This window comes from Bos mutus, chromosome 4 (genome assembly GCF_027580195.1).
Source record: "Bos mutus isolate GX-2022 chromosome 4, NWIPB_WYAK_1.1, whole genome shotgun sequence".
In the NCBI taxonomy this organism is placed as follows: Eukaryota; Metazoa; Chordata; class Mammalia; order Artiodactyla; family Bovidae; genus Bos; species Bos mutus.
Genome location: NC_091620.1, coordinates 17,198,280 through 17,486,637, shown reverse-complemented (window position 1 = coordinate 17,486,637; position 288,358 = coordinate 17,198,280). Strand labels below are relative to the sequence as shown.

General features: G+C 44.4%; 2 protein-coding genes across 8 annotated transcripts; one reads left to right on the top strand and one right to left on the bottom strand.

The window, feature by feature from the left end:
• The first annotated feature begins 104,236 nt into the window (after positions 1–104,236).
• Positions 104,237–161,376, top strand: EZH2 (enhancer of zeste 2 polycomb repressive complex 2 subunit). 4 transcript variants are annotated; one of them, XM_070369082.1, is made up of 20 exons: positions 104,237–104,381; positions 128,188–128,311; positions 128,870–128,998; positions 140,274–140,390; positions 143,857–143,977; positions 144,740–144,880; positions 145,830–145,932; positions 146,476–146,639; positions 151,388–151,479; positions 152,849–153,089; positions 153,736–153,905; positions 154,425–154,519; positions 155,202–155,242; positions 155,594–155,719; positions 156,410–156,588; positions 158,064–158,159; positions 158,735–158,816; positions 159,869–159,949; positions 160,077–160,161; positions 161,053–161,376. In XM_070369082.1, exons 2-20 carry the CDS (start codon positions 128,195–128,197, stop codon positions 161,111–161,113), a joined length of 2,241 nt encoding a protein of 746 aa, XP_070225183.1. In that variant the 5' UTR covers positions 104,237–104,381; positions 128,188–128,194; the 3' UTR covers positions 161,114–161,376. The 4 variants fall into 4 exon arrangements, with proteins under 4 accessions (XP_070225183.1, XP_070225186.1, XP_070225182.1 ...); XM_070369085.1 differs by lacking the exons at positions 104,237–104,381; positions 155,594–155,719 and adding an exon at positions 115,851–115,869 and having other exon boundaries at positions 128,870–128,971; XM_070369081.1 differs by lacking the exon at positions 104,237–104,381 and having other exon boundaries at positions 128,870–128,971.
• A 5,177-nt stretch (positions 161,377–166,553) lies between these two features.
• On the bottom strand, positions 166,554–254,517 carry CUL1 (cullin 1). Of its 4 annotated transcripts, none has more exons than XM_070369080.1 (22): positions 254,495–254,517; positions 219,589–219,890; positions 199,051–199,225; positions 197,191–197,358; positions 194,305–194,355; positions 194,003–194,093; positions 193,094–193,257; positions 189,477–189,639; positions 188,484–188,614; positions 179,530–179,637; positions 179,343–179,449; positions 178,055–178,103; positions 177,565–177,696; positions 176,205–176,322; positions 174,796–174,872; positions 174,220–174,351; positions 172,478–172,570; positions 169,086–169,133; positions 168,924–169,006; positions 168,302–168,407; positions 167,614–167,727; positions 166,554–167,056 (listed from the first exon to the last, which is right to left on the bottom strand). In XM_070369080.1, the coding sequence occupies exons 2-22, from the start codon at positions 219,726–219,728 to the stop codon at positions 166,976–166,978; spliced, it is 2,331 nt and encodes a 776-aa protein (XP_070225181.1). In that variant the 5' UTR covers positions 219,729–219,890; positions 254,495–254,517; the 3' UTR covers positions 166,554–166,975. The 4 variants fall into 4 exon arrangements, with proteins under 4 accessions (XP_070225181.1, XP_070225179.1, XP_070225178.1 ...); XM_070369078.1 differs by lacking the exon at positions 254,495–254,517 and adding an exon at positions 254,269–254,395; XM_070369077.1 differs by lacking the exon at positions 254,495–254,517 and adding an exon at positions 253,996–254,153.
• Positions 254,518–288,358: the final 33,841 nt, after the last annotated feature.

The following is a 288,358-nucleotide window of genomic DNA, read 5'->3' as shown; positions in this document are numbered from 1 at the left end:
ATTCTCTTGTACCTGCTCAGATTTCCTTTCCTTTATAACTGAAAAGAGAAATTTAATTTATGTCTGTTATCTTGATCTGATCTGATCTGATCTTGTTAGTTTGTATCTCTTAGTTTCTCATTAGATTGTATCTGTTCAGCCAGGGGAAATGCTTCTGAACCTTGAGACCTAACATTCTTACCAAACATTTTTATGTGCAGAAGTAAACTCTCTCCAAGGCTTCTCGCTCCATCCTCCACACCTCCTACAAGATAGATATTCTGATTATGCCCATTTTAAAGGTGGAGAGGCTGAGACACCAGCAAGGTAAGCAACTCATCCAAAGACACGGAGCTAGTAGGTGATGAAACCTAGGACTCAAGCCCAGATAATGTGAAATAAGCCCCTGCTGTTAATCTCTCCTGCCTTCCTGATTCTCACAGCATCTTCCCTACTGTGTCCTCAATACATGTGAATGAGATATCTCATTCACGTGAATGATTAAAACAGGTTAGACAAGGTCCGGCCAAGGACAGCCCCTCGGCACACCCAGAATGGCCTCAGTTCCCATCAGCAGCCTCTGATTCTGGCTGTTGAATGGACTTCCAGCCCACAAAAAAGCAGAAGAGATGGGAACAATTTAGTCAAGTCAAACAGTGCCTTTATAAACAAAAAGAAATTCAGTTATTTTGATGCTTGACTTTTTCTTACTACTTTCAAATTGGCTCCCAATTATTTAGGAGGTCCTAAATAATCTATTCCGGAGTTTTGCCCCAGACCAATATCAATTTAGAGATTGTGATTTATGAAAGTCTTACTCTTTTTCCCTTCTTGAAAATTGGGACATTTGCCTGCATCTGGTTTTCTGGGATTGTCCGTTTTCCATATCTCATGCACTCCCTCACCACATTTATTGAGCATTTGCCATACACCAGGCAACAAGGGGAGTCAGGCGGGCAGCCAGCAATTCTGATTTCTCAAAGGGGTAAGGGGTGTGTTTGGTCTGGGTCTGGAGATTTGAACTCTCAAAGGGGCAGCTGCTTGCCCTCTGGCTCCTGCCTTCCTCCTCCCGCCCCAGAATATTCCTGACCTGGCTGTCCCAGACGCATTTCCGCAGTCCTTGTGCTGTTCTTTGCATTGGGGTGAACTTTCAGGTCCTTCTGAGTTTTGCCTCTCTGAGGCTTTTACAGAAATCTGTCCCTCTTGCCTTCGCTTCGTCATCCTCACTTCTGACCTTCGGCTTCTGTCTTTTGACCTTTTCAAATTCTGAAATCCTCAGAAGCACCCAATATGTTTGGGTGTTTCAGATGCTGGTCTTCCCATCCCTGTGGTGGTCTCAGGTTTGTTTGTTTTTTTAATCACATGGGATTTAAGGAGGAGGGGCAGATCTTGAGTCTCCGGAAACATCTCTGCCCTTCTGGAGGGAGCCGATTCCAAGATGCGAGAGTGCTGCTTCCAGGGTGTGGTGGCTCCGCCTGGATTTACAGACGTGGGGAGGCACAAGACTTCATCAGCTCCGGCTCACAGCTTTCCGCAGACTTCGCTGAGCGGTCTCGCCGGTCACGTGTGGTAAACAGACAAAGGAGGTCAGCGCTGATTGGACAGCTGAGCCTCCCCTGACCAACGGGACTGAGACACGCCCTAGTGACGAGATGCTAATTTTGCATGTTTCTTTCCCAGGATGCTCAGCAGTGCTTCTGATTCTTGTCATTAAACACATTTCTGTTATTTCTTAATAAATAGGTGCTCTCGGGGCGGGCGTGTGTGTGTTAAGGGGTGCATATTATTCATATTGCAAGCGTTGTACTTTATAGATGCCAACTGAAATATCACTGTAAGGTAAAAGTGAATGAATACTTGAGCTTTAAGTACTGTAGGCGGCTGCACTGTACATCGGCTGGTCCGAAGGTAGTGAGTTATCTCAATTGATTGTTCACAGTCAGTTACAGATCGAACTCCTTGTTCTACTCTTCCCCCCTTCTCACTACTGCACTTGACTAGTCTTTTGCAGATCTGTCCCCTTTTCTAATTATTAAATGCATTGTTCTTGTCTTGATTTTGATTAAAAAAATTTGGAAGTCAACACTGTCTTATCATTGAGACAAGAGCTGGTAATGCAATTTTTAAAAAAATAGTTCTTTCCCTCCAGAAGCCAACAATGAATCTGAGGAAAGCCAGCACAGAAGCTCCCCCACCCCTCAGGGACGCCCCCATACCCCCACTCAAATAGATTTGGGAAAGATAGTATATATTCTAAGAGGTCAAGGAAAGAAAATCGGACAATGGGGGGGGGTGAATGAGGATTTTATTTTTCCCATTTTTCATGGTGTGGGTTTTTTTTTTAATTTAATTTCTGCATCCTTTAAATCATTTGCCAAAAAAGGGAAAAAGTCTTTAAAGATATGTAAGGATTTTAAAATGCTTTGAATATCAATAGGATGAATGATTAATCAACAAAATTAGGAGACATTTCAAAGTTGACAATCCTGTTAAGTTTTGAAGATAGAGACGTGAACATTCTCAAAGAGAAAGTGTTTTGGAGAAAGAAAACCCAAGTCCAAGACAGTCTGGAAATAGAGAAGAAAGTGAGAGACGGGCAGAGTACATTGTAGGACTCCGGGGTGGGACCTTGGAGCCATTTTCTCATCCTGGTTCTGTTCTTACTTTCTTGCATAACCTTAAGAAAATCATTAAGCAGCTTCTTCCATCTGACATGCGGTGGGGGGTGGGGGGTGCAAAACAGTATCTTCCTACCTCTTAGCTAGATGGAAATGTAAATTCCTAACAGCATCAGAAGTGAGACATACTACTGCGTACCTCTCACAAATGGGTATATAACAAAGGAAACTGGTTTGTCCTTACAAGTGCAAGCAATCCGAGGTACCTTGAGGATTTCCTTGGTGCTTCCACAAATACCATCTTGTTTAGTTGACCCGGTAGAGAGGTAAGGCAGTGTCAGGAGTACCACCGTCAGGAAGCCTGTGGGTGTTCTAGGTCCTGTGCCCTTTCTCGTGCACCTGACTGCTTCATTGAAAGGGACTTAGGAATGAATCACCTTAATTACAGTGAACCTAGGCAGCATGTTAAAAGCAGAGACATCACATTGCCTCCAAAGGTCCATATAGTCAAAGCTATGGTTTTTCCAGTAGTCATGTACCGACGTGAGAGTTAGACTATAAAGAAAGCTGAGTGCCGAAGCATTGATGCTTTTGAACTATGGTGTTGGAGAAGACTCTTGAGAGTCCCTTGGACTGCAAGATTCAACCAGTCCATCCGAAAGGAGATCAGTCCTGAATATTCATTGGAAGGACGGATGCTGAAGCTGAAACTCCAATACTTTGGCCACCTGATGCGAAGAACTGACTTATTAGCAAAGACCTGCAACAGAGGATGCTGAAAAGGGAGATTCCCTGGTCTCCTGATTGTTCACTGAGAAAAAGGCTTGAGTGTCCCAGGCATGAGGAGGAGAACAGGAGGTTTATTGTATTGGCTTTTGTGACATTGTACAGGAGACAGGGATCAAGACCATCCCCATGGAAAAGAAATGCAAAATAGCAAAATGGCTGTCTGGGGAGGCCTTACAAATAGCTGTGAAAAGAAGAGGAGCGAAAAGCAAAAGAGAAAAGGAAAGATATAAGCATCTGAATGCAGAGTTCCAAAGAATAGCAAGAAGAGATAAGAAAGCCTTCTTCAGCGATCAATGCAAAGAAATAGAGGAAAACAACAGAATGGGAAAGACTAGAGATTTCTTCAAGAAAATCAAGAGATACCAAGGGAACATTTCATGCAAAGATAAACTCAATAAAGGACAGAAATGGTATGGACCTAACAGAAGCAGAAGATATTAAGAAGAGATGGCAAGAATACACAGAAGGACTGTACAAAAAAGATCTTCACGACCCAGATAATCATGATGGTGTGATCACTGACCTAGAGCCAGACATCCTGGAATGTGAAGTCAAGTGGGCCTTAGAAAGCATCACTACGAACAAAGCTAGTGGAGGTGATGGAATTCCAGTTGAGCTCTTTCAAATCCTGAAAGATGATGCTGTGAAAGTGCTGCACTCAATATGCCAGCAAATTTGGAAAACTCAGCAGTGGCCACAGGACTGGAAAAGGTCAGTTTTCATTCCAATCCCAAAGAAAGGCAATGCCAAAGAATGCTCAAACTACTGCACAATTGCACTCATCTCACATGCTAGTAAAGTAATGCTCAAAATTCTCCAAGCCAGGCTTCAGCAATATGTGAACCGTGAACTTCCTGATGTTCAAGCTGGTTTTAGAAAACGCAGAGGAACCAGAGATCAAATTGCAAACATCTGCTGGATCATAGAAAAAGCAAGAGAGTTCCAGAAAAACATCTATTTCTGCTTTATTGACTATGCCAAAGCCTTTGACTGTGTGGATCACAATAAACTGTGGAAAATTCTGAAAGAGATGGGAATACCAGACCACCTGATCTGCCTCTTGAGAAATCTGTATGCAGGTCAGGAAGAAACAGTTAGAACTGGACATGGAACAACAGACTGGTTCCAAATAGGAAAAGGAGTACGTCAAGGCTGTATATTGTCACCTGCTTATTTAACTTATATGCAGAGTACATCATGAGAAACACTGGACTGGAAGAAGCACAAGCTGGAATCAAGATTGCTGGGAGAAATATCAATAACCTCAGATATGCAGATGACACCACCCTTATGGCAGAAAGTGAAGAGGAACTAAAAAGCCTCTTGATGAAAGTGAAAGTGGAGAGTGAAAAAGTTGGCTTAAAGCTCAACATTCAGAAAACGAAGATCATGGCATCAGGTCCCATCACTTCATGGGAAATAGATGGGGAAACAGTGGAAACAGTGTCAGATTTTATTTTTTGGGGCTCCAAAATCACTGCAGATGGTGACTGCAGCCATGAAATTAAAAGACGCTTACTCCTTGGAAGGAAAGTTATGACCAAGCTAGATAGCATATTCAAAAGCAGAGACATTACTTTGCCAACAAAGGTTCGTCTAGTTAAGGCTATGGTTTTTCCTGTGGTCATGTATGGATGTGAGAGTTGGACTGTGAAGAAGGCTGAGCGCCGAAGAATTGATGCTCTTGAACTATGGTGTTGGAGAAGACTCTTGAGAGTCCCTTGGACTGCAAGGAGATCCAACCAGTCCATTCTGAAGATCAGCCCTGGGATTTCTTTGGAAGGAATGATGCTGAAGCTGAAACTCCAATACTTTGGCCACCTCATGCGAAGAGTTGACTCACTGGAAAAGACTCTGATGCTGGGAGGGATTGGGGGCAGGAGGAGAAGGGGACGACAGAGGATGAGATGGCTGGATGACATCACTGACTTGATGGACGTGAGTCTGGGTGAACTCTGGGAGTTGGTGATGGACAGGGAGGCCTGGCGTGCTACGATTCATGGGGTCGCAAAGAGTAGGACACGACTGAGCAACTGAACTGAACTGAACTGAAACCTGGGGTCCATTAAGTTTTGCTTTTCCAACTGAAAGTAAAGATTTGAGTATGGGGCTGGGGAGCAAAATGAAAAAACCCCACAACCCTTCTCTTCTCAAATACAAGCTTCTGCAAATTAAGACTATTTTGGCTTCAACCGTGGTGTCTGCAATGATAGCAGGATTGGGGATACATTTTTACTAAGACTTGTAATCTGAGATTCAAATTTGAGAGGCAGCTTGTATGTATCTGGCAACCCTGACTTCCTCACGCAAGTCTTACAAAAGAACTAACCTCAAACCCTTTTCTTTCTGGACTTATTACATGACTGTAGGCTGGCCTCATTGTTTAGTTGGCCATTCTTTATTGGTTTGAAGTTCTTATCACCTGGTTAGGAATCTTCAGGAGGAGAAGGGGACGACAGAGGATGAGATGGTTGGATGGCATCACTGACTCAGAGGACATGAGTTTGAGCAAGCTCCGGGAGTTGGTGAAGAAGGGAAGCCTCATGTGCTGCAGGCTCCTGAAGGTTGCACCTGCTGCTGTCCACTGGTCATCCTGGCAAGCAGCCACGCCTGTGTATTTTCCCCTGTGTTTGAAAAAAAAGGCAGGCAGGAGTTAGTACTTGGCGGTCCTGTTTGGGGTGGTGGGGTAGGGCGGGGAGGAAACAAAACAACAAAGAAAAACAAAAAAATTTTTAACACGAATTTCCCTTTTCCCACATGCAGTAAAAGGCTAGTCAAGTGAAGCAGTGGGAGTGGAGAAGGAACAAAGAAATCTGTAACTGGCTGTGATCAATTAATTGTAAACACCACTGCACTCGGACCAGCCGAGGAACTCGTGCACACGGCTATTTATATAAGCCTCCAGCACTCCATCCCCTCTAGACTTACGGTGATTATCTACAGCGGGGAGAGGTCACTTTTGACACCGTGTAACATCTGCCTCGTTCGTCGACCCTGACTTTTAAAAAAGAAAACCATTAAGCAGATGAACTTTGTCAAGAAAAGAGCCTTTTCCTTTTCGGTGGAATTGCAGGAGCTGCGGGCTGCCCTGCTAGAGCATTGTGGGTGATCTGCATGCAAAATAAGGCGCGGGCCCGGGGCTCTCGGAATCCCCGAAGGTGGGTCCTGGCGGGTCTGTGAAGTGTGCGAAGCCCCGGGGTTTGTCTGAAGTCTCCGAGGGCCGGGGCGTGTGCGTGGGGGCGGCCGCGAGCCGGCGGGTTCGGCTTCCCGGGGCCCCACGCCCCGCGTGTCGGGCTGGGACGCGGGGAGCTCGCCCGGGACGCGCGGGGGCGTCACCGTCCGGAACCCGGCGTCCCGGGACGCGGAGCCCAGCCCCCGGGGCGTCGGAGCGCCTGCACGTGGCGGGGAGTTCCGCGCGAACTGCGGCCCCGCCGTCTCTGCGGCCGTCCCCTCCTGTCCTCCGCTAGCGCTTGTGGTTTTAGGAGAACCCGGGACGGTCAGCTCTCCTGGAGGGAGATCCCCGCCTCCTTGTTTACGCAGAAAGGGAAACAGTGACTTTGGTCCCTAAAGGCTAAAATTAAAAATCTGTATGATTCAGTTCAGTTCAGTCGCTCAGTCGTGTCAGACTCTTTGCGACCCCATGGACTGCAGCACGCTAGGCCTCCCTGTCCATCACCGACTCCCGGAGTTTACCCAAACTCATGCCATCCAACCATCTCATCCTCTGGCGTCCTCTTCTCCTCCTGCCCTCAATCTTTCCCAGCATCAGGGTCTTTTCCAATGAGTCAGTTCTTCGCATCAGGTGGCCAAAGTATTGGAGTTTCAGCTTCAACATCAATCCTTCCAATGAACACCCAGGACTGATCTCCTTTAGGATGGACTGGTTGGATCTCCTTGCAGTACAAGGGACTCTCAAGAATCTTCTCCAACACCACAGTTCAAAAGCATCAATTCTTCGGCGCTCAGCCTTCTTCACAGTCCAACTCTCTCACATCCATACATGAGTACTGGAAAAACCATAGCCTTGATTAGACGGACCTTTGTTGGCAAAGTAATGTATGATTAATCTGTATGATTAGCAGTGAGGTTTTAAAAAATGACGCCTGGAAGAAATGAGGCGGGTGATAATCGGAGCTGGGAAGTCGCCTGGCTTTTCTCCGGCACAGTGGGTCCCGAGGTCGCGGACCTCCAGCCTCGCACCGCCGGCCGCGCGATCTTCTCCAAGTGCAAGGCCATTTCCCCGTGGCTTTGCGTAGCCCGGGGTCCCCACGGCCAGAAGCGAACAGTGAGAGCTGGGCGCGCAGCGCGGCTTTGGGACAGGACGCTTTCAGGTTCCGTGAGGAGGACTGCAAGGAGATCAAACCAGTCCATCCTCAAGGAAATCAACCCTGAATATTCATTGGAAGGACTGACGCTGAAGCTGAAACTCCAATATTTTGGCCGCAGGATGTTGGAAAAGACCCTGATGCTGGGAAAGACCGAAGGGAGGAGGAGGAGGGGACAACAGAGGATAAGGTGGTTGGATGGCATCACTGACTCAATGGACATGAGTTTGAGGAAACTCTGGGAGATGGTGAAGGACAGGGAAGCCTGGTGTGCAGCAGTCCTTGGGGTCACAAAGAGTCAGACACGACTGAGCAACTGAACAACAACAAATTTACACTTTATCACCCAACGTCCATAGTTTGCATTAGGGTGCACTCTTGGTGTCCTGTATTTTATGAGTTGGGGTAAATGTTTAATGATATGTATCAATCATTGTAATATCATCCAGAGTAGTTTCACTGCCCTAAAAATCCTCTCTGCTCCAGTATTCATCCCACTCTCCCGCCTGATTCCTGGCAACCAGTGATCCTTTTGCTGTCTCCATCGTTTTGCCTCTCCAGGATGACATATAGTTGGAATTACACAGCATATAGCTGTTTGCATTGGCTTTTTCCACCTAGTAATATGCCTTTAAATTTCTTCCATGGCTTTTTATGGCTTGATAGCTCATTTCTTTTTGTTGTTGTTGTTCAGTCGCTCAGTTGTGTCTGACTCTGGGACCCCATGGACTGCAGCACGCCAGGCTTCCCTGTCCATCACCGACTCCTGCAGTTTGCTCAGACCTCGTGTCCATCGAGTCGGTGATGCCACCCAACCATCTCATCCTCTGTCGTCCCCTTCTCCTCCTGCCTTCAATCTTTCCCAGCATCAGGGTCTTTCCCAGTGGATCGGCTCTTCTTTTAGTGCTGACTAATATTTCGTTGTTTGACTATGCCACAGCTTACTTATCCCATTTATCTATAGAAGAACATTTCCCAAGTTTTGGCCGTTGTGAATAAAGCTGCCATAAACATCTGTACGCAGGTTTTGGTGTGGACATGTCTTCAGCTGTTTGGGTAAATACCAAGGAACATGATGTTGGATCGTATAGTTAGAGTACGTTTGTTTTTGTAAGAAGTTGCCAAACTCTTCCAAAGTTGATGTGCCATTTTGCCTTCCCACCAGCAGCGAAGGAGAATTCCCGTCGCTCACGTCCTTACCAGCATTTGATGCTGTCAGTGTTTTAGCTTTGGACCAGTCTCACAGGTGTGCATTAGCGTCTTATTGCTTTAATGTGGATTCTTTAATGATGTATGATGTTGAATATCTTTTCATATGCTTATTCGCCATGTGGATATCTCCTTTGGTGAGGTATATATTCAAGTCTTTTGCCCATTTAAAAATGGAATTTTTTTTCTTTCTTATTGTTAGACTTTTAAGAGTTCTTTGTAAACTCTGAATAGGAGTCCTTTATTGGAAAAATGTCTTTTGCAAAGCATTTTCGTAAATGCTTTTTCTGCATTTATTGATACGATTATGTGACTTTTCTTCTTTAGCCCAGGGTGATGATGTTTGATTTTCAAATGCTGAACCATCATCGCATACCTAGAATAAATCCCATTTGGTCGTGGTGTGTACTTATTTTTATACATTGTTGGATTCAATTTGCTGGAATTTTGTTGAGGAATCTTGTATCTGTGTTCATAAGAGATGCTGGTTTGTAGTTTTCTTGTGATGTCTTTTTCTGGTTTTGGTATTAGGGCAATGCTGGTCTCCTCTACTTCTATATTTTGGAAGAGATTATAGAGAATTGGCATAGATTCTTCCTTAAATGTTTAGTAGAGCTCACCAGTGAACCCGTTTCTGCCTGGTGCTTTCTGTTTTGAAAGGTTACTAATTACTGATTCAATTTCTTTAAAAAGATACAGGCTTATTCCGATTGTCTACTTCTTGTATAAGTTTTGGCAGAGTGTGTCTTTGAAGGAATTGGTCCATTTCATCTAGGTTATCCGATTGTAGACATAGAGTTGTTTACAATATTACTTTAAAAATATTTATTCATTTGGAAAAGGCTGTTTATTGTGGCGTGCCCTAACTAGGAGGTCAAACCTAGGCCCCCTGCACTGGGGGAGTCTTAACCACTGGGCCACCAGGAAAGTCCTTACGATATTCCTTTTAATGTCCATGGGCTCTGTAGTGATGTCCCTTGTTTCATTTTGATAAAGTAATTTGTATATTCTCTCTTTTTTTCCCTTAATCAGCCTGTCTACGGCTTATTGATCTATTGCTGTCAAAGGACCAGCTTTTGGTTTTGTTGATATTCTCTGTTGCTTTCCTATTTTCAGTTTCAGTGATCTCTGCTTTAGTATTTATTATTTCTTTTCTTTTGCTTACTTTGGATTTGATTTACTGTTTTTTTTTAGTTTCCTAAAGTGGATTTTTAGTTGATTGATTTTAGGTCTTTCTTCTTTTCTAATTATGCATTCAATGCTATAAATTTCCCTCTAATCACTGCTTCTCTGCATATCATCTTTTCAAGTTTTCTTTTTTTTTTTTTTGGCTTCACCACATTGCATGTGGGATCTTAGTTCCCTGACCAGGTGTGTTGCAGAAAGCTTTCACTTTCATCTCAGGTCCAAAGGATTTATTAACAAAATAAGCCACTTGTTATATACAAATAAATAATACCAATATTTATTAGATAATTATTTAGCTTACTTTCAATATACTAACATTAAAAGAAAAAAGAAGTAGAAACAGCAGAGGATACATAACCAAACTGGAATTTGACCAACATCCAGACTTAAATAGCACTGGGAGGTCCTCTGTCACAGCATGTCTGGAGTCCCAGTTGGGAAAAAGTGCCAGGTAGCACATTTGCTCTGTGAGTGAGACTTCAAAAATTGCAGTTCGGGGTTCCTGCTTATAATCCCAGGATGCAAACTGATATTGTCATCAGTCTGAACAAACTGCAGCTCTGGTTTCATGTTAATGCTGTTTGTTGTGTCTTGTAAAACTTAGAATGTTGTTAAGCCTGGGGCATTAAAAGATGCTTGTTCCTTGGAAGAAAAGCTATGACAAACCTAGACAGCATATTAAAAAGCAAGAGACATCACTTTGGCGACAAAGGTCTGGATAGTCAAAACTATAGTTTTTCCAGTAGTCATGTAGAGATGTGAGAGTTGGACCAAAAATAAGGCTGAGCGCTGCCAAAGAATTGATGCTTTTGAACAGTGGGGCTTGAGAGTCCCTTGCACAGAAAGGGAATCAAACCAGTCAATCCTAAAGGAAATCAGTTCTGAATATTCATTGGAAGGACTGATGCTGAAGCTGAAGCTCCAATACTTTGGCCACCTGATGAGAAGAGCCAACTTATTGAGAAAGACCCTGATGCTGGAAAGATTGAAGGCAGGAGGAGAAGGGGGAGACAGAGGATGAGATGGTTGGATGGCATCACCAACTGAACGGATATGAGTTTGAGCAAACTCTGGGAGTTGGTGATGGACAGGGAAGCCTGGAGTCAGACACGACTGAGCGACTGAACAAACAAACAAAATGGTTGGCCAGACCCCCTCCAGGGCTCAAGAATCTCAAGATTTCTCCTCCATCTTACCTAAGGTGCTGCAAGGCTTGCATTCACAGCAGGCAGTCACTCCCAATCAGGGCAGTGTCCAGGCAGGTTAGAAGCAAGGTCAGTGGCCTGCTCTGCTTTGTCTTTGCAGCCTAAACAAGACTATCTGTTTAATTTCCCTAATGCCAGGGATTGAACCTGTGTCCCCTGCATTGGAAGCACCAAATCCCTAACACTGGAACACGACAGAAGTCCCAGCATCTCACATATTTTAATATTGTGTTTTCATTTAGTTCAAATATTTAGATTTTCTCTTGAGATTTCTTCCTTGACCCATGCTTTATTTATAAGTGTGCTGTTTAATCTCTAAGTAGTCTGGGATTTCCCAGCCATCATTCTGTTACTGATTCCTAGCTTAATTATGTTGTGGTCTGAGAGCAGCCCTTCTATGATTTCTATTCTTTGAAATTCATTAAGGTGTACTTTATAATCCAGGATGTGGTCAATCTTGGTGAATGTCTCCTATGAGCTTGCGAAGAATGTTAATTCGCCCTCTGAATGAAGTAGCCAATGGATGTCAGTCAGTGATTTATTTGTAACAAAGTGAGTCCTGAGGAATCAGAAGAATTTGGTCTGACAGATGCTTGGGCTGAGTCCACATGTATTGGTTGACTGTATGCCTGAGAGTTCTCCAAATTAACTCCCATGTAGCACATAATATGTGTTAAAGAAAACATTTAAAGTGTGCTAATTCCGGGACTTTTCCCGGTGGCGCAGGGGTAAAGAATCTGCCTGCCAATGAAGAAGACATGGGTTCCATCCCTGGTCTGGGAAGATGCCACATGCTGCAGAGCAGCTAAGCCGGTTCGCCACAACTGTTGAGCCTGTGCTCCGGAGCCCGGGAACCACAACTGCTGAGCCCACAAGCAGCAAGTACTGAAGCCCTCGTACCTAGAGCCCGTGCCCCGCAGCAGGAGCAGCCACCCCAGTGAGAAGCCTGCGAACTGCAACCGGAGAGTAGTCCCCACTCCCAGCAGCGAGAGAAAAGCCTGTGCCAGCAATGAAGACCCATCACAGCCAAAACAAATAAATAAAAATACTATTTAAAAATGTGCTAATTCCACACCTGTAGGTTATCTTGTTAAATTCAAGAGTAACTGCCAGCAGTGTTTTAGAACTTGAGTCAACAGCAGATTTCGGGAGAGAAGCATTTTGTGGCTGGCATTGTTTAAAATTGCCAGTGCATGGTGCTGAGAAGAAGCAGGCCACCTTCTAGTTGGTTCCCTGATTGTTTTTAGGTCCCCTCAGACGGCGCCCTGAAGCCCGAGCCAGCACATTGCCCTCCTGGTGCTTCTCTCCTGGGAATCCCAGGTCCTGGGTAGAGTTGTTTCTTGGGTCTTTTTCAGTCTGGGTGTTGGGTCTGAGTGATTCTGCTCAAAGCCACCTGGTCCCTGACGAGGGGATGAAGCCGCTTCCTTCCTCTGGTGTCTATTCCTGGGGCCCTTTATCTTGTTTCCTTTCTGATGTCGAATCCAAGTATTTCCCTAAAAACCGCAAAGGCCTGCATTTCTCTACTTCTCAGGTTGATCAACTATTTTTAATGATGTCTCCCTGATTCTTCTTAGCCACACCCCTTTTCTTCCTGGCTTTTTCAGCCTTCTCACCACTTTTGCATAAATCAGACAGGGTGAGGTTAAAGGTCTTCCTAAAATTCTTTAGAACAAGGGCAAGGGCAGCAGTCGGTGGGCTAGAAGGAGATGGGATGACCGCTTGAGCTCTAGCGCCATCTGTTGGAAGTAAAGTAAAAAGCTTTGGTTCTCAGGTGGAAAGTCCACATAAGCGTCAATTCAGCCAAGATGAGCTCTGGGCCCTCCTTGGTTGTGCCAACACCTGCCTCTCTCAGAGACTCTGGGAGAGTCATAGGAGACGGGCCCAGACCCCTGAAAGCTTCAGATGGAGAGTGGAAGGCAGCTCCATGTGCACGGTGCCCACAAACAGTGTCAGGGTGAGGACATAATGTCAGGGTAAGGTCAGGGGAGGTGGACAGAGGCAGGGAAATGTTTATCGGGGCATTTCTGAAGACATTGCTCATGCTCAACCGTGTCTGACTCTTTTCGACCCTTTGGACTGTACCCGCCAGGCTCCTCTGTCCATGGGATTTTCCAGGCAAGAATACTATCTTCCCCACCCAGGAATTGAACCCTCATCTCCTGTGTCTCCTGCATTGGCAAAGTGGATTCTTTACCCACTGCGCTACCTGAGAAACCCTATATTATGTTTTACTTACTTAAACATATAAATATATTTATGAATATATTGTACATAATATATAATAATTAGAATCAAATATATTCTAGTAAGAAGCAAGATGTAATTACTTTAATCATACACATAAGCCCATCTTAGTGCCTCAAGGAGAGAATGATCATTTATTCCAAGGGTGCATTGTACATATTCCTGTCCAATAGGAGGAAATCACTAATTACAGCGTGAAACTCATCTTTCTATGAGTTCATTTAAAAAATTCAAATATCGTAATTAGAACATTGCCCAGGGATCCAATTTAAGCTTAATGATACTTGCTAGCAGGCTCTGATGTTTTAGCCAAGGTGATAATTACGCGATAGACGATTGATGTGGTGATTAGCTGCTGCATGTGTCACAGCTGATAGCACTAAAGCAACCAAACAAACCCTCCGCAGCAACTCACAGCCTCATCACCCAGGTCACAGAAACTTGCCGCGATCTTGCTTCATGAGGGTATTTCTTCAAAGGGCAATGCAGACCGACTGCAAGACGCAAGAGCGAGCTGTGCCCAGGATGGAGAAACCGTACTGCGGAGGTGTCTGCAGCGGCGAACGGAGGGGGAGTGTGTGTTGTGGGGGTGCTGTGTGCGTTCACACGTGAATTGTCACCAAGGGAAGTCAGCCGCCAGAGGGATACAGGGATTAAAATGTAAACGGCATTTAAAACCCCCTGGGTACCAAGAGGAAAGGAGCAGATGGGATGAACTGAGAGATTGGGATTGATGCATACACGTTACTGATATGCCACGCCATGTGTGCACGCTCAGTTGTGCCGGACTCTGCGACCCCGTGGACTGTAGCCCACCAAGCTTCTCTGTCCATGGGATTCTCCAGGCAAGAACACTGCAGTGGGTTGCCACTTCCTCCTCCAGGGGAATCTTCCTGACCCAGGGATCGAACCCGAGTCTCTTGCATCTTCTGCATTGGCAGGTGGATTCTTTACCACTGGGAAGCATACAATATTGATACTATGCATGAAATAGATAACTAATGAGAACCTATTGTATAGCACAGGGAACTCTACTCAATGCTCTGTGGTGACCTAAATGGGAAGGAAATCCAAAAAAAGAGGAGATCTGTATGTCTGTATGTATATGAATTGCTGATTCACTTTCCTGTACAGTAGAAATGAATACATAAACTCCAATAAAAAAATTAAAAACCCCACAAAAACATGCCCACTCGATATTCCATCAAAGGGAACAGTGTATGCGTGCTTCGTCATTTCTGACTCTTTGCGACTCCATGGACTGTAGCCCGCCACGCTCCTGTGTCCATAGGATTTTCCAGGCAAGAAGACTGGCTGCTGCTGCTGCTAAGTCGCTTCAGTCGTGTCCGACTCTGTGCGACCCCATAGATGGCAGCCCACCAGGCTCCCCTGTCCCTGGGATTCTCCAGGCGAGAACACTGGAGTGGGTTGCCATTTCCTTCTCCAATGCATAAAAGTGAAAAGTGAAAGTGAAGTCGCTCAGTTGTGTCCGACCCTCAGCGACCCCATGGACTGCAGCCTACCAGGCTCCTCCGTCCATGGGATTTTCCAGGCAAGAGTACTGGAGTGGGGTGTAGTTATTTCTTCCTCCAGGGGATCTTCCAGACCCAGGCATTGAACCTCTGTCTCCTGCATTGGCAGGCAGACGCTTTACCAGTAAGCCACCTGGTAGAGAGTATGTAAAGAGAAAGAAAAAAGAAAGAGAAACTCAACAAAGCCAAGCTCCACCAAATGTTCAAGTTTGAATCAACAGTAAGAAGTCACAACGACAGTAGGTGACAGTGATACAATATGATGCCAGGACATCACTTCTGAGGTCTTTCCCACAAAACTCGTAGCGCTGATCTAATCATGAGAAAAACATCAGAGAAATTCCAGTGAAGGGATGTTCTGCAAGATATTTACTCGGCAATCCTCAAATCTGCTGAGGTCATCAAAAACAGGGACACTCTGAGAAACTGTTAGAGCCAAGGGGAGCCTCAGGGGACACGATGACTACATGCAATGGGGTGTCCTGGAGGGGATTCTGGACTAGAAAAATGACGTTAGGGGAAAACTGAATAACGCAGGAGCTTTGTTGTTGTCATTGTTCGGTCGCTAAGTCATGTCTGACTCTTTGCGGCCCCATGGACTGCAACATGCCAGGCTTCTCTGTCCTTCACCAGCTCCTGGAGCCTGCTCAAACTCATGTCCATTGAATCAGTGATGCCATCCAACCATCTCATCCGCTGTCGTCCCCTCTGCTCCTACCCTCATTCTTTTCCAGCATCAGGATCTTTTCCAATGAACCGGCTCTTGGCATCAGGTGGCCAAAGTACTGGAGCTTCAGCTTCAGGATCAGTTTTTCCAGCAAATATTCAGGGTTGATTTCCTTTAGGACTGACTGGTTTGATCTCCTTGCTGTTCAAGGGACTCTCAAGAGTCTTCTCCAACACCACAATTTGAAAGCATCAGTTCTCCACTGCTCAGCCTTCCTTATGGTCCAATTCTCACATCCATACGTGACTACTGGAAAAACCATAGCTTTGACTATATGGACCTTTGTCGGCAAAGTGATGTCTCTGCTTTTTAATATGCTGTCTAGGTTTGTTATAGTTTTCCTTCCAAGGAGCAAGTGTCATTTAATTTCATGGCTGCAGTCACTGTCCATAGTGATTTTTGAGCCCAAGAAAAATCTGTCACTGCTTCCACTTTTTCCCCTTCTACTTGTCATGAAGTGATGGGACCAGATGGCATGATCTTAGTTTTTTGAATGTTGAGTTTCAGGCCAGATTTTTCACTCTCCTCTTTCACCCTCATCAAGAGGCTGTTTAGTTCCTCTTCACTTTCTGCCATTAGAGTGCTATCACCTGCATATCTAAGACTGTTGATATTTCTCTCGGCAATCTTGATCCCAGTTTGTGATTCATCCAGCCTAGCATTTCCCATGATGTACTCTGGATATAAGCTAAATAAACAGGATGACAATATATAGCCTTGTCGTACTCCTTTCCCAATTTTGAACCAGTCAGTTGTTCTATGTCTGGTTTTAGCTGTTGTTTCTTGACTCACATACAGGTTTCTCAGGAGACAGATAAGGTGGTCTGGTATTCCCATCTCTTTAAGAATATTCCACAGTTTGTTGTGATCCACACAGTCAAAGGCTTTAGCATAGTCAATGAAGTGGATTGACAGTATAGAGCTTCTCCATCTTTGGCTGCAAAGAACATAATCAATTTGACTTTGTTATTGACCATCTGGCAATGTCCATGTGTAGAGCTGTCTCAGGGGTTGTCAGAAAAGAGTGTTTGCTATGACCAGTACTTTCTCTTGGCAAAACACTGTTAGCCTTTGCCCTGCTTCATACTGTACTCCAAGGCCAAATTTGCCTGTTACTCCAGGTTTCGCTTGACTTCCTACTTTTGCACTGTGATTCCCTATGATGAAAAGGACATCTTTTTTGGTGTTAGTTCTAGAAGGTCTTGTAAGCCTTCATAGAGCTAGCCAGCTTCAGCTTCTTTGGTATTACTGGTTGGGGCATAGACTTGTATTACTGTGATGTTGAATGGTTTGCCTTGGAAATGAATTGAGGTCATTCTGTCATTTTTGAGATTGCACCCACGTACTGCTTTTTGGACTCTTTTGTTGATTATGAGGGCTGCACCATTTCTCCTAAGGGATTCTTGCCCACAGTAATAGATGTAATGGTCATCTGAATGAAATTCACCCATTCCCATCCATTTTAGTTCACTGATTCCTAAAATGTTGATGTTCACTCTTGCCGTCTCCTGTTTGGCCACTTCCAGTTTACCTTGATTCATGCACCTAATATTCCAGGTTCCTATGCAATATTGATCTTTACAGCGTCAGACTTTACTTTCACCACCAGACACATCCACAACTGAGCGTTGTTTCCACTTTGGCCAAGCTGCTTCATTCTTTTTGGAGCTATTAGTGATTGCCCTCTACTCTTCCTGGGTAACATATTGGACAACTTTTGACCCCAGAGGGCTCATCTTCCAGTGTCATACCTTTTTGCTGTTTCATACTGTTCATGGGGTTCTTGCAGTAAGACTATTGGAGTAGGTTGCCATTTCCTCGTCCAGTGGACCACACTGTGTCAGAACTCTCCACTATGACCTGTCCATCTTGGTTGTCCTTGCAGGGCATGATTCATAGCTTTATCCAGTTATGCAAGCCCCTTTGCCATGACAAGGATGTGATCCATGCAAGGGTAGGAACTTTAGCCAGTAAGAATGTAGGAGCTTTAGTTAACAAGAATGTATCAATATTGGTTCACTAACTGTGACACGTATAGCCTACCAATGTCATATGTTAATAATAGGGGCCCTGAGTGTGGGCTTTATGGAAATTCTCTGTACTGTCTTCACAACGGTCTGTAAGACTCAAACTGTTCTATAAAGTTTGTCTTTATATTAATTTTTCTTTTAAAAAACAGTCCCACTCAAGGTTAACCACTGTTTAGCTACTTTGGTGTAAAACGATTTGTGAGTGGATATCACAGAAGTCATCCTCTTGGAGTTAAGAAACCAAGGCAGGGGACATATGTATACCTATGGCTGATTCATGTTGATGTTTGGCAGAAACCAACAAAATTCTGTAAAGCAATTATCCTTCAATTAAAAAAATTAATTTAAAATTAAAAAAAGAGAAACCAAAGCACTTTGAGTAAGAGATTCACTGAGTTTCAACCAGAGCCAAGACTGTAAAGCTCACTGTCTGCGGGGTTCTGGCCATGAAGCTGGTTTTTCTCTAAAAGCCAGCTGTTCTCCTTGCTGGGCACACTGACATTAATTTTCCATCTCTCAATTGTACTCTTGAGTTATGGATGTCGGTGGTACCTGGGGGTAACAGTGAGGTGTCTTCTAAACTCTTGGAAGGAGGGAAATTAGAAAAAAAAAATTCCCCTGTTAGAAATCAGTCTACCAATGAGCATAAACTAAGGAACTATCTTGTAACATTGCTACATTTAAAATGGATAACCAACAAGGACCTACTGTACAGCACAGGGAACTTTGCTCAATGTTATAGCTGCCTGGATGGGTGGGGAGTTTGAGGGAGAATGGATACATGTATACATATGGCTGAGTCGCTTTGCTATTCACCTGAAATATCACAACATTGTTAATTGGATACACTCCAATATAAATTTTTTTTAAAAGGAACTTTCTTATGCTGTAGTTTAGTCGCTCAGTCATATCCTACTCTTTGCAACCCCATAGACTGTAGCCCACCAGGCTCCTGTGTCCATGGGATTCTCCAGGCAAGAATATCGGAGTGGGTTGCCATTTCCTTCTCCAGGGGGATCTTCCTGACCCAGAGATTGAACTCGAGTCTCCTGCATTGGCAGGTGGATTCTTTACCACCGAGCCACCAGGGAAGCCCAACTGTCTTCTAATACGATGGGAAATTTTGAGTGTCAGCTTGGGGCAGCAGAACCGGGCTGTGGTTACAATGAGCTGAGTGGAATCTTGTGCGTCTACCTTCTTTCTTGTTTGGGGAAAGACTGATTGCATTGGAGCCAAACGGTGGCCCACCCTGAGTGAACAGCGCATGTCTAAGAGTTGGCCAGCAGAGGGCGCCCGGCCACTAGACCTCCCTATTGGTCATTCAGCAACTTCTTGCTTTGCCCCTGGTTCCCCCTTATGGGTTGAAAGGTGTCTCCCAAAACATGTTGAAGTCCTAAGCCCGGCATCTGTGACTGTGACCTGATTTGCGAATAGGGTCATTGCAGATGCAATTAGTCAAGTTAAGATGAGGTCGTACAGGAGTCGGGTTGGCCCTTAATCCCATATGACTGATGTCTTGATAAGAAGGGGGGACAATGCCGAAGACCAGACTCACATGGGGCAGCCACCACGTGTCACCATGCGGTGACAGGTGGAGACAGGAGAGGCGCAGCTGCAGGCAGAGAAGCCAAGGTCAGCCGAGCAACCGGCACCTGAAGCTGGGCAGCAGCGAGCAAGCACCCTCCTCTCGGGAGTCGATGGGAACCCAGCCCTGCTGACCTCTTCCGGACCTCCAGCCTCCAGAGCTTTGAGGTGGTCACTTTCTGTTGCTTTAGCCTCCCCACCCCGCCCAGTGTGGCTCTTTGCTGGCAGCCCTGGGAGACTGGTGGACTCAGCACTCAGCATATCCTTTTGGTGTTGCTGTGATACTTACTGGCATTCTGGTCCAAGAGATGGATGGAGTTCCCGCAGTTGATGGAATTCTGCACCTATGAGCATGGCTTTCTCCACCTCCCCGTCCTCTGTCCGGGGTCACTACTTCCTCATCTTGTTGAATCCAGCGGCTGTCTCAATTCTCCCTGTCCTTAGCCCAACCCCACTGTGGTGGCACCTTTAGCTGGGACTCCCTCCTCGTCCTGTCTAACTCTGGGCCAGGCCATGTTTCCTTCTCCGTCACACTGGCGGCTTCAGCCCTGCCCACCTATGAGATCTGGTGTTCCCACACAGACATCTCACTCTAACCTCAACCTTTCCGGTTCCAATCTCGTTGTCCTGACCATCTCCAGAACTGTCTCCCTCATCCAAGTTCCCTGTTTTCAGCCAAGGAATGAGCCTTTCTGTCTGCCCCTGGCCTGAGCCTTGAGCGTCCGTGTCCCCCCACACCCTGTCAGTCCTTCGAAGTGTCTGAATTGTTCTTCGAAAGATGTGTCCTTTATTCCTCATTGCTGATCTTGTTCAGCAATTCTCTCTCATTAAGTTATGGCAGCAGGTCCTTTCTGATCCCTGTGACTTGTTCATTCATCTCCTACCCTCACCCGAGTCTGTGCTGCCCCTCTCCTGCCTTTTCAATATCTTTTATTAAAGTGAAGTAAAATTGGTTTCCCATGTTGTGTTAATTTTTGCTGTAGAGTGAAGAGATTCAGCTGTCCATATATACACATTTAAAAAATATATATTCTTTTCCATTTTGGTATAGCACTGGAATCTATATTCAATGTCCTGTGAATATGGAATTCTGCATGTACAAGCTTGGCTTTCTCCAAATCTCTGCCCTCTCTCTGGGGTCACTACTTCCTCATCTTGATAAATCCAGCGGCTTCTTAATTCTCCCTGTCCTTAACCCAACCCAACCGTGGCGGCACCTTTAGCTGGGACTCCCTCCTCATCCAGCCTGACTCTGGATGGCTATCCAGATTCTGGATGGGGAGACAGTTCTGGAGATGGTTAGGATGATGAGATTGGACTGGAAAGCTTGAGGTTAGAGTGAGTTGTTCATGTGGGAAAACCAGGTCTCATAGATGGACAGGGCTGAAGCCACCAATGTGAAGAGATTTGTCCAGGGAGAGACAGATTTAAATACCCAATATCCAATATTCACAGGATATCGAATACAGTTTCTCATTCTATACCATAGGATCTTATTATTTATCCATTTTCTATATAATGGCACACACCTGCTAACCCCAACCTCCCACTCCATCCTTTCTCCAACCCCCTCCGTCTTGGCAACCATAAGTCTGTTCTCTATGCCCGTGAGTAGGTTTCTCTTTTGTAGATAGGTTTATTTGTGTCATATCTTAGATTCCACATACAAGCGATATCATATGGTATTTGTCTTTCTCTTTCTGACTTACCGCACTTAGTATGATAATCTCCAGTTGCATCTATGTCATTGCAAATGGCATCATTTCGTTCCTATTTATGGCTGAGTAATATTCCCTTGCATACATGTACCACACCTTTCTTCATGCATCTGTTGATGGACATTTAGTTTGTTCCCATGACTTGGCTATTGTGAATGGTGCTGCTGGGAACACAGGGGTGCATGTAGCTTTTTAATTAGAGTTTTGTCTGAATATATGCCCAGGAGTGAGATTGTTGGACCCTGTGGTAATGTTAGTTTTCTGGGGAACCTCCGTACTGTTTTTCATCATGGCTATACCAGCCTGTATTCCTGCCAACAGTGTAGGAAGGAGTCCTTTGCTCCACATCCTCTCTTTTGCTTCCCGTTCTAATCTTATTCCTTCAACACCATTTTTACCTCAGTCAGAAGTTAACGGTGCTCCCTGAATGCCATAATTTATGCTCTTCTGCCAGATTTTAAGGTTCTCCAGAATCTGGACCCATTCTACTTTTCACATATTTATAATGGATTTTTTAAAATGTTTATTTATTTGGTTTTGCTGGATCTTAACTGCGGTAGGTGTAATCTCCAGTCTTCACTGCGGCATGTAGGATCTTTAGTCGGAGCATGCAAACTCTTAATAGTGGCGCGTGGGATCCGGTTCCCTGACCCAGGATCCAACCCAGGCCCCTTGCCTTGGGAGTGTGGAGTCTCAACCACTGGACCACCAGGGAGGTCCCTATAATGGGTTTTTTAATGCACAGTTTATGATGATACTACCAAAAATAAAGTCAGACAACCAATTCTCACTGATCAGCTTTGGCGAACACTTGGGAGCCAACCCATAATTTTCACAACCATAACAGAGGAAAAGACTCAAACATTTACCCTGCGTTTATTCAACACACTGCACCTCAGAGTAACCTCCTAGTTGCTGAACGAAAGTTCCTCTTTGTAGAGACATGCCAACTCACAGATGAGAAGGGAAGATAGAATTAAAACCTCACCGTTGTGTGACCCCTGATGAGTTAATGGATTTGGGTGACAATTATCAACAACTGTTAATACCGACATCATGTGCTTCTGTATAGACAGTTACAATACCTGCCCCCCAATCCGACTTGCATCTGCCCAAGACTCCAGATCTCATTATCCATTTGCAGCAGACTCAGAACAAAGGGATATCGTAAACCACACCCCAGGGAAGCAACCTGGGAAAGCCAGCCTGGGCCAACTCTGCAGTCAAATGACCCAGTTTCCTCAACAGGTAAATTGCATAAGACAGAGAAAGAGGAGACGCCTACAGATTAAAACAAAATTAAGAGATGGAAGGTAGATTAGTAGTTGCTGGGTGGGAGGGGAAAAGGGGAGTGTTTGCTGATGGATGTGGGTGAAGAAAATGTTCTGGTGTTTGATAGTGGTGATGGTTGCATAATTTTGTGACTATATGAAAATGAACTCAATTGTATACTTTAGGAAGTTGAATCTTACTTTTTTTTTTTTTTTACAGAGAATTAAGAGACATGCTAACCAATTATGGTATATGGATCTTACTTGGATCCAAATTCAAAATACAAGCTGGACAAAAATTAGGAGATGGCCAGGGAAATACCAAGGCTGTGTATTGGATGACATTAAGGAACTGTTGTTAACTTTTTGTTTCTTTTATTTGCCAAGATGTGTCCGACTCTTTTGCATCGACTGTAGCCTGCCACTGACTTCTCTGTCCGTGGGATTCTCCAGGCAAGAATACTGGAGTGGGTTGCCATTTCCTTCTCCAGGGGAATTTCCCGACCCAGGGATCGAACCCACATCTCTTACATTGCAGGCAGATTCTTTACCACTGATCAACCAGTGAAGCCCATGTTAAATAGGTAGGGGATAGTAGTGTGGTTATGTTTTTCAAGAGAGTGATCTTCCTTTGTAAATTTATGTTGAAATATTTGCAGTTGAAGAAAATATGATGTCTGGGATTTGCTTCCAAATAATCTGAGGAGGGAGTGGATGAGACAGGACTGGGTGAACTCCTGGTATGGACAAATGGATAAAACAGGGTTGGTCTGCTGTGGGCGCGGCTGGGGGCTGGCAGCCGTGACAAGTGGAGCTCATGGTGCGAACAGGGTCCCCCTACTGAGGCTCCGGGCTGATAGGAAACAGTGTCGAGGCCTGCCCCCCACTTCAGGCTACTGTCTCAGGATCTTTTGGCAAGGGACAGTGGTGACCATGATGGGCCTGCTCCCAGCTACTGGGGAGGGGCCCTCTGTCCCCTGCGGCTGGGGACTGCTACGAATTGACACGTAGGCTGCGATGCTCAGAATCCACGCAGACTTCTTTCCGAAGCAGCACTCACCGGCGGTGAGGAGATACTGCCATGACGTCGTGGCCTACTCCAGAGGAACTCAGCCTTCTGGAGCCACCTCTGTCTCTTCCCAGTGCAACCTCTGCTGTTGGCTCCTTGGTGCATTGTGGAGCAAACGATTGAATTCTGTAGAAGCCAAGAAGGAAACACACTGCTTCTGAGAGAAGGCCGATGAACACTTCACTGAGAAGTGTCCTGCAGAGTTTCCATGGAGCAGGAGAGCTGAAAACTAAAGCGCACACACCCTTTCTGAGTCGGCTTTTATCCTGGAGATAAAGTGCAGCCAGGATTGTGGGTGAAGACGAGAGCACAGACGCAGGGCTTTTGAGTGAACCCTTCTGGGGACAAGTGGAGCTCATGGTGCGAACAGGGGCCCCTGACTGAGGCTCCAGGCTGATAGGAACAGTGTTGAGGCCTGCCCCCCACTTCCAGAAGGTGGGAAGAACTGGTGAAGGTGCTTCTGTGGGCTGCTGATGAGAGAGTGGGGTCAGAGGAGGGCTTTGTGCGCACACATCTGGTCTCAGGAGCCAGTGTCTTCGGCAGCATCAGTTTCTGTCAATTTCCCTTCTGTCCTTTCCTCACCAGCCCCCCAAATCCCATTATTCACCAACACCTGCTCCAGCTCCTGGAGGGGCCCTAAGCCTCCTTCACCCACCCATAAGGGAAAAACTGACTTTGAAACTGAGGCTGGAAAATTTTGTGTATTACCCTCAGTAATTTTAAATCAATGTTAATTACTTTGTTGTTCATTCATTCCCCAAACACTTGCTATGGATCTGTGATGTGGGGGTTGGTTGGGCGCTGGGACTGCATGGGTGAAAGAACTTGGGAAACACTCCCTGTCTAGTTGGGGAGCCAGAAATGCGAACGGAGAAGGAGAATATGAGGCAATAGGCTGCTGGATCAAGATAGTGTGGGGGATTCTGCCCCCAAGGGGAGGGTAGGGTGATTTCTGTCAGAGGCAGTGGTTGGGGGGTTCAGAGATGGGGCAGGGGAGTTAGAGAGGTGGGCCCTAGAAGGATAATCTCTCCAAGGGATCAGTTTCCATCCTGTCCCTGGAGAGCCAGACATTTGATACTCAGATCAACACAACTATTAGTCCTCAGCGGACCCTGGAGAGGAGAAGCAGCTCGGGTGCCATTATCACACTTGATTGCAGGTCCCTGAGGTGTGCACACTGCTCTTGCTGTGCTGGTCTTGGGAACTCTCATCCTATACACATGCGCGCGCGCACACACATACACACTCAGGAGCAGAGGCCATGATCCAGGCAACTAAGAAAACACTATTCAGATACAAGAGGCAAAGGATTTGGGGATCGATGGGAATGCTACCTCAATTATCCAAATATTTGCTTTAATTCTTTGTTTCCTGTCACTTTGTCCTTCAGTTGAGATCATGTTGGGTTTGGACCAAGGTCGTCTAAAGGATTGTTTCTGGAGACTCACGCTGTTTCTATTCCAGTGACTCAACCACCAACCATTGCCCTTCACTCCACTGTGGAAAAAGAAAAAGAAGTATGTACTATTCCCTCCATTATCAGCAGTTTTGGGAAGTAATAACATCCCTGTTATTTTCTTTGCTTTGCTCCAATGGCCAGCCTCATTCTTTAGAAAGGAAAGATTATGCTGGTTTTATTATTTAAAAAAATGTTCATCACTACTTTAAACTAAAGCAGATGTAATAGAGGGCTTCCGTGGCTCTGGGGCTAAGAATCCGCCTGCAATGCAGGAGATAAAGGTTTGATCTCTAGGTCGGGAATAAACCCTGGAGGAGGGCCTGGCAGCCCACTCCAGTATTCTTGCCTGGAGAATCCCATGGACAGAGGAGCCTGGCAGGCTACAGTCCATGGGGTCTCAAAGAGTTGGACACAACTTATCGACTAAACAATAATAACCACAAAATATAATAGAACAGGGTCAAGGAAAGACTTGTGGATTTCTCATTTTGCCCTTCACCTTAGCTCTCATCCCTAAACCCTACTTAGAGATGCTTACAGAGACAGATCATTGACATGAGTTTGCAGCTCAAACAACAGTTAACCATGATGGCAAGGAGAGCCTTGGTCCTCTGAGCAGATGATCAGGCCAGACTGTACTGGGTCCCTCGAAAACTGCTCCTCCCTTCTGAGCAAAAAAGTGCCCTGGACACACTGCCAGGAAGGTTTAACTCTTGGCAGTAGCGCTGTACTGATACCATCTCCAGTGGCTACGTGAGAGGTGTGCCCAATCCCCAAAGCTGTGGGAAATTGCCATTCAGGCCAGGTACAAATGGAAGGATCATACCTGCAGAAGAGCATTTCTGGTTTTAAAAAAAATTATACACTTGTTACGAAACTTAGAAAAAGAATGGTATTGTTCCTAGTTGTTATAAGTGCACTTCTTTAAGGATGTTTTTCCTCCAAAGGGAATATTTTGCAAAGTTATTTTTTTTTTAGTTGGATACAAACTCAAATAGTAAAAAGCCAGTCAAATTTAGCAGTGGGGGGTTGTATACCAACTTTAGTGACACTAACGTTAATAAGTTCTGGTAACCCACTACCATCGGACCAGCCAACAAAGCCACTTTCACTTTCATTATATAAATCCCTTAAGTAGCTACTCCAAATAACTTAGGTTGAGTTTTCATAATTTTCAAAGAGTTGTAAGGTTATGTGAGCTATACAGTAGAGTGTTACAAAAAGCAACACATCACCTTATTTTATTTCCTGGATTTTAAACAGCTTAACACGAACTGATATTCAAAATGAATATCGTTGCATGATGGGAAATAGAAAGACAAATGACCAGATGGAAGCTTCTTGTCCTTCATGAATATTTTATGACGTCCAGGGATCACAGGGAAAAAATTAATGAACATATTTATGCCAAAGGTTTAGCAAAAAAAAAAAATAATTAATGTCAACCAAATGAGCTTTGACTTTTTTCTTTTTTAAAGCTCGTCTTTCTGTCTGCGATCTGCAAAACGCCTTCCATACTCAGGCAGCAGCAGATGGCAGTAATACACAGAAAATTCACTTTCCATCCACCTTCTGTGTTGAGCCTGGACTAGAGAACTTCTCAGGCAAGAATACATTGTGCTCTCACACTTGTTACAATCTAGATTTTTCTTCTTTTCTTGATAATACCTGATAGTTATAATAAGTCAAATAATTATATCAAGTGTACTATGGTCATATTATATGGTCATATCCTTCACCTTTAAGGAAGATTGCTGCTGTGATGTGGAAGTTGCCATGAAATGGTGGAATTAGTCTTTGGCCGATGATTTAATCATTGGGATCAAACCCCACTCAGTAATTAGATATAAGCACTGTCCCTAAAATCCAGGTAAGAAATTCCACATTCACCAGAAGGAAAGAAATGCGAAGGGTTCAAGAATGATCACTAAGTCTTAGTTCTTATCTTTGCCTGTCAACTCTTAATTTTCTTGCTTTAAATTGTCCGTACTTTAAAATAGTAAACGTTAACATGAACTGAAGGTTTCTAGGATGGAGGAAAATATGTGTTCAAGATTACGATTAATGTGAGTGCTAAGAAAGGCCCACCTTGTAAGGCATCACATTTGCTGACTGAGCAGTATTGAGCTGCCCTGAGCTTAGCCGATAACAGAAAATTTTTGTTTTTAGAAATCGGAATAAGAATTATGATAGTTCCTGGGGACCAGGGGCTGAGAGAAGTGAAGGGCTGGGCCTTCTGGAGATGAAGTAGAGCCTTCTGTCTTTTTATTTCGTATTGAAGTAGACTCAGTTCACAGAGCTGTGATAGTTTCAGGTGGACAGCAAAGGGACCCGACCACGCATATACACATATCCGTTCTCGCGGAACTCCCCTCCCACCCAGGCTGGCACACAACATTGAGCAGCGTTCCCCGCGCTACACAGTAGGTCGTTGTTGGTCATCTATTTTAAACAGAGCAGTGTGTGCATGACCTTCCCAAAGCCTCTAACTATCCCTTCCCCCTCAGCAAGCATAACTTCATTTTCTAAGTCTGTGAGTCCCTTTCTGTTTCGTAAGTAAGTTCATTTGTATCACTTCTCTTTAGATTCCACATGTAAAGGATGTCTTAACGATATTTCTCCTCCTCTGTCTGGCTTCACTCTGTATGATACTCTCTAGGTCCATCCATTGGAGAAGGCGATGGCACCCCACTCCAGTACTCTTGCCTGGAAAATCCCATGGACAGAGGAGCCTGGTAGGCTGCAGTCCATGGGGTCGTGAAGAGTCGGACACGACTGAGCGACTTCACTTTGACTTTTCACTTTCATGCATTGGAGGAGGAAATGGCAACCCACTCCAGTGTTCTTGCCTGGAGAACCCCAGGGACGGGGGAGCCTGGTGGGCTGCCGTCTACGGGGTCGCACAGAGTCGGACACGACTGAAGCGACTCAGCAGCAGCAGGAGGTCCATCCATGTTGCTACAAATGGCGTTATTTCCTTCTTCTTTAATGGTCGAGTTATTCTCCATCGTCTATATGCACCACGTCTTTATTCAGTCCTCTGCCGATGGACATTTAGGCTGTTTCCATGTCTTGGCTATTGTAAATAGGGCTGCAATGAACACTGGGGCACATGCATCCTTTCAGGTCATGTTTTTCTCCACATATATGCCCAGGAGTGGGATGCAGGGTCATATGGTAGCTCTGATTTAGTTTTTTAAGGAACCTCCATACTATCTTCTCCACAGTGGCTGTGCCAATCTACATTCCCACCAATGGTGTAGGAGGGTTTCCATCTCTCCACACCCTCTCCAGCACTTCTTGTTTGTGGATTTTTTGGTGATGACTATTCTGACCATCTGCCCTCATCCTTATCATCTCTCAGGCAGTGATTAGGGACCACTTGCCAAAGTAGGCTGGCTGGGTTTTCCTGGAAGGCTGACCAGTCCAAGATTACTTCCATCTCTCCCACATTTGAAAGCTCCTCCAGTTCATGTGGGATGGAAGGCCTTTCTGGTCTCAGACCTCTCTTAGCAAAATGTAAGCATTCAACTCCTGTTTAACAGGCCAGCCTGAATGCATGCATTTGTCTGAATTCTTTCTCTAATCCAACTAAATCTAGAGTGAAATGATGAAAAATGGGGTGAAGAGATTAAAAAAGAAAAGAGAAAGGAGAAGCACTTCTCTCCTTCCTCCTGCCTGGAATGGGGATTGGTGCCTGGAGTGGGAAAAAAACATCCTGAAACCTTGAGTACAGACACCCTCACTTAGGATAGCATAAGATGAAGAGAAACAGTCTTGCGGTATTGATGACATGGTGGGGGCATTGCTCCAGCCCTGGACACTGGCTAGCTCCACATTTCTTGTCATCTGAGGACAGTTAGTCTGCACTGAGTTAAAACCACTGCGATCTGGCTTTCCTGTTACATGAAGCTCAATGTATTCCTAACTGGAGAAAGAGGGTGCCTGAGGCATGGGACATGCATCCCCAGACCACCAGATCCTCATCTGGTCATCCCCAGACCAGATGAGGTATGAATTGTAGGTAAGACTGTACACAGACTTAAATAATAACACTGACCCTCTAATAGGGCTTACAGGTGGCACTACTGGTAAAGAATCCACCTGCCAACACAGGAGATGCAGAGATGAGGGTTTGATCCCTGGATCGGGAAGATCCCCTGGAAAAGGAAATGACAACCCACTCAGTATTCTTGCCTGGAAAATCCCATGGACAGAGGAGTCTGGCGGGCTACGGTTTATGGGGTCGCAAAGAGTCAGACACGGCTGAGCACACATACACACCTATAATGCGAATATTATTTCTTTCCAACTTTCTCTCAGTCTTTCTGATTACATCAAGGAGGAAAAATCTTAATCTCATATGTCACTAACCCCTCCCATTTGGTCAGCTTCTTTTTTAAGCAAAGGGGAAGTACCTCTTGCTGTAATAGTATCTCACTAGAATTTTAACAATGTTGTTTCCAAAGTATTCCTATTTATGGTTCCTTGCATTTATGGTAATTGATATTGATTTTTCTAATTTCACTGGAGATATAAAGTTTTCTTAAAAAATATATTTTTGGTACTTCCTTGGTGGTCCGGTGGCTAAGACTCCACCCTCCCAGTGCAGGGAGCCTGGGTTCTATTCCTGGTCAAGGAACTATATTCCATATGTTGAAACTAAGAGTCCCCATGCCTCAGTGAAGAGTTTGCGTGCTTCAGCTAGGAGTTCACATGCCACAACTAACATTCCCCGCATGCTACAGCTAAAAGATATGCATGCTGCAACGAAGACGGACGGTCCCACGTGCTGCCAGTAAGACCCGGCATAGCCAAATAAATAAATACCTTTTTTAAAAAAGAAAGAAATACTTTTGAAAAGTTACTTGTAAATAAAGGGGAAAAGCTACTAATATATGCAATAATATGAATGAATCTCAAGAACAGTAATGAATAAAAGAATCCAGACAGCAGTGTACAAAAAGTAGGATTTCATTTATATGGAATTCTAGAAAAGAGAAAGCTAGTCTATGATACTAGAAGCAGACTTGCCGTTGCCGACAATGGAGGTTGAGGATGGGAGACTGTGCGAAGGGCCATGGGGGAACTTTATGTTATAATGAGACCATTCTCCATCTTGGTTGTGACTTCCCGTGTGTATCAGTTCAGTTCAGTTCAGTCGTTCAGTTGTGTCCGACTCTTTGTGACCCCATGGACTGTGGCACACCAGGCTTCCCTGTCCATCACCAACTCCCAGAGCTTGCTCAAACTCATCTCCTTTGAGTCAGTGATGCCATCCAACCATTTCATCCTCTGTCGTCCCCTTCTCCTCCTGCCTTCAATCTTTCCCAGCATCAGGGTCTTTTCCAATGAGTCGGCTCTTCGCATCAGGTGGCCAAAGTATTGGAGCTTCAGCCTCAGCATCAGTCCTTCCAATGAATATTCAGGACTGATTTCCTTTAGAATGGACTGGTTGGATCTCCTTGCAGTCCAAGGGACTCTCAAGAGTCTTCTCCAACACCACAGTTCAAAAGCATCAATTCTTCTGCGCTCAGCTTTCCTTATGGTCCAACTCTCACATCCATACATGACTGTTGGAAAAACCATACCTGTGCTTTTCTTCAGAATATGCTGGAAATCATCCCATGACACCCTTCGATGAAGTTTAAATGCTCTAATTTCTCTGGGCCTGTCTTCCGCAGGCTCGTCTGTGCAGGCTGTCTGCAGCCAGCCCCTAGAGCTGCTCGTGGCTCCGGGCTGTCCCTTCTCCCTTTCAGCCTGATTTATAATGACAAGCGACAGCTGTCTAAGGCTGGGACAGGAAGGGGACTGTTATTTGAGGGGGAATCTTTCTGTGGCCAAAAGCGATTTTAGCCAGCTCTGTATAAGTGGGTCTCTGATATGATTTCTCCTTTTAAAATTCTCTGTGTCAGGACAGAAATCAGTGCCTCTTCTAAAACGCAGGAGGAGGATATGACTAGGCAAACAACAGCAGCAACAAATGCTGCCTTGGGGCAAAGACCATGAAGGAATATGAAAAAAAAGGCAATAATTATGCGACAGGGATAGAACACCAGGTAGGTCTCTTTCATTTAAAAATTTACTCTTGTGTAGCCTTTATAAAATTGTATTGAACTATAGTTGAGTTACACTGTTGTGTTAATTTCTTCTATACAGTGAAGTGTAGAACATAAATATATTTGCATTCTTTTTCATATTCTTTTCCATTATGGTTTATCACAAGGTACTGATTATACTTTTGTGTGCTCTGCAGTAGGAACTTGTTGCTTATTTGCGAAGAACTGACTCCTTGGAAAAGACCCTGATGCTGGGAAAGATTGAGGGTAGGAGGAGGAGGGGATGACAGAGGATGAACCGGATGGCATCACCGACTCAATGGACATGAGTTTGAGCAAGCTCTGGGAGTTGGTGATGGACAGGGAGGCCTGGTGTGCTGCAGTCCATGGGGTCACAAAGAGTCGAACATGACTGGGCGACTGAACTGAACTGAACAGTATGCCCTTGTTGCTTATTGCATGAGGCCTTTTGAAGAGAATAAAAGTGTCTTAGGACCAGGTTAGCGTGCGTGTGTGTGTGCTTAGTCACTCACTTGTGTCTGACTCTTTGCAACCCCATGGACCATAGCCCACTAGGCTCCTCTGTCCGTGAGATTTTCCAGGCAAGAATACTGGAGTGGGTACCTATTTCCTCCTCCCGGGCATCTTCCCGACCCAGGGATCAAACCCACATCTCCTGTGTTTCCCGTATTGTGGGCAGATTCTTTACCACTGACTCACTGGGGAAGCCCCAGATTGTGGTGACGGTTGTGTAACTCCATAAATTTACTAAAAATTACTGACTTTTATGGCACACAGATTACATCTCCATAAGGTTCTTTGTAAACTTCTTTAAAGTGCTCTTTTACGATTTTAGCAATGGGTGCTCAAGTTGCTTCAGTCATGTCTGACTTTTTGCGACCCCATGGACTGTAGCCTGCCAAGATCCTCTGTCCATGGGATTTTCCAGGCAAGACTACTGGACTGGGTTGCCATTTCCTTCTCCAGGGGATCATCCCGACCCAGGGATCGAACCCACATCTCCTGCGGCTCCTGCATTACAGGAAGAATCTTTACCGCTGAGCCACCTGAGAAGCTTAGCAACGGGTAAGAAATTAGAAGATTTTACAAACCTGTAGTATGATTCTGCTGCTTCGCTGTTTTAGTCACTGTACAAGCGTTTATTGAGGCCCTGCCAGGTACTTGGTGTTAGCGCTTGGAAGATGCCAAGGTGATGCAGAAAGCCTGGTCATCTAAGAGTTAAACTGAAGGCCTAATTCATGGGCTCTGTAGTCAGGGCTAGACTGGTTTAAATTCCATCACTTGAATCCTGTATTTTGGTTATCAGGCAGGTGAATACTCTGTGTTCGCAGGAGAGGACGAATCCCGGTAGGAGGCCAGCCAGAGGGGTTCAGCAGCACACCCCCAGCGGCTGGAGGGGACCCAAGCGGCATCCGTTTTGGGAACAGGGGCAGGCTCCTCTGAGGCCCTCAGAACATCAACTGACCCGGGGAAATGAGAAGAGTCACCTGGTGTTCCGCCACGAGTCACCAGGATGTGACGAAGTTACAGGTGAAGCCACAGAGGTAGCCGTTTTGCTCACTGGTTCTTTCATTTGGCGGCGTCCCCGGGGCATGTGGGATCTTAGTTCCCTCACCAGGGATCAAACACGTGCCCCCTGCATCGGGAGCCCAGAGTCTAAACCTCAGGACTGCTGGGAAGTCCCTGTCTTTGGTTTTAAATGAATTAATTAATTTTGGCTGTGCTGGGTCTTTGTTGTTGTGCCTGGGCTTTCTCTAGTTGTGGCAAGATGGGGCTGTTCTCTAGTGGCGTGCGTGGGCTTCTCATTATCGTGGCTTCCCTCGTAGCGGAGCACCGGCTCCAGAGCCCCCTGGCTTCAGTAAATGTGGTGCACGGGCTTGGTTGCAGCATGTGAGATCATAGCTCCTGGACCAGGGATCAAAGCCACGTCCCCTACATTGGCAAGTGGATTCTAACCCACTGGACCACCAGGGAAGCCCCCAGGTGTTTTTTTTAAGTGTACATCTTAAACCCTCTGGCCCTGACCTACCTCCCCTCTTTATTCCACACCCCACCATTTACTTGGTCTGCCTTCCATGTCCTCGCCACATCAAACCACACCTCACATGTTTCCCTAAAAGTGTTTTTGAGGCTTCAACTCTTCCAGCAAGACTGTCTCTCTTGTCTCTCTTTTCCCCTCAATCCTAAGGGCTCTTTTCTTCTCTAAATGCCAATGTAGTTTTATTCGCATGCCCCCGTCACAGCACTTCTCAGTTTCTCGAGTGTGCCATAATTATGGAGATGTGTTATTACAGGTCCCCTGTGATGTCCAGCCCCCAAGACACACACCAGTGTGTCACCCCCAGATGCTCTCCTTCAGATGCATCTTTGGGGTTGGGAGAGGCTTAGCAACCATAGGGACTTGTTTCAAGCTATTCTTTTGAAACAGTAGTTCTTAAAATCTCTCAAAAATCATTACACTCTTTGGGACTCTGATGAAATTTATGCATCTGTGTCCACAAAGTTGCACACTATGGCATGCGTCCAAACATTCTGTGTACAGTGCCAGAGTGTTATGAGTCCCCAAGGCCAATCAAGAGGTTAAGAAAATCTGATCTAAACCTTAGGAATACTGACAGCTAACTGGAAAACTATGACACATTTGTCTACTTCCTCCAGCCTTATCTCTATTCTCTTCTGCACCTCCTTGTCCACCCAGAGCTGCCTTTGGAAGCAGTGCCCAAAACTAACCCTTCCTCCCGGTCATAAAAACCCTATTCCCTCAGAACACACCCAACAACAGGAAATGTACGAAGTATGTTTTTATGCATGCATTTGAGAGATGGAAAATTGTGCAGATTTAAAATAGAGAGTTATTAAGACTGGGTAGTACAAAGGAAAACTCTTCCATGTAAGGTTCAGTGGGAGAGCAATCATATTGCACTTACACCTATGGGAGAATTATATGGGAATAAGCGAAACACCTGAACATCAAAAGTGTGACATATTGGGACGTGTCTGTTTTTCTTTTGCTGTATTATTATAGTGCTGTTGATGTAAAAATAAGGAATCTCGTTCCTTTCTTGCAGCCAGCTCAGCCAGTTAGAATAAAAGAGACTGAATGACAGATAAAGACACTGTATGATGTCACATATGTGGAATCTACAAACTAGTGAATGAAACAAAAAAGAAGCAGACTCACAGACACAGAGAGCAAACTAGGGGTTACCAGTGGAGAGAGGGGAAGGAAGGAGGGACAAAATAGGGGTAGGGGATTAAAAATGGGTTTATTAGGTGATTATATGAAGTCATGTGTGTGTGAAACTTTTGAAAATTATAAAACAGAATTTAAAGAATCTTTCATTCAGTTTTTAAAAAAAGAAAGACTGAGTAAACAAACAAACAAAAAAGAAACACGGAGTAAACAAAGCCCCACATGGTGTAAATACCACCATATAAACCCCCTAGGTCTGATCCAAATGGGATCCCCAACTCGAAATGACCCTGGAAAGGGACCTAGCTAAGCCAGCAGTGTGTCCTGGCCTTCTGTGACGAGGCTGAAGGCTTCTTAACGTTTCTTTCCAAATTGAAAAAGGAAAAGATCACACGGAAATATTTTCCCAGTGTTTCTTCCAAGGCTCTTGGGGAGACGTGGTTTTTGAAGAAGGTGCTGGTTACTACTCGCAGGCAAGGATGATGTAGGATGAAGGCTGGGGCGAGGGGCAGGGGGCATCAGCCGGAGGGGGGGAACCCCCAGAAGCCCACCTGTGGCTGCGGTGGGCTCTGCCACTCCAGGGAAGGCCAGGTGGGATGGGTCAGAACCGGTCTCCTCGGGAAGGTCGTGGGTCCCAGCATCGAGAAGCTTCTCTTCCAACAGGCTCCATCTGAACCTCGGGGTGGGGAGGGGGTGCGGTGGCGGCCTGGGGCCGGCGGGGGCTGCGGAGCCGCGGGCAGTCGGGAACGTCCGGCTGTGGAGCTGGGGCCTCGGCATCTCGTCCCGGAGTCGGTCCATCTGGAGTCAGGTGAGACAGCTGGGCCGCCGCAGACCCAGACAGGAGCGCTTTGTCTGTTTCTGGTTTGGCAGGTGGACCCCGGCTGGAACTTTTTTCCGTTTCAAAAAAAAAAAAAAAAAGTTATTTGTTTCTCCGGTGTGCTAGTTTCTTTCTTTCTGCCCAAACCTGTGTCCTGGGACACACCTCTCCCCTGCAAGGTTGCCGCTTTCAGGCAGCCACGGTGGGACTTCGGGATGTGGGTGTGTCCCCACCCTACTTCCTGACTTGGCAAGCATCCTCTCTTGGGTCTGGCCTGCCTCCTCTGTGCAATGGGATGGGAGTGCCTCCCGGCCGGAAGGTTGGACGGGGCAGCCCGCTGGGACTCGCCGGACGTCAGTCCATCCTTATCTTTGTCCTTGAGGCCTCAAGTGAAAGTTGCTCAGTCGTGTCTGACTCTTTGCGACCCCATGGACTATACAGTCCATGGAATTCTCCAGGCCAGAATACTGGAGTGGGTAGCCTTTCCCTTCTCCAGGGGATCTTCCCAACCTAGGGATCCAACCCAGGTCTCCCGCATTGCAGGCAGATTCTTTACCAGCTGAGCCACAAGGGAAGCCCAAGAATACTGGAGTGGGTAGCCTATCCCTTCTCCAGTGATCTTCCCGACCCAGGAAGCGAACTGGGCCACTGTACTGTAGGGTGATTCTTTATGGCGGAGCCACCAGGAAGCCCCATGTCCCTAGAGCCATCAAAACAAGTCACATAATATGATTTAAAGCATTTGATTTACACCCAAACAATGCCCATCTCTGCAATGTAGAAAAATATCCTGTGAAATAAAGAGCAGGTAGTTATAATTATCATTGTAGTAGTTAAATAGCATTGATTGAGCTCTTGCTGTTTGGGACTGTGCTCAATGCAGTCATTTACCCTCCTAATCATTCTATGAGTAGTACTATCATTATATCCTTCTGAAAATATTTTTAAAAATTGAAGTGTAATTGACACATAGCATTATATTATTTTTAAATGCACAACATATGATTCAGTATTTGTATATATTGCAAAATGATCACCACTCTTAAGTGTAGTTAATATCTTTCAACAGTTACACATTTTTTTTTCTCATGAAAACTTAGAATTTACTCTCTTAGCAACTTTCAAATACACGATACAGTATTAACTACAGTCACCATGCTGTATATTACATCCTCATTACTAATTTATAGCTGAAAGTTTGTACTTCTTGACACCCATTTTGCTCACCCTCCAACCACGCCCACCATAACCATCTATCTGTTCCCTGAATTTGAGTTCTGTGTTTTTTTTCTCCTTAGATTCCATATATATGTGGGATCATATGGTATTTGTCTTTCTCTGTCTGACTTATTTCACTTAGCACAGTGCCCTCAAGATCCGTCTATGGTGTCACAAATGGCAAGATTTCATTCTTTTTTATAGCTGAATAATATTTCCTCTACCCATTCACCTATTGATGGGCACTTGGGTTGTTTCTATGTTTTGGCTGTTATAAATACCACTGCAGTGAACATGGGGATGTAGGTCATCTTTTTAAATTCATTTTTCATTTTCTTCGGGTAAATACCTACAGTGGGATTGCTGGGTCATGCGGTAGCTCTAGTGTTTAATTTTCTGAAGAGTCTCCATACTGTTTTCCACATGGCTACACCAACTTGCATTCCCACCAACAGTGCACAAGGGTTCCCTTTTCCCTACATCCCTCCCACCACTTGCCATTCTTGTCATTTTGGTAGTAGACATCCTAACGGGTGTGAGGTGGTCTCTGTCTGTGGTTTTGATGTGCGTTTTCCCGATGGTTACTGATGCCGAGCGCATGTTCTTGTGCCTGTTGGCCATCTGTATATCTTCTTTGGAAAAAATGTCTATTAAGGTCCTCTGTTCCTTTTTCAGTCTGATTGTTTGTATTTTTGCTACTGAGTTATATGAGTTCTTTATATAGTTCAGATATTAATCACTTATCATATGTATGATTTCGAATATTCTTTCTCTCTTAGTAGGTTACCTTTTGGTTTTGCTGATGGTTTCCTTTGTTGTGCAGAAGGGTTTGTTTTTTCCCTTTAATTTGATGTAGACCCCCTTATTTATTTTGGGTTTTATTGCCTTTGCTTTTGGTGTCAGTTCCAGAAAAATCATCACCAAGTTTGATTTTGAAGTACTTATCGGTGGTTTTTTAAAAAAGACATGTTTATTTGTTGTATGGCTGTGATGGGTCTTCGTAGCTGCACGGGCTTTCTCTAGCTGCGGAGAACAGGTGCTGCTCTCTGGTTGGTTTGCACAGACTTCTCACTGCGGTGGTTTCTCTTGTTGGGAGGCACAGGCTCTGGGGCTCAGTGGCTGCCGCACAGGGACTTAGTGTTACCAGTTGCGGCTCCGGGGCTCTAGAGCGTAGACTCAGGAGTTGTGGTGCACTGGCTTAGTTGCTCTGCGGCACAGGGGATCTTCCCGGATCAGGGATCGAGCCTGTGTCTCCCGCATTGGCAGGCGGATTCTTTACCACTGAGCCACCGGGGAAGCCCTGCCTGTATTTTATTTATTTATTTATTTTTTGGCTGCCCTGGATATTCATTGCTTTGCACCAGTTTTCTCTAGATGCGGCAAGTGGGAGCTACTCTCCAGCTGTGGTGCCAGGCTTCTCGCTGCGGAGCACGGGCCCTAGAGCTCGAGCTCAGTGATTGTGGCACACAGGCGTAGTTCCCCTGCGGCATGTGGAATCTCCCCGGACCAGGGATCGAACCTGCGTCCCCTGCATTGGCAGGCAGATTCTTAACCACTGGACCACCAGGGAAGTCCAGCTGCCTGTGTTTTATTATACTCATTTTAATACTGAGAAAATTGAGCCTCACGATACTAACTTGTGCATGATCACATTCCTATTGAGTGGCAGAAATGGAATGTGATGAGCTGTGTCTCAGGCTACAATAACAAACTACCAGAGACTGGATGACTTAGACCACATTTATTTCCCACAGTTCTGGAGGCTGAAAGTCCATGATTTAATTCGTGGTGTGGGCTCACTTCCTGGCTGGCAGATGTCTGTCCTCCCAGCATCCTCAAGTGGTGGGGAGAGTGGTCATTGCTCATGTCTTAGAAGGCACTAATCCCATTCATGAGGGCTGCACCCTCATGACCTAACCATGTTCCAAAGCCACTGCCTCCAAATACCATCATCTTCAGGATTGGGGACACAACGTATAGATTTGGAGGGTGGTACATAAATATTCAGTCCATATCAAAGTGGCAGCAGCCTTTGGTTTTAACTTATCAACCATCCCTAGCTCTCAGAACTTTGCTCTGTATGTGACATTTAGACCAAGACATCAGCAGTTAAGTCACTGGAACATGACAGCATCTGTGCTGTAGAACGTGGTTTTCATTTAGTCGAAAATATCCATCGAGTACAGACTGAGCGACTGCACTGACTGACTGACTGACACACGCAAGCAGGGAGATTCGGGCATGTGACCTCACCCCTGCTGGGTCCTCCTGCTAATTACTCCCAGAGGAACAAAAGGGAATGACAAGTTATTTCAAGGAAAGAGTGGGAATTACTGCCAGATGGTCCAGCTATCTGTTCTGAGTACTGAAGTGACTGTGTGTGGTCTCACAGAGATGGATGTCCCCTGCTGTAGGGGGTCCCGCCCTGCCCCCTGCAGCTTCCTCCTGCCAACCTGCTAGCCTTGAGCATGTCCTGCTGAGCCTGACACCAGCACAGGACGGTGGCATGGACTTTTCATCGGCAATTGTCTCCCAAAAGTTGCCTGTGTTCTTTCTTTGGAAATACATTTTGGCCATTAACATTCTTTACTAAATGTATGACTACAACTTTATGTAAGTTTCTTTTTCTTTAGTCATTTGCACAGACTGAATAACCTACTTACAAACTAGATTGTGTTTATACTTTTATTTATTCATTATCTTTAGTTTTGGCTGTGCTGGGTCTTCACTGCTTCCCTCTAGTCACAGGCTTCCTTCTAGGCGCAGTGAGAGGGGGCTACTCTGGTTGTGGTTGGTGGGCTTCTCACTGCAGTGGTTTCTCTTGTGGAGCACAGGCTCTGGGGCTCCTGGGCTTCAGTAGCTGTAGCTCTTGGGCTCAGTAGTTGTCGCTCCCAGGCTCTAGAACACAGGCTCAATAGTTGTGGTGCATGGGCTTAGTTGCACTGTGTCATGTGGAATCTTCCTGGAACAGGGATCGAACCCATGTCTCTTGCATCTGCAGGCAAATTCTTTACCACCAAGCTACCAGGGAAGCCCCTATAATTTTCTTTAAAATGCAATAAAACCTCTTTATTCAACCCATACATTGTCTCACTCTTTCCTTGGACATTCCTCAGGCTGGATATATTTCTGCATATCCAGCCTCATTTGGGACAGGGGCATTGGAGTTGGCATCAGAAAACCAGAGTGGAGTTATGGTTGGGTCACTTAGCAGCTATGTATCTCTGGGTAAGCCGCCTGACCTCTCCAGGCTCACGTTCCTTGTTTGTAAACTGTGCTCTGGGAACCTTACATCATGCTTTGGTATTACCTTGTAAATCACATACATTATTTACTTGGCTACGTGAGGACAGAGGTTGTTTCTCTTGTGTATTCCTTGCCAAAGCATTTGCTAATGGTAGGGCCCAGGGAATACTTGTTGCTAATCTCCTTATTAAAGTGATGGTGTTTATGCCTTCATAGAAAGGATGGAAAAAGAGGAGAACTCGAGGGTGACCTCATGTATTCACAGAATCCTTTTTAATTCGGTTTCTTAGAGATTAAAAAATGTGCACTCGAATCAAAGAAAGTCCTTGAGTGCAGTTAGATAGTTGGATGGCATCATTGAGTCTGAGCAAACTCCAGGAGATAGTGAAGGACAGGGGAGCCTGGCGTGCTGCAGTCCATGGGGTTGCAAAGAGTTGGACACGACTGAGGGACTGAATAACAACAGCAACAGAATAATACACAAAGGCATACAAATCAAGTAACCATTTGTAAATGATAGTTTCCGGTGATGAGTAGTCTGGAAACTCATCAGAGTGGTCAGGTTCACTTCCTGCTGAGGTTTGCTGACGGTCCTAGCAGTTTGGAATCTTTACAAGGCTTACTGAAGCATCTCCTGGTGCTTGCTTAACTTTGGAAGCCAACCTGGATCCTGTAGTTAATAACATGGTTCCTTGTAAATGGAAACTATTCATTAAAAAAATAATAATCATTATTAAAAAAAAAGCAATTTGTTTTTGTACCAGGCATTGTGAGGCTGATGGAACTAATACAATTGCATAACCACCTCTGTACTTAGTCGTGTCTGACTCTTTGCGATCCCGTGGACTGAAGCCCACCAGGCTCCTCTGTCCATGGGACTTTTCAGGCAAGAATACTGGAGTGTATTGCCATTTCCTCCTCCAGGGGATCTTGTTGACCCAGGGATCAAACCCGAGTCTCCTGTGTCACCTGCATTGGCAGGCAGATTCTTTACCACTGAGCCATCAGGGAAGCCCCGTAACCACCACCAAAGGGGTTCTACTTTACCTGGGAACAAATTTACAAATTAATATAACAAAGGATCTGTTGAGAGGTGACACAAATAAATGTATCAACAAGGATCTTTGGTTTTGAGGAAGGAGGTGCAGACTGAAGGGAGACATGGGTCCTAGGAAACCAAACCAGAAAGGACACTTTCCTTGGTTACAGTCAGAGGAGATACACTCTGCTTGTACACCCTCACAGACCAAAAAGAAAGTAAAAAGGGAGGTTTGTCAGTAAGGAAACCTCTCCAAAGTAAGTCAGCTGTTGTCAAGACTTGGACATGATGGCTGCCACAAAGCCCTCTTCTCAGACGCCAGACTCCAGATCCAGTGTGAGCTTGGTCAGCGTTTTGGTCAGACATACCACACCCAAAAAATGCGTGGAAAGTTCTACTCAAAGTCTAATATATTACTGGTGTAAGAAATCATCAGGTTTTACATAAAGACCAAAATCCTTTGAACTTACACCTTCCTAAATTTGACCAAAGACAGATGCTCTGGTCTCTTTTTCCTTCCCTTACAGGAGAATGTATGAAGGAAGATCACTTTGGTACTTGGGACATTTTCTAAGCCCATCAAATTAGAAGATTATCTGAGTAGAGGTGAAATGTTGTTACAATGAACAAGAAACTGACTCTGCTTTGTTATTGTGTTGATCCTATTATGGTATGAGATCTAAGTAGAAAAGAAAGTGAATTAATAGAAGCAAGACAGCAAAGACTTGGACCAGACTGCTCAGATTAGACTCCTGCTCTGCGTACCTTAGGCAAGTCTACTCTGCCTCAGTTTCCTCTCTGCAAAACAGGGGTAATACTGCACAGAGTGATTAAAAAAATTTTTTTAAGATAAAAAAAAATTACTTGGCTGTGCTGAGTCTTTGTTGTGGCAATGCAGGATCTTCAGTCTTTATTACGGCATGTAGGGTCTAGTTCCCTGACCAGGGATTGAACCCAGACTCCCTGCACTGAGAGTATAGAGTCAGCCACTGGACCACTGGGAAGTCCCAAAGATTTTTTTTTAATGTGGACCATTTTTAAAGTCTTTACTGAATTTGTTACATTCTGTTTTTTGGCCCCAAAGCATGTGGGATCTTAGCACCTCAACCAGGGATCGAACTTGGCCCCCCTGAATTGGGAGGTGAAGTCAACCACTGGACCACCAGGGGAGTCCCCGGAATAGTTGTTGGTAGGATGTGGCATATGTTTGTTAGATACTAAGTCAGTAAACACAGCACAACTCATTCACTGAGTAATCTGTGCATTAAATATCTGAAGTACTAATGGCTTTCAAAATAATCACCTTGGAAGCATTATTCCAGCGATGGAGCCATTGTTTAAAATGTATCTGAAACCAAGTGAAACTCTCCGTAGAAACCACAGCATCTTCGTTTTCAGTGTTCCTTGGGGCAGTGACTCTTTCTCTTTGGAAGGCAGATTTGCTTTTGAAAACAGCCCCAAGTCTGTCAGAGTCAAGGATGGTGAATGTGATGAGAACAAGCTGGGACGGATGATCTTGGCAAAAACAAGGTACAATTATAGGAACGCGGTCCATCTTCTTGTGTGGCTCACACTTGGACCCTGAAGGCGACTTGCAAAACACAAGGCTTCCAAGGATGCTTAAGCAGAGGAGGCGCTTTTAGTGAAGGACATGTATTAGCTATCCACGCTGTCTAACAGACTTAGCCCAGACAGCGATTTAGGACAGCTAACATTTGTTTTCTTACAATATCCGTGGGGCAGAAACCTGGGCACAGCTGGCTGGCGCTCAGGCCGAGGCACTCTCCCCAGCTGCACGGAAGGTGTTGGCCCGGGCAGTGGTCCTTGCGAGGCTCCCCTGGGGAGACTTCCTTGCTTGGAGGCCCTCTACCTGGCTGTTGGCTCACTCACACGGCCTCAGGCTGGAGTGGTAGTTGGCTGCAAACACCCTTCCTTGCCTCTGCATTGGCCTGCTCTGTGTGGGGCAGCTGGCTTCCCCCAGAGCAATGAGGGGGAAAGGGGCAGGGGAGAGAGAGAATCCTGGGAGAATCCACAGTCATTTTTCAAACTCATATTGGAGGTGATACCCTGTTGCTTTTGCCTTGTTCTTTTCCTTAGAAATGAGTCACTAAGTTCAGGTCTCCTGAACTCTCAGAGAGGCAGATACGCAGCAATGACTCCTGGGAGGGGACATGATTGCATAAATCCCTGAAGTGAAGCGACAGGGTTGAAAGATGACATGCATTTCAGTAAGACCTCTCTCTTTCTCCCCTTCTCCCCCTCCCTTCCCCTTCCCTCCCTTCCTGTCTCCTTCCCCCTCTCTCTATGTATATATAATCTCCAATTGTTTTTTTAAAATTTCATTGTTTTGTAGGGATGTTACCTTTCCCCCTGTGATATAGATATTTTTGTGGGAAAAAATTATCTAACACTAGAATTGATGCTTTTGAACTGTGGTATTGGAGAAGACTCTTGAGAGTCCCTTGGACTGCAAGGAGATCCAACCAGTCCATTCTAAAAGAGATCAGTCCTGGGTGTTCTTTGGAAGGAATGATGCTAAAGCTGAAACTCCAGTACTTTGGCCACCTCATGTAAAGAGTTGACTCATTGGAAAATGATGCTGGGAGGGATTGGGGGCAGGAGGAGAAGGGGACAACAGAGGATGAGATGGCCGGATGGCATCACTGACTTGATGGACGTGAATTTGAGTGAACTCCGGGAGTTGGTGATGGACAGGGAGGCCTGGCGTGCTGCAATTCATGGGGTCGCAAAGAGTTGGACACGACTGAGCGACTGAACTGAACTGAAGACCACCATTTTAATAACTGTCATCTTCAGCTGGGTTATAGGTTGAAATTGCATCAGTGAATTCTAGTCCATTTCCCTTGGAATGGACCTCACCTCCCTAGGTATTTTAGTCATCTGAAATAGACATGGAAATGCCTATCATGACAGTAACACTGAGCAAGATTCTAGCACTCTAACATTTATAGACTACCAGTTGGCTAGAATTTGGGGACTTTGTATCTTAATGCTTTTAAATTCAGGAGTTAGTATTAAGTTCAACAAGGCTGGCTGATGCAAAGCACCCATTTTTAACAAGCTACCACCAGCCTGAGAGTGTGAGCTGTGGGTTTTCTCTAGCTGAGAACCATCCTTACCAACAAATGATGCCCTTGTCATTTATCAAGATTCAGTCAACATAGAACCTGCTTCCCTGGTGGCTCAGGTGGTAAAGAATCTGCCTGCAATGCGGGAGACCTGGGTTCGATCTCTGGTTTGGGAAGATGCCATGGAGAAGGGAACAGCTACCCCCTCCAGTATTCTTGCCTGGAGAATCCCATTGACAGAGGAGCCTGGGCTCCTGGGCTACAGTCCACGGGGTTGCAAAGTCAGACATGACTAAGTACACTACTACTACTACTCTCTCTGATTTTTTTTTTTCCAAATTTTTTCCCCAAAGTTACCGTAGAGGATGCATATATCTCAACAAAGCAGTCAAGTTTCTTTGCTAATAAGGAAAGCCAGTGTGTTGGAACCTGTTGATTGAATTTAACTGTAAACTCTAACCAATCATAGCAATTGAACCAAAGAGAAGACAGCTATGGCTGACAACTGGCAGACAGAAAGGATCCATGAGGAGTCAGGAAGTCTTGCCAGAGTTAGAAACCTCCTTTCCCACGTGGTTTTAAATTGGGTCTCCATCTGGGTCTGTGAACGTATGTGCTTTATGTTTGTTGTGAAATAATCCAAAGTTCATTTTCTACTCATTCACAGACACTTATAAATGTACTGAATTTTTGGCAATCATTGTTTGCATACATTTTTTTCTTTCTGGAAGTTTCTTTAAATGCCCTCACCTGAAATCCTACTCCCTAGAGTTATGTCACCTGACTCTAGTACTCTTGCCTGGAAAATCCCATGGACGGAGGAGCCTGGTAGGCTGCAGTCCATGGGGTCGCTAAGAGTCAGACACGACCGAGCGACTTCACTTTCACTTTTCCCTTTCATGCATTGGAGAAGGAAATGGCAACCCACTCCAGTGTTCTTGCCTAGAGAATCCCAGGTATGGGGGAGCCTGTTGGTCTGCTGTCTATGGGGTCACACAGAGTCGGACACGACTGAAGCGACTTAGCAGCAGCAGCAGAGTTATGTAGGGCTTCACAGGTGGCTCAGTGGTAAAGAATCTGCCTACCAATGCAGGAGACTCGGGTGGGATTCTTGGGTCGGGAAGATCCCCTAGAGGAGGAAATAGCAACCCACTCCAGTATTCTTGCCTGGAGAATCCCATGGGCAGAGGAGCCTGGCGGGCTACAGTCCATGGGGCTGACATGACTGAGCATGCGTGCACAAACAGAGTTATGTAATCACTGTTAATAATGTGGTATGTCTCTTCCAGGTTTTTTCTATCCACCTACAAACACACGTATATTTATATATACATACAGACACATGAGATCATACCAGTGTAGCTTTAAAAGGAAGCTTCTTTAATTGGCTCCCTCCTCCTTTTTCCTGATTTATAATAAGAAATGCATTGCTGTTTAACCATGAATTAAAGGTTTTCAATATAAGATTTCTCAAAACAGATAAACTCTCTGATAAGTTTAAAGCGAATTAAAACAAAGTTGCTTTCATTGCATTAGCTTTCTCCCCCAGGGACTTTGAAAGTAAATGTATAAATGCTGCAGTAAAGTTAACCTTACTGGAAAAAAAAAATGTAACCAAGCAGGCTCTTTTATTTTTTTCATTTTCTTTTCCATTATGGTTCATTGCAGGATACTGAATATAGCTCCCTGTGCTATATAGTAGGACCTTGTTTACCCAGTCTATATATAACAGTTTGCATCTGCTATTCCCAAACTCCAAACGCCTCCCTCCCCACCCCATTACTCTTGGCTATCACAAGTCTGTTTTCTATGGCTGTGAGTCTCGTGCAGGCCAGCCTAAGTCTTTTAATTTTTAGATAATAAACTAAAAATTTCTTTAAATTTCCATTTTAGTTAATCTATGTAAACACTACCAATTACTGCTTCTTGATGAAGGCAAAACACAGTCAATCATGGTTGTGGGGTCGTGAGGTTGTGGGGCTGTGGGGGAGACAAATGTGATAACCCACAGCTTTCGGACCGACTGTGGACATGAAAAGGTTTCTGAGTATTTATAGTCCCTTTCCAGACACTTTTTTAAGTAAGGAGACTTTTCATGGCCCATGTCGCAACCATGAGAAGTAAGATGTGAACAACTTCTCGACTAAATACGATGTGAAAAAACCAAAATCCCTCTTTCTAAAAGTAGTATTTGTAAGGATTATGTTAACCACTAACCTCTTTTGCATTTCATTTTTTTACGAAAGCACTGAGGGTAGGGCCTGGCTAAATATGAAAGTAAGCCGGGCAAGCGGGTGGCCACCGGCCACGTGGGCTGCGGGAGCGGGGGTTCGCCCGGGTGAGGACAGCCCACCTGGCCGGGAGCCCACGCCCCGCCCCAGCGGGTGGGGCCGCGCGGAAAATGACGAGGAAACCAAGTCACGCGCTTGCCGGGGGCTCCCGGCTGCGGCCCGGCGGCGGCGCCGTCAGTGTCAGGAGCACGTGGCCGGGCCGGACCGCGCGCTCTAACCCGGGCGCGGCGGAGGCCCGGCGGCGAGCGGCGGGGCGTGGGCCTGCGGGTCCCTCTCGCCGGCCCTTGCAGGTACTCCTTTCGTCTCATCGTTAGGAGCCCCTACTCCCAGAAATCCGTATGTCTACACTCAGGTCTCTACTGGTTAGGGATTAAGAGTGAGTCAGCAGGAGTCAAACAGGTGGTTCCAGCAAGATTTCCTCTTTCCCTCAGGTAAAGTTGCCATCCAGGAAACCCCGTGTGTGCTAAAAACCTTATTCTGGGAGTTCTTCAATGGTTTACATTAACCCATAAATGACTCACCTTTTCTCAGCCTACCACAGGGCCTGGGGTATTTATTTCCAAAAACCGATTGGGAAAATGCAAACCATTGGTGACCTTTCCAAGCTTTAAATATTTATAATGAAAGTCTAAGCACAAACTTGAGAGATTACCCACCCCTAAGTATTTTGCACATAAAAAACATTGCCAACAAAAACATGAAGTTATTTTCCTTAAGGAAAAGGGTTTCAGCTGAGGAAGTGGGGCTTAACCTCGGTTTTATGTGTCAGGTATGAGTTATACCCAGAAACTAAAATATGAACTAGATTTAAGAAATAAACCCTTTGGAATTTTGGCATCATCTGAATCATTACTAAGGATAGTTTTGCTTTTTTTGGTGGTTGTCTGTTTAAAAAACAAACTCCTTTTGGGGAAACTTTAATAGATTTCCTGCACTTAGTCAAAATAAAGTTCTTATTCAACGTATTTTCTCGGGTTTTCCGAGTAACTTACTGTTCTTTCTTCCTGTAGGGACAAAACCAGGAAATTGTTCAGAAAAAGGCCCAAGTTGACTTTCTAATTGACTATTATGATTAGTGAGAAAAATGTGGGAAATTGGGAATATTGGGGCTGGGTTGATAATTTTAGAAAAAAATGGAGAAAACACCAAATTTAAGATATTTTTAAAGTCTTAGAGAAAATGATGGTACAAGAAGCTTAGAGATTCCCTCAGTCTAAGCTAGCTGACTCATGGTTTTTAACAATATGTATAATCTAGGAGAATCTAATAGATTAAGAAAGATATTAGGAATGTTGTCAAATGCTCTGTTACAGACGTGGATAATTGCTCTTGTGACATCCTTATACATTTGGGGATTTTTGCCTTTTGACTAAGGTGGGAATTAATAATCATTTTAGTTTCTATTATAATTTATACTTTCCTGTATATTATCTCATTTATATTATAGTATTGATGTCTTAAGTAACTAATTGCACATGTCAGCTTTCCCCCCTCTTTGTTACACTTATCAGAGCCGAAGGGAATCAGAATATGCTATTTTGGTATAAAATTATTTTGAGCTGAGGACTGTTGAGAGTCAACAGATGAAGAAAGAAGCTGCTTCGGAGTTTCCCTTTTCTGACCCAAGGCACCAACTTTGGGGAAATAAGCCTGCCACAAATTTCCTCTTTGGGGCAGACCTACTCATAAGTGTCCTGACTAGGGGAGTTTTGTGGCCCTGAAGCAGGCATATAGGCTTCTCATACCCACAGAGACAAGCATTATCACAAACTTTCTTATCTCCTGTTTGTTCTCCTGAAAATCCATTGGCCTTCCCTAAAGAAACCCTTCTGTTCTTCCTGTACTGGCCTTTTCTTTCCTCTATTGAATTAGGTGTATAAACTCCAAATTCTAACTACTTCGAGTTATATTCCTCATTGATTGCTCCTGCATGTATGAGTCCTGCACGCATAAGGATACTCCTTTTTTCCCCTTGTTATCCTGTCTTTTGTTGGACTTAATTCACAGGCCCCCAGAAACTGAACATGAGGAGGTAGAGAAAAAGTTTTTCCCTCCCCTACTGACCTAAAGGAAATACCATGAAATATCAGGACAAATATTGATCAAAGCTGTTACTGGGGTATGTGGGGGAGAGGAGTATAGCTTAGATCTTTATAGAAATGTTCTTAGGCCTAGATCTGTAGAATCCAACTTAAGTCAGCTCTTTTTAATATTTTATTGAGATTTATCTCCCTGCTAAGCACTGTGCTACGAGCTTTAACTAGCATGATCTTATTTCACCCTCAAAACAACTCCATCAGGTAGTTAAATCAGTTCAGCTCAGTTCAGTCACTCAGTCATGTCTGACTTTTGTGACCCCATGGACTGCAGCACACCAGGCTTCCCTGTCCATCACCAACTCCCGGAGCTTACTCAAACTCATGTCCATCGAGTTGGTGATGCCATCCAACCATCTCATCCTCTGTAGTCCCCTTCTCCTCCCACCTTCAACCTTTCCCAGCATCAGGGTGTTTTCCAATGAGTCAGTTCTTCGCATCAGGTGACCAAAGTATTGGAGTCTGAGCTTCAGTTAAATCAGAGAAAGTAAATAACTTCCTGCAGTACCAACTGCTATAAAAGGTGGCACTTAGTGCTGCTCCTTACCCCATTTAGCTTTCTTTCCCTAGAAGATGTTACTGTGGGGGTCAGAGGCATGGAATCTATTGTTTTGCACTTGTCATGTGGACTCAAAATTCACTTTAATTTGTTAATGACTATTGAGTTTGATTTTGCAGAGTTTAAATTTTGATAACTGACTAACATTACATCTGTGCCCTTTTTTCCTTTCTTGTGATCCAAAGCATTTATAGTTTCCTGGACTTATGCTAATGATACTCTTTTCTTTTTAAATTACTTAGGGGGCTACAGCCAGTTGTGTTTACACATAGAGAAAGAGGTCCTGCCTGAATTGGCCAGGAAGCCACACCCACGTTAATTTTCAGTTGTCACATCTTTTCCTATGTGATTTCTTCCATTGCTTTTAAGCTTAAAGTCCTTCCTGTTGATAATTCATAACTATTCACCTATGTTTTCTTCTAGGTTTTGTTCTTATTTTTCATTTAACTCTTTAATCAATTTTATTTCAATGTGAATAATGAGAAACCAGCTTCTCATCTTCCTAGCTTGGCTCTTTCCTCTTATCTTAATTAAGATTTCTAATTTCTATGGTATTTCTGGGCTTTAAAACCCCTGCAGGTAGTGTTAAAAATAGCTACATTTTACTATGCTGTAGGTTATTTTCTGAGAATAAACTGCACTCTTTTAAGAACTAACATGCTAAATGATTTGGGGTCTCTGTTTTCTTTGGGCCACAGTATCTTCTGTAAAATGAGAGACTTGGGCTGGATACACTTTTCTTTCGAGGACCACACGCCTGGTGGGCTGAACGAGAAAGAAATTCTGCAGACAATTTTGGGAATTTCTGTGTTACATAAAATGCAAAAAGCATTTCCTTTTCTTTATTTGAATGATAAGTATTATTATTTATTCAGAAGCATTTACTGTGTGCCTCTAAACCAAGCATCGCGAGAGAAAAGGCCCCCAAGCCCAGACACGGTCTCGGCAGTGGAGGTCATACTGTGCAGAAGACAGACGGTGAGCAAACCCTGGTCAGTTCCAGGGAAGTTGTGGCGGGGTGTCAGGAACCCACAGCAGGGGGAGCCCTCGGAGTGCTGCAAGCTGGAGGCTGGAGTGGGAGCTGCCCAGGGTAAAAGCACGCGCTGTTAAGTGAAAGGGCACGGAACTGTTGAGAGTTCAGCCTGAAGCTGCATCGCTGGGGAACTTCGAGGTCTTTGGGGGGATCTGGGACTTTATCCCTGGGGGACAGTGGGGAGGACGGGGAAAAAACTACTGGAGATTTTAATTAGGGGTGTGATGTTTACATTTTGCAGAGATCCTGCTGCTGCTTTGGAGAGACTAGGTTGATGGAGGCAGAACTGTTAGGGGGTCATAGTGTTTAGATCAGAGGTGCTGGTGATGTTGGATAATAGTGAAAACGGGGCCAAAGTGGACGGACTGGAGCGAAAAACTGGAGATGTGATTTCAAGAAGTCAGGGAAACAGAGGAGTCGGAAGCGGTGCCCCGGTTGCTGGCTTGTGCCGTTGGGTGGATACTGGTGCTCGTGCCTGGAATGTGGAGCCTGTGGTGCTGACCTGGAGAATAGTCACGAGGCATCGAGACCAGTGAGCTCTGCTCTCCCTGAAGTCAATAGTATGCAGCAGCTGTCAAGTTCGTCTGCCCCGTCATCCATTTCTTCTTGGTGGAGCATCTCTGGGGGCCAGGGTTCCGTGGAACACTCTGATAAATGCTGGACTAGCCAAGCTCAGAGGTCTCTTCCCCATCATGCTTATTATAACCAGAAAGTAAACTGCATTGCCTGATGTTTTAAATAAACTCGTAAATTCAAGTGTGATGAGGATATAGAAGGTGCACAATGGATGCATTTGTGGATAGTGAGCACACTCTCGTGACCACTGCCTAGAACAACACAGAATGCATCACTTAAGCCTCCTGTGTGGTCCAGGTTCTGAGTCTGTGAATCAAACACAGACTGCAGGGGCGGGCTTTTGGTTGAACCATCACTTCCCTTGGTCCTCTTGGATGGCTTCCTCCCCAGAAAGCAGGGTATTGAGGGGCCTAGACGTTGGCTCACCTGTTGCTCTGCACCCTGAGCACCACCAGTCAGAACCCTGGCCTCTTCCCTTGGGAAGAGTATTACTGACCAAGAAGTCACGTCAAGGGCCTTCATCTGGAGTTGGCCTCACCTGCCAAGAAGCCTTCATGTGAAGATCTCAGGAAGAAAGGAAAGTTCTTATTCATTTGCCAAACAGTGTCCAGCAGCTCTTGATTCCCTAGGTTAACAGTGGTGCAGCTGAGGGATCACTAAATATTTATAGGTAATGAGAACGTGAACATCAAGCTCTGCTTCCTGCCCAAGGAACAGGCCATGGATGGCAGTGCCTACAAGAAAGCAATATTCACTGGCATTTCAGCATCTCACCGTGAATGAGTGAGTGGATGAGTGAATGAGTGACTGAATGAGAAATGGGTGAGTGAGCGAATGAATGAACAAGTGAATGAATGAGTGAGTGAATGAATGAGTGATAAATGGGTGAGTAAATGAATGAATGAGTGAATGAGTAAGTGAATGACTGAGAAATGAGTGAGTGAGTGAGAAATGGGTGAGTGAGTGAATGAGTGAGTGAATTCATTTTCTGTGCTGAAACGCTTCTCCCTACCTCTTTCTGCGGCTGCTTTTCCTATCTGCGGGCCCTAATTTCAATGCCTCACCCTGGGAGAAGCTATTCCCAAGCCCCAGACTAGATCAGGGCACCTCTTATACACTCTCTCAGCCCCTTCTACCTCTTGCTAACACGCAGTACCACTGCTTTTGGCAACAGAGAGGCACCAGGCCTGCGAGGAGGCTGAATGAGGCAGCCTCAGAGGACGGCCACCAAAGTCTGACTGCCCGGGTTCAAGTCTCTGTGCATTTACCACTTACGAGCTTTGTGACCTTGGGCAAATTACTTAACTTCTCTGTGCAGCACTTTACTAGCTGGATGAGGATCAGCAGAGCACACACATCAGAGTCCCCTTGTGATGATTAGAGAGAGCATCCTGGTGAAGTGGTTAGTGCAGGAAGGCGCCCCAAAACACACGTGCTTAGTGAATGCAAGTCTGTGCTGTTCTGACTGAGGGATGGTGGAAGGTTCTATGGGTCTGGGTGTCCGAGGAGGGAGGTGCAAAAGCCAGCCGGCAGGTGCGGAGAGTGGTGGTAACAAAGATGAGTGAGCCTGGGTTTTTTATTTTTGGCCACACCATGCAGCAAGTGGGCCTCCCAGGAGGCACAGCGGCAAAGTATCTGCCTGCCAAGTGCAGGAGACACAGGAGACGAGGGTTGGTCCCTGGATCGGGAACAACCCCTGGAGAAGGAAGTGGCGACCCACTCTGGTATTATTACCTGGAAAATTCCATGAACAGGGGAGCCTGCTGGGCTACAGTCTGTGGGGTCAGAAAGAGTTGGACACAACTGAGCATGTGCACACACACAGCAAGTGGAACTTCCCAGAGGAGGAGTCGAACAGTGCTCCCTGCAGTGGACGTGCAGAGTCTTAACCACTGGACCACCCGGGAAGTCTGAGACTGAGGTTTTAATAAACGTTTCCATCTAGGACACGGTCTGACTTGCTCTTACCCTATCAATACAAAATGTTTCTTAGCAGCTGCCCAAGTTAGAATGAACCTCGCCTTGGTGATAAGAAGCCATTGTTTTAACATAAATGACAGATAGTCTGCCTCTTCTTCCTGCTGGCTTCTATCATGGGAACTTCCAGTGGGGGTCAACTCAGCTGCCTAGATTTGGCTCCTGACAGCTAACCAGCTCACTCTGTCTGATAACCTAGTGACCAAAGGAGAGGAAAGGGTGGGGCTGGCTTCAGAGTATTTACATGTGATCCCTACGAATGTGCATAGTCAGGGAAATAATCATGGATCCTAGCACTGGAAAGTTCTTCCCAGTCCCCTTTTGAAATTCGAATGTTTATGGCTTCATCTCGCTCAATGTGAAGATCTTTTTTTCAGCTCAGGAAGGCATCCTGGAACAAACGCATTTGGTCATTTATTTTCTGGCCTCGTTTAGATGAGGTTTTTGAAGACAGTGGGGGATCTGTCAGCTCTATGGTCCGTCAGTTTTGTAGATCACGTTCAGCCCTGTAATTCTATGATCTAATAGAATTTATAACATTATGTATTCCAGCAGTGACTTGCAAAGATTGCTTTGAAGGGATTACAGATGGTTCTGTAAGTATATACTTTTAGAAGCACATAATGCAATTTGCTTCCTAGCCCAAAGCCCCAAAAATAATTAGGTAAGAGTTGAGACAAGTGTTAAAAGGCAGTTGTTTCTGGTGAATCCAAATGGTTTTTTAAAAAATCAATTTCATTTATCATCAGAGGAGGACTTGCATTTCAGAATTCTGCTTTGTTGAATAGGAGAACACAATGACCACGCTAGCATTACAGAAGTAAGCGATGAGAAAAATCAGTGCAACATTCCAAGTGCAAATTAATTATAACAGAGTGAGGAGAAGGAATTTCAGAATGTGAGAGTGACTAACAGAACGGAGACTCAAGTGTCTGCCTGCGGGGACTCTTACATAGTCCGATTTGCAACTTTAACATATGTCTTCCATCTTACTGCCTCTGAAGCCCCCTGTGCCTTGAAATTGCCCTGGCCAATCTGGTTTCCTTTTGTGGGATGGGGGAGACTTTCTCACTGAAGTGTGGGTCAGAGTTCAGGCTTGGTCTGCACAGAATGTGGTGGGGCTGGTCCAGAGGGAAGTGAACATCTGGACAGTGTGGGCCACACTGTCGAGGGCTTTCCTGTAGGCAAGAGGGAACCATTTGGAAATTTTATTTCAATAAATTTTTATAGTAAGAAGGGGGGAGGGAGTCTTTGCTCAGTCGTGTCCGACTCTTTGCGACCTCATGGACTGTCGGGGTCCGTGGACAGAGGAGCCTGGTGGGCTACAGTCTATGGGGTTGCAAAGAGTCGACACAACTGAGCGACTAAGCACAGCACATATTTTATTTAAAACATTTACTTATTGGCCGCACTGCGTCGTCACTGCCGTGTGTGGGCTTACTGTGATTGCAACGAGCAGGGGCTACTCTCTACTTGTGTCACATGGCCTTAGCTGCTCTGAGGCACGTGGGATCTTTCCCGGCCAGGGATCAAACTGCTGTCCCCTGCATCGCAAGGCAGATTCTTAACCACTGGACCACCAGGGAAGCCCCCAGGTGCAGTGTTAAGCAGGACAGTCAGGGACGCTCTCATAGAGGCGGGGTTTTGAAATAAACGTCTGAGGGTGTGAGAAAATGAGCCATGTGGTTTCCTGGAGGTGGAAGTGTGCCCTGCTAAAAAGGAGGGAGTGGTGAGGAGGGGACCAGGAGTGGAAGGAAGCCATCTGGGGTCTCCAGCAGAAGAATGACTTCTGACTGTGGCTCTTATGTTGGGAATAGACTCAAGAAAGAAAGGCAAGAAGGCAGGACCAACCTAGACAGCATATTAAAAAGCAGAGACATTACTTTGCCAACAAAGGTCCGTCTAGTCAAAGCTATGGTTTTCCCGGTAGTCATGTATGGATATGAGAGTTGGACTATAAAGAAAGCTGAGTGCCGAAGAATTGATGTTTTTGAACTGTGGTGTTGGAGAAGACTCTTGAGAGTCCCTTGGACTGCAAGGAGACCCAACCAGTCCATCCTAAAGGAAATCAGTCCTGAATATTCATTGGAAGGACTGATGTTGAAGCTGACACTCCAGTACTTTGGCCACCTGATTCAAAGAGCTGACTCATTGGAAAAGCCCCTGATGCTGGGAAAGATTGAAGACGGGAGGAGAAGGGGTCAACAGAGGATGAGATGTTTGGATGGCATCACCGACTTGATGGACATGAGTTTGAGTAGACTTTGGGAGTTGGTGATGGACAAGGAGGCCTGGCGTGCTGCAGTCCATGGGGTCGCAGAGTTGGACACAGCTGAGCAGCTGAACTGGAACTGGATGTGGTGTATTCACTTGCTAGGACTGCTGGAATAAATGACCGCAGACTGGTGGCTTATGAGAACAGCAGTGTGCTCCTTGCAGCCTTGGAGGCCATAAAGTCTGACATCAAGATGAGAGCGGGGTTGGTTCCTTTTGGAGGATCTGAGTCCATTTCATGCCTCTCTCCTGGCTTCTGGTGGACGCCTTGGTGACCCTTGGTCTTCAGGCATGCCTCTCCAGTCCATGGTTCCATCCTCGCATTGCCTCTCCTCCTTTGCAGGGATACTTGTCACTGGATTTAGGGCTCATCCCAGTCCAGGAAAGTCTCGTCTTGAGATTCTTAATTACATCACTGAACACCCTTTTCTCAAATAAGTCACATTCACAGGTTCCAAATGGAGATGTCATTCTGGGTAACCCTTTGGCCCCTGCAGAAGTTTGGGAGGAGGACGGGGATTTTGGAGACAGGTGACAGCAGTCATGACCTAGGAAGACTCAGGGATTCTCCCAGAGTTCCACAGGCAAGTGCTGCCTGGTTCTCCCCCAAGTCTATAAGCATCTCCTTAGTGTCCCTCAACAATGCAGTGCTGAAAACAGCTTGAGCAAAGAAAGCCAAGTTCATGACCTTGAACCATAGTGCAACCACTATGAAATCAAGCGGCTATTTTCTCAAGATGCCTTGATTATACAGGTGCCTTCTCATTGCTCATCGTGTGATCTACCCTGATAAAGGTCTGATCCTGGAGGTCACCTCTGGGTCCCCCCACCTTTATTCTAATGAGTGAAGGAATGAATAACCAATTTAAGTCTGCATCTGACTAGTGTTGAAACTCAGAAGAGATTCTAATAGCTCAAGTGGTTCTTACACTTTTTTTTTTTTTTTTTTTTTTAATGTAGTCAAGCATGCCCTTGAGAATGTAGGAGAAAATTATGGGTCTCCCTCCCTGTGAAACGATCCTTTATTCTCATCATACATAGTTTCCAGGGATTCATGGAGGGAGAGTGGATCAACCCCTGAGGAGGTGGCCCAAGGAGCCCCTGGTTTTTGGCCACAGATATGGCCACGTTTTTCTCATGAGAATTGGATGATACTTCAAATCTTCAGCCTGGGAAACTGCCCAGCCCACTTGATTTCATATGACACAACCAGTCAGATTTGGGACTGGAAGTGTTCAGAGCCCCAGTTTGCCAGAAAGCTTGGAGCAGGGAAGATGCTGAGCCCCAGAGTCTGATGAGCAGATGGCAGGTACCATGCTGGGGAGAGGCCAGGAGGTAAGGCTGCTGGTGGTGGGGAAGGAGAAGAAGGCTGAAGCCAACACACCTTCAGAAGGTGCATTGGTGAAGGGCTGTGTGTGGAGAGCAGAGGAAAGAAGATTTTAAAAGGATCCTGGGTTGCCAGCCTACAGAAAAGCAAGAAAGGCATGATAACCTCAAGTCAAGGAGGCTGTTTTGATGACAAGTCCAATTTGTAGCTTTTAGAATCTTCAGAAAGTCTGTGCTCTGTTTGGAAGATGTCAATTCTCATCGCTGAACTCGTGGACAGGATAGCAGTGGTTGACACAAAGAATGTCCATGAGTCCTTCGGACTTTGCTCTTGTGGCAAATGTGGACTTGAATTGCTGTTGGCTTTAGAGGTACAGCTTACCTGTTTCTCCATGACATCCAGTTTCATTTGTCATGGGTCCTGTATTATATTACAGAATAGGGTAATGAAAGGGCCCTAAACTTAAAAACTCCTTTTAAACGGCAGTTACACATAGTTTTTTTCAATTATTATTATATTGGTGGCAATGGGTCTTTGTTGCTTTGCATGGGCCTTTCTCCAGTTGTGGTGAACCGGGGCTGCCCTTCATTGCGGCGCTCAGGCTTCTCATTGCTGCATCTTGTCTTGTTGCTGAGCCCAGGCTCTAGGGCATGTGGCTTCGGTAGCTGTAGCACGCGGGCCCAGTAGTTGCCACTCCCGGGCTCTAGAGCGCAGGCTCAGTAGCTGTGGTGCATGGGCTTAGTTGCTCCGTGGCATGTGGGATCTTCCTGGGCCAGGCTGTGAACCCGTGTCCCCTGCATTGGCAGGCAGATGCTTATCCACTGCACCACCAGGGAAGCCCTACACATAGTTTCTATTGAACCCCCAACCAAATTCCTAAAAGTGCAAAATTCATAGAGCATGACGATGTGAAGATCTTGTGAAAAATGTCAGACTGTCTATATAGGACGCAGGTCATGGTCCCTCTGAGACTCCAGGTAGAATCCTTCCTTGTCTCTTCCAGCTTCTGGTGGTGGCCGGCCAGCCCAGCGTTTCTTGGACACATCATCCCAATTTCTCCCTCCTCCAGTCTCCGCCTTCATCGCCACACGGTCCTCTCTGTGTCTGTCTCCACTCTACCTTCTTCCCTCTTCTTGTAAGGATGCCAGCCCATTGGGTGAAAGCCTCACCCTCCTGCAGTATGACCTCTTCTTAACAAATTACATCTGCAAAGACTGTGTTTCCAGAGAAGGTCACATTCTTCTGGAAGCGTTGGGAGTAGGGCTTCAGCATGTCTTTTGGGGGGACATGATCCGGCCCCACAACAACATGTCAGAGCTGGAACTGAACTTCCCATCATGTCTTCCCACCAAATCAAAGTTTTAATGATTCATTTCCTGTCCCTCCTCCCTTTAAAAAGCATCCTCCATGGACCTGGGTAAGGGAAGTACAGGGTGCAGCAGGAAAGTCCTGGAGGAGGGTCTGGTGCTCACGACGGACACCCCAAGGAATGTGCCAGTCGGGTGACCTCCTGACAAGAAATTGTAGCACCAACCCACTGTTGCCATTGTTTAGTCACTAAGTCATGTCCAACTCGTTGTGACCCCATGAACGTAGCCCACCAGGCTCCTCTGTCCATGGTATTTCCCAGACAAGGATACTAGGGTGGGAGCCATTTCCTTCTCCAGGGGATCTTCCTGACCCAGGGATCAAACCCGCACGTCCTGTGTCTCCTGCATTGGCAGGCGGGTTCTCTACCACTGGGCCACCTGGGAAGCCCATGGCGACTGTTAAAGCACTTTAGACTCTTCATCCACGGATCTCGCCAGCCCACAAAGTTATAGTAACCATGGCTGATGTGTTTTGAAATTCTGTAGGCGTGAAACTTCCTGAGTGACTGTAAGTGTGTATGTGTGAGAGAGTGTGTTTTGTGTACATGCGTGTATGTGTTTGTGTCTGCTGAGTGGATGTATGAGGTCAAGGTTTAGATGTGATGATGTCAGTTGACTGTCACAGAATTTCACTTAGATGTCTCTTCTGAAGGGAAACCTTGGCAACTAAAGCCTATAAATGTAGATATTATAGCAAATTAGATGGCTGGGGTTCAAGTGACTTTCTTCTTTTAGTGACTAGAGGAAGTCAGGCTTCCCACCCCCACAGCCCCCTCCCCTGGCATACCCACTGGACACAGACATTTGGCTATAACATTTGAGTCAGAAAGAAAAACAGAGAAAGCTCAAGAAATGCCAGGCTCCTACAGCCATCTGGAGCTAAAAGAAGAGAGGAAAGACTTCTTAAATAGAGGAGAGGGAGAGATGGGAGAGAGAAAGATACAGAGAAAGACAGACAGAATCAGAAAGCAAATAGGCCAGTGTCCCCAGGGCCTGGGATCGAAGGCAGAGTTTGGGTGGATTAAAGGCTGTCTTTTAAATAAAGGTCTGGGAAAAGAGTAGATTTAGCATAAAGACTATCAGAGGAAAAAAGTTCAGAACTAGCAGAAAAGGTTCAGTTGTATGTTTTAGAGTTAACATTAATTTCAAAATTTGCCTCAAAGGCGTGTCATCTTAAACTCAGCGCTTTGGGTCGTTTTACATGTATCTGTATAGATAGGGATGTTCTTTCAGCCATGGCGGTAACAGCAATAGTGAAATTTCCGGGTGGTGTCTCCAGTGGGAGTAACAGTGGTGTTCTTGGCTCAGGTTCCCAGATTAACAAGGTCAAAGATGTGTTTTTAGAAGTTAGAGCACTTGGGGGCTTCCCTGGTGATCCGGTGGTTAAGAATTCGTTCCCTGCAATGCAGGGGACACTGGTTTGACCCCCGATCTGGGAAGATCTCACATATTGCAGGGCAGCTAAGTCCGTGTGCCGCAACCACCGAGCCTGCACTCTAGAGCCTGGGAGCCACAACTGGAGAAACCCATGCACGTCACCAAAGACCCAGCACTGCCAAAAATAAATAAACATTAAAAAAGAAGAAAATTAGATGTTGTTGCCTAATTGACAGTCCACTTACCTCTTTACCTAGGAAGTTGGTGAGACGAAGGTAAATTCTAGAAATGGAATGAAAGCAAAATATATAAAAACTGCTATAGAGTGACATCTGATAGGCATAGAGGTTTGAGGGTGAAGTAGAACTTCACTAAACCCTAAGACTCTAGGAACTACACTGCATTTAGCAGGACTAGGATGTGAAACCCCTAATTACCATCAGGGTTTCTGGATAAATTTATTAATAGATATATTTCCTTTTTGCAGTTGGCATTTCTGGTTGTGTTGGCATTTTCTGAGTCAGATCTAGTAAGTGAGTAAGACTTTTATGGACAAAGGAGAATTTAAAAAGTATAGCCAGTCTTATTAATATGTTAATTCAGCAGCAGAAATGTATAAGAACTTACTACATGCTGTGTATGATTCATGTACATACGTGCATTCTATTGTACATGATTTTTAGATGCTTGCTTTTTAAATGATAATTTTCTCACATTCAAATACAGTGCTTTTTTATTGTGCTTTGTTTTACAGAAAGCCTATCTGATTTTATTGTGGAAGACTTCATTTAGCAGAGATTTTCACTTTAGAGAAACTTAAAAAAAATTCCCCCCTGTGTTGAATGGGAGACGTCTACACTGAGGAGGGGATATGAATATGCGCGTAAGCAACAAAAATGCTGGTTTGGAAGCCAAGAATTTTGCTTGTTATCTGGTATGTGAACTTGAACCACCAAATGATAGAATGTTTTAAAGTAGATTCTTTCTTAAAGAGAGGAATCATCTCCTAAGAAAGTCTCTGCCAGGGAGGACACTATTTTAACCATCTTCGTATCACCAACCTGCCCAGCTCAGAGCTTAGAATATAAAACACGCTCAAAACATATTTTTTGTGTGGGAATTTTGATCTTGGTACTCAAACCTGCACGTGCCAGTTCTTTACCTACAATGGGCAATAGTGGCTTTGTTCAAATGACATTTTCCCTGCTCTCGGCGGTAATTAATGCTCAGTTCAGACTGCGCTGTTTGGATGAAGAAATCTGAACAATAGCTAGACAAGACAAAGCCTGTTAAATCTTAGGCAGGTTTCTCCGTCTACTAATGCGGTTTAGAATTATACATCAGGAGCATTGTATACCAGAAGAGTATTGATTGCATTTCAGATAATGCAATTTACAGTTAATATGATGGTTAGGCTGGTCCAGGGAAATATTTGTTTTGTTCAATAATGTTAGACAGAAAACATACATTTTAATAAATACTGCATGAGAACAATCCTTTAGGGTGAACTTCAAGGAAATAAACACTGCCACATGGCTACACATGAGTGGATTTTCACATTTCTGAAATCTAGAGAGATTTATGTTCAGTAATTCTTTGCTTTGCAAATAGATTCTTTTGATTTGTTCTTATTTTAATATCAGAAACCATTTACTGGCATTTTGTGTGTCACCTTTAATATCTAAGGATGATAGTTACAGGACAGAATATGCGCTATAATCCTATTTGTGTGTGTATATATGTATATTTGTGTGTGTTTGCATATGTATATATGATTGTATATGTATATATGCATGTGTTTATATATGTATATATGATGACACTTGTGTGTGTGTTGTGTGTGTATACACACATGTATATGTATATATACTGTGTTTATATATGATTACACTTGTGTATATGTTGTGTGTATACACACGTGTATGTATACTGTGTTTATATGTGTATATATTATTACATATATGTATATATGTTGTGTGTATATACATACATGTATATATACACGGTATTTATGTATATATGATTACATGTGTATATATACTGTGTTTATATATGTATATGTGATTACACATGTATATATGTTGTGGGTATATATACACATGTATATATGTAGATATGATTATACATGTATATATGTTGTGTGTATATACACGCGTATATGTATATACCGTGTTTATATGTGTGTATATTATTACATATGTATATAAGTTGTGTATATACACACATGTATATATGTATGCTGCTAAGTCGCTTCAGTCGTGTCCGATTCTGTGTGACCCCATAGATGGCAGCCCACCAGGCTCCCCCGTCCCTGGGATTCTCCAAGCAAGAACACTGGAGTGGGTTGCCATTTCCTTCTCCAATGCATGAAAGTGAAAAGTGAAAAGGAAGTCGCTCAGTCGTGTCCGACTCTTCGCGACCCTATGGACTGCAGCCTACCAGGCTCCTCCTCCGTCCATGGGATTTTCCAGGCAAGAGTACTGGAGTGGGGTGCCATCCCCTTCTCTGATGATTACGTATATGATTACATATATATATAGATATATATACACACACATATCAGATCAGATCAGATCAGTCGCTCAGTCATGTCCGACTCTTTGCGACCCCATGAATCGCAGCACGCCAGGCCTCCCTGTCCATCACCAACTCCCGGAGTTCACCCAGACTCACATCCATCGAGTCAGTGATGCCATCCAGCCATCTCATCCTCTGTCGTCCCCTTCTCCTCTTGCCCGCAATCCCTCCCAGCATCAGAGTCTTTTCCAATGAGTCAACTCTTCACGTGAGGTGGCCAAAGTACTGGAGTTTCAGCTTTAGCATCATTCCTTCCAAAGAAATCCCAGGGTATGTATATGTGTTGTGTATGTATATATACGCACGCATATATACTGTATGTACATGTGATTGCACATATATGTATGCTGTGTGTATATACACGTGTATATATATACTGTCTTTATATGTGTGTGTATGATTACATATATGTAAATATGTTGTGTGTGTATATATACACATGCATTATATACTGTATGTATATATGATTGCATATGTATATATGTTGTGTGTATATACATGTGTATATATATACTGTGTTTATATATGTATATATGATTACATATGTATATATGTTGTGTATAAGTACACACACTATACACACACAGAACTCTGGAAGACTAAATGTCTAATTTCACAGTGGCTTTGGTGAAGATCAGGGCAGAGCAAGAGTATAACATATTTCTACATTTAGAGTTACATGTTCCTGTACTATTTGAATTTTTATAAGAAACAATATTGCTTTTGTCATCAGGAAAAGATATATTAATATACAGAGCTGAAGCTGATGACATCGACAATAAAAATAGTACTGCAACGAGCTTGAGAGGAATCTGGTTGCAGCGTGATCTATCAACCCGTCTCCTGCCTGTGCACACGGGGACGCTTGCCGCAGCCCCGCCTGAAATGGCAAAAGATCCACCAGGAAAGCAAGCCCATCATCGAAGGGAGAGGAAGAATGTGTATCATGCCTAAGAACGTGTGTCTGTCTGCAGGGGGAGGTGGGGTACATGACACGAAGCTGGTGACCCTAAGGGGGACTGGTGCCACTGGGGGGCACTTTCTCAATTTTATACCATGTCGCTTTGCCACGTGGTAAAAAAAAAAATTTTTTTTTAATGTTAAAAGGCTCTACTCAGGTTCACAGATGACAACTGCTGGCCAAGACAGACCAGGAATCTGACAGGACACAGGCCATTTCCTCCCCGTGGCCTCTCCTGCCTGGGCATCTGCTGTGTTCTCCCCTAGTGGGGCTCCTAGAATAGACCATCGATGGTAAAAACCTAATTCTCTTTTGCTCTTTATTTCCCTAATGCCTTGGAGACAGAGGCTTTAATAAGACCAATGAAAATGAGTTACTGCAAAGATGAAATTTAAAAAGCCACCAAGACTTGCAAAATTCAGGGTCCAATATTTTTATTAGATTGAATAGACATAAAGTTCCTGTGTCAAATTGCTTTTAAACAGTGGTTCTCAATTTGGGGGACGTGAGGAGGGGGCTCTGTGATTTTTGCCCCCAGGGGACATTTGGCAACACCTGGAGACACTGAGGATTGACTGATTCAACCAGTCAATGCTAAAGGAAATCAACCTGAATATTCATTGGAAGGACTGATGCTGAAGCTGAAACTCCAATACTTTGGCCACTTGATGCGAAGAACTGACTCATTTGAAAAGACCCTGATGCTGGGAAAGATTGAAGGCAAGAGGAGAAGGGGATGACAGAGGATGAGATGGTTGGATGGCATCATTGACTCGATGGACATGAGTTTGAGTAGGCTCCGGGAGTTGGTGATGGACAGGGAAACCTGGCGTGCTGCAGTCCATGGGGTTGCAAAGAGTCGGACACGACTGAGCAAACAGCTCACTGGTCAGATTGGTAACATTCTTGGACCCCTGTCCACAGACTTGCCTCTGAGAAGACTGCTCTTAACGTCCTCACTTTGAACTCTGGCCCAGGAGGGTGGCTGACAAATTGCAATCAGAATCCTCTAATCCTTGACATTTGTGAGGCTTCTGCATGAAGAATATACTAGAACAAGGACAGGAAAACGGAGCTTAGTGATGTAATCAAATGAAACATGAACTAATGACTCTCTGCAGATGGTGAGAGTGAGGCTTGAAGCCCAACTCTGCTGCATCCAAGCCTCGTGAGCCTGGGAAAGCTGGTTAATAGCCCTGGCCACAGTTTACCTATCTGTGCAATGGGAAGACTACTCTTTTTGTAGGGCTGTTGTGCAGGTTAAGTGTAAGTTAGTGTCTAACTCACAGCAGAACCCACCCCTGGATTAATTCTCTCTTGGAACCCCTCTGTCAAAGGACTCTGCACCCGGTCCCCAGAATCCAGCGCACGACTGGTGCTTGTCAGTCTCTTTATTTCCATGGAGGGGCTTGAAGCGAGACTGCCCACATCTTCTCCTCCTTTGAGAAAAGTGGGCCCCGGCAGGAACTTTCTGAGGCCAGATCTGTGAATGAGCGAAGGGCAGGACCTAACTCTTCTGAGGAAGCTGAATGAGATGACATTCATCTCATTCCCTGTGAAGTGGAAAGGCTGCAAGTGGGAGGAACCTCTCGCTGGTCCCGCCAGTATTGATCAGCCTGTAGTAGCTGCTCTTCACAGAGAACAGTGGGAAAGGAAACCAGAGGGGAGGGAAAAAAAGAAGTCCCACAAAACTGGCCACCTGAGAGCAAGCCATGCACTTGGTGAGACCCAAAGCTGTCTTGGACTGCCAGGAGATCCAACCAGTCCATCCTAAAGGAAATCAACCCTGAGTATTTGCTGGAAGAACTGATGCTGAAGCTGAAGCTCCAATACTTTGGCCACCGGATGCCAAGAGCCAACTCATTAGAAAAGACCCTGGTGCTGGGAAAGATTGAAGGCAGGAGAGAGATGGGGCGGCAGAGGATGAGATGGTTGAATGGCATCCCCAACTCAATGGACATGGAGTTTGAGCAAGTTCTGGGAGTTGATGAAGGACAAGGAAGCCTGGTGTGCTGCAGTCCATGGGGTCACAAAGAGCCGGACATGACTGAGGGGCTGAACAACAACAACAATAGCTGTTTGAAGAGCAGAAACAGCTTCCTATCTGTTCACTGGCAAAAATGGTCAGGGAGAAAGACATTTTATGAAGAAGCTTCTCACTGTGCTCATGAGGCGCTGCTGTGCAGCCAACTCGGGCATTGGAAGGAACTCTTGGGAGGGAACTCACCCAACAGATTCCAGCTCCACCTTAAAAAAACAGCCCTCCAGCTGGCGCCTGTCCTCCTGTCTGTCTGCACCTGAGTGTCAGGGCCTCGCATCTGGCCCCGGCATTGCTGACCTGGTTCCAGGGAACCAGAACCTCTCACCTGTTCCTGTTCTAGGAAAAAGGAAGGGGTGCAGGTTGGCTGTGGGCTCAATGCTGAAACACTGTCCTGGCTGATCTCCAGGAATTACAGCTCATAGAGAAGGAGAGGGAAATGGTGGTGGGGGTGGGGTGGGGATGATGGGGGCACCCCCCACAAGTTGGGGCATGTGGGCCCTTGTCAGTTACACCCGAGGTCTGCCAGCGTGGAGGCCCTGCCAGGTCTCTGCCTCAAAACCCTCTTGAGACTACTTCCCTGTCTTTCATAATTGCTGTGAGTGAGTCATGCTCTGGGTTTCGCTCAAGCATTTATGACAGAGGGCCTGGCCGACGCCGCTCTCAGGGTGTGTTCTGAGTAAGCGGCAGGTGCTTTAGGAAGACAGCTGCACTGGAGGCTGCGGGTCAGGCGGTGCTGGGTCTCCAGCACCTCCGTGAACAGTCCACAGCCTAGACGTTCCCACGCTGAAGGCAGGGATGGAAGGGGGAAGTGATGAATGAGTAACTAGTTTGTTAATTACCTGGAGCTGCCCTGGAGGGAAAATCCATTCTGTTCCAAAGCTGCATCATTTCAGCTGCCTCTTCGCGCATGCATCACCCACAGCATCTTTTTTTGTAAAACTATAATTTTTTTTATTTTTGGCTGTGCCGGGTCTTTGTTGCTGCGAGGGCTACTCTTGAGTTGCGGTGCTCGGGCTTCTTGTTGCTGTGACTTGTCTTGTTGCAGAGTGCAGGCTCTAGGGTTGGGGGCTTCAGTAGCTGTGGCACGTGGGCTCAGTAGTTGCGGCTTAGCTGCCCATGGCATGTGGGATCCTCCTGGACCAGGGATTGGACTCATGTCCCCTGCATTGCAAGGCAGGATTCCTAACCACTGCACCACCAGGGAAGCCCACCCCCAGCATCTTTGCTGCCCTTGGTGGAGGGGCTGGAGAAAGTTGGTTTGTTGATTACCTTCTGTTCCCTGAGTACTGGGTACTGGCTCTGAGTACACAGAGAGACTTCAGACCTAATTTCTCTCACATAGACTCTCACAGCCTAGACCAAGATGTCAGCTATAAACTAGTAATGACCACACAGGGGTCAAGGGCTATAAAAGCACATTTTCCAAAGGTTTGGGAAGAGGGAGAAGCCAATGAGTGCCCGGGGACGAAGCAGTGGTCCTCTCAGCCTCCCACCGTTGGAACCTGATGATGGTTGACGTTGCGCCCTGATCATGTAGCAGATACCTTCTCATTTTCTGTCTTTTTAGAAATCTTTTTGGCCACGTGATATGGCATGCAGGATTTTAGTTCACCGACCAGGGTTCAAATCCCAGCACCTGCAGTGGAAGCTTGGAGTCTTAACCACTGGATCACCAGGGATGTCCCCATTTTATGACTTTTTCATTTTAATTCATATTCTCAGGTTTCACTACCATGGCAGAACATGCTGTCTTAAACTGTATGTTAACCTTACTTACCCATGTCTTCTCTCATGATGCATTATAAAAATATCTTTTTCCCCATCACATGCTTTGTGTCTCTATCTGACTATACGATGTGCTTTCCTTTCCAAAAGCAAATCATTCATGTAAATGTTCCCACAGATCATTAAGCCTGCAAACTCTGGTACCAGGCATAATTGGAAGATGAATCCACAAATAATGCCAACATCTATCTGTACAGCATGTGAGATTTCTTCCTATTTTCAAAGAAAATGACATGAGTATACTCAATATATAAATGGGTATATGATATATGTGTACTTGAGTATATCATATAAATAATATATGATACACTGACCTTCTTTCACATATTAGTCTCCTATTATTTTTTTCTGTTAAATCAGGCAATGAGTACATTTTCCAAGACTGAACTCTTTGCAAATGAGCCCCGTGACTCAGCTTTGCCATGAAGAGGTATTCTGGGGCTTTTAAAGGTATGGAGACAGTCTTAAGATCAGTAAAAACAGGATCGTCAAAAGTCATGCAAATTGAAAGTACAAAAAAATGGTTTGGCTTTTGATGGTTTGATGAAACTTTCTCTTCACTGGCTTCATAATTCATAAGCATCAAAGTCAAGGAAACTGTGGTGACATAATTTTACAGTCACAATTTCTGAGTCTCAGAAATGCATGCAACCGAATTGAATGTAGTATTTTTTTTTTTTTTTAAAACGAGTAAAATATAGATTCATGGTTTTATAATCAGTTTAATGACTGGAAAGAGCCTTTGAGAAAATCTGTTCCCAGCTCATCATTTTGCAGATGAATGCTGATGATTGTGGCTCGTTAATGGCCCGCAGGTCCTTAACCTCCCAGAGTTCAGCTTTCTGGTCTGTGAAAGGAGAGGCTGGGCTGTATGAACTCTTGATCCCCACCCACCACCACCATTTTGCAGGCTTCTAATAAGTGGTTGTTGAATGAATGAAACTAACCCCCACCCCGAGAGACTGCTTGATTGGCTTGGGATCACACAGTTACTCAGGGAGGGACCCATGTCTTCTGACTCTTGGCCATCGCTCTGTATAGAATAGGCTTAGAATAAAGACCTTGAATTTTATAAAAGTCCTTGGAGATCAGTGAAGAAAACATCCTAAGAAGAGAAAAAAATGAAACAACTGTATACAAAAACCAAGTGAAACACAGCTTCACAAAGCTGCCATTATCTGCAGATACACCATTTCCATTGTAGGCTAGCTTCCCTTAGACATCCAGCTCACATGCCTGATGGACCAGGAGTGTCAACCATTCTATTATCAACCTTTCTGTTACTGCATCACAAACTTCTCCAAAAGGAAGAGGCTCGCAACCTCTACCTTCACCTCTTGTGATGGGTTGAATTGCATCCTCTGAAAAGACATATTGAAGTCCTAATCCTAGGGGCCTGGGAATGGGACCTTATTTGAAAATAGGATCTTGGCAGATGTCACCAAGTTAAGAAGAGTTTGTCAGGGCCCAAATCTAGTATCCCCAGTGCCCTCACAAGAATAGGGAAATCCGGGGACTTCCCTGGCAGTCCAGGGGTTGACTTTACCTTCCAACGCAGGGGGTGTGAGTTCTGTCCTTAGTGGGGGATCTCACTAAGATCTCACATGCCTCAAGGCCGAAAAACCAAAACCTAAAACAGAAGCAATACTGTAACAAACTCCATAAAGACTTCAGAAGTGGCGCACATTGAGACTTGCCTGGTTAGGGGAGTGGCTTCCCTGGTGGTCCAGTGGCTAAGATGCCATGCTCCCAATGCAGAGGGCCCAGGTTTGATCCCTGGTCAGGGAACTGGATCCCACGTGCCACAGTTGAGAGATCACGTGCCACAACTAAAGATCACACGTGCCGCAACTAAGACCTGGTATGGCCAAATAAATAAATAAAAATTTTTTTTAAAAGAGGGAAATCTGGATACAAGACACTCGGAGGGAAGAAGGCCTCATGAAGATGGAGACAGACCTTGGTGTGATGCTTCCATAAGCCGAGGAGCATCTGGGAAGAGATAGAGAAGAAGCTGGGAGATATGGGGAAGGATCCTCCCCTAGAGGTTTCAGAGGGAGGGGGACCTGCTGAGGGCTTCCCAGATGGTGCTAGTGGTAAAGAATCCACCTGCCAGTGCTGGAGAGGCAGGTTCGATCCCTGGGTCGGGAAGATTCCCTAGAGAAGAAAATGGCAACCTGCTCCAGTATTCTTGCCTGGAGAACCCCATGGCCAGAGGAGCCTGGCCGGCTGTGGTCGTTGGGGTTGCCCAGAGTCAAACACGCACGTATATAATCCTGTTGACACGTTGATTTCAGACATCCACCCCCAGAATGGTGAGAGAATGAATTTCTGTTGTTTTCAGCCCCACAGCTCACGGTACTGTCTGTGGAAGGCAGCCCGGGGAAGTGAGCAGGCCTCTTGTGTTTCTGCGGGTTAGTGGGGCCCAGTTGGGTCCTCCTTGCTCTGGGTCTCTCTATAGCGGCTGGGACTGAGGTCACGTGAAGGCTCTACCGGGCAGGATGTCCAAGATGGCGCATTCACATGGCTGTGGTCGGTGCTGTCTTTGGCTGGGGGCCTCAGCTGGGCTTGTGGACTGGAGCACCTACATGTGACACCATTTTCTCTCAGCATGGCAGCGTCTCAAGAACGACCGTTCCAAAGAGGCAGTGAGGCCCTGGCCGGAAATCGGCGCAACAACTCTTCTGCTGTGTTCTGTTCCTCACACCCTTCAGGGAGATGTAACCCACTTTGAAACTGACCTTTAGTGACGAGGGACAGTTCCTGGAGATGTTCTGAGCCATTGCCTCCCACTGGTAACGTGGATTAACAAGGTGAGGTTGTAGAAAATATTCTTCACCATAGCCAGCGCTGCCTGGGACCCAGAAGGCCTAATGAAGCCCCCAGGGGGTTCTACTTCACAAGGAGAGTGTCTTCAATCCAGTTTTCTCCCAGAAACTTTCTCACCCCTGGGTCACAGGGGAGGAGGCTAGACGAGACATCTCTCTCCTTGCTTTTAAATCATTTATAGCAACGGTTAGAGCGGTGTTCAGGCATTCCCAGCAGATGAAGCAAGCTTCATTCTCTCCTTCAGGGAGAATTCTCACAGTTCTTTATTCAAAGTGCCTTTGGTATCTCCTGGGGAGCGGTCCACATTGTGTTGGCTGCTGAGACAAAGAAATAAGTAGGAATTTCAGAAGAAAGAAAAAAAAAATTGCAGTCTAGGGTGATGGAGCCAAGAAGACTCTGGTCCTTCCTTTTCCTGTTTCCTTTCCAGGCTGCAGAAGGGGCCAGCATGCTGGGTTGCGGTGCCACTCTGGCTGTGTCTGTCCCCAGACACTCTTTCCTTCCCACGGACTGGCTGGCCCGAGGGACCTCCCCGGACCACGGTGCTGGGGCAGCGTGTTCTAGCTCTCTTGGTCCATTTCCTCCGACAGGGTAGGGAAGCTGTCTGTGACCTGAGAGGCTGCAGGTGGGGTGAGGTCTGGAAGGAACCCCTCCGGGAGACAGGTTCCTGCTGTCCATTTGCGGGAGGAGACCAGGAAGAGCATGCAGAGGGGTTGGAAGAAAGAGCAGTGCCCCGTGTCTGTACAGAGCTGCTTTGAGGTTTCCACAGAAGGGGTTGTTCTCTGATGGGGCGGCCGGTGGCTTTTACATGGCTTGTGGTGGAGCTCCTTGCAGAGCCTGTGGTGGCATCAGTTCAGTTCAGTTGCTCAGTCATGTCCGACTCTCTGCGACCCCATGGACTGCAGCACATCAGGTCTCCCTGTCCATCACCAACTCCCAGAGTTCACCCAAACTCATGTCTATTGAGTCGGTGATGCCATCCAACCATCTCATCCTCTGTCGTCCCTTCTCCTGCCTTCAGTCTTTCCCAGCATCAGGGTCTTTTCAAAGGAGTCAGCTCTTTGCATCAGGTGGCCAAAGTATTGGAGTTTCAGCTTCAACATCAGTCCTTCCAATGAACACTCAGGATTGATCTCCTTTAGGATGGACTGGTTGGATCTCCTTGCAGTCCAAGGGACTCTCAAGAGTCTTCTCCAACACCACAGTTTAAAAGCATCAATTCTTTGGCACTCAGCTTTCCTTATAGTTAACTCTCACATCCATACATGACTACTGGAAAAACCATAGCCTTGACTAGACAGACCTTTGTTGGCAAAGTAATGTCTCTGCTTTGGGACCTCCAAAGGGATGAGAGACTGGGGGAGAGACTCAAGACCCTCATCCTTTGTTTTTTTTTTTTAAGATGGACTTTATTTTTTAGAGCAGTTTCAGATTCACAGTGAAATTGAGAGGAAGGGACCAAGAGTCCCCACGTACCTCCCAACCTGACACACATATGGCCTCCCGCCTTATCAGCATCCCCAGCAGACACATTATAAACACCCAAGCTACACAATCTCCCTGAGGGCTCGCTTTTGGTGGTGTGTCTTCTCTGGGCGTGGACTAGCGTATAATTACATGTATCCCAGTGTTATAATACCCAGAGTAGTTTCACTGCCCTCCGCATCCTCTGAGCTTGGTCTCTTCCTGCCTCTCTTCCTGCCCAGACCCCCGGCAACCACTGATCCTTTTACTGTCTCCGTCGTTTTGCCTTTTCTCTGACCCCTTTCTAACCACAGCTGATGTGGTTTACATATTGGGCTTTTGTTTGAGATTTCCTTTGAAGATGAGGTCATGCTGCTTAAGAAGCAAAGAAAAAGGTTTTAAGTTAACAGGCAGCACGTTGACCTCCTCACTAGTAAGCTGTGTGACCCTGAGCAAATCACTTCACCTCTCTGAAGCGTGATGTCTCATCCATGTGATGGGGCCAATGAGGGCTGCCTCAAACGAATACGGTACACACAGCACCTGCACACAGTAGGGCCTCAACCAGGGTGAACTGCTTGCTTCTGCACCTCCTGCTCATTTCCCACTTTCAATCCTTAAGGGCTAAGTATTTTGTCTCTAGTTGTTGTACAGTCCCTAAGTTGTGTCTGTTTGTGACCCCATGGACTGCGGCATGCCAGGCTCCCCTGTCCTTCACTGTCTCCTGGGGTTTGCTCAAGTTCATGTCCATTGAGTCAGTGATGCTATCTAACCATCTGTCCTCTGTAATCCCCTTCTCCTCCTGCCTTCAATCTTTCCCAGCATCAGTATCTTTTCCAATGAGCCAGTTCTTCACATCAGGTGGCCAAAGGATTGGAACTTCAGCATCAGTCCTTCCAACAAATACTCAGGACAGATTTCCTTTAGGATGGACTGGTTTGATCTCCTTGCAGCCCAAGGGACTCTCAAGAGTCTTCTCCAGCACCACAGTTTGAAAGCATCACGTCTTCGGTGCTCAGCTTCTTTATGGTCCAACTCTCAAGAATCCACCTGCAACACAGGAGACTGGGTTCGATCTCTGGGTTGGGAAGATCCCCTGAAGAAGGGAAAGGCTACCCACTAGGAACGGCCTGGAGAATTCCATGGACCGTATAGTCCACGGGGTCACAAAGAGTCAGACACGACTGACTTTCACTTCACTCACACCCATATACAACTACTGGAAAAACCATAGCTTTGACAATATGAACCCTTTGTCAGCAGTGATGTCTCTGCTTTTTAACACACTAAGTTTGTCATAGGTTTTCTTCTGAGGAGCAAGCATCTTTATTTCATGGCTGCAGTCACTGTCCATGGTGATTTTGGAGCCTAAGAAAACAAAATCTGTCAGTCTCCACGTTTTCCCTGTCTATTTGCTTTGGAGCTGAAGGATTTCTCTCTTTTCTCATCCCTACTCTAACTTCTTTCTAGCCTAGGCTTGAACTGATTCAGTGTGTCTGAAAGCGGTGATCAGGCCACACGCCTGTGTCAAATGCTTACCTTTAATGCAATGAAACATGGAACCACCCCTTGGCAACGTGGTGGTGAGCGCAGGAGGAAGCAGGTAGGTCCTCTGTGCTGTTTCCTAGTTCACTTCTCCAGGGTCCTTACCCCTCAACCTCTTTTTGCACACTCATCACTCAGTCATGTCTAACTCTTTGTGACCCCCTGGAATATAGCCTTCCAGGCTCCTCTGTCCATGGAATTCTTCAGGCAAGAATACTGGAGTGGGTTGCCATTCCTTTTTCAGGCGATCTTCCTGACCCAGGGATCAGACTCAGGTCTCCTGCATGGCAGGTAGATTCTTTACCATCTGAACCACCAGGGAAGCCCCACCCACTACTGCCCCCACCAAACCACCAGGGGACCTGATGGTCCCTGAGTCTGAGGAGCCATCATGGGGGTGGCAGACTGTCCATGTAGGGCCCCACTTCCAAGTTCTTTCACACCAAGCTGTCTGTGACTGTTGCTGGCACTAACCTTACACGACACAGTGGAACAGAAACCTCTACATCCGCAGAAGTATACCAGGCTTCGGGTTTCACCAGGAAGCTTTCTGGACTGTATTTCCTTAAATATTTGTCTCTGGGCATCTTCTGATGAAGACCCTCTAAATGTGAGTTATGCAGCTCCTTAGCTGGACTACTCCTCACTCTCCCAGAGAGGTCTCAGCCTCCCAGATAAGCAGAACGTAGTGAGTGATTAGAAGCTGGGGACAAAAGAAGGTTTCTTGGAAGAGGAATCCCAAGTTTCAGAATTGGTCAGAATATCACCAAGCAGAGTGAGAACACAGGAAAACAGTCAGTTAAGACTTTGGTGTTGGCTGCCTCTGTTTGTGGCACTTGTGAGACCCATGGGTGTGAATGTCAGACCAGCAGCTGGACATGGACATTGGACATGGACATCCCATCCAGTAAATCCTGGACTGGAGGGCCGTTTTGACTCATTTCCAGCCGATTTTTTCATCTACCTCTTATGGGGCATCTCTTTTCTCTCATGTTTGATTTCTTGGGTGGGGGTCATTCACCATCACTCACGTCCCATTTACAAGACCCTTCTTGTGTGACCTGGCACCTAGTGTGGTACATTACTCTGGAAATACCAAATGTTTGCATCTGAACTATTAACTTATCACTGGGCTGAACTGATTAGCTACGAGTGTTTTGAGACTCTGTATGAATGCGTATTACAAATATTATAAAAGACTTACTTTATATACAAGTGGTGGATCATAGACTCTTTAGAGAAGGAAAGTTTGCGGTGATATAATCCAATGCCCACAAAATACTAAATAGGTCAACGTGCAATAATTGAGTACCTTTTATGTGTATGTTTACTGAGAGAAAGCATGCTGTAAAATGTTAACATTTGGGGAACATCGGTGAAGGAGACGGGAATTCTTTGCCCTGTTTTTCTGTTTTGTTTCCTTTATTTATTTCAGGCCGTGCTGGGTCTTCGTTGCTGCACACCAGGGTTTCTCTAGTTGCGGTGTGTGGGCTTCTCATTGGGATGGCTTCTCTCGTTGTGGGTCACGGGCTGTAGGGCACACGCGGGCTCAGTCGTTGAGGTGCATGGGCTTAGTTGCTCCTTGGCGTGTGGAATCTTCTCGAACCAGGTCTGACCCCGTGTCCTCTGCACTGGCAGGCAGATTCTGTACCCCTGGGCTACCGGGGAAGTCACGCACTGTTTTGTTAACATTTTTTCTGTCTAAAACTTTTTCAAAGTTAAGTTAACCCCCCAAATTTTAATACATGCCATATACCACTTTAACAGTTGAGAAAGGGTGGTGGTGGTCGTGGTGATGGTGGTGGTGTGTTGGAGGTGGGTAGGAAGCAATAAAAACTCAACAGTGCTACCAAGAAATTGGGAAGTCATGCAACCAAATTCCATTATAATTGCCTCAATTTCTCAAATGTTTTGCAAAACAATCTTTTTGCTTTTTCTAGATGCAAAAAGACAGAATTGCCTAGATCATAATAGAAAATGAAAAGATCCTCTGCTTGGCGTTATAGTGATTGTGAGAAATGAATAAATCACAGCACAGAAGGAATTAATTTCATGAATGTAGATGTAAAATCAAAGTGAATAAGACAGTAATCCCTTGTGGCATCTGTATTTGTTCCGATGGCTCTTATCAAATGTTCTTGGGGATACAGGACATGATATTATTAAGATACCTGGTGGGGGAGGGCAGTAAGACAGATAGAGGAAAGATGCTATAGGTCACGTGCTTGCCTTGCTTGCAGAAACCTGATGAAGACAGTCCCAGATATCAACTCTGGGGTGTGGACTGTGGGCCCGGGAACCTGACCCCAAGAGCCCCTCACAGATATGAGCCCCTGGATTGAGATAGAGATGTGGCCGGAGCATATGGTCCTGATTTGTATCAGAGAACGAGGCTTAGGGATGATCCCCTGCCTCAAGAGAAATAGAGAACACCCTTAATTAGTTAAGGACTTATTAAAGTCTAGCGAGATCTGCTTTAGGGACTGGCTTCACTGGGGAGACAGTTGGGGAGGCCGCTTATCCAACAAGCACTAAATAAAGGTTTCCTATAAATGAGCTTCCTGGGTGGCTCAGGCAGTAAAGAATCTGCCTGCAATGTAGGAAACCTGGGTTCGATCTACGAGTCAGAAAGATCCCCTGGAGAAGGAAATGGCAAGCCACTCTGGTATTCTTGCCTGGGAAATCCCATGGACTGAGGAGCCTGGTGGGCTACAGTCCTTGGGGTTGCAAAGAGTCGGACACGGCTGAGCGACTAACACTACACACTATTATCGATGAGGCACAGTGCTGGTGGCTCAGACAGTAAAGAATCTGCCTGAGATGCAGGAGACCCAGGTTTGAGCCCTGGGTTGGGAAGATCCCCTGGAGAAGGAAATGGCAACCCACTCCAGTGTTCTTGCCTGGGAAATCCCATGGACAGAGAAGCCTGGTGGGCAACAGTCCATAGGGTCACAAAGAGTCAGACATGGCTGAGCGACTGACACTAACTTATAGACGGGGTACAAGGCAAAGCAGTAGAAAGATGCAGAGTCAGGTAAACAGGATCTATATCATTCGGTGACTTCTGGGCTGAAGACTGTTGACCAGGGAATTCCCAGAGAACTGTTTCCTTGTCTTTAAGAGGGACAACCTCCCTCCCTCATATAGGAAACATGAAGATTAAATGAATTGATATACAAAATGCTTCTCAGGTACCAGGCACTTAATAGTTGCTGATTATCCTCTCCTCTGATGCGAGAGCCCATGTGGTCTGGGTGGCTCTAAATCGTGCCACTCTGGCCTGTCACCAGGACAGTTCCATGGACCCAAATCTAGACCTGCTGCCGTCTTACTTACCCCAGACATCCTGTGAACCTCTGACCTTGCCCTTACACCCCACCCCTGTACTGAGACTGATCACGCCAGGGCACACATTTGATTAGGAAAGCCACCTAGTTTTAAAATGTGACTCTATTTGGGCTGCAACCGTGACTTCAATTTGTAGATTTCACCGTGGTTGTGCTGTCAAGCAGTGTTCAGGTTTATTAACTTTATATGCATTGGAGTCTTTGAAACTGTTAGTTCCTATGTATGGAAATAAATTTTCATGAAATGAACTACAAGCTCTGTTATATGGGACGTCTTTAATAACTAGAGTAAAATAGATTTTAAATGACATACTAGAACGGCAGGTTTCTGCTATAAGTTTGTGTTTACAAAGGGGGAAAGAAAAAGTATAGATGAAAAAAAAAAAAAGGAAATAGATGTGAAGTCTCTGTACTTGGGGTTACATTCCGGGAGATATTTCATTCCTGGTTTCTTTGAATTCCAGCCTTTTCCCCACCCTTAGGAAGTCCTGTAAAGGTTGGGGTTATTTATCTCAACTCGAGGACGACTTGGGGCAGCCAGGGTAGAGCGGAAGGAAATGATAAAGAGGCTGAAGGAAGCTTGAATTGCAGGCAGCCTTCATGGAGCATCTGCTTCAGATCAGGGGTCTCAGCCATGGAGGAAATAGGATCTTGCGGCCACTGGGCTGAAATCGGAGCCCACACCCCGCTCAATGGGACTGAGGCTGTGGGGACTGATCCGTGGACCAGGGGGAAGAACTGATGATCCCTAAGATCATGTCGACAGCTGTCTGCTGGAAAATAAGACAGCTCAGAGCGCTCTTTCCTTCTTAGAGTTAATTCCTCCATCTGCCCTGGGCCACGACTCTACAGGAGATATTTCATAACTGCTTACAGAATGATTCAGGTCTCCACAAAATCAAAACTAGTGCAAAGCATAGAATCCCACAGAGACCAAGAGGAGCTGTGGAGAATGTCTGCTGTTAGAGAGGAAATGTGCTAAGTTGAACCAGGAGCTTAGATTTTTTTTTTTTTAAGAAGAAGCATAAAGTTGCACACGATACCACTTTATTGCACTGACAAAGAAGGAAATAAAATGGAAGAGCCTATTCTTCCATGAGGAGAAGTCAGAAGAAAGAAAAAAAATTTACCTTTCCTCTACAGTCTTCTGTTAGAAAAGTCTCTTTAGGTACCCTTTTCTCTGGCTACGCATGCCTAAGAATTTTTGTTTTCAATTGCAGTATAGTTGATTTACAATGTTGTATTAGCTTCAGGTGTATGGAGTGCCTAAGAATTCTGAATTGCCATTCCATTATGATCAGATATGGGTCTCAGACTGGTCCCAGGTATGACTACGAAGTAAGGATACTGATTGCACAAGCCATGCAGGGAAATCAATGTTCTTATTTTATAGTCAAAGCAGATACAGACAATACGTGCATATATCAAACCATCATGTTGTATAAAACCAATACAATGTTATGTGTCAATTACATCTCATTTCAAAAAGCTGACTCCGTTTTCTGTGTTTCTAAAGTATCACATGTGATGTAGGGCATCATTAGTGACCTCTCATTTTTTCAGAATTAAAAAAAAAATTATTATTGAAGTATAGTTGATTTACAATGTTGTGTTAGTTTCAGGTGTACAACAAAGTGATTCCGTTACGTATATATTCTTTTTCAGATTAGTTTCCATTATAAGTTATTATAAGATATTGGGTATCGTTCCCTGTGCTATATAGTAGGACCTTGACGTTCAATCTATTTTTTAAATTTATAATGTTTATATTGGGCTTTTTTATTATGAAAAGTATTTCTTTCTTTTTGTTTTTCATACCTGACCCTGAGTATTGCAATCAGAGTGATCTTTGGTTTTTACTTGTTGGAAGATGGAGGCAGGACTCCTCCATGCCCCTCCTCCATGACCCAAATGGGATTATCAGCAGACTGTCTCTGATTATAGGTTCTCAGCAGCAGGAACTGGAACTATGCAGTTCCCTGTGTGTAATATTTTGCACTGAGATGCTTGATAATGATCGTGCTTTGAAGTATGAACTCAGTTTTTAAAGTAGGAGCTCAGTTTTTAAAGTTTGGTCTTTTTATTTTCAATACAATGGGCCATGAAAAGAGGAAAAATTTAATTTTTCTTGTTATTCATTTATCTTTTTTTTTTGGCTGTAGTGTGTTTTCGTTGCTTCGTGCAGGCTTTTCTCCAGTTGCAGCGAGTGGGGGCGACTCTTCATTGTGGTGCTTGGGCTTCTTTTGTGTGGGACACAGGCTTCAGTAGTTATGGGGCATGGGCTTAGCTGCTCTGTGGCATGTGGAATTTCCTGGACCAGGGATCGAACCGGTGTCGCCTGCATTGCAAGGTGGATTCTTAAGCACTGGACCCCCAGGGAAGCCCTTGTTAGGGCATTTTAGACGCTGTCAGGTTTCTTCCGTCGCAGGCTTATTACAGAGGACGCACCGCTGTGTTCAGAATCCACAGCCATTACCCTCGCAGCACTACATACTCGAGACAGCAGAGTGGAACCCAGGAGCTGTGTGACTGTGGGCTGGTTTCTTAACTGAGTCACCCACGGTAGGCCTCATGGGCTCTGGACACGCCCTGAAATGCCCTATTTGGAAATTCTGAGAGTAGGGAGTAGTGAGTCTGTTGCTCACTCAGTTGCTCAGAAGAGTTCAGGCTGCCCTGCCAAAGAAAGTAAAGGTAAAACCACATTTCCATGTCTTCTGCTTTCCTGCTGCCATCAGGTCAAGGAGACAAGGGCTGTAAGGACACGGAGACCATGTGCAGACACTGTCTGTTCCTGCTTCTTTCTGCCAGCAGAGCCCTGACTGTGCTCAGGGTGACGGTGGGCCCAGCATGAGAGGGTGACTCATGACACTGCACGCCAATCAGGACAGTCCCATCCTCTTGCCTTAGACTGTCAACTGCCCAGCCTCCCTTAGAGAGGGTGTCGTTAGCACGTGTTCCATTTCTTGATGGTGAGAAGAATCAAAAACAATTCTGAAGAGTTCTTGCTTTTTTTTTTTGGCTGTGCCTTGCAACATGTGGGATCTTAGTTCCCCAACCAGGGCTGGAACCCTTGGTAGTGAGAGCATGAAGTCATAACCACTGGATCGCCAGGGAATTCCCAGTTCTTGCTTTCTTTATACATGAGAAAGTAGTGACTGACTCACCTCCCTTCCTTTTCTTTTTGCCTTGACCTTGCCTGTGATTGTTGGAGCTGCTGCAGCCATCTTGTAACCTTGAGGTAACATGCATGGGGATAATAGGCCAATATGCAAAATGGAAAGACAGAAAGAGTCTGCATCTCTAATGTCTAATGACATTGGCAAGCTGGCAGGCCAATCCTGATATGGACCATATTTGAGTTTCTTGTTAAGTAAACATAAACATTCTAAGGGCTTCCCACATAGCTCAGTTGGTAAAGCACCTGCCTGCAATGCGGGAGGCCTGGGTTCAATTCCTGGGTCCGGAAGATCCCTTGGAGAAGGAAATGGCAACCCACTCCAGTATTCTTGCCTGGAGAATCCCATGGACAGAGGAGCCTGGCAGTCTACAGTTCATGGGATTGCAAGAGTAGGACACAACTTAGCACTATCTTTCTTTTCTTTCTAAACATTCTAATGGTTTAAGTTATAGTTAGTGGAGGATTTCTGCCATCTTAGTGTATACAGTGAATAATCTTTTCAGCTTAAAATAAAATTAATTGATTCTGTTTGTTCAAAAATATACTGCTTAGAGCTAGATGATATTTTCATTGGATGACAATAACCCTATTATTATACTAACCTTCTAAATATGCAAGCAGGAAACATATGGAAAAATCAGGAGTGAAAAAAGAGATGCTCCGAACTTAAGCAGTATTCTTCCTTAAATAAAGAATAGTGGGTTTTACCTTACTTTTGGTTAGTAATACCATAATCAGTGAACAGAAATCATTATGTAGGCAAAGAGAATACATTTCTATTTCCAAAGTGGGAATTAATTTTTTTTAATGTTTATTTCTTTATTTTTGGCCTTGCTGGGTCTTTGCTGCTGTGCTCAGTCTTTCCCTGGTTGTGCCGACCGGCTACTCTCTATTGCGGCGCGCAGACTTCTCATCGCGGAGCGTGGGCTCTCGGTGTACAGGCTCAGTAGCTGTAGCGCCCGGGCTCAGCTCCCCTGTGGCACGTGGGATCTTCCCCAATCAGGGATTGAACCAGTGTCCCCCACATTGGGAGGTGGATTCTTAACCACTGGACCTCCAGGGAAGTCTCAGGAATTAATCTGAAGTACCCAGGCTTTTTTTATTCTAGACATTTCTGTATCAGTAAATATTTGTGCTATTTCATCATATAGCTCACATACTAACATAAAAGAGAAATCTACTAATTAAGGTTTGCATTTTTGTTCGATTTATTTATTTTTACACTCCATTAAAGACATTTCAACATATAAAAGTCTCTTAGGAAATTTGAGGAAGGAAAAAGCCATTGAATTTAGTTAGCACATTCTTCTCCAGGGAAGTTAGTCACATGTATTAATATTTCTATGCTGTTTACATAAACTTATATGTTACTTCATATATGTCTGTATACACACACACACACACACATATATATATATATACATACATATATACATATATATGTGTGGGGGGGTGCATATTTTTAAAGAGCTTTATCGGTCGTTCACCAAAGGTGGAGGCTTGAAAGTTTATCAGCTAGCTTTAGCTGTGTAACAAACCCCTCCAAGAGTCAATGGCTCAAACAGCAGTGCTGTTGTCTCTTAGGTGTCTGGTCAGCTGGAATAGCCTGCTGTTGGCTGTGGCTTTCTTCCAGGGGAAGGTCGGATGCAGGTTTGCTTTGCATTTCTTGGACCAGCAGGCTGGCTGGGACATGTTTTTCTTGTGGTGATGACAAAAGCGTGAGAAGCAAGAGGGCCAGCCCAGATGTATATTTCAAGTCTTTGCTTGTATCACATCCATTAACATGCCATTGGCCAAAGTGAGTCAAAGGGCCAAGCCCAATATCCATGGGGTGGGAGATGGGCTTTACTACCAGCTGGGAGGGGACACTGCAAAGTCACATCTGAGGCCACAGGAAGGGGGTGGGGAAGAATCGAAAACAATGACGGGAAGAGAGTTGGTAATAAAGGACCAGCTTCTGACACTGTCCTGACAGTTCCGGGAACCCCACAGAGCTAAGAATTAAAGGAAGACTCTTAGGAAACAGAGATGCGTGGTAGTCCTACGGTGAAATTCCTCATACTGAGCATGTTTACATTATTCTTGGAAAGATGACCTCACAATGCTTTTTCAAAGATCACCATCCCTTTCTACTCTATCTATATGAGAAGGTGGATGTTGACTGAATTTATTGTGGTAAACATTTCCCTGTACGTGTAAATTAAACCATCATGCAGTATACCTTAAACCTAATAAAGTAATGTGGGCTTCCCTGGTGGTGCTAGTGGTAAAGAACCCGCCAGCCAATGCAGGAGACATAAGACACGTGGGTTAGATCCCTGGGTTGGGAAGATCCCCTGGAGGAGGGCATGGGAACCCACTCCTATTTTTGCCTGGAGAATCTCATGGACAGAGGAGCCTGGTGGACTACAGTCCATAGGGTCATAAAAAGTCAGATGTGACAAGTGACTTAGCAGGTGCCCATATAGTGAAGTGAAGTGAAGTGAAAGTGAAAGTCACTCAGTCATGTCCAACTCTTTGTGACCCCATGGACTATGCAGTACATGGAATTCTCCAGGTCAGAATACTGGAGTGAGTAGCCTTTCCCTTCTCCAGGGGATCTTCCCAACCCAGGGATTGAACCCAGGTCTCCCACATTATGGGCAGATTCTTTACCAGCTGAGCCACAGGGGAAGCCCATGCCATATAGTAATGTAAGTCAATTATTCCTCAGTAAAAATAAGAAAAAAAAATCACCATCCACCATTATCATATTCATTCACCTTTGTAGAGCTAACCTAGTATTTCTGTGGAGTATAGATAAATTATTTGTCTTTTTTAAAATTAATTTATTTGATTGCCCTGGGTCTTAGAGGCAGCACGTGGGATCTAGTTCCCCGACTAGGGATTGAACCCAGGCCCCTGCATTGGGAGCACAGAGTCTTAGCTTCTGGACCCTCAGGGAAGTCTCTTCTTTCTTCTTTTGAAATGAAGACTAGTTGATTCACAGTGTTGTGTTAATTTCTGCTATATGGAAAAGTGATTGTTATACACATATACATTGTTATATTCTTTTTCATTGTGGTTTATTACAGGATATTGAGGATAGTTCCCTTCCCTGTGCCATACAGTAAGACTTTCTTGTTTGTCCGTCTTTTGTATAATAGTTTGCTTCCGCTAATCCCCAACCCCCCAATCCCTCCCTCCTCAACCCCTCCTCCTCATCGGCAACCACAGTCTGTTCTCTGTGTCTCTGAGTCTGTTTGTTTAGTAGGCAAGTTCATTTGTATCATGGTTTAGATCCTACATATAAATGATATCACATGGTATTAATCTTCCTCTTTCTGATGGACTTCACTTTGATAATGTCTAGGTCCATCCCTGTGGCTGCGAATGGCATTATTTCATTCTTTTTAGAGTTGAGTTTTATTCCATTGTCTGTATGTGCCTCATCTTTATCCATTCATCTGTTGATAGACATTTAGATGGTTTCCATGTCTTGCCTACTGTGAATAGTGCTGCTATGAGCATAGGGGTGCATGTATCTTTTTTTAATTTTAGTTTTGTCTGGATACATGCCCAGGAGTGGGACTGCTAGATTATTTGACAACTCTGGTTATTTGAGGATCCTCCATACTGTTTTCTATAGTGGCTGCACCAACTTACATTCCCACCAACAGTGCGAGAGTGCTCCCTTTTCTCCATACCCTCTCCTGTATTTGTTATTTGTGGACATTTTTTTCGGCCATGCCACAAGGCCTGTGGGATCTTAGTTCCCTGACCAGGGATCGGACCCTGGCCCTTGGTAGTGAAAGCACTGTATCCTAACTACTTGACCCAGAGGGAATTCCCATTTGTGGATTTTTTTAATGATGGCTATTCTTTCCTATGGTCATGTATGGATGTGAGAGTTGGACTGTGAAGAAGGCTGAGTGCTGAAGAATTGATGCTTTTGGACTGTGGTGTTGGAGAAGACTCTTGAGAGTCCCTTGGACTACAAGGAGATCCAACCAGTCCATTCTGAAGGAGATCAGCCCTGGGATTTCTTTGGAAGGAATGATGCTAAAGCTGAAACTCCAGTACTTTGGCCACCTCATGCGAAGAGTTGACTCATTGGATAAGACTCTGATGCTGGGAGGGATTGGGGTCAGGAGGAGAAGGGGACGACAGAGGATGAGATGGCTGAATGGCATCACCGACTCGATGGACGTGAGTCTGGGTGAACTCCAGGAGTTGGTGATGGACAGGGAGGCCTGGCGTGCTGCGATTCATGGGGTCGCAAAGAGTCGGACCCGACTGAGCGACTGAACTGAACTGAACTGATTCTGACCAGTTGTGAGGTGGTACCTCATTTTAGTTATGATTTGCCTTTCTCTAATATTAGTGACATTGAGCATCTTTTCATGTGCCTGCTGGCCATCTGTATGTCTTCTTTGGAGAAATGTCTACATCTTGTGCCCATTTTTTGATTGGGTTGTTTGTTTTTTGGTTGTTGAGTTGTAGGAACTGTTTGTATATTTCGGAGATTAAGTCCTTCTCAGTCACATCAACTGCAAATACTTTCTCCCAGTCCATAGGCTTTCTTTTCATTTTGTTTATATTTTCCTTTGCCGTACAAAAGCTTGTAAGTTTGATTAGGTCCCATTTGTTTATTTTTGCTTTCATTTCTATTGTCTTGGGAGACTGACCTAAGAAAACATTGGTTCAGTTTATGTCAGAGAATGTTTTGCCTATGATCGTTTCTAGGAGTTATATGGTTTCCTGATGTATATCTTTAAGTCTTTAAGGCACTTGAGTTTATTTTTGTGTATCGTGTGAAGATGTGTTCTAACTTCATTAATTTGTATGCAGCTGTCTAGCTTTCCCAATACCACTTGCTGAAGAGACTTTTTCTATTGTTTATTTTTGTCTCCTTTGTCAAAGATAAATTGACCATTAACTGAGTAGGTTTATTTCTGGGCTCTCTGTTCTCTTCCATTGACCCATGTGTCTGGTTTTGGGCCAATATCACACTGTTTTGATTCCTGTAGCTTTGTAGTATTGTCTGAAGTCTGGGAGGGTTATACCACTTGCTTTGTTCTTTTTCCTCAGGATCACTTTGGCAATTCTGAGTCGAATTTTAGGATAATTTGTTCTAGTTTTATGAAAAATGTCATGGATAATTTGATACAGACTGAGTTAAATCTACAGACTATTTTGGATAGTATGACCATTCTAATAATACTTCTTCCAATCAAAGATCATGGGTTATCTTTCCATTTCTTTCAGTCCTTAAAGGTAATTTATTTCATCGTTGTTGCTTATTGTCTCCATATGCTGGAATTGTACAGAGATTGTATTTACAGGATCCATGATGTGTAATGGCCAGTACTGATAACAATAACTTGAATAGTAGTCGTGTTCCTCACCTGTATTCTCTCATTTGTATCTTCACAGTAACCCTGTGAAGTAGGAGCTGTTCATCATGCCTGTCTCACAGATGAGGAAGCTCAGTCCTGCGTTAAGCAACCTACTGAAACAAAAAATGAAAGTGTTAGTCCTTCAGTCATGTCTGACTCTTTGCAACCCCATGGACCGTAGCCCGCCAGGCTCCTCTGTTCATGGGGTTCTCCAGGCAAGAATACTGGAGTGGGTAGCCACTCTCTGCTCCAGGGGATCTTCCCAACCCAGGGATCAAACCCAGGTCTCCTGAATTGTAAGCAGATTCTTTACTGTCTGAGCCACCAGGGAAGCCCCCAACCTGCTGAAGGTCACAGCTAACACAGCCAGGAATCAAACCTAGTTAGTCGCACTTAAGACTTGCCGGCTTAACAGGACACAGGCTGCTCCTTGTCCCCACCAGGGAAGACACTGCCGAGCTGGTGCTGTTGGAGTCCAGTTCAGCATGCGAAACCACTGCACCCAAACCACCACCATGAAATAGACATGCTGTAGAATAAAACAAATTATGTGTCTCTACTACATTTTTGTGTGTCATAATTCAGAAAATATCTTACCTAGATTGCTTTTGAGTGCAGTGTCCTGAGGATTTGGGTTAACTGTCAGCAGAAGAATGCATATTACAGAACGAATGTGAATTTTTGAACAGTCTTTGCTCCCTCATTGACCAGAGCACCAATTTGTCTGGCATCGGTGGCTTCTCACACCAGTGTGGTCCGGGCCAGTAACGCCCCCAGTGGACTAGCCGCCCAAAGCCTTGCTCCCTGTGACCTGCTGCCCCTGCCCGGCAGGTGCCAGACTATGCCCCTCACTTACCTGTGGACAGCTGCCTGCAGGTGGCTCTTTGTGTTCCCGATGTCCCCTGTAAGTCTTTCTTTTCCTTTCATTGATTCTTGGCATTCTGTCTTCTTTTCGGAAATCTGGTGTTAATTCAGCACATGGAGCAACAGTGGAGGACCCTCCCCAGAATTCAAGTCCATGGGGAGCTGTTTTCTGTGTCTGAATTGAACTTGTCTGCATTCAATCTCATTCTTTGCTCATCTATCTGAACAAAATGAATCTGAGCTTTTAAGTGCTTTCAGCAATCATTTGTGTTATTTTAAGTTCTACAAATTAATTCCTTTAAAAAGGGTATTCTCAAGAAAAATACTTTGGTATGAGTGGGAGAAAGTAAAGCAAACTCCTTAAGCCCAAGAGTGTTTTCATGTGACTCACAAGCCAACGGTCACTCCTTTAACCAGCATTTATTTTTGCTTCTTTAACAAGAGTGGCATAATCTTGGGGATGCTTTGGAGATGGGTAAGGTTAGCAGGGTGGTGAGGTTCAAATGATTTTATAACCAAGATGGCCTGAGTGCTGACCATTCAGCCTGGACACTTGATCAATAGCCTATGTGGCCATATTGGTGTCACCTTGAGACCAGATGTGCCCCACTCCAGTTCACACCAGCAGAGGCACTCAATCCCATCACCCCAGCTCTGGATCCAAACTTCTGGGAGGTGCTTTTGTAAATAGAATCTGCCGTCCAAGGAAAAGATTTGTCACCATTTAGGAAATTCCGTTTCTGAAGGCAGTTTCAAAAGAAAGTTTCCAAAGAGATTTTGAGCAGTGACTGGGTTAAGTTATTCCTTCTTCAAGGGTACTGCTGGTTGAGAATACAGAAATTCTGGCATGTTTATTCAAAGACAAGTATTGTTATTTTGTCATACTTCCTGGTGACTGATATACTTAATGGTGGCTTCCAAGAAGTGACTGTCATGTTGATGAAATATCAAGTCAGATGACAGATGCCTGACTTATTTGGGGAACCTTAGTCTGGAGAGAAGGGGAGGGTATTGTCAGATGAGCAAAGGTGGTGTACCACGATCACATTATAAAGGAGAAAGAGTTGAATTTGGAAAGAGAAACCAACCAGCTCCGTGACACTAGGGGCACAGCCCATGCTGTTGGCTTTCCGTGTGTCGGCTGCAAGTTGACGGAGTCTGGAGGAAGAGAGACAAACCCAGAGCAGAAGTGGGAAGAGCTCCGCTGTAACTCACTGCTTCTCTGACGCTGCATGCCTGCAATGTTCCTGTCATTGTGGATTTGCAAACTAGGCTCTGAACACAGAGCCTAGTAAAGAAGACACTGGAAACCTGGGGTTGGCTCCGGAGTTTGTGAACATAATACAGATTTTCCCCAAGGAGACTGTACCTTTTTGTAGCAATTTATTTCAATCTTAACATAAAAAGGAAACGTAAAACTGCTCTTTGTTCTAAAATGCTCACTACTAAGGGACACATTAAATAATTATAGCATCTCTATAACACAGAACATGAAGCAGGCATTAAAAATCTGCTTTTCAGCAAAGCAGTACTATAAGATTGTTCCATACAAACATACATGGAAACATCCGAAACCAATGTGGAAATGACAAAGGCCAAATTGAAACTGAGGTGTTACTTCTGGAGAGGGAATAGAGAAAATGGGGTTCAGGACCTGCAAATGGAGTTTGTTTATTTTTAGAAAACATCTTTATTTTAATTTTTTTGGCCAGGCTGTGGGCATCATGTGGGATCTTAGTTCCCGGACCAGGGAAGTGCAGAGTCTTAACCACTGGACTGCCAGGGAAGTCCCTGAACGGAGTTAATAATCTGTAATGTTTATTTCTGAAGCTGGTGGGTGGATGGGTCCGTGAAGTTTCACTGTGTGAGTCTGCATGCTTTTTGTATGCTTAATTATTTCATAATTAAAAATAATGTTTCAGATTCTAATCATATGACATGGTCATGATAAAACATTAAATGAAGAAGTCAGAAGAAAAAGGAAATCAATAAGATATAAAATATATACACAGTATGATCTCAATTTTGTTTTAAAGTAATAGCTATATAGATACATATATACATGTATCCGGAGAAGGCAATGACACCCCACTCCAGTACTCTTGCCTGGAAAATCCCATGGACGGAGGAGCCTGGTAGGCTGCAGTCCATGGGGTCGCGAAGAGTCGGACAAGACTGAGCGACTTCACTTTCACTTTTCACTTTCATGTAGTGGAGAAGGAAATGGCAACCCACTCCAGTGTTCTTGCCTAGAGAATCCCAGGGACAGGGAAGCCTGGTGGGCTGCCGTCTATGGGGTCGCACAGGGTCGGACACGACTGAAGCGACTTAGCAGCAGCAGCAGCATATGTGTATCTATATGTACATATGAACATGTATATGAATAAAGTAAAAGAGACTATCTCTGGTGATACCTCTCTTCTTGAGTATATATTTTTTATATCTGAACATTTTATAGTAATATCTTTTATAATCTCAGAAGGGCTATTTTAAAATATTATGGTCTCTAATTAATCAAGAAGTGCATTGTACAGTTTTGCTTTTTAAAATTACAGAATAGGGGCTTCCCTGGTGGTCCAGGGGCTAAGACTCCACACTCCCAATGCAGGGGGCCCGGGTTCGATCGCTACTTGGGGAACTAGATCCCACATGCTGCAACTAAGAGTTTGCATGCTGCAACTGAAGGTCCTGCATGCTGCAAGTAAGACCTAGTGCAGCCAAAAAAAAAATCACAGAATACATGCATGCAGTCTTATTGTAAAGAGTCTGGCCGGCCATGACAACACAGAGCTGAGGGTGACGCCCCTCCCCAGCAGTGATGGTTTTGTGTGCATCCTTCTTTGTATATCTGTACACATGTGTGTAGCATGCTCTCATATTTCCTTAAGTGTGATCATACTATGCCTACTGTTTTATGATTTACCTTTCTCATTTCATACTGCATCTTGGGAGACTTCTTTTGGATCTTTATAGGATTCATTCAGGCAAGTCACTAAACACAAACATTAAGAACAACAGACAGCAGGGCTGTCAATATGTATGATCCTATTACCATTTTCTTAATTGTTTTGGGTTTATTTTTGTAGGCGTTTTCCTTGTTTTCTGCCTAGAGGAGTTCCTTTAGCATTTGTTGTAAAGCTGGTTTGGTGGTGCTGAATTCTTTTAACTTTTGCTTGTCTGTGAAGCTTTTGATTTCTCCATCAAATTTGAAGGAGACTCTTGCTGGGTGGAGTATTCTTGGTTGTAGGTTCTTCCCTTTCGTCACTTTAAATATATTGTGCCAGTCCCTTCTGGCTTGTAGAGTTTCTGTTGAGAAATCAGCTGATAACCTTAATGGGAGTTCTCTTGTATGTTATTTGTTGTTTTTCCTTTGTTGCTTTTAATATTTTATCTTTGTCTTTAATTTTTGTCTGTTGGATTACTATGTATCTCAGTGTATTCTTCCTTGGGTTTATCCTGCTTGGGACTCTCTGTGCTTCTTGGACTTGGTTGACTATTCCCTTTCTCGTGTTAGGGAAGTTTTCAGTTATTATCTCTTTAAATATTTTCTTGGGCTTTCTCTCTCTCTTCTCTTTCTGGGACCCCTATAATGAGAATGTTGGTGTGTTTAATGTTGTCCCAGAGGTCTCTTAGGCTGTCTTCATTTTTTTCATTCTTTGACGGTGGTGAAGAATCCACCATGTAATGCAAGGGACACAGGTTTGATCCCTGGTCCAGAAAGATCCCACTTGCCGGGAGCAACTAAGTCCGTGTGCCATAACTAGTGAGTCCGTGCTCTAGAGCCCACAAGGCACAGCTCTACTGGAGCCTGTGTGCTTAGAGACTGCTCCACAGTAAGATAAGCCACGCGGTGAGAAGTCCACACACCACGATGAACAGTAGCCACTGCTCTCCATTAGAGAAAGCCCACGTGCAGCAACAAAGACCCACCACAGCCAAAAAATAAATAAGCAAATCTCAAAAAAAACCCAGACAACAACAATAACAAATGCTGGAGAGAAGGATAATCTGATTTCCAGGGTTGCCTCTTTTTTTTATTGTTTTTTATTTTTATCTTCATAGGATCTGGGAGACTTTTAAATATCAGTATATGGGTTTTACTCATATTTCTACTTCTAAAAATTTAAAACTAAATTTAATTCTATTCATTTAATGTTATTCATCTTAGTAGCTACATATTATTTATAGTATATGAAAATAAATACATATTTATAGTATACCCCTAACATAATTCATTTCACTAAATCACTTATGATGGATATTAAGCCATCCCCTAGATTTTTCTATTATAAACAATGTTTCAGTGGTGATTCTTATCTTTAGGTGCACAAACATGAATTTTTGTAAGAAAGATCCCTAGAAACAGGTCTCTAGGTCAGAGAGTACACATGTATTTAATGACAAATACTACCACACTGCCTTACTGAAAGATTTTGTCACTTAGTACTCCTGACACATATGAGTCCTATTTCCTCAGGTCTTTGTTTTTCACTAACATCTTGTCTTGAAAAACACAAGTTTATCAAGAACGTTTCACAGATTTCTTGAATGAGCATGTATACCTTTTAAGAGAAAAAATGTTTTTAAATTAAATAGAAATGTTGCTTTTCAAGACTGAGAGCAAATGCAGCAAAATGGTAAAAGTGGTTCTTTTTGGAAGACAGGCTGTGGGCAATTTTCATTTCTTTTGGATCTGCACAAAGGGCAGTAATTTAAAAACAACGATGCTAACATTCAAACAGAAATGTTATAGAAAATAATAGCGAGCGAGAGAGAGGTAGATGTTAAGTCCCTGTCCAGTTAGCCTTCGGATAGAATAGAATTGGTTTGTTTATACTAACCAGTGATGCTAGTTTTGGTATTCAGTATACAAAAACAGTTATCTGGAACAGACATTAGAGTGGATTCTTGAAAATGCTATTAAAAACACATATAATCATTATGCTCTGAGAGTAGAAATGACAATACCTTAGAAAAAACTTATCTTACCATTTTCTGCTAGTTGCTGTTGTTCAGTCGCTGAGTCATGTCCGACTCTTTGTGACCCCATGAACGGCAGCACACCAGGCTTCCCTGTCCTTTTGCTATCTCCCAGAATTTGCTCGAACTCATGTCCATTAAGTTGATGACGTCATCCAACCACGATGCCTTCTCCTCCTGCCCTCAATCATTCCCAGCATCAGGGTCTTTTCCAGTGAACCAGCTCTTTGCATCAGGTGCCAAAGTATTTTCTGCTAGAACCCAGCCTAATTTAAAAGGACATTGGCTTGTAAAACAATATGATATGAAAAACAATAAAATTATAGGTATAATGAATGTCTTTACTGAGAAGTTTCTGCCAGTGTACACTGTTACACATTATTTTCTTTTATAAGATAATAAACTATTAAGCAATTGTTCATTCTCTTAAGGTTATCCTAGAATAGTATTTGTATGAAAGTGTTCAAAAAGTAAATTATGAGGTCAATTTTCTAATGCAGTATTCCAAGTTCAGTGAAACTTTTTGCAAACACTTCACAGGTGGTGTCAGTGTGACAACACTGCAGAATGAACCCACTCTGTCAAGGATTTATTGCCCTTAGTTTAAAATGGTTGAGTTTTGAAACATATGGTTCCCAGCTGAAGCTTTATCTCTGCTACTATTTTTCCTCCCAGAAGATTATACACCAGTTTGATAAATTTCATCAGTGGGAAAATATTTTCTCCTCAAGTTAGGGATGAATTTCTGCAGTTGGAAACATTTCTTATATTAAAGATACTGATTTGGAACGTACTCTTCTTTGAATGGTAGGAGTAAGTCTTCAGTCAACAGTCATTAGAACATGGAGAATTGCAAAACAACATGTCAGAAGGTTGCCGAAATCTTGTAGAAAACCAGAGCTTCAGAACAATAGAGGCATTGCCTTCCCTGGGTGTATGTTAGCACGTGTGTTTACGACAGCACTGCCCAGCTGTCTGTAGGGGCTGGAGGGGACGAGGGGTGTGGGGAACCTTACAGCTCAAACCTACTAAGAAGGTACAAGCGGTTGAGGAGGGCACCACCGTGGACCTGGAACGGTGGAAGAAATCAGGTGTAGGATCTTGTTATTGGGAAGACTGACTAGCCAAAGGGCCGGCGCTCATCCACCCCCGACTCAGGAAATCACCAAGCCTGGTCCTGACTGCAGGGTCCTGGTCACACACACTGCCTCTGAGATCCTAGATAATGATGCCTTTAGAGGCCAAGAGTATTAACTTCCTGCCACCCAACCAGATCCCCTGGAGGAGGGCATGGCTCCCCACTCCAGTCTTCTTACCTGGAGAATCCCATGGACAGAGGAGCCTGGCGGGCTATGGCCCATGGGGTTGCAAAGAGTCGGACACGACTGAAGTGACTTAGCACACACACACCCCATCCCCACCAGTCATGGGAATGGGCTGCTGAAAGGACCCGGGTCACTATGCTCTTGGGAGCAGGAGGTCTGGGTTGCCTCATTGTCAACCTGATCTTCTCTTGGCATTGCTGACTCTGCTCCTCACCCCTTTATACTTTCATCCTGCCTCTCTCCCTCCCTTGCTTTCCTCTTGTGTACTTGCTTCTTCATTTTTTTTAATGATCCTTTTGCTTTCTTGAGGAATCCTTCTGTGTATCCCTCCCCTCCCTCCACCGGCTATATTCCTTCAGGGCATGGACGAAAGCAAACATTAAGTAAATGTATTTTGAATGAATAAATAAATGGTCATGTGTGACTCAGACTTTTAAACATTTATGCAAACATTTTAAACTCTTTTATGGTTGTCTAATTATGCTGTATTTTTACATAATGAGTTCTTTAGCTTGTTACTTACCAAATGAAGTCATTCTTAATTGCTTTCATTATATGTTATAGAGAATGCAGGCAGTACTTTTTAATTGAAACATCTTGGGATTCAATGAAAAAACCTGGATTCACTCTATCCAGATTGTATATGTTTTCAGAGAATCTGAACACTTGATTCACTTCTCAATGTTTGAGCTTTTAGCCTAAACTGTTCTGATGCTGTCTTTAAATTTTTTTTTATTATGTATTTATTTGACTGCACTGGGTCTTAGCTGTAGTATGTGGGATCTTTAGTTGCAGCATGTGGGATCTATTTCCCCGACCAGGAATTGAACCTGGTTCCTTGCATTGGGAGTGCAGAGTCTTTGCCCCTGAACCACCAGAGAGGTCTCTGATGCTGTCCTTTTTTCAGCAGAACTTCTTTTCCCTTTCCAACCCCCATCTCCCTTTCAATCCTTCTAGGTACAGTGATTGAAAATGCTTCTAGTATTTTCTTTTGTGGAATCTCAAAGTGTTTAAGTCTGATGTAATGTTTTACTGCCTTTTGGGACTTAAAGCCCTTATTTTCAAGCAACTGATTCCTCGGGAGAACTTTCCACAGGTCTTTAACCAATGGCTCAGAGGTCTTCTTTATTAATGCATAGAGGATTTATTTTATCCCTAAACAAGTCATCTGTAACTTTCCACCTGAGCAAATACCCTTTTTCTAGAAGTAGGATCTGTTGGTGGGAGGGGTGCCTAAGAAAGTTCTCCTGAGTAATCACCACTTCCTTCTTTAAAAAAAAAAGCAAACTTTGAGAAGTGATTTACATACCATAAAGTTCACCCTTTGAAACGGTACAATTCAGTGGTTTTTAGTATATTTACAGTGTTCTGTTAACACCACCACCATAATCTAATTTTAGAACATTTCCATTGTGGCTCAGAAAACCTTGTATAATTTAGCAGTCACTCCTCTTTCCTCCATCCTCTCCTCCCCTTCGTCCCAGGCAATGACTACTCTACCTTCTGTCTTTGTATATTTGCACATCCTAGACATTTTATATAAATGGTCCCATACAATTGTGGCCTGTTGTGTCTAGTTCCTTCCCCTTACCATAATGTTTTTGAGGTTCACCCAAGTTGTAGCATGTATTAGTATTTCATTCCCTGTTACTGCTGAATAATATTCCACTATATGGATATACCACATTTGCTTTATCCTTTCTTCAGTTGATGGACATTTGGGTTGTTTCTACTTTGGGGCTATTATGAACAATGTTGCTATGAATGTTCATATACAAGGTTTTGTGTGGCTATATGTTTTCATTCCTCTCGGCTGAAATGAAAAATACGCTTCTAGGAGTGTAATTGCTGGCTCGTAGGGTAACACTTCCTCACTTACATTTTGCAGAGCTGACAGACTGCTTTCCAAATGGCTGCACCATTTTATACTGTGCCAGCAATGTCTGAGGGTTCCGATTTCTCTACCTCCTTGCTAACACTTGTTATTGTCTTTTTTTTTTCATCGTTGTCATACTAGTGGGTGAGAAGTGGTGTCTCATTGTGGTTTTGATTTGCATTTCCTTAATGATTGATGATATTAACCATCTTTTCATGTGCTTGTTAGCCACTCACATGTCTTCTTTGGAGAAATGTCTATTCAAATCCTCTATTTGTGGGGCTTCCCTTGTAGCTCAGTCGGTAAAGAATCTGCCTGCAGTGCAAGAGACCTGGGTTCGATCCCTGGGTCAGGAAGAGCCCCTGGAGAAGGAAATGGCAACCTACTCCAGTATCCTTGCCTGGAAAATCCCATAGGAGGAGAAAATCCCATAGACAGAGGAGCCTGGTGGGCTGAAGTCCATGGGGTCGCAAAGATTTGGGCATGACTGAGCGACTAACACTTCATTTGTCTTTCTGTTATTTATACCATTTGGGATTTTTTTTTTTAATTGTTGAATTGTTAGAGTTCTTCATATATTATGGGTACACCTCTTCCTTCTTCATCAACTGTTTTCACCTGGCTTTTGGGACATGACACTGATTTTCCTCCATCATTGTTTACTCTCCTCAGTCTTCTTTGCTGGCTCTTTCTCTTCTCCTTGATCTTAAGGAAAACTTATTATTGAAAGATAACATATAAATAGAAATGGCTTAAATAATTTTCACCAGGGGAATGCACTTGTTTACCCAGTGCCCAAATCAAGGAGTAGAACATCCTGAGCACCCAGAAATGACCCTCCCATTCTCCCCAGTCACTAGCTCACCAAGGATGACCAGCTGTCCCGACTTCTAACATCATGGGTAAGTTTTACTCATTAAGGAATTTCAAATAAACAAGATCATATGGTACAAATTCTTTTTTTAATGGCTTATTCACTTGTATGTAGTTGGAGATTGTTTGTTTGCATTGTTGTAGGGTAGTCCATTCTGTAAACTGACCACAATTTATTCATTCCACTGTTCATGGACATTTACATGTTTCCGATTTGTGCCTATTAGTCATGGCACTCTTTTTAACATTCATTTTTTTATATAATTTTATTTACTGATTTATTTTCAGCTGTGCTCGCTCCTCATTGCTGTGTGCAGGCTTTCTCTAGTGGCAAGTAGGGCCACTCTGATTATGACGCACAGACTTCTGCTTGTGGCCGCCTCTCTTGTTGTGGAGCATGGGCTCTAGGGTGCTCGGGCTTCAGTAGTCATGGAATGTGGGCTCAGGAATCACGGCTCCTGGGCTCTAGAGCACAGGCTCAATAGTTGTGGCACACAGGCTTAGTTGTTCTGTGGCATGTGGGATCTTCCCAGATCAGGGTTGAACCTGTGTCTCCTACAAAGGCAGGCGGATTCTTTACCACTGAGCCACCAGGGAAGCCCTTGAATATTCTTGTGCTCGTGTTTTGGTAAATATACATACACACATACATACCTGCCAGATGAAGACCTTGGAGTGGAATGCTATTTATTGAGTATTCAAGATTTGTTCAAACTTTGCAGCTGCTAACCTTTAATTTTCCAAAGTGGTTGTACCAATTTATAGTCCTACAGTCCTAATTCAGCGTATAAGGATTTTGGCGGTTTCACATCCTTGCTAACACTTGGTATCTTCTGTATTTCTTTTTATTTGAGCTATTCTGGTATGTCTATAGTGGTATTACATTATGGTTTTATTTCCATTTCTCTGGTAAGTAGTGAAATCGAGTACCTTTTTATACATTTGTACATTTACTCTTTCAGAGTGCCAGTGTAAGGTGGGTTGTATTTGATCACGTTCTAACATTGTCTTCTTTTTCAAATTGTCTTGTAGGAGTTCTTTATATAATCTATTGACAAGGCTTTCGTCAGATACGAGTATAGTGGATCTATTATTTGCCCTGCCTTTTGAATATCTTAATGTTGTCTTTTGAAGAGCAGAAGTTCTTAATTATAATATAGTTAACTTTATCATTTTTTTTCATTATGATGAGTACTTTCTGCATCTTGTTTAAGCACTTCATGCCTACTTCAAGATCATAACAATGTTTCTCTGAGTTTTCTTACACATTTAAATCAGTAACCCATCTGGTAAGAGGTAGAGGCCAAGATTTCTTCCCCTGAGGATATCCACGACCAATTGTTGAAAAGACTTGCCCTTCTCCACTGCAGTGCCTGGTCACCTCTATTATAAATCAGGTAACCTTTATGTATGGGTCTATTTCTGAACTGTTTGTGTTGTTCCTCACAGGTCCATTCGTCCATCTTTGTGTTAATATCACTGGCTTAATTACCATAGCTTTGAAAAGCTAGGTTTTGATATCTGGCACTGAAGTCTCCAGGCTTCATTCTTCTTCAAGATTGTCTTGGCTCTTCTCAGCCTTTTGCATTTCACATATATTTTAGAATCAGCTTGGCAAGTTACACACAGAGACACAAACACACTCACACCCCCATAAACCTTCCTAGGATTCTGATTGGCATTGTGTTGAATCTAGGCAGTTTCTAAGTCACAAAAATGACATTCTATTTACTTAGGTCTTTTAAAAGTTCTCCTCAATATCAGTTTGTAATATTCAGTATATAGGTTTGGTGCATTTTCATCAGATTTACTATTAGGTATTTGTTTTTCAAAAGGTAAATGGTTTTACTTTAAGGGTTTAATTTCCTGTTTCTTTATTGTTGGTATATAGAAATTGATTTTTGTAAACTAACTTTGTATCCAGTTACCTTGCTAACTTCACTCATTAATCCTAATATCTGAAGATTATTTTGGAGTATCTATGTATACAATCATGTGATCAGTTTTGTTTTTTCCTTTTTAACTCTTATCCCTTGCTAAAACCATGTTCTCTTTCATATATTTTAGTCTTTATTGATCATTTCTCTTGTTATAGTCCAAAGTCAATGGTAAGTAAGAATTAGCAGTTCTCAACTTCCCCAAATCCTCAGTCCTCCTTTGTAGGACAAATTTCACATTTGTAAAATGATATTTTGCCCAGGGGTCATTTGTAATCATATTTTGGCCAAGTGTTCCTCAGCTTCATACTTGGATTCCTTTAAAACTCCCAGATAATTTCTGAGTTCAGTTCAGTTTAGTCACTTAGTCGTGTCTGACTCTGTGATCCCATGGATTACAGCATGCCAGGTTTCCCTGTCCATCACCAACTCCTGGAGCTTGCTCAAACTCATGTCCATTGAGTCAGTGATGCCATCCAACCATTTCATCCTCTGTCATCCCCTTCTCCTCCTGCCTTCAACCTTTCCCAGCATCAGGGTGTTTTCCAATGAGTCAGTTCTTCGCATCAGGTGGCCAAAGTATTGAAGCTTCAGCTTCAACATCAGTTCTTCCAATGAATATTCATGACTGATTTCCTTTAAGATCGACTGGTTGGATCTCCTTGCAGTCCAAGGGACTCTCAAGAGTCTTCTCCAACACCACAGTTCAAAAGCATCAATTCTTTAGCGCTCAGTTTTCTTTATGGTCCAACTCTCACATCCATGCATGACTACGGGAAAAACCATAGCTTTGACTAGACAGACCTTTGTTGGCAAAATAATGTCTCTCCTTTTAATATGCTGTCTAGGTTGGTCATAGCTTTTCTTCCAAGGAGCAAGTGTCTTTTAATTTCATGGCTGCAGTCACCATCTGCAGTGATTTTGGAGCCCAAGAAAATAAAGTCTCTCACTGGTTCCATTGTTTCCCCATCTATTTGCCATGAAGTGATGGGACCAGATGCCATGATCTTAGTTTTTTGAATGTTGAGTTTTAAGCCAGCTTTTTCACTCTCCTCTTTCACTTTCATCAAGAGGCTCTTTAGTTCCTCTTTACTTTCTGCTATAGGGGTGGTATCATCTGCATATCTGAGATTATTGATAATTCTCTCAGAAATCTTGATTCCAGTTTGTGCTTCCTCCAGCATGGCATTTTGCATGATGTACTCTGCATATAAGTTAAATAAGCAGGGTGACAATATACAGCTTTGACATACTCCTTTCCCACTTTGGAACCAGTCCATTGTTCCATATCCGGTTCTAACTGTTGCTTCTTGACCTGCATACAGATTTCTCAGGAGACACATCAGGTGGTCTGGTATTCCCATGTCTTTAATTTTCCACAGTTCATTGTGATCCACACAGTCAAAGGCTTTGGCATAGTCAATAAAGCAGAAGTAGACGTTTTTCTGGAATTCTCTTGCTTTTTCTGTGATTCAAAAGATGTTAGCAAATTGATTTTTGGTTCCTCTGCCTTTTCTAAATCCAACTTGTACATCTGGAAGTTCTTGGTTCATGTACTGTTGAAGCCTTGCTTGGAGAATTTTGAGCATTACTTTGCTAGTGTGTGAGCTAAGTGCAACTGTGCGGTAGTCTGAACATTCTTTGGCATTGTCTTTCTTTGGGATTGGAATGAAAACTGACCTTTTCCAGTCCTGCAGCCACTCCTGAGTTTTCCAAATTTGCTGGCATATTGAGTGTAGCACTTTAACAGCATCATCTTTTAGGATTTGAAATAATTTCTAGATAATTTCTAGATGGCCTAAATGTTTAAATCTATTTTAATCTATCTATTTGACTTGATCAAATTTCACTTATAATTGTCAATGTAAAATGGTAACAGCCTAATCAATTTAGCTGAATTTGTGTTTGAGATAGTGAGGAGTATCAATATAACATGGCTGAAATTTAGGGTGGTAGAGGTGTGAGAGAGACAATTGATGTGACAGCTTGTTTCAGGCAGAGCAAGAGATGAGAGAAAGAGGTAGGGGGTGGTCCTAATTACAGAAGTGACATCCCAATTAGAAGTGAATCAGCCAGTGGGTCCAGCCACACTCAAGGGGAGATTACACAAGGGTGTGAGCAGCAAGAGGCGGTAATGACTGGGAGCATTTGAGAGGCTGCCTGCCACCTCCCCCTCTGGCTTTCTCGAGGTGACTGTTTCAACCTTGCTCTGCAAAGGTCAGCCTAATTTAAATCATGACCAAATTATGCTATAATTTTTAATTAAGCTTGCCCTCCATGCCACACTTTCCCCGGCCTCAGGCCCGGGTGTCTTCCAGCCTGCAGTACAAGGCCACTCTTGTTCTTTATTAGAAGTCATCTTTCTGAGGCCTCCAGTTGCTGCCCCTCTGTTGACAAGCTTAAATCTCTCACCCAGATTTTATATCCTGTGGCTTTTCATTTGTCCTCCAAAAACTTTTAGATTTTTCATTTTTGCTCTGTATTCTCTATGTCTAAAACCAAAATAATCAGTTTTCTACTTCTGTTAGGGCTGAGACATTAAGACCAAGAAGGGAGAGTTGATAAAAATGCGATGCTGGAATATAATGGCCTAAACATTGTCTTTTCCCCCCTAACAAACTGCATACTCATATACATACTGCCTCTTCTCAGTCAGGTCATTACCAACAGGTGTCTGTTGCAATCATAGGGAAACATCCACCAGATTCACTGAACCCACCCCCATACCTGCATTGGCGACCATGTAGTTTGCCGTCTGTCCTGGCCATGACCCAGCAGAGGCCAAGTCCTCCTCTCAGGCTCCAGGACTCATCTCCTGTCACCTGGTCTGGACTCCATCTAACACCCCAGGATGTTGCTCCAGCAATACACTTTCTTTCCTGAATCATCAGTTTTCTCATCTTCACTAGATCTTTCATCAGAATACCAATGTGGTATTTCGCTTAAAGATCTGAAAATCTTTCAATCCCACTTACTGTTCTAGCTCTATTTTCTCTCTTTTTTTAGTAAAGTCCGTGAGAGAGTTGGTGATAGTTGCTATCTCCAATTTTCATTCGCTATGAAATCCACTCCAACCAGTCTACTGAAAGTGTGCTTTCAGCATCACCAATGACCTCCATGTTGTTAAATCTGAGCGTTAAGTCTTGGACATCTTACTTATTGTGCAATGATTACTCTCCTCTTTAAGACACCTAGGCGTCCAGGCTGCCACACTTTCCCACTTAGCTGCTTGTTCCCTCTGTCTTCATTGGTTTCTCCTCATCACCACAAACGTCACAGTAGAAAACGATGTTCAACTTTTCTGTCTGCCCTTATTCCCTTGGTTTTAAACACCATTTTTTTGCTGATGATTCCTGAACTTCCATTCCTAGGCACAGCCTCACCCCTAACTCCAGACTCATGTAATGAAAAAAAATTTTTTTAATAACAGAAATGGTATAGGGACTTCCCTGGAGGTCCAGTGGTTAAGAATATGCTTTCCAATGCAGGGGACACAGGGCTGATTGATGATCAGGGAACTAAGATTCCCACATGCCACGGGGCAACTAAGCCTGGGAGCCACAGCTGGAAAGTCCGTGTGCAGCAGGAAAGACCTTAGTGCAGCAACCCGCCCTGCCCCGCCCCCTGCCAAAATGCTATAAAGACGACTCCAGAGCAAGAACATCTGAGTCTAACAGGTGCTGAAAGAACTTACTGGGCTTCCCTCATCTGACTAAAGCAAGGGCTTCATGCAAGTCAGCCACCGGTCCCGCACCCACCGCCCTACCCTTTCCCCAGCAAGTCTCCCATCAGGGAGGTGACTTACCTCAGGCACTGGGACATTCCAAAAGACAAAAAAAAAGGCCATTTAAACAAGCCTCATCAAAACCTCCATCCTTGAAAGACTTAACCCTCCCCTGTGCCCCTGCCCTTTGTTAAGCTGGTATATAAACCTTTACCTTGTGCTGTTTGGGGAACTATTCTCTCTGTAGAAGTCCTCCTGCAGGCATAGTAAAAATTTATCCCGTTAATCTGCTGTCAGTTAATTTGCTGGGACTGGTAACCCAGTTCTAAATTGGTAGAGGACAAGTGTTTCCTCCCACCCGTGACTCACCACCTATTCGATATCTCAATTTGATTGAAAACAGGCATCTCAGACTCACTCTGTCCCAAACTAAACTCTGATCTTCAAACCTCTACTTGGTTCTACTGGCTGTTCTTTCCAGACATACCTGGGATCTGCCACTTGTCACCAGCTCCCCGTCACCACTTTCTTCCCCAGTCATGGTCTTTTCTTGCCTGGGTTATTACAACAGACCCCTGACTGTTCTCTCTGATCTGGCCCTGCTCCACTTCGGACTACTTTCAGCACAGCAGACAGAAGGATCTTGTTTGAATGATCAGATCACATTTCTGCTCCACATCTTCTCACTGAAGTAAAGTCCTCAAAGTGGTCCACAGGCCTGAGAAGAGCTGCCTGTGTTCCCTCACCTCCTACTTGTCTCCCTCCACACCCCCCAGAACACTGGGCAGGCGCCCACCTCAGGCCCAGGTACCTGCTGTCCCCTCTGCTTTGAACATCTTTATCAGGAAGTGCTACTTCACCTCCAAGTTTTCCTTTTTTCAGTCTTCTTTTATAAATGTTGATTCTGACCATTTTAATTATTTATTTACTTATTTATTTTGGCCATGCCATGGGACACTCGGGATCTCAGTTCCTCGACCAGGGATTGAACCCATGTCCCCTGCAGTGGAACTGCAGAGTCCTAAGCACTGAACCAGGGAAGTGCCCAAGTTTTTCTTCAAATGTCATCTTCTCAGTAAGACCTTCCCTGACTCAGCGGTTTTAAAATGGCAGCATTTACACTCACTCCTGGGAAAGATTGAGGGCAGGAGGAGAAGGGGATGACAGAGGATGAGATGGTTGGATGGCATCACTGAGTCGATGGACATGGGTTTGGGTGAGCTCTGGCAGTTGGTGATGGACAGGGAGGCCTGGCGTGCTGTGGTTCATGGGATCGCAGAGTCGGACATGACTGAGCGACTGAACTGAACACCCACTCCTTCTCTCCTTTCAGGCTGTTTTTCTCCATTGTACTTGCCGCCACCTCATATCCTGTATAATTTATGGTTTGTTTCTCTCCACTAAGGCAGGGACTTTTGTTTTGCTCACTTTGTATTTCTAGACCCCAAGAACAGTGCTTTCACGTAGTAAGCCCTCCATAATACTTGTTGGATGCAAGGTGAACAAATGAAGGTGTGAGAAGTAGATCCCATTCGTGGGCTTGAAAGGGAAGTTCTGTGATGCCAATAAACCTTAATTTTGAACTTGACCTTCTCCTGTCCTCCCCTGGAAACCCTGATGATATACTGTGCGCAGTGGTGGGCCCTGGGAGAACAGCAGTGAATAAGGTTGAGCTCTGTCCTGACTTCAGAGTTTAATTCTCCACTTTCTGGTTTTACCCTGTAATAGTGAATCTCTCTTTAACAGAGGACATAATGACCTGTCATTAGGAGCATGCCTGTCATCTGAGCATCTTTACAGAGGTAAAAACGCTTGGTGACTCTCACTCTTCACGTCTACCTTTGTGTTCAGCCTGGCTTTCTGCTTCACCTAGGTCCCTTTAGTAATTTGGGGTTCACACCCAATAATTGGGGGTTCACACATGCTTTCTTCTTTCCCGGCTTGAAAATCTTTAGATAATTTTTCTTAGTATCAAAAATGAAATACTTCTTCCAACTTTCCTGTATTTGTGAATATACAAAGTTGAGTTGCACGATAACATATGTTCTCCATATATAATGAGGTCTTTTGGCAATGTTTTCAATGTATCCTCTTTTTTTGCCACACTGTGACCTAAAACATCTTGCTTAACTGGATAATGTTGTCCCTGAATTAAGACTATTGTAATCCACTGGCACCCCCACTTTCTGCTCCAGGTTAGCCTTCGTATTATATTTAACATAAATATGTATTGTAAATATAAATTCTACAATATTGGTTCTCTTAATTTGCTCTCTCACTCTTTGCCAACTGGAGTTCTCAGCTCTGCTTATACTCCACCTAATCCTGAGGAGTACATGTTCATTCTCAAGTGCCCTCACTCCCATCAATCTAAATCTTATGCTTTCTTTACAGTCTGGCTAAAATATCCTTTCCTGAGGTATTTTTTGGGGGAACATCTTGATCCAAAATCATTTCTTGATTCTAAATGCCTTAGCAACTCACATGACAGTTCATGCTATGCTGTGTGTTTGTATATTGCTTCAGTTCAGTCGCTCAGTCGTGTCTGACTCTTTGCAACCCCATGAATCACAGCACGCCAGGCCTCCCTGTCCATCACCAACTCCTGGAGTTCACCCAGACTCACATCCATCGAGTTGGTGATGCCATCCAGCCATCTCATCCTCTGTTGTCTCCTTCTCCTCCCACCTTCAATCTTTCCCAGCATCAGAGTCTTTTCCAATGAGTCAACTCTTCGCATGAGGTGGCCGAAGTACTGGAGTTTCAGCTTTAGCATCATTCCTTCCAAAGAAATCCCAGGGCTGATCTCCTTCAGGATGGACTGGTTGGATCTCCTTGCAGTCCAAGGGACTCTCAAGAGTCTTCTCCAACACCACAGTTCAAAAGCATCAATTCTTTGGCGCTCAGCCTTCTTCACAGTCCAACTCTCACATCCATACATGACCACTGGAAAAGGATTTGCTTATAGTCTCTGCTAATGTAATTTCCTTTATCTTTCTTTAAAAAATGCCCACGTTGTTTTAATATGAGGTAAAATCAATAATTTGATAAGTGATTTAGGGATGAAGTTAACTTTTGAGATTTGTAAGCAATGGTTAAGCAATTGTAAATTAGTGGTCTAGATGGAAGTAGTCTAGATGGAAGCCTTGTACCATGGGCTATGAATGTCTGTCCGGTATAAGACAGATGGAATTGTTATATTAGCTTATAATTACATCTCAGATGCATAGGGCTTCCCAGGTGGCTCAGTGGTTAAGAATCCACCTGCCAACGGAGGAGAGGCAGGAGACTCAGGTTCAATCTCTGGGTCGGGAAGATGCACTGGAGAAAGAAACGGCAACCCACTCCAGTATTCTTGCTGGGGAAATCCCACGGATAGCCTGGCCGGCTGTAGTCCATAGGGTGGGCAGAATCCAATACGACTGAGCAACTAAGCACACACGCACTCAGATGCATAACTTGCTTTTGCCCTGTTATCATTTATTCATGCTTTTATTTGGGCACATGATTGTTTCCTATCTTTTGATTTCCTCACTCCAGTATTCTTGCCTGGAGAATTCCATGGACAGAGGAGGGCAGCAAGTTACAGTCCATGGGATCTCAGAGTCGGACACCTCTGTGCGACTTTCACTTTCATACTTTAATGTGAGGAACGGAATGGTGATTTAGGAAAGGCGGTAGATTAATGGGTTAAATGACTGCTCCAGTCTCTAAGAACACAAAGCGAGCAACTAGGTTATTAAAAATCTTAGTCATTTAAAAATTAAGTAAAATACTGAAAGCATAATTCCGTTAGGCTTTTAACTCGAGCTCATAGGTGACCATCTTCCCCGCCCCGCACGTGAACTCTCAATATGGAATCTCAGTTTATGTGGGTGAGGGGGTTACTTTGCCCTATAGTTGCATCCTATTAAAAAAAATCCGAATAACCTTAACTTCACTGCCAGATAAATCAAAAGGGGCGACTGTATCCTAAGTGGACTAGTACTAACTCCTCTGGGTCGAGACAGGCTCACCCCATGATCTTTTTTAATATCTGAAAAATGCTGGAATCTTAATACTTTGTAGAGAAGTTAGCACGAGGGACATGAACAGCACTCATCCTTGATAAATGATTTTTATCAAGCAAGCCAAGCAAGCTGACACGTGCTTGGCACTACAAACACTGGAAAGGGTCTGAACAAGGCGCTCTGAATGAGAAATTTGAAGTAATCGTGACTTCTCTCCAGGGTTTCTAAGGCGATGGGCACTGTGGGATCGACTAGCCAAAGTCCAGTGGGACCCGAGTCGGGCCAAGCGGCCGAGGGGCGGCAGCAGACAAAAGTTGCCGGCAGGGCGCTCCGCTCGGCTCGGGGGACGGCGCATTGGCCACGCCGTTGCTCGGGAGGCTCGCGGCTCCCCGCCCGAGACCAGCCGGGCTGAAGGTGGGGCCGTAGAGGGCGTCTGGCCGGTACACCGGGCGCCGCGGACCCTCGTGTCCGGCGCCTCCCGCCCGCCGGCCGGCCGCCAGGGCCTCCGCTGCGCGCGCGGGGAAAAAGAGCGCGGCGGTTGAAACCGTTACCACCCCCGAGTTTTGAACTGGTTCAAACTTGGCTTTTGGCCCCGCCCCGCCCCTCCGGCCCGGGAACACCGAAGCGGCGGTTCCCGCCAAGCGCCGCGAGCGCGCCGTCCCGCCCTCCGGCCGGTTCCCGCCACCCCGCCCAGCCCGCCTTCCCGCCCGCGATTTGGGGATTCGGGCTCCGGAGGCCCTTCTTCCCCGAACGCCGGCCCCGCCGCCTTCCTGAGAGGCGCCGGGCGTTCGGCGAAAAGAACAAAGAGCCGGCGCAGCGTTTCCACTCAGGCGGCAGCGTCCCTCAGCGCCTGCCCGCCCGCGCGCACGCGCCGCCGGCCCGGCCCGGCCGAGTCCCGCGGGCGCCTCTGCGTGGGGCTGGCTCGGCGCCTCCGAGCCCGGCGGGCCCTGTGATTGGACGGGAGCCCGCCTCGCGTCCCGCCAATCGGGGCGGCGCTTGGTTGGACAGGGGGCCAAATAAAAGCGATGGCGATTGGGCTGCCTGGTTTGGCGCTCGGTCCGGGAGCGTCCGACACCCACTGGGACGCAGAAGGCGGTGGAGCCCCGGCGGCGGCGGCGGCGGCGGCGGTGGCGCGCGGGAGCGGCGCGCGGGAGCGGCGCGGGCTGGGGAGCGGGGCGCAGGTAACGCGCCGCTGTCTGGCCGGCGGGCCGGCCGGCCGGCGGGGCTCCAGAGCTCGGCGTGGGGCGGCGGCGGCGGGACATCCCCGCTGCCGCTCAGCCTGTCCGGATAATCCCCCCCTGAGCGGGCTTTCCCGGGGAGCCTCTGGGGCTCGTGGGGGTGAGAAGAGACCTCCCCTCACCCCCCTCGGAAGGGGCTGTGGGTCCGGGCCGACCCGCGCGACCCCCGCGGGCGGGCTGTGTGGGAGCCAGAGAAACCTGAGGCGGGAGCCCGGGCGGGCGCCGAGCGGAGGGTGTGTGTGTGTGTCGGGGTGGGGGGGGGTTCCCTCGCGCGCCCGCCCCTCCCGAGTCACCGGGGCCGGGCTAGGGGCGCTCGGGTGCCCGGGGCGGGCCGGCCGCCGGAGCCCCGGTCTCCTTTGTGTGGAGTGGCGCGGCGGCGGGAGCGCCCGGGTGGGACGGGACGCACACAAGTTGATGGGACCTCGGCGCCGAGTGCGCACTCACAGACAAAGGACGGACTGTGTCTCGGGGGAGCTCGGCGCGAGTCAGGGGCAGTGACACCGGGGCCTGACAGCGGGCGGGAGAGGGGGCGTGGGGAGCGGGCGGGCGGGCTCGGCCCCACGCCCCCTCCCCGCGAGCGCGCAGGCTCGGCCCGGGGCCGCGGGGGCCGGGACGGCGCGCGGAGACCGGACTCGGGCGGCCGCGCCTGCTGACATTTCCGCGGAAAGCCGCCCCGTAGCCGCGCGGCCCCGAGCCCCGCTCGGACCAGGCGGTCCCCGGCCGCCTCCGTCTTCTCGGCGGAGCTCTCCGTTAAGTTTGAGGGACGAGTCGCGCTGTTCTCTCCCCCCGCCCCCACCTCCGTGGTTTGGTTCGTTACGGAGGGCTTTCCGTCGAGTTCACGCGTCGTTGTGGGTCCCCCACCCCCATCTCCGCTCCCCCAAAAGTCGGTGCCTCAGGGTCACTTTGTGAAGAACGGGAGGGATCGAGAAGCGCGGTATTTTGGAAAACTTGGTGAACTCACTCCTGGTGAATCCCCACTTTCTGAAGAATCATCATCTTAAAAAAAAATCAAAACTGTCCATGCTGTTTTGGCCAACTCGTGTGATGCAACTGAGACTGGCGACAGGTGCTAACGAAATCAGCTGTCATTTAGAGGAGAGAGTGTTCCCCAAATCCCTAGGGGATGAACGGGGAAGAGACGGTAGAGTTAGTCCAAAGAAAACGCTTATGCTATATGTGTGTTTGGATGGTATGGTTAGCAATTTCTCATTAATTGGACTTGTTTTCCGTGAACAATAGCTTTGTTGAGTCAGAAAAGACTGGCTGCAGAAATGTTCGTTGCCTAAGAAATCGAACGTGTGCTGTCCGCAGTTAAGCTAAACTTCTTTGTTTGTCGCACAGGATCTGTAAAATTTTAATTCATTTGGAAATAAAGATGTCTTTGGTATTTAAAATTGTTTTAAATGCTGCAGGGTTTGCTTGCTGGGTTTTAAAGGTCGTTATCAGCTTAATTTTGTGGCGTTTCAGTGTCACACAAAAACAACATTTAAAACAACAGTTTAAAAAAAGCTTTTAAAAAACACTAATGCTAACACAGGTGAATGTAGTCTATACTTCCAGGGGGGTTTGAGAGCGAGCGGATGGGATCCTAACTCTTAGATCACTAGGGAGCTAGGGGGGTTGGTTGTGGAGTTTATTTTCTATTACTTTTCATGACCATTAGCAAATATTTTATGTTTGGAGATAAAATGTAGAGCAAGTGTGTAATCCTAACTATTGATCATTTTATTTGCAAGAAAACGAAAGTATTCAAGATACATTATAATTTCCTTTTCCTATTCCCTAAAGTTAGGAATAGATGGGGTTCTAGTCTTAGATATAAAGAATCCTATTATTCTCTTTTTGGAGGTGTGTTAGAGAATGTAATGTTTAAAGTCTCGGAAACACTTAGGAAAATGGCATCTTAAATACTAATTTTTGTGGAAAATGAATGTATTCAAAGGAACGAAATTTAGAAACACTTAGGCACTCTTCTTCTTTGCAGTGTTTTATCTGTTGATCTAATGTGCAACCTTCTATTTTACGGTTTCAAAAAAATGGAGACAAAGAAATGCAGTGTGAGTCTTCATTGCGCATTTTGCAGTTTGACATCACTGAACTGACACTCCAGGTGCTGTTCCGAAGTATCGTCTACATTTGTATTAGTTGTTGGTGATTACAAAAAGTCCTGCTGGTAATCTTGCCCATTGTTATGAGGTGAGCTAGTTATGCAGATTTTGGCAAAAATTTGAATCTTTTAGGACACAAAATTCCAGTTTTCCCCATCTTGTGTACATTATATTTGATAATTACTATCTCTGTACTTGCCACAAGATTTTATTTGAAAAGGTTTTGGGGGGAATTGGTTTTAAATTTTTTGTATTTGAATTGAGAGTGTATTTAGTTTAAGTAGCAGTGATAAAAAAAACCACGCTTGTTGATTTAGTGTAGTTAGGCAAAGAAAAAAGCTCAAATTCGTTTATACCAGCTTTGCCTTACATGCATACGTAAAAGTGGTTATCTTTGTGTTGACCACTAAAAATGTGTAGGCAGATTTCCCCAGGTCACATGGAGATTTTCCAGGATATCCTCCATCCTTTGAGCTGGCATGCTCCAGGAGTCTGAATTAGTTTCTGACTTGGCCTAAAGAAGTGATTAAGAAAGTTGATCTGCTTTTTAAAAACTAACAGCAAGGAAAAATCCTATGATGAGCTAATGAATTCTGGAGTCAGTTGGAAATGATTTATGAATCTGCCTTGCAGTCTCTATGTCCATACAAATGAAGAAAACATTTTCTGTGAATGATGAATTCTACGTGGGCAGGTGAAGTGTGCAGTTTGGGGAGAGCAGAAGAGGAACAGCTTATTAAGGTCAGAGAAAGCTTCACCTGCTGGAGGCCTTCCATGTCTCTTCAAGGGCTTCGTTGGTACCTTTACTGTAGCCTGTATCCAGTTGAAATCTCTTGCTGGTGCATCCCTCCTTTTACTCTGAAGTTCCTTGAGGCAGAGGCTCTGTCTTAGTTTTCTTTGTGCACCTGAGTTGCTAGAGAGCAGGGATTAATAGTTGAATGAATAAAGGAAATCCTGAAAATGTAGGGAAATATTTTGACAAAGCAACTTGCAAAACAAGCAGGGTATATTCATGTTGTGAAGAGCTTTGGAAGGTATTTTTCTCCCTGAGTGGCAGTGGTTACAATGAAAAATAATTATCAAGGTGTACAAGTTCCATGGTTTCTCCTAATTATTAACACCCTAATATACTGAAAATCGGATATACTTTAGATGTAACCGTTGGTTTTCATATTTGGTGTTTCAGGCAGCCAGAGAGAAGCTTGATGGATCATCTGAATATACCTGGCATATAGTATCTGCTTAATTTGTGTTGAAATTGATCGAGTTGTACCGAAATTTAGGGGACGAATACATCTTTTAATCAAAAGGGGTTTAGTTACCATTAATAAGTTCTTGATTGGAATACCTTGAGCTAGGTTTTGAAGCTAAAACTGAAGAAAGTAGTGTAATTACAGATTATTTATTGGGATGCTCTTCATCATTCTTTTAAGATGATAAATGTAGTTGTAAATCCAATAATATCTCAAAAGGCATAGCTGATAAATTTGTAAGATGGTTGCACTGTTTTTGTCTTGCCATTGCACCGCTATGTGGTGCAAAAATATGACAAAATGAAGTGAAAAAAAGACATTAATATTAAAGAGCCTACTGTTTGCCAGATGCTTCATTCGTTTGCTTGGTTTGTTTTTTATTGTGGTAACATTCACATCAGATGCTTTGTTTTTATTTCTTGTGAAAACCACCTTGTGCTCATCAGCAGAGGTTTAGATAAAGGAAACATGTTGTATATATACGATGACATACAATGGAGTGTTCAACTATTGAAGGAATGACATACTGGCACATACAATAACAGGTGAAACTTGCAAATGGTGTGCTAAGGAGAATAAGCCAGACACACAAGGAAACAATTCTATGATTCCATTTATAGGAGGTAGCTAGAACAGGCAAATTCACAGAGACAGAAGGTAGAACAAGGGGTTATCAGAGGCTGAGGGGAGAGGGGAATGGGAAGTTAGTGTTTAATTGGGACAGAGCTGCTATTTGGAAGGTGAAAAAAGCTCTGGACATGGAAGGTCAGTGTTTTGAATGTGTTTAATGCGGCTGAATTGTGTGCTTAAAAATGGTTGAAATGGTAAATTTTATGTGTATTTTACAGTTAAAAGAACTTTAACAACAGCAGCACACTCTGCAAACATTTACAGATAAGTAAGCTTTGGTGTAGAGGGTTAAGAATTTGCCCAGGATTATCAGCTAGGAATTTGCAGGCAGGATCCAAACTTAGATTCTCTTTGGCTCCTGTTATCAGCTTCATGTTATCTACTTGTCTTCTCGATGATTGAAGACAATCATGGCTTCCAAGAAGAATGAGTTTATTTGAATCAATCAGAAAATTATATTTAAAAGTAGATAAATTGTAGTTCAGACTGAACTGAACTGAATTGTAGTTTTATGGGATCTGATGTCCCAGACTAACTAAAAGATGTCTTTGTGGATTTTTTTTTCAGCCAGAATTCTAATAGAGTGCACTCTGTGGGGAGGACAGGAGAGCTTTGACTGTGGTCTTTGGAGCCATATAACTTGGGTGCCCTGTCACATTGTCCTTGAAGTCTAAGTTCCCTGTCTGTAAATTGGTGTCTTAATGATAAGCATTCATTCCATAAGGTTGTGGAGAGGATTAAATAAATGAATACACGTGAAGCCCTTAGAACTACACCTGGCACAAATTGTTTAATAAGTGAGTCTTAGTAACTGTGCCAGTATTATTTTTTAAAGACTAGATGTACTTTCTCGTTCATGGAACTAAACACTTCCCAAACTTAAATATCTGTATATAAAGAAAATGCCACATATGATTTATCTGTTTACTTCTAATTGTCTACTGTTTAAAAAAACAGACCTTATGTATTCAATTTAAAATACATAATTTAGATGTTTATCAAGTGAACATTTCTTGACCCCCTGTAACCCCATTCCGTCTCCCTTAACAGTTTGCTGTATATTCGTCCCAAACTTCCCAGTGTATTCACGCGAATATATTGGTTTGGCCAAAAAGTTCCTTCAGCTTTAAGAGTGAAAATAAAGACACATTTTTCCATTTTCATCAAGGACTTTTTTGAACAATGTATTCACCATTTTGTTCTACTGCCTTTTGCTATTTTTCAGGCAGCTTCATAGTTCTGTTTCCCCAAATCTTTTTATCTTTTTGAATAAAGAACTGTTCTAGGTGCCTTTTATTGTCTTCCAGGGAATTGAAATTTTTTCCCTTAAGAGAATTCTGTGAAGACCGAAATAAATGGAAATCCAAAGGTGTAATGTCTGATGAATAATGGTGGATGAATCAGAACTTCCCACCCAAGCTGTAACAGTTTTTGCCTGGTCATCAAAGAAACATGTGGTCTTGGGTTATCCTAACGGAAGATTATGGTTTGCTGTTGACTAATTCCAGACGCTTTTTGTGGAATGCTGCTTTCAGTTGGTTTGATTAGGAGCAGTGGGTGTGTGTGTGCTTAGTCCTTAAGTGGTGTCAGACTCTTTCCGACCCTGTGGACTGTAGCCCATGAGGCTCCTCTGTCCATGGAATTTTTCAGGCAGGAATACTGGAGTGGGTGGCCATTTCCTTCTCCAAGGGATCTTCCCGACCCAGGGATCGAAGTTGATTCTCCTGCATCTCCTGCGTTGGCAGGTGATTACCACTGAGCCACCTGGAAAGCCAATTGGGAGCAGTACTTGTTGGAGTTATTCAGTTGCTTTTCTGAAAGAAGCTCATGATAGAGGACTCCTTCCAATCCCACCATATACACAACTTCACCCTTTTTGGATGAAGATCGGCCTTTGGTGTGGTTAGTGGTGGTTCATTTTGCTTGCCCCATGATCTCTTCTGTTCCACATTATTGTATAGTATCCACTTTTCATCCCCCGTCACAATTTGTTTTAAAAATGGAACGTTTTCATTATGTTTCAGTAGAGAATTGCATATGGAAATACGGTAAAGAAGGGCCTCCCCTCCCCCTTAAGTGGAACCCAAACATCAAAGCGATTAACATAACCAAGCTGGTGCAGATGATTTTCAGGGCTTGATTTGGGTATTTTGAGAATTTTGACTATCTCTCGAGTGGTATAACATTGATCCTTCTCAGTTAACATCTCGATTTGATCACTGTCAACTTCATCTGGTCTACCAGACAGTAGAGCATTGTCCATCGAGAAATCTCTAGCATGAAACTTCGAAAATACCTTTTGATATGTTCAGTCAGTCACAGCACCATCTCCATACACTGCACAAATCTGTTTTTGTGTTTCAGTTGTGTTTTTGCCTTTTCTTGAAGTAATAAAGCAAAGTTTGTTGAAAATATTCCTTTTTTTCTTCCATCTTCAGTATTAAAATGGCTACATAAAAATTCACCAATTTTGGGACTTCCCTGGCTCTTCAGTGGTTGAGACTTTTTCCTTCCAGTGCAGAGGATGCAGGTTCAACCCCTGGTCTGGGAGCTAAGATCCTACATGCCTCAGGGGCCAAAAAAACCAAATCATAAAACAGAAGCAATATTGTAACAAATTCAATGAAGACTTTAAAAAATGGTCCACACAAAAACATCTTTTATTAAAAAAATTGACCAGTTTTGATAAGTTTTTTGAAATGCACACTGATATGAGAGCTGTCACAGTACAATCTAACAAAATTGTTTCGAAAGAAGTTAAGAACAACTAAGCACACTGCTAGAGCCAGAACGGACTTTTTGGTCAATGTGATATATTTATACATGTATTTATGTATTTTACACAAGCAGGATTAAGTTATTTTGATATAAAACAATTATTTTAGGTCAGTACAGAGGTCTGTTTCATTTTAAAAAGCTGGTATTTCTTTAAAGCTTGCTCTGTAGTTGACACGGTTATAAGTGCTTTCATTTATTTTACACGGACACTGTAATAACAAGAGGTGAAGGGATTATGTTACTAGTTAAGTGGTAGGTTACCGATTTGAATTTAGGTATTTGGGCTTCAAAGCCCTGATTTCTCAGCCTGGGGGTGTATGTGTGCGCGCTTGTTTTTTGTTTTCGTAAGGCCCTGTGAGCTACCAATGATTTTAGCATTTCTTAAAAGAGTTGTAAAACAACAACAAAACCCCCCAAAGAATATGCAAGGCGACTGGCTGTGTTCTGCCAAGCCTCAAGTGCTTAACCACGTGGCTCCTTGCAGAAATGTACTGCCCTTTGCTCCAGGTTCTCAGGCTGTTGTTGGGTGGAATACTCCTTGTACCGGCTTCTGTGTCGTCAGGCGATGAACCAGCTCTCTGTGTGGGTGCTGTGCTTGCCCTCTGAGGGGGGAGCATCCTTACGGAGCTTTGAACTTCTGCATGACAGCTTTCTAGAGGAAGAGCCGATGGTTCAAGATTATGCACGTTTCAGGTTTTAATAGCTGTTGCCCTGTTTTCTACAGAGGTGTCCGTTTTTTGGGGGTACAGAATCAGCTTTACTGAAGTGTAATTTATATACATTGGGATCCACCCAGTCAGTCACGATGTAACCTTGCTGCCATTGCAGAGCTCTTCACGCTCCTTTCCCATCATTCTCTCAGCTGCTGATCCGATTTCTCCTGTTCCGGAGTTTCATGTGAATAGAATTACGCAGGATATACTCTTCTGTGACTGGCTTCTTTGATCCAGCATGTTCTCGAGGTTTATCTGTGTTGTTGCTTGTTTCAGGAGTCACTATTTCTCAGTAGTAGTCACTTTGTGAACATCTTATGCTTTTTTTTCACTTCACTAGCTGATCGGGTTGGTCCCTTTTGGCTTTTGTTATAGTAAATCCTCTGTGACCATTTGGGCAATCTTTTTGTGGATGGATCTTTTCCTTTCTCTTGGGTGGACTTGTAGTTGGATTGTGGGGTCACTTGGTAAATACTGATTTAGCTTCATGAGAAACTGCCAGGCCATCTCCACAAGCGATTGTGCCATCCTGCGTGGAGTCAGGGTGGTGCCTGCCTGGGACCTGTGGTTCTGCTGTCTTCACCAATGTCCCGTGTTGCTGTTGCTTAAGTCACTGACATCTAATGAGTGCTGAGTGTCCTTTTGTGGTTTTGATGTATATTTCCCAAGTGTTCATGGTGCTGGATATCTTTTCACATGCTTATGGGCCATTTGTGTGTACTTTTCTGTCAAACCTTTTGCCCATTTTAAAAATTGGTGTTTCTGTATTCTGGGTACACTGTCTCTGTCAGATGTATGTATTGGAAACGTTTTCTCTTTAATGTTTTCCAATTTTTTCTCCAAATTTTCCTCTTTGATTTTGTGTATTTTTGACAATATATAGATCAAGTTAAGTAATAACGCTAGAAGCATAATTGTTTAAATTCAGTAAAATTGTGTGAAAACAAATTTGTTCTTAATTCACAAGTCATTTTTTTCTTGGTATAACACAATGTCATGTTTGTAGAAACAGGAACATGAAAAGGATATTATTTATCTTGAGGTGTTAGGTATGTGAGTTATGTGGCATGGAGAATTTTAAAATTTGAAAGTGATAATATTTAATAATTCTTTAAATTTTCATTTGGAGTAGTTTGGACCTTTTCATTTTTTAGTGAATTAAAAATTTGCTTTCATTTTCTTCAGAGGGTAAATGGGGATATTAAAAGTGACTTTGATCTTAGAATCTGGTTATGTAGAAGTGATAATACAATTGTCAAGCTTGGTCTACCTGTTTTGATAGTGAAGTAGTTTTTGTTGTTATATAATCAAATGGTTTTTCAGATTATATATACTTGATTTGTTCACTGCTTTATTTCTGCAAAGTATCAGTTCTTTTGCTCAACACCTGATTTACTCGCACAGTAATTTTTAGTTTTTCTTCAGGGCACAAAAATAATGTCTTTTTGACACTTTTTTAAAGCTTACTAGAAACATCTTGAAATGCTATGTATGAATTTAGTGTGCATAAATGCAACAGAGGGATAAAGACCATCCTGAGATGGTCTCCTCTTTAATGAAGGAAAAAAAAAAGCGCCAGGGCTTCTGCTGGGTGTTGTACACCTCTGCAGGTGGGTTGTCTTCCATGGCCGTCGATTCCATGAGAAACTCCCGAAGCTAGTGTTCCAGGCTATCTCGGAAACAGCCTAAGCTTTCTCAACTAGTCACACAGTGAACTAGCTGTTTGTTCAAGAGTTTTCTTGTCCTTCTCCCCTGTTGAGCTCAGCTGGTCGTCTTCCTGGTCTCCAAGAAGCCTCATGTGGAGTCTGTGGTCTGTCCTCTTTCTGGAATCCCTTCCGTACCGTTGTAGCATCTCAAGCTGCTGTTCAGCCTTTCTCTCCCTCTCCCCTTCACTCAAAGCTCTGGTCTACTCATCTGCATGGTAGAGGTTAGAAAAAAGTCTTGTACATAGCAGATAGAAATAACATTTTGTGAAATTGATTTAGGACCAATAAAATTGAAAACTTCGGCCTCTCTTCTTTAGCAGCAACTCAGTAAGTAATTATTTAAATAGCACCCTACCCTTTAAAGCAGAGCCTTCAGAAGTCTGTCTCAAAAGTGAGTTTTGTTTGTCTTTACTGTGTATATCACCCAGTGAACTTTGCTACCTGCTGTCAGGTACTATTATGCAGCGTTAATTTATGTATCTAATAAACTCTTGATTAAAGTTAGCTTGAGAAACATGGAAATAAGTGAGGAATATAAAGTAATGATTCTTCAAATTTATCTCAGGATGGTCTTTATCTCTCTGTTGCATTTATGCACACTAAATTTATACATAGCATGTCAAGATGTTTCTAGTAAGCTTTAAAAAAGTGTCAGAAAGACAGAACATCATGACTGTTTTATCCATTTTAGTGCCTTGGCTTTTGATACTAAAGACCAAGTGCTTTGTAAGCAAAACACAAAAAATGACAAAAGCCTAGTTGATTTTCTTTAAGCATTGAAAGAATCTTGATCATCATTAAAGCAGCTCTTGTATGTTTTTGATGCTGGCACCTGTAGTGAAGTTTCACTATATGCTGTTCACAGGTGTGTGAGTAGCTCTCGTGTGCTTCCAAGTCATGGAACTAGCTATGGTTTACTTCAGGCCTGCTCTGTGCCTGATACACATGCAGCTGTAAACCAACCATTTTACTTTTGAAATTTGTTGAAAGTCATACATTATAATTATTCTAAAAAAAAATACAGCATTTGCTGAATGAGAATATAGTTATCTGTTCTTTGAATATTCTAAAAGATTCTATTAGGATGAACTTACCCACTCCAGTATTCTTGCCTGGAGAATCCCAGGGACAGAGGAGCCTAATGGGCTGCCGTCTATGGGGTGGCACAGAGTTGGACATGACTGAAGCGACTTAGCAGCAGCAGCAGCATCGATCATCTTTTAACAGTATGATGATCATCTAAAAGTGGTTGTGTTTCCTTGGCAAGTAGCTTTCATGGATCTCCACTGCCAAGTGACTGAGATGAGCAAACAAACTGAGCAGGTTGTGATTATTGGGGATCTACCATGTACCTTTTTTCATAGATAAAGAAATAGGAACTTGGTGGAGGTAAGTAACTTGCCTGAATTCATACAACCAGGAGGACAGAGGTCCCTTCGAGGATAGGATTTTGCTGTTTCTAGGCTTCTTAGCTCAAATACTGAGATGCTAGGTGCTTCGCTTCTGTAGGCACTTATGTCTGTTTCTCTGGAGACTGAGAAATACTGGACTTGAGTTCATATTACCTTCACAGGTGATTGTGATGCTTCCTAGCTGGCATTTGAGTTCTGTGCACTTCTCCCATTCCTAAAACATCTAATGCTAATTATAAGCTGGTTCCCTGGTAGCTCAGAGGGTAAAGAACCTGCCTACAGTGCAGGAGACCTAGGTTCGATTCCTGGGTCAGGAAGATCCCCTGGAGGAGGGCATGGCAACCCACTGCAGTATTCTTGCCTGGAGAATCCGCATGGACAGAGGAGCCAGGTGGGTTACAGTTCATGGGGTCGTGAAGAGTTGGATCCGACTGAGTGACTAAGCACAGCACATGATGTTATAGTAATAAAATAATTAAATAGACAATATAGTTTGGTAACACATATTAGAAATATCATTGGTTATAAATAATAGTTGAAGGGTTAGGCATTTTCTAGTACTTCAGCAGTATATTTATATTTATCATAAACCTTAAGTATAGGAAAGTCATGAAAAGACTTAGAGCTCATCATGACCCCTATCTCCTTCACTTCCATGTTGGCACGAAACTACTACTTTTCTAAGCAAGAGAATGAATTTCAAGGTGGAGATGAGCCCCAGGAGTTTCTGAAGGGTCTCTGAGGAGTCTTGTCCACAAGCTAAAGAAATGGCACTGACAGACATGTTTATCCCCTTGTGGTGGACATGAACCCCAGTGCTGAAATCTCCAGGTAAGGGTTACTTGATTGTAGAACGCCTGGAAATTCTGAGAGTCTGTAAATACTTGGGGATTAGTAGTTTGAACTGCCAAGTCCATTTTATGATACTGTCTTCAAATATAGAGGAAACTGGGGGACTTGCCTGGCGGTCCAGTGGTTAAGGCTCTGTGCTTCCATTGCAGGGGACACAGGTTCGATCCCTGGTCAGGGAACTAAGACCCTACCTGCTGTGTGGTGCAGCCAAAAAAAAAAAAAAAAAATATATATATATATATATATAATATATAAAGAGAGAGAGAGAGAGGAATTTTGTTTGGGGATTAAGACATAGAGTCACTGTCTCAGGTAACAATAGTATGTTGGCAGAATCACCCATGGAGAGTTTCTAGGAAGGTATTGTATCGCAGAAACCTCTTCAGGCCCCAGAGCAGCCCGTTTTCCTCCAGTGTGCGCACAGACCACCGTTCTTTGAGCACAGTTGCTGGTTTGCACGGGGGGCTCGTGCTGTGTTGGAAGCGCTGGCAGCCGCGCGCCTGACTGGTGGCAGGGCCTTGCAGTGCCGGCCGGGGTGGCAGCATCCTGTCACCCACCCAGTGCTCACCGGGGTGACTTACCCAACGTGGGCGTCTCTGAGAACTTTCCCCAATGTGTGTTGGTAAACAGGCACTGGATGTTGGGTTATTTGAGATATGATTTAGAGCCGACTTCTCTAAGGAAGTATCAAAAGGAGTTTTGCAGACACGAGTATCCCACGTCCCGTCCTTGAGTTACGGTGAGCTATGTGTCAGTTTTAGGTTCTGGTGCGTCAGTTTTTGTTGTTTCCTCTCCCACAGTGTCTCGGTAGACTGAGTAGTACCTAACAGAAGAGAGGATTTTAGCTCATAAAAACAGGTTTTGTACAGTTTTCAAAGAAAACTTCACCCTCTCGATGTCAGTTTAGCTAATCAATCTGTTTTATCTGTTGTCCCAGCAAACTGTTTAAGACCTTTATGATAGTTCAGTTTTCCACTTGGTGTAAATTTATATGCCATTTCTTTTCTAAGACATGTCTGTGAATGGATAGGATTTTCGAATAACACAGGAATGCTGGTCTGTAGACTCCGGGGTTTAGTTTACTCTTCTGCTGAAAGGAAGATGATCTGACTTTTGTAGAAAATACATTACTGCAGAGTCTACTCACTTTTGCTGAAACAATCCAGTTAATGTTTTCTGTCATTCACCTAAGATTGCTAAATTACTGTAGTTTTCCTGTGCCTTTTTAGCTGGGCTCAAACCAGGGCTACAAATGTGATCTGGATTTTAATTTCTCTTATCACTAGTCATGGCAGATTTGTTTCCTAAAAACTTATTGATACAAATGCCGTTCACACTACTTTTCACCTGTAGTTGTATGTACTAGTGATCGTGTGTACTATGATCTGCTGAAGTTTAGGCACTAAGGAGCCTGTTGTATCTTGCAAACTTGTGTCTCTTGCCGTGTTAGGCACTTTCAGAATGTTTTATAAATTGATTTTGACTGGTGGATAGTACCTCTATTCCTGGCTTTCCCAAGTCCTTCAAAATGAAGTTTCAGAAATTTCTTTTTCGTAAATTTTCACAAGTCTTTTGGGAGGACTGTTTGGATGCAGCAGTAGTGAGTTTGTGTTATTTTTGTTACTTTTTTCTCTCTTTTAAATAAAAACAGGCATGCTAGAAAGTGAAAAGGGACAAGATATTTACTTTTATCTTTCTCTTACGTGGGTAGGGCAAAGTGTGAGTGACGTGGGGAGTTGGTCAGAAGGGTAGGGTTGTTTGGGGGAAGCTAAGTAGGGGATTAGAAGAGAGACAGTGACCAGGGATGATACCTTCCTGTGAGGGTGAAGGGTAAGACAGATGGGTGAAAGCAAGAAATTTTTAAGACAAATTTTGTTAACGTTAATCCCTTAATTTGGCACAGATGTATGGCAGCCTTTCTTTTGAATTCTATAGTTGACAGTTACAGCGAAGTATCCCTCGTTAAATATTTTTAACATAGATTTCAAAGTTTTTATTCATTTATTGTTGGCAGTGCTGGGTCATCGTTAGTTGTGGCAAGCAGGGGCTACGCTTGCCGTGGTGCAGAGGCTTCTCTCATTTTGGAGCACGGGCTCCAGGGTGTGTGGGCTCAGTAGTTGTGGCACGTGGACTTAGCTGCCCCATGCGTGGCATGTGCGATCTTCCTGGACTAGGGATCAAACCTGTGTCCCCTGTATTGACAGGCAGATTCTTGACCACTGAGTCACCAGGGAAGCTCTCACAGAGATGTTTTGTTTGCCTTTTTTTTAATTGCAAAAAATGGTGATTTCTAGGCTTTCATTCTTACAAACTTATCTTTTAGGAAATATAATTTGAATACATGCCAGCTCCAGGCTCTCTGTTAGGCAAATGAAAAGCTGGGGTACTGTTGTGATTTCTGATTCATGTGGTGTCTGGATATACTTGTTCTCCAAGTGTGCTCTGTGGGCCGCAGGGAGTGGGACTTCCCAGGTGGTCCGGGGGCTGAGACTCTGCCCTCCCAATGCATGGGGTCAGGGAACCAGATCCCACATGCAGTAACTAAGACCTTGATCCAGCCAAATAGATACTTGTAAAAACCAATTTTGGTAATAATTTAAGATGTTACGTGTTGACGGCTGCTCCAGGGGCAGAAAAGCGGTGGTAGACAAGGATTGTTGGCATGCAGCACTTGGGAGTTTTAAAAAAATGTTTTTTTGAGAATGTCCTGGATGAAGTGAAAACAGTTGCTAATTTTATATACTCTTGGTCCTGAGTGCACACATCTTAATATTCTGTGCTACAGGATAGGAATGTGCATACAGGGCTTCGACGCTGCCGGAGTCCAACGGTCTCTGGGAGCCGCACTTATGTGATGGAGTTCCAGGCTGCACCAGCTGCTTTTTTCACGCGGAGCCATTTTCACTTGAAAGAGGGGTTGACAGACCGTGATTATTCCAGCTTGGGTATGGGGCAGACGTTTTCAACAAAGTGAGCCTGTCACTTGACGGAGAACAACTGACCGTTATTTGTTGCCAGTGGCAATGTTTGAGTTTTTGAGCAAAAATTAGAATTTTTAGAAAACTTGGTATCTGTCATGGTGAGGTTGACAGCTTTTCCAATAAATACTTAAAGACTTTTCTGATGACATCAGTGGATTTAACAAATAATGATTTTTTGAAATATGTGAACTTATGGAAAATTTGCATAACTCAGTGGACCAGTGTTTTTCAAATCGAGGAAATGATATTATAAAGTCACGCATGGGTTAAAGATGCAGTCAAAGGAGACAGACCAATGAATTTTAATGTAGCAGAGTAGGAACGTTTATTGATACAATTTTAGATTCCTCATTGCAACTAATCTTTTAAGCAACAACCGCTGCTTACTGAAGGATAGAGGTTGTCTTGAGGAAAAGCAGCTATGAGGTTGAATCACAAGCTGCTCTAGTCACTTTTCTCTTAAAACAGTTCTGGAGTAATGTCCTAGCATGAGATTGCCCATGAACTCAGAAGCCATGCAGACGCCCTTCCCTGCTGTAGCTCAGATATTTGTTTGGGAAGGGATTTTCTTCAACCAAAACAGCATGTTGGAGCAGATTGAATACAGAAGCAGATATGGGAATCCAGCTGTCTTCTGTTAAGACAGATATTTAAAGAACTGGCAAAAATGTAAAACAGTACCCTTCATTAATTTTTTAAAAAAGGAAAATAGTTTTTTAAAAATAAAATGTGTTATATTAACATTTTATAATAACATTACATGTTATTAATATGTGACAGACTTGCTGCTGTTGTTTTTTAAATAAATGTTTTAAAACTTTCTCAGTTTTAAATTTCTAATATGAAAAATATCAGTAGCTACACCCTATATAAACTCAAGGGGCCCTAAGACCCTTTCAGCTTATGAGTGGTATCATGTTTTCTGTGAACATTCTGCCCGCTCTTTGTGCTGGTTGACTGCTATGTGAGTAATTAATGTCTCAGTCTGGACCTACGTTCAGATTCTTAGTGGTTGCAGTGGCTAACTTAGGGCTTTTTTTTTTTTTTTTTTTTTTAAAATTTTATTTTATTTTATTTTTAAACTTTACAATATTGTATTAGTTTTGCCAAATATCGAAATGAATCCGCCACAGGTATACCCGTTCCCCATCCTTAACCCTCCTCCCTCCTCCCTCCCCCCTACCCTCCTCTGGGTTTTCCCAGTGCACCAGCCCCACGCATCCAGTACCGCATCGAACCTGGATTGGCGACTCGTTTCATACATGATATTATACATGTTTCAATGCTATTCTCCCAGATCTCCCCACCTCTCCCTCTCTCCCACAGAGTCCATAAGACTGATCTATACATCGGTGTCTCTTTTGCTGTCTCGTACACAGGGTTATTGTTACCATCTTTCTAAATTCCATATATATGTGTTAGTATACTGTATTGGTGTTTTTCTTTCTGGCTTACTTCACTCTGTATAATAGGTTCCAGTTTTATCCATCTCATTAGAACTGATTCAAATGTATTCTTTTTAATGGCTGAGTAATACTCCATTGTGTATATGTACCATAGCTTTCTTATCCATTCATCTGCTGATGGACATCTAGGTTGCTTCCATGTCCTGGCTATTTTCTTTTGCTCAGTTTTTTCTCTGCATGAGTGCATCAGGTTTTTCAATGTTAGAATGTCTCTTGCTGTCTTTCTTCTCCATCCACACTACTACCAACCCAGTCAGAAGTTCTTATCACTTTATTCCTAAATTACTTCAGTAACCCAGTTTCTAATACATTTTTCAAACTTGAATGTTGAATGCAACTGTTGGGTTGACTTTAGTTTTATTTATATGCTCCCTAAAAATGTACAGATATAAACATCTTATGGTATAACCAAAGCAAATTGACAGATTAAATACAGACAGTCCAATCAGCAACACATAGTTAATGATGGCTGTTTTGTTAACATGAATAGCCAATCTATTTCTTTAATTTGGCTTAATACTAACAAAGAGAGCATGTATGTGTTATAAAATGCTGTTAACTTTCAGTCTTTGTTGAGGATAATTGACCTAGTGGTTAACCTGAGCTGTGACACCTAGCAATCCTTGAATGCCAGCTTTAATGCCAGTTGGAAATTCTGTAAAGCTGTGTTGATCACTGGAGCATTGTGGAGTTACTGTAACCTGCTTTGGATAGATACTGAATCAGGTATTTTTGGAGTCTTTACTAGAAAATATTAGTGCATATTTTGAGTGGGTTGGTGGGAACAATACAAGTTGGTGAGCTCTCTGTGTCCTGTGGGCTTGCACCCCGCACAGGGTGCTGAGAGCCTCCAGCAGGTTCCTTTGTTTGCTCACCCTAACAGACCTGGCTCACCTTACTTTCCTGTTTGGTTGTTTTTTTCCACAGCCCTCAATACCATCTTACATACTAAACATTTTTCTTTGTTTTTGATTTGTTTCCATCCCAATAGACTAAGTTCTGTAAGGTCATAGATTTTTGTCTGTTATTTATTTCTGAGCCTTCCGTTCCTACAAGGGTACCTAGAATGTGCTAGATGTTCAGTAAATATTGAATGACTCGGTGAGTGTGTATTAGCACTTTTCTATTAAAACCCCAAACTCAGATGCTCTTTTCTGTGATCGGTGTTTACTGCTGTCTCCCAGCTGGGTCAGAACACAACTAGTTGTACACAACACCTGAATTGTATAGAACTGTTTGATTTCTTTGGTCAGTATGTGTATAATCAGTGGAACAATTACTTTCCTTGGTTCAGAGTCTGTATTTTTATTAATATAACCTATAATATAGCCTATAGCCTGTATTATCTTTTTAAGTAGACACCATCTTATAAGCTCATATGGAGATTCCCCCCACCCTTATATTACTCAAGTGATGTCTGAGTTTTTAAATAGTAGAATTAGATGTGGGAATTTCCCCCTCAAATTCCATCTGTGTATATTTTTTGTTTTTTCCTATTTAACATTTTACATAGCATTTTAATTTGTAATATATTTCTGTTTTGTTTATCACTTTAAGAAGTAGGTGCCTGCTTTTAAAATGAAAGCCTTTAGGTTGTTGTGTAACTTAATTTTCTTCTTTAAAAAAGAAACTTTATTTTGGAATAATTTTAGATTTCTGTAATCATGGTATATTTGTCAAAAATTAAGAAACCGTTATTACATTACTGTTAACTAACCTGGAGACTCTCTCTGGATATCCCCAGGTTTCCTACTTAGTTCTTACTCTGCTACAGGACACCAGGTTGCATTCGGCTGTCTCCTTAGTCTCTTCCGATCAGTGACAGTTTCTCAGTCTTTCTCTGTTATCATAACCTTACTTGTCGGTCCTGTGTTTGGTGGAAATATCCTTCAGTTTGGGTTGATACATTTTTAAGCAACAACTGAAGTGACAGGTTGTGAGGTTTGAGGGGAAGATACGAGTTGTATGTGGCAGGTGTCATGGGGTGCAAGCAGAGAGTGAGCTAATAACCCTGACGGGGGTGTTGCTGGTTTCTGCATTGGACCCCGCCCACTGCGATTTTGGAATTGCGTGTAAGGAAGACTTGCCCCTCCGCCCCCATTTACTTATTTATGCTTTCACTTCCTTCTCTCAGACTCATGGATACTTGTTAGTTTGGTTGTAATACTGTTGTGATTTTGTTTGCTGCTAAAACCCCTGCAGCTCTGGCCCCTGGGAGTCCTTCAGTCTGGTTCCTGCCTTTCCTCCTCAGAGCATTCCCTTCCTTTCTGCTGCAGGCTTTCCTCCTGGTTTCCTGGTCCCAGCCCCCCAACGGCCATCTCCTCGGAGCCCAACTTCTTGTGCCGGCGAATGGGATTCAGGGGAAGAAGACGTGGGGTCCTGTGGCTGGGCTCTGCGGCCTGGGAAAGGCCTGGCCCGCCGGCTCACCCGGGGATGCTCTGCTTCTTTCTGAGTTTCCGCGGCCGTCCCTGATTCTGGTCCGTCTCCGCCTCTTCCTTGTTTGGCCCTGGCTCCCCAGGAGAAAACTGAGCTAGAGGACAGTGCTTCTGCCCAGTTCTTTTCGTCCTCAGCCTCCTTCTGTCCGGTCGAAACACAGATTTCCACAGTTTCCTAGGTGGGCTCCTTTAGCCTACCTGTTTCCGTGGGCTTATCTCCTGAGGTTTCAATTCTCTTGGATTCGCTGTGTGGTCTGCATTCCTTCCTGAGATCCCTGGAATCCTGTTCTGTTCTTATTTACTTGCCTACAGCCTCCCATGTGAGAAAGTGACTTTTCACACCCATCTGTCATCTTGACTTTTTCTCTGGGTGTCCTGTCCTCCTCTCCCTCACCTGCGGGTGATGGTGGCGGGACCTCCCTGGTGCCGCGCCTGCTCTGATGGGCACTGGGCGGTGCCTGACCTGAGCGGGCTTCTCAGGACAGCTCTGTGACCTGGACGCTCCTCAGGGTGTGAGGACAGGGAGGCACCAAGAGATGTGGGAACCTGGCCAGGTTCTCACACATCTCATTCTGGGAGAACTGGGTCCAGCCCAGGGAGACTGGCTTTGCAGGCTGTGCGCGCACCTCTGTTTAAGTTGTGGGTGGAATGTGGAGAGTATGCTGCCCACGTCGGTGCCCTGCGCCCATAACCAGCGCTGTTACTCACCGGGGCACCCTTCTGCGCAGCTGGGGTGGGGGTGACATGTAGTGGTGTCTGCTTGTTTTCATGAACCCACCGAATTGGGGCCCAGGCAGCAGCCCCACGCGCGTGCCTCCCTGTACGCCTTGATCCCAGTCTCCTTCTCGTAGGGGTGTTTTCTGTGAAGCTCCTCAGGCGTAAGACCTACTTTCCTTTGGTAAATTTTTATGTCTTACCAAAAGTTAACATCTATAAGTCTCTCTAGTTCTCCTAATCCTAACCTACAAAATCTTATTTACCATTAATTTACTTTTGAGTTTATTGAAACAGTGGTTTTTAACGTAAAAAGATAAATAAAATTGGTAAGTGAGATTTTGAGCTGCCCTCAAAAGTGTTTTAAATATAAAAGCACTATTGAAGATTGGTGATTTTTCCAACTTGGCAGTTTTCTTTAGGGGAGGACTTTGAGAGCATTGCAGTCGTAGTACTTAAATGTTGTTGAGTTTGGATTTCACCTTCCTCAGTCGGGTCTTCAGTTAGGAGTCAACGTTAAGGCAATTAGTTGAGAAGGATAAGTAGTACACGTAATTTATAATTTTCTTTAGACAAGTAGAAGCACAGCTCAGGTGAGTGGATGGCAAATGACTTGATGCGGCAAATCCTTTAGGAATGAGAAATAAAGAAGGGCATCACGGGCACTGAAAATGCCTAGGGAACCTGTTTTCTTTCTTTTTTTTTAATTCCTCAGTCATCCTCAGCTGAGTAAGGAGGAGCAGGAATGTCACCTTAGGTAATAAAGGCCCCTCACAAGTGGCCGAGGGCTGGACCTGATAGACAGGAATGAGAGTCCTGGGCTGTGTGGCCCAGTCACGGCAGGTGGAGGTGTGTGTGGTGTCTAAACCGGAGGCAGGGGCGGAGTAGGTCTGCTCCTGGGGCTGCTGCTTATGGACCCTGAGGACATGGGGCCGGAACCTGTCTTCTGTTCATTCATCACAGTCCTAAGAATATACCTCAGGTCCCTTCTGTGTCTCCTGTGGCAGAAAGCCTAATCCAAAACAATTGAGGTTTGGTTGATTCATAAAATAGACTCTGAACTATGTGTAATCTTACTTTAATCTATATATTTGTAGTCCTGACAGGCTGTACGACATTGTATTAAGGTGTGGATGGTCCCTTGCCATACCCTGGTTTGTCTTTTGAATTAAAGCATATAACTGTTGTTTCGGTTTCATTGTATATAGGTGGACTTGAGCTATATCTGCTTTGAATAAGAGAAGCTATTTTATTTTCTGGGATAAAAATGATATTTCGTGTCATTTCATCTGTGAGACTAAACAGATCTTTTGAGTGAGACATTTAAAAACTGAATTTCTCACACATCCCCATCCATTTAGGAGCAAGTCATTTTAATGAAAGTTCCTTTCTGCCGATCCACGAGTACTCCAAGCGCTATCTTAGTTCTCACTGGGCTGAGATGTGGTGGGAAGGAGTCAGAAGGACTCATTTGTCTGCTTTCAGGGCGGGAAGGGGCTGGGGGAGCTCGAATTTGAAGGCTTGAAGGCTTCTGCCTGCTGGGCCTAGAGGTGGGTGGGCCTGCGGGGTTGGGTGTCTGCAGCCAGCTAGCTGTGGGGGGCGCTGGTACCCGGTTTGTTGTTTGGATGAGGTCTCTCAGGCAGGAGCAGCTTCCTTAAGGGAATCCTGGAGGCTCCGGGTTTTATGCTCAGGGTCTGTTCATTTGTTGTAGGGCAGGTGGACCCCAGGGCCCTGACCGCCCCTGAGACTGGCCTCCCCCCAGGGTTCTCATGATGGGGTGTCTCCCCCTCCCTTCCTGTGCTCAGCACGGCAGTCCGCCTTCCTTTCATTCCTAGTGGCACAGCGGCTCGTGATCAGCACATGTTAGTAGACCTGCGTTTTGGTTTTATTGTTTGTTTGTTTTATCAAATCTGTTTGTCGGGCACCCAGCCAGGCCCTGGGGTTTTACAAAGGAGAAAAACTGTTCTTGAGATTGAGGAACCTCCAGTGGGAGTGAAGTGGGGTGATGAACATGAAAATGTGATTTTAATGTGTTGTCAGTGCTGAGGGAGGGAGCTTGTTTTATGTAAAACATCCTTCTAATGGTACCTTAAGTTTTGTTAGTTTTTTCATGGATCTGCCTGTTTATCCCTATACTTTTGTTATCCTAATTCAGAGGTCATGAACCTTATATTTGGATAATTTCCCCTAAATGAATCATGATTTTCTTTTCCTGTCTATTGTGCATATTTACCAGATCATTCTATGGCTTAGAAGCCTTCATTTTCATTATTTGGGAGATCTTTGTGAAATTTATAAACGTGGAAACATATCCACACATGCTCTCTTACGAGAGGTTGGTTCCAGATCAGCTTTGAAGTTTCCTGTTGTCGATTGTGAGACTTGGTAGTTTAGTTACAGCTTTGGTTCGGTCCCAACAGACTTTTCTAGAGGTGTTCTTACTAATGGTAGAAACATCTGGAAGATATTCCAGGGTTGAAAACATGAAGTGCTAACTATCGATACCTTTGCACCACGACAGAAAAAATGCACTTTAAAAACCATAGTGATAGCCGTGTTGGACATCAGAGAGGACAAGAGCCATGCTCCCGGAGCAGATTCATCGTACTCGGCACCACCACCGCCTCCGGGGACTAAGAATTTGTGGAGGCGGCAGTGGTGATGAGTTTATGAGCTAATGAAGCGGTGATAATCCCTTTTTACCTGATATTTCCCCCTTTTGGGTAGGCCTCTGAAGTGCTAAATATCTGAAAATAATTTGCATAGAATCACCTGAGCCCATCCGTTACCTAACGACAGATATGAAAGCAAAAAATTGCCACAGAGTCACCTTTTAAATAGAGCTCGAGTTTCTCCCAGACTCGGGCGCCCTTTGGCCCGGCCTCACCTTCTTCCTGACTTCTTCTGGGGTTCTCCATTTCTGCCAAGCTGGGGTCGGCTGTGGCCATTAGTCTCCTCAGCTCCCAGGACTGTTCCACTCAGCACCCCAGGCAAGGGCGCACTTTGAACCTTTTCCAGGACTCAGACTATCTCTGATCTCATTCAGCCGTCTTTATCTGCAGTTCTGAAGTCTCTCCATTCTTCTCATTCCCTCAGTTCTTGTAGTTGGGCTCTTCACGGGTTTGGGGTGCGCTTTGTCTGCAGCGTCTGCTGGCACCCTGCCGCCGCGGGCTCCTGCTCTGAGCGCCTGCTCTCTGTGCCTCTTGAAATCGCCTCAGCTGTTAAGGTTGAGCTGTCACTTTTCTGCCCTCCTTCTGTCCCTCCTTACTTGACTCCCCTACCCTCAACCCCAGTACTTTTGCGTGTTTATCTCATATTGTAAAGTCTGTTCTTTCAGGCCTTCTTAGGTAGGCTATAAGCTCCACACGGCAGGTTCTGTGTTCCATTCATCTTTGTATGTTCATCGCCCAATTCTTACTAGTCATTTATCACTTGCTCTCTTTGCTCCTCTTTCAGCTTGAATCATCATCCACCATTGGCTTTGTCTTTCGTGGCTTGGCGGTGGAGTATTCCTACAGAAAGTTCCCCTGACCTCTGGGCTCCTTTCTTTCTCTGATTCCTCTCCTTAGGCATTTTTCTCTGTGCCTGAGGGCTGTATGTAAACGGGTACCTGAAACCCTGCTCGGTTACTCCGGCCAGAAAGCCGCCTTCTGCAGATGGAAATCCTTTCCTTGCTCTCCTCCCCGGTGTGCTTGTACAGGCTGCATCTCCCACCTGGCCACACTTCCGCTGTCCAGTCTCAGCTGGCCTCACCTTTGCGTTTTGGTCTCCTGCAGCCCCTTCTGTCACTGCTGCCACCAGCTGGCCCCTCCAGAGTGGACATCTTCCCTCCCCTTGACTGAAAACCCTCCATGACTTTCCACTGTGTTTAGAGAAAGTAAAGCCCAGATCCACAGCGCGGCCCCTTTGCACCATCCGACAGAGGACTATCCTTCTGATATTTTCAAGATACAAGTGCAAATTTAGCACTTGAGAAAATGTTCTAGAAGAGGACACTTGTTAGACTCTGTAGTGTGAATTGGACACCTGGTAGACCGCAGGCTGAGCCCATGTTTCACATAACTGGCTTCCAGGGCCTCTGGGTCCCTGCCTTCTCTGGGAGGTCCCGTGGAAGGAAAGGTGGCCACAGGTAAAAACACAGACTTGCATCACCGTGTTGAAGGTGAGAAGCATGGTTGAAAGTGCATGTAGAGGAAATACTTTAATTTGTACCTGTATCATGTATTGTTCTATGTATTTTCTACCTTTAATGCTGTATGTAGATTTTACTTCTGTTTTGGATTTCTCTTTTCCAGTCATTTATTTGTGCCTACATCAGCTAATTTAATGATGAAAAACTTAGAACATGTGTCTACATTTTTATTTCACTCCACAAGTGTGCGTCTCATAGCTCCTTATTGTATATAATTAACTCCTGTAATGGGTCATGTTTTGGTAGAATGACTGCAGTTTAGGAGTGGAGTATCTTTGTAAATAAAAATGTCTTTGAAAAGTTATGTTAAATAAAAATTTATACCTGGAATGAAATGTTTTTGAGGACTTCACAACACAGAACAAATGAGCACCCTCCTTGCAAATAACCAAGAGTGTAATTATGTGTCATTTCTTTGGTTGGTGGTTAGTTTGCTGGGGGTTAAAACAAAAGTGATCATATTCAGGCTGGTCAGATCAGCGATTTTAATATGAAACCATTGCTTTTAGAATAATCATGGGCCAGACTGGGAAGAAGTCTGAGAAGGGACCAGTGTGTTGGCGGAAGCGCGTAAAGTCAGAGTACATGCGCCTGCGGCAGCTCAAGAGATTCAGGCGCGCTGACGAAGTCAAGGTACCCTCTGCCTCCTGGGAGCACGCGGTGTACAGCCCCTCAAGTTAAGTTTTAGTTTGAAGGGGAAAATGGCCTTATTTACTGTAAGAGAAATGGAAACTTGAAAGTTGAGGTCCTTGGTCTGTCTTAACTAACATAAAAATTGTACCATGCACATAGTGAAATGATAAGTTGTTAGTCTAATTCCACCTACTTGGCAGCCACCGTCTTTTCAATATAGCTTTGTGTACTGCGTGAGAAGACTCAGGATCCAAGCATAAAGGGGTGTTTCATGGTACTGCGTTCCTGTAGTCTTTGTAATTAAAGAAGATATGTACACAGTTAACAAAGGACAAAAATGATTTCTTATTCCCCTTCTACTGTCAGTAAAATAATAGATATTGTGTTTTTGTATTATTTGAATGTGGGAAGCCACATTTTAGTGTAAAATCATATGCTTTTGAAGGAATGTCCCTGGTACTTTTGAGAAATCATGCAATTTTAACTTTCATTAGAGATGTTACAAAATTTCTAACAATGAACAATTTCTTCTCTCCTCTCCTCCATTTTTTTTTAAAGAGTATGTTTAGTTCCAATCGTCAGAAAATTTTGGAAAGAACAGAAATCTTAAACCAAGAGTGGAAACAGCGAAGAATCCAGCCTGTGCATATCCTGACTTCTGTGAGCTCATTGCGCGGGACCAGGGAGGTTGGTGAACTCACGCGCTGTTCAGATTATCAGTGCATTTTGGTTTTTGCTGTTGCAGTGTTGGTTGGTTATTGAGAGAGAACCATTGACCTCGGATGTCCCTTGTTTTATTGCTGTTTCTCTTTAATGTGCAACTGCTAATGGCTTCTAGCTATTCCTATAACAGAGCTCTGGGGTTTAGAATTCTACTTTCACTGTTATTAGGTAGATTCCTAGACTTTTATAAGACTGTTCGTTAAAAAAGAACTTAAAATACTCTTAAATGTCCTCATCAGATCAAAAGTTAGAGCAGGGCTTCCTGACACATACTTTTTTTCTCCCCCTTCATATGAATTAGCCATGCTGGAAGAAGTGTTTCTTTTTCATGCATACTCATGGAGTTAACAAGCATTTTATTACACATTTTGTTTAAATTCTAAGGCTCACCGGGAATTTTAAAACTTGGGGTTGAGAGGTCAGAATTTCCTTTGTTAATAGCATTTTTTTGGATGAACGAAGTAGATCTTAATCCCTCCAAAAAATTACTGTTTTCCAAGGAAGGCAATAAATCTATGGTAGGTTTATAATGAAGTAACACATTAAATGTAGTAGTAGTAAGATGAAGAGAAAATGGCAGAAACTTACACAGAATGAACCAATCAATAGGATTTTGGTTAAGGTGTTTCAACTTAAGCACCAGTTTTATACAGGAAGACATGACATATCCTACGAAATGCTGCATGAATGGGCATGGAAGCAGAAAGAGGGAAGAAAGTGAGTTGAAATTTAAATTACACCACGAAGTAGATGATTGTTGACCTGCATGTCTAAACATGGGATGCGTCTAAACAATGGAATGAATTTGTTCTAAAGTGATGTTTTCAACGAGTATACATTTTTTATATGGTATTATAACAACTAAGCACTAATTTGCTGTCATATGAGGCCTATTGAGGTTGTGTGACGGGCTGGCTTCAAGGACTGGTCAGTGCTACAGATACGGTCCTAGAAGTGGTTTCAGTGATGATGTTCATGGTCTTGATGGTGAAAAATGGCTTGGGCTGATTCTTAGTTATTTATACATTTTGTCAAGTGATAACTCTTTAAGCTCTGATTTGCAGTTGTATTAAATGTATTATATGAAAAAAAGTATTAACACCTTCCAGTCACATGGAACAGGTCAGGACCTACACATTGAGGTAAATGACTTATTAATATGTACTTATTAATGTACATACATGAATAAAATGTACTAATTAATATTTCATCACTAAAGGTGAAAGGGATTCCTTTCTGTGCTGGTTAGAACATTCTCAAAAGGGATCAGGATGCAGCTTCTCACTGGTTCTTTTGCAAGTTTTGTGTGGTGATGTTCTGTAAGTTTTGAAGTGAAGGAAAAAGAAACCTGTGTTTTTTTTCCCCCAGAGAGAAAAATCTTAGAAATTTGGAGAAATAAAGTAGGAAACACATAGAACACGTTTTTACCACCCATTACAAATCTCAAAATGCTGCCGAAAGCCCAGCCTGCCTTTATAATAAAAGTCGCAGCAGTGGTGATTTCTGGCAGGGCGCTAGGTCTGTTGTGATATGATCATTGTGATGGCTGTGTTACCCCCTTTTCCATTCCCGGGTGAGGAAACGTAGCTTAGAGGGCTTAAAGTCAGTTTCCTTGCTCTAATGATCTGATGTGGGCCTGAAAGAGTACACTTTGCTCAGACACATTAAGAAATTATTGAAGTTCGTTATTTATGTACAACTGGAATTGCTCATGATAGAATTTTTGGTGTTAAATTTAAGAGTACAGTTTATTCAAATGAATAATTACTAATTGAATTTTGCTTTTAATTTTGTCAGTAGAGATAAAAGTCATTGAATGTAAAGATACCTAACTTTTTATTGAGCTTATGGGACAAATGGTAAGAAGAAATTAGTATTTTGATAAAAACAAGTGGTTTGTAAACTTAGTACTCCATGCAGGTTGAGAAGAAGCATTTTCACAAAATAGGAAGGAAAAGGAGGAAAGAAACCCCTAGCCTCAGGGTTCAGGGTTTGTTGCCTAGAGCTCTGACCTGGTCAAGCTTGTTTTTGAGCCTCTCTTGACAGCTGATTCTGATTCAAATGATTCATCTTTTATTCCTCCTAGCCTCCCACCCCCTTTAAAACCATCATCACTGACTTTTGGAAGCTGAAGATTTCTATAGTTTGTGATAAGCTTTTTGGTGTTATCATAGTAAATGATAGAATTTTAGGGCTGGAAAGGACTTTAGTGATTTCTGTCTGGTCTCCTTACTTCTCAGATAAGATTATATCCCTGTTTAGTTTTTCTTCAGTTTGAGCATTTCCAAAATCCATTTCTTTTTTATGCTTTGAAAGTTGGAGTCAACTAGGTCAGAAGCAGGAAGAATAGATAAGTAAGCCTATTTTGCAAAGAGTTTCTTTGCAGTAGGCTTGTAGGCTTGACAGAATTTGGGACTGCACTGTTGACCCAGACACCTGAAAAGTCTGTTTCTTTGAATGTTTGTTAAGTGCTGTTGTGACACTGCTTTAATTAAGTCCTTATCTTTATAAACTCATCCTTTATAAAAGGGCTGTCTTCAGTTTAAATCCTTGGAGCATGATGATGATTCACTGACAGTTTTCAGTCATTCACTCAAATACTTTATTCCCTTCTGTACTTGTAGAAGGTAGGTGATACGCTCGGTTTTAAAATGACCAATTTTATCTAGGTTATTTTAGTAAAGAAAATCTGACAAGTTTACTTTCTTATCTGATGAAGTGACTTGGGTTCAAGGAGTCCTGCAGTTGACCTGCAGCCACATCTTTAGTCTGCTGTTTGCTTCACGCGTACTTCCAGGAGACTCGCGGGACTTCGTTTTTGGTGTTGAAGGTACAAAACCTAAACTGTTGCCCATGGGATTTTAGTGCAGATATGTCTGTTTTTTCTTTTAGAAAATACTTCTGACTTCTTGAAGATAGTGACTATAATATATATACTTTACATTTATTTCCTTTGCTCTTCAGTTTATCTTTTTTTAAGGAGTGCTCAGCTTAAAAATGTTATTAAATGATACTTACAGGCCAAGGGATATACACCATATTGCCTTAACATGTGGCTGTTTATCAAAAACTTATTTCTTGGTAACATCATTACTTTGTTTTATCAATAAGTAAAGAACTTTATCTCTGCAAGCCTGTAGTCAGTGGCCATGCTCTGTAGTGTGTCTGTTTTTCCAGTTTTAATGAAGAAGCTGGTTGAGTTACTCTTGTAGTTCTTACTAATGTATTTCTTTTTGTACATTTTCTGTTTCTTGCTAAAAACCACAAGGCGCTTTTCCTCTTCATTGATTGTTCATAACAAGATTTTTTTTACTTGTACATATTGTGAATGAAAGGGAGGCTTTCTCGAATGATGTCTGTCTTCTGGGCATCTGGCATGATTGGTGTAGTAGTTTTAAAATATCCTGCCAATATGCATTTTTAGATTTCCAGGAGAATATAATGTTCTTGTAAGAATTCTGTGTCTTGTTTACTAATGAAAGGAGTGAGAAATGTGGGGCTTCTTCAGAATGTTTAACATACAAGCAGCATCAGAAGGCCCCCGGTTCTCACATTCATGGAATTGAAAGTCTTCTGGACTTGTCAGTACATACAGGTTTGCTCTTCCCAGTGATAGCTTAGAATTTTAAGTTCATCACCTATCATTTGATATTCACAAATGATTTTTTTTTGGTAGGGGGAAGCTTCTGTTTAATGCAGGACATGTGAATTCTTTCATGAGTTTGCAATTTGGGCTTGTTTTTTATTGAAGGGGAAGAAAAAACTTGTTTACCTGTAAACACTTGACCTCATCATTTATTGACATGGTCATGTCCTTTTGTCAGTTAATTGTTAATAGAAATTACTGTATACAAAGAAAAATAACATGCTGGTGTACCCAGTATGTACTCTTTACTCCTCACTCCAGCACAGTAACGTGCTTTCTTTCCTTTGAGAATTTCAGGATTAGAGGGCCAGTGTGTCCTGCTCAGCATTTGAGCAAGTGTGGCAAGGAGCTGGGCCCTTTTTCTCATGTCTTAGAGGTGAGGGGTGCTCCCAAGTGAGTGTCTTGACACTCAGCTTGAGTATATCCATCCTTTCTTGGTTCCTCAAGGAACTGGTTTCTCATTGCTTTCTGCTGCTCTCTGTCTCTTTTAACCCTTTGTTGGTTGAATCTTGTATTAACTCTGCCAGTCCTTCCTGCCCATGTAACTTTTTCAAATCATGGCAGCCTTCGCTTTCTTTCTGGTTTTCTTTCAGTGGAAATAGATGGAACATTACTTCAGTAACCATAAGGAGGTGTTACTTTTTTTTTTGAAAGGAAGCTAATATAAGCATTTTATGCTTTTCCAAGAAGACCATTTAAAAAAAAGAAAGATCACTTATGTTGTTTGAGTTTCTATTTTATTATTGTATATTAAAGATATATCATACACTTACGTTTGAGTTCATATTTTAAACTTAAGATGATATATCTTAACTTTAAAAAGTGAACTTTTCAGAAATATCAAATGTTTACTTTGTAATCTTAAATAAACTAGCAGAAGTTGTGTTTAATTTGCTGTTTTTCTCTAAGAACACTGTGTATACAGTTTGTGTTTTAAAAAACTGTTAAATTGACCATTACAAAGATCAAAGTCTCTTCTCAAAATGCAAAACCAAATTTTGATAGCTATCTTAAAAACAAACAGAATGAACCAAAGCCCAAAGAAAGGCTTGTCTAGTCTACAGTGTTGAAAATTGTTTATTGCTCTGAAGAAATAACATTTTTTAGGCCTAGAACTTCTGTCACAGTTTAGCTTGATATTATGGATTGACTTAAATCCACTGCTTGGTTCTGTTTTATTTTCTCTTACTAGATTTCATAAAAGTATATAACTTGAGTACCTTTTTGGGAGGGTGGGTAGATTTCGTGAGCTACCTTGGCAACTAATAAGGTACTTTCACACCAGCTGATGCGAATATCTGTGTGTTGTGTTAGTTGCTCAGTTGTGTCTGACTCTTGGTGACCCCATGGACTGTAGCCTATCAGATTTCTGTCCATGGAATTCTCCAGGCAAGAATACTAGAATGGGTTGTCATTCCTTTCTCCAGGATATCTTGCTGACCCAGGGATCGAACCTGGGTCTCTTGCATTGCAAGCAGATTCTCTGCCATCTGAGCCACGGGGAAGCCCTTTATGAATATCTGTGGGTTAATGAAATTTTGTAAAAATCTTTTTCTTAATTAGAAGGTTATTATAAAATATTAACTGTAAAAATTCAAGTAACACAGAAATATATGAAACAGGAGACAAAGGACCCTGTAATTCAACCCTTGTGATTTTGGTTCTTTCAGATTTCTTTTTCTGTAACATGTTAGTAATAATAATGATGATGAATTTTATTTAAAAAAAAAATTATTCCCAGATAAAACATGTCTGCCACTTGGATTCAATGCAAGTGCTTGGTCCTGTGGCTTTGCCACAACTGATTGCCCTGTTAATAACTGATGAACACTTAGGTTTTTATTTTTTTCTTTTGCAGTTAGCATTTCTGTGAGTATTCTTCATACACATCTTTTGAGTAAGTTTGTAGGAAAAGTTTCTAGAAACAGCATACTAGGTCAAGAGGATATGCGTCTATAACATTTTAATAGATGTTAACAAATTGACTCCCAAAAGTTTTTTGTTTACACTTTTCACCAACTGATAATAGTGTCTATTTCTCTGTTCTCCCAAAATGTTAATCTTTGTCAGTGTGATAGGTAAAACGCTGTTGCAATTTGCTTGCCTTCCTTTTTTCAGCAAAACTGAAAAAATCTGTTGTTTGTTTGTGTTTCTTTTATGAGTTGGCTATTATAAGGGCTCAGATCCTTTAAAATTGGGTTGAACTTTTTCTTCTGATTTTTAAGGACTTTTTGCATATTATAAATACTAGGTTTTAACCATCTGTTCTGCAGATTTTTTTCTCCCCATTTTGATGTTACTTCTGATATATTTTGGTTGTACAGAAGTTTTAAATGTATATGTAGTTAAATTAGATTTTCTTCTTTTGATTTTTGTGTTTCTTTAAGGCTCACAAAGCCTTTCTCCACTTCAAGATTATAAATTACCCATCTTTCCTTCTAGTTCTGTTTTCATTTTTATGTTTTAACATCATTTACCCTATTAGGAATTTCCTGTCGTAGTGAGTGGGGAGATTTCGTTTTCGATTTTTTTCTATTTAGCTTTGTTGTCGTTTTAGCATCATTCACTAAATGATGAATCTGAGCAACTGGGGAGAGGCATGCCTCTGTTTTGCAAAGATCAGCATCAGCACCTGAGCCCAGAGCTCGCGCTTCTCTTGAGACCGAGGTCCTGGGACTGTCCTGTCTCCACTTCAGCCCCTTCTGCCCTGTGGCCTTCAGCCCCATGTCCACTCGTGGGAGCCAGGCTTCACAGTGGCTGTGCTGATGGAAACCACGGCTTTATTCTTTGCTCTGCTGCTTAGTTTTTCTTTTCTTTTTTTTTCAATGATAGAAGTGATCTTATTTACCTCTCATAGGATCCTTACTGAATTAAGTACTTGAGTTTGCCTCTCACGGACAAGCAGGACTCTGGTTACCTGCCTTACACGCTGTGTTGGGTGTTTTTGTGGTCCTACCAACTTTTGTCCTGTGACTATTAATTCTGCTTCTGATCTGTAGGATTTTAGCCGAACTGCAGATTAAGAGGGGACGATTTACCCTTACATACCCTTCAGATTCAGACCAGAGTTGGGTTTTTAACAGTTACTCTACTAATTAGATTTACAGATCTGTGATCTCCTCACTCAAGAGCTCAGATGCAGGGAGGAGCTTTAAGGTCCCAGTATCCTGACATTGCCCTTCACGTGTTACCTGTTCTCTGTGAAATGCCCCCGTGTCCCGCCCAGAAGATGCTTGTAGGATGATGACATCTTTCTGTTCTCAAGTGAGCTCAGAGCGGGAGCCTGGGCGTAGCTTCTCCTCTAGCCCAGGTGGTTCTGCAGCACACATATTCAGCACCAGAACAGGAAATAATCTGCAGTCTGGTCTGAACCACTCTTGTATTCCTTAGCTCCCATGACCTTGATTAGCTGCTTTTATTAACTGTAAAGGTCTTTGTGTCAAGATCTCATCAGGATGTTTGATTTCTGACCTCCCTTCCCTCCTCTAGCCACCCTTCTCCTAATCCTTCTAACCCCTGTTAGGAGCTCACTTCTGCTGTGAGCTTTTCTTGACCCAAACTTGATACTTTAACCTCATTCCAGTTTTCTCTTCAGTACTTCCTTCACATGAAAGCAGTCTGAAATTAAGTTATGTACACTATCATTTTCACCAGAGGGCTAGCTAATTTAAAACTTGGTGTATCATCTTGTCTCTGCTGAAATCTTGAGGAATATGAGTAGTTTCAGAAATCACCCTCAGCTTTTCCCTGAAGTTGGGTGGCAGCCGATACTTTCTTTCCTACACTTTAGATGTAAGACGGTCCTTATTGTTTTTACTCGGAAAAGCTAAAGGATATTAGACAATATCAACAGTTCATTGTGTCTCTGGCTTGAATTGAGTGGACCAACCAGGATCCAAGAATATTTTTAACTTGGCTAACTGGGTGTATTTTTTTCCCCTTACTAAATGGAAGCTGGACTTAACCCTCCTAATGTAAAGACTGTTGAGAGTCCGGACGGCTGTGGCCATGCCCTTTGGGATGTCCCACTGTAAGAGGGGGAGTCATACCTGCCTCCTAGGGTAGTGGTGAATTTTAAAGAAATTAACTTTGGTAAAGTCTCTAGCACAGTGCTCAGCACGTAGTAGGGTGTGTTAATTTCTTTCCCTTCCCTGCAGGCCACTCACCTGCTCTTCCCTCTACGATTTTCCATAACACAGTTTTTACTTGGAACCAGCCTTCTGCCAAGAGTCTCAGTTTGGTTGTGTACTCCTACAACTACTATTTTTGGCTTGACTTCCCTCTCCAGCTCCCAGTGGTCCAGCCACACAGTCGCCTATTGTACCAGCTGGTTGATGTAAGTCTATCCATCCTCAGAGGAACCTGGTCACTTACCAGTAAGCTGTGTTTCTCTGAAAATGTAGCATCCTTGATAACTCATGTAGTTGTTTTCTTTCTTTACCACCATTGATGGATTACCTGCAACAGCTTCCTTGTGTGATCCTCAAGTTGGACCTAGAATTAGAGAATTTCATTGGTTGATGTATAGGTCTCCTAGTGAGGTCTTGAGCCCAAGGCTTTGATCAGGTAAAAGGCTGTGGAGACCCAGGAGGTCAAAGTCCTATTCAGTCCTCTGAGTGATATGAGACTTGATAATGTAAACTGTCAAGGATGATACATTTTCAAAGAAAAAAAGTTACTGGTAAGTAACTGGACTTTTTGAGTAATTTTCCTGTAAGTCAATGAATAAGAATTCCCAAACTTGTTTTACCAGCAAATGCTTTTGCATTTGAATATTATTTCATAAACGAAAGGGATATGGTTTTTAGTTAATAGTTAAAGAATGGGATAGAGTTTCTAGAGATAATGCATAGATAATGAGGTGGGTATAGACCTTCAATTTGTTGCTTAGGTGTTCTCGCAGCTTTAAAAGAAATGGAAGTCAAAGTCTCCATCGGGGAAAAGTCAGCAAATGCAGTCGGTTCATTCTGGGAACATTTTTTGAGTGCCTACTCTTTTTTGAGACACTGTGCTGAGTATTGTTGCGAGACAGACGTAGCACCACGCTCTGCCGCAGCCACTTTTGCCCTCAGAGAGCTTATTTCCAGCCCCTTGGTAACACTTAGGACTGAGAATTGAGTTCTAGGTGATAGGGGTGTGGCAGGTGTGGGGTGGGAGACAGTGCTGCAGCCTTTGCCATCTTATTTTCTGTGCTTCTCTTAAGTTCTTTCTGTTCACGGAGATGTGCCCTTGTTCAGTGGACTTGGCATGTTCAGGACATTGGAGCAGACCGGCGGGGCGGAGCTTGCGCCCCGCCCCCGTCTGGTAGTTGAGTAGGACACGCAGCTCTCTCTCCTCCTCTGAGTGTGACCTTGGGTTTGTCAGAGTTGGAGAGGCAGCCGCTTTCCCTTGTCCCCCAGGCTTTAAAGGGGACCAGTCTTCAGAATTAAAGTCACTGAATTAATTTGCCTCCACCATGTGTAAAACAAAACTCAAAAACTCCAATTTGTTTAGCAAGGAATGAAATTGTTTTGAACTTAAAACCGCTGGATAGTGTATATCACTTTATTCTGTAGTTACAGCCACTCCTTGCCCCACTGTTAGCTGGTTAAGTAACTTAAGAAGAAGGAGTGAAGATGTGGTAGGAAGAGGGGAAGAGGAGGATGTGGGGGAGAAGACGCTCGGCATATAGCACCTCGTGCACGAGCATCTGGGAAGGGCTGGAGCGCACGGATGAGGCTCCCGGGTGTAGCAGTCAGACTGAGGCTTCCATCCTGGCTTGGCAGTTGACGGTCTTTCTGACCAGGCAAGTTATTTAACTTCTTTGAACCTCAGTCTCCTCCTCATCGTGCAATCGCGATGCTAAAGGCTAAGATGAGGAGTGGTTACGATGATGCATATGAAGCACTTAGCACAGTGCCTGCAACATAGTACGTGCTCAATAAATGTTAACTGCTCTTATTATTGGATGGATGCATGAGGAATTGTATCAGAGGCCAAGGGAGGACCCGGGGAAAGATTGCGGGTTCTGGAGCTTAGTCAACTGTTCACACTGTCTTACTTACTCGAGCCATGAGCTCTCTAGTGTTACCTTTGATCTTTGCCCTTTTGGAAAGCAAATTAATGGGTTAACAACTGTCACAGTTTTTTCCTAACTGCTCTATCTTTAAACCTTCCCTTCCACTGAGGAAGGAACTGTTTTTGTGCCGGGTGACTGTGACTATCGGAAGATTGTCCCCTGGCCTGAGGACATGCTGAGGGCCAGGTGGGCCTGGAGGCCAAAGACTTCCACTCTGGTTTCACCAAATCTAGCCCTGCTATTTTTAAATCTTCTTAGATGAAAATGAAACATATAATAATCATGTGTGTCGTATAGATATGACTTTTTTGGTTTCATTTTACTACTTCAATTCTACTTCTTTTTGCTCTGTTTTCATGGATTATTTGTCAAGGGCATTTTTGAGATGGCTCCGGAGACCTCACCATTGGGTATCGGAGCTCCTTAAGAGAAGCTGGATTCCTAGACAGGGTGAAGTGCTGTGGTCTTTGGCCACAGATCTCTACCGTATTTCATCAAGTCAAAGATGCAAACTTCTAAACATTTTAACATCTGAAACTGGCATGCATCTTAGAGTCACTATGATAAAGTATTGTGGTACAGTTTAATTGGCAACATTATTTTCTTAACGATGCAGAAGGTAATGGTGTGCTTTAAAATTCATGTCATCATAAATTGGATGAAATACGGTATAATATTTCAGGGGAATATATGTACTTAATTGGTATTAGAGATGTGGTATCCTGACAGTGTGTGTTTTGGGTAAGAAGAGGGGCTCCAGAGTCAGACTTACTGGGCTTAAATTCTAGCCCTGACTCGTGTATGACTTCGGGCCAGTTATGTATCCTTTCTCTCAGTTTTCGCACCTGTAAAATGGGCACTAAGGATAGTCCCCATCTTACAGCGCTGTGATGAGGACTGAATACGAAACATGTGTTTAAAATAGTGCCTAGCACATAGAAAGTGCTTAATTACATTAGCTATTATTAATAATTTAGGGATTACACTTCTGCAGAATTGATTTGAATCCATTTTGTTGTGATTGAAACTCACATCTACTACCTTTAATATTTGTGTATCATCTGATAATATCAGCAGACACTTGGCTTTTTAAAAAGGGAAGGTAAAGATAAAGGTGAACCTAACAAGTTTCTAAATTCTTATTTAGTAAGACTTATGTTATTTCATGTGGTTGAGATGTAAACAAAATTAAGCAGTGAGGTAGGAAATTTATGGTGAAAGCAAAGAGCAGTTAATCTGAGGCCAACATAAATAATAATTATTGAGGCCAACATAAATAATATTTGATTCTTAGTGGTACTGGTAAATATGGGAGGTGTTGGAAGGTTTTGGAAAATTTGCAAAATCTGAAGCTTTTTTGGTCACTAAGTAAAAGAAGAGAGAATGCTTTTTGATTTTTACCAACTTACTATCTCAGGTAAAGAAATTTACTTTTCAAAATGATGTCAGTAGGCAGCATCTCTTTATAATATGATGACTGAGGCTTCGGGTTGTCCTTTTATTCTTATGAGTCAATTTTATTTTTTCTGTTCTAGTGTTCGGTGACCAGTGACTTGGATTTTCCAACACAAGTCATCCCATTAAAGACTCTGAATGCGGTTGCTTCAGTACCCATAATGTATTCTTGGTCTCCTCTACAGCAGAATTTCATGGTATGTAAATAATGTGTCGTCTTATTTGGTAATTACTTCTTTTAACCAAAGCATAATTTTCATGTCAAGGTCAGTCAAGATTTTGTTGCTGTTTAGTCACTAAATTGTGTCCGACTCTTTGCAACCCCATGGACTGCAGCACTCCATGCTTCCCTGTCCATCACCAACTTCCGGAGCTTGCTCAAACTCATGTCCTTCAAGTTGGTGATGCCATCCAACCATCTCATCCTCTGCCGTCCCCTTCTCCTCCCCGCTTCAGTCTTGCCCAGCATCAAGGTCTTTTCCAGTGAGCCAGTTCTTTGTATCAGGTGGCCAAAGTATTGGAGTTTCAGCATCAGTCCTTCCGATGAATATTAGGACTGATTTCCTTCAGGATTGACCGGTTTGATCTCCTTGCAGTCCAAGGGACTCTCAAGAGTCTTCTCCAACACCATAGTTCAAAAGCGTCAATTCTTCAGTGCTCAGCTTTCTTTATAGTCCAGCTCTCACATCCATTCATGACCACTGGAAAAACCATAGCTTTGATTAGATGGCAGAGTCTGTCTTTGTTGGCAAAGTAATGTCTCTGCTTTTTAATATGTTGTCTAGGTTTGAAGCCTAGCTTGAAGGATTCTGAGCATGTTTTTGCTAGCATGTGAAATGAGTGCAATTGTACAGCGGTGTGAACATTCTTTGGCATTGCCTTTCTTTGGGATTGGAGTGAAAACCAACCTTTTCCAGTCCTGTGGCCGCTACTGAGTTTTCCAAATTTGCTGGCATTTTGAGTGTAGCACTTTAACAGCATCATCTTTTAGGATTTTAAATAGCTCTGGTGGAATTCTTTCACCTCCACTAGTTTTGTTCATAGAAATGCTTCAAGATAGTATAAGTAAAAATAGCTATCAAAATGGGAACACTTGGAGTAATTTTTAAAACCAATTAATATATATATTTTTAAGCCTTCTCAGTGTTGATGGTGCTCTTAGGCCTTTTAAAATTTTTTGGGGGGGGCTTTTATTTACTCCTTTTAAGTTAAAATATTCTCCAAAGGGAAAGTATTAAGCAAAAACCATACCTGGGATTTAAAATACACTTAAAAGATGAAGCTTATAGTTCTTGCTCTTAAAGATGTTAGTATCCTGTAATCTCAGTCTGACTTTGAGATTTTGTTAAGTGAGAACTTACTATTTAAAACAATTTTAGGCAGCATGTTATTAAATGATAATGTATACTATGAAATAGTCTCAGTATAAGGCTAGTTATTTTTCCACAGGTAACACTGGCACAATAGCTTTTGTTATGGAACGCTAGTATTTAATTCTTTGTGGAAGCAGGATGAAGGAGAGGGTGGAACAAAAGAGAAGTTAGTGTGCATTCCTGACTTACGTTGTTAAAGTAAGAAGACGTAGTTTGATTACTTACTTGACATATAAAATAATAGGGCTATTGAAATCTTGATGGAAGTCCTTGGTGAGCCTACTTTAGAGAACTGCCTGCTAGATTTTTCAATAAATAGGTGTTTCTAACGTCCTCAGTAACTTTTCTCAGTGGAGGCTTAAAGGTAAACTTGAGATTCTCTTTTGCCATTGCGTAGATTTGTGTACTTAAGGCTTTATTCAAAAACATTTGGTTTGAGAATCATGTTGCAAGAACTTCTGAGAGGGCTCATATTTTCACAGACTGAAATTCTGAAAGAATATAGTGTTCTAAACTTGGCAGTGACTTTTTTTAACCATTTGAAAACACTGAAGTATAGTCAGTTTATGCTGTTGTTAGTCTCAGGTGTATGGCCAAGTGATTGCTTTGTGGATTCTTTTTCCTTATTACAAGGATTATTGTAATTACAAAGATTTGTATTTGTATTACAAAGATTATTACAAGATATTGAGTATAGGTCCCTGTTGTTTTATGGATAGTCGTGTGTATCTATCAACCCTCCCATCGTAATTCATCTCCTCCTCCAGAGTTGTCAGTATTATTTATGAATCAGCCATGGCTTTTGCTAGTGATGAAAGCCAGATTAGGCAGACTCTTCTTTTTTATGGCTAGGGTATGTCCTGCAGTGCAAAGGTTATATGGATATAATTGGGAAGACAAAAAATAGCCAGCTGTCATTTAATTTTGGCTTGTGTCCAAAATAATGAACTTTCCCAGTTTTAAATGGGGTTTAGTGCAGGTGAGGTGTGCTGGCAGCTAGACTCAGTAGTTGTATATGAGGTTGACTCTGAATAGAACAGTACATTAGCATCTACGTTTTCATTTTATACCCCCTGTGCACTTTTCCTCCCAGTTTGCCTTTTCTTTGTCTAAGGTACCCTTATCTTTATGAACTCTGCACTTGTCCTAGATTTGTTATGTAGGAATTATTTGAAAAATTCCGTTTTTTTCCTATTTCCTGTCTGCTCCTACCTGACAGCTCCTGTGTGTCCTGGCCTTTTCCCAGCCTATTCCTCTGTGTCAGTCATGGTCCAGCCTGAGGCACCTCACACTTGAACAGTTGCCATTTCCTCTCTTCAATCTTAGCTAGTCTGTTCTGTTATCAGAATTTCTTTCTAAAATTCTGTTTTTAATCAATACCTTGTTCAAAGGCCTCTTCAGACTGAGACCTATCCTTGTTTTAAATTAGTCTCCTTATTTAGATATGGACTTCAGAAATGTTGTGTCTTTATCAATAATTACTCTTTAACATTTTTTTATTGAAAGTTCTCTTCCCCCAAGAACATCAGCTTCCTGTCCCTTGTTTTCTTGAAGTCCTGTGTCCTCTCTGAACTTTTCTTTGACTGGCTCTTTCCTGCTTAGCCAGCACCCTCTTTCTTTCTTGATATCTTCCAAACCTTGATATAAACTCATCTGTCATCTTTATTAGCACTATCAGGTTTGATATGCCTCATTCATAGTGTGGAAACATGTTATTGTAGAATGTTCCTATTTTATGAATGAGAGTATCCTTTTGGGATAACCTGTAATGAACCATCCATATTTTACATGCCTAGAATTTATTATGTTGACTGTTGATAAGTTGATCAAGTGAAGTTTGGAAATCCTCACTTAATTAGTTTTTTTCCTTTTGGGGCATTGTTTTTTATGGTTGGCTTTGATAAGCTGTATTTTGTCGACCCTGAGATGCTTTTAAACGTCTGAAGCAGGAACACGTCTTCAAATGGTTGATGGGCCACACCGTAACTTGTGGTGTGTTCCTGTTTTAGAGGGACATGAAGTGATAGTAAATTGTAGTGACTGATTCTGTGATAGTTATTTTTTCTTAAGTTTTTTTCCTATAAACAGTTTTCTCAGGTATTGATGAGAAGCATCATTTATTTCTTTGTAGCTTTTAGAGTTTGCTATTATTTTAGATCTGGAGAACTGGGTATGGACATCTGCTTAGGAAAAAATACTGTATTTCTGTTATATTACATTTACTTTTAAAAAAATGTTGGTACTTAGAATGTGTCTACTTTTTAAATATATTTATTTATTTCACTTTTAGGTGGAAGATGAAACTGTTTTACATAACATTCCATACATGGGGGATGAAGTTTTAGACCAGGATGGGACGTTCATTGAAGAACTAATAAAAAATTATGATGGAAAAGTACACGGGGATAGAGGTGAGCCATGTGTTTATTCTCTTGGAAAAGGGGCCAGAGAATTGATATTTTGATTTGTTTTTTCAAACGCCAGTATGAAAAACATTTTTAAAAAATTAGAACTGCTGGATTGGCCTGGGATAAATTTTCAGTGTTTTCCCTGTCTATTTTTAAATTGAAGGATTGTGTTTGCCACTTGGAAATTATGCGTAGTTGGTTATTAAAAAACTGTGTCAATCACATGCAAATTAAATAGAATTGTTTGAATATGTATAGACTTTAAGACTCTTTAGCAATGAAATGTGTTAGGATTAGGGCCCTGCTTATGGAACATGGGCTCCAAAAGGCCTTGTGACCAAAATGACTTTCTCTTAGGCCCCCACAGGGCCTGAAGTCCTGTCATTAGAACCACAACTTCGTGCATTAACAGAAGACCCGTTAAAGTGCCTGCAGCGGGTGGCGTGTAATAGCCTCTCGTCCCCTCACAAGTGGACGGCACAGTCTGGTAGATAGGTTGTTTAGGAGGAGGTGAAGGCCGTATTTAGTTTCTGGAGAATTAGGCTGTGGTCGCCGGCACCGGAAACTTGTGAAAATGACAGGTGTTGAGGTAAATTCTTCTTCCAGCTTTGCCTTAGGCCAGTCCTGGAAATGACCTTTCTCCCAAATTTTATAATAATTATGGTGTTGCAGTGCTGATTGATAGGCTCCAGTTGTTTCTTACAAATTAGAAAAAAGCATGGTATACTTTTGTGTATTTCTAATATTTGATTTGATGAATTTCAGAATGTGGGTTTATAAATGATGAAATTTTTGTGGAGCTGGTGAATGCTCTTGGTCAGTACAATGATGATGATGACGATGATGACGGAGATGATCCTGATGAAAGAGAAGAAAAACAGAAAGATCTAGAGGAGAGTCGAGAAGGTACCTCTGTCTTGTTAGGTTTGTGTGTAGCCATATCAGTGTTTTTCAAAAAAATAGAGTACAGATAAACTTTTCTTTTTTCTTCTGTTAAATATCACATCAGGGGTAGTATAATCAAAATTAGAATACTTTTTATAACATTTCATCCTGCACTTGTGAGTCTTTTATTTCCCTTGGCTAGCAAAAGAATGTACAGTTTTTGGGTTTCCCTGGACAATTATCATAATTATTGTAACATGTAACATCAGTCTTTGACTATGTGCAGGTCATGTGCTTGTCAATTTATATCACTTTATATGTGTATAGACATTTAATCCTCCTAATATTGCATATGGAATAAGGTGGATTTTATCCTCAGATCCACTTTATAGTTGATATGGGTTCAGTGAGGTGAAGTAACTTAAGATCACAGCATTGGGAAGAAAGAGAGCCCAGAAAGTTCTGTGTTGGAAACCAGCTCTGACTGACCCCAGGGCACATGCTCTAACTTGTATACTAATTACAGATTACCAGAGAAATTAGAGGGTCCCAACTTAGAGCCGGGGTTGGAAGAGACTTGACATGAAGTCAGCATAGAAGAATTTTGGGGAAAATTGCAGTTTCAGAGAAGCGTGCCGTTCTCATAATCGGTGCCTTAGTGATCATGTGGGCCCTCGTTTACAGATGACACATGCATGTGGGTTGGTGACGGGATAAGGTCACAGTGGCAGTCAGTGGCTGAGCTGGGATCAGAACCTGGGTTTTTCTGCCTCCCGGTGCACTTGAAACTTTGCATATTTGATTTTGAGTTTTGTCTGACCTACCAGCATTTCAGATACTTGTAAAATAGGTTAGAAGTGAGAGAGTTGATAATTTCTTGAGAAATCAGCATTGTTAAGCGTAGACAAAATGAAACATTGGTGAGCTTGTTCACTTTCACTCTGTTTTCCTTTCACATTTCCCTATGTAGATAAAGAAAGCCGTCCACCTCGGAAATTTCCTTCTGATAAAATTTTTGAAGCTATTTCCTCAATGTTTCCAGATAAGGGCACAGCAGAAGAGCTAAAGGAAAAGTAAGATTTGTTCTTTTGAGATGGTCTTGCTGTGTGTGGTATGTCACTCACCATTCTGGCTTATTAGAAACGGAGCTAATGTAGCTGATGAACCCACTGCTGTGTGTGTGCAGCGTCTGCAAGATACTTGAACTAAAACGTGTGTGTATCTGTGGAACCCTGGGCTGCATTTATCATAGATGGAAGAAGTGTGCGTGAGTGCGCACACGCGCGCACACACACTATTTGTAGGAGTGTATGTAAGAGGAAGTTTCTCTGGATACCCATAGAAATTTTACTGTCATGGCTATTTCGTTTTAATGAATATAATCACATTTATTCATGACAGAGCTGAATGACATCTGTGAATGTTTCTTGATATACCATGTGTAATGTTTAATTGGCTCTTCATCTAAATAAAGATTGCTGTAGGCTAGACCCTTTTCTGTGTTTTAGGCAAGATAAAATATCAAAAATAATACATAGAAAGCTTGTAGAAACTTTTATGTTCAAGAATGTGGTTCTGGTTTCACCCTCACGTGACATTCTCTTGGTTGATGTCAGGTACAAAGAACTCACGGAGCAGCAGCTCCCAGGTGCGCTTCCTCCTGAGTGCACCCCCAACATAGATGGACCAAACGCCAAGTCTGTCCAGAGGGAGCAGAGCTTGCATTCGTTTCATACGCTTTTCTGTAGGCGATGTTTTAAATATGACTGCTTCCTACATCGTAAGTGCAGTTATTGTACGTTTTCATTTTCTATCTTCATTGTGGAATTATGTGTTAAATCAACTTGGAAAGTGTTGTCATTTATTACCACTAGGATCTGTCATTTAATATTACAGTTATGACTGAAAAATATGTTAGAATCAAAGTATTGGTATTTTTAAATTTGTTGCTTGAGGTTGCTCTCTGAAGTCTTTTTGCACATGTTAAGTTGGGACTACTGTCTCCCCTCAGAATACAGGCCAGTAATTTTTCCATAAATGTTAACCTCATGGTGGTTTTGTGATAAAACTCACTGTGCACCAGCTGATAGCCCGGAGCAGCGTTCTCCCTGCTGATGAAAGGTGTTGTCAAGTAAGAAATTGGCTAAAGGGAATTCCTTGGCGGCTCAGTAGTTGGGACTCTGCGCTTTCACTGCCAAAGGTGCTAAGACCCCATAGGCTGCTAAAAAGGTGTCTACGTATCTGTTCTTGTCTGTTGAGCGTTAAGTCTGGTGTTTGGACTTGGGGAGAGGGTCCTCTAAATAAGTTGATTTTAAAAACACCTGCATTTGAATACAGGTAAAGCATATAATGTTCTTAATGAAATGTACACATATGAGACTATTTTTCTGATTCTGCTGGAGAATGAGGTTTCTTAGTAAATTTTCCAGGTTTAAGTACAATTTAAAGAGTACTAGAGAATTTGGAGGCATGCGTTGTGAAAATACATTTCATACCTCCTGGTTCTGAATAAGAAGGGTTTGCTTAATACACGTTAGCTTTTTCTGTATTAGACTTCTATGCAGCTGGCCGTCTGTGGCGTAACACCTTTGTCCATGTGCTAAGTGGGCTCATGTTGCTTTGCCCTTTTAGAGTTCCCTGGGTCCGCCTTTTGTTGTTTTTTCCCTGTGTCCAGTGGTACCTCTTGTGTTAATTAGCCTGCCCAAGCAACTGTATCTTGCCTCATTTTGAGTTTTTGCTCTATCTACTTATATTTTCTATAGCAAATAATTTGTTATGTGATGTGTATCTTGGTCTGGAAATAGTCGTGTGTGTGAACTATGAGTGGTTTATTAGAAAACCTTGAAGTAGACTTTCAGAATTATCATTGTATCTTCCACATCCTTGCTGTTGTTACCCACACTCCGGATATAGTTTACATAGATGATTTGATAGTTTCAATAGTTGCAGAAGCCAGCTATTTGTTATCCCAGCCATTGTAGGGTTATGAGATATCTTACTTGGGCTTGGCAACCTTGTTTTCACATAGCCCATGAAGTAGTTGAAATGACGTGAAAGTCACTCAGTTGTGTCCAACTCTTTGCGACCTCGTGGACTATACAGTCCATGAAATTCTCCAGGCCAGAATACTGGAGTGGGTAGCCTTTCCCTTCTCTAGGGGATCTTTTCAACCCAGGGATCGAACCCGTCTCCTGCATTGTAGGCGGATTCTTTACCAGCTGAGCCACAAGGGAAGTTGTCTTGAATTGCATTTAATTCCCCTTTACTTACACATGATCATTTTATAAAATACTGTCCAGTTCTTGCTTAAGAATACCATAAATTGCATTCAGATATCACTATAGCAAGAAAATTGGTAGGAGCCCTTGTAATCAGTGGAACGTTCAACTTGTTGACAGCTATAGCATTTGATAACCCTTTTTGTTGTACAAATGAGCCAAGGTAGGAGGATACTCCTTTTAAACATTATCACGGGAGTTATTTTCTTGTGCTCTTCCAGTTTTGAGTGATTTGGATGAACCTTGAGCCTGCTCCTCGTGCCATCATTCAGGCTGGGGAGAGGACGAGCCGGGGGCTGTGCTTACTGAGGCCGGCCTCCCTGGCCTGACGGGTGTGCTGCTCGCCGCTGTGCCTCCTGCTCCCCCTCGTTCACCCCAGTGCAGCCCTAACAGTTCTACAGGTGCTCGCCGCTTTACACTGACTCTGACAAAAGATCACACACTGTATGTTTTTCTTGGGTAAAAGAAGTCATTAAATAAATGACTAAACATACCTGTTAAATACAGCATTTTGTGCTTTTTGTTGTTTGTATGATGGAGATAACACAGTCTTGAGGATTAAATTTATTACTGTGTGCAAAATACTTCAAATAATAGCACCTGGCTTGTGTTTTTAGCTATTGTTATTTTTTTAAATCATCCTTCACATGCGTGTATTTCAGAATAGCATTCAAAACTGTCCAGGAAAGTCTCCCACCTCCCGCTCCCATCCTCACTCCCTTGTAAGGGAACTACTTCCGCCTCTAGTTCTTCTGTGTCTTTGTGTAGTTTTTTCCGGCAGATATTGTACATACACATTCTTTTTCCAGCAACCCTGTTCACACGGTGCCATCGTGCTCAGCCTTTCCCCCTCTGAACTCAGGTTTGCAGATTCATTCCTGTCTGGACAGCTGCACTGTCCCCGCCCGTGTCAGACCCTGTCCCTGAAGGCCAGCACTTACGGGAACGGCGCTCAGTGAATCGCCCTGCGGGGTGGGCCCGCGTGTTCTCCCTGCGAGCGTGGGTTAACCTGGGCCGCTGTGCTCAGGCACTGCCCAGCAGCCTGCCATATGGGGGCATCTGCCAGGTTAAAGCTCCGTCAGCAGAGCGGCACTGCCGGTTTCCCCCGAGCCCAGCCGCTGGAGCGTGTTAGACAACAGACTTTGATCTTACTGACCGAATCAGTAAAATGGTTTCTAGCACAATGTAATTTGCATTTCTCTACATGATTAAGAGATTTGTGTTTTATTTTCTCTGAACTATTTTTATCCTTTTGGCTTTGGTGGTCTTTTTGATATCTTGAAGTTCTTTATATAGTCAGGGAATTAGTTTTTTTTGTGATGAGTTGCAGTGTTTTTTTTTTTTTTCCAGTTTGTTTGGTAAAAATCCTGTAGCAAACTTAAAAAACAAAACAAAACATTTAGAAATAGTTAAATCTATCATTTGGCTTTCCCTACTCCACGCTTTTAAAGGGTGTCTCTGTCTCACCTTTTTCCTTAGTACGTTTTAGACGTTTTTTTTAAAAACATCTCTCCCTTTGATCCATTTGGCATTTGCTCTGTCAGGATTTTGGCCTCAGCTCACCCTCCCACCTCCAGGGCTGCTGTTTCCCCACCGTTGTCTGCAGGTCCCTCTGGGGCTGCCCTGAGCTGCCGTCGGTCCTGGTCAGCACAGGGGCTGGGCTCTGCTTCTGATTCCAGGGTCCTGTTCCTTGAGGCTGTCTGTCTGGGGGGTGTTATTCAGAGATCTCCTGGCCATTCTCATTTTTCTATGTAAATTTTAGAATCCGTTTGTCTAAATTAAAAAGAGGCTAGGTGTGTTTATTGGAATCTCATTAAATTTATATTACCTAAGGTAAAACTCACATTTTAAAGTAAGGGTTCTATCTAACTGTCTGATAACTCTCCTTTTGTTCTTTAATTTCCTTTCAGATTTTCTTTCCGTAGCTCAAGTAAAATGATTGTTGCTGTTGTTCTTTGTTGTTCGGTCACTAAGTCGTGTCCGGCTCTTTTGTGACTCCATCTACTGTCACTTGGTCCTGACTTAGTGACACCTTCTCTCTCAAGACCAGAGTGTGTGTACATGTGGGTGTACAGACACGCGTATGTCTTCTTCCGTGAACTGCGGCCAAACATCAGTCTGTAAACCTAGTGCATACTGGAGGAGACGACCAGGCTCAAAGCCCGCATGTGCCTTCGGCTCATGATGGCCTTGTGTCTGGACTGATGTAACTCCTTCCCTTTACGCGGCCTTTACCTTCCATGTGCTCAGCCTTTGTGTTGACATTTTAGGGGCCCTCACCTAAAGGGTCCAGGGTGAAATCAGTCACATGGTATCCGAGTCTTGTTCCTGGAAAAAGCAACTCACATACTTGACATGGGACCTGAGCCTTGAATTTCCAGTTTAAAAGCATAACTTTGTTCGTTTTTCCTTTCTCTTCCTTTCCTCATCAGTCTGTTGTCATTTCCTATTTAGGTTCTGTGGATGGAAGTATGGCTTCTTACATATATATTTTGGAATGATTTATTTCATGAATCTGTCACTTGTTTTTATCCACGTTGCTCCTCATCGTGTGTGATTCTGGGTAGGGCGTTTCTGGTCTTTGCCTTTGTGCTCTGGAAGCCAGCGTCCCAGGTTGTCACAGTCCAGCTGCTGTGCTTTTGTACTTGGTTAGGGCACCCGTGTGCTGGAGTGTGAGTCTCTCTGGTATGTTATTTGGGCATCTTAAGTTTCAAACACTATATCTTGCCAAAGCCGTTTTATCTGACTACTATTTTTCCCTGCAGAAGTGCTGACTGCAGGCTCCCCCGGGTTCTTGAATTGTGTGTGATTCGTAGAAGCTGACTTGTAGAATTCCAAGGCTGTCCTCACTGTCTTTGAACCCAGGTTTTTAACAAGCGGTGTCCCAGTCTATTCCCCCATTTGACAAGCTAGGGGCTGACCTTTCTTTAGAAATCGGTAAGTTGTAGATGTCAGGATTCTTCTGGTGAAAAGAGGAAACTGATTTCTGTGTAGAGGATACATCAGTTGTTTCTATGGAGACTAATATTAAAGACTCAAGTAAATGTTTATAATTAGAGCTCAGGTGTTCTGGGGCAGAGCTGAGGAAAATACATGGTGAGTATGCAGTGAGCCTGAAGGAAGTTCCAGAATGTGAGCCACGTGTTAGCACAAGTGTGATGATGGATACTTGACTTTTTCCTTTGGAACAGAAGGAATGAAAAAGTAACTATTTTACTTTATATTTGGATGCTTTCTGTTTATTTTGCAGCTTTTCATGCAACACCCAACACTTACAAGCGGAAGAACACAGAGACGGCCCTCGACAACAAGCCTTGTGGCCCCCACTGTTACCAGCACTTGGTAAGCATGTGCGGGGGGTTCTGGAGGGAGTGGAGAAGTCTGAACTTTGAATTTTCATGAGGTCTGTGAAGTCAGCGGTAAGCTGTTGTTCCCAAACTGTTACTGGCCATACAATAGGCAGAGGTTTCTCAGCTGCGTTTCTCGGGAGCTCGTACCTACTGCACATCCTAGTCCTTTGTTATCTTGCATTGTTCTTTACCAGCGTTAGTCTCTTCAGCAGTGTATGCAGGTCTTTAGGATCCGAGACTCTCATGCCTTCCACCAACCTTAGAGCTTGGGAAGCGCAGAGAGCCCGCCCAAACCCCAGAAGCACAGAAGTTTCCGAGCCTTGCTCAGAGCCATCGCCCTTCTGTGAACTGCAGACCTGCTGTAGTTTAGCGCATTATATGTAGCTCCCAGAGATGAGGGGTGTGTGTGTGGTGTTTGTTTTTTTTTTTGTAATGATGGAGAGAAGGTAAGGGTTTAGGAAAATATGAGGTAGAAAAGTTGTTTTTTATGGGTACTATCTTATTTTTACCATTTCCCCTCTTTGAACCAAGCCACTCCTACCTAGGAACTAAGTGGGTATATATTGCCTGTTGGATTTTGGACAGAAGATTCATTGAATGGCACCTACAGAAGGTATCCTATTTTTAAGCAATTTGGTTTTTGTAGAATGAAGTATAAAACTGTTGGCTGCTCTCAAACTTCTCCCTTCTATTGCCACTAAAAATGGAATTCTTGAGCACTGTTGTATAATATTCTTTACAAGGCAGCGTTTTATTTGGCTCATCTAAAGTGTGTCTGTGGCTCTGTAATCCGTGCTCTTACCGTTGTTGTATACTTTCCGAGACGGGGTTATTGCCCCTGGCAACACAGACTGACCCTCACTGCCTGTCCCTCAAGGTCCTTTCATGTTTTCCTGGGGCTGTGCATCCCTCACAGGAAAAAAGGGGCAGAAAAGGGCCGGATGGAGCATGTGTACGTCTTGTATTCTTCTTGTATACTTCAAATGCTACCATGGATAAGCGAGTGCTAGCCTAAGAAGTCCTGACAGGAGAGGCTGACTGTAGATGCACACTGGGCGTGTGACTCCTCTTAAAGTTCACTTTTAAATGGACTGTGTTTCCTAAAGTATATTCTGTATTTTAACTCCTAATCTCAGTTAATACAGAACTGTCTTGCCTGAGTTTGTAGAAGCCATATTTATCTTTCTCAAATCTTCAAACCATGGAAAGCAGATAGGAAAATGATTGTCTTTAGATGTGACTGCCTGTGAAAAGCAGATACTGATAAGTTTGACTAACATGCTTACCCAATCCTTTTCTTCCTCCTCTGCCGGAACGAGCTGTAGAACTTGACTTTGATGTCTCCGCTCTTGCTGTTGTAGGAGGGAGCGAAGGAGTTCGCTGCGGCTCTCACCGCCGAGCGGATCAAGACCCCCCCGAAGCGCCCGGGGGGCCGCCGGAGAGGCCGGCTTCCCAACAACAGCAGCAGGCCCAGCACCCCCACCATCAACGTGCTGGAGTCGAAGGACACGGACAGCGACCGGGAGGCGGGGGCCGAGACTGGCGGGGAGAGCAACGACAAGGACGAGGAGGAGAAGAAGGACGAGACCTCAAGCTCCTCGGGTGAGGCTGCGGCCGGGCTCCTGCTGCTCGCGGGGCTCCGGGCTGCTTCGGTCCGCGCTGCGCCGGGGGCTCTGCTGAGCCGTCAGTTTCCAGCGCGGTGAGACACCCAGGAGCAGGGCTGGGGGCTCCCTCCTGCTGTCTTCGCCCTGCACCCAGCGCTCGCCTGTGGTGGTGTCCGTGCGGGTTATTTGAAGGTTGATGATCCAGTGTATTCTCACACTCTGGGTTGTTTTCCTTTTGCCAGTTTGTCAGGCAGTGCGTAAAGAAGTCTGATCATTCAGGTGACCGTTCTTGATGGTCTGCGGGTGGGTGGCGCTGGTTGGGAGAAGGCAGCCCAGCTCCTGACTAGTGCGTTCCCGGTTGTCCTTTCAGCCCTTTGCGTCCTACTGTGAACAGCAGCCGCGGAACCCCGTCTGCTCTCATTTTAGAAGACTGTTCAGGGGAGCCCGCTCTCATGTCTCTACGGGGAAAAGCTTCCTGATAGTTCTAGCCTCAGTGTATTCTCATATGACTCACTGCCTGTTTTCTGAAGCACACCGAAGCTCTGCATCCTAATACTGTTCTCTAACTGCCATTCCATGCCTCCCTCCCTGCCTTTCTTCACTTGCCACTTCTTGAGCAATGCCTATTAACTTTGGTTTTGTAGAAGCGAATTCTCGGTGTCAAACGCCAATAAAGATGAAGCCCAACACGGAGCCCCCCGAGAATGTGGAGTGGAGCGGCGCTGAGGCCTCCATGTTCAGGGTCCTCATCGGCACCTACTATGACAATTTCTGTGCCATCGCCAGGCTCATCGGGACCAAAACATGTCGACAGGTGAGCGTGGCTGAGAAAGCCAACAGCAGAGATCTTCAGATGGACAAGTATGTGATCACTGTCCAAACCTAGGAACATTCCTGGTTATTAAGTTCCTGTTCATGTGAAAAGAATTTTTTTTCTCACTGAGAGGGAACTGAAAGAGATGCTGCAGGCAGGTGGCAGTGGGTTTCAGAAACCCAGAATTTAGATGTAGCCTTGTGACTCTTGGGCTTCCCTGGTAGCTCAGCTGGTAAAGAATCCTGCAATGCGGGAGACCTGGGTTCCATCCCTGTGTCGGGAAGATCCCCTGGAGAAGGGAAGGGCTACCCACTCTAGTATTCTGGGCTGGAGAATCCATGGGCTGTATAGTCTATGGGGTCGCCAACAGTTGGACACGACGGAGCGGCTTGGACTCATGGCTTGAATAGAGAGTAACCGCAGCAGCACCACGGGACAAAGTGGAGAGTGTGTGGGAATGGCAGGGGCCAGTCGCTCACACAGGCGGTCCTCACGGACTGCGGCTGTGCCTCCTGCCAGGTGTATGAGTTTCGAGTCAAAGAATCCAGTGTCATCGCGCCGGCCCCTGCCGAGGACGTGGACACTCCTCCCCGAAAGAAGAAGAGGAAACACCGGTGAGCGCGCCGGGGGGAGGCCGGGGCCGGCCTGGCTGGCTTCCTTGGGCTGTTGCTGCCATTTTTCTGAGACCCAGCGGCTGTCCGTAGGTTTGGTGTGTTGAGTCATAGTCAAGGTTACATTTTCATCTCGGAGAACTATTTAGTAGCCTCTGCAGTAAAGGCACGAGCATTATCTTGGGAGCCTGTGAGCTCCAGAGCCAGTTTCCACACCAGAGCCCGGGTATGCCGGGCGTGTGGCACTGACTCAGATACTCTTCGCGGCCACCCTGCTGTCAGCCCGGCGGAGCAAGTGACGGTGCAGTGAGGGCAGCAGGCCGACGCCTGCTCACAGACATGGAAAGTGCCCAGACATGCTGTTGTAACCTCCAGGGTTTTTAGAGAGAAGCAGAGCTGGGTGTTGGGTAAGGGAACACTTAGATTATACCTCAGAAATCGTCTGCATGTTCATATTACATTTCTTTGATAAGTAATTTAATAATTTAGCTTTAGTTGATACTTTTGCATTTTTTGTTTGGATTATTTATTTCTGCCCAGATAGCTCAATTGAAATGATTAAAGATTCCAGAAATTAGAGTGTTGTGTGTCAGTACCCTCCACAGAGAACGAACCGCGGCACGTGGCGGGCTGGCTGCTCCATGTGCGCCCAGCTCACGAGGGTGATGTCGTTTGTGTTTTGCAGGTTGTGGGCCGCACACTGCAGAAAGATCCAGCTGAAGAAGGGTTAGCGTCTTTCCATTCGGCTTCCTTATTAACTCGCTGTCTCCTCCTCACGTGTCTTAGAATAGTAACTGGATTAGAGTTTGGGATGTTCAGATAGACCTGACTTTGTGCATTAAACCAGTTTAGAAGGAGGCCATCTGTTGGCTAGAGGAGAACTCTGGGAGCCTGACTGAGGTGTGACAAGGCCTGGGGGCTCCCTGGCTCTTGGCGGGTGGGGGGCATGTAGACGGGCGCGTAAGGTGGACGCGGCGAGGACAGCCCCCAGCGCTCGGGTCGCGGGGGGAACGTGTGCCTGTCGGGCGTGTGGTCGCCTCCGGCTTCCCGGACTGATGCGTGCTCTTGTCTGTGCAGACGGCTCCTCCAACCACGTTTACAACTATCAACCCTGTGACCACCCGCGGCAGCCTTGCGACAGCTCGTGCCCTTGTGTGATAGCACAGAATTTTTGTGAAAAATTTTGTCAGTGTAGTTCAGAGTGTAAGTACTTGTTGTCTTGATGTCATTGCGTGAGAATTAAATTGACTGTTGGTCAGGAATTTAAAACTAACTTCAGTCAACACGAGGGCATCATGGCAACCCCTGTGGTGTTTCCTTTGGGAAACTCATGCCACAAGCCTGTGTGGAGCCCAGCCAGTCCGCCTGGCTGAGGCAGGTAGGCGGGCAGGTGAGGCCGGCATGGATTAAAAGAGCTTTGTATTGTCTTTGATCATTTTAACTTTTAAATCATAGTAAAGTTGGCACAGAATGGAAGGCAAATCTAGAAATGGCTCCCCAGTACTTTCCAGACACTAGAGATTCTCAGAGTTAGTGGGTCCGCTCTTGAAGGAATGTAGTCGCATCCGGGTGAGAACGGCAGTTGTGCACTGAAGCCTGGGCACCAGGGAGGCCCTAGAGCCCTGGGTGCCACGCAGTCTGGAGCCCACCTCCCCACGTGCACGATCGCTGCACTGTAAGTACGCAGACCGCCTCTCACACCCGTGGCGAAGCAGGAGGTGGCGGTCGGTGTCCCTGTGGATGGCTCTGACGTTCCTCTCGCTTCCCTTGCCCGTGTGACGACGGTGGGAGAGTAAGGGGCCGCGAGGGCTCCGTGAGGTCGTCGGGCCCAGCACCCAGCTCCAGCGGCGCCTTCGGGCGGTTCTCACCTGACGGAGGCGTCTCTCTCTGAAGGTCAGAACCGCTTTCCTGGCTGCCGCTGCAAAGCCCAATGCAACACCAAGCAGTGCCCGTGCTACCTGGCTGTCCGCGAGTGCGACCCCGACCTCTGTCTCACCTGCGGCGCGGCCGACCACTGGGACAGCAAGAACGTGTCCTGCAAGAACTGCAGCATCCAGCGGGGCTCCAAGAAGGTAGGAGCGGGCGCTGCAGGGAGGGACTAACTGTCCCAACCAGGGGGTTTGTTGCTGAGCATAAGAAACTCACAGCACGTTCTAGGTTAGTTAGTTTTTTAGGGGAGGCGATGACCGTGAAAAAGACCTGTCATTGGAGATGACCCTGATGGTGGGAAAGGTTGAGGGCAGGAGGAGGGACAGAGGATAAGATGGTTGGTTGGCATCCCTAACTCAATGACGTATGTTTGCTGGTGATGGACAGGGAGGCCTGGCGTGCTGCAGTCCCTGGGGCCGCAAAGATACGACTGAGGGACCGAGCTGATCTGAGTGCTTTGTGTGTTAACTGCTTGGTCGTCCAGACTCTGAATTAGGAATAATCATTAAGCCCAGAGTTCTGAGACTCGGAAGGAAAGGAGCCGGGCTCTGAGCAGGCATTCAGCCCCGGACCCTGTGCTGCGTGCAGCGTAGTCAGCTCCTAGGGTCCTGACTTAGCGAGCAGCGTAACTGAGGTGGCACTGTCGTCAGAAATCCTGGCACCTCTGCCAGAAATCATGTATGGAGCCGGCTTTCCTTTTTTGTCTGTGGTGTTGGCAGGCATTCAGATGGTTTCACTCTAGGTCCTCACGTCACAGTGAGGCCAGCGTTTCCCATGGACCCCCATTCAGCCCTGAAAACTTTCATTCCCGCCCCCCCCCGTCCCAAACCTCCTCTCTTGTACAACAAAACCCTCCTTTGTCATCTTTCTGGACATCTTTTACCTCCTCAAACAGAAAACTGTGTAGGTATTTTTTTTACCAATTAGGTTTCATTTACTTAACAGTATCTTGCTGGTCAAGGAGGCACTTGGTTAATTGCCCTGACAGGGGAGCGTAGGCCAGGTCAAGCACAGCTCAGGAACCTGGGCATCAGGGAGTCTCCTTTAAAGACATAAGAAATGTGGAATGAAAGCATGATAGCCTGATGAAAAGGTAGGGCTTCGGGCTTAGTTCCCAAACACCGTCTATCTGTAAAATTGACGGTGGTGATCATCTTGCTGAGCACAAGAGTGCTGGCCCCTGGGGTTCTGTGCTGTCATGAGGAAGGGCTGTGGAACTGTGCCCTGTAAGGAGGGACAGCGCTTTGGGGGGAAAAAAGGCTAGTGACCCACCAGGAGGAGCGGCGACTGGCCCGGGGGAGGTGGGGAGGGGGCAGGCGGCCTGTGAAGCTGCCGGTGGAGTCGGGGAGTCAAGGCTGAGGGTGGCTGGGGACGCACATGTGGACCAGCTCAGGGCCACCAGCTCGGGTGACACCTTTTCCCTGTGAGGCAGACACTCAGGCTCTGTACTGGGTTTACAAAAAAAACAAAACGTGGCTTCTGCAGCTTGTCGGCTCCTCTGGTCACACAGGGGACACTGACCCCCACACCCCTCTGTGTCTGAGTCACCCCGGTTCAGCCTGTGGTCTAGTCTGTCCAGCCGCGTTCTCCTTTGATTACGATTGTGTTTTTTCTCTAGCATTTACTGTTGGCACCGTCTGATGTCGCAGGCTGGGGGATCTTCATCAAGGATCCTGTACAGAAAAATGAATTCATCTCGGAATACTGTGGAGAGGTAAGGCCGGGCCCCCCAGTCAGTCGCAGACAGTGGGGTGGCCACTGTGCTCACGTGGAGTCACCTGTAATATGCTTTGGACTGATTTTCATTGGGCAGGTCCACTGGGTTTGATTAGAGATGAATATAAATGCCTTTTTAGCTTACACTTGTGGGTTTGGTTTGTTTGGAAGCTACACCGCTTCAGTCCTTGTCACATTCAGCTTTTTATCACCTGGGAACGAGGGGGAGAACAAGAACTTTACAACGACGAGTCTCTCCTATTTAATGTGTAGCCTAACTGTTAAACTAAAGCATCCTTTCTAGGTTAAGTTAGGGTAAACCCTGGGGCTGGCTGCATTTTGTACCAAGTAAAAACGACTAAGGTTACTCACGTTCTCCAGGCAGTTACTTTAAAGCTGTGGAAGTATTTCTAAGTCAGAGTCCTTAAAACACCACTGTTCTCTGACAAAGAGAAATTGGCCAGTGACCCTCTGTTGAGTGTCATCAAGGTCCCAAACGTTCCAGACGAACTGGGTGTGTTCTGCCAGGCTAACCTGATCGTGAATCACCTCACCCCATGTCTGTCTTTCCAGATTATTTCTCAAGATGAAGCAGACAGAAGAGGGAAAGTGTATGACAAGTACATGTGCAGCTTTCTGTTCAACTTGAACAACGGTACGCTGCGGGGTCAGCGTCCCTCTGGTTCCCAGGTCGCACCTCAGGTCCCTCCAGGGGCTGAAGCAGCAGAGATAACACGAGGGGTCCCAGTGTCAGCTGTTTGAAGGGGGCTGGGCTTAGGAACAGACTGTTTGCTGGAGGGTGTCCCTGGTGGCTCAAATGGTAAAGAATCCAGCTGGAGTGTGGGAGACCTGGGTTCGATCCCTGGGAGAAGGGAAAGGCAATCCACTCCAGTATTCTCGAGCTTCTCTGGTGGCTCAAATGGTAAAGAATCCACCTGCAATGAAGGAGACGTGGGTTCGATCCCTGGGTCGGGAAGATCCCCTGGTGAAGGAAATGGTACCCACTCCAGTGCTCTTGCCTGGAGAATTCCCTGGATGGAGGAGCCTGGGGGGCTACAGTTCATGGGGTCACAAAGAATTGGACACGACTGAGAGACTTGCCCCCAGGTTGGAGGAGTGTAACGCGTGGAGTGGGTGGTCCTGCAGTGCTCGGGGGTTCTGTGTTGCAGACAGGGGCTGCGGCGGCCCCGGGCTCTGAGCCGTCCTTGGCTCCACAGCCTGGCTCTCCTCTTGCGTCCCTCCTGCCATGGCTACCAGTTGGTGCCTCTCTCCTGGGAGGGGAGCCCCGCCCTGTGAAGCACCTCCTCAGCTTCCCTGGGGTCCCGAGGACGGACGGGGACGCACGCATGCAGACCCTGGTCCTGGGGGAAGGCGTCGGGTCAGTCGGTGGCACACCGGTGCTTCTCCGGGGGTCTCGCCACTGAAACCAGTGGGAACAAGTGGTCTGCATGTTCCATAACCAGTAACATGAAAAAAATGAATTTGAAGAAACTTATTTATGATGTTGGGAAGAATTTCATTTTAACCTAGGGCAGCATTTTCTTCCAGAGGTCATTTCTTACCCAGTGAACCAGGTTGAACGATTTACTTGGTTTTGAAGGCAAACTCTAAAGAAAATAACCACTTATATTTTTACAGAATCACAATAACTTTGTGTTTATTGATTTAAAACTGTTTGCTGGGTTATGCTTATTTTTTTCTCTTTAGATTTTGTGGTGGATGCAACCCGCAAGGGTAACAAGATTCGTTTTGCAAATCACTCAGTAAATCCCAACTGCTATGCAAAAGGTAAGTGCTCCGAGGCGGGTGGAGTCCCCGCAGGGCGTTGTGAGTGGTTCTGGGCACCTTACCTGACTGTCCGCTCCCCTCCTGGGTCATCCTCACCTATGCCTTGACCCTACGCCTCTCTTTGCAGTGATGATGGTCAACGGCGATCACAGGATAGGGATTTTTGCTAAGCGAGCCATCCAGACTGGTGAAGAGCTGTTTTTCGATTACAGGTTGGTTTCTAGTCTCCGAGGGCTTTTCTGCCTGGATGCTGAGCTCTGGCCAGAGGCCGGCTTCCGGCTCCGGGCTGGGCTTCTGTCCGGGGCTGGTGATTTGCCATGGGCAGTGCTGGGAGCTAGGGTGTACTGCTGGGTAATGGCATTTCCAGTGTAAAGTCATGCTTTTTAGAAGTTCAAAAAACGCAGAAAGCTCCATTTTTATCTTCAGGGTCAGTGCCTGCCATCAGGGTGCTGAGCACAGGCTCCCGGGGGGTGGTTATGCTGCTGGGCATCCGGCTGGCAGTTTATACTGTCAAGTTCTGGGGAAAATGGACAAGTTACAGAATATTTAAATATAGTCAGAGGAATGTTTAGTTGAACAAATTCTGTGGCTGACTGTACATCCCATCGAGAAGCTCCGTGTTCTGTGTAGAATTGTCTTAAACTGGGGCCTGTGTGGAGCTGTTTCCAACCCACATCTTCCCAGAAGCAGCAGCTGGGTGGAGCACCTTCCTTTTGGGGGACCCGTAGGGCTCTCACCCGGTGGCAAGAGTCGCAGGCATCTCTCTCTCCTTGCCTTTGTGCTGTCCTGGCTTCAAGGGGCCTGTGGCCGGCTCTGGACCGCTCACTAAGGTTCTCTGTGCTCCCTGTGTCTGGCCTCAACACCGCCCCCCACTGTGGGCCTGCCTTCCCGGGCAGTTGGTTTCAGGGGCAGGGGGCTAGCTGGGGAAGGGGCGTTATTGCTAGTTCTGTCCAGCTCGGCCCCTTTGCAACTGGGATGTTTGCACCCCTTTTGCGAAGGCGCCTTTGTGCAGGCAGCAGTAACGGGCTCGTTTGTGCCTTGCTGAGCGGGCTGGGTCTCACCCTGCGCTGCAGGGCGCTCACCTGTTCCTCCCACTGTCTCAGATACAGCCAGGCCGACGCCCTGAAGTACGTGGGCATCGAAAGAGAAATGGAGATCCCTTGACGCGTGCTACCTCTTCCCCCCTCCTCTTGGAACAGCGGCCTTAGCTTCAGGAACCTCGAGTACTGTGGGCGATTTAGAAAAGGAAAATGCAGTTTGAAATTCTGAATTTGCAAAGTACTGTAAGAATAATTTATAGTAATGAGTTTAAAAAATCAACTTTTTATTGCCTTCTCACCAGCTGCAAAGTGTTTTGTACCAGTGAATTTTTGCAATAATGCAGTGTGGTACATTTTTCAACTTTGAATAAAGAATACTTGAACTTCTCCTTGTGTTTGTCATTTGTTACACCGCCTCCCCAGCTGGTTTTAGAAAAGGATTGAGTGATGGGAAAAACATTTCACCTCTTGGGTTTGTCAGAAGCCATCCTGGGAATCTGGGTGTAACACATATTGCCAGTATTAGGCAAATTAACACTCTTGCAAACATGTTACCATATACCGCACATACTGGCCCAGGAGACGGGACACAGTAGTGGTCACTGCTCGCGTCCGAGACCAGGGTGCACGGGGCGCGTCCCCGGTGCCAAGGCCTGCCAAAATGACAGGAGATTTCCTGCGAACGGATGTAGCTCTAAGTGCTACTAGATACAGCCCTCAGAAACGTGACGGGGACAACCAGACTACTTCTAAATCTTGAAGGAGTAAGAAACACCCTTACCGTCCCGGGAAACGGGGAGCTGCTCCTCAAGCCAGGCGGTGGCAGGAGCGCCCAGGGCGGCAGCGTTCAGTGTTCTCACTGATTTGTAACATGAATGGGAAGCTCAGATGAAACAACTTCCTTTCCAGTTATGCAAACATGGACGAGGCTGGTTTCTGCTGCCTCGATGCACAAGCCCTGTGGCCTGAGTCCTGGGATACAGTTCATTCACCCTTGGCTTTGGCAGCGAAAAACTGCACGTGTGCGTCTCCTGTGTCCCCTCGTCTTCCCTGACGCCTGCTGAGACCCCTGGTCTCCATGCTCCACCCAGGAGGCGTCGCTGACCAATTCAGGGAGAGTTGCCCCCTAGCTTGCCCAGTCACCACATGCCACCCTTGGCACGTGGCCCCTGTGAAGCCCGTTTGTTCCCCGTCATATGACCAGAGATCCAGAGGCAGCAGAAGACAGCGGCTTCCCCGATGGAGGGCAGGGCTTGGGGGCACCAGCCGGTGTGCGCTTCGCACGGCGGGCTTTCATTCCTCGACAGGCAGCGTACCTCCAGGAACCACGGACGCGGAGATCCTGACCAGAAATCCTGGCCTGCAGCCATGGTGACATCCCGTGTGATCAAGAGCATCCTTAGCTCGTCAGCTTGACTTGTTCCTTCACCTGGAACGGGGGGAGAAAGAGCTTGTCACAAGGTATTCAATTCACACGAACACCAAGTTTAAATATGTGCTTTTTTCCCCTCGCTCTCCCACCAAGGTAGTAATTGACATTGTGTGAGCCTGGTGGGTTTAGTTCCCCAGTGGGGAACCAAGAAGAGCTATGTGGAATGAGTGACCACATCAGGAGATGGATGCAGTCATGGTTGCCGTGGCTTAGGAAGATCACACCTTGTCCACTGAGGAGAAAGAGCCCAGCAACAGGCTATCCAGCTGGTCAGTGTCTGTGGTCCCCACGCCTTTCCCCAGTGGTCACGAAGACCCACACGTCTGACCACAGTCCTGACGTCCAAGTACAGGCAGCACCCTGGACTCCGACTAACTGCCACAGGCTAACTTGAAGGCGCCATCACATCGTTCTGCATGACAAAATTATCAACATTTTGAAGTTTATTAAAAATGTAATCCTCTACCTAGAAACTGCTTCCTATTTCTCAGTATTGTCTGGATCACACAACCTCCAGACTTCAGTGTTGCTAATCAATGACTCCAACTCTGGATTCCCACCTCTGCCCAAGGTGTTCAACTGCCCCACCACTGCCAAAAATCAATTCACAAATTGTGTCATTTAGATTTGTAGGTTGCAGGTAGGGTCTTCCGGACCCAGGGATTGAACCCAGGTCTCCTGCACTGCAGGCAGATTCTTAACTTCCTGAGCCACCAGGGAAGCCCACTTTAGATTTGTAGGTAGGTCGTCAAGAAAGGTTTCAAACGACATTTTGAAAGAACCTAAGTATTCCGTTAGAGGGCTTCCCTGGTGGCTCAGCTGGTAAAGAATCTGCCTTCAATGCAGGAGACCCTGGTTTGATTCCTGGGTTGGAAATGTTCCCCTGAGGGAAGGCATGGCAACCCACTCCAGTATTCTTGCCTGGAGAATCTGCATGAACAGAGGAGCCTGGTGGGTTACAGTTTATGAGATTGCAGAGTCAGACACACCTAAGTGTGCATGCGCACGCGCACACACACACACTCTGTTGGAAGTTGCATGGGCTTTGGGCTCTTACCGGAATAAGCTCAAATCAACACTTGCTTATTCCTCTGGCCTCTGTTACAAATGATCCAGGGAGGGGTGTGTGTAGTACCTGGGATGAGAAGTAGTCCAATACATCCAAGCCACACAGCCTTTTATATGTGAACCAAAGCTCCATAAAGAGATTTTGGAAAACTGTCCTCACCTATCTTGACCAAATCATTGTTCTGCCTCTAAAGAGATGAGTTTCATGTGTATAGAATCAAATCACCCAGACAAGTTGTTACCATTCCTAAAAAAAAAAAAATTTTTTTTTTTTTTTAAGGATTTAGTTAAGAGAGATTTACTTCAAATGAGTCAGCCGAGTATGGCAAAATCTTTTTTTTTTCAAAGGAAAATTAAGATACCTCTATGAATAGGTAGGCCATCTTAAAATACTGAGTAAAAATATTTTAAATTCGGGTGACTCTCAGCCCTGTATCTCCTGTTGTGGCGTCCCTGGATGCCTCCTACAAAGGCACTGACTGGTGATGGCTGGCAGTTTGCCTCTAGGCAGGTGTGAGGTTTGACCCTTGAGAACCCAGCCCCGGGGAGAGGGGCTCCTGGCCCTGGGCTCTGCCTTGCTGCCCCCCTCCTAGGAGAGAGGAGATGGTTCCATCAGGGGGCAGCACTACAGCGACTGCCTGGAACACAGCTTTCCTTCAGTGGACCAATCCCTGTGGGTTACACCAAGGCTGCCATCCACCACCCCTCTCCCAGGGCAAGAACTTCCCAGAGCGCCTGGGCACTAGGCAGCCTTCAGAGGCTGGGCATCAGCCCCTAGGCAGACTCAAAAGGCTACTATTGAAGTTCTGAAAAATGCAGCTCGCTGGATGCCAGGGAACTCAACCCTCGTGGCTTGTGTTTGGAGGCCCAGCCATTCTTGTTAGGCTAGGAAGTGGTTTGCAGAATGAAGACACAAAGTCTGGAACTGCCTTTTATTCCACATCCATTAAACAGGACTTTCACCTAGTGTGAGGGGATAGGGGTTGGGGGCACGTCCAGGGAACCTCCCATCACCCACCTCCAGTCCGCCTTTGCTTACAGATGTCCTCGGTCTTACCAAGGACACTCCATCCTGGAGGAACTCGAGAGACGTAAGTAAAGTCTCATGAAGAGGTCCCTCCCCTCTCTTGAAGGGGAGGGTGGGATGAGTTGAGAGAAGCATCAGCGCAGATACACTACCGTGTGAAACTGCCAGCTGGTGGGAAGCTGCTGTGCCACACGGCGTGCCGCGGCATCCTCTGCGATGACCCCGAGGTCATCGCTCGAGGGGTGGGACGGGGCGAGGGTTTGGGGGAGAGCTCAAGAGGGAGGGGGTCTATATCTGATTCACTTTGTTGTGCAGCAGAAACGAACACTATATTGTAAAGCAATTGTACTTCAGTTCAAAAAACAAAACAAAACATGAAGCTCTTTATTATGTGATCTGCCAACCCCACTCCTGGCCATGTGTCTGCGGAAAGCCATAATCTGAACATGTACCTGGACTCCAATGTTCACTGAAGCGCTACTTACAGTAGCTGGACGTGAAGGCAACCTAAATGTCCATCAATAAATGAACAGATAAAGAAGCTGGGTACCTAGACACGATGGAATATTATTCAGTCACATAAAAAAGAAGGAAACAATGCCATTTGCAGCGACACGGACGGACTTAAAGATTGTCACACTAAGTGAAGCCAGAAAAAGACACACCATACAGTATCATTCATATGTGGAAATCTTAAAAAAAAAAAAGGTACAAATGAATGTATCTACAAAACAGAAATAAGAGTTACAGATGTAGAAAACAAATTTATGGTGAAGATGGGGCAAGGCAGGGGAGGGATAAATTGGGAGAATGGGACTGACATATGCATACTGCCACATATAGAATAGATAACTAACAAGGACCTGCTGTATAGCACAGGGAACTCTACTCAATATGCTGTAATGACTTGTATGGAGAAGAATCTAGAAGAGTGGAAACAGGGGTAACTGAATCATTTTGGTGTATACCGGAAGCTAACACGTTGTATATCAACTGCACTCCAATAAAAATTTAAAAAAAAGCAATTTACCGTCCTACTCTTGCAGGGAGTCGGACGCAAGGGCGGCAAGCGGCTGTGGTGGTTTACTGCGCGGCTGTCCCAGGGGCAGGCGGACTGTTGCCAGGAAAAGCAGAGCTGTGGTCTCAACTCCCAGCCGGGGACTTGCAGGGCAGTTTCTAGGTGGTCCTCGGAGCCCCAGGGCACTACAGGCTCTGGGGGGCGGGGGTTCTCCAGTGGGGGTGGCACTGCTTTTTGCCTGGTTCATACACTGGGGCTCTTTTTAAGACTGTTAGAAAAAAGAAGATATACTAAAACAAACATGGGAACTGTTAGACAAGAGCTTAAGTCTATTATTCTTCCTTTTAATAACCCGTTTAACCATTACATTTAAAAAAACTAACCTGTTAGGTGCCAGATTGGTCCAAAAAACTGGAAGGACATAGTAGCTTGGGTGTCTTCCTCTGGCCCTGCTTTCAGAAGCAGGCCTCAGGGCAGGTAGAGACGGCACAGGTGTTGAGAAGCATGTCCACGTCTCCGGTCAGGAGAGCCGCGTGTAGTTTTAATGGACCAAGAAGCCCCAAAGACTAAACCAGCCCGGGCCTTCTGCTCCCGCCTCCTGTTCCTTCTGTCTTCAGGCTGGGAAGTGACCGCACAGGGGCTGCAAGCCAACCAGCCGGGACCACAGACGAGGAGTCAAAATGGGCAGGAGGCGAAAGGGAGGCGCTGGTGTGCCTGACTCAGACGAACTCCCGTGATCCGCGGCCACTCTTCCAGAAGGCGACTGGCTGACCCTGGCCAGCACCACAAGGGTCGGCAGGGAAGCCGCGGGGCGTCGGTCACTGGAGGCAGTCAGGGGAATGAAGGCAAACCCTCCGGGAGAAGGCGACAAGCGCTTGGACGGCCAGAGCTCAAACGTGTTCCCTCTCGGCAGGACGGCCCTCGGGGCCTCAGGAAGACACCAGGGAAGGCCCGTTTGCACAATCATTATATCTTTTATTTACAGATAGAAATTAGTAAAACCTAAAACAAAAACCCAATGCGACTTGTACAGAAATCCTTTAATTTTCTTTATTTTCACACATTAAAAAATGAAACACACTATACAAATGGTTTTCTCATAGCAGATTACACGTGGGTCCCTCCAGACCCGCTCTCCAGGACTGCCGGCCTCCGAGGGGCCCCGGCCGGCAGCTGGGGCTCACGTGGCCAATGGTGATCCGGATGCAGACGCATGCAGCCCTCGGCGCGGGATGTACCCCCTCCGGTCTTAAATTAGGTTAAATGGCGTCGGTGTCCGTATGTACAGACGTGAAGTGTGCCGGTCCTGAGCAGCTCCGGGGCCCGAGCCCGCGCCGGGGGCCTGGCCCTGGGGCCAGGCGGGCGTCCAGGGGCGCGGCCGCCGCGCTCGGGGCTGCCGTCCCCGCGGCTGAGGGGCTGCGCCCGCGCTCAGACCCCCGGGTTAGGCCAGGTAGCTGTAGGTGTCCTTCTCCCCGTCCACTCGCTCCAGATACTCCTTCTCGATCAGAATGTCAATGCATTTCTGGGCGTGGTGTTCCGAGGAGGGAGGCCACGAAGAGAAAGAAAAACACATTTACCGACGGAAGAAAGAGGGATTCTCCCACCCTTCCCAGGGGGTCCCATCCCCTGAGGGGGGCGCCGTCTCACTTCCCGCAGAGCCCCCTCGCCCTGGGGCGCCTCACCCCAGGGTCTCCCACCGCCCCCCTCAACCTGCCGCCCTCGGGTCTCAGAAGGGGAAGGAGCCGCCCAGTTTCTGTGTGAAACGACGCCGGGGGTCGGTGTCCCGGGGCTGCAGGGCCCCCGGGGGCCCCAAGAGGAGCCACGTCCGCGGACGAGCCTCCCGCCGGGCTCCGCACACGCAGGAAGCTCCTGGGCGGGCGCTGTTCGCTCTGAGCAGCTCAGCAAGGGGAATGCTGAGGATTTTGCACGTCTCAAAATGACCGTTTCAGAATTCGGCCTGTTTTCTTTTGTGGAAACCTATTCTACGTGACTAAGCCAAGCTCCTCCGTGACAGTCATCGCCTCTTTTGTCTCCTGAGATAATAATCATCTGAATCCTGCTGCTGGGGGATTCCTGTACCTTAATTACTGGGACCCGGGGCTTGAATCTTGAGGACAGCTGAGTCAGGACTTCTCCAAGTAACTGCTGGTGTTTTAGGACCTTCCTCATTTTCATAATTCTCACAATAGCCGCCTATGTGACCAAGGAATGAAAAACAGACCTTGTTTTCCACAGAGTTAACCAGAACTTACCTGTAATGAGAAGTAGCAGTAAGGCTGTCTATGGGGTCGCACACAGTCGGATACGACTGAAGCGACTTAGCAGCAGTAGCAGCAGCAATAAGGCTGCAGGGTGCGCTCTGTGTGCAAGACTGGGTTCCGAACAGGGAACGAACACACTGAAGGTCCAAGGACACAGGGGGCAGGTTCTATCTGCTTGTTTCGGGGCCAACGCAACAAACGTTCAAGTGTTTTGGTTCCGTGAGCAGCAATTTTAGTAATTTAACCCAACTAGAGTACACATTTAAAATGAGGAAAAATTCAGGCCTCAAAGCCACAGACGGCACTTGAGCTCCACCAGACAAGCCTCGCTCCCGCCCGTTTTATGGACTCACTGCTCTCATCTGTTTCATCATTGCATCTACTCCACCCAGAACCATCCATCATCCAGGCCGCTTCTCCCAAGTCCCAGGCAACACACAGCCCGAGGGAAGCGCCCCCCAGCTGCGAGCAACCCGCCTGCCGCGCCAGGGGCCGGCCCTGGTCACCTGGATCAGTAGTTTGCGATCTTCCTCGATGTTTTTGTGTGTGGTTTCCTGTTCCTGCTTCTGTTCCGTTTTCATGGGCACATTGATGTTAACCCTTAATTTTTTACTGTCAAGAAAATCGAGGAGACCAGTCACTATTGCTTTCAAAGACATGCAGTAAAGCTACTTTCTGTTTTCGGTCTTAAAAGAGGGGCTCTGCCCCCTAGACAGAGGGTGTAGAGCGTGACCGACAACCTCCCGCCTCCCCAAGCCGTTTCCATGTCATCTCTGTGAAAGGCCCCCTAGTTCTCTACGGGGCGGGGTCCTACTCTGCCAGCAACGGGACGGCTGTGTCCCAGGAAATTCAGCTCCGTAACCTGCTCTCCCCAACTGCCAAGTGAAATAACATGAGGACACGGGGGCACAGAGGGCCAGGCTTTCTAGGTGAGCTGTTTACCAAATGAAGAGAACCCCGAAAACTGAGAGTCAACTGGAGAAGCACCCGGGATGGCCAGAGAGGTCAAAGGCCCCGACAGAGGCCGGCACTAGGCTCAGCCCCGTGTGCGGTGACACCCGTGTGTGCGCTTGGGGTCAGAGGGTGAGTCTGCGGCCTAGGACCATCTACTTAGCAGATTTTCCTTACTTTTTATAACCAAGATATAATTTTATTAAGGTATCTGGCTTCAATTCCACCTCATCAACATTTGCGTTTTCATCTTCCAAGACCTGTAAGAAAACAACCGTTAGTACATCATCTCAGGAAACGGCTTTCTTCCAGTTTAACGTTCAAAGAACAAAGACGTACCAATAACTTGGACTTCAATAAAATCTGTAGGACTTGTGCCAAAATGTCCTGCAATTAAAGAGAAAAATACATTTTTTTCTTTGCAGTAACAACCACAGCCAATCCCACAGAGTCCATTTTTGGGGAAAAATTAATGACCCAAGTAGAAGAATATGTCCAGAGGGAAAAGAGGGCAGCGCCCCTCAGCGGCTCCCCAAACCTACTCCGAAAAGTGGCAGCAACCCCTTTCTGCTCTTGATCACCCAGTATTAAAACTCACAACTCGACTAATAAAGACTAGAACGTTTAAGATTGACTCCTTGACTGCATCTTGGACACAGCACTGAAAAGAATGGGCAGGAGCTTCAGCAGCCTTGCACGCACCTTCTGTTCACAAACACGACAGAGGTGGTGCCCGAGACCCTGCTGCTGACTCGACTCTGGTGAACCTATGCCCCCGGGCCGCCTCTGCGCGCAGAGAGCGGGTGGTCTGTCCTGTCTCAGCTCTCCTCTAGCGCCCCAGCTTCGGGACCCCACACAGCGGGACAGCCGCCGGGACACTCACGTGTCCCCCTGCCCTTAAAGGAAGGCCATTTTGGCCCAGGCGAGGCCCAGCTGGAGAGGCCTCCGGGTGTGCTGACCGGCCAGGAGCCGGATGAGGATGAGGTGGCCACGCCCATGGCACGGCCACAGAGGCTGTCTTCACGAGCCAGAGTGACTGAGCAGCCAACAGCCCTCGTGCAGGAGAGGAGAGGGAAGTGGGGAACAGCTGGCTGAGGGACGGAGGCTGAACAGTGGAGCGGGGGGCCGCCCAGCTCCGAAAAGGGAGTTCCCGAGAGCAGAGCCCTCCCTGCGGTCTGGGGGCAACCTGAGCCTCCACCGTAACTGAAGCCTCCTCCTCCTGGTGAGGAATAAGGAAGGAAAAAAAGAGACTCATGTGCACAGAAGCAAATTCTTGTGTTATTAGAACTTGAAAATGTATTCTGGGCTAATTTGAAGCATGACGCAAAAATAAATGACTTTCCTAATTCACGTTCCATGAGGCCAATATTACCCTGACACCAAAACCAGACAAAGCTATCACAGGAAAATGGCAGACCAAGCTCCCTATGAATAAAGAAGCAAAAATCCTCAAGAAAATTCCAGCAAACCAAACCCAGCAGCATATAAACAGTATTATATACCATGACCAAGTGGTATTTATCCCAAGAATGTAAGGGTGGTTCAACATTTAAAAAAACAATCGACACAACACACATCAATAGACAAAAGCACAGTCATCGTAATAGAAGCAAGAACATTTAAACAAAACCCAACACTCCTTCATGATGAAAACGCTAAAAAACAAAACACTGTAGAAACAGAAGGGAATGTCTGCATCTAAGAAAAACTCACAGTGACAAGCCGCAAGCTTTCCCTCAAGGTCAGAACAAGACAAGGATGCCTGTGCTCACCGCTTCAGCTCAGGGCTGCACAGGAAGTCCTATCCACGGCAAGCAAGCAACAAAACAGACACCCAAGGAGTACAAGTCAGTAGCAAAACTACTCGCATTTATAGATGACATGACTGCATAGTTAAAAAGTCCTAAAGAATCCATACAAAAAGTACCAGAACAAATGCATTCAGCAAGACTGCAGCATACAAGATCCAACAGGTAACTGTATTTCTGTACACCAGCAATGAATTTACAATTTCATTAACAACAGCATCAAACTTAATAGAATACTCAGTGGAGTAAATTTCACCAAAGTATCAAACTTAATACTTAGGAGTAAATTTAACCAAATAAATGTAAAAAGGCTTGCATGATAAAAACTATGAAACACAGTTAAAAGAAATTGCAGACAATCTGAATAAACAGAGAAAGACATCCATGTTCACAGATTAGAAGACTGGATATTGTGGCAATTCTCCCAAAGCAACCTACAGATTTAATACAATCGCCACCACAATTCCAACTGCCTATTTTATAGAAACGGACAAGCTAATTCTGAAATTTATACGGAAATACGAGGGACCCAGAACACCTAACTCAAGTTTGATAAAGAACAAAGTTGGATGTCTCAATTCCAAAACTTATTACAAAAAGACAATGTGGTACTGGCATAAGAAGAGACATTTAGATCAGTGGAAAAGAACTGAGAATCTAGAAATAACATATAGAACCAACTGATTTTCGACAAGGTTGCCAGTACCAACCAATAGGGGAAACACATGTATAAAAATATCCAATCACTATGATGTACAGCTGAAACTAATGTATTAATTTATACTTGTTATACTTCAACAATAAGCCAATTGTACTTCAAGAAAAAACAGGGAAGAACAATCTTTGACCTTGGATTAGGCGATGATTCCTTAGATGTCTGACACCAAAAGCATAAGCAACAGAAGAAAAATAAAGTGGGCTGCATCAAAATTAAAACCATGTGCGTGATAAAGAAAATGAAAACCCAGAGTAGAGGGAATACCTGTAAATCATTTATCCGAAAAGGGTCTACTACACAGAATAGAAGACTTCTTACAACTCAACAAAACGACAAGTAACCCAATTAAAAGTGGGCATAAACATCATTAGGGATATGCAGGTAAGCACAATCAGACGCTACTTCATATCCACTAAAATGGGTGAGCACTGTGCTGGCAAGGATGCAGAGAGTGGAACTCTCACACACTGCTGCTGAGAACACAAGCTGGGGTAGCCACTGTGGAACAGCCTGGCAGTTCCTCCAGAAGATAAATGTAAGTTATCATGACTGTAATCCCGCAGCTAGGTTTATACCCGGGAGAACATGTAAGTTATCATGACTGTAATCCCGCAGCTAGGTTTATACCCGGGAGAACTGGAAGTACGTCCATCCAAAGACCTGCACACACATGTTCACAGGAGTGTTACTCGTAATAAGCAAAAAGTAGGATCAACCCAAATGTCCATCAACCGATAAATGGATAGACACGATGTGGTCCCTCCGTATACTTGAATGTATTTTTTCCGTCACAAAAAGATGAAGGTAAAGAGTAATAATTGCTAACAGTTACTGGTTTCTTTTTACGCTGATGGAAATGTTTTGGATCTGTATGACAATGGTGGTTGTACAACCCTGTGAAAAACCACTGAGTCATATAAAATGGTGAATTCAATGTTATGTGAAATGTAACTCAATAAAAAAAGATTAGCAGGAAGGATAACATTTGGTGAAAATTTAAGTTTAGTAAGGGAAAGCTTAGCTGGAAAGAGGGCTGAGAACAAGCTAAATGAGTGAGAGAAAAGCGAGCCATGTGGACATGTGCGTGTGTAGGTATATGTTACACTGAGTTTAAAAATTAAGCTTTTAACACATCATGTGTTGAGCCCTGGAAGAAGAGCCTATTCAGGGTCCTTCCCCTCCCCAGGACGCAGAGGCTGGAATACCATTTTGATCTGGGTGCTGTCCGTCAGCTGCTGCACGGCATAGGCGTCCTCTGTGTTATACTGGAGCAGGATGGCCATCTGGAATGTGGATGCCTTCGGGGCCCCATGCGAAGGAAAGAGAGGAAAGAGCTAAATGCTGGGCAACTCCCAAAAGAACTTACTTAGGAAACCAGTGCTCTGAATAGACGCAAAAAACAAAGCCCATCCATTAAGCGGGAGTAACACCCATCTAACAATTCCACCACGATCTGCTTCTTCCTCAAAGACGCCACTCCCCACCTTTACAGACACTCGAGGATTCTGCATTTTCTTCCACATGTTTTGTCTATGTAAATACAGTGGACCTTTGAATGATGCAAACTGAATACTTAAGATGGGGTGTCTTTTTATGTAAATGATCTCAATAAAGTTTACATGTCTACTGATCCAAAGTGAGGGGGCACTAAAATTTTAGGTAATGAAGTCTGAACTCAGAGATTCTTCTATGTATACTTGGGAAGAAAGAAAACAATTTCAATTGCATAGGGGACCCTTGATATGGGTTTGAACTGTGTGGGTCCATTTATCTGTGGATTCCACGCCCCCAACAGTAAATAGGACAGTGCTACAGATGTGAGGTTTGTTGAATCTGAAGATATAAGGAAACTGTTGGATGTGAGGTGCTGACTCTAAGTTTTGTGCAGATTTTCAACTGCCCAGGGGGTCGGTGCCCCAAACTGCCACGCTGCTCAAGGGTTAGCTGTATAGAAATCCATATTCAAGCTGATAAAGATCTCTGGACTGGTGTAACGGAGTATCAGACACTTTAGTTTATCAGAGCAGAATTACTCAAAGTATAGTGAGCAGGTTGAGTCTGCAAAATGCAGTCAGAAGTTTCTTAACACTTATAGATTTATAATTGCTTTTATAAGCTTATAAGCACACAAGTGAACCCTCTTCAAGATGGAATCCTTAAAGGACAAGATTTTAACGGAAACTTTGGCTCTTATCAGTCAGGAGCCAGAGAAGGTCCTTTTGCCAGGCTGATGCTTGGCTTCTCAGCGATAAACCGGAAACCAAGTGACAGTTACCATCGCGTGGTGCTCAGCACCATGGTGAGCGAGCACTGAGGCTGCTGTTAACATGAAACTGCCCCGTCAAAGGAAGAGAGCTATTATCATAATTAGATACATGAAACTCCAGCTTTTAAAGCTAATATCTGAACACTTAGTGTGTGTCAAGCAGAAGCTATGTCAATGACACTCTGCGACCCCAGGGACTGCAGCCACCCAGGCTCCTCTGTCGATGGGATTTCCCAGGCAAGAACGGGAAGCCTGGAGTGGGCTGCCATTTCCCCCTCCAACCTATCTTCCTGAATCAGGTATTGAACCTGCGTCTCTTACATTGGCAGGCAGACTCTTTACTGCTGAGCCACCAGGGAAGCCCTCAAACACTTATTAAAATACATTCAATTTCACTTAGTCTTCACACCACACACAAAGTCCAAACACTAACCGCCCCCCCCGCCACTTTTGTGGAGGAGAAAAGTGAGGTTCAGCATTACTGAGTAACTTCTCCCTTAGCTACAGAGAACTCACCTCTCCGACTCATAAAATTCAAGCTATTTAACCTCAGTATTATTTTGCAGAAGCTTAACTCTAGATTCTGTTGCATGTTACTGTTGGATTTCTATAATTCATCTTATCTTCATTTATATTAAACAAACCAACCAACCCAACCTCCAAAATAAAAAGTGATCTTACCTGCAAAGTGTATCTGTTTTTGAAGCAGTTTGTTACTAATTCTCCTTTTGACAGTTGATATAACCACGTCAATTTTCTGCCACTGTGACGGCTGGCGTAAAAGGCTGTGAATCGCTGGTAACTCCGCTCCAGCTGCGTACAAAGTGGGGAGAGCACTTGTGAAACACGTGCCTCAACACACCCTACGGTCAGCACCTCTGAACACAAACACTGGCCCCAGTTTACAGGACAAAATGCTGACATGAAAGTGAACTACAAACATCAAGTGTTTATTATCTTGCAGAAGTCCGTTAATTTACACGTTTGAAGTACAATTAAAAAAAAGTCTCTAGTTCAAGACAAGTAGGGATCAGGATGGCGTTCATCACAGAACTACGAGGTCCTACTTTCTGAGAGTAACCACCACCGCTGGGTGGGACCGGAGGTGCCACCTCCCAACCCCACGCCGGCCAGTGCTCAGGGCTGCCTGGGCGCGGCTCAGCCGGCAGGAAGGCCTTCTGCGGGCACGCTGCCATGAAGGGGCCCCTCCTTACCCCTGCCCAACACCAAGGGAACAGAAGAGGAACCCATCCTTACCTCCGACGGCAAGGCAAACGTGCAAGACTGCTGAAAGGGCCACGATCCGGAACTCAGCACTTGAATACTGAAATCCACTGGGAGAGGGGGAAAGTTCAGGAATACATTAGCCTTATAAACTGGAAAATGCCAACAGAGCAGGTAAACTTAAATTGCTTTTTATTAAAAGAAAAACATACTAAGTGAAAAATCCTGCTTTAATATAAAACTAAGGATGAAACACACTAAATTTCAATTAAATTTCGTAACGGGAAAGTGTTAGTCGCTCAGTTGTGTCTGACTTTGCAGCCCCATGGACTATAGCACACCAGGCTCCTCTGTCCACGGGGATTCTCCAGACAAGAATACTGGAGTGGGTTGCCATTCCTTTCTCCAGGGGATCTTTCCTACCCAGGGATCTCCCGCATTGCAGGCAGATTCTTTACTGGCTGAGCCACCTGGGAAGTAAAGGGAAAAAGAGCCACAAATTCTCTTCTGCAAAGAGTGAGTCTCCCATTCCTCGTCTAACTCAGAATTATAACACCACGTGCCTGTTTGGCTTCACCTGCTCTGGTTTTCAGCCACCAATACGCTCAGTCCACTCAGGGCACACCTGAGTTCCTCAGGCTGGATGGCCCGAGAGCCTCAAACTCAAGACAATGAGAAGCCCAAGTCAGCCGACTTCGTATGCTTTGTGTGGCACTGATGACTCTGTGCACAGCACAAAGACTGTATGTATCTAATACACGTATAATCTATACACTATACCAAAACGTCATCACTGCAGACGGCTGACAGCAAGTCTGCTGGCACCACGGTCAAGTTTTACAATGGAATGGTGCTTTCGATTTGGGGCAAGTACAGCCTCATTCTTCATTTAAAAACAAGAGAATCACCATATGATGATGTCAGCGAAACCTGCTGCAGTCAGACCTCACGGGAGCCCAGTGGGCCTCTGTGTGTCCTGACACCAGCCTGTCCTGACCCCCAGTGGCAATCAAGGAGCCAGGTTTTGACTGGTCATCTGTATGGCCACAGCAGTTTCTTATAATAGAAGAAACTGCTAGAATGGAATCAGACTAAAGTGAAGAAACGTTAACTGAAACTTAAACTGTAAGTGGTGCCCTGAGCTGGCGACCGGCCAGGGTGAGGCGGCCGCGCCAGCCAGTGGAAGAAGTCAGGGCTCAGGACCTGAACACAAGACTCCCACCGGCTCGGCCCCTCGGGGAAACGCCAACCCCCTTCCCCGGCTTCACCTCCTGTCATCACCCAGGAGGCAGGAGGCCGGGGGTGCGTGGGGGGCGGACTTCCTGTGTGCCTGGCCCTGAATTTCTGATAAAGCTGCTGTCTCTCGCACTCGCTACAAAGAGCGCCGCCTCCGCCAAGAGCCCTGCATGGTCAAGGAAGCTCAGGAACCCGGGGATACTCACAGTCAAGTGGCTCGGAGTTCGTTAGGTGCTTTTTGAACTGCTCGTTCAAATCTTTGCTTACACCAATGTCTTGAAACATCCGCTGAAGTTTAGAGGTATACTCAAAACCACAAGCTTGCTGAAATAAACCCAGACAACTGCCTTATTAACTTCTCCAGAGACAGAGATGTATACAGGGGAGTCTGACGGGGAGCATACACATATAAGACGCTGAACGGCAGTACTGAAGCTGCAGCAGGTAACAGGAGCTCACGCTATGAACATGCACTGATTAAAGTCCATACGCTATCAAAACCTACACAGCTGTAAACAGAACCGTCAGCAACTGTGGGAGAACACAGTGACTACCACTCGGGCAGGAAGAGCAAGGATTTCTGAGAGCATGAGAACACCAAGACGACATGGCTTGTCTGTGCTCTCACCTGCTGCCGCGGGCTAACCTGCCCGCTGCCCCCTCCCTCCTATGCTGAAGTCCTAGGCTGATGGTACTCGGAGGTGGGGCGGCGGTGAGATAACGAGGTTTAGGAAAGGTCCTGAGGGTGGACCTCTGTGTGGGGAAGAGTTGGCCAGGTGGGCCGGCTGGGCGTCCTCAGGGAAGGGGCGGGGTGGGGGGCAGAGAGCCTGCACTGGACACTGAGCTGCCTGGACCTTGACCTGCGCATCCCGGCAGCCTTTGGAGCTCTGAGAACACTTCTCTCCTGTATGAGCCACTCAGTTACAGTTTTCTGTCACAGCAGCCCGCACCGAGTAACACTCTCATTAACTGATTTCCGGTCACAGTGAAATACGCCATAAAACACGGAACAGTGCCTGAGAGGCCAGGTGCAGCAGGAGCCGAATTAAGAAAAAGCGCTCAACAGCCAGCTAAGGTGATGCTTCCTGTCCTCCCGCAGACGTGGGGCTACCAACAGTCAACCAAGCCCAGAGAAATACGAAAAGCCCCACTTGCTCAAGGCCGGCGAAACATACGAGTGGAGTGGAGGCCATGCCAATTGGAGCGATTCCTGGTGGTGGGGGGTGGGGGCGTGCAGAGCTGGGGCTGTGCACAGGAGCTGGGAGAGGATGCGCTGGATGGGCTCAGCTGCAGCAGAAGGGCGCGTGTGTGCATGTGTGGGCGCATGTCTGTGTCTGGGAACCTGTGTGTGCGTGCACATGGGCGCACACGTGAGTGTCGGGGAGAGCACAGGCAGCCCTACGACTGGGGCCTGGACGCGTCTCGACAACGATGGTGGGCTCTCGGTGTGCAGCGGCAGCGCTCACACCACGCCATCACAGCTGATGGCTCGGCCCAGCCGACAGCCTGGAGGGACTGGGAGCCTCGGCGTCCGAGGCCGCGCTGTCCAAGAGAAGCTGGCCTTACCTTCAGCTTGGAGATCATGCTCGCCTCGGCGTCATCGCTCGCGCTGTTCTGGTGCACGAGCCTCTTGGCCAACATTTTTGCGTAGAACTTCTGAAACACGTCCTTGTCCTCGATGTATTTGAAGACCACCATCTGGAAAGCCGCCAGAGAGCACACACACGCCTTACGACCGGTCCCAGCCACAGGCCAGGAGGCAACACGTGGGTCTTGGTCTGTCCCACCCCGTATGCTGACATTTAGAGGGACAGAAAATACTGCCCCCGTAATCTTTAATACTGTCATCCACTCCTTAAATCACACTAAGTTGGTCTGGAATTATTACTAATGAGAAAGGTACAAATGCTAAAGTTAACTCAGTACAGGAAGTAAAGTCGGATTTAGAATAAAATAAGTGTTTCTACTACTTTACAGATGCCTCATATACATAACCTTAAAGCCATCTGTCAGAGAAAAAGTTCCTGAAAACCGATGTAACTAGCCAGCACCTTACCACTTGGTTGAGCGTGTCTTCGAGTTCTGCTTCTTCTGGGTTCTTGGAACTGAAAATTTTTAAAAGGCATGGTGTTTTATTAATTAAAAAAAAACCAGCAAATGTTTACTAAACAAGCACCTCTTTACCAAACTACCATATCACATGCGGTTCAAACGGTGAGTTTTTTTTCAGATCAGCACGTGGATGAGGGAAGGTTAGCTTTTCTAACCTGTGGCCATTTGGCAATCTTATATTCTATTTCATAAACTATCCTTCCAAATAATCATTTAGAACATCCACAACAAAAATGAAAAGTTTCCCAAAACATTCTGAATCAAGTTTTCCTTTAAGATAACCCATTTAAATGTAAGTAAATTAGCTTCACTTTTCTAATTGCTTTCCTCAATATGCTTGAACTTAACTTTGAAAAAATAAAAGGCCATTCAATGGCCTAACAGTTAAAGGTAGTAGGAGGGCTTTTTAAACTCCCTCCCCAGTGCGGCCTCCCACTTGTCGTTATGTCTACAAAACAGATGGCTGTCCTTTAGCAACTGATTCATTCATTCTGGGCTACGAGCAAATATTAATTGAAAAGTGATTTCAGGACAAACAAAAATTTAAAGGTTTTGCTCTTAGAGTCCTCTATAAATGAGATCCCTATAAATTCATCTAAAATGACCCAACCACCAAACAGGCTCTGAAGAGGGGCTCCTGCTTCAGAACGGTTGGCCGGAAGCTTCGTGCTTCTCCCTTAGAGGCTGGGGCCGTGTCCCTCTCCTCAAAGGTTCCCTTGGTGCCCACTCGCATCCAGTCACTAACGCACGCTCATTAGCGCCGCACTTTGGAGCTCTCCACCCCTCTGTCTGCGTCAGCTGCCTTAACTAAAGAACAGCCTATCAACAGACTCGATGAGACAGTTTCTGAAAAGACAACGGCTAAAAAAGCAGCTGTGTGTCCTGCCAAACAAACTCAAGCTCTGCCAGAGTGCCTGCGTATTTAAAATACGCCAAGTTTTTCATTTGATAGAGCTCCAAATTTTAGCCTTTTAGCTAGGAGGGTCACGCTCACACCGTCTACAATTACAGACGTTAGAAATTACAGCCGTAAGGAACAGGTGAACTGGGCACTAACACGTATCGTGAAATGACTTTCAGGAGGACAAAGAAGGTGTGCTTGGTTTACAGTATTCTTCCCAAAAGGTACAAAAAGATTACAACGTGACACACGTAACAGAACTTTTAACTCCTCATCTAGAGGCCGAGGCTTTAAGCAGGTTTACTAAGAAAATGCACAAACGCACTAGTACCTCTTCTTCAACAGGGAGTCACAGTATCGAGCCAGCAACTCGGGGGATTTACTAGACGACTGAGCCATTTTGGTAACTGCGTTGTTGTTTATGAAGCGACCGCAAGCCTGCAGATCACAGAAACACCGTCAGAGGCCCGTGTGCCATCCGCCCGGTCCCGCACGGAGCCACAGGCCAGCATACCTACCTTGTCCAGCGCGGCCACGAAGCCAGCATCATTGTTGAACGCCGACATCACCAGGGCGTTGTATTTTTTATGCACATCCAACACTGTCTGTACATACATTTTGGGGTCCTTGGGTAGAGAGAAAAACAGACACGAGTTGGTTCCTGGGGACTAGACTGTATACTCACATGCTACTGGAAAATATTCCAAAAGATCTGCTTCCTTCTTCAAAGATGCTAACAAATAAGATCAAGAAATAGTTCACATCCCATCATCAAAACACATAGGACATTCTGCTTATAGATATAATAAAAGAAAATATATTCTCTGCACTCAAAATGAAACACTAATTCCGAACTACACAAAAAAGGGATTTTTCAAATTATTTGAAAACTCAAACCACACAAAACAAACTTTCAAAGTGACAGCTTTGCTTTGTCTACTTTTGCTGTTGAAAATTTCATATTCTGGACTTTTTCTTGGCTGGGGAAACCCGTCAATAAGTTACTTAGAACTTAGCTGAGTAGGCAGTGCAAGAATAATGTAGGTTTGAGGTCTCAGGACGTGTGGGCAAGGGCAGGGGTGGGTCGCACGTGGCAGTGAGGGTCTGACTAGTACACCCGGGAAATATGAAGATGGACGAGGACAAGTAGAGATCTAGGGTGGGAAAGGCCAGGCCCGGAGACCGTCAGAGCACTGGGCGATCGGTGGGGTGGCCACCGGGAGTCTCTGGACAGAACAGAAAGGAGATGTGAGAACCAGCCTCAGGGAAGGTTTTGGGAGCGCTGTAGAAGGCAGGCAGGAAGGATGGGCCGGAGGGGACAGTCCAGGGTCATACGAAGACCAGAGTGGCCGACTCCGAGGGCTGGCCGCGTGTCAGAGGGCGCACTGAGCTCGCAGGCCTGACCGTCACACTGCGGGGTCAGGGCTGTTGGCCTCCCCCTTAGAAACGAGGAAACAAAGTCATGGGTGGGCACCTGGCCAGCCTGATGTGGGCAGCCTGCTCCTGAGAGTCTCAGAGAGGAAAAGGCCCAGGGAGAGGTTAAGCAGACAGGCGGAGCCCAGGCGGTGCTGCTGGACACGGGGCTCAGCATGAGCGCAGGGCTCTGTGGCCAGCACATCACTGACGGGAGGTATCAATGGTCTGCCAGCGTGCCCCAATTCTCGACAGGTATTTCTCTTCTGGTTCAGGAAGGAGAAACCACAATTCCCCCAATTCCAATTATTCTGCATTTCTATGACACCTGACTTGATTTTGGGTCACCATTAAATCATTCTTCTGTGACAGGGTTATACCAGGAGGTTCAGCGGTTTTCTATTATTAAAGATATAATAAACATGAAAGGCCTATTATTATTATTATGAATAAAAGTACTGTGACAAGATTTTCATTTTAGTGACATGTAAAGTGGCCTCTACTGGGCAGACATTTGATAAAATGTTAAAAGGGAACTTAACACAAAATACTGCCAAATAAAAATCACTTAAAATATTGAAAGCGGATGCCACATATATTTAATGTTTAAAAATTTTTCTATCTTAAAACTTAGAACACACACACACAGCATTAACTGTCTAACTGTACAATCCCGCTCTTAGTTTCCAGAGAATGACTCCAGGTGTAGAAGTTCTTGCATTCTGTATTAATGATCTGATTTCTAAGACTGCACCCAAAAATACCTGTCCATCAGCACACATCTTACTTCATATAAACTCATTTCTTTTTTTTTTTTTAACAATGAAAATACTGTCCGCTTGACTTAATTTTGGTTTTGCCATTGAAACTGACACTGCTTTTGCCAATTCAGATTTTAGATTGTTTTCTGACTTCATGTCAAATTATTTCTCATCATTCATACTGTTTTTCTCTTGGCATTGGTTCTTTTAAAGTATTTACAAAGAGCTTTCGCCTCCAACAAGTACCCAAACACTGGAAAATGCCAGCAAACACTATCACACAGTAAGGTTATTAGCAGCATTACAAAGAATTACATATCAAAACTGCCAATTTAAGGACTTAATTTGCTTCCAAACCTTGCTGTTTCTTGGAACATCACTCACAGGATTGATAAAAAGTGTATTATGAATATAAACAGATTAATATTTGCTTCGTTTGCAAGAATGACTGCCTCTTAGGAGCAGAGAAGGACACACACACATTTATAACTGGGCACTGGACTGCCCCTCTGCCTCAGCCTGGTTCCCAGAGACAGCCTGAAGCTCAGAGTTCCCGCCTCGGCACCCCCGCCCTCGCTCTGCACCCTCATCAATGGCGTCCTCTGAACCAGCAGCGCCTCTATGTCGCCATTATGTTTGCAGGTGAACTACACTCTCTCCCGTCATCTTTATTTCTTGACCGATTTTTCTCAGATCCAGGATTTGGAAAAAACACAAATTCCCAAGAAATGCCAGGTATGAATTCCTCCCCATGGAAAGACAGATCTTCTCTAAGGGAACAGAAACCTTCAGACTCCAATTCCAGATCCTTTCGGCTAACAGGAGAAGACCCAGCCAGGAGTCTGGCTGGTAAGAAGTGAGGGTGTGGATGGAACCTCCTGAGGGAAGACTGTGCTAAGGCGCTGAGCCCTGGAGACCTGAATTAGCTTCTGAGATCCTGAGAGAAGCCACCTCGGAGCTACCGAGGGCAGACGGAGACAGGGACGCACGGGAGTAGCACAGAGGAGGGAGTCTGAGGAAGGAGTCATCGGCAGTGTCTAATGGAGGAGAAAACATTCAAAAGGTGAGTGATTTAGCAACCAGGAGATAAATGGTGATGTGCAAGAGCTGTTCCCGAGGGCCCCGAATGGCAGGGCCACAGAAGCAAGAGAGGTGAGGGCAGAGGAAAGGCTGGCTGAATGAAATGCGTGCTTTTTTAAGAACATGAAGATGCGAATTTTGGATGTTAAAGAAAAAAAAAAACGAATGGAGTACTTAGCAATCTGCGTGATTACTCTTACTATGCAGGAGTTCTCTGCATATAAGAAAACATGACACCGCTCAAGCTGGTCCCGGGGTTGGGGAGGGTGGTGGGGGGACCTTATCCAACTCCTACGTGATGGGCATCTTTCTGCCTGTGGCTGGTACATTCCTCTCCAGACCAGATGTCCCCACTCGGCTAACACAACCTGCCATGGACGCAGGGGGATTCCTGAATTCCTGACGCTCAGAAGCATCAGAGTCGGCCTGACCGCCCCCTGGTTCTGCCGCTCTCTGCACTGCTATTTACATTTCTTTTCTGTCAACGTTTTATTGTAGAAAAGATTCAGATATATTAAAAATCACAAATAACCGTAAAACTCGCCCCCTGTATTCACTGTCCGGCTTCAACAATCATCCGACATGAACCCTGCCCTTTACAGAGTCTAACTGCCTCATTCCTTCTCTGCGTCCCCATCACCAGCCGTGTCATTTCTATCTGAACCACTCTTAACAAACCTAACTGGTATGCTAACAGTTCTTCTTCCTTTCAATCCATTTTTCACATGGTAGCAATTTCATTTTAAAAAAAAAGGAGAAAACAAAGAAAATCATATTGTCAGTTTCAGGCTTATATGGCCTAACCTGGTTTCCTCTTGTCCTTGGAATTAAGGTGGATCGCTGACCTAGCCTTCGGGGTCTCCCTGGTCTGGCCGGCCCAGGCCGCCCTCTCAGGTGTACCTGCCCCGTCCCCGCTTCCTGTCCCAGCAGACCTCTTGGGGGCTCCGTGTAGGATCCCAGCTGCCAATCTTGGACTCGTCACCAGTATTTTCTGAGCACCTCCCTGAACCCTGAAAGGCAAGGCCTCCCCCATCACACGATGGTCAGCATCGTCATGGGGTGCTGCTCAGGCTGCCCCCCTTGCTGGGCATGAGCTCAAACACCAAGAGAAGTTCATGGTCTCCTCTGACTGGGCCGGGAACCAGGCACGGCCACTTCAGGGTGGGCGGGCAGGCGCAGAGCAAGGCTAAACCACAATTGAGATCGGTGTGGGGGATAAAGTCCGATTTGGGTAAGAGGAGGCTCCCCTGATGGGTGTGCCTGTGGAAGAAAGGACTGAGGTTCCCCCTACAGGTGGAGGAGAGATGGGAGCTTCCTGGTTACACTAAGACACAGTGAGTCTCCTCAGAGCCTGGTGATCACAGACTAAAAATGGACATTTGTGTATTTTTTTTTTGTTTTTCAGAGAAAAAGGTTGTTCTCTTCATCTCATGGCAAGACAGAGTGGACAAATTTAACTGCATGTTTTCTGGACCAATCTGCATTGTCACCATGTTATCAGTTCTCTGTAATTAAAATGATGAGTTGGACTTACTATGTAAAACTGCTTCATTTTATCCTAAAACAGCTCATTGGTCCCCTCTTTTCCCACATCAACTGCATCAAAACTAGTACATTTCTTTTTTTCTTTCTTTCTGTTTAAGTTTTGTTATGGAAAATTTTCAACATATTCAAAATGAGAAATAGTAAAATCAGACACCATGATCCATCACCCAGCATTCAGCAGTGCTGGTCGAGTACCTTCTCCCACCCGCTCTGTACTCTGGGAAGACCTGGCTGAGGCTGAGTGCTCCACCCCCCGGACCAGCCAGAGCCGCATCACGCTCCCCATGCAGGGCTCCCAAGCAGGAGTGGCTCTGAGTGGATCACTCTCTTCTCTCACCATGCACAGGAAGACTGAGTCAGAACTAAGTTCTTACATTTGGGATTTTACTCCAGAGAGAAAGGGAATCTTGGATATATCATTTAACCCTACATCTGCCAGAAGCACCCAGCACCGTGTTACTCTGTTTATTCTGGGCTAAGTTCGTACACAATTCAGTTCTTCTAATTACACCTAAGCCAACTTCTCAACCCAAACCATAGAACTTTTTTTTACAAGTCTGATATACGGCCTCAAACTCACTCCTTAGTCTTATGCTGAAAAACATGCTTGTCAGAGCTCCCTGGTTTTACGTCTGTCTTTAACTTTCTCCACTTTAAGTGCTCCTCTTACAAGCACCGTCACTCCTGATCCTGGAGCCAGCAGCCCCGCGCTGCTCCTGAAAACGCCTTTCCATCTCAGGAGAACACTTTCCCCTCCCCAAACCTGCAAATAAACGTTGACAACCCTGCGCCCCAGTCCAGGTCTGCAGCCAACCTCCCACCATTAGACCGACAGCCCCGCGGGACATCAAAGTATCTACAAGCCCACTCTTGCTGGGTTACATTTCAGGTCCAGTTAGACTGAAGTCACTCAGTCAAGATACTTTCAAAGAGGACTCTGTGCTTATCTGTTGCCATTTCTGCCCTGAAGACTGTAATGAAACATTCTCTATACCTGATTTATGAGGCCTTCTTTGTAGAGAACAATAGCGCCCAGACTCTGCAGAACAGAGTGCTAATTAAAAATTCAACATGAAACCAACAGTATCATCAAGTATTCATTAGCAAGTACGTACAAGTCTGTATTGACTCCTTTCCTGAACTTCATTCTGCTATAAAATTTTGGTGTCAAGGGAAATTACAAAGCCATCCAGACCTGATATAGTTTTACTTTGTATTTACGTCGTATGTGGATGACTGTCACATAGCTGGTGTTCACTTAGATGGACCATTAGGAAAGGTGTTAGCAGTTTTGAATGCCGATAAGAGTCATTCCTCAGAGCTGAGGGCTTGTTCCTTATGATCAGTGTGAATCAAGGAGCTGACCGTACATCAAAGTACTGCTGTCTTTTCCAGCGGGCTTTCTGTACTGATGGAAAACACTGGAGGCAAATTTGTGACCCACGTCTATCAAGAGACCAGACCTCACCACCTCACTGCATGCATTCTGAGTGCCATTCACTATTCTACACTCAGCTTCACTTGTGTTTGCAACCCTTATTTTGCTGTTCTGTTTCATTTATCCTACGGCCTTTTACGTACTGTGTAAGCCCCCTGAATCCTGCTGGAGACAGAGGAGTATCACAAAGACCCAAGTGTACTGAGACCCTGTTCTGTGTGAGGCACAGTGCTGGGCTGAGGGCACAACGGTGGATAAAGCCACCTCTGCAGGAGACATTTACACAGACATCTAAAATGTAAGGAGTGTGAATGCCATGTAAACAGTCCAACATGATGCTATTTCCAAGGAGTGGTCGAGAAAGGCTTTGGGGAAGGAATGGCATTTGAGGGTATTGGAAGATGAAGTGTTTAATACATGGGGGAAAAAGAAGGCATACATCTAGGCAGAGACAAGAACCAGGCAGGTCCAGCACAGCACGTATATGATGGTGTGAAGACCCACGGCTGGTTCAGGCTCAGTAGGAAATGACTCCATCCCAGGGGATGAATGCTACTGGGGGCAAAGGGGAAGGCGGGGGCACCGAGCCCACAGCTGCCCCGCTGAGCTAAGGACGGAGGAGGGAAGACGTGAGGTTTCACAACAGACCCGCCATCCAGTCACTGGAGCAGGCGGAGGAGGGCACGGAGGTCTGAGAAGAAAAGCTGAGACCCGAGGAGAGCACAGAGGCGCAGCGCCTTGCACAGGGCCCTGGGCTCAGCCAGGCCACAGATCCTTGCGGAATCAATGAAAACAACTTCAATTTTCTCTGCAGCATACGTGGGCCCTTTGAGTTACAGCACCAGCCACCATCATGCAGCTGGTTGCTGTGGCAGATAAAACCAAGGACCCAGCCGGCCACGCCGTGGGCTTCAATCTTTGTAAACGAACCTGAAGGTGTGGGCTCTGCTTCCAGGCTGCTCCCCTCAAGTCTCCTCCTGTATCTGACCATTCTCCTACAAACCGTCACTATACTGCCAGCGACTGAGCACACGTGTCGGGCTCTGGCCCGTCTACCTAAGCATAACATGGAATGTGCTGACTGACCCAGCTGCCCACTCTCTCTTCTGTCCAGAGGCCAGACGTGGGGGGACTCGCCTGTGAAACAAACCTGCCTATTAAAACAATGATCTGATCCTCTGTTCAGCTCTAAAGCAGTTTAAACCTGATGATTCCTTGGTGCACAAGGTTTTAAAGTCCTCCAGGAGCCTCCGTGCAGCATGCCGACGGCGTGGGCGGCGTGGCTGGGCACGCCTGTCCTCAGTCACCAGCCTCTGAAGGCCGACAGCTCTTATCCTCCGCTAGAATCTCCCGTGACGGCAGGTGGGCTGGACCTCACTGAGCTGCCTCGGCGTGAAGCCCTCGTCCCCCGAGAGGAGCCCTGATCCCCAGCCTTGTTCTCGAGTGTTCCCCGGCCTCGGGGTGCAGCAGGTACAAGACGCAGCGTGTCTAAAAGCAGCACGTGTGTTCAGGCTTTCAGCCACACTTCACGGGGAGAGGACCGCCAGTTCCTCTTTGGGTGAAGCGAGGGGAACCCCACGAGGGGAATTCCCTGGGCACCAGTTACCCAGGAACACGTGTGATTCTCAAATCCATTTAACTATGAAAAATATGCCTTCAGAAAGTTCTTAAGGCCATTCTGATGTTTGTAACACATAATTATTATTTGAATCACATTACACATTTAAAACCTGTAAAAATTTCAGCCTACATCAGATTTATTAGCAGTAAAACATGTTTTCCAGCCAAATGGATGGCTACCCTGCCCTTCTGGCCAAACTGGGTTTTGAGTTAACAACTGGGAAAACCTTACATTATTGAAAAGTTATCTATCAAGGTGGCCCCTTTTGAGTCTCATGTACGTGCACACGTGCGTGTGTGTACCTGTGTCTGTGCGTCAGACTCTTCAACAAAGAACACTCAGAGTTTGGATGTAAGAAAAATCATCATATAATTTTTACATAATTTAAAAAAAAAACAGGACTGGACACCTGAGAACAACTGCAATCCTCACTGCTGAGCACTGCGTGCTTTCATGAAAGAAGCCCTTTACAAGCATTAAGTGTTCTTTATTCACAAAACCTCTAGAAGGTGGTCACCATCATTAGTCTTTCTTCCTAACAGCCACAGACAGCACAAGCGAGTGAGCAATGCGGTCAGCGGTCAGTGAACAACAGAGCTGGATCTGAGCCTGGACAGACCATCCCCGGGGTCTGAGGGTGGGGGCCCCACGGCACTGCGAGTCTCGATGTGGGACCTTGCCCTGAAACCTGGAGACCTTCCACAGCACCCACCACCAAGCCTGTCCTCTGCCGTTCGCTAAGTATGAACTGTATTGTTTTATAAACTCTAAGGTGTGTTTACGTTCTTCCCTCTGATAATCCACAGATGTGGCAACAAATGATGCAGTAAGCCCATAATGAGAAGTGGAAAAGGAGCCCCCAAAGATGACAGGAAAACAGACGCAAAATACTTTACACCAAACACAGTAAAATCAGGGACAAAAAGTTTTCGGACTCAGGCAGAAGAACCAACTGTGTTCTAGGAGCTTTTCTTCTCTGTTAGCTGTCCTGAACACGATTGAAATTAAAGCGCACAACAGGGACAAACCTGAAGACAACTTACCTGTCTCTCAGAAACACGCGATACTTCCTACATAAAATCAAAAACTGAATCATAGAAAACCCAGCAGAAATATTCTGGTACCTCCTGGAGTGGGGGCGGCAGTGGGGACAGGGGTTGTATGAGAAATGCCATACATCTCAGGGCCTTTCCAGAGCAAACAGCCCTGAGGTCTCCAAATGGAGAGCAGTACTCAGACCAAAGTTCCTGCATGGGGCAGCCTGTGGCCCACGGTGCCAGAGCCAGGGCTCTAGGAGGCTTCAACCTGTTCTGTCTATGGAATCATCTTCTCTCTTCTAGTGCAAGGAATGGTAATTTTGACAAACAATGAAAGGAAAAAAAAAATATCAAGAAATAACATCCTTAATGCCTAAGAAGTGCCAGAGGCAAATTAATGGAGATATTTACTAAACAAAGACGCTTGTGAAACTCCTAAAGAGCCAGCAGCCAGTTCTCTATGAGAGTCCAGCAAAAGTCTTACCCCCTAGACCTGCAGGTGCAGACAGGACACCCGCCTGCAGTCCACGCCCGGGAATGGTTAGGTCCCACCGGTGTTCAGCTGAACAGTACTTACATTTAATGCAGCTTCTCCACACTTTTCAATTGCTGCAAGACCCTGATTATGAATGTGTGTCTCCAGGAGTTTTTTCAATTCTCCCAGGCCATCTTGGATTCTAGATACAAGATTATACATGCGACCCAAATCTGAAAGAAGAAGGTGCCACCTTTATGCATCAAAACAAACTTTGCAAATCCATCCCACTAAATATGTATTTATAGAGAGGAAAGGTGCAGTGAAATAAAACCACTCTGTTTTTAGACCTAATAATCAATTGCACTTAATTGTACTCAAATATTTCATATTTAGCCAAAAGTAACAATGAAATCATGTGATTATGAAAGCATATTTCTCCCTTGCCAGGAGAAACCACTGATATAACAGAAAAAAGATGAACAGGAACTACAGGTGATGCTTCAAGATTGAGAAACTGATTATGCCTAATACATAATAGGCACTCAAATATTCTTTACAAGAATGGATAAATTTAAGGAGTATTTATGAATATCCATCTCAACTATACAAACAATTCAGCCAAAAAAGGGCCCCCACATTCTTCACTTAATATATGCATGGCACATGGCTGATTTATGAGCACCAAAGAAGAAAAGTCCTGCGTCAATCTTCTACTGAGCTCCTCACATGTTCCAGGAAAACAAGGGAAGGGTATGGGAAATACTTTTGCAAAACAGCAGCCCTCTCATCTCTAAGAGTTTTCAGCATAAAAGTCACATACTCAAAAAAAAAAAAAAGTCACATACTCGCACGCACCAAGCAGTGGCAGCATCACTGAGCACGGAGTGTGTGGGCAAGTCAGGACTCCAAACCAAACTGAAAAGACGCTCTTCCTCCAAAGTCACCCCCAAAACACGCTGCAGACGTCTGAGAGTAACACACCACAAGGTACACACACACACACAGCCCTCTTAAAGAATGGCTGGTGTTCACACAACTTCACGATCACAGATCGTAATAAACATCCACGCGCTCCGAATCTCAGTGGCTCACCCTCATTTTTGTCGGCGTCCAGCAGGTTCTGGAACTCCGTGTGGAAGATCTCCAGGTGTTTCTCGATGAGCACCTGCTCGCACTTCCTGGCGAGCTCATCCTGCGTGCTCTCGTGAAGGTACACCTGGACCCTGCGCTGCTCCTCCAGCAGACGAGCCTCCGCCTGTGGGAGTGAACTCAGGTCAACAGTTTGGACTTGCGTCTTTTTAAACAAAAATAATGACAAATTCAACTCACAATCCTGCCCTACCTAGTATGAGGAAGAAAACAAGAGAAGGGAAGGGGTCCTTCGATTTGGGCTGGGGTGGGGAGGGAATGCTAACCACAATAACTGGTCCCTGGAGTGTACCACTTCCTCTGTAACCTATATTTTTGTTTCCAAGTCCTCTTCAGATGACTTCAACGAGGTTATCATGATTAACCATCCAATGTCCTTACATCAATCTTCTTCCTACAGATACGTGCTGTTTCACACGTTTTTGGGGTAATACCCTTATCGATACTCTGCAATTTAAGACGTATAGACTGTTTATTTCTGGAACTTCTCATTCAATATTGTCAGAGAGAGGCTGACTGTGGGTGACTGAAACCGTGAACAAGGGGGGACTACTGTCCACAGGCCAACCTCCTTTTATTGTGCTTTGGTACTGGTTTTTGTTTTTTAAATAGGAACTGAAGGTTTGTGGTGACTGAATTATGCAAGGCTGTCACACACCATTTTTCCAAGAGCATGTGCTCACTTTGTGTGTCTATGCCACATTTCAGTTATTCTCAAAATATTTAAACTTTTTTCATTATTATTATTTGTTAAGCTGACCTTTCGTCAGTGATCTTTGATGTTGCTATTATAATTGTTTTGGCATCATTTAGTAATCTCAGGGACAGAGGAGCCTAGTGGGCTGCCGTTTATGAGGTTGCACAGAGTCAGACACGACTGAAGCGACTTAGCAGCAGCAGCAATTAAGTATTTTCAAATTAAGGTATGTACATTGTTTTTTTTTCAGACATAATGCTATTCTCCACATTTCACAGACTACAGTAAAGTGTCATGACCGGGGAAACCAAAAAACCCAAAGTCCTGGGTATGAAGTCATTAGGTTTTAGGAGGGACAGTGATTTACATTCTTTGTTGACGGTAAATAAGCTCGTGATCACCATTGTACTTGGCAGATAATTATATCAGAGTACAAATTCAAAAGGACTAAATAAAATTAAGCAAAGACTGTCTCTATTAATTCTATTAGGATCAGTATACAGGAAAAACAAAATGAAAAAATGGATCAAAAAGCAGTAAGAAAATTCCTAACATGTATTTTATTTTTAAAACTTAAAAAAAATGACATTAGAAACCTAGAAAGGTGAAATATTCGTTGGAAGCTCACCACAGACTCAATCACAGGAGAAAGTAAGATACACTGAAACTAACGTGGCTGAGGCTTGCTCACTTGCTGACACCATCAAGGGCAGGGAAGCCACAGAGTCTCAACTGCTTCCCCTGAAGGACAACTCAAGAAAAAGGAACACAGACCCCAGAGAATCTGTACATCTAGCCCAAACGGGCTGCTAAAAGGAGAGTAGTTCTTGAAAGTTGATGTTTTATCTCAATACTGTTCATGAGTTTTGTATTTTACTTTCTAATAGAGTGTTCGGATATAAACATAATTTCTCAAGTTACTGAATAAAATGTTCCATATTTTACCCTATATATCATCAGGCATACACTGGACGTTCTGATGCATACTCATGGCCAAACATCAAATAATACATAATAATGATGATGATGATGATGATGATAAAGTATCCTCATTTTACAGGTAAGGAAACTGAGGACTAGACTTTAACCCCCATTTTACTTAGACACATAACCCAGTGTGACAATTTTCAGTTAGACACATAGCTGAGATGCAAGCCTACAGCTAGTGGTAACAGTAGCATTGTTCAGACGGTTAAATTCCAATTTTAAGCCTACAGAATCTCTACATGATGAATTTTTCAAATGGAATGGCTGTCACGTTTGCTAAGACCCAAGCAGATTTGGGCCAAACCTTTAACCCAAGAAGCCCCATTTAAGATAGCCAGGATGCAGGTAGCACATTCTCCCTTGAAGGCAGGGCTCAGACTGGGTTGAAACCGTAAGTCTATAAAGCGGATTTCCATGCACCAAAGCACTACCACCTTCCTCGGTGTGGACAGCAGGTAACTGCAATTCACTAAGAAGCCCATGAAATGAAAAGGCCTGAACCACACGTGTGGATTTGTACCTTGATAAAAGGCCACTTTTAAAAAACATACACAGTTTTAAAAGACTCACCATATATAGTACAGTTCAATAAAAGATGTGTTTATGAAAACTACACTGTAAAAATCAGTGCTTAGATTTAAAACTGATTGGTCAGGCAGCTGTTTCAACTCTCAATAAGCTGGTTAGCTTCCAGACTGGCACACGAAAGCTAATTTAACTCGTAAATACACAAAGAACCATCACTTTCCCAAGTGTAATAGTTCTGCGGGGTTCCACTTCTGTTAGGTTTTCAAGGATCAAGTATTTGTCTGTCAAGGACTTTTAAATTCAGACTTGTAAGACCCACTTATAATTACTATCTCTTATGGGAAAATGTACTAGGAATGTCATGGACAAATTGAGAAGGACTTTATGTGGTTAGACAGGGGAGCTGTTGCTCTCCTTGACTTTTGGTCTCAGCGCATGGAGAAAGTGACTCTGCAGTGACTCTGCTCTCCAAGTGAACAGACAATAAAAGGAGAAGTGGGTGTCAGACACACAGCCCCAGACTCCCTGGAAGTCTCCTTGCCCATCTAGGTCAGGGGTTGGCAAACTATTGCCTGGGGGCAAAATTCTGCTGGAAGGAAACTGGTACTGGAACGCGGTTTAGATGTTGCCACGGCTGCTTCTGCGCCACAATGCAGAGCCGAATGGTTGCAGACAAGACCACATGTGCACAAGGTCTGAAGTATTTACCATCTGGCCCTTCACGGAAAGTCTGCTGACCTCTGACTGAGGTCACTCCTCTGAGCTTAAGTCTGGGACACCGGTATTTCCGAGAAGGGAAGTTAGAATAATTCTCGTAGAACTGTACTGTGACATCACTTAATGTAGAACATTTATGATGCAGAGACCAATCCCCAATCTTCTCATCTAAGATTTCGATCCTGTTCTTTCAGAAGGACCTCTCTAATACACACTGGAAGGTTGTGTTAAACAGATTTTTAGGAGAGATCTCAGAAGCAAAAAAGTAAAAAGCTTAAAGTTTACAGAAAAAAATATGTTTCTTAAATACTATTTTTTCATTGATGTAAGACCGTGGCTGCCATTAGATACACATGTACATTCTAGGAGAGAGTGTTCAAACACGTACGTCATTCAGCTGTAACAGTTACATCCTCCACACAGTAGGAGAACATGAGCCACGATTATTAAACTAATTTATACAAGCTCCTTAGTGAACGGGGAGAAACCATGTGCACCTGCTGCAAACACCACTGGATAACAGTGCTCAAGAAACGACTCTGAAGGAAGCTCATATATGAGTAAAAAGAGTAATTTATTTGAGCAGCGGTAACTTTTAACTTAAGTCTACTTTAAGTATGTTTAACCTTACCTTTTTCATATATTCAGTAACCGGGTTCTGCTGCAAGAATTCGGTACTCTCTCTGGTATAAAATCTTTCTGTGTCAGCCAGAAACTGAGATTCAAAGGATTCTTTGTACACTGTTAGCGTAGGGCCCTTTGCAAAGGCGTCATCTTCATTCAGTCCCAGCTCCACTGGAAGTAAACAGAACTATGTTTCAACCGCCTCATTATTTTTGGTTATATTTTAAGGAATATATATTTTACTTTAGGTGTAGCTTTCAGTTTAAGTTATGTTGAAAAGGTAAGAATAAAATTGCAGGGCAAAAGGCAAACTTATTTTCTGGTATTTAAGTGCATTTTGCATAAAAGAAAAAAAATCCAAGACACACAAAGGCAAGTGATTCTGACCGACAGCCAGGCATGCTTCAAAGTTCTCATCAAGTTCATTAAGAGAACATCTTAATATTTCTAATGCTTAAAAATAATAATGCTTAATTTTAAACTTTCAAAGAAATAGAACATTACTCAAGTCTTAAAACACTGTGTTACTTTATTGGCTTCTCAATGGCAGTTGTTCAAGATGATACAGATTTCTGGTTATCATTCAGCTCCATTAATGACACTCTAAGCATATATAAGTGCTTAGTTTTCAGTCTATACAGGTATATAGATCCAGTAATTCAGTATGAAACCAGAAAAGAAAATAATTTAAATGTCAAATGTCTAGTCCATCAAAATCTCCTTAAGGGATGAGGATAAACAATCTTTATAATGGATAAAATCAAACATAATCACACTGACACAAAGAGAATTATGAGTACGTTGATAAATGCTAACAATATTCTTGATAATACTATTTGAAAGCAAATCTATTGCATCACTGTTATCACTGCCACTGATATCAAAGCTTTCACTAAATTAAAGGGAAACTGCTTACCATAAGACTGTACAACTCCACTTATCAGTCTTGTATTGATAGTTTCACCATTTCTTTCTTTTTCAATAAGTTTTAAAACAGCATTTGTTACCTTTAGAACAGATACAGGAAAGAGACATGAAGATTACAGACTATGGTATGCATCAATATTATGTTACTACATAGCTCTTAAACATTTAAATCTGCCAAAGGCAAGATGAGAGGTACTCTGAGGATACTATAAAGAAGTGAGGAAGACAACGCCTAAGGTATGAGACCTGGGAGGGGTTTTAAAAGGAAAAGACGACACGCACAAGTAGTACCTGTTTATTCAGTGGCCTGAAAAGACAGTCTCTCCAAGTCACCAATGCAAGCTGGGTGAAAAAAAAGAGCAACAGTATTAAATGGTTATGCTTTTACTATGTTTTTTCAAAGCTGTAGGAGACAGCCTTAATCCCAGATTATATGTATCAATCTTTTAAATTATAAACTTGGCAAAAAATCATGATGAAATCAGAGAGCCATTCTCTTGAGTTAAAAATGTCTCTTTTCTCTTGCCTGTTCAATTTTGTCTGACTCTGCGACCCCATGGACTGTAGCCTGCCAGGCACCTCTGTCTAAGAATCTTCCAGGCAAGAATACTGAAATGGGTTGCCATTTCCTACCCCAGAGGATCCCGACCCAGGGGTCAAACCTGAGTCTCTTGTGCGTCCTGCATTGGCAGGCAGATTCTTTACCAGTGCACCACCTGGGAAACCTTTATTATACATAAAGTATTCAAATTTCCCATTTTACTTATGTGTGTGCATATGACGCATTTTTAAAAAAAGCTTTTGAAACTTCTCATAGAGGATATGTCAGACAACTACTATAAAATGCTCGCCGCCCCCCCAAAAGGGAAATATTAATTCATATATGGCTTTTAAACTGTTGAGAGAAGTATTATTTAGTTAAATTCAAACTTAAGGGAATTTAATACTCAAAAACTGCTGAGAAACTTAAATAAATACAGTCTTATTTCCCCCCAAATTTAACCACAGATAAAACTAGGTTTATACATACAGTTCTGAAAAGATTCTATGTAAATTTCATTTACAAAATGAAAAATTTCTGCCAAAAAAAGGGCAGCATGAAAGCAGTATTTAAGAGAAAATATCTTTAATAAGATATGAACAATGTATACCCAAGTCTTCTATTAGAAAAAAAAGGTGATTTCAGAATTAGGGACTAGCCTGTCAAAGAAGATGCTGGGAAGGGAAGAGTCTTAGTTTTTCAGGAGAAATGCCCCCTGGGGGGCAAGGTTTGGGAACTAACTCTCCAGGTGCACACCCTCTGTTCCAATTCCCCAGGGCTCCTCGGTGCAGAAGGGAGGCAGGGGACATGCCGTGTGCGGCCATCAACGTCTGCTGAAGACACTACACCTTCAAAAATAACTCTTTCCCAACATTTTTCTAACTTGAGACAGCATAAGACAGATGTGATTTAACTCTGGACAACTGGTTGCTTTGAAGGAAGAAAGGCAAGATTAAGAGAGCAGGACCAAAGGTAGGCCAGAGGAAGTTCAGAGGGACAGAATCAGGGGGAAAGTCCTGCTGCATCACTTCAATATGTGGATAATGAAATTAATTTATGTCCTCTGGTTGACTTGAAAGGAAACTGACAACCTTCTGTAACTGAAGAGAAAGAAAAAATTATTAGGAAAAAAGGAAAACTTTATAATTCATGACAAAGCATCCCCATCTCCTGGAGATTCTGGAAAATGCAACAAGAGATCACCATGTGAGAACCGTTTCATGTATCAATTGGTATTTGCACTGTGAGTTCAACAGCCTCACGGAAGAGCACGCAGAGGAAACACTGTTTCCAGACAGGGGTGTCGACTGGCCTCTGCTAAAGAGTGCACGTCTAAACCAACTACAGCATTTAAGGATGTAGAAACTATGAATTTTGAAAGTTAAAAGAAAAAAAGCAGTCAAATTTTGAAAACAGTATATAAAAAGTTTAAAGACCATAATGATTTGTAGGAGCCTGTGACATTACTATAGGGCACACATACGGTGCTTTCGGTCAGGGGGAAATCAAAATCATGCTGATTCCCACAGACAATCTTCAGTCTCAAGAAGTTATTTTTAACGAAAAAGGCAAACTACATGAGGCTCAAATCAACACTAAACATAGAAAGCTTTGTTAAAGCTATGTTACAAAATATTATAAAGAAGCAGTTAATAGTTTGGTATAGAAACTGAGCTATACAAATGATAAAAATTTGTTATGCATCTATGGTACGTTATGTTTTTCTTTTAATTAAACTTGTAAAGCTACAAAGCACTGCTATTACAGCAGCACTCGTGGGTTTGGAGATAATCTCACAGATTATCTCCAGTTCTCAAAAGAACTGACACTTTACACCATTCAAAAAACGTACTGTCTGTGTATCCGAGCCCATTATGAACAGAGAGGCTGTTCTGGGAGTCTAAGTCCTCCCTTAACTGGTTCTCAGACTAGAATGAGCATCAGAACCACCTGGAGAGCCTGCTAACATCACGCTGGCCAGCCCCACCCCCAGAGCGTTCAGTTAAGCAAGTCTTGCTTGAGGCCCAAACATTTGCCTTTCTAACAAGTTCCCAGGTCACAATGATGCTGAGGGTTTGGGGACCACACTTTGAAAACCAACAGGGCTTGGAAAAAGCTTCCTTAACTGAAGAAACATACTAATGAAGGTGTTTTTAACAATTCAGACTTTGCCTTTTCAGAATTTATTTTTCTGCAGTCTTTTAAAAACCCATCCATTTTGAACTCTGTGTCATTACTTCCTAAAGTGAGTGGGCAGGATGGAAGTTCACATCACAGTCCACTCCTGGAAGCAGTCTCCCTGACCCTGAAAGGCCACAAGACTGACTACGGAGGCCCGAGTCCTGGGGAGGGGGACCCGCTTTGCCTGCAGGACCTGCTGTGCTAAGATGGTGACAGCTCCAGGCTCAGCCCCACGGTCGGCTTTTTAAATCAGTAACTGCAGAAGCGTGCAGGCTGTATTTTAGAACTTCCAATTACTCATTCTTCTCCTGTCTTGCCACAAAACATCCAAGGGCCATTTTTTGAAAATTAGCTCGCTAGTCTGAAAGCTGCTCACTATCTGCTTAGATCCCTTGCTGGAAAGGAAACATCTCCAAGAAAAACACACATCTGAAAGGTGTGTGGTGAAATCTTACAGAATAGATTTCATAGATTCCCTTCCGTCCTTCGTCACATTCGCGGCGAACCCAATGTCTATTGAGGTAGGCACAGATCCCGTTCAGCACTTTGCTTGAAAACCGGTAGTCTTCCCATTGCTGAGTGTAGAACTTCAGTACACTCTCATCCATCAAATCTTCTCCGTCCTAGAAACAAGGCAACTAAAGCTTTAAGATGACTAATTTGTCACGTGATGAATTAAAGATAAGAGTTCACTGAAACAAATCTATTGCATTAAGATACATTGATGCTCATGGTTTTAGACAGATGGGTTCTTTATTCTGTACACAAAACACACTCATTTACTACAAATTCTCACAAGAATGTAACTCCTGAGGGTTAGACTAAAGAGAATTTTAACAAAAATACTTTCATTCCAAACTGGAACTTTTTTCACAGTATTAAATATGCATATACATTTGTAAAAGACTGAACTTGCAGAATATGAGAGTAATTCCTTTATATTCATAAATAGGGCAGGTTAAGGAAATCCCTTATTTTTTGATAATTTCTCTGTTAAAAAAGATATCCAATTAGCAATTTAGGTCATGGGGCCAATACTATTTCATTTTTTAATGTATCTTCTTTCTTCATTAAATATACTTAAAAATTATAAAAATTACTTTTACTGAAATTTCTACAACTTAAACCACAAATCTTTATTGAAAGGAAACTAACTTGAAACTTTTTCTTAGGTATTAATAACATCTACAAATGACATCTTACCCTTTAAACATGGGGCATTAAATGGCAATATCATTAAAATGTGCTGCAGGAGAAGAGAAATCCCGGGAGCTCGGGGGAACTGGTGGTGGTCAGCCCCTCCATGAACTCGGGGTCTGGGGCTACCCCTGAACTTCTCAGCCTCAGGCCCTCCAACTGGCAGAATAAAAAGGCTACAGGACAAAGCTCCAGAAACACACGGGTGCACAAGTGACCCAACAAGCCACGTGGAAACCTGACCATATCTTGATACAACCAAATTTGTGTTCATTTAGATTTAAATAACAAGGGATGAACCCAAACACGTAATGCTAAGCTCTTCTGGATGATACCAGATGACCTTTTTTAGAAATTAAAAAAAAAAATATCGCTGATGGCAGGCCTATCAACACCTTTCACAACACAACACGCTGTTCGTCACTTCGATACTAAAGAATAATGAATCCCAGTGTTCACTTTACAAAGTGTTGCGAATCAGGGCCAGGAGGACACAGTGGCTTCATCAAGACTGCTTGGGAATGTGAAAAAGATATTGTCTTGGTCACGACTGTGCTCATTCAACTCTGCTCTGTTAAATGATGTTCAAGTTTCCAGTCACCTTGCAAAATACATTAAGAAAAACAAATCTGGAGCATGCTGGAGTTTTTTGGACATTATTTGTGTAAATCAAAAATCTCTATACACACGTGTACAGAACACGTTGGAAAAGTGTGATTACCAGAGGCTGGATAACCCTTAGTCACTCATACACTTAATACAGAATATTACAGTGGGTTCAAAATACACATAGGTAACTTGAATTCATAATTATATGCTTTAAATTAATAGGTTCATCGCTTTCTAACCACCAAACACCAAATGGTTAGTAATTTAAGCAAAGTACTACTATAGGGAAAGGCATCAGAAACTTCTAATCTAAGAAGTTAACAGAACACGGCTTAGGAAGGTTTCATCTTCATAACGGGGAAACGACCTAAGAGCAGCACCTCTTCAGGCGCAGACACGTCAGTGCCAAGAACAATGAAAAATTAATTCACAATTGTTATTTCACTACTTTTAATTTTTTTACATTCTATTATATTATAAATGTTCAGTATAAATGTAAAACATCTTACCTTAAGAAGATTTGTCAAGTAATTCTTCAGGAATTCTTTAAGCCGTTTGTACAATTCCAAGCCCACAAACTGAGCTCCCCCCGGCGTCTGCCCCTTTTTCGATTTAGAAGGAGGGACACCAGCCCCTCGAGCCTGGTTTGACTGGTGAACACTTGTGCAGTAGTTATAAACGTGACTTGGAGAAAAGTCAAGGAAATCAATGGGCATCATCAATGTCAACAGTCATTATTAACACATAGTTTCTTACAAGATACGGCAGTGTCAATGTTTCCAAATATCAACAGAAACCTGTTAAAACCAGAGTAAAGATCCCATTTAGACACCAATCAAGCGAAGAGCCAGCCAGCTATGAGGATGGAAGTTTCTGGAGGAAGTCACCAAGAGAATTCTGGACCTTCCAGATCATCTAATGCCATTACCTTGTGGGAAACTGTCCCCAGAGTGGATCAGAAGGTAAGAAAAGTGGCAAATGGTACAGAGAGAAAGTTGCAAGTGAAAAAAAAAAAAAAAAGCAATTATCTACTTCAGGAAAAACAAAAAGCTATGACCATAGTCTATTATGATGCTTAAGCTATGAATATTTCCAAAAATATACGTTACAAATATAAAAATATCCAAAACCTTTAAAATGATTTGTAAGTGGATTTAACCAAACTACATGGCAAATAGATGGGGAAACAATGGAAACAGTGACAGACTTTATTTTTTGGGGTTCCAAAATCACCACAGATGACGACTGCAGCCATGAAATTAAAAGACGTTTGCTCCATGGAAGAAAAGCTATGACCAACCTAGACAACATATTAAAAAACAGAGACATTACTTTGCCAACAAAGGTCCGTCTAGTCAAAGTTATGGTTTTTCCAGTAGTCATGTATGGATGTGAGAGTTGTGGACTATAAAGAAAGCTGAGCGTCAAAGAATTGATGCTTTTGAACTGTGGTGTTGGAGAAGACTCTTGAGAGTCCCTTGGACTGCAAGGAGATCAAACCACTCAATCCTGAAGGAAATCAACCCTGAATATTCATTGGAAGAATAATGCTGAAGCTGAAACTCCAATACTTTGGCTACCTGATGTGAAGAACTGACTCTCTGGAACAAAGACCCTGATGTTGGGAAAGATTGAAGGCATGAGAAGGGGACGACAGAGGATGAGATGGTTGGATGGCATCACCAACTTGGACATAAGTTTGAGCAAGCTCTGGCAGTTGGTGATGGACAGGGAAGCCTGGCACGCTGCAGTCCATGGGGTCGCAAAGAGTCGGATACGACTGAGCGACTGAAATGAAATGAATGACACTCTGAAAATGAAAAATATTTAATAAAAAGCAGAAAACACAGTAGCTCAAGAGATGGAGTCCTCTATCACAGCTGAAACTCAGGGATGCCCAAGGCTGACCAATCACAGAGGAGCAATACCACGCACTATGGAGACAGATGGAGACAAGCTGTTTTGTCATAGCCTTCACTACTGTTTCAGTTCATCTGCGTGTGCTTTGTGTACGTTAGTTGCTAAGTCGTGTCTGACTCTGTGACCCCAGGCACTGTAGCCTACCAGGCTCCTCTGTGCATGGGACTACCTTGGATAAAATTAAGACACCAATACTTATTCAGACAGAAAAACCATGAAACCAAATATTCTGGTGTGTTTAAGAACTTACTATATAAAGATTATTTCAAGTCAGTGGATAAAGATTATTGAATAAATGGCATTATAGCAAGGGGTGGTTTAAAAATTTCGTATTCCAAAATATATTACAAATAGATTAAGAATTAAAATATACAGAGAGAAGCCATAAAACTAAACAAATACACACAATTATTTTGATGGAGAAGGCCTTTCTAAGCAAAGTCCTATAAAGACTTCATCTGAAATTCTGAAACTATTTTAGTAATAACTATCTTAAACTTACTATTTTTAATAAATTAAGGTAAATTAAAACAGGGTGAAAAAAATTCATCTCTAAAGAAACATAAGGATTCCAACTGAAAATCCAAAGGCTAGAAAGAAACATGTGTTAGTAGTTTAGGGGCCAAAAACCTAAGAAACGCTGCAATCTCATTGGTAATCAAAGAAAGTGAAGTGAAAGTGTTAGTCGCTAAGCCATGTCCGACTCTTTGCAACCCCAGGAACCAAAACCTGCCAGGCTCCTCTGTCCGTGGAATTCTCCAGGCAAGAATACTGAAGTGGGCTGCATGCCCTCCTCCAGGGGAACTATGTCATAAAACACTAAGTCATTTGAACAAATATTTCAAATAGAGAATCATAGGTTATAACATACAACCAGCTGTCTCAAACTCATGACCCAGTGTGCACACACTTGTGCCACTCATTCCATCCGAATCCCCATCGACTTTCTGCTTGACTGGAACGAGTGTAACTGACACGTGCTCCTCCCCCTCCCGAAGGGCAAATGTCCACCAACGTTTACCATTGCTGTGAACGGTTCACACTTCACCACGTAACAACAGGGCTTCCCTGGTGCTCAGACGGGAAAGAAACCACCTGCAATGTGGGAGACCTGAGTTCGATCCCTGGGTTGGGAAGATCCCCTGGAGATGGGAATGGCAATCCACTCCAGTAGTCTTGCCTGGGGAATCCCACGGACAGAGGAGCCTGGCAGGTACAGTCCATGGGGTCGCAAAGAGCTGGACAGGACTGAGCCAGTTTCTTTTAACTAAACATGTAACGATTCGTGCAATTATTTTACATGTTTTCAAACTTTACAATACAAAAAAATTATAATGAACCGTACATTTGCTTCTGACAGCACAGTTTCAGCTGGTGGTGCAGTGGTAAAGAATCCACCTGACAGTGCAGGAGATGCAAGAGAGGCAGCTTTGATCCCTGGGGTCGGGAAGACGCCCTGGAGGAAGAAACGGCAACCCACTCCAGTATTCTTGCCTGGGGAATCCCACGGACAGAGCAACCTGGCGGGCTACAGTCCACGGGGTGGCAGAGAGTCTCATAATTCTCTAAAATATCTGTCATATATTTTGAGGTCCTGTTAATAAGCATACAAAATTGGAATTATATTCCTGGTGACTTGTTCTTTTTTATCATTAGGAAGTAACCGCATTTTTTCTTAACAACAGGGTCTTAAAAATCTATCATATCTGATGTTAATATGGGTTTTCCTATACTTTGCTTAGAATTTCTCTCAAGTACCTGTATTCCACCTCTTTAATTTCAACTTTCATGTATCTGTGTTTTGGTTTATCTATTGCAAATCACCACAGTAAAATTTACCTGTAAAAAAGAAACTGTTTCATCACTTCAGTTCAGTCGCTCAGCCCAGTCGTGTCCGACTCTCTGTGACCCCATGAACCACAGCATGCCAGGCCTCCCTGTCCATCACCAACTCCCGGAGTTCACCCAAACCCACGTCCATCGAGTCGGTGTGATGCCATCCAACCATCTCATCCTCTGCTGTCCCCTTCTCCTCCTGCCAGCAATCTTTCCCAGCATCAGGGTCTTTTCAAATGAGTCAGCTCTCTGCAACAGGTGGCCAAAGTATTGGAGTTTCAGCTTCAACATCAGTCCCTCCAATGAACACCCAGGACTTGGTTTTAAACTTATACTGTTTTTATACTGATATATGGATTAATTTCTGCCACCTTGTCTTGCATTTTCTATTTTCATTATTTTTCTCTATGCCTCTCGTTTCCTCCCCTTTCCCCTTGCACTGGATCACCAGTTTCTTTACGGTAGTTCTTTCATGATGTTGGAGTTATACATCATATCCATATGCTTGTGATAGTACCTTAAAATCTGACATGCATAGTATTTTGCTTTCACCAATTCTGGTAAATTCTTGGGTTATTTCCTCTTCAAACATTTCTGAGCTACGTTCAATTTTCTCCTGGAGGTTTCACAACTACATGTATGTTGACCATTTTTATTTCAGCTCCATATCTCAATTTATGTCCGTTACATCCATCAGTTTATCTTTGTTCGAACTTTTCTAATTTTTCTTGATCTACCTATCACATCGGGTTAAGTGATTCTCTTTCAACAATGAAAAATCTATCTTTAATAACTTTATTTTACATTTGCAGAAGTTCCCTACTTCTTTAAAATAATGTCTTATTTCCATAGTGTTTTGTCCCTTTATATTTTGGACTCTTTTATCACTAATTGTTTTCAATACACTTAGAAGTGCTCTCTAAAGGCCCTTCTGTTGGTATTCTTGAGGCTCTAGTTCTGCTGTTTGGTCTATATGCTGACTTGTTCACGTGGACCAAGACTCTCACTTAAACTTTTTTTTAACTCCCTTTCACATTTCAAACACCAGTTTTAGGTGTTTGGTTCCAGGGAGCTTTTTAGGTTACCTAGATCAGCCTGATCTCTATTTCTTGGCAATATATCAATCTCTAGCTATTAGATTAACAAAGGTCTTAAAAACAGTCTTAAAAACAGTCAAACAAGTGCAGGAATAGGGCATCTATTCAATGGGGTCAGAGCTCATACTGCCACATATTTTTCTGGACTAAAATGTGCAAATATTCAAAAATCTCCAAGTGCATTCTCTTTGATACAGTCATTATCCTCACAAGCATTTACTGTACAGAAATTACCATGGAAATATACAATTACTTTAGTTAGCAAACTATGACAGCAATGCTGAAGATGGTAAAAAAAAACTTGTAACATCCTATTTGTCAAACATAAAGAATTAGTTACATATATTGTTGGATCCTGAGGATATAATATGTAGTTGTTTTTAACACTGTCACCGGATACAGAATATAAAAAAGGTAATATATGTATCAAATTCACATATTTGGAGTCAAATCCAAGACTCCACTCATGATATGCATTATATTAAGTAACACTAGGAAAATACTGCCAATTATAATCTGACAGAATGCATTCTTCGGTGGAATTTTTATATTCACTTTCTGAAAGATCAGTGGTTTAGACATAAAATGATGTATCACAACATTCTTATAAGCAAATAAAGAAAAGTTAAACTGGTTGACTCATTCTTAAAGGCCGTCCACAGCCTCACTCCTCTGGACCTGTGCGCCCTGAAGGCGATGCGTGTTTCCCACACAATGCCCTCCGCTGGACACCGAGAGTGACAGCCCCGGGAGAGCTGTCCACAGCCCCGCCCCGGCTTTTCCTCCGAATCTGCTCTCATCCGCTTTGTAAGTTTTGAACCTGAGCTTGCTTGATATTAAAAGGGTTTTTTCTTTTGGGGCAGATTCCTCCCATGGTCCCTAATGGTTTGCAGACTAAGAACAAGGCGGGGGTGGGGGCTCAGGGGCGGGGGTGAAGCCTGCAGAGTAAGCAGGCAGTGACCAACACCTGAGGGCGCACCTGGCCCTGGAAGCAATGGGCACGGCACGTGCAGAGATCAAGACAGAGAGACGTTAACAAGATAATAAGTGGAAAGAGCTTAACTTAACAACTTAGAAATGAGCGTTTCAGTATATGGTTCCTTTGGACATATGAAGTTTACGAATCTCTTCAGGTATCAAAAAGCCATTCTTTTGGGAAAGCAGGGCTAGGGTATTTAACAACTTCTAACCACAGACTTCTTTCTTCTTCACAAAGTATTCTCTGTGCACAGAACACGCTCTCACCCCCACCCCACCGTTATTTCCTTTTAGCCTTACCTCCTCAGAGGACCTTGAAACAAGGCAAGGAACCCTGGGCCTCACAGAACAGACTGAAAGGAAAATTTTAATTGGGGGCTGTGGAGGGGGGCGGGGAGGCGCTCTTAAACGCTCTTTTAAAATTTCTACCCAGAGTTCAATTCCACTTTCATTCCCAAATTAGCATCACCCTCACCATTAACCAACCAGGCATGGAAAACATGAGGCAGTGCTAACTAGTATTCTTCAAAAAGGAAGGCAAAATAGGGTAATTTCAGATAAAATAAAATCAAGAGCGTTCATGTAGTATAGACTTAAATTCTAGGTACAGAGGAATTCATACTAGGTTGAATCCTGGATCTTTAGAAAAGAATGAAGAGCATCAGAAATAATAAATAGCTGTGCAAATATTAAAGACTATTTTTCTTAATTCTTTAAAATACGAAGAATGATTTAAAACTAACATACATGATATTGTCTTGGGGGTCTTTAAGACTTAGGGACACCAATCCTATAGATCAGGGCCCTACCTTATGACCTCATTTAATCTTAAGTACTTCCCTAAAGGTCCCATCTAAATACTGCACAACTGGGGTCAGGGCTTCAACATGTGAATTTTCGGGCATAAGCTTCAGTCCACGTATCATACATGATTACATTACGTGAAATGTTCAGAACGGACAAATCTATAGACAGAAAGTAGATCCGCAGGGAGGTAGGGGACTAAGGAAGTAACAGCTCAAGGATACAGGGTTTCTTTCTGAGATGAGAATGCTCTAAAATGTGATGATTGAATATACCTGTGAATATACTGAAAACAATTGAAATGAACATTTTAAATGGATGAACTGTATGGCATTGTGAATTATATCTCAATAAGACTGCTTTTAGAAAAATTCAACACAATACCAATTGTAATCCACCAATTTTTAGGGGAGAAATTGACAAACTGACAATAAAACTTATTATAGAGAAATGCAAAGGAATTAGAATAGTCAAAAAATCCTGGGGTAGGAGAACAAAGTTGGAAGACTTACACTATCTGACTTTAAGAATTTACATAATGCTACAGTAAGAAATTATAAAAAATGAAAACAGCAACCAATAATCCCACATGAATATAGATGCAACCATACTTCACAAAATATAAACAAATCAAAGTAGTAATACATTCTCCCTTTACACTGGTCACATTTCAATGAAACAATTTTAGTAATAAAACCACATTTACATTGTCAGTTTTAACAAAGGCACCAAACTGCCCCTCTGGGGGGAAACAAATGATGCTGGAATAACTGCAGAGCCACGGCAGCGGAAAGAGCACCCTCCAGCCCCACCTCACACCACACACAAAGACCCAAATGGAAAGGCCCAGACCACAAAGCTTTACGAGGAAAACAGTATCTTTGTGATCCAGACACAGGTTTCTCATAGGCCACAGAAGATAACTGTAAAGGAAAAGAAACAAATTAGGTTTCCTCAAAATAAACTATCTGCTCACTCAAAAACACCATTAAGAAAAGAATAGCAAGCCTCAGAGACTGGGAGGAAAGATCAACAAGACATGTCTGAGAAAAAGCTGGCATCCTAAACAGAGAACTCCTACAACTCAATAATAAAAAGCATATTAATCCCCCCCAAAAACCCCCAAGACTCAGATACTTTACAAAAGATGACATACAAATGGTAAACTAGCATATGAAAATGACTCAACTTCATTAATCATTGGGGACATGCAAATAAAAACCATGAGATACCATGACACACACTTCCAGAATGGCTAAAATGAAAGAGAATGATGTTCCAAGCAGGCGTTGGCAATACTGTGGGGCAACTAGAATTCACAAACACTGCTCACATGAATTCAAAATGATACAGCCACTTTAGAAAAACAGCTGGTCAGTTTCTTACACTGTCAAACATACCATTAACACACAGTGCAGCAATTCCACTGCTCTGTAGGCCCGAGAGATATAAAAGCATTCTGCTCCCCAAAAGATCTCCACTTAGATATAGCTTTCCCCCCTGCTTTAGCCAAAAAAAATGGGTAACAGCCCAGGTACCTATCATTAGAAAAATGAATCAAGCAGCTGTGGTATTCATACAACGGAATATGACTTAGCAAAAGGGAGAAACTACTGCCACCTGGATAACACGGATAAATCTCAAAAATGCCCTGAATGAAAGCAGCCTCACGGGAAGGGGAACATACTCTCTACTGCCCTTTGGATGAACTCCTGGGAACTGCCAAACTAATCTATGGTAGCTGCCGTGGGGGAGGCCAGGATGCCCTGGGAAGCATCAAGGAACCTTCCACAGGGGTGAAGACACCCTCTATCTGGATAGGTTTTTGGGTTACTCAGGCAAATGTGCTAGTCAAAGCTTCTCCACTGGAAACTATAAACAAATTTCAAATTCTAATGATGTACATGCTCAAGCATTTACTGAGAAGTGTATTGATGTCTATAGCTTACTCTGAAACATGCAACATAAAATGGATGGATGGATATATGGATTCAGGGTAGAGAGAGACGTGATTGAGCAAGTCCAGTAAAATGGGTCTTCACCGTAAAATTCTTTTGACTTCTTTTAATGTTTGAAATTTTTTTATGATAAAAGGTTGAAAACTCCAGGACAGAAAATACCATGTAAAAACCTTCAAAGCAAAATATAAAAAACCTAAACTTCTGATGTCTGTTGTTGTTGAGTTGCTAAGTTGTACCCAACTCTTTTGTGACCCTAAGGACTGTAGCCCACCAGGCTCCTCTGTCCATGGGATTTCTCAGGCAAGAACACTGGAATGGGTTGTCATTTCTTCCTCCAAGGGATCTTCCCGACACAGGGATCAAACCATCTCCTGCACTGGCAGGCGGATTCTTTACCACAGAGCAACCAGGGATGCCCAATTAGCTAAAGACAATTAGAAATGCTTTACAGAAATGCTTTACTATCTAAAACCAGAAGCAAAGCTACAAAGCCAGTCATTTACCTACTATGGCAGAAAGTGAAGAGGAACTAAAAAGCCTCTTGATGAAACTGAAAGTGGAGAGTGAAAAAGTTGGCTTAAAGCTCAACATTCAGAAAACGAAGATCATGGCATCTGGTCCCATCACTTCATGGGAAATAGATGGGGAAACAGTGGAAACAGTGTCAGACTTTATTTCTCTGGGCTCCAAAATCACTGCAGATGGTGACTGCAGCCATGAAATTAAAAGACACTTACTCCTTGGAAGGAAAGTTATGACCAACCTAGACAGCATATTCAAAAGCAGAGACATTCCTTTGCCAACAAAGGTTCGTCTAGTCAAGGCTATGGTTTTTCCTGTGGTCATGTATGGATGTGAGAGTTGGACTGTGAAGAAGGCTGAAAGCCGAAGAATTGATGCTTTTGAACTGTGGTGTTGGAGAAGACTCTTGAGAGTCTCTTGGACTACAAGGAGATCCAACCAGTCCATTCTGAAGATCAGCCCTGGGATTTCTTTGGAAGGAATGATGCTAAAGCTGAAACTCCAGTACTTTGGCCACCTCATGCGAAGAGTTGACTCATTGGAAAAGACTCTGATGCTGGGAGGGATTGGGGGCAAGAGGAGAAGGGGACGACAGAGGATGAGATGGCTGGATGGCATCACTGACTCGACGGACGTGAGTCTGGGTGAACTCTGGGAGTTGGTGATGGACAGGGAGGCCTGGCGTGCTACGATTCATGGGGTCGCAAAGAGTCGGACACGACTGAGCAATTGATCTGATCTGAGCAAATGCCTATGTACCACTTTGGTCCTTTTATTATTTTTATTTGTTAAGACTTATTGTAACAGTGCTCTTAACTATGTTGTGACAGATTGATGGCCTGAGACAGGCTGCTAGGCTCCAACTATTTCAATATTTGAGTTGCTCAATTATGTTCATTTTCCCTAACTGTGCCTCTTCTCTGTGTGTGTGCTCAGTCATGTCCAACTCTTTGCAACCCCATGGACTGCAGCCCACCAGGCTCCTCTGTCCACGGAATTTTCCAGGCAAGAATGCTGGAGTGGGTTGCCATGTTCTCCTCCAGGGGATCTTTCCTATCCAGGGATCAAACTTGAGTCTCCTGAGTCTCCTATACTGGCAGGCAGATTCTTTACCATTGAGCCACCAGGGAAGGCCTCTTCATAAGGACAAGCTACTCTTGGTAACTGAAAGCTGGGTTTCACTCAACACTGTGCTTAGTTACTCAGTCGTGTCTGACTCTTCACAACCCCATGGACTGTAGCCCACCAGGCTCCTCTGTCCATGGGGATTCTCCAGGCAAGAATACGGGAGTAGATTGCCATGCCCTCCTCCAGGGGATCTTCCCAACCCAGGGATCAACCCAGGTTTCCCATGTTGCAGGCATTCTTTACCAGCTGAGCCACCAGGGAATTTTGGCAGTAACTGCAACAAGCTACCCCGTCTTCTCGCTCCAGTCTGAACTGACTGCTCTCTGCACCTTCCGGACAGCGCTAATCCAGGAACTCTGTCCTGCTCTCACATTCAACCCATAGGCTGCTGGGTCTCTCTTAATTCTATGTGCACAGAAACTTCATGGTTTTGTCTGTAGGATCCATCTTCTTCATTATCTTCAGCACTAGTGATTTAACATCTTCACTTCTGGGAAGTTATTTTATACTCTCTATGAATACTATTACAAATTCAAAAACTCTTCTCTCCCTGTTTTCCTTTAGAATTTCTAACAGTCAGATATTGGGCCTCCTGGCTTACTTCTGTTTGCAAAGCTACCTGCCCTCATATCTTTCCTTTTTACTGTCCAGCAGCAGTAGCAGTAGCAGCAGCAGCAGGGTCTTCTATTACTGTTCTTTCTAAAACCTGAGCTGCCATTGCAAATGGGAGTTCTTTTCTCAAAGTGTCCTGTTCCGAACTTACTGCCATGAGGAGATTCTCATCTCAGACTTTGCCACTAACATTCAAAAATGTTACTTTTAAAAACATGTTCTTCTTTTCCCTGTATTGTCAGTTTCTTCCTGTTCGCTTTCATTCTATGTGTATTCTGTTTTCACACAACTATTAATCCTTAGTACTCATCATGATAAGGCACTAAAAGCCAACTGGAAAGACCACTGGCCTAAGGAGGCTGGCAGGCCATAGTTCTGCACGGCTCACCTTGTGTGTCGACAAATGCATTTATTTTTCAGGCTGTTCAATTTTTCCAGAGAACTGTTTTGTCCCTAGCATCACCAGCAGTGTTCTGATACGGAATGATGAACCAGTCACTCTAAATGCTAACTTTCTATCACAGCCACGGTTGTTAGTTTCTATTTATCCCAACTTCTGCTAGGCCTCCTGTTTGCAAATTTCTGCGATGTTCCCATTCGGTGTGTCCTAAAGAGAAGTGGCGAGTCTTCTGCCTGGGATACAGGCTCTCAGCATCAGGAGCTCTACACTCGAGGAGAGGGACGTAACAGGCTCTCAGGTCTGCAGACTCTGGATCTATCCCTCACCTCCCAGCACCGCCCGGTCTCACCCCTCCGCCTCTGCCAGGCCGGAGCCTTCAGGTTCTGAGCCTCCGGTCCTAAAGGGCCGTGGGGCTGTCATCGGCACCCTCCTCAGGGACACTCCCTCTAAAGTGATGCTTCCTATACCCCGGGGATCAGTGCGGCGACTCAGTCTGCTTTGCATTAAAGAAAAAGAACAAACAAATAAATGGTTAAATTTCTCATCTAAGCTCTCTTCCATTCTTTGTCTTCACTGATTTAAAATGATTTTATTATGATCATTTTAGTGATGCCACCAATGGGAAAGTCAAAACAAATTTCATCTTCAGCCAGAAGCCCAGAAATCTGCTCCTTTTGTTTCCTGTTTCCATCACCACTACACAACATCATGCTTGGATTGCCAAGATCAAGCTGGTCTTCCTGTGCCTTTGATCTCTTTCCGGTTTTAACTCCATTTGGCTTCCAGATTCATCCTCCTTAAGTCACGGATTCTTAAATCATATGTCCATCTCTGTGGACCTACACCGCTTTCAAAAAATAACAGTAACAAACACATTTACCTGGTCTGCAAGATTCACCATAATCTAGAACTAAGTCCGGTGGCCAGCCTGACAGCATCTACTCCTGGCCAGCATCGTGTCCTCTCGTGGTGCCACTTCCCACTTTCACATCCATCTTTCTCCCTCAAGCAAAACTGTGTAAGGCTTTCTCCCTTTTCTCATTTTTTCCTCCTTATTTATACTCCTCTCTTGAGGTTCACTTAGCTTCCACTAGTTCTTGAAGCCTTCCAACTTCAACAGTGTCAACATCTTTCTCCCTCCTCTGAGCATCTCCTCTGCAATAATAGCTGTCTGTATTGCCCATCATCAAAGACTTTCAAATTAATGAAATGAGACTATTAAATATTGCATCACATACACACACACACCCTTCCACTGCTTTAAAGCATTTGAGATAGCTTATAATAGCTGAAAGAAAGTGAAAGTCGTGCAATTGAATTCTCCAGTCCGGAATACTGGAGTGTGTAGCCTTTACCTTCTCCAAGGGATCTTCCCAAGCCAGGGATAGAACCCAGGTCTCCCGCATTGCAGGTAGATTCCCATCTGAGCCACCTGGGAAGACCTATAATACTTGAAACACCACAGAAAAAGGAAAAATACAAGCCAGAATAGTATTTACAGAACATAAAAATAAAATAGAACACAAAATTAACAATAACAAAAAGTCAGAACCCTAAAATTAAACAGATGACCTAACTATGAACAATCCGAAATAAACATATTTTGCATCCAGGCTGCTATGTGCCAAAATTAATTTTGGTTTCAGAGTATTTATCTTCAGCATGTCTAATAGCATTTATGTAACAGAACCAATGGTTAAGGCAACCCCACAGCTAACTAACGTGCAAATGCTATCAAAGGAATCAAGGAGAATGCGTTTCTCTATGGTCTTCAACAAAGACGCTTGTTTCTAGAGGAGACAGAACAATTCCGGGTGGTGAGACACCAGCAGAAAAGAATACTGCATCAGGACTGGTCCTCACACTCAGGGGAGGATTCAGAGCAAGTTCCCTGCAGGACCGATAACCAGGGAACCGTCCCAGGCACATGGTTACTAAAACCTGGGAAAGGGTGTTCAAATATATTCCTAAGCTGCACACAAACTCTCGTTTTCTGTATGTGTGTGTGCAGATAACCCGCAGACAGACAGACATGACCGAGACAGCACTGGAGAGACTTGCTCGGGGGATGGGGTGGGGGTGGTGTGTGGCTGAGAAGATGTGTGCTTTTCACTGTGTGCCTTGTTAAATGTCTAGGTTTACAACAGGATTATGTATCTAAAAATCAAAAATTACATAGCAGAAAGACTCCACAGGGATCTACTCTCAAGCCCATGCAGTTTTTCCTATAAGTAAGACTTAGGCCACAAAATGGGTAGTCGTGCCTGACTGTGCAAAGCTTCAGCCCAAAGCCTGGCTGGTCCTTATCTGAGAAGCTGGCCTGGGGACCCATGAGGAGGAAATAGGGGCAATCAAACAGAAGCCTCCTTCAGGAGTCAGTGTGTTGGCTGCTTTACACTAGGGCAGCGACAGCCTGACAAGCCCACGCCGCTGACTTTTAAAACGCTGACCTTGTTTTCAAAAGGTTCCCTTGAAGGGTTCCTCTGGCACCGCTGTCAGACTGGGACAGTGAGCGGGACCCGAGGCAGACACCTGGGGTCTCTGGCCACACTTGGCCATCAAGAGCAGAGCCTGGGCCTACCTCTGAAACAGGCCTACGACTCTTCTGCATCCCACAACTGCTCTATCATTCGCCAAAACACACTCTTCACGTGACTGGTAGGGACAAGTCACCATGAAAGGAGTCAGGTGACAGACGAAGCTTCAGGCAGACATAGCCTGGGTGCCCGCCCCACCTCGGGCATCCAGGCACTGTATGTGACTACACGCCATCCCTGGCTGTGATGCCCAGGGCGCCTGTTAACACTTTATGATTGGGCACCGGCCCCCACTGTCTGTTACCACAGAGCACCAGCCTTACAACATAAAGTCAACACATCTGGGGAATCAATCTGTGACTTTCAGTTACTACCAAACTCAAGCCATTTTCCTTCTGAACAGAACCACTTTCTGCGACCCCTTCTTATCCAAGTGAACTTACAGTGGAAATTTGAGCAGCTGCCTGTATCAACATCATTTGGACGGGCTCTGCATTACAAGCTGTGTCCACAAATGTTCCAGCTGCACCCGCTGGCAGGAGCGGCAGGCCCGCCTCGACCCTGCACTGTCGTCTGCAAAGTTATTAAAGAATCAAGTTCTTTCTGGGCTGTGGCAGGTACGGCTCTGAAAGGGAATATCCCAAATGAAGCAAATAAATTCACATTTCAAAGGCAAAAACTGCATGCAACAGCTTGTGATTAACCACACAATTTGTTTCAACAAAGCTCAAAGTGCTCTGAGTATACACACCATGAATCAAATTAGAAGAAGAAAGCTCAACATACCATGTTTATACTAATAAAACCCCCAAAATTGCCTCCAGAGACAACTACGCGATATGATTACTGAGTTGGCCAAAAGGTTCACTCGGGTTTTTCTGTAACATCTTTATGGCCAACCCGATATAATTTCTATGGGTTTCCTCTGGAAGATAGATTTGGTTTCTCAATCCCCAAAACTATTTTAACAGTACTGTGTCAGTAACGAAAGACAGAAGGAATTTTGCAACCAGTGAAATAACTAGGACTTCTAGTTGCACAAGGGAAAATAGCAAAAACTGATCAACTGTATTTTAAAAAGTAGATTCTATACTGACAGTCTACAAAGCACAGACGAGGTTTTAAAACACCATCCATAAGCCCAGTACCTACGGACAGACACTTTCCATGCTATGCAAAGCTTTTCAAAAGTGCAGATGATGCCCTGGGGGTTCACATCACACAAACCACTTCATATCCTGCGTTCCCCGTTATTAGGCGCATTGTTACATGTCAATGAATAATATTCTTCAGTGAATTTTTAATGGCTGTTTACGGCCATTTATATCAAATCCCTAATGTTGAAGAATGCGGCTGTTTCCCATTGTTTCCAATTATAAAATATTCTGAACCCCTGGCACATACAATTTGAACACAACTGGAGGAGGAAATGGTAACCCACTCCACTATTCTTGCCTGGGAAACGCCATGGACAAAGGAGCCTGGTGCGCTGCAGTCCGTGGGGTCGCTAAGAGTCAGACAGGACTTTAGTGACTCAGCGCATTTCCTTAGGACAGTTAAAAGTTATAAAACAAAAATCAGTGGGCCAAAGTACCTTTTGATGTCTATATTTCTAAACTTCCCCAGAAAGACCACAGCAAATTGATACCACCTGACTGTGGCAACTCCAGCTTCCTTCACTTGGGCCAGCACTGGCTACGATCATTTCTCTAAAACGGCTGTCAAGCTGATAGGTTTACAATGTCTTAAATTCTTCATTTCTTTAACAATTAAGAGGTTGAAAATTTCCCTACAGGCATACTGACCTTTTGCATTTCTTCGGTCTGTGAACCAATTATATCCTTCAGAGCCTTATTCTAAAAATGTGGATAAATGTGTATATATATGTGTGTGTGTATATATATGTGTGTGTATATATATATGTGAAGAGCTGTGTATGTTTGGAAAAAAATACTTCTATACATTTAAGTTTACTTGATGAAAGCCATGTTTGTTAGGTGAGCAAAACCGGATTAATGTTATGACTCCTGAATAAAAAGTACAAGATGAGAGATGTCCAAATACCTTCACTGGCTGTGTGGTTATCTCAAGATGGGCTGGGACCATCATCAAGACACTGTGAAAACAATTTGACATTCTTTCTGTCTGATCTGCTTTTCGCGGAGCCCGAGTTTCTATACAGGACAGAGAATCCTGGGCAGGTGGGCCGGGAAGGCGGCTGCCACTTGGAACACTGGCCCCGTGGCCACAGCTGCCGTGCAGGAGCCGGCGGGGGGGAGCCGGCGACCGAGAACAGTGATGGCAGCGGCGATGCCACGCCCGGCTGGCGGGCGCTGAGCAGCAGCAGGACCGCGCGCCCTGGGGGGCTCTCAGCCCTGCCAGGGGCCGGGGAGCTGCTCTGGGGGGAGAGCGCCCCCACCCCAGTGATGCGAACTGAGCTGCAGACTGTGGCTGCTCCTGCTGCTATTGAGTCGCTTCAGTCGTGTCCAACTCTGTCCGACTCCACAGACGGCAGCCCACCAGGCTCCTCTGTCCATGGGATTCTCCAAGCAAGAATACTGGAGTGGGTTGCCATTTCCTTCTCCACGCAGACTGTGGGGACAGAGCTTAACTGCAAATTCTGAATATGCCTGTATTCCAACTTGTGGACAGGTAAGCAGCCCAGGCTAGGAAATAGGAACGTCATCCTTAATGCAACTGCCAGGGAAAAAAGGAACTTTGAAATCAGAATAAACTCAGCTCACAGCACCACAGGGAGGAAAACAGACCCTGTCAAGTGTCTGAGAACTTCTGCAGGCAGAGAGGAAAAAGAAAAAGAGAAAGACATCAACACAGAAGTTTAAACTGATTCCAAGGGAGGCTAAAATTATGATTTGAGGTGAGTAACAACTTCAGAAAAAAAAGAATGACTTGGAAGTGAGAAGCAGGAAGACCGGGGGCCTAGCAAAACCAACAAACTTAACCAGATGGCCTGCCAGCTAGACTAGCCGTGACCAGCTGCTGCGGGTATGCCACGGGGGTCCCCTCATCACGCCGCACCCCCTGCCCAAAGTCAGGACCTGTGCCTGCTCTCTGAGCTGGGCATGGAAACACAGTGGTGTCAAGAAGCTCAAACAGGAGACTTCCCTGGTGGCTTAGTGGTAAAGAATCCACCTGCCAATGCAGGGGACATGGGTTCAATCCCTGGTCCAGGAAGATTCCGCAAGCTTCAGAGCAACTGCTACTGAAGCCCGAGCTCCCCAACAAAACCGCAACTAGAGAGCAGCCTGTGCTCAGCACAACCAGAGAAAAGGCCTGTGCAGCAATGAAGACCCAGCACAGCCATAAATTAATGAATTATTTTTTAAAAAAAAAAAAAACCGAAGAGGAAACTTCACTACCCATTTCAAGTTCAAAAGAAAAAAGAAAGAAAATCTACTATTATTTACCCACCAGCATAGACTGTACTCCTATATTTTACTCCAAAAAGAAAAAACAAAAAAAGTTGCTGCACTGTGCTGTACACACCTAAGACAGAAAATCAGACCTGCTAACGGGCAGCCAGTGGGGAGCCTGGCTACAGGCTGAACTTTAAGGAGGAAAGGGAAGCCTTTGTGAACGGCTGAGAACAAAGTTATTAATAACTGAACTAGATCTTTCTGACTCAGGTGCTCTGGAACCTTTTTTTTTTTTTCACTTTCCTCAAGTTGCCTTCTCTTTCTTCTGCTACTCTGAGTTGAGAAATCAAGAAGAACATTTATGCTGTACAATAACCCACCTTCTTGTTATAGTACCAGGGAATGCCAGTGGTTGCTAAATGCTCTAGGAACACTAGCTGCCATTCCAGAAGTTGGTTACTTTTCTCTGGAAAATGTGTCACATGTTTCTTGAAGATAAACAGAGGGTAAAGATCTCGTAAAGATCTCGCTGTGAGCTGCTGTCTACAGTGACGAAGGGGAAAGGACCCCTCCTCCTTCTTCCGGCCAGCCCTCCTCCAACAGGCCCTGGTCTGACTGCAGAAGGGAGACGCAGTCTGCTCCTCCTCCCCAGGACCCGAAGTACCTCCCAGCCTGAAACACAACCTCACAAACCAGGGCTAGAACATCCGTCACTGGAAACCAGCCTGGGAGATTATTTTAAAGAGCGACGCAGCTAAGCGGTTACATGGAGACTGAAGGTACACCCGAAAGAGAAAGCTTTCACAAACGCTTTTATGTAAACTGAGGCTGAGACAGAACTGTGGTATGGCGACACACAGTTTCCAAAAGCTGTGTGTAAATGACTGAAATGGAAGTGAAGATGCGTTCTAGAAAAATGTGCCAGATGACTTGAGCTCCTCTATACTGGAAAATAACACTGATGTTAAAAAATGCAGGTGAAGGAGGGAGCAGAATTTTATGATTTTCAGTAATTCAATTAATAAACACAAGTAGACATTCTGTTTCATCTGTATCCTAAAAGTTAATCTTTAAGGGTTGATCAGACTCTTTTGGAACTTCCTAAGGAAAATACAGAAAATATTTTGAGAACTATGGCTCATTCACATACAGAATCTGAAGGCCACAGAATGGATAAAGGCAGTTTCCAGAGTCAGGCTACTAAGAGTTTCAGATGAGCGTCATCACTGCCCAGTGGTTGCTATAACAACTAGGCAAGTTACCCAAGCTTTGGGAGACCGGGTTTCCGACAGCACCACAGGAGGGTTACTACCACCAGCCCTCGTGGGTGACTGATGAAAGCCTCCAAGCAGATGCAGATGGTTCCCAGCACAGTGTCTGATACCCAGGACTCAAATGACAGCTCTGGTTTCACAAATAATACCTAAGGAATTAATGTCAAGTTCAGAATCTCCAATCTCTTTTTTACGGGGGAGGGAAGAAGTAGAAAAGAACAGTTTTATTGCTTTGCCAGCAAAGTGGGGCACGGTGGGTTCATGACCTGAAAAACTGCGTGTCCCAACCCAGGAGGGTTTGGTGAGGAGTTTTACAGCAACAGCTCAAGGGTGGCAGATTCTCTACTCTTAATAAATGTACTAAATAAATGAAACTATTATCTTCTCAGACAAAACTAGAAGAATCTTATTCAAGAGTTATTCCTGAAAAAAAAAAAAATTAAAATGGAAGGTATCAAAATGACAAACTATATTTATAGAATAAAAGAATTTAGTAATTGCAGCAGGCAGAGAAAGAGTTCTAAGACCAAAACATTATACTGAACAAAGACCAATCTGGGCTGGTCAAAAATGAAAACTAGTAAGTTCCCTGGAGACAAACTAGCAACTAAATTTCCATCGTTTCTATTCTAGCACTCCCCTGTTGTTCCTGTGCAGAAATCCAACCAAAGGCCTTGTTTCATCACCATCTTTAGCTCTAGGACTTATAAGAATTAAACAAAATAACCAACCAACCAAAAAAAAAAAACCACACCTCAAAAACCTCCACCACAAAACCTGCCACACCTAGCTAGCCACAACCTTCTTGAGGGGACCAATACCCTCTTTATTTGTAAAGATTACGGCCTCCTTAAAAGTATTTGACACGTCACATGACCCAATGATTCCACTCTTACATATACACGTGCTTTTTAACACATGCCTACACAAAACACAAAAACTCACGCACAATATTTATAACAACATGATTCATAATAGCCAGATATCCATCACTGACGGATGAATAAGCAAAATATGGAATATGCATCAAATTCAGCTGTAAAAAGGAATGATGTGCTGACACGTGCTGCAACAAGAATGAGGCCTGGAAACATCATGCTAAGTCAAAGAAGCCAGCCACAGAAGACCACACGCTGTATGATTCCATTTATGTGAAATGTCCAGAATAGGCAAATTCATAGAAACAGAAAGCAGGTTAGCAGTTGCCAGGAACTGGGGGGAGGACAGAATGGGAAGTGACTAGCGAGGGTGCAGTTAGTTGCTCTGGGGGTGATGAAAAGCCTCGAAGTTTAGACAGTGGTTACGGCTGCACGATGCACGAGTGCACCTGAATGCCGCACTGTGCACTTAACCAGGGTGCGCTTCATGGGTGTGTGAACTGTAACTCAATCATGGGTGTGTGAACTGTAACTCAGTCATGGCTGTGTGAACTATAACTCAGTCATGGCTGTGTGAACTATAACTCAATAAAGCGGCAATTCGAAGTATTCTACAGTGTAAGTATACATGTATTTATGAATATTGGTCTATACCCACAATAAGTTTTCATTTTAGAGATAGACATATAGCTTCATACCTATTCAAATTAATGTTAAACTTTTTTTAAGGCCATAAAATATTAGCAGAGTCGAGGGCCTCCTGGACTATCACATAACCAAGTTTGACTATCACTGATACACATTAAAGCTTTAAACTTAAATCTGCACTGAACTAACAACTTTAAACTCCTAAAATTAGCAAATCAGCAGCAATCCGCCCTTTGGTGAGCTAGCTTCAACTGTAATTTCTGATATCTGAATGGACTCGAGAAATTCTACAAGTTAAGTAGTACGCCTTGGTGTACACACACACAGCCATCTCCTGGTACCACCCCACCTTCCCATGCCAGAAGCTGTGGGTGCTCTAGTCCCTCAATAAAATGGCCAGTCCAGTTGAGTTCCACATCTGAGGATCAGGAGGGCCGACTGCATACAGCAGACAACACAACCTTCCAAGCACACGGCAGTCCCTGGCACCTACCAGGGACCATACAGAGTGAAATACCTGAACACCGTATTTGTAAAACAAGGCCACAACAATATAACTTTTGCTCTACGTGGTGACCCTTTACGTGGGAGTCGCAAGCCTGTCCCATGAAGGACCAGACGGTAACTATTTTCGGCTTTGTGGACCAGACCACTTTGGATGCGAGCTCTTCCACCCTGCCCCCATTGCGAGGGCAGCCCCGGACAATACAGACACCAAAGCCCCCAGCGGTAAGCAGCACCCTGCCACAGAACTTCCTGCCCTGGTCGAAGTGATTACCTACTGTGCACTTAGAACACGGGTGCCACGACTACTGATTCCAAATGCAAACAGCCACGAGCGGCTCCTGGGCTGAACAGCACTGCCTTAGACCACCATGTAGCCACTTTCACCTCTGTCATAAACGCAGAAAGAGTAAAGGAGTTAACTTTGAAGGCTAAAAATGAACCTTACTGATTCTATCATAGGATGAACTGCAGAGAGAACACGTGATGTAAAATTTCTAACGAGTCACGGGTCGGACCAGTAAAGGATCGAAATCCTACGCAAACGACCTCGGCTGACACGGGAGGATACGTGTAGAGTTCCATGTATCTGGACTTGGCCATGCTCTGTCTGGTGTACACTTGCTGGATGCCAGCTCTGAGGTCGTCCCAGATCTGGTCGAGGCCGATCTGCTTGAGTCCGTGGGGGTTCTGACTCCGGTTGGATGACATGGTGAGTAATATTCTGAAGTCGTCCAGTGCAGCAATCCTTAGTCAAGGTTCAGCTAATTCTCCATCAGATGAAAATATACAGTTATCATTCCAAATTTATTCACAGCGGCTCAGAAAGGATGTCCTTTGAATGGAGAGAATGAAATCTCATCGCAGGCAAACCTGAAGAAGAAATACAGGGAACTGATTAGTCCTCTCTCAACAAACATCCTGCCTCACGGGGCGGGGGCAGTGTGAGAGGACGCTGCGCACATGCTGACGGCAACACTGGGTCTGCGGGCCCCGGCAGGCGCCTCTGCACGCTGACCCGGAGATTACCTCGCTTTCTATGTGACAACACACTCACAGAACATGGTCTGTGTAATATGCGTATGTAGACGCTTAGTTCAAAATCATTTTGCTTATTAGAGTGCGCGGAGAAGAGCTGGTAAAACTTATACACAAGCACAACTAACATGCTGTTTCGCTGGCCTTCAAAAGGTCTACATTACTTGACCTACGTAACAGTTAGACAAACTCAAAGGAAAAAAGGCAAAGGAAATGTCCAGAAAGAGCAACACAAACAGCTAACAGAAAAAGCCAAATGTTCAAACTAGTTACCTGTGAGTTAAAAATAAAAAAAAGTCACTTAGCATCTGGCAAAACACAAATGGTGGTGAGGCAGAAAGTGAGGGGGAATGGTCACTCCTTTTGGGGGGAGACGAGGAGCGGTGGGCAGCTTGTGAGATCTTACTTCCTGCACCAGAGATTGACTCTGGACCCCGACAGTGAGAGCACTGAGTCCCACTGGACGGCCAGTGAATCCCGGTCACTCCTTTTTTAGAAGGGAATTGGGCAAGAATTATCAACATTTAAAATGTACCCTGAACTTAGGGAGACCTGGCTTTGAAGCTTAGCTCCACACCTACAGATATATGGTCATGGGCAAGTTACTTCTCACTGCTCTAAGCCTCAATTTCCTAGCCAGCAAAATAGGGGCAGGTCTATTTAACACACAGTAAACACTTGACAAGGGGTGAAGTGAAGACTGGAGTGGGGAGCCTTTCCCTTCTCCAGGGGATCTTCCCAACCCAGGGATCAAACCCAGGTCTCCCGTATTGTAGGCAGATTCTTTACCAAATGAGCCACCAGGGAAGCCCAAGAATACTGGAGTGAGTAGCCTATCCCTTCTCCAGTGGATCTTCCCGACCCAGGAATTGAACCGGGGTCTCCTGCATTGCAGGTGGATTCTTTACCAACTGAGCTATCAGGGTTGACAACTGGTAATGGCTATTATCTCTAAGTGTATGAAGCAACTGCAAAATACAATTTATAATGCCTCAGGATTATGAATCCACAGATAAAGAACATTAGCTATCCAATATTGTGTTAAGTCAGTACTTTCAATATAAAACATTACAGACATACTTCGAGGAGTGTCTATGTATATCACATCAAAATGTGGTGGTTTTTAAACAAGTATTTCTGGTGCGAAACTAGGAAACATCAAATTACTTCAATGGCTCCAAAAAATAAATGCTGGGAGGTACATGGTATCTGGAACACTAAGAACGGGTGTCACAGGCTGCAAGGGATTCAGTGCACCCTGCACCTCAGTGGCTGCACGGAGCTCTCTGTGGGCTAAGGCACCTTTAAGAACAGTGGGAGCCACACAAGTGGACTGCGCCTGAACTTCTAAAGCCTAAATCAACTCTGATACTTAGAACCTAAGCTATGGGGCTTAATATTTTATGAAACCACAACATCATTCCTAATCTTAAAAACACTTCACGTCATACATGCAAATAGGTACATCCAAAAGTGAAACATAAAAATGTCTAACACAAGAATGAATCCTCTTAGTTTTAAGAAACTAACACCTCAGCAACCACTTTGCAAATGTTTTCTGACTTCAATCTGCCTTTTCTTGACCTTGCATGGTACATGCCACCACCCCACTTGAGAGGAACTGGGGTGTTCTGGATTGGTAGTGAGACTGAAGGGGCAGGGCACACAACCTTTAAAAGAATGACACAGCCCAAGGACACGACACAAACTGCTTAGAAGCGACCAGGTCCAAGATGGCGGGCAGCTGACTTCCACTAGACCTTGGGTCTCGGGGCACACTTGCTGCAACACCTCAGCACGCTCCGCGACACACCCACGGGCACCAGAACGGTTCCAAGGATGGCCATAAAAGGGCAAAAAGTGGGTAGTGGCCCACTTTCTGGAAATTCTCATCCCTTCCCCAAAACAGCTGAATTTCTCCTCCACTGGGTCTTGGTGTGCACAAGATGTCACATGCTAGCTAGCAAGGTTAAGTTTTGCCAAGAGAACACACTGGTCCTATCAAACACCCTCTTCCAAAAACACAAAAGACAACTCTACTCATGGACATCACCAGATGGTCAACACCGATATCAGACTGGTTATATACTTTGCAGCTGAAGATGGAGAAGCTCTATACAGTCAGCAAAAATGAGACCAAGAGCTGACTGTGGCTCAGATCATGAACTCCTTATTGCAAAATTCAGACTTAGATTGACGAAAGTAGGGAAAACCACTAGACCATTCAGGTATGACCTAAATCAAATCCCTTATGGTTATACAGTGGAAATTCAAGGGATTAGATCTGATAGACAGAGTGCCTGAAGAACTATGGACGGAGGTTTGTGACATTGTACAGGAAGCAGTGATCAAGAGCATCCCCAAGAAAAAGAAAAGCAAAAATGCAAAATGGTTGTCTGGGGAGGCCTTACAAACAGCTGAGAAAAGAAGAGAAAGGCAAATGACAAAAGGAAAGACCTACCCATCTGAATGCAGAGTTCCAAAGAACAACAAGGAGAGGTAAGAAAACCTTAAGTGAACAATGCAAAGAAATAGAGGAAAACAATAGAATGGGGAAGACTAGAGATCTTGTCAAGAAAATCAGAGCTACCAAGGGAACATTTCATACAAAGATGGGTACAATAAAGGACAGAAACGGTACGGACCTGAGAGAAGCAGATGATATTAGGAAGAGGTGGCAAGAATACACAGAAGAGTAGACTCCTCTGGTGATTCAGTAGCTAAGACTCTGAGCTCTGAAAGCAGGGGGCCTAGGTTCAATCTCTGGCCAGGGAACTAGATCCCACATGCCGCAACTAGAACCCAGAGCAGCCAAAAAAAAAAAAATACACAGAAAAATTGCACAAAAATGGTCTTAATGACCCAGATAACCACGATGGTGTGATCACTCACCTAGAGCCAGACATCCTGGAGTGTGAAGTCAAGAGGCCCTTAGGAAGTATTACTACAAATAAAGCTAGTGGAGTTAATGGAATTTCAGCTGAGCTATTTCAAATCCTAAAAGATGATGCTGTTAAAAGTGTTGCACTCAATATGCCAGCAAAAGGTCAGTTTTCATTTCAATCCCAAAGAAGGACAGTGCCAAAGAATGTTCAAACTACCACACAATTGCACTCATTTCACATGCTAGCAAGGTAATACTCAAAATCCTTCAAAGTAGGCTTCAACAGTATGTGAACCAAGAACTTCCAGATGTACAAGCTAGATTTCGAAAAGGCAGAGGAATCAGAGATCAAATTGCCAACATTCACTGGACTATAGAAAAAGCAAGGAAAGTCCAGAAAAACATCTACTTCACTGACTACACTAAAGCCTTTAACTGTGTGGATCACAACAAACTGTGGAAAATTCTTCAAGAGATGGGGATACCAGACCACCTTACCTGCCTCCTGAGAAACCTGTATGCAGGTCAAGAAGCAACACTTAGAACCAGACACGGAACAACGGACGGGTTCAAAATTGGGAAAGAAAGGAGTACATCAAGGCTGTCTACTGTCACCCTGCTTATTTAACTTATGTGCAGAGTACATCACGAGAAACGCTGGGCTGGATGAAGCTCAAGCTGGAATCAAGATTGCTGGGAGAAATATCAATAACCTCAGATATGCAGGTGCAGGTGACACCATTCTTATGGCAGAAAGTGAAGAGGAACTAAAAAGCCTATTGATGAAGTGAAAGAGGAGAATGAAAAAGCTGGCTTAAAATTCAACTTTCAGAAAACTAAGATCATGGCATCTGGTCTCAACCCTTCATGGCAAACAGACGAGGGGGGCGGGGGGGCGGCGGTGGGAAACAACTGAAATAGTGACAGACTTTATTTTCTTGGGCTCCAAAATCACTGTGGACAGTGACTACAGCCATTAAATTAAAAGACACTTCTTGGAAGGAAAGCTATGACCAACCTAGATAGCATATTAAAAAGCAGAGACATTACGTTGCCAACAAAGGTCCCTGTAGTCAAAGCTATGGTTTTTCCAGTAGTCACGTATGGATGTGAGAGTTGGACCATAAGGAAAGCTGAGCACCAAAGAATTGATGCTTTTGAACTGTGGTGTTGGAGAAGACTCTTGAGAGTCCCCTGGACTGCAAGGAGATCCAACCAGTCAATCCTAAAGGAAATCAACCGTGAACATACATTGGAAGGACTAACGCTAAAGCTCCAATACTTTGGCTACCTGATGTGAAGAGCTGACTCATTGGAAAAGACCCGGATACCGGAAAAGATTGAGGGTAGAGGAGAAAGGGGTGACAGAGCATGAGATGGTTGCATGGCATCACCAACTTAATGGACCTGAGTTTGAGCAAACTTTTGGAGGTAGTGAAAGACAGGGAAGCCTGGTGCGCTGCAGTCCATGGGGTTGCAAACAGTTGGACATGACTGAGAGACTCAACAAAAATAACAAGGCACTTATCATCCCACCTCACTTCCACCCCAGGGGCAAGGTTAATAAGGTACACTGAATAAAATGGTCAGTGATTTTATTTTTCCCCACAACCTCATTGTCCCCATTCAACATCAGCACCCAAATGTGCTCGCTCTTTCTATTGTACATCTGATTCCAGTTATGAGTCTTACTGTATCAGAGTAACCGGTATTCCAAGATCAAACACAATCTCTCATGTTAAAATATCAAGTCTACTTTATTACACACATTTTCTGTCTAGTTCTACGCGTGGGAATCTGGTGCCACAGCCAAGTCTTGGCTCATGTGGTGAAAATTCAGCCAACTATCTTACTTCTGCTTTTAGGTGCTTTACTGTTTTCCCTTTCAAATGAGTCATTCCCATTTTCTGGTTGTCCTCACTGAGTATCCAAAATCTACACAGTTCACAAAAATTCACATGTCATTACTGACTTAATTGAGAAGTTGAAAGAGGCTAACCTCATCTTCAATGGCACCCTACTCCAGTACTCTTGCCTGGAAAATCCCATGGACGGAGGAGCCTGGTGGGCTGCAGTCCATGGGGTCGCGAAGAGTCGGACATGACTGAGCGGCTTCACTTTCACTTTTCACTGTCATGCATTGGAGAAGGAAATGGCAACCCACTCCAATATTCTTGCCTGGAGAATCCCAGGGACAGAGGAGCCTGTTGGGCTGCCGTCTCTTGGGTCGCACAGTCAGACACAACTGAAGCGACTTAGCAGCAGCAGCAACCTCATCTTCTATTTTTAATAACCCCCAGAGAGTCTCCCATTTATAATATTTAACATTTATCACTTATCCTACAATAGAGAAAGCTAAAACTACATCTAAAAGGAAACATTAAAAGTAAGAACATCAGAGAAATATCTTAAAAATCAGGCCATGTGCTAACAGCAGCTGACCTGCTGGTCTCAGGCTGGGCTCTCTGGAGCAAATGCCTGGACAGAGTTTGGTGGTAAATGCTTCTTCGGGATGACATCTGTGAGGGGCAGGGGAGGATGCAGGCCTGGGCAGAGAGGGGCTGAACCGTGAGGTGGCCCCCGCCCGGGAGGCGTCCAGCGCTGCCTGGACTGGCACACAGGGCAGCACAGTCTGTGCTTCCGCTCCTGGGGGCTCAGTCCCCGCAAGTGCGCCGGGTGGGGAGGTCAGGGAGGACCTTACAGCTGGAGGGCCTCTGGGAGTCCAGCCCCTCCCTGAAGGGGCACGTGGGTGGGGCCTGAATGGATAGGGGATGCTCTGGTGATGGAGTTCCCACCTTGGGGTGGGGGTGGGGAGCTGTGTTTGGATTTCATCTGCTTATGTATTCCTCCTGAATATTCATTGGAAGGACTGATGCTGAAGCTCAAACTCCAATACTTTGGCCATGTGATTCGAAGAACTGACTCATTTGAAAAGACCCTAATGCTGGGAAAGATTGAAGGCGGGAGAAGGGGATGACAGAGGATGAGATGGTTGGATAGCATCACCGACTCTATGGACATGAGTTTGAACAAACTCCAGGAGTTGGTGATGGACAGGGAAGCCTGGTGTGCTGCAGTCCATGGGGTCACAAAGAGTTGGACACGACTGAGCGAAGGAACTGAACTGACTGGATGCATCCCTCAATGTTTGATAGTGAACTGTTTGGAATAATAAATACAATAACATAGGTGCCCATAAAAGACTGGCTTATCTGTCAGTGTGGAATTTTCAGGAATAAAACCACTTTACAAACCACCTGCCTTCCATCCCATAACCAGGCCCTCAAGAACTATCAATAACCTCAGGCGGACCTTATGAAAAGTCAGAGGCTGAAATGGTTTTGGGGTAAGGGATAAAAATACTTTCCTAATAATTCACATCCCACAGCCATGAAACTTAGGGATGTCCAAAATGCCAGGAGATACTAAAAACAAAAAACAAAACTAAACCTAATATATACTTAGAAAGTCGGGCAAAAGCAGTCTGTTACATTAACTCCTTGGCATCACAGGGTTTCTGATCGCGGTCATGAATATCCAGGAGGAACGCTCAAGTTTTCAGACAGAGAAACTGCAGACTGGCTGCTTTCAGTGGATGCACAGGAAACCAAGGCACAAAATGCAACCAACCCAGGGCGGGAACCTGTGGGCAGAGCCTGCTGTCCTGTCCCACCCCAGCCCTGGGCTCAGAAGCCCGGACCAGTCACAGCACTGCTCACATCACCCTCCCCTCCCCCAACCAAGTAAGATAAGGGAGCAGAACCCAAGAGTCAAAACAAAGATGTCTAAGAGGAGCAGGGAGGTTGGATATTCAAGGACTTGCCTCATGAAAGAGACTTGCTCCAAAGGGATACGAAAGCCATCGGAATCAGTATTAAAACAAGTGTTTTAACACTTCAAACTGGGAGCTAATCAAACAGTCTATTTCTCAAGATTAATGGTGCATAAGATTCTTTTGTTGAATACAGGCATGAACTAACCAAACGACCTCCAAGAATCCTAAAAACTATATTCTCTTTGATATTAGTAACTCAGAGTTTCATTAGTAAGGAAAGGGCTTTCTTAACAGAGCACGTATGACAGATGTCTGCAGACACTAACTGGAACGTCAACTGAACAGATCATCCAGCCAATCTGGGGAAATGCTAGCTTTACTGAAGCTAAATATTTTGCTTGCTCCAAGAGTTCAGAGGCCTTAGTAAGTGAACGTGTCTTATGAATTCCTGTCAGAAAAACAGTATAAAACATCTCCCACTCAAACTGACTTGGCTAGAGCATATTTTCCCCTGAACACATCTCAGGGTTGGATTTTCAAGAAAACACTGATGTTTCAAGAAACAACACAACATTTTTTTAAAAAAGAAAAGGTAAATCTGTGCTGATCCCTACAGAGACCTAACTTTCTTGGGATCAACCACACATCGTTCTACAACTTTTTTCACTTAATAATGAGATAAACCTCACTCACTCAACGAAATAGCCTCACTGGTTTGGGAAGGCAGGAGCGGGATGGGCTGGGGGATGGGGACTGACAGACACGACCGTGCAGAAAAGAGAGCTGATGAGAGCCTGCTGAAAGGCACAGGGGGCTCTCCTCAGCGCTCTGTGGTGACCCGAGCGGGAAGGAAACCCCAGGAGAGGGGGTGTGTGTGTAGACGTAAAGCTGCGGGCACTGCACCACACAGCAGAGACACAAGGCTGCAAAGCAAATACACGCCCATCAAGACTTAAAAATAAACGCAGACTCTCTCTAGGCATTCCGGCCCTGAAGGCGTTAAGAGGCTGCCCGGGACGCAGAGCAGGGAAAGCCCGCTGGGAAAGTCCTCACTGGGAGGGCGGGGGTCAGGGACTGCTGAAGGGCGGCGTCTGGGTGCTCAGGCCCGGGAAGGGCTGGACGACAGGCGGCGGCACCGCAGAGGCGGCGGCACCGCAGAGGCTGCATCACCGGGAAGGGCGCTGGGCGTGGAGAGGGAGGCGCCGCCGCGGGGCAGCCAGGCAGGCAGCACCCGGCTGGGAGCCGGGGGAGCCCGGAGCCCGTAGCCCGTACCCCGTACCGGGGCGGAAGGCACCCAGATCCGGCGCACCTTCCAGGGAGCCCGGGGAGGGACGTAGGGGTCCCGCAACAGCCACAGCGCGGCTTTCGGAGCCGCAGCCTCTGAGGAGCGAGGGGGCCCAAAACTGGAGAGGCGTCCGAGGAGTTTCCAGAAATAGGATTCCAGAAGGTTCCACGAAGAACTGAGGCGGGGAGAGGAGGGCGGGCGGGGGCTGGGAGCTGGGTGCCTGGGGACGGGCGGCGCGGCTGTGGGTGGGGCGGGGCGTCATCGATGGAGGGCACCGGGGGTTCCTCTGTGCTTTCAGGGTGTTTCCACTTTACGCCGCCGGCCGGGGCCCCTGAACTGGAGATGGCCACGCGTTCCTCACCACGTCTCACCAGCCGGGCTGCCTGACTTCTCCGAACACCTTACTCCCCTGCCCGACCAGCCCTAAGCACAAAACAGACAGGAACATCAATTCAGACCTTAATGAACCTACATTTCTACTCTAGGGGCGGAGCCCACAAAATTTAAAGTAATAAAAGAATTGTGTCCCCTGCTCAGTTTCAACTCAAATATTTTTAAAAAAAAATCCAGATACCACTTTTGTCCATTAAGGTGGTCCTAGTAGCTGCCTCTGTTCCCGTAAATTAAGACCAAATACATTTAGCAGATGCTTCTGCACAGGCCAATGTAGAACAGTGTTCAATAAACAAAGCAAAAATAATTCAGATCAGTTGTAACAGGAATACACGACACAGGGTTTTTCAGAAAGACCACAACTGTGTCCACAGTAAGGTGACTGCTTTTGAAAAATGTACAAAAAAATCAAAACAAAAGCATGGATTTAAGCTGTTACAGTATCTTTTAAAAAGTCATTATTAGAGTTAATGAAAATATAGTTAAAATTCACTGTTAAAAAAAACAAGGCTAAATTTGGCTTTTCTAGTTTAAGAACATTTTTTTAATTTAATTTTATTTTTAAACTTTACATAATTGTATTAGTTTTGCCAAATATCAAAATGAATCCACCACAGGTATACATGTGTTCCCCATCCTGAACCCTCCTCCCTCCTCCCTCCCCATACCATCCCTCTGGGTCATCCCAGTGCACTAGCCCCAAGCATCCAGTATCCTGCATCGAACCTGGACTGGCATCTCGTTTCATACATGATATTTTACGTTTCAATGCCATTCTCCCAAATCTTCCCACCCTCTCCCTCTCCCACAGAGTCCATAAGACTGTTCTATACATCTGTGTCTCTTTTGCTGTCTCGTACACAGGGAACATTTTAAATCTGATGAAAACTTGAAATGATCCTGAGTATTACTCAGTAAAATTACTTATTTTCTAACAATTGGTTAAAAGTATGCACAGTCCCCGGCTTCTACCTGCAGTATGGCACTTAAGAAATGAAACATGGTAAAACAATGATTTACACTGAGGAGAACGTTTGCCTGTGCACACCAGGAAATACATGAAAGTTCACCAAAAAGAGAAGTCACATATGAGCTGTCGGAAAGTCACACAGCACACCACACACAACCTTGTCAATTTTGGCCACTTCTTCCAACACGATGAATTTCAGAAAGAGTCCAGGGGGGAAGCGACAGGGGAATACATGTGAAATGATACCATTTTATATTTAAGAGTAAAAACACACAGAACACAGAAGAGAAGGTCCGGGCTTCACTGATAGCCTGGAACATTGGCTCGGAGCTGTGTAAAGCACCGGCCTCAGGGTTTACTGGCTCCTGTTTAAAAACAAACAAAACCCCCAAGCCTCACCAGATTAATACTCTTGTGGGTGAAATGAAAGGATGGTTGGGATTTACCTTAAAAATATTGCAGGGAAAAAAAAAAAACCCAACAACTAAGTTCTTTGCATCAGGTGGCCAAAGTATTGGAGACTTCATCATCAGTCCTTCCAATGAATATTCTGGACTGATTTCCTTTAGGACTGACTGGTTGGATATCCTTGCAGTCTAGGGGACTCTCAAGAGTCTTCATCAACACCACAGTTTGAAAGCATCAGTTCTTTGGCACTCAGATTTCTTTATGGTCCAACTCTCACATCCATACATGACTACTGGAAAAACCATAGCTTTAACTATACAGACCTTTGTTTGCAAAGTAATGTCTCTGCTTTTTAACATGCTGTCTAGGTTGGTCATAGCTTTTCTTCCGAGGAGCAAGTGTCTTTTAATTCCATGGCTGCAGTCACCATCCTCAGTGACCTTGGAGCCCAAGAAAATGAAGCCTGTCACTGTGTCCATTTTTTCCCCATCAAACTGCCATGAATGGAAGGGACTAGATCCCATGATCTTAGTTTTTTAAATGTTGACTTTTAAGCTAGATTTTTCACTCTCTTCTTTCACCTCCATCAAGAGGCTCTTTAGTTCCTCCTTGCTTTCTGCCATAAGGGTGGGGTCATCTGCATATGTGAGGTTATTGATACTTCTTTCAGCAATCCTGATTCCAGCTTTTTACACAACATATGTGGTAGAAAAAGAGAAGCTAAAGGATGGAGCCTGGCAGGGAGGTGGTCAAGTTCAGGACACGGATGTGGGAGGGGATGGGACCAAAACACAGTACCTTCTCACTTATATCTCTGGAAATACTGTGCCATTTGATCATGATCTGGTTGGTGCATACCAAGCAATCTCGGTGCCACTTAGAACTGAGACTGGTAAACTCACCACCTGAGAAATTCTTAAATTCCATTAATGATTTAAATGAACGCAACATCTGAACTGTGGTGTTGAGAAGACTCTTGAGAGTCCCTTGGACTGTATGGAGATCCAACCAAGTCAATCCTAAAGGACATCAGTCCTGAATGTTCACTGGAAGGACCGATGCTGAAGCTGAAACTTCAATACTCTGGCCACCTGATACGAACAACTGACTCACTGGAAAAAGACCCTGATGCTGGGAAAGATTGAAGGCGGGAGAAGGGGACGACAGAGGATGAGATGGTTGGATGGCATTACTGACGTGATGGACATGAGTTTGAGTAAACTCCAGGAGTTGGTGATGGACAGGGAGGCCTGGTGTGGTGCAGTCCATGGGGTCGCAAGAGTCGGACATGACTGAGCAACTAAACTGAACTGAACATCTGAAACCTGGGTTTGATGTGCATAGCTGGGATAAGGTAAGGCGGAGCCTTCAGGCTGTAAACTTTGCATAGTTCTGGGCAGGATTTTACTAGACTTCTACACTCTGATAATTCAGGAGTCAGACGAGCCATCGGCAGCACGCGGGTTGGCGCTCCCCTCCTCTCCTGGTCCATTGGCTGTGGACCCTCTGTGTACCAGCCACGCCAATCTGCTCCTGACCCAACTCTCCCTCCTTCTCTCCTTTCCTGGACCTTCCAGAGGCCACAAGCTCATGTGAATGAAACGAAACACCTCCCTCTCCACCTTTCTTTACCGTGGTGAACGGAAGGCTCGGTCCAGTTCAAAATCCTGGAGGTGACGAAAGCACCCGCTGCTAGCTGCAGACCCATCTCCATGCACATATACCATCCCTCCCTCCCCAAACCCTCCACCCGCACCTTAAATTAAGGGCCACTGCTTAGCCTCTTGACTGGCCCACGTTCCAACTAAGCCTTCCTCTGTATCCCCCATCTCGATAAGAGGTCAGCTCTGGTTTCTCCTGTTCTCACCCCTGATGTAAAGTCAGTTCCTTCCATCAACTCCCTCCTCCTCTCTTGAAATCACCCACCTCTCATGATACCCCCCAGCAACTCATTAAGAGTCTGGCAGTCATTATTATCTCTCACCTGGGCCACTAACGTTGGTCTCTTCCCTGGTCTCGCAGTGTAAAGAAAGGACCCAGTATTCTCTGCAGGCCTCACTGCTAGACCCTGTGCCACTAGGGGTTGTAATACTTTCCCTTCACCGAATCCTTACAATAACCATATTCTCTGCATAGTACTATTTCCTACAAATGAGGACACTCAGGCTTGTGTGTGTGTGTGCGCGCGTGCAGTTACTCGTGTCCAGCTCTTTGCAACCCCATGGACTGTAGCCCACCAGGCTCCTCTGTCCATGGGATTTTCCAGGCAAGAATACTGGAGCAGGTTGCTATTTCCCCCCTCCAAGGGATCTTCTTGACTCAGGGATCAAACCTGTGTCTCCTGCATCGCAGGTGGATTCTTTTACCACTGAGCCACCAGGGAAGCCCCACCCAGGCTTGGAGATGTTCGATAATTTGCCCAAAACCACTCTGGTGACAAGTGGCAAGGATTCATACACAAATATTTGGATTCCAAAGCCGTGTTCTTTCCATCACTCACCCCTCCATGCTGTTTTCTGAGGAAGGTGGAGATTTCCTATCCCACTTCCTTAAGAAGTGTGCTGCTAGGATGTACTCTCTAATTTGAGATTACAACATGGCTTCACAGGAACCATGCAAAAACACAAGTGAAAGCTTCAAGATGTCAGTGTGTGATAACGGGCCCAAAGGACTGCAAACCAATAGGTCAAGGAAGATCTGGCCAATTCATGAACTGGACGTTTATTCATAGTTATATCCTTATTTGTTTGTATATTCACTTATTAGTATTTGAATATGAATTATTTAAATGTTTCACTTTTTAAATCAAAGTATTCTTAATGATACTAGAACAAGGGTTAATATCTTATAAACGTAGACCAACAATTTGTACGTTCAATTCTTAGGGTTCTATCTGTACATCACCAGGAAAGGCATTTACTACCTGACCTCCATTATTGAAATTTGTATACTTACTTATAAAATGTAAATGTGTATTATTTCATTTCTATATAGAACTAAGGGCTTAACTACAATAAAGTTCAAACAATTACAGTTGACAAAAGCATAAAAAATTCCAATTAATATCCTAATAGATGTCTTTCTAGGAACATTAGCTGAGTTTTGCCTCCACTTAGTCATTCAAAACCATTAAATCTATGCTTAGAAAGAGAATCTAAATACACACACAGATGGGAAATGGGTTCTGCTTTTTCTCAATCACTTCAGAGTCAAGTTCCCAAGGCCTGAATCATAAGTGCTCAAACAGTCTTGTTTATGTCTTTACTCAAAGCTAGTAATTAAACATTTGGGCCATTTAAAGACTACGTTCAGTTAACACAAATTTACCACTGTGCTAAGTCACTATAGTCATGTCTGACTCTTTGTGACCCTATGGACTGTAGCCCACCAGGTTCCTCTGTCCATGGTATTCTCCAAGCAAGAATACTAGAGTGTGTTGTTATGCCCTCCCCTCCAGGGGATCTTCCGGACCCAGGGAGCGAACCCCCATCTCCTGTGACTTCTGCATTGCAGGCGGATTCTTTACCTACCACATGACCCATCAATTCCACTATTAGGGATCTACCCCCCGCTAAAAAGAAGATGTATGTCCATCCAAAGACCTGTACATGGATGTTCACAGCACACATTACATATAAAAGCCAAAAAGTGGAAGAACCCAAATGCCCACCAACAGGTGAATGGATAAGCAAGACATCCTTACTCATACAAAAGAAAACACTAAGGCAATAAAAAATGAAGTACAGATACATGCCACAGCATGGATGAACCTCAAACACAGATGGGGAAACAGTGGAAACAGTGGCAGACTTTATTTTTTGGGGCTCCAAAATCACTGCAGATGGTGACTGCAGCCATGAAATTAAAAGATGCTTACTCCTTGGGAGGAAGGTTATGTCCAACCTAGATAGCATATTCAAAAGCAGAGACATTACTTTGCCAACAAAGGTTCGTCTAGTCAAGGCTATGGTTTTTCCTTTGGTCATGTATGCATGTGAGAGTTGGACTGTGAAGAAGGCTGAGTGCCGAAGAATTGATGCTTTTGAACTGTGATGTTGGAGAAGACTCTTGAGAGTCCCTTGGACTGCAAGGAGATCCAACCAGTCCATTCTGAAGGAGATCAGCCCTGGGATTTCTTTGGAAGGAATGATGCTAAAGCTGAAACTCCAATACTTTGGCCACCTCATGTGAAGAGTTGACTCCTTGGAAAAGACTCTGATGCTGGGAGGGACTGGGGGCAGGAGAAGGGGACGACAGAGGATGAGATGGCTGGATGGCATCACTGACTCGATGGACGTGAGTCTGAGTGAACTCCGGGAGTTGGTGATGGATAGGGAGGCCTGGCGTGCTGGGATTCATGGGGTCGCAAAGAGTTGGACACGACTGAGCAACTGAACTGAACTGAACTGAAGTGAAAACCAGAAGAAAAAGACCACATGTTACATGATTCCATTTATCATGAAATGTACAGAACCGGTAAACTAGAGAGGCAGGAAGTGGACTCCTGCTTGATGGGGGCGGAGAGTTGGGGGATCCAGTGGGGGGAGTGGGGAGTGAGAGGAGGCAGGCCTCACCCCAAAGGGATCCTTTGGGGCAAAGGAAATGTTCTAAAACTGGATTGTAGTGATGGCTGCGCAACTCTAATTTTACTAAAAATTACTGAATTATACATTTAAAACAAGTGAATGTTATGGTATGTGAATTATACCTCAATAAAACTGTTACGGAAAAAAAGACAGCTTTAAAGCATGCTAGCTACAAATTGTTCTGGATCAAATTCGGGTCACTCACAGCAAGGAATGGATCTTTACAAAATGACCAGGTTCTGGATATGCGGGAGCCTTAGCATGAAAAGCAGTATTACTGGGTGTTCCACTGGAAAGAAAGCTTTAAGAACTGCCATCTAATATGTTACCAATAGAGGGGCTCAAATTTTCCTGCAACATAAAATATTTAAAAGACAGCTGAAGTACCTGCAGAGTTGTCACTAGGCAGAGACGTTTTACTGTGTGGAGGGTCTGGAAGAAGTCACTCCAGACTACAATGCCCAAGAAGGCTCTACAAAGTCTGCGCTTTGAACGCTTCTCAGGTGGGATCTGAGGGGTTTTGCCCGAGAAGAGCGAGAGGCAGAAAAGCAAAGGGCAGGAGGTTGAGTTTTGGGGGGCTCGGGCTAGAGCTTTGGAGAGAGGAGGGGGCGTCTGTAGTAAGAGGACACGAGGCCTTTATTCTGAGTGGGCAACAGAGTCCTGCAAGGTTCCGGAGCAGGGATGTGATGTTAGAGACATTCGGCCAATAGCCCGGTGAAGCTGGGATGAAAGGAGACCTCAGCACGGTGAAATTAACTTAAAGACACACGGAGCACATGGAGCGGAAGGGGTGGCGCCAGCGAAAACACCCAGGATAAGAGTCTCTCAGACTTGGACTTTCAGATCTCCAAAAACGTACCTCTGGATTCCGGAATCCGACAGACACTTCATGACAAAAGTCAAAACGACTGAACTGTTGCTGGTGGAGGTGTTCACTCTGTAGGCAGTAATCGGCTGTATCCGAAAACGCCGCCGGTGCATTGACCCATCCACCCAGCCATCTCACTTCTAGCAACCTATCCCAAGATAAAGTGGCCACAAGTGACAAGAAGTTGTACACTCAAGTTTAGTCACCACAGAAGACTGGAAATCAACCTGAAGCCCGCCCAGAGAGGCTGGGAGCACTGAATGATGGCTGGTCCCACACACACAGCATCCTTGTAACTTTGACTGAGCCTAGCTCACTCCCCCAGTTAGGGGCGAGGCAGTGGACCACAGGGGTTCTGGGACCACCTCTGACTTTGCCACCAGGAAACCACAGATATTCTTCTTACTCCAGGACAGTTATTGCCAGTATCATTTCTGCTCATCAATCAACTGGTGATGCCATCCAACCATCTCATCCTCTGTCATCCCCTGTCATCCCCTTCTCCCGCCTGCTCTTTCCCAGCATCAGGGTCTTTTCCAATGAGTCAGTTCTTCCCAGGTGGCCAAAGTATTGGGGTTTCAGCTTCAGCATCAGTCCTTCCAATGAATATTGAGGACTGATTTCCTTTAGGACTGGTTGAATCTCCTTGCAGTCCAAGGGACTTCTCAAGAGTCTTCTCCAACACCACAGTTCAAAAGCAGCAATTCTTCGTTGCTCAGCTTTCTTTCCAAGGAGACAAATCCTTCCTGAGACTCCAAAACCAAGGAGCACGACTAGTCAGACTCACTTAGAAGGGGAACACTTGGTTCCTTCGCTAATTCAATTCTCAATTGAAGTTAAAGATCCAAATGCCAGCTTCTCAGAGTTTTTAAATAAGACATTGTAAGTAAAAAGGCCTACTTCTATGCCTGGTACCTAGTAGGAACTCCCCAATTGATGATGATCTTCCTTCCTTCTTAAAAAATAACCATAGTAGGAGATGATCATTAAAAACCCATCTGACTCATCTGATCTTAGTCAGAAAAATGATTAAAACCCGTTAAACGCAAGGACACTTTTGGTATGTTGAACATTTTTCGTGTAATATTTGCAAAGCCCTCCTGAAAAATAAAAGCAGAGCAAAACTATAAAGTTCCTAGAAGATCACAAGGGAGAAACCCTAGATGAGCCTGGGTAAAGGTGTGGCCTTTTAGACACAAAATCAAAGGCTGGGTCCACGAAAGAAATCACTGACCAGCTGCACTTCACTGAAATGAAAAACATCTGCTCTGAGAAAGACACTGTCAAGAGAATGAGAAGACAAGCCACAGGCTGGGACAGAACACTGGCAATAGACACATCTGAGAAACAACTGTTAACCAAAATACACAAAAAATTCTTAGGACTCAGTAAGAAAACCATTTGATTAAAAAATGGGCCAAAGGCTTCACTAGAGGAGAAATACAGATCGTAAATAACCATATGAGAAGCTGCTCCACATAATATCATCATCAGGAAAACGCAAATTAAAATACTGAGACACCCCTACACACCTACTGCATGCTCAGTCGCCTCAGTCGTGTCTGCCTCTTTGTGACCCCATGGACTGCAGCCTGCCAGGCTCCTCTGCCCATGGGATTCTCTAGGCAAGAATGCTGGAGTGGGTGCCATTCTCCTCTCCAGGGGATCTTCCCGACCCAGGGATCCACCCTGAGTCCCTGATGTCTCCTGCATTGCAGGCGCATTCTTTTTCACTAGTGCCACATGGGATGCCCACACACCTACCAGAATGGCCAACATTTGGAACAATGACAAACACCAAATGCTGGTGAGAGAGAAAAGCAGCAGGAACTCCTTCATGCTGGTGGGAAAACAATATGGTGTGGCCACTTTAGAAGGCACCGTGGGTTTCCGACAAAACTAAACACGCTCTGAGTGTACATTTCAGCAATTAATTGTGCTGCTATTTACCTAAAGGAGGTGAAAACTAATGTCCAATGAAAACCCTCACACAGATGTTTACAGTGCCTTTTTTCATAGTTGTCAAAACCTGTAAGCAAGCAAGATGTCCCTCAGGGGGTCAGCGGATAAATAAATAAACTGTGGTCCCTCCAGACCATGGAATATTATTTAGCACTAAACAGAAATGAGCCATCAAGCCATGAGAAGACATGGAGGACCCTTAAAGGCACATGACTAAGTGAGAGAAGCCATTCTGAGAAGGCTACATAGACTATATGTATTGTGTGACTCCAACTGTACAACATTCTGGAAAAGGCAAAACTAAGGAGACAGTAAGAAGTTGCCCAGGTGGCTCAGTGGTAAAGAATCTGCCCAAACACAGAAAAGGTGGGTTCGATCCCTGGGTCAGGAAGATCCCCTGGAAAAGGAAATGGTAATCCAGTATTTATGCCTGGGAAATCCCATGGACAGAGGAGCCTGGTGGGCTGTAGTCCATGGGTTGGCAAAAATCAGACAGGACTGAGGGACTAAAGCACACATCACAGGAAGTCGACAGTAGTTGCCAGGAACTTAGCGGAGGGGCAAGGAGGTAAATATGCAAAGCACAGAGGATTTTTAGGGCAATGTAACTATTCTGTATGCTACTGTAATGATGAATAATGTTGTTATACACTGGTCCACACCACCAAGAGTGAATCCTAATGTAAACTATGGACTTTGGGTGACTATGTGTTAATGCTGATTTGCTTGTAACAAATATACCACTCTGGTGGGGGATGCTGAAAATGGGGGAGTCTGTGTATGTGGGGGCAGGAGGGATACAGGAAATCTCTACACCTTCCTCTTAGTTTTGCTGGGAACCTACAACTGCTTTAAAAAAGAAACAAGTCTTAAAAAAAAAAAATCAAAAAAATGAAAGTAGAGGCTCACTTTTGATCTTTAGGTTTTGCTCATAAAATAACTTGCATTTTATAACCTAGAAAACCTGATAAACAGAAAGCTAATGCTGAATATTAAATACTATATTTGCTCATTTTTCTTAACTGAAAATCAGTCTATTTTGCTAATTATTGCTATCTGAATAATGAATATGTTAATAACTGGATTTTACATTTATACCTGTTACTGTAAAAATGGAAAATATATCAATAACTGAAGTTCTTCTTTGTAAACAAAATATCTCACCCAGAACCTTCAGATTTAATAAAAGTAATACTGATCATGGGCTCTGCTCTGTGGCTCAAAAGCAGGGGTCTAATTCACAGCTGAATCCTCGGCACCAAACAGAGTGCCCTGGCACAGTGGAGGTGCTCCAGAAATACTGGGTGCATGGCGACTCCAGATATTCACAGGACTCATCTAAATCCCTGATGATGCTTTAAAAAGCCTCCAAACCCGCCCAGCCCTTCAGCATACAGAACTACAGAGAGGTACGCTAGAGCATGTTAATTACATGTCACTTCATTTTCTACCAGCACAGTAACAGTACTGAGAAAAACGGGGGTGAGGAGAGGCACACCATTTACATTATGTATAATATTTAAGGGAAATTACTCAAATAGGCAATTAAAACGATAAAACTGATGGGACGGGAAGTGAAGAACAGAGCCCAGGACCCACCATTCTGGGGTAGGATGTGAGCAAACATATTTAAAGCTCCATGGGTTTGTTCTATGAGATCTCCTACTTTCTAAAAACTAGTAGAAGCTTTGAAATTACTAGGCCCTCAAACTTACACTAAATGAGGAAATACAGCTACCGTGCCCTTGAGATCATTGCCCTTTTAATTCTACAAATAAAGAAATACGCTAATTCAACTCAGTCCCCAGAACACACACAATTTTATAACTATGAGGAATTTTGGATGTCATTAAGTATGGAATTTTGTCCTATGAACATCATAGGAATTAAGATACAATTTTTACTTTTGGTACTTGAATAATTAATAGGTCTTTTTAAATTCTAAAAATCCACACAAAAGCACTCAAAGCCTTAAGTATTGTTAAAGTTCAAGTTGATTCTTAATTCAGTCAGTATATATACTCTTCCTACTCTAATGACTATGTGGCCCAGTGGACTGACACAAGCATGCCTGGCATCACTGCTTCAGGAAACCTGAAGATGACCAAACCACTTGATACTCAACAGGTACTATACAGACAGCAGCCCGGCGTGCTACAGTCCATGGGGTCAAAGAGTCGGACACAACTGAGCGACTGAACTGAACTGACTATACAGACTGACTTGTTTGTCCACGTAAACTAGTTTTAACTGTTAAGGACCAAGTTTCAGCTCTCCGTTTCAGCACAATGCTTTCACAGGCATATTAATTCAGCTTGCTGAATTAATCTAGCTTGCTGCTTGCATGTATTTCAATTTCAAGCATTTTCATTCACTTTAAAACAAGGGGGAAAAATTATTACATTTGATAATGATTATCTACACCATGCACGTTTTTCAAACTGAGGACTGCAATCCATTAACATGTAGGCCACGAACCCAGCTTCAGTTCGGTTCAGTTCAGTTCAGTTCAGTGGCTCAGTCATGTCCGACTCTTTGCGACCCCATGAATCGCAGCACGCCAGGCCTCTCTGTCCATCACCAACTCCCGGAGTTCACTCAGACTCACGTCCATCGAGTCAGTGATGCCATCCAGCCATCTCATCCTCTGTCGTCCCCTTCTCTTCCCACCCCCAGTCCCTCCCAGCATCAGAGTCTTCTCCAATCAGTCAACTCTTTGCATGAGGTGGCCAAAGTATTGGAGTTTCAGCTTTAGCATCATTCCTTCCAAAGAACACCCAGGACCGATCTCCTTTAGGATGGACTGGTTGGATCTCCTTGCAGTCCAAGGAACTCTCAAGAGTCTTCTCCAACACCACAGTTCAAAAGCATCACTTCTGCGCTCAACATTCTTTATAGTCCAACTCTCACATCCGTACATGACCACTGGAAAAACCATAGCCTTGACTAGACAGATCTTTGTTGGCAAAGTAATCTCTCTGCTTATGAAACCAGCTTAGTCAATGGTAACTGGAACTTTTCAAAAAAGAGAAAAAAGAGCTCATAGAACATAACAAGGATTACTCAGAGCCATCTTTAATTCAATTATGTCTGTGTATATATAGAGTTAACCTACAAAATGTATTTCTTACTATAGAAACAATTCAAAAGGCACACGGTGACAAGACTCTCTGAGAGAGTTAACACAGAAGTGCACGTGGATGTCTGAGGGGACATTTCTGGCTCTGTAACTTACAATCTATATGAGCTTGGGCAGATTCCTTAACTTATAATGCCTATAATGACCTGCAATGATTACACTACCTATCTCACAAGGCTGTTGTGAGGCATAGATGAGTTATGCAAAGAAACTGTTAAGGGTACCAGACACGGTAAGCATCTGCTACTTTCCACGTTAACACTTCAACTTCAACACTGGAAAAGATCCTGATGCTGGGAAAGACTGAGAGTAGGAGGAGAAGCGGGTAACAGGATGAGACGGTTGGATGGCATCATCGACTCAATGGGCTTGAGTTTCAGCAAACTCTGGGAGACAGTGAAGGACAGGGAAGCCTGGTGTGCTGCATCTGTGGGGTCGCAAAGAGCTGGACATGACTTAGTGACTGAACAACAAAGGTTATCTGTCTTTGAAACCCCTAACACAGTATTTAAATAAAACAACAAAAAACTCAGGGGGAAATATCAAACTTAGAGTGCTTATTTTTTAAGTCAAAATGAAGTGATGTTGCCGGCAAACTGCACGATACTCTTGGACAACAGAACACCAGGGGTACCTCCCCAAATTCCCACCAAAGCGGACCCACCATCAGAAGACAGGGAGCCTCGAGTTCTGACCGACCCGGGGATCCAGCCAGAGGCAGCTGCTCAAAGTTCAGCTTTTCTTTGAAATCTCATTCATTCTTAAAATTCAGCTGGTTCTCTGATTCCACCACCAAATGCACTTAAAAAAAAAAAAAAGCTTTAAAAACAGTAGCTGGCAAAATGTTTCCTCCCCGAGCTGGTGGGTGAACTGCTGCTGGGAGGGGTCCACAGAGTCTGCACCCCGGCCACCCCCTGCCGTCCTGGTGCCACAGTATCGTTGGGACCCGGGCCAACGCAGGCAGAAACACAGCAGGTTGCCTTCACCGCTGAGACAGTCAGGGTGCTGGCGGCACGGGGGACAGCTGCAGGCCACCGAGAGTGAAGTCTAGATGCCTTCGGCCGGCGAGGCAGCATGGCATGTCACGACCAGACGACACAGGTCTCTCCTCCTCAGTAAAGGATGCTACCACGCAGACGGTCACTTTCGTCTCCATGAAACATTTCAAAGCTCAGGTCTCACAATCCTGTTCCACTAATGGCCAGATTTCCCCACGTGGCGCACGCTCTGCCCCGTACTTGGCCAGCGCTGGGCCCTGAAATACCATCTGCTGAGTCAGCAGATTTTGAAAGTTATCACGTCACTAAGTGAACAAGATCATTCAGCTAATCCAGGTGTTTCAAGCCTTTTCATTCCTTTTCTTTCCCCTACTCCAAATACATTAACTTTAAGTTCAAAACTCATGACCAGCAGCTCCCTCTAGCTAAGTGAATTTTCAAGACATTTCCCACTTCACTACAAATTGGTTCAAAAAGAATACACAGTCCCTCCTCTACACTCAATCTGATTTGGAGCTTCCACATTTGATTTGTTCTGAATAGTTTACCCATTCCTTCACCTTCCTGAGGTCTGAGAGATCTGCTGGCGCTGTCTTCAGGTGCCTGGACAGCGCTCTGGCCACCCAGGGTGGTAAAGAGCCCGAGGCACCCACTGCTCCGAGGGGTCTGAACCCTACCCCACTCCGTACACATGTGCAATCAAAGCTGCCCAGTCCTGTTCAACTCTGTGTGACCCCACGGACTGTAGCCCAGCAGGCTCCTCTGTCCATGGGATTCTGCGGGCAAGAATACTGGAGTGGGTTGCCATGCCCTTCTCCAGGGGATCTTCCCAACCTAGGGATCCAACATGGGTGTCCGGCACTGCAGAAAGATTCTTTACTGTCTGAGCCTGACTTGATGATAATGTGTCCTGTTGAAAATGTTCTTTCCAGCTATGACAACATCAAGTAGTCAGAGATTTATAAATACCCGGCAAAGGATAAGAAGAGATACATAACACACTAAAGTGCTGTATTTAAACCTGGGCTTTGCACCTATCAAGGACAAACAGATTAAATTCAGTCTCTCAATTATCTGAGTAAGTCTTCTGGGTTCCTGAACACATGCCATTTGATAACCTTCAATAAAGGCTTTTTCCTTTTTTTGTGGCAGGAGGGGGATTTAAAAAAAATCCTGCTCCCCAATCTGACTCAAAACAATCCGGCCATGTCTGTAACAAAGGTAAAAATTTGGTAAAACCTGTAACAGCTTCACCTAAGAAAACGATTCTGAAACTGACTGAAGCTTCTGGCATTTTTTTACTTGTGTTTGTTTTTAGATGAACTGATACTAGTCATATGTTTAAGTTGCAAAAACTTGTAGTGAATTTCTTTCATAATGTGCACTAACTTGTTTTTATGGTCACTGTAGAAGTACTGGCATTTTTTCAGGTTACTGTTTTAGGGACAGAAGAGAAAAAGCAGCTCCTTTCACTTCTACAGTAAGAATAAAGAACATCCTACATATTGAGATTGGTATTGATCTCTACTACCTGTGATGGGGGCGGTACTGTTCTCTCTACAGTCAAGCTCAAGTTTAGCAGGGGAAACCTCAGAGAAATGTCTATCAAAATTCATGACTTCACATTAATTTACTGCAGTGTTAGAGAAGACTCTTGAGAGTCTGGTGGACTGCAAGGAGATCCAACCAGTCAATCCTAAAGAATCAGTCCTGAATATTCACTGGAAGGACTGATGTTGAAGCTGAAACTCCAATACTTTGGCCACCTGATGAGAAGAACTGACCCATTGGAAAAGACCCTGATGCTGGGAACAATTGAAGGTGGGAGGAGATGGGGACGACAGAGGATGAGATGGTTGGATGGCATCACCAACTTAATGGACATGAGTCTGAGTAAACTCCAGGAGTTGGTGATGGACAGGGAGGCCTGGTGTGCTGCAGTTCAAGAGGTCACAAAGAGTCTGAAACGACTGAGTGATCGTATATTTTCTCAAGCAAAGTTTTCAAGCTTATACTTCAAATAGCTTATTTTTAAAACCATCAAATCATGTTCCCAGTTGAAAATAAAGTATCTTTTTAAAAGAACATCAAAATCACAAAGTGCAGGTTTCCTCCAGTTTACCAAGTACTCACATATATAAGAAAGGGAACTTTAGAGGACACGAGCTTCACAAAATGACACAAAAACTTTGCAAATACATATCTTACTGCAAAGTACAAATGCAATGAACTATGGAGAAAGACACCCTTAGTCTCTACCAGACTGTTAATAAAACACACAAATCTTCCTCTGCATTTGGGGGGGACGACCCTCTTTTTAATGTAGAACTACAGTTAGATTCACTGCTGCCAAGGAGTCATCTGAATGTGCTTTCAACTATTTTAAACTATGAAGGGAATCCCCTGTCCTAGACACACACTCACTCACCTATAAATCTACCATAAAAAGCAACGTGGATGTTTCACCTTACACCACATCCATACTTTCAGACAGTTTGTTGATTATAACCTGTGAATTTTTTAATCACAGACATTTCCCACAAGTCAGCCTATCAAAAGGACATTTCTCATTTGTAATTTATTATAGATTAAATCTCAAAATTAACAGAACTTCTCCAAATTGGTTTGCCCTAATGAAATCGCATTGTTTCATGGGTAGAAGGTGTGAAGAACCAGGACAAGATTAAGAGCCAGCCCCCACACCAGCCACTTTCAAGTGAGAAGAGCCGCAGATCAGCACCGGGCACACACCTGACTTTGGGGATTTTCAGGCTGTGAGATGGACGAGTGGAGAAGGGCTGGTGAGGATGGGAGTGCAGAGCCTACTCCAGCCGGTCACGGTGACGCCAACTTCTGCTGGGGACAGACCCTGTAGTTGGAGAGTCATGACAAATCCTGAACACGGGCAAGGAAGGCTGGGGACAGACCCAAACAAGGCAGAGCTGAGGACAGAGTATGTTGAAGGGAGAACTAATAAGACTCGGCAGTCACTTAATATAGAACATTCTCAGAGACAACGCTGTAAACTGAGAAGCTGAATGTGGCCTAGGGAGGCTGTGAGGGTGGGGAGGGCCACAGGGACACCCTGCAGGCTGGGGGGCAGGCTGGGGGGTGCGGTGGGCTCAGCCAGGAGGCAACCAGCTACCCTCGAAAAAGGTCAGAACTGCTCCAGCCAGAACATACCTGAAAAACCCCACAGCAAAGCGAACCAGATCAGAGAAGCCAGCCAAAGAGCCATCTCCTCAAAGACAATCTAACAAGCGAAGACCAAGATGATTCAAGAAAAAACAATGTGATCCCGGTCCAGAAGCTTGGAGAACATTGCGTGTTACAGCCCTTCCTAAAGGGGCCAAAAGCGCTCTGAAAAACACACCTGGTTCAGCTTCCCATTCTCACCCTGGGAACCACCGAGCGAGAAACGCAAAGGAACCCGTCTAAGTGTCAGGGAAGCTGACCTAGGAGAAGCCAGTCTGTGTTTCAATGGACTGGCGTGCTTTGAAAACTCCAGCAGTTTATAAACTTTAAAAAGTTCTGAAACATCTTTGTAGTTAATGCTACAAACCAGAATTTTCCAGGTTTAAAAAGGACTTTCAACGTACGTCACCTCCAAGAAACTGTGAACGACACGAGCTGAGGCTCTGCTGTTGGTCCTCAGTAGCGAGGACAAATTAATGCTGGTCCATGCGCTTAAAAAAAGATTTTTTTAGACGCTTCCTATAATAGCACTTCGGGTTTATATTTAGACAAGGAATAAAGTGAGGCAGAAACCATTTCTAGACAAGTACACGTCTAACTCTGGACTTGGGAGGATCCTGCTCTCCACGTTCCCAACCCCATTCCTGAGAACTCTATAGTGTTTTAAGATGCTCAACGCTCTGCCTGAGAGCAAAGAGGCAAACACAGCATTTACTCCACACCTGGCCTCCCCTCCACGGCAAGGCATGTCATTTCTCACATTTGATTCTAAAATCGGTATGTCTCTACAAAGCAAAACGTATTCTTTACCATGGTAGTAGGGTTTTCTTCCCTCAGATGCTATTAATAAATCAAGGGTACAAAGGTCTGTACAGTCAAGACTATGGTCTTCCCAGTGGTATTGTGAGAGCTGGACCGTGAAGAAGGCAGAACACCAAAGAATTGAGCCTCTGAACTGTGGTGCTGGAGAAGACTCCTGAAAGTCCCCTGGACAGCAAGGAGATGAAACCAGGCAATCTTAAGGGAGATGAACCCTGACTATTCACTGGAAGGACTGATGCTGAAGCTGAAGCACCAGTACTTTGGTCATCTGATGCAAACAGCTGACTCATTGGAAAAGTCCCTGATGCTGGGAAAGATTGAGGGCAGAAGGAGAAGAGGGAGTCAGGGGATGAGATGGCTGGACAACATCACCGATGCAATGAACATGAACTTTGGGAAACTCTGGGAGATGGTGAGGGACAGGGAGGCCTGGCGTGCTGCAATCCGTGGGGTCGCAAAGAATTGGACACAACTGGGTAACTGAATACCACCACCACCACCACCTTATATACGTACACAGACCCTGTAAGATATGTATTTCCTATAAAATAGATGTCTCTCTATAAGGCCAGCAATGTTCATTAGCATATTAAAAAGCCCCTCAGTATCCAACCTATCATTTCCTAAATGCATTTACTCACACATCTTCCCTTCTATAGGCCTTCCAGGTGGCACTGGTCATAAAGAACCTGCCTGCCAATATAGGAGACACAGGTTCGATCCTTGGGTCGGGAAGACCCCCTGGAGGAGGGCACGGCAACCCACTCCAGTATTCTTGCCTGGAGAATCCCATGGACAAAGGAGCCTGGTGGGCTACCGTCCACGGGGTTGCAAAAGAGTTGGACACGACTGAAGTGCACAGACACTTCGCTTCCATCAATATCTTACATGTCACAGAACATAGATGGGCAAACACTGCTCTAAAATAAATGACAGAAAATGCAGGGAGTGGTAAAGCTGACTTGCTTTATTATAAAAGCAGGGACTGAACAATGCTTCAAAGTATCAAGTGATACATGCACGATAGGCTTCACCATAAATGTCCGGTTAAATCGCAGATGTTCACAAACACAACACAGCCCCCTGCCCGAGCCAGAGGCACCGACACACGGACACCTGCAAGGGGGCCACTGAGGAGTGACTCCTGTGAAACCGCGCACCAGGCCACGCCCTCTCCAGCATTTGGGTCCCCTGTGGGGAGGCAGTCCTTACCCTCTGGTTTCGGGAGCCTCTATCTGATGTAGGTAAAGTGAGTCACTCAGTCGTGTCTGACTCTTTGCGACCCCATGGACTGTAGCCCGCCAGGCTCCTCTGCCCATGGGATTCTCCAGGCAAGAATACTGGAGTGGGTACCTGTTCCTTTATCCCGAGGATCTTCCCGACCCAGGGATCAAACCTGGGTCTCCTGCATTGCAGACAAGATTCTTTACCTTCTGAACCATGACCAACTAGCAAACCATTCCTACATCGAGTGGCCAAGGCTACCTTTACCTTGGGAAGTGAAAGACTTATGTCCATAATGAGGTGTCTACCAGCAAAAAAGCAGAAAACTGTGTGTGTGTGGGGGGGGGAGGGTAGGGAGCGGGGAGCAGTTTCAAAGCTGCCAGAGGGGTCCAGCCCCAGTCTCTGGCACATTCTACGTGCTGAGGAATGGTGGTTATTACTGCATTGCAAGATGATCCGCTAGACAGGAGTGGTGCACTCAGAAGAAACTAATCTCTGGCTTTTTTCTTCCCTACCCTCCCCCAAACCGAAGCCCGCCAGTTCCCAAAGTGTGGTAAAGCGCTTCCAGCCTTCATGTCTGGGACGCCACTCGGGGCTGAACTGCGTTCCCTGGTTTCTCAGCCTCAGCCCCACCTCAAACCTTTCCCTCCAGTCCGTCTAGAGCAGGCCTCCCTGCCTCCTGCAGGAGGGCCTCCGGGCTCTCTGGCCTCTCCCCCACGTCCTGACTTTCAGATGCTTCCTCAGCACGCTTAACTATGTTAGCTACTCGGGGACACATTTCTGTGCACCTGTTCTCTCAGGCAGCCAACAGCATTCCTAGTTTGTGTCATTCAGAATACATTTCTTAATCACTAATAACGTTTTAATATTCCAAGCCATGGCATAAAGTGTGTCAAGAGAATTTGTTTTTTCTAATCTGTAGCAAATGCACCTTCTTAGGCATGATGACAGTAGCTTTCAACATCCATCTACTACGGCTAGGAGTTGTGAAGTCTACAAAAAAAGGATAGGAAGGTCACACTTCCACACTGAAGAAATTTGTTAGTACATAATCCAGTTACAACTCAACAAAATTCCAAAACGAGGGTGTGGAGTATGACGGGATCCAGAGACACTGAAGGACGAAGATGGGAGGATGGGAAGATGAGCCCTGCAGGGAGAACCAACGGTCAGATATCTCACCCTTAACCCTTCGCATCAACACACCTGCAAGGGACCTGCTGCAAGGAAAGCAGAAACCCAAGTGACCCAGCACTGAGTGAGTGAGCAGAAACATCACTGCTTCTATTGTCTTTTGTCTTCATAAGCTAATCCACTGCATTATAAATACATGTGCACTGTAGAAAAATATAAGCCAAAAGAATAAACTAAAAATAACCCATAATTCCACTACTCAGAGATAATCACTATAAACACTTTGGCTTATTAAAAAAAGTACATACACACTAAAAAAAGAAAATTTTAGACATTACATATTTTGTTCTATAGCATGTTTTGGTCTCACTGAAAACAGAATTACAGAAATGCAAAGATTTATCTAAAAATGCTGAGATCATAACCCTTAACAGCAAAACGTGAAAACAAATGTTCAATAGGAAGGCATTAAATAGTGCACCTGTGGCACAACATTAACCCATCATTTTTTTATTTTCTTAGACTGAATCCCTAAAAGTAGATTAGATATTTATATTTCAAAGTGCACACACACACACACACACACACATTTACATGGTTCTTGCAGAAAAATTATTCTTTTTCAGGCGATGACTGGATGAACTCATTTCTTCATATCCTCACCAGAAGTGGCTTATTTTTCAATCTATGCCAAAATTTAAAACAAACAGTATCTCACTGATTTGCTTTCCCATGAGTACTACTAGTAAAGCCGAATTTTTGTTTCTTGAGCCTTCTTTAAAAAAAAATTAACAGTTTGCTCATTTCCCCCCATAGTGGCGAAGGAGGTGGAAGGGGTATCTTTATCTTAGCTCTATAAGCCGTCTTTTTTTTGTAAAGAAAGCTAATTTACCTGAAAGGTACACTACTTCTTTCCGTTTTTGTCATTTGCTTTTTAATTTTGTTTGTGGCATTTTAACATACAGAAGTTTAATTATTCTCAAGTAATCAATGGAGACTTCCTTCACAGTTCCTGCTTTTGGGGTTATATGCTGAGAGGACTGCTCCATCCTGAGATCAATTGCATTATCTTTTGGTCCTTAAAAATCTGGGTTGGGGGGGGGGACACTTTAATAGCACACAAGTTCTCCATCCTAAAATCACAACCATTTTTATTACTTTAAATATTTTCAGCAGTACACACACACACATTCTAAGCACACATTTCATACAATCTGTTTTTCAAAGTATTCTCTGCCATAGGCCTTTTTAAAAAAAATCACAGCTTACTAGATTTAAATAGTCTTCAATGGTTTTATAAGGCCAGTGAGTCACATCTCACCCCACTTAACGATAGTCCCAAAGTCCAGAGCTGTTCACCTTGTCCCGCAAGTATCCAATCACTCTCCTTTAACGTCCCCCAGTTACTAAAACACTAAGAAGAATAAGCTCATTCTTGGTAGGCAACCCAGTTCTGCATAATGAATTCTGTGCTAATTATCAATAGGAAGGTATCAATCTTGAGAGCATTTCTACCTTGCTTCCTTCTTCTCTTCTACCTTCATATAAATCAGAGCACCTGGGTAAAAGCTGGAGCCCTGGAGTCACACTCATTTTAACTCAGGCCTGGCCACCGAAGAATTGATGCTTTTGAACTGTGGTGTTGGAGAAGACTTTTGAGAGTCCCTTGGACTGAAAGGAAATCCAACCAGTCCATCCTAAAGGAAATCAGTCCTGAATATTCATTGGAAGGACTGATGATGAAATTGAAACTCCAGTACTTTGGCCACCTGACGTGAAGAACTGACTCATTTGAAAAGACCCTGATGCTGGGAAAGACTAGAAGGCAGGAGGAGAAGGGGATGACAGAGGATGAGATTGTTGGATGGCATCACCGACTCAACAGACATGAGTATGAGTAAACTCCAGGAGTTGGTGATGGACAGGGAGGCCTGGTGTGCTGCAGTCCACGGGGTTGCAAAGAGTTAGACACGACTGAGCAACTGAACTGAACTGAACTGGCCACTGAGTAGGCCTGACCTTAACCACCCAAGGCCTCGGCTTCTTCCCCAAAAGACTGTCAGGGAATTAAATAACAGCAGCTCTCACCTGAGGGGCTCCGTCAAGATGTGAAAGTGTTAGTCGTTCAGTCATTTCCAACTCTGGGACCCCGTGGACTGTAGCCCGCCAGGCTCCTCCATCCATGGGATTCTCCAGGCAAGAAGACTGGAATGGGCTGCCGTTTCCTTCTCCAGGGGATCTTCCCGACCCAGAGATCAAACACAGGTCTCCTGCATGGCAGGCGGATTCTTTACTGCCTGAGCCACCGGGGAAGCCCCCAGATGTGAAGCGGGGAGGATGTTCAGGAATAAAGTGTGAGTTACTGGAACTAACCCATGTACCTGCACAAGGGCCGCATGCCTGTCACAAGGCCCCACGCCTCCAAGAGGTCTGCCCGGTGGGAGAAAGAAACCACAAGTCCAGGCCAAGGTGAGGTGCTCCAACAGTGACCGGCGGGGCCTCAAGGACCCCAGGAAAGGCTCCCCCCAGGATGGCGCATCAGGATCTTCCGGAGGAGCAGGAGCCTGCTGGGTGACGGGAAGGGGACACGGTACTGGAGGCCGAAAGAGAGCCAGAGGGCAGCAGGGCCACTTCTGGGAAGGGGGCGGCCACGACGGGGGAAAAAGCAAAGACTCCACACACCTGATCCAAGGGTCCCAAGGACCAAGCCTGGGTGTCACAACCCTGCTTTCAAACACGAAGAAGGGTACACTTTATGGGGCGGTCCAAATGTTGTGAACGTTAAAAGCTATGGCATTCCCATGGAATCCACACACTTTGAACGCCTGAAGAAAACTGAAGTCAACTGAAAACCATCTCACTTTATAAACGAGAAGTAAGACGTTTTCCACCTCTAGATCCAACGACATCCTACATCTTCTCAAGCAACACATTCTATACTCATGCGAAAAGAAATAAAGCAGACGTTTTTTCTAGAAGCTATATTCTTGTGCAGAAAAAATTTTAAAGCCACCAAACACCACAATAATCCTGTTTATAGTGTGTATTATTAAATGGACAGATTACGAAGCTTAAAATCCTTAGTAATAAACTTAAGGTTTTATTTAAGTTTATTCCTCGTTTCACATTCGTGTCTCAGTTTTGAGAGGCAAATGAAGGAAAACAATTTGTTGAGAAACTACTCAATAGCACCCCACCAAAACAAACACACACACACACAAGAACAAGATAAACTTCAAATGGGTCCTTAAAAACATTACATTCTTTTCTCAGGTATAACTAAAAGCTCAAAATTCATTCTGAGTCTGGACAGTTTATTCCAGACTCAATTGCTGAGGCCCATGGCCTTGGAACCTATGGAGGGCTGAAATACCAAAAAATAAAACACAAACACACTCCTTTAATTTTTGGCACCCTGATTTTCAACTTGAAGGACAGCAAGTAACTACTCTTCAATCTAAAGCCGGTTCGTTTGAATTTTCCTTGCAGAAAAAAAGGCATACTATGCTTGCTGGGCAAACTGGGAGTGAACTTCTGATCAAAAGGCACTCAGGGACTCAAGAAAGGTCTCTCCTGTGAGAAAGGTCACTGGGCCTCCAGGACCCAGAGTCCTCTTAACAGGGAGGAGTATCAACCGACCAAAGGATTTCACCTCAAAGCTATGGTGGCAACATTTAACCTGAGGCAAAGACCTCCATCTTGTTTAAACACACACACACATAAATTTTAAACATCTGTACTTAAAACTAGTTTTGAGGAAAAGGAAGGAAATTAAAGTTTCACAAGTTGCTTTCTTGGCACCCTCCTGATCTTTCAGAGCCGAAGAAAGCCTGAGCATTTTTCCGTCAAGCTCTGTGTTAGTTCCTGGGGATGCGGTAGGAACAATTTATTAAAAAAGCTCACACCCTTATCCAATGTAAGTGCGGTGACTGCTTCTGTAGCCAAAATCTGAGGTGGTCAGATTATTCCAGATTTCTTCATTCAAAAAGCAAATGAAGTACCCCTGACCAAGTTCTATGCTCCTCTGGAGATGCAAAAAATAAAGAATATGTCCTGCCTTCAAGAATTCAGTCTGTAAAGTACGGGAAGTAAAGCTGCATTGACAACCCAGACTAAGCTAATTATCTCTAGAGGATAATAATCAGTAAGAGACAAAGGAGTCAACATATCTGTAATATATGTATATTAGAGCTATGAATCAACAGAGCTGTAACATCTAAGGAAACTGCAGGACATTACCAGGTATCACCAGGCTGTTAGTTACCCATGTGGTGGGTTTACCGCCACATGGGGGGCCTGCCTCCAAGGACATGAATCAGTGGCCCTAAGAGTTGCTGCTGTTGTCACTCAGTCGTGTCCGACTCTTTGCAACCCCGTGGACTGCAGCATGCCAGGCTTCCCTGTCCTTCACTGTCTCCCAGAGTTTGCTCAAATTGGTGATGAGAGGATAGTATGAACTGGTGAAAACCCCTAATACTACAGCTAAAGAGTTTTTTTTTTTTCCCTTTTGTTAAAATAAGTTTTTAAAAGATGATTCCAATGACAAAAAAAGTTAAATATTTTTAGAGAGTATTTCAGCCAACCCTCTAGAGCTTAATGAGCACTCTCTCTAGAAACCTCCAAAAATGGGCATAATAGAGTTAAAGCAAGCTAGTCTCCTGCATGCTGTATGCATGCCTCCGAATTTGAAATGCGTTGCAACTATTTCGACTTACCAGGGAAAGCAACAGAACTTTTAAGTAAATTTTTCCCCAATACCCAAGGACACTTTTAGATCAAGAGAATATTAGGTCCAAATTTTTTAGATAAATTTTTTTTTTCTTAAACAATGATCCCTATTTTTTCTACACAATTCATAAACGCTGCAGGATTTCAGAAAACCAGGTAAGACAGGGTGGCCACAAAATGAAGCGTTAAACTTATACCTGGCCATGCTTTTGCAGACTGCTAAAGCTATGCTGAGGTCTAGAAGCTGGGGGCTTCAGGTAAAAGTGAATTTCAGTCCCTTCTGTCACTCCGATGAGTGCATTTCCAAAACTGCGTGACCCCTGACTCCACTAACTTGGACTGTTTTAATGCCACTGCGCGAAGAGCAATTACACAGAGCAAATAAACAATTAACTGCAATTCCTCATTTGCACCCTCACCACTAACTCCAGCTGCGAACTGTGAGCAACGACAGTGATCCAATCCGAAAAGAGGATCCTATTTTTGGCAGAGAGCTAGCTAAAGGGAGAAAACCCTCAACTTTGGAGGATTAGGCTCAAGAAACGTTCACCATGCGTTTCTCCCCGGAACCACCAGCACACTGGGGGCCGGGAGGGGCGCGCGGGGCGACCCCTGCACGCGGCCGGCCGGCACCCGGGTTACCTGCGGGGTCAGCGCGCGCTCCCGCCGGGTGCAGGGCCGGGGGCGCGCCGAGGCGGCGGCGCAGGCCCGGCCCGACTCGCGGGCGCTCGGCGGGCGCCGCGGAGGGGGGCGGGGGGGGCGCTCCGTCCGGTTCGGTCGCCGCACTCGCATCCCTGCGCGCCGCCCCAGGCCCGCTCCCCGAGAAGAACCGGGCAAAGGGGCGACTGTTACCCAATAATAGCGCCCTACACAGTCGCAACAATGCGGGCGGGGAAACCCGGGAGCCGCGGGGCAGGGAACCGGAAAGCAGAGAGCCCGGCTCCGCGGCTCCTCCGGCGCGCGAGCCCAGTACTTTACTTGAGAACACGAGTCGGGGGCAAGCGACGCTCGGGGGAGCGGTGGGTCCCCAGAGGGGCCGAGGGAAAGGGGGCGCGGGTCCGGGCGCCCCGTGGTTGAGGGGGGGTGGTGGTCGCTGCCTCAGGAGAGGTGAGGCGCGCGCGCGCGACTGCCCCGGGGCCGCTCGCCAGACCGGCCCCGCGGCCCGAGGCGGGTGCGCTGGGAAAGGGGCGGACGCCACCAGGCCGCCGCCTCGGGCACGATGAATCGGGCTTTTTTTTTTTTTCCCCAGTGCGTAGTCCGGGCCTGGGCCGCCCCGAGCCCGCGTCCGGGGCCGCGGCCCGGCCAGGCCCGAGCCGGCCGGGGTGACTCAGGGCCAGGCCCCGCGCGGGCGCGCGCGTGCTCCCTCCCCTCCCGCCCCCGGCGCCCTCTGCCCACGAGTGCCCCGGCCCCCGCCGCCATTCCGACCGGTCGCGGCTCGGCGCCTCAGGCCTCTCGCCCGGCGCCTGAGCTCGGCCGCCGCGGCCCCAGTCACTGCGACACCGCGGCTCCGGGTCGGGCCTGCGCCGCCGCCGCCGCCTCCCCTCAGCCCCGGCGCCGCCGACAACTCACCCGCATTTCCCGGCTGCCTAAATGGCTCCGGCGACGTCTCCACCTGGTCGCTGGGCCCGGCCCCGGTTAAATCCCCGTCCCGCCAAGGTCTCGCCGCGTCCCTCAGCCGCCGGGGCTGCCCCGCCTGGAGCTGCGTGCGACACGGCTCCCGCCTCCTCCTCCTCCTCCCGGCCCGCCCGCCGGCCCTCCTCCCGCCGCCGCCGCCGCCGCCTGCACCACGCAACCTCCGCCCTCTCGCCTTCCCTTCGCCGCTCCCCGCCCTCCCGGCCTCACCGGCTCCGGCTCCCGCGGTGGAGAAGCTGGTGGGGGAGGGCCGGAACGCTCCGCCATCGGCGTCCGGGCGGGGGAGCCGGGAAACCGTCGCCGCCATCTCCCCACCAGCCCCGCGGAGCGGGAGGGGCCCGGAAAGCTCCCGCCCGCCGTGCCCCGGCCTCGGGTTCTCCCCACCCCGCCCGCCGCCCCGCGCCGCCGAGGCCCCGCTCGCGGGGCTGCTCTCTACCTGAAAGCCCCCGCGGGGCCCTGGCCATGGACGCCGCACCCTCCCCGGACAGGCGCACCGGATCCTCCTCCAGGTTTTACAGCCTCCCTGGCCTTGGGGGCCGCCTCTGAGGACCCGGCTTCCCGCCACTTTGGGCCGAACGAGGAGGGGGCGGGGGTGGTCACCTTCCTAGGTCGGGGCCCCAGCCTGAGGAGAAACCGGCCCGAAACACCTCGGAGCAGAGGGTCTCACACGCCCGCCCTCCCCCGCTCCTGCGCGCACACACACCCTGAACCGACACGGATCACAACTACACCCCCTGGATCTACCTCCCCGGCCGGGAGGATAACCAAAAGCCATACCCCGACCGGCTGATAAAAGTCAGAGATGGGCGAGTGGCCCTGAAAGGCAGGCGCAGCAGACTCTAGAGAAACGTGCCGTCCGTTCTCGTCCATTCTCTGAACCCCAGGACACCTGCGGCCTCGTGGATCGGCACCTCAAAGTCCCAGCTACTCGGAGCCTCTCTGTCTCTCTCTCTCTCTCAAATCGGTTCGGAGATCAAACCAAATTAGCTTACCTCTTCAAACTCTTTAACCCACTCTTTTTTGAACAGATATCGACAGACACTTTACCATTAATCTCTGTAAAGATAAATGAAGAATGAAATTGAAGGTCTTACATATATGGATGGGATGAGGTACGACTATTGAATAGGACTGTTTTCACCAGCGCTGCGGAGTTGTTCGTCACATTCATCTGAAATTAACTCACAAGTGGGTACCTGAAATACAAATTTGGGCAGCGCAAATGGCCACCTGGCTTCCTATGGGGACACAGGTGAGCAAGCTTGGACTTGGAGGGACTTCTGCTCTAATCCCATGGTCCATGAACAATTCAACATGGAAGGATTTCAGGTTATCTGGGCCAAAGACTTGAAGAGTGTAACTTCCTGTTTTGCTCCAAAACTAAAACATTAAGTATCACCTTGGAGTGGAAATGTTAGGCCCAGAGCCTAGGGCTACTCCCACAGCCCTCACTGTTTCCTGAGGAATATGGGTGTCTCTTAGAAGAAGTATCTAAGACATATTTGTATATGCGGTTCCTCCTCTTGAAATGTGGCCTTTTGTCAACAACTCTTTATCTTTGAAAGTATGGCATTTGTCTGTATCTGTCACCAGAGTATGTGATCTCTCAGCCTATTTAAGGATTTTTAAATTCGTGCTTTATATCCTCAACGGACATGAGTTGGAGCAGACTCCGGGAGATGGTGAAGGACAGAGAAGCCTGGCGTGCTGCAGTCCATGCGGCTGCAAAGAGCTGGACAGGACTGAGCGACTGAACAGCAACAAATATCCTATACTTTTAAATATTCAAAAGAAGCTTAGATGTATTTAACTTTCTCATGGGCACATAGGAGAATTGAAGGTAAAAATGGAAGGCTTGTTTATATATGTACACATATATGGGAGACTGCACATATATGGTTTCTCTGAGACCCTCACTTCTGTGTGCTTTCCTCAGAGGACAGGTTAGCTCATCTCCCGTTTCTCTAACCTCTCCTCTCCCATCTCATCATCCAATATGGTCGTCCTGTCTGTGACTCCCCACAGCTAACACGTGAGATGAGTGGGTCAACTTTCCCTTTGCTGTTTGTTTCTTCCAATGTCTGTTTTTCCTTAATGGGAGATTTAGTTAATCTCTACCTTCCTCTCCACTTCTCATTGCCTCAGTTCCTGGTTCTTAATTTCTTCCAGCCTTTATTCTTCACTCATCTGCACTATTATTCTTAGCTCTAAGGCTACACCATTGACTTTTATGTCCACTTCATAACCAGGTTGCATCTGTACCACTTCTGCTCTGCACAGGTAACCTTGCCTCCTACCTAACCATTTATTCTCTTTCCACTCCAGCACTTCTCCGTCTTCTCCCCGATCTCAGCAAAACTGATGTTGTCCTCCTGTCAGATGACCCAGCATTTGGAGGGGCAATTAACTTATAGATGTTAGAATCAAAATCCAAAATAGTCTGACTAGAATATTAGGTCAAAACCTAGGATAAAATATAACTTTGCAAACCTAAAACAATATGATGAAGTTCAAAAAGCCCACGTTTTAAATTTAAGCAGACCTCGGTTTATATTCAAACTCAAACCACCATCTTTTGTCTTGGTTAAGCCAACTTCTATGGGGATTAAAATACTTACCTCATTAGGTTGTTGTGAAGAGTAACTCCTTCATAATCACAGCATACTTCCTGAAACAGTGTTAGTCCCTTTCTTTCCTTGTCTTCTGTACAGTTGAGATTTACTGACTGCCCTATTTGGTTGTTGGTAATGCTGACATTTTCTAAGTCATGAGTTCAGTTGCTCAGTTGTGTCCAACTCTGCAACCCCATGGTTTCAAAGTCATACAAGCCCGAAAACGGTATACTGACCTGTGAACCTTGCATCCCAGAGCTAGTCACCATCCTAAAGAAATCTTTTGTCTATTTGGCTCAGTCTGGGGACATACAGTATCATCATCACACTCACTTTTCAAAGAAAAACTTAAGACTCCAATAGTAGGCAGTTTGCCCCGAATCACAGCTTAATCGGTAGCATAACCTGACACAGTGACTCCCAAGTGCGAGTAGATCCATTCCTTTACTACGATGTTTCCCCACACCTGTATCGTTCGTTTAACCTTCTGAATGGTTTTCCTGGTTCTCATCTCTGCTCTGTCCTTCCAGCCTGCACAGTGACTGAGCCCCACTGGCTCATTCCAAACTGATTCCTTCATCATTGAATCTTTATCTTTTCAAACTTTTCAGTGGCTCCCCACTGTTTATAGGGTTCAGTCCAAATTCTGACCTCGTGCCTAAAGTTGACCATAATCTTGTCCTAACTTACTTTTCCAAATTTTTTCTAGCCATTTCCCAAAAGGAACTCTCAACTTCATCCCATCCTATTAAACCTACTGTTGGCCCACAAATACCTGCCTTGAATCACCATTTGTGAATGTTTCCTTCCCTTTGTTCCTGAAACAAACAGAAATGGTCCCTCCTCCTTTCCTTCATCTGCAAATCACCCTCCCTTTTTCATGTCCAGCTCACGTCGGCTTTGGAAGCCTACTTTACACCTTCTGCACAGGGTTTTGTGATCTCTCCAATTGCCGACCTCTTTACGTATGCAGTTAAAGGAGGTAGTCCTTGGTCAGGCGTTATTCCCACCAGGCCCCTCAGTATTATGCCTGAACAACAGGGGATAGTGGTCCAAAATAGCTGTTTACTAGTCAAATCTGAAAGGGTACCATGTCACCTGATGACCCTTATAAGCTGTTGTTTCTAAGACGTGAGTAAGCAACTAGCCATCCAGAGCAAATTAAATTCATTAAATGAGAGAGTTCCCAAACCTGTCTTCGCCTCAGAATCACCTGGGGATTTGAACACTGATTCCAGGGCCCATTCCAGACCTACTGAGTCAAAACTGGGCGGGAAGGGGGAAGGGATGAAATCTGAAACTCAGAGTTTATTTATATCATGGCTTTACTACTTATTATCTGAGGAACTCTGAGCAAGTTGCTTAACCTCTGTGTGCCGTCCCCTATGAACTGGGGATAATAATAGTATCTCATTTGAGTTGTTATGAACATAACAACTTAAACATGAACTTTCCTGCTGGTGGCTCAGCGATAAAGAATCCGCTTGCAATGCAGGAGATAAGGTTCGATCCCTGGGTCGGGAAGATCCCCTGGAGAAAGAAGTGGCAACCCACTCCAGTGTTCTTGCCTGGGAAATCCCATGGACAGAGGAGCCTGGTGGGTACAGTCCATGGGGTCGCAAGAGTCAGACACGACTTAGGACTAAAGCACCACCACCAATGATGATGCTGCTGATCTAATTATCCAGGGCCAATCTGGTGACCTGAATTTGGGAACCACTGATTTAATGGACTACTCCTTCCTGTGTTAAAGTTTCAAATGTTATGATCTTAAAACTTATGGTATTAGCATTGTTGACATAAGTCTTACTTGTTTTGAAATCATGTACTTCAAAGAAGAGCTAAGTAAGCAGATTTTTCAATTAAATTTGCCTATTTAATCCAAATCATAAAATACTTTATGCATGCTTAAAAAAAAAAAAAAATAGTTTCTCTTAGGAAAATAACCCATAGCTAAATAGAGTAATCCAACCAGCTTAACATTCAAAGGAAGCAATCAGGAAAGATACGAAATAATACATGATTTCTTCTATTTTTTTCTTCTATTTATGATAATGAGTCAAATTCTTTTTGAAGAAGTAGGTTTTTAATCTTCAGCTTCAATTCATTAGAAAAAATTCATAGCTCATGTTAGTCCACCAAATTCCAAACAATATTTTAATGATATTAAATGTAACTAGCCATAAAAATAGGAAGCAAAAATTTACTTAACCAAAGTCACAAAGTTAAATATGTCTGAATGGGGAATACAGAATGGGTAGCCCCACCTTCTCAACTCTTGACTGATAAATGGCCTATACAAACAAATACACAAAGGCCTTATTTTTATTGTCTGGAATTCCACCAAAAATTCCTAGTATCCTCTCTTAAAGACTCACAGAGCTCTGGGATGGTAGCAGGGCTTAAAAGTGATTCACACTTCAACACTAACTAGTTCAATCAGATGGCCTTTCTAACCTGCGTAGGGTAACAGCTACAGAAAGGAAGATTTGGGACATGTTAAGTTTTGGGGAAAGACGGTGCTTCAGGGCAGGCTGAAGGCCTTGGGGTCAGAGGTTCTGGTGAGAAGAGCCATAAGCAGAAGAAGGGACTGAGGAAAGGAGACGGAGGGACATATAAAGTCTAATCTGTTCAAGTCCAGATTTTGCACGTTGAGAAGACCTAAGCCTCTTGTTTTGAGGACCCATAAGACAGAAAAAACTGTTGTAAGACAGTCATGAACCAAATAGGCTTTTGAGTTTTGGGGACCTGAACACCATGGTAATATTCGATCAGGTTGGGCCATATGGAATTGCAACTCATTTTCTAATGATTCGACCTTGTGTCTATGAGGAAATTATTGGGTTCCAGAATATTGCCCTAAAATCTCTTCTTCCAAGAAACTTTGTCTGATCTTACACACGCCAACTGAGCCCCACACCCACCTGGGGATCAGGTGCCTGCTTTTTGTGATTTTTTTATACCATGTATTAATACTTACTTACTGAAGAGTTTGTCTAATTGCATTGTAATTTTCCTTTCTCTATTTCCCACTCTCATAGGTTATAAGCTTCTTGAATACAGAGAAGGTGTTTTTTTATTACTATATGTACAGTATTTATCGTAGTTCCTGGTACATAGTCTATTGAAAAAATAGTTAAAACCCAACTCATGGATTAGTGGGGATTGTTTACACTGTGAAACCCAGTGATGCCACTTTCCTGCTCAAAAGTCTTTAATAATTCCCTATATCCTACAAAAAGAATGACAGACACGTCATTCCTAGCATTAAAACACCCTCCATACCTCAGCTTCAATGGACATATTTCTACTCATCTCTCAGGTTCTTACACATACCAAGCCAGATCCAAACTGGACTCCTGAACAGCCTCTGTGTTTCCTCTCTTAACCACACTTTCTTTATCAGTTATTCTTCCCCAATCACTGCTCACTTCAAGGTAGCACAGCGGTAAAGAATCCACCTGCCAGGCAGGAGACACAAGAGACGCAGGTTTGATCCTTGGTTCAGGAAGATCCCCTGGAGGAGGAAATAAATGGTAACCCACTGCAGTATTCTTGCCTGGAAAATCCCATGGACAGAGGAGCCTGGCGGGCTACAGTCCATGGGGTCACAAAAAGCTGGACATGACTGAGCTCTGCACAGACAAGAGAATCACTGCTCACCCCAGTACAGTTCATTCTTCTGGGTCTACCTTAAATGGAATTTCCTCAGTGAAACCTTTCTTTTCCTCTGCCTAATATAAATTTCAACTCCATCACCCGTCCTCCCCACCCCACCCCCCCGCCCTGCACACAGTGACTGGGTGAGCTTCTAGAAGACATTCTTACACAAGTTTGTGAAACAGGACTGTATTCGTCAAGGTTCCCCAGAGAAACAGAAGCAATAGGAGATACACCAAAGATACAGATATATAGAAGTGGAACCAACAGGAGATATATATATATAAAATTCAAGGCCTCAGGTATATTTATTCTGCCTTCTTTTTCACCTCCATGTCCACTAGTTCATTAAATCCTATCCACTTAAGACCTGTATTAGCTTTCATTTGTGCTGCTGCAGTGGCCTTCTGCTGGTCTTCCTACCTCCTGTCTCCTAACTCATCCTCCACGTAAGCCATGGAGTTGTGTTCCCCACCACCACCCCAGAATACGATAGTGACTGCCTCAAGAAGCAGAAGAGCACGGGCTCTGGAGTTAGATGATCTGAGTCGACCCCACCACTTAACGGCTGTTGGACCCTGCAAAAGTTATTTCACCGGCCTCTGCCTCAACTTCTTCACCTGTAAAATGGGGACAGTGCACACTGTATAGGCTGGTTTTTAAAGGTGGGCTGTAGCATTTCATGGTGTTGGATGCCTGACACACAGAAAGCATTTGGCATATTATTGTCATTATCCAACAAAAAACTCTCAGCGGTTTCACATCCCTTAGGAAGACACTCGATGATAATGTTCACAGCGTGACCCCTGCCTCCCTTCCCAATATCCCTTCCAGCCACGTCTCTTCCTGGACCTTGGGTTGCAGCCACAGTGACAACCAGGGGGGTCCCCCCCAGGAAGTGTGGGGACTCCTGGTAGAGACCTCTGTTGAGAATGTCCTCCTTCCTTTTTCTTTTTCCCTGGGTCATTCTCTGGACCCCCTAATCCCATGTCATCTTTTCTATGAAGTTTCCTTCGCCTCTTCTTACTCTTACTGTATCCTGATATTTTTGCATAAATGCTGGCCAGAAGTCCTCTGAGAAATTCCCTTTCGCCTTGAACTTTCTTTTTCGATTGCCAAAAATGGGGTTTCCAATTTAGAGCCTCTATTCGTGTATGTCGCAAAGAGTCAGACACGACTGAGCGACTTCACTTCACTTCACTTCATTCTTGTATGTAATGTAATACATGTAAAGTATATCTTGGATTATTCCAAGTTTTTATTGGCATAAATTGGAGAGGACATTCTCACTGTGAATGATGAAGTGTGTTTTCCAGGTCATACCACATTTGTGCCAAGAAAAACTTTATAGCCCGTCAACACTATTTGTTTATGATACATTTTTAAAGATGAGCAATACTATTTTGAGAATGTGTACAGAGAATTGAAGAAATTCCAATGACCTTAGAGCTAGGTTTTCTTGGTCTGAAAGGTCATTTGCTTTATGACTCAACATTCACTTTGGGGATAAAAAAGAAATGAACATTAAAGGAGACTGCAGGCTGGAGTTCTCAATGAACAGATAATAATCAAAAAAGATACTATACTACCATTTTGTGACAAATTATTTTACTTCCCACTCCATTAATTTTTTTCCTGTGGAAGAGAAGTGAAGTAAGCTCTCAAATTTGCAGAATTTCTCTGTTTGAAAAAAAATGTATTTAATTTTTTAATTTAACTTTTTAAAAAAATGTATGTAATTAAATAAAAAATTTAATTCAGACGTGGAATCTGGATAAGGAGCTCCTGGCTAGCTTTGAGAGCAGAATAAATTCAGGAACCAAACGCTTTTTTGTACAATGAGAGTTACATTTTATTTTTGCTGATAATGTCCCAGAAACTGAAGTCAGTGTCATCAGCCACTGTTCCACCCCAGCAGCGACAAGGCCATTGGCAGGCATTTGGCTTTTCTATCAGCACCATCCACGTTCAAGCCTGCTGCTGTGAGCTTAAGCAGTTCAGAGTACCAAGATGAGAAAAAGAATTACAGCCCCTCCCGCCCTCCTGGCTGCCCCAGAACTTGGTAGGCGAGTAAGAGACAGAAGACAGATGGGAAACCAGCTACTAAATATCCCAAGGAAGCTTTCAGACCTTCCTCCTGCGTGGGAAGCTAGTCTCTCTTTCTCATTCTTTTGTCAATGATATTTTCTTTCTCCCTTCCAGCCACCCTGACCTTTTACTTAAAGATTGGAACTAGGCAAATATCCAGCAATCTGGTTCCCTTATCGTTGTTAAGGTTGCTGACTTACTCGCCTTTAAATTAGACCACATTAAAAAAAAAAAAAAAAATTAGACCACATTACCTGGACCATGCAAACTGATTTATATTCTGAACATGCCAGCAAGGCCACGTGGAAGAAATGGGCACTGGAGTAAAATTTACTTTGAACCACAGACGCTTAAGTCTTCCTGATAGAATTAGGCGAGGAGATGTAAAGAGCAGGTATAAACACACTCGAATGGTCAAAAATATTGTGATTTTTGAAACCCTGGGGTATCGAGAGTTGGGGAAAATAAAGCATTGACTGTGATTGTGTTTCTGGAGTGAGCACTTCATAAGCCATTTGCTAATTGACCTACTTTCCCCTCCTGCAGCTACAATGCCACAGCTCAGACTTGGGCCACAGGGTGGCTCTTATCTTGCACTGAGTGGGGTCAACCCCACTAGCTGCTGCAAGGAGCCTCTCCAGCTCCACCTTTGGTCTGAGAACGACTATGGGAAGAAGCAAGGAAGAGACACCCGTGGGGAAAAGGCAGACTCAGGTACCCAGGCCTGGGCCTGACAGCAGACAGAAGAGGGGGCGCGCACAGAAGGGGTCACGTGTAACTCCCTCTCGCTCCTCTGCAGCAGGAGCAGACAGGCGTCTTGCATGATGGCCCATGGCCAAATAATCCCATCTTTCTGGATGTCCAGAGCTCACACCTGTGAGCGTTCTCTGCACCTCTTCCCAGAACCAGCATTTTCTAGCTGTGAGCTATTTGGGAACGGCGCTCTGTCCCCACTACACTGGTTTCCATAATTCGTCCCCAGTCTCCCTTTCCAGGCTCACTCCCCACTTTGCACTGGGCCACTCACAGTGTCAACATTCTTTGTACTTTCCTTCTTCCTGGTAGTGGTTGGTGATGGTTTAGTCACTAAGTTGTGTCTGACTCTTGCGACCCCATTGTAGTCCACCAGGCTTCTCTGTCCATGGAATTTACCAGGCAAGAATACTGGACTGGATTGCCATTTCTTCTCCAGTGGATCTTCCCAACCCAGGGATCGAGCCCAGGTCTCCTGCACTGCAGGCAGATTCTTTATCATCTGAGCCACCAGGGAAGCCCATCCTTTCCTGTACTACAATGTTTTCCCACACCTGTATCATTCCTTTCACCTTCTCTGTCCATGGGGTTCTCCAGGCAAAAATATTGGAGTGGGTTTCCATTTCGTTTTCCGCAGGATCTTCCCGACCCAGGGATCGAACCCCGGTCTCCTGCATTGTAGGCACATTGTTTACTGACTGAACCACCAGGGAAACCCTTCCTTCCTTCTGGCTTTTGCTGATTCTATCATAGACGCTCTTCTCACTCTTGGGTCCATCTGTCACAATCCTACTGACTTGTCTTTTGATTCCTAGCTTGGTTCTCACTTCATCACGCTTTCCAGATTTCCTTGGCTGAAATTAATCTCGTTGTCCTTTGTATTCTCATAGTACTTTGTTTGGACCCCTAAGGTAAGCACAGATTCTTATGGTCTGTATTACTGCTGCATTCAATTCTAGGCTTCTTGTCTTTTCATCCTCTCGTCTTTCACAAAGCAAATGGTTTTCATGTTGATGATATCCAGTTTATCCAATTTCCTCTTGTGCATGGTGCTTTTGATGTCAAGTCAAGGAACCCTTCAGTCCTAGATTCTGAAGATTTTCTCCTATGGTAAAATAAAGATTCTTGATGGTATTTTAGAGACGGGGAAAATGATGTTAAATATAATGGAAATATTGTAGAACAAAAATGATTATGTTCACATTAATTAGGATTTCTTGCTGTTTAGAGAAAAGAAATGGTTGAGGCTATATGCATGTGAAAAAACAGGGATAAAACTAAATGCATTTTTTTAGCCAAAACATTTGAGTATGGAATAGTTACTGCAGGAAAAGCATGACATCAAGTCAGAACTCAATGAATACTTTTTAGTAATAGAAACTGGGGACTGAAATAGATGTCAAAAAAAATGCAAAAAAATTGTTCTAAAGAAGGATTTCTCAAGAATTTCTTTCGCCTGGGTTTAAAGTTCTCAAAACTTTTACCTTATATATATACACACACACACTTAATACACAGGGAGTTCAATATGCTAACGAATAATGTTAAAACATTTCCAATTGCAACTATAATGGATAATCAGTATGTTAGGGTGCTGCTCATTACATAAAGTATATTAAGATTATTTTCAATAAGCTTATCTGAAAGTAGCACTTTGTTGAGAGATGAATTTTCTGAGTATATCAGTTTTTTATCCTGATAGTCTCAAAAAAAATAAAAAGATGCAAAAAGTTTTGCTTCTTTGTCTAATTTTAAAGTCAGCAATGATATGGGTTCTACCAAAATCAGCGGTCATTCTTTAAAACATGTTATTCACATAGGTAAAACTGTACAGTATTTTATGTGCTATATCTCATTTCTCTCCACTCAAAGAGATGGCAACCTCTGAACTGTAGTCATCTCTGAAGGTAATATTCCGTGTGGTAGCTTTAATATATGTCCATAAAGGTTTTGTGCTCATCCCATTAAGTGAAAGTGAAAGTCGATCAGTCGTGTCCGACTCTCTGCGACCCCATGGACTATACAGTCCATGGAATTCTCTAGGCCAGAATACTGGAGTGGGTACCCTTTCCTTTCGCCAGGGAATCTTCCCAACCCAGGGATCGAACCCAGGTCTCCCGCATTGCGGGCAGATCCATTACCAGCTGAGCCACAAGGGAAGCCCCTCCCATTAAGAGGTGGGGTCAAATTCCTCTCCCCGGAATGTGTGCTGAACTCGGTGACTCGCTTCTAATAAACAGATTAACTGGAAAGTGATGATACGAGACCTAGTTGTGAAAGATGCTATGTTCTTCCTTGTTCCCTCTCGTGGACAGCTTACTCTGCGGAGAGGCAGCTGCCACGTTGCAAGAAAATCCCCTTGAGTGAGAAACTGAGGCCTCCTGCCAACAGCCATGTGAGTTCACCATCCCTGAGGGCATCCTCCAACCCCAATCAAGCCTTCAGATGACTGCAGCCTCAGCTGACCTCCTGATTGGAACCACACAACAGACCCTGAACCACAGCCACTCAGCTAAGCCACTCTTAAATTCCTGCCCCGCAGAAAATCTGACATTTTTTTTTTTTATTACGGTGTAAGATTAGGGTCAAAGTTTCTTTTTATTCCACAAGTATGTCCAACTTTGTGAGCACCATTCATTGAACAATTATCCTATCTCCACTGAATTGCCTTGGGGCCTTTGTTAAAGATCAGTTGGTCAGTGGGATTTACCCCAGGAATGCCAGAATATGTCAACATAAGAACATCAATCAGCATAGTACACCACAGTGATAGAATGAAGGAAAAAAAAAAACCCATCATCTCCTGTACATCACACCATACACACAAGATGAGGAAAAGCATTTGACAAATTCCAGTACATTTTATGACTAAAAAAAAAAAAAAAACCTCATAAATGAGAAATAAACAGGATAAAGGCCATATATTAAAAGCCCACAGCTAACATACCCACTGGGGTTTCCCTGGTGGCTCAGTGGTAAAGAATCCGCCTGCTAATGCAGGAGCCGCAGGAGACCTAGATTGGGAAGATCTCCTGAAGAAGGAAATGGCAACCCACTCCAGTATTCTTGCCTGGGAAATCCTAAGGACAGAGGAACCTGGGGGGCTACAGTCCATGGGGTCGCAAAGAGTGGGACATGATTTAGCGACTAAACAACAACATAGTCAATGGAGAAAGACTGAAAGCTTTTCTCCCCAAATCAGGAACAAGACAAGGATGCCCACTCTCACCACTTCCATTCAACACAGTACTGGAAATTTTAGCCAAGAGAAGTCAGACAATAAGAGAAATAAATACCTCCAAACTGGAAATAAAGAAGTAAAGCTATCTCCCTTCAAGGATGGCATGATGTTATATGTAGAAACCCTAAGGAATCCACAAAAAAAGCTTTAGAGCTAATAAATGAATTTGACAAATTTTAAGGATATAAAATCAACGTGCAAAAATCAGCTGGACTTCAACATACTAGCAGTGAACAATCCGGAAAAGGAAATTCAGAAAACATGTCAATTCATAAATCCATGTTTATCCTATCCTTCTGCCAATATAACACTGAATTAATTGATATACCTTTATGGAAAGATTTGCAATCAGGTAGTTTAAGTCCTTCAACTTTGTTCTTTCTGAAAATCATTCTGGTGATCTGAGACCTTTTATGTTTCCTTATAGATTTTAGAATCAGTTTGTCAATTTCTATAAGAAAGCCTGCTGGGATTTTGACTGGGATATCTTCTCTACTCTTGAACTTGTTTCTCTCCATCTCTACTCCAATTACCCTCCTAACACACAACAAGGTGAACAAGAGTCTGTTAACTGGTATGCATGCATGATCAGTCACTTTAGTTGTGTCTGATTCTTTGTGACCCCTTGGATTGTAGCCTTCCAGGCACCTCTGTCCAAGGGATTTCCCAGGCAAGAATACTGGAATGGTTTGCCATTTCGTCTTCCTGAGTATCAACGTAACCCAGAGATCAAACCTGTGTCTCCTGCATTGGCGGGCAGATTGTTTACCACTGATCCACCTGAGAAACCCTCTATTAACTGGGAGGAGGGATAAATTAGGGGTTTGGGATTAATATATACTAATCAATATACATTCATTAATATACTAATATATAAAATAGATAATAAGGACTTACTGTATAGCATAGGGAACTATCCTTAATATTTTATAATAACCTGTAAGGGAAAAGAATCTGAAATATATAATACATATAGCTGAATCATTTTGCTGTATACCTGAAACTTACATAATGTTGTAAGTCAACTCTACTTCAATTAAAAAAAAAAAAAGACTCTACTTACTGCTCCCTCTGTTTTCACTTTGCCACTTCCTCAATCTGTTATTCACATTGCAACTGAACTGGTGTTTTCGAAACATGTATCTGATCATGCCACCATCTTCAAAGATATCCCATTATTCTCGGAATAAACACTAACCTCTTACATGGCCTATAAGCAGGGGTTGTATTCAAAATAGTCTAAATAGGGACTTCCCTGGCAGTCCAGTGGCTAAAACTCCGCACTCCCAATGCAGGTGGCCTTGGTTTAATCCCTGGTCAGGGAACTGGATCCCACACAGCACAGCTAAGAGTTCGCAAAGAGCAATGAAAGGTTCTGCATCTGCAATCGAAGATCAAAGCTCCTGCATGCTACAACTAAAAGACAAAAAACAAAAATCTAAGTATTTAGCAACCAACACTGTGCAGGTACTGACCGTCAGAACAGACGCCAGCATCTTGGAGTGGTACTTTCAAAATCTGCCCTCCTTGTCCTCTTCTGCCAGATATCACTGTCTTGGCTGCTAGCTTATGGGGAAGCCCAGAAGAGGGACTAGGCAGCTGGACTGGGGATGAGAGGGTGAGGGGACGAGGGGAGTTTAGTACAGGAGCTATTTACTATCCGCTCCAGAGGAGTGTTGGGCTTTTCTGGTGACTCAGACGGTAAAAAATCTGCACAAAATGCAGGAGACCTGGGTTCGATTCCTGGGTCAGGAAGATCCCCTAGAGGAGGGAATGGCAACCCACTCCAGTATTCATGCCTGGAGAATCCCATGGACAGAGGAGCCTGGTGGGCCACAGTCCATGGGGTCTCAAAGAGTCAGACACGACAGCGACTAACGCTTTCACACTTTTCAGAAGAGTGTTACGTTGGAGCAGATTGGCTGAACACCAGGCCTGCTTCCAGGGCCTTCTGTGGCCTGGCATCTACCCACTCTTCTGGTTTTATCTCCTGCCCTCCCTGCTTGAGTCACACTGTCTTCTTTGAGTTCCTTGAAAATACCTACCACGCTGCCACCCCAGAGCCCCCAGGCATTGTTCCCTCTGTGAACATCCTTCTTCCCTCCCTCACTTAGCAAACTCTTACCCCTGCTCTCTGTCTCGACTCTTTAACTCGGATGCCTCAGGAAGCTGCTCTGACCTCCCTGGAGAGGTGAGACTCCCCAGTAATCGTCCCTCGTGGCACCATGTTCTTCACTGTGCTTGAAGTCGTCACACTTGAAGGTATAAATATCTTTACCTGATTACTCAGTTAACCCTCTCTCCTAAGCTCCAAGAGGGCAGGGATCATGTCTTCTTTCCCCTACCATCATGTCCACAGCCCCAACCGAGTGCCTGGCACCTACTGGGTGCCAGGTGACTGATAAATATCTGACAAAAAAATGAATGAAAAACCCAACTCAGGGGATTCCCTGATGCTCCAGTGGTCAAGACTCTGTGCTTCCACTGCAGAGGGCACAGGTTTGATCCCTGGTTGGGAACTAAGATCCTGCATACTGGACAGCCAAAAACCCAACTCAGAGGAAAATAAATATCATAGGATATCATTTATATGCAGAATAAAAAAAAAGATACAAATGAATTTATTTACAAAACATAAACAGACTCACAGACATAGAAAACAAACTTATGGTGACCCAAGGGAAAAAAGGGAGAAGAATAAATTGGGAGTTTGGTATTAACAGATATGCACTACTCTATATAAAACGGATAAACAGTAAAGACCTACTGGGACTTGCCTGGCAGTTCAGTGGTTAAGAATCCACCTTCTAATGCAGGGGATGCAGGTTCGATCCCTGGCTGGAGAACTAAGATCCCATGTGCCTCAGGGCAACTAAGCCTGTGCACCACAACTAGAGAGAAGCCCACATGTCTCGTGGAAGAGCCTGCATGCTGCAACCAAGACCCAACACAGTCAGACAAAGACACACGTAAAGACCAAAACAAACAAAAAAACCCTAGAACCTACTGTATAGCACCGAAAACTGTACTCAATATCTTGTAATAACATAATAAAAAAGGACATGGAAAAGAATTTGCATATATATATATAAAACTGAATCACTTTGCTATATCCTGGTCCTTGTAAATCAACTTCAGCCATGAAATTAAAAGATGCTTACTCCTTGGAAGAAAAGCTATGACCAACTGAGACAGCATATTAAAAAGCAGAGACATTGCTTTGTCAACAAAGGTCCCTCTAGTCAAAGCTATGGTTTTTCTAGTAGTCATGTATGGATGGGAGAGTTGGATCATAAAGCTGAGCACTGAAGAATTGATGCTTTTGAACTGCAGTGTTGGAGAAGACTCTTGAGAGTCCCTTGGACTGCAAGGAGATCCAACCAGTCCATCCTAAAGGAGATCAGTCCTCAATATTCATTGGAAGGACTGATGCTGAAGCTTAACCTCCAATACTTTGGCCACCTCATGCGAAGAACTGACTCACTGGAAAAGACCCTGATGCTGGGAAAGATTGAACGCGAGGTGAGAAGGGGACGACAGAGGATGAGCTGCTTGGGTGGCATCACTGACTCAATGGACATGAGTTTGAGTAAACTCCAGGAGTTGTTGATGGACAGGGAGGCCTGGCATGCTGCAGTCCGTGAGGTCGCAAAGAGTCAAACATGACTGAGCAACTGAACTGAACTGACTGAACTGTAAATCAACTATGCTTCAATAAAGTAATAAGAATAGTAATAAGAAAAGCCAAACTCAGTTCATCTCCTCTCAAACCTCTTCTTTCTGAGTTTCCCATTTTGACTGATGGCATATCTACCTAGTTGCCATAGCAAAGGACTGGGAAATCATCCTAGATTCCTCCTTTATTCCATCATTAAGACGGGCGTCAGATCCTATTGGTTCTACCTTCTGAAATCTGTTGCTACTTCAGCTCATTTCTTGTTTGGACTGGAGCAGACTTCTCCATAGTTGTCTCATCTCCAGGTTCGCATTCACTCGGTTCATTCTGCATTCTGAACCTGACCAGGTTAGTCCCCTGGGTAAAGTACTGCAGGGTCAAGTTCAAATTCCCTCCTGATTTGGTTCTTGCTCATTTCCAAGGCCAGTTGTCTGTGGCCATTCATGGTACATCCCACATGCTCTCATGTTCCTTTAGTGGGAATGAGCAACGCTGGATATAGTAGGGCCCAGGCTTCATCGACTCTATTTTTAGAACTCAGCATCATGTCTGGCTTGGAGAGGGAAATACACAAATGTTTGTGGTACTGAATGGAAATGAACAAGACTTATTTTTGTCCTGGTGTGCTAGCTGTTACAGCAGTGCAGTACAGTGAAGAAGGTTCACTGTAGGATGACAGCAAGTCATTAAGAAATGGATTGAATTATATTTATAAACTTAATATGCTACATCTTGCAAAGCAGTCAAATGAGGATGCTTATGATTTTAAAGTTTTGATTTAAAGGCATAGCAGTTCAACTGTGTCAGAGAGTCAGATATGCAAAAACACATTCTGTGAGTCCTTGAGTTATTGGGACTATTTGACTATGATTTAATAATATTGTGCTTCCCTGGGGGTGGGGTGGGATGGGGGAGGCTCAGCAACATTTGTGAGTTTGACATAAACTTTCTTAAATTTCATATTTATACCATTTTTTTTTTGTTCCTTCAAATTATTATCTTATCAGAAACAGTTGCTAACTTCTAATTACTTATTTTTATTTGCTTCTCTGAGACATGGTGTTTGGAGTTAAAATTACACTTAGGTTTAAAGTGTGGCTTGAGCAGTCCATAGACAAGGATGTATGTGATTCAACAGGCTGTGGGAAGAAATGATGCTAACAGGTACCACAACAGATGCAGCCTTCTTAAGGCCAAATCTCCATCTGTTGAAGGCAGCTGGCCCACCAAGACTGAGAAATAAAAACCAAGCAGAGAGGGCTTCAGATACATGGTATAAGTCTAATTTAAACTAGGAAACTTCATCCAGGAGCTGAGCAGCATAATTTGAAGAAGCAATTTTAGTGAGGGGTGGGGGAGAGTCTGGGGAGCTGCTGTAGTCAGAAGGCTGAATAAGACACTATAATTATAGCATTTGAGGCTCTACAATTTTTCTAATAGGTAGTATGAACAGTTAAGATGATTAACTGATAATTATCTCTATTTTCCTACCAGAAAAAATGACTTTGCCTCTAAAGGTATGTAAAATGGTGTCAACTGCTTCGGTGCTGATCCCCACATTCAACTTGGAAATTCCATTTGGAATTAATATCCCACCTTAAACTCTCCCCCCAGAACTGAGTGATCTCTTAATAATTGATGCCACCTTATTTGAAGGGACCTTTGTGTAATTCTGTGAATGTATCAAGTTTGATCAGCTTTCACGCTGTAGACACTAAGCACAAGGGACTGGCTAAGAGAGAATTATTACGGTGGGGGCTGACCTAGTGGCTCAGTGGTAAAGAATCTGCCTGCCAATATAGGAGACACGGGTTTGATCCCTGGTCCGGGAAGATCCCACAAGCCCCGGAGCAACTAAGCCCATGGACCACGGCTACTGAGCCTGTGCTCTAGCGCCAGGGAACTACAACTACTGGGCCCGCATGTCGCCACCTACCGACGCCCTCGCGCCCTAGAACCGGTACTCCACAACAAGGGAAGCCGCTGCAACGAGGCACCCACACCCGCAACCGGAGAGCGGCCCGCGCAGCACGAAGACCCAGCACACACAGAAATAATAAACAAAATTATTGTTTTTTACAAATTGTTACTGTGAATTCTTAGTAACCTCTTGGACCTAATCAAGTCCAGTACAAAACTTGAGTTAATTTGGACAGGGCCCAATTTGTATTTTTACCATGATACCATCTCTATAAAATATGTTTGAAACCAAGTTAGCATTTTTGATAAAATTTCAAAGTGAATAAGTAATTTGTCAGGCACCCTCATGGGTTTAGAAGCACCATTTACACGTAACTTACTATCCTGCTTACCAAAGTCACTGTGACCTTTTCATAAAACAAGATCTTTTAGTCATAGTGATTTAGTAGACGGTCCAGTTTTCCTGTCAGTAGACTTTTATGAAACATATTCTATGTGTTTAATTTTTGTGCTTAGCATTGTTGGCGATAAGAATAAATGTTAAGGAGGCAATAATACGCTTGGCAGGATAAAGATTTCCCCCACAATTATTTTTATAAGAAAATGAGAGAGTATATAATCATAGTGTAGACTGTATCATAGTTAAGTATTACAGAAATTCAGAGAGGTGAGATCAGTGCATTCTGGGTTAGTGAGGACTGGCTTTATAGAAGGTGTTTGTCATCTAGTGCTCAGTCATTTCAGTTGTATCCAACTCTTTGCGACCCCCTGGATTGTAGCCCGCCAGGCTTTCTGTTCATGAGGATTCTCCAGGCAAGATACTGAGTGGGTTGCCATGCCCTTCTCTAGGGGATCTTCCCGACCCAGGGATCGAATCCATGTCTCCTGTGTCTCCTGTACTGGCTGGCAGGTTCTTTACCACCTGGGAAGCCTCTTTCTGAAAAATTACAATCCAGATTCCCAGAAATTTCCAAAGGACTTTCCTGCATTTCATTTCAGTTGTTAACATCAATCTTTAAGCAGGATATAGACAGGAGGATTATACTGAGAAGTTCTTTTCCCAGCTGCTCTGCCCTGCCCTGCCCAACCCATCTCTGCAACAGGGTCTTGGGTCTGGCCCCTGGCTCTGTCCTGCTCCAAACCACCTACCCTTAGGACTGAGGCTGCAGAACAACTCATGACCTATTACCTCCTGACATTATGAGGGTAAACACAGACGAGATCTTTGGGTCTCCCACATTCTCTAAGATTTTTCTCAAAATATGTTTCTGACAAGAATTAAAAATTTTCTTTTGCATCTTAAGGTCCAATAGAGCCCATTTTCAACTTTCACTTGAAATCTTACCTCTCATTTATTAATATATGAGAACGGCATTCTTGCCTCAGCATCCGTTCTCCCTTATTCTGGGAACAGAGAGCTTCTCCTATCGGAGCGTTTGCATTGGTGTGCTAGAGCTGGCTCACAAAAACCAATCATTAAAACTTCAGGAGGGTAGTTTGTCCACTGTCATAAACTGTCGAGTTACTGTTCACTGTTGGTCAGTCGCTCAGGCATGTCTGACTGCGACCCCATGGACCGCAGCACGCCAGGCTTCTCTGTCCTTCACTATCTCCCAGAGCTTGCTCAAACTCATGTCCATCGAGTCGGTGATGCCATCCAATCATCTCATCCTCTGCCACCTCCTTCTCCTTTTGCGTTCAATCTTTGTCAGCATTGGGGTCTTTTCAAATGAGTTGGCTCTTCGTATCAGGTGGCCAAAGTATCAGAGCTTCAGCATCAGTCCTTCCAATGATTATTCAGGGTCGATTTCCTTTAGGAAACCGTCACTACTTGACATTAGATTTTATAACCTTCTGATTAAATACATTCTATTAAAAACAAAGGTCATGTACACTCAAGACACGTCACTTCCTGATTATTTTACTACATGTTGTTATTATTGATGGCCTTGAGGTCACTTACATTTATTTTCTCTGTAGGGTGGAAATATTATGTCCTGGGTGCTCCTGTATCTCTCTTCCCAACTCTTCGTTCAGGGGCCACTTGGGTAGCTTGAAATCTGCTCTGGTGAGAGTGTTTATTCTCTCACTATGGAAATCGGCAAACAATACAAATGACGACCCCCGCCTCCCACCCTCAGGGCTCATCATTAAATATTTTGCAGAGCACTGCAGGGCATGCCCCACTGTACCCATCTCTCCCCATCCTGGTTCACGTGGCTCGAGTCATGTGAGCACCTGCTCCAACCCCAGCAGTGGAAACGTGCTCCAAACAGTAAGTGACAGTGACACTCTGGGGTCCCTGCGTCAGCAGGATGCAAGTTAGTAGCTGGTGACCGACACCCTCTTCGTCATCACAAACAGAGACTGCTGGGGGAGGAAGCTAATGCAGAAGAAAGCAAAATGGAAAGACAGAAATGGATGATATTTTGGGACATTTAATCTAGTTCCCTGTGCTATATAGTAAATCCTCATTGCTTACATAAATATATAAAAAATTTTTTTGGCCACACTGTGAATGTGGGGTCTTAGTTCCCTGACCAGGGATCGAACCTGCACCCCTGCACTGCAAGTGCAGAGTCTTAACCACCTGACAACCAGGCAAGTCCCTAGAAAAAGATCCTTAATGACATCATCTTTCAACATAAAAATCTACCTGGTCTCACACAATGATAGCCTAGACTTTTCAGTTATAAGAATCGATCATTTCTCCCCTATTTTTTCACCTGAGTCATTCTGAACTGACTTTCTATCCCTTTAAAGAGCAGTTTTCCCCAGTGAAAATAATTTCTCAGAATCACTCCAGGATTGTTTCTGAGCCCTCATATATAATAAGAGAGTAACAAAGTCATATCTGATGATGGGTTGATGCTGGGAGTGAGTGCAGACTCATTCCAAGAGATTTTCCTGGCAGAGCACATGATTCAAATTCCTGTGTTAGCAAAATCACTAAGTGAATAGACTTTTCTGATTGCCCTTGGATGACTGAATCTCTGAATGGCAGATCTGTGAATTCTGAAGCCCACTTTGTTGATGCCCAGGCTTTGGCTGTGATTGTCCTAACCCTTGTCCACATGCCACAAAAGGAGGTGGTCCGTGTTCTCCGGGGATGGTCTCCGTGCTGTGAAAACCCATCACACAACCCTAGTCAAGCTCAGGGTCCTCAAACTGTTACAAGACTCCAGGCTAGAAGAATATGCCCAATTTGTGAGAAGAGCCCTGTATTAGAAGTTAAGGTTTTGCTTGCAAATTCAGATGTTCCCACAATTTTGGACAAAAAGCTTCCCTTCCCTGGGTCTCAGCTCCCTCTTCCGGAGAGTGAGGAGTTGGTGCAAATGACCCGACCCGAATCTAGGATGAGTTCAGTCACAGATAAGCGCCTCACCTGTAATACATGGGGCATTTAGTATTTTAATCCTGGACAGCCCCTTTTGTACTGCAGGGATCTTTCCCACAAGTTAGTGTGCCTTCAAGTCTGGCTTCATGATTCTGGCTTTGACTTATCGTAAGAGACTATCCAACACGATCCCCTTGGAACACTTGGCCCAGAGTGTCTTTGGGTTTCCCATTACATTTTTCCCCTTTTAAACCTTATATACATATATTTATCTGTTTGTTTGTTTAGTTGTTTATTTGCTGCACTGTGCAGGATCTTAGTTCCCTGACAAGGGGTCGCAGCTGCCCCTGCTGCAAGGGAAGCATGAAGTCTTCACCGCCGGGCCCTCAGGGAAGTCCGCCCTTACCTTCTTAAGAGTGTGTGCTGTAGGTGGACGGCGATATTAGCATCTGTAGATAACTGCTCTATCAGACACACATCCTGGGCTTCCCTGGGGTCCAGTGGTTAAGAACCCACCTCATAATGGAGGGGACACCGGTTTGATTCCTGGTGCAGGAAGATTCTACAAGTCAGGGGGCAACTAAGCCTGTGTGCCACGACTACCAAGCCTGTGCGCTGCAACTAGAGCATGGAACTGCTTGCTGCAAGCGGAGAAAGCCCACTCACAACAACGAAGACCCAGAGTAGTCACAAATAAAGAAATAAAAATATACACATCCTGTGTCCAATATGTTGCATCAGTATGAAAAAATAAAATTACTTTCAAAAAAAGAAACGCAACTGCATCGGTATCGTCCGTGGTCCCAGTTCCTGTGGTTCTACATTAAACCTTCATGTTCCCAAGTGTTCTCTAATTCTCAAACATTTTCTGATCAAATTAAAAAAAAACAATTATGTAGATAAATTGCCACATTTTAGAAGGGCTCTTATTTTCATTTTTGAAAGCATGAGAGAGAGTGGTAAGGCCAGGAGGTGAGAGTAGGGGTAAATGACAAGTGACTTTCCGCTGTAAGAAGACGGAAGCCAGTGGGACCCAGCGGGACATTTGCCATGGAGGAGGGGCGATTTTGTAAAGTTCATGCCCCAGCTTCTAGCTCTTGCATCACCAGCCTGTGATCATAGGTGCTAATTAAATTAATAAAAAGGCATTTTGTTAAAACATGTGCTGCACACCTGCTGTGTCACCAGGCACAGGTGTCTTGCCTGTTGTGATGGAACAGCTTTACCACAATGAAGACGCAAAGGCAAAAAACAGCAAGAGGGGAAAGTCGAATTGGAGCCAATATGTCCTTGATTTCCTGCCACAAATGTGTGTTAATTTGCTGCGACACACATTCAAAAGCCCACATTTTGAATCTGACATTCTCAATTACTTAGGGCGTGACAACTTTGCTTAATAGCTATTATAATGACAAGAAATAACATCCTGTCCTCACCCAATTAAGGATGAGGATGATAAACTGAGAAATTACAGCGTATAAAAATAAAACCTTAGATGCCAACAATGGGCACCTCCATCTCTCCAAAATGATGCTCTTACTGAATGGTCTGGAGGTCACTTACTTGGAATCATTTCAGAAGCTCGAGTATCATCTCTCTTGACTTGAAAGCGGACCCATGTGTGTTTTGCTTGAGGAAGATAAATTTTAAAAATCTTTTTAATATGAAAAAGAAGAGGTATGTACATGTATAACTGAATCACTTTGCTGTATACCAGAAGCTAACACCACATTGTACATCAACTATACTTCAATAAAAAAAAGAAAGAAAGTAAATTCACAAATAGAAAATAATCAGGCCAAAATTAATTTCAGGCTCATGTCACCTGCAAAATATTCAGTACTACACTGCTAACTGGTATTGAAGGTGGCTTAAGCTTGTTGGTTTAATACAGACATGTTTTAGAGTCATAAATGATAAGTATAATACTTCTGTAGTACTGAGGCTTACCAGAGATCAAACAAGACCTTATTATATCTGCAACAAATTTGTCAGCAAGAAAAGCAACTTGAAGTGAAAAAAAGACCTTTTGAGGAAAGTAAGATGTATGTTTTCAGTAAAAGAAAATGAGAGGAATGACAAGAAAATAGAGTTGTACATGATCGGGGTTTTCTCAGACTAGATGAAATTAAGTTGGATAAATGGATTTTGTTGGGCGTGGGATGGGGCCAGACTGGATTTGGCTTCTCCTCCAAAATTTTCTTGAAATGTTTCTTTTAATAACAAATAGTATGAGTTTCTTTGCCTTTAAGTGATCTGTGTTTGCTTTTATAACTTCCGTTATAAAAGGTCTTTTATAACTTCCGTTAAGGAGTAAGTATTGTCTTACAGTGAACTATGATCTTATTTGACTGTTTTAAAACTTTTTGATGAACGTCCCAAATACCAACTTTTAATTAAAGTTCTTTGGACTTTTAGCTAACTTTGGGATGTCAGAGGGCCCCTGAGGCATCTCAGAGAAATATTTAGCTAGTATTATTCAGTATGTCAAATTGCATAGAGAGCATTACCACATAAACAATAAACTTACTTAAAAATATGCTATGGATGAATGTTATTGATATAATTCTAATTCTAAGAATTATATAAAGTTTCTAAAATTTGGATATTGTTGTTCAGTCACTAACTCGTGTCTGATTCTTTGTGATCCCATGGCGACTCCATGGATTGCAGCCTGGCAAGCTCCCCTGTGGTGCTGGAGCAGACTCTCAAGAGTCACTTAGACAGCAAGGAGATCAAACCAGTCAATTCTAAAGGAAATCAATCCTGAATATTCACTGGAAGGACTGAGGCTGAAGCTTCAATACTTTGGCCACCTGATGCAAAGAGCCGACTGACATTGGAAAAGACCCTGATGCTGGGAAAGATTGAGAGCAGGAGAAGAGGGTGACAGAGGATGAAATGGTTGGATGGCATCACTGACTCAATGGCATGAGTTTGAGCAAGATCTGGGAGATAGTGAAGGACAGGGAAGCCTGTTGTGGCGCAGTCCATGGGGTCACAAAAGACTGAGTGACTGAACAACAACAGGCTCCCCTGCCCTTCACTGTCTCCCAGAGTTTATTCAAATTAATGTCCATTGAGTTGGTGGTGCTATCTAATCATCTCATTTTCTGCTGCCCCTTTCTCCTGTTGCCTTCAATCCTTCCCAGCTTCAAGGTCTTTTCCAATGAGTCAGCTCTTCAACATGCCCTGGTATAATGTTATGGTTCTAGTTATCTTAAAATGTTGTACGTCACAACAGTAACCAAGCATCTTTATAGAGTAATCAGATGTTTACCTGTGCCTTTTAAGTCTTTTGTCAATCATAGATAGTTATTTTTGTACTCTGATAATGTTACAAGAAGTACTTCATCAAGAAGATTCATAGGAAAGCTAAGGAAGCAGTTGTAATGGGTCCACAAGAAGATGATGGCTCATTTGGGGATTCTAGCCCACACAGATTAAAACAAGGCGCTGTCTTGCTCCTGGAGCCCTTGGATCAGGCATCCAGAGATTTCACTCCCAGACAGGCGGGTTGATGCCCCTACTCAGCCTTGAAGCAGCTACAGAAGACTGACCATTGCCACAAAGCTTCCTATAAAATTATGGGAGTAAAATCTCTGAGTGGGGAATGTGACAGGAGGGAAGGGGGTGGGGCACAAATGTTAAAAGAATATAGTTATAAAATATGAGCTTCCCAGGTGGCACAGTGCTAAAGACTCTGCCTGCCAATGCACAAGACACAAGAGACGAAGTTTAGATTCCTGGGTCAGGACGAGCCTCCGGAGAAGGAAATAGCAACCTACTCCAGTATCTTGCCTGGAAAATTCCATGGAGAGAGGAGCTTGGCAAGCTATAGTCCATGGGGTCACAGAGAGTCAGACATGGCTGAGCATACAGCACACAGGCATAAAATAGAGACACAAAAGTATACAGACACAGCCCAAGGACATGGCATAAACTGATTAGAACCAAACAGGTCCAAGAGGGTGGGGGAGTTGACTTCCACTAGACCTGGAGTCTCAGGATACGCTCACTGAAACACATCAGCAGGCTCAGCGACACGTCTACCAGCTCCGTGACAGCTCCAAGGCCGACCAAAGATCAAAAAGTAGGTTGTGGCCCAGTTCATGGAAATTCCCACTCTTCCCCTGAAATGGTTGGAATAATCCTCCTACTTATTAGCCTATGAAATTACCCAGCCCATAAAAACTAACCATACCATATATTTCAGGGCACTCTCTCTTGAGATGGCTGATATGCTGTCTGTGTTTTTCTCTCTATATAAATCCACTTCTTATCTATCAAGAAAAAAAAAGATGTATGTACCTGTGTAAATGAATCACTGCACACCCAAAACTAACACAATATTGTAAATCAACTATGTACGTGTTAGTCCCTCAGTCATGTCTGGCTCTTTTCAACCTTATGGACTGTAGCCTGCCAGGCTCCCCTGTCCACAGAATTCTTCAGGCAAGAATACTGGAGTGAGTAGCCATTCCCTTCTCCAGGGGATCTTCCTGACCCAGGGATTAAACCTGGGTCTCCTGCATTTCAGGCAGAGTCTTTGCTGTCTGAGCCAGCAGGGAAGGCCAACTATACTTCAATTTAAAAAAATAGAATAAATTTCAAAAAAAGACAGACAGACATAGAAAACAAACTTATGACTACCAAGTGGGGAAAAGGGTGGGGAGGAGTAAATTAGGAATTTGGGATTAGTAAATGCAAACTATTATATCTAGGATGGATAAGCAACAAGTTCTGACCATATAGCACAGGGAACTATATTCAATATTCTGCTGCTGCTGCTGCTGCTAAGTCGCTTCAGTCGTGTCCTGACTCTGTGCAACCCCATACACGGCAACCCACCAGGCTGCCCCATCCCTGGGATTCTCCAGGCAAGAACACTGGAGTGGGTTGCCATTTCCTTCTCCAATGCATGAAAGGGAAAAGTGAAAGTGAAGTCGCTCGGTCGTGTCTGACTCCTAGTGACCCCATGGACTGCAGCCCTCCAGGCTCCTCCGTCCATGGGATTTTCCAGGCAAGAGTACTGGAGTGGGGTGCTGTTGCCTTCTCCATTCAATATTCTAATAAACCATAATGGAAAAGAATCTAAAAAAGAGTGTGTGTGTGTATGTATGTATGTGTGTGTGTGTGTGTGTGTGTGTGTATACTATAAACCATAATGGAAAAGAATCTAAAAAAGAGTATGCATGTATATGTGTGTGTGTGTGTATATATATACACACACACACATATGTAACTGAATCTCTGCTATATACCAGAAACTAACACAACATTGTTAATCAACTATACTTCAATTAAAAATAAATTACAAAATTTTAACTTTAGCTACATTTTATGTTTAAAACAGTCATGCCCCATATATTAGGATTAGATTCTATGAGGGACAAAAACCCTAAGTAAAAATTTCTTTCTCTCTCATCTAGAAATCTGGGCTGAATGTCCAAGTTCAGAATACTGTTCCATGGCGTCAGGACCAGTCACCTTGGTGCTGTGCTGTGCGTGGCCTCTGTGTTCAAGCTTTTCTCATGGTTTAAGATGAAATCGTGCCTAACTTGCACTTACATCTTATTGCAACACTTAGATATCAGACATAACTGCAGCATGGTAGAAAAATAAAGTCTCTATTCCAGGCAGCCACAAACCGAGGTTAAAATTGCATGATCTAGTATTATAGAACAAGGGTTGGCAAACTTCTCTTTCTGTAGAGGGCCAGATAGTAAATATTTCAGGCTTTGTGAGCTACGTGATCTCTGTCTCAACTACTTAACTCTGCCGTTGCAGTGGGAAAGCAGCCACAGACAATAGGGATATGAATGTTCATGGCTGTGTGCCAATAAAACTTTATTTACAAGGACAGGTGGCTGGCTGGATTTGACCTGCAAGCTGACTCCTGTTATAGCAGATGGGTAAAACAGATGCTGGTGATAACTAGTACTTCTACACCAGGTGATGGAACTATTAGGGATATGAACTTTGGTATGGTCCTTCTGCACCCCCTCCCCCAATTTTAATGCAGTTAGTGGCCAGAAAAAATTGTCAATAATTAATTAAAATCAGCAAAAAAAAAAAATGTAGTGGATGGAAATTTGTTTAAGGCTGTCTTTGAAAGACTAGTTAGTGAATTTCAGCTGTGCTTTTGTTTGTCATGCTGATGCTTCTTTTACTTTGGCAAAACCTCCTGTTCCTCACCTTGGTAAGAGAATGATTTTCTCAATCCAATGCTTGGGAGGTGCCCGATTCCATGAACTGAGTACTGTGAAGGGAATGCAGAGGAGACACTGAGAAAATGATGATGGCTTTCCCCTCTTCTTGGCAGGGTGGGACAAGCCCCAGGTTTCATTTAGTTATGTCTTACTCTAATATCTTTTTTTCCTTCCTGGTGGTCAGGGGAGAAGAGACATGAGATTATGCTCAGTAGTTCTCACTTGAGCAAAACAAAGACTGTAGGCATGTGACCAAAACTGATAGCGGTGATGACTTTTATCAGTCATTTTTACTTATTATTTCATTAACTATTTATCTTTTTCCCCGAATGCAAAGGTAGCACATGGTTTAATAAGTCAAATAGAGATCAATATTGAATTGACAGTCTTCCACAATATCCCCTGCCAGGTTTCTCCCAGACTTTTTTTTATATGCCTGTCCTAACAGTTCCAGGAATGCGAGGTTACAGTCATTTCTGTCGCTTTCGCCATTCCAGAAAGCTGTTCTACACACCGCTCCCTTGGTTCCTTTTCCTCCACTTAAGATTTCATTAGTAGAGGAATATTAAGCTTCAGGATCTTCCCTTTTCATAGTGCTGACTACTGTTGAAGCTATTTTTTGCTGTTGTTTAGTCAGTTGCTCAGTCATGTCTGACCCTTGGTGACTCCTTAGACTAGCCTGCCAGGTTCATCTGTCCTCCATTATTTCCCAGAGTTTGCTCAAATTCATGTCTGTTGAGTCAGTGATGCCATCCAACCATTTCACCCTCTGTCGTCCCCTTCTCCTCCTGCCCTCAATCTTTCCCAGCATCAGGGTCTTTTCCAATGAGTCGGTTCTTCACATCAGGTGGCCAAAGTATTGGAGCTTCAGCTTCAGTCCTTCCAACGAATATTCAGGGTTGATTTCCTTTAGGATTGACTGGTTTGATCTCCTTTTGGTTTGAAGCTACTTTTCACATCACCCAGACTCCTAATTTTGTATTCAGTACAAAAGATCAGATGAGATCAGATCAGTCGCTCAGTTGTGTCCGACTCTTTGCGACCCCATGAATTGTAGTACGCCGGGCCTCCCGGTCCATCACCAACTCCCGGAGTTCACTCAGACTCACGTCCATCGAGTCAGTGATGCCATCCACATCCTCTGTCGTCCCCTTCTCCTCCTGCCCCCAATCCCTCCCAGGATCAGAGTCTTTTCCAATGAGTCAACTCTTCGCATGAGGTGGCCAAAGTACTAGAGTTGCAGCTTTAGCATCATTCCTTCCAAAGAAATCCCAGGGCTGATCTCCTTCAGAATGGACTGGTTGGATCTCCTTGCAGTCCAAGGGACTCTCAAGAGTCTTCTCCAACACCACAGTTCAAAGGCATCAATTCTTCGGTGCTCAGCCTTTTTCACAGTCCAACTCTCACATCCATACATGACCACAGGAAAAACAATAGCCTTGATTAGATGAACCTTTGTTGGCAAAGTAATGTCTCTGCTTTTGAATATGCTATCTAGGTTGGTCATAACTTTCCTTCCAAGGAGTAAGCGTCTTTTAATTTCATGGCTGCAGTCACCATCTGCAGTGATTTTGGAGCCCAGAAAAATAAAGTCTGACACTGTTTCCACTGTTTCCCCATCTATTTCCCATGAAGTGATGGGACTGGATGCCATGATCTTAATTTTCTGAATGTTGAGCTTTAAGCCAACTTTTTCACTCTCCATTTTCACTTTCATCAAGAGGCTTTTTAGTTCCTCTTCACTTTCTGCCATAAGGGTGGTGTCATCTGCATATCTGAGATTATTGATATTTCTCCCGGCAATCTTGATTCCAGCTTGTGTTTCTTCCAGTAACTGGTCAGACATTTTTACCACACGAATTAGAAACTAGAAGGATGGTAGCCTTATATTTTCCTATTTATGAATGACAACCTAGAAAGTTAGAACAGAATGGAAGAGTTAAGACGAAGCTTAGAGATAATTTAGTCCAAATCTCTTCACTGACTGAGGGGAACTGAGGTTCACAGAAGGAAAGTGACGTGCCCTGGATTGCACAGCTAATTAATAAAATTCAGTAGAAACTCGGGTCTTCTGCTTCACAGAAACACTTAAATATTCTACCCTCCTTGCTGGTGGGCTGAACTCTCAGTGGCAGTGTAGCCCTTCCTGCAGGTAGGGGTTAGGGGGACACAGCCTGCTGGCCGAGGGGCACTGGCAAGCAGGAGATTAAGATGTATGGCTTCTCCATTTCTTCCTGCAATAGCAGTATATAAGGAGGCCTAGCCGCTTCTGTTCTCTGGATCAAGGATGCAGAGTGGTGGCTGCATGGAGATCTGTCGGGGACACATGAGCGTTTACACGGCAAGACAGACCAGATGTCCCCTCCCTAGGATGTCTGGGCCTGTCTTTGTAGTAATCTCAGGTGCCTTTAGGTTTTCAGGTGGTCTCAAAGAATTATCCTCAAATCTAGAGTGAATTTTAACTCACCTTGGCTCCAGTAAGACAGTTTTTGGGAATGTGTCAACTTTAGACCAAACAAAAAGGTTACCAACATTTCCCAAAAGGTTGGATATCACTAAAAAAAATTCAGGGCTTCCTAGTGTCTCAGTGGTAAAGAATCCACCTCCCAATGCAGCAGACCCGAGCTCAATCCCTGACCCAGGCAGGTCCCACATGCCGCGGAGCAACTAAGCCCATGGGCCACAACTTCTGGGCCTGTGCTTTAGAGCCTGGGAGCTGCAACGACTGAAGCCTGTACGCCCTGGCGCCCGTGCTCCGCAACAGGAGAAGCCACGGCAAGGAGAAGCCTGTGCAGCACATCTGAAGAGTGGCCCCCGCTCGCCACAACTTGAGAAAAGCCCGTGCAGCGATGAAGGCCCAGCACAGCCAAAAATAAATACATAAAATTATATATTAAAAAAATTCAAACAAATATGTATGGTGGTGTTGTTGGGGACATAAATACTTAGCAGTTCCTAGAATGTGTATCGGAGACGGCAATGGCACCCAGTCCAGTACTTTGCCTGGAAAATCCCATGGATGGGGGAGCCTGGTAGGCTCCATGGGGTCTCGAAGAGTCAGACATGACTGAGCGACTTCACTTTCACTTTTCACTTTCCTGCATTGGAGAAGGAAATGGCAACCTACTCCAGTGTTCTTGCCTGGAGAATCCCAGGGACGGGGGAGCCTGGTGGGCTGCCGTCTATGGGGTCACATAGAGTCGGACATGACTGAAGTGACTTAGCAGCAGCAGCATGTGTATTAATTTCCAGGGTTATCTTCACAAATGGGTAAAATTTTCATAGATCCATATGAACATATGGATATATATTCATATTAGGTATACATAATATATATATGTAAGATACACATGCATTATGTATATACACATAATACATAATAGAATATACTTATATGTGTATATATGTATATACATGCATTCACACATATAAAACATATACATTATTATGTAATGTTATTTATATATCATATATTGCATGTATATATTGTGCAATATGCATAATATACATATGTGTACACATGCGTGCGTGCTTGCTAAGTTGCTTCAGTCCTGTCCAACTCTTTGCGATCCTATGGACTGTAGCCTGCCAGGACTCTAACCCACCAGGCTCCTCTGTCCAGGATTCTCCAGGCAAGAATACTGGAATGGGTTGCCATGCCCTTCTGCAGGGGATCTTCCTGACCCAGGGATCAAACCCGTGTCTCTTATGTCTCCTGTACTGGCAGGCAGGTTCTTTACCACTAATGCTTCTGGGAAGCCCCATATGTATACATATACATCCATATATTCATATTCATCTACAGAAATTTTATCCATTTATGATGATGAGCCTGGAAATTAAGTAATAAACATATGAGGACACACTAAGTATTCATGTATATACATATACATACACATGTACATGTACACATATAAACACACAATATACACTTATAGTAATGGATTATATACACATATATGTTAACTCTTCTTCCTCCATATATGAATATATTGTGAGAGCCCTCTCCCTCCACATCTATATATATGGATACATTTTACGCTTTTCTCTTTTTAAAAAAAAATATTTTATTTATTTGTTTGGTCGCACCAGGTCTCAGTTGCAGCATGTGGGATCTAGTTCCCCGACCAGGAATCGAACCCAGGCCCCCTGCATGGATGCAGGGAGTCTTAGTCAGTAGACCACTAGGAAAGTCCTCACTTTTCTCTTTATTATTCTTTTTTATTTTCCCTCCAAGAAGACAGAGGGAAGAGAAAAGAGGGGAAGAATTAAAGAGAAGAGAATTGGGTGACAAAAAGATGTGCAAACACTAATATGAAAAGAATGAATGCTTAAATCATAATAATTAGTGACACATGCCCTTTTTGGCTCTCGTCTGTTCTAGCCTAAGGAAATAAATTTTTAAAGAACATTCTAAAATGGAAGAAACTCTCTTTTTCTACTTTCTAAAACCAATGAAGGTTATGTCATATCCCAAGCCATTTTAGCAAAAGCATTAGGAAGGACCATTTCAAGTTAAATCTGTAATTAATTTACTAACTACTCACTTGAACCTCATATATAACTTTAAGTAGAATGGGTTGTCAAGTTTGATTAAGGTCATTATTTCAGGTTAAAGTAGCCCATAGGCGTTTCTCATGTCAGAACGCTTTCCATAAAAAGAAGAACTAAGGTTTCTCCAAGGTTAAGGGCCTCTAGAGCCTTTTCCATGAATATATATTACAGCAGAGAGGATGGAGTGTTTAGAAGTCTTCTAGGAAGATTACACAAGGTTTCTCAAGGTGATAGGTCTTTGAACAAGAACAGATTATGTTATTTTAAGACGATTTGCTGGGTGTCCAATTTCTAAAATGATTTGTAATATTTCCTGCTACCTAGAACACTGATACCTGTGGTGAGAAAATGATAGCCTTGGCATCAGTGAATTCATTCAACAAACATTTACGGAGACTGTCCCATATGCCAGATACTCTTCTAGGTTCTTGGGATCCAGCAGTGAACCAAATGAGATCCCTGCTCCCAAAGACCTCATACTCTAGTGTTGTGGTGGGAAAAAAACAAAAGCCATATATGATTTCAATGATTGTGTGTATAGATATAATTATGTTTCAATATGGTTACCTATATAATTCTATATACATGAAACACGAACTTACATCTCCAGCTCTGTGTTTCCGATTTGCATAATTGGCTACCTACTGAATATCTTTGGACTTCCCTGGTGGCTCAGACAGTAAAGAATCTGCCTGCAATGGGAGAGACCTGGGTTCGATCCCTGGGTTGGGAAGAACCCCTGGAGGAAGGCAGTGGCAACCCACTTCAGGATTCTTGCCTGGAGAATCCCCATGGGCAGAGGACCCTGGTGGGTTACAGTCCATGGGGTCGCAAAGAGTCGGACACGCAACTAAGCACACAGCAGCACAACCTAGATTATAATCGGAGTCAAGGAGCTAGATACACTGACTTGGTACAATGTTTAGGGAGGTTGGAGAAGACTGGCTAGCACCCCCAAAGAACAGACACAGAAAACATAACTTGAAGAAGAGACTGACGGGGTTTTCCCTAGTGGTCCAGTGGTTTAGGAATCCGCCTTACAATGAGGGGAACACGGGCTTGATTCTTGGTTGGGGAACTAAGATCCCACATGCTGGGGGGCAAGTAAGCCCACACACCACAACTAGACAACCCATGCACCACACCACAAGGTCCTGCGTGACACATCTAAGACTCGAGGCAGCTAAATAAATACATAAAAATAAATATTAAAAGAAAGTAAAAGACGGACAGGACGTGGATTGACAAGTGTGAGGAAAGGAGAGAAACGGGCTGAGCAAGAACTGAGCCGCTCTTCCAGCGGAGGAGGGACTGAGCCACTTCACGCTCTCTGAGAGGGGGAGGGCTGGATGCTCTATTGGATCTGACAGTGAGGATGTCCCTGGTGAGAACCGCTGGAGTTGATGAGACCAACAGCCAGACGGTGCTGGTCAATGAGATGGTGAGTGAGGATAACTCCAGAAGGGAGAAGGGAGGAGGTGGTTGTGGGAAAAGAACACAGGGAACCGGGGCTGAGGAAGCTTGATTTTTAAATAAAGGAACTATCTGTGCGCATCTCCCCACGTGCTGATGATAAGGAAGTAGTTCAGAAAAAGAAGTGAGAGATGGAGCAGAGACAGGACAAAGTGAGGAATGTGTTCTTAGAGTGGAAATGGGTAGAAGCGTTGACTTCAGACTGGGGGAGGGGAAGGGCGGGTGTGGCTGCTGATGTTTATGTGGGTTTGGTGGTGGGAGATTGTTGCGCTGCCTACTTCATGGTTGTGCAAACCCTACAGCTGCCCAGACTCAAGAGTGAAGAGCCTGGAGACAGCAACAGAGACATCAGTGGTTTCCTGCACAGGGGATCTTATACAAAGCGTCCTGGAGCGACACCCCACCTTGTGTGGCAGATGGTGAGCAGGACGTGGCAACAGTGTTTCCTCCTCTGGGGAGAAGGAGGCTACCATTTATAAGGGTAGGCTCACCAGTCACCAGGGACTAACTAAGTCCTCTAATTAAGAGGATTGGGTAGTCATTTGAGTGAAGCTGGGACTGGTAGAGCAGGGGGTGTAGAGAAATCAAATGAACAGCTGTCTTAAATGGTCTAACTATACAGGGGTCAAGGGCTTTCTTGTTACAGGAATTCATTTTAGTAGGATTGCGTGTAAAGGGGAGATGTCATGCAGTCAGAAGTTTGAGGAGCAGAGTAGAAACACTGAAATAACGAGAGTGGAGACTGTGAGAGTGGATCAGGGAAGGATTCACAGG

Excerpts from the sequence above, each read along its gene's own strand:
- EZH2 (XM_070369082.1), top strand. The coding sequence starts at position 128,195 with ATGGGCCAGACTGGGAAGAAGTCTGAGAAGGGACCAGTGTGTTGGCGG. Across the intron at positions 146,640-151,387 it reads ATATGACTGCTTCCTACATC|CTTTTCATGCAACACCCAAC; the intron begins GTAAGTGCAGTT and ends TTTATTTTGCAG. Across the intron at positions 158,160-158,734 it reads TCTCGGAATACTGTGGAGAG|ATTATTTCTCAAGATGAAGC; the intron begins GTAAGGCCGGGC and ends CTGTCTTTCCAG.
- CUL1 (XM_070369080.1), bottom strand. The coding sequence starts at position 219,728 with ATGTCATCCAACCGGAGTCAGAACCCCCACGGACTCAAGCAGATCGGC. Across the intron at positions 189,640-193,093 it reads TTACTGAATATATGAAAAAG|GCGGAGGCTCGTCTGCTGGA; the intron begins GTAAGGTTAAAC and ends TCACTCCCACAG. Across the intron at positions 176,323-177,564 it reads GCATGATCTCCAAGCTGAAG|CAAGCTTGTGGTTTTGAGTA; the intron begins GTAAGGCCAGCT and ends GGTTTATTTCAG.